Raw genomic sequence first — 263,566 nt, 5'->3', positions numbered from 1 at the left:
AACTATTTACATTTTTTACAAAATGATTTTATTAATTTATTGAAAGAATTGCCATTAAACTTAAGGCAAAATATTTGCTTCATGCAAGATGGTATCCTCATATTATACAAGGATAGTGAGAACATACGTAACTACCAACTTTGCTGAACGCTGGATTGGTCATGGTAGTCATTTTCCTTGGCCACCACGTAGCCCACAATTGAATTTGCTTGATTTTGGTGTATAGAACGCACTGCAAGAGCTTGTCAATAAGAATTCCATAACATTCGCAACCGATTTTATAAAGAAATAAATACTGCAGCTGTTTTTTTTTAACCAATGATGCTATTTAATATGAGATGATCTTCTATAGAACGTGTTGATAAAAGCATTGCAGAAAATGGTGAACATAACGTATACTTACTTCGACAAAAACATTAATGTTATTTAGTTTAACTATTACATAATTAGGTTTGTAAATAAAATGTATTTTGTTTTGACTTTAATTTGTAGTCCAGTCATGAGAGATTTTGCCACTCAAAAATCTTACGAACAAGCTGAATTTTGCTGAGAATGCCAGTCCCGCACACAAACTTAATTTTAAATAAAATTTGTATCAACTCGACGGATAAAATTCGATTTCTTTTGATCAGAGTATCCTATCAACAAAAATGAAAATTTACTTTACAGGTGAAGATTACAGCTTTCGTATGAAGTATGAAATTTTTGTATTTCGCTGCATATGGAATGTTAAATAAATAAACGTTGCACGATTTTTGCCATTTTTTACGATTCTCATGAGTTCAATAAAATCTATCACTTTTTTGACCGGTCATAGTGGAATTTGTTGCCAAAACTCAAAACGAAAATTTCATGATATAGATTTTAAAGACTACGCTTTAACAATGAAAATTGCATAGTGACTGGTCAAAGAAAATGATAAATGTTATTGATCTCATTAAAATCATAAAAAACGACAAAAATCGCGCAACGTTTATTTATTTAATACCTTTATAAAAACTTACTTTATTTGCGACAACATACAAAAATTGCATAAAAAACTACACTCTTCACCTTTAAAATGCATTTTGATTTTTGTCGATAGGACACCTCAATCAGAAGATATCGAATTTTTACCGTCGAGTTGACAAATTTTATTTAAAATTATTTATTTCGAGCGCGAAACTGAAAAAAATAATGAACAAGAAAGGAACAATAATAAACGACGATAAGACAATAATGGAAAGATTGAGGGAACATTTTAAGCTGATACTGAATGGAAATCAAGCGAATACAATGGACAAGGAAAGCCACAACAGGAGAGTATCCATGAGAAACACGGAAAATCCAGAAACTATAGAAAAAGAAGAACTGGAAGAAGCAATAAGAAAGATAAAGATTGGAAAAGCACCAGAAAGCGATGAAGTAGCACCAGAAATGATGAAATATATAGAAGTAAAAGCAAAAGAAAAATTGTTATACATATATAACCTAATATGTAGAAGAGAAAAGTAATACCCAGAGAATGGACAAATGCAGTAATTATACCTATATACAAGAAAGGAAACACAAGAGACTTTAGGATCTATAGAGGTATATCACTACTATGTGTAGCAGCAAAAGTATACGAAACCATATAAAAAGGAAAATTAGAAAAGAAATAGAACATAAATTAGAAGATGTACAAAGTGGATTCAGCAAAGGACACAACACACAAGACCATATATTTACCATGCAACAAGTAATAGAAAAAGCCTTAAAGAAAAATAAAGAAATACATCTGAGCTTTATAGACATGAAAAAAGCATTCGACTCAGTCAAAATAAAAGATTTATGGGAAAGCCTAAAGAAGAAACAAGTAAGTGAAGAACTGATAGAAGCAACAAAGAGTATATACATGAAAACAACAAATACAGTACGAATGTTAAATATACAGTCAGAACCATTTGAAACAACCCAAGGAGTTAGACAAGGGAGAAGTCTCAGCCCAGTACTATTCATAAATGTAATAGATGAGATAGTGAAAGAATGTAAGAAAACATTCAAGAAATACTGCATCGGTTGGAACAGAATGCAAATGATAAATGCTTAGATGTGTATATTTGCAGACGACATAGTATTAATTGCGGAAACTGCAGAACTGAAATACAACTTAGAGAAATGGAACCTAGAAGCAAGCAAATACAACTTAAACGTAAACAAAGAGAAGACTCAAATAATGCAAATATCAAGGAAACAAGGGACGGAAGACCAAATAGAAGTAATGATAGACCAACAAAAAATAATACAGACAAATTCATACAAATTCTTAGGAACAGTAATCAACAACAAAGGAGACATCGAGGATGATCTTAACAACAGAATGGAAAACACAGGAAAACTATTCCAAGCACTAAATAGAGGATTCCTTAATAACAATGTAATATCAACAAAGACCAAGATATACAAAACAATATATAGACCTACAGTGACATATGGAGCAGAAAATTGGATATTAAACAAAAGACATCAGAGAAAAATTCAGGCAGCAGAGATGAAATACCTCAGAAGAACGATGGGAGTAAAAAGAACTGATAGAATCAGAAATGAAGAAATAAGAGAAAGACTCAAAATCAAACCGATTCTCGAGTCAATCAAAGAGAAAAAATTGGCATGGTTCGGACATCTAACCCGGATGGACAATAATAGACAAGTAAAAAGAGTGTGGGACGCCAAACCAATAGGGAAGAACAGAAGAGGAAGACCCATTAAAGAATGGAATGACATCTCGCAGATACTGCAGAGTAAGGGTAAGACTTGGCAGGAAGCAACACAGATGGCATTCAATAGGAAGGAATGGAGAAAGTTCGTTAAGAGCTAGGACACCTCAGAAGACTGTCAAATATTGTAATTTAATGAATTGTATTTTAAACGGCCCAACACCGAAAGGTACAAATGGGTCTACTGATTAAGTAAGTAAGTAAGTAAGTATTTCGCGCGCGTAATTGATACTCAAAATCGCCGGTCATTTCAAATGTTGTTTCTGAGAGAACGATTCGTTCTACATAAAAAGAGATACAAAATATTTTTGTTCAAAATTATTTAAGCTACATTTTGTATTTGAAACTTTTTTCTACGGCGTACAGTATCTTGATAAATCGTTTTTTTTTTGTCCTCTGCCCCTCTACTTAGGGGAAAGTCGGGGGGTAAGAAAAGTAAACTTTTTGCAAATTTTTTGCGATTCCAAAATAACCATTCTCAGAAAAACTCAATTTGTTCGCATGATTTTTAGATATACAGTGGCATTTTCGTTTCTGACGACTGGAATATTAGAATAAAACGTATATTATTTGATGTCAAATCCTATAACATTTTATTAATTATCCTACTCATGTACGTAAAAAAATAGCGTATATTATTTTTTCTTTAATATATCGGAAACTATTAACTTTAGTTAAAGATATTGCATACCCAAATTCAAAAGTATTGGTGATTTTATTTTTTGTTTATTTTTTCTTCGTTGCCTGGAGGAATTGCGTTAAATCACAGTTATGCAGCTGATTTGTAAAATTCGATTATCTCGAAAGCTGTTAAGTTTTAAAGTTATTAACAAGTGTATCTTTTTTGACACAAATAGCGCCTGACAAATATGTGGCGCCCTCTATCAACTATATGAAAGTATGCATCAAATTATAGTTCCTTATACTCAAAAGCCCCCAGTTACAATTTTTTTTATATAAATGTTAACAAATATGAAAGTTATTAAAAAGAATAAAATTTATAATTTCAACTTTAACACCGTATCTCTCTTAGATCTTATTAAAGCAGGTTGGCTTAAATCCGAATATTTTAAAGTGTAGAATCTACAGTTTCTTTCTACAATGACTTAAAGGCCAACCCGTATACTAAAAAGTAAAAAATAATTAGAAATAAAAACATGTTTGAAATCAAGCATTGTTTTTAAGACGAGCTAAAAATTAGTTATTACTTTACACACAATAATAATTGTGGCCTAATCTCATAACTTAGACACACCACAAGCAAACAGTTTAAGAACCTTGATATCTGAAGTTATAAGATTATGAATCTGCATTTGGATAAATATTTATGGATCCTTTTGGTATTTGGTATAGCATTTTTTTTGTTGGCCCACCTTTTGCAATTTGCAGTTTAAGTCGATTACCATAAACAAATTATACTCTGCATGTTTTTATAAGTTCCCATATTAATTAATATGGCATTTTTATTAACATTTATTAAAAACATTACCCTTATGGTTTTCTATTTATTTTCAACAATGAAAAAAAATTCACTAAACCCTAGCTATGCATTCACTTATGTCAACATACGTTGATTTTTTCATAATTACCTTAAATCCAGAGGTAGCTATGAAAAATGACATCATAACAATAATATTGTCACTAAAACAATAATATTACTATACAATAATATACTCCATTCGCTTAGCTCGGGCATATTTTGACAGATTCATTGTCGGAAACCTAAAACACAACAATTCCTACTTCTCAGTATTAATAGCTCAAGTATCCTACTATTGCAGACTTCTTTCTTTAAAAAACAAGAAGAATTATTCTAAATAGTGGAAGTGTATACTAAACCCATCAAATTTTGGGTAGTATATATGTAAAAAATATATTTTAGTTGTTATAATTTAACATAACTATTTATTATATGGTGCAGATAAATAAATATTGATTGTCGGTAATTCGCAAAGTTCTATTTTATTTAATATTTAGTTTGTTTACTATTAATATTGGCTATGAGTACGTGTGCTTGGTTGTGTAGTAATTTCCAGCCACTTTTAGTCTGTCAAAAAGTAACTAACTTCGCAAAAAAATAATCACTAAATTCACTAGACAGTTAGGACTGGGAATAGCGAACTGAGTTTAATAGCAGTTTAATATCAAATGTATTTTGTGGTATTGTAAAGCTTTTTGCCGTTTGTGGCTTGTATAGTGGGTCGAGGTAAAGTTTTTTAAATTGTGGAAAATCCGCGAAAATCTTTAAATTCGGAAATCGCGAGTATGTTGCAATTGTCACGCTATAGTGTAAAAAATATAGTCAGGAAAAGTATAATAACCGAAGCAGATCGAAAAGCATTAAGACGCATTATAGTAAAAAATCGACGAGCAAATTATATGAAGCTAAACGTTTTATAGAGTGACGTTATTGGAAGATACGTTTCTAGATCAACATGTAACCGAGAGGCCCACAAATTAGAATTTGGTACTTATAGTTGAAAAAATTAGTATGAATTGTTTTTAATATATTTTATTTTATTTTAGGCTCAGGAAAAGCCACTTTTAGCATTACAACAAAAGAAAAATAGACTGAGATGGTCAGAAAAGCATAAAGATTAAACTTAGCCGCAATGGGATTCAGTACTATGGAGTGATGTGTCTAGATTTAAACTCTCTGTTGGAGACAGTAGGAGTCGCGTCATTCGCAGGAAAAATGAAGCTTTCCATCCCGACTGTCTGAAGAAAAATTTTAGAAGAATCTATTTTGTCGATTATGGAACACCGTTTAACATCAGCGGAAGATTTTGTTTTCCAACAGGACGGTGCAGGTTGTCATACCTCAAAAAAGAGTTTAAAATTGATTGAAGATACCACCAATACCACTTCGGGAATGAGTTTCTAACAGTCCCGACTTTGAGTCCCCGATAGAGACTTTGTGGCGCGAAATGAAAAAAGCTTTAAGAAAACATTATGTTAGGTCCGTCAATGAATTGAAGGAAAAATTGCAAGAAATATGGGATTCGTTTACATTAGAATTTTGTCAGAACTTGGTGAAAATTATGCCTCGAAGAATTGTGGATGTCAATAAAAATAAAGGGGATGTAACTCAGTGGTAAACTTTCATATTTTTTTGTGGTAATATTACATATTTTATACGTTTTTTTTTAATTTATTATTATTCCGCATACATATTTAACCGCTCTATTAATAGTGTGAAATATTGCTTCATTTTGAATCGTTTTTCAATTTTATATCAAGTAGATAATACTTGTTACAAAAATTTTACCAAAAGTAATATCATTTAATATTATTCTAAGATATTAACACCCTGAGAATTTCTGAATGTTTTATTTGTCACTTGAAATATATGTTCAATAAATAAAATGGCACAATTTATCAGGCTAATTTATTTGACTTATAATGGTAAGCGATCAACGAATATTTATCTCCTGTCACATTTTTATCTTGGTCCTACTAAATACATTACAAAAAAGTGTTTTTTAATTTTTTATGGGCATTTCATGTCGCAGACCCCTCAACTCCTACGCATATTTGTATATCATGTTTTATGTAAAAAGAGTTTTTTATTTTACTCCGTTTATTATGCATTCATTATTGTCACAACAAGTATCATTATGTAGACCTACCAGAGACATTATTGATAGAGATAAAGATGGGAACCTATCGATAAAAAGAACGTGATCTAGAAGAAAAAGCACAAACATGTATAAGTTATAACATCATTAAATTATTATCATATATGTATATGTATATGTATATATATATATATATATATATATATATATATATATATATATATATATATATATATATATATAATAGATGACAGTATTCAATTTTAGGGTAATCGAAATGTTGTGCCATTCGTAAATTATGTTAATTATTTAAAGTAAATAATACTCAAAATAAAAAGCAATTTTTTAAAATTTGGCTAAAAAATTTGGCTATAGCCCTTTTGGTTTTTGATTTATTGAATGTGCTTCTACAAGGAGACAGTTACTTTCTGTACTCAAGTAAAACCGCAAGAAGAAAGTAAAAAACTGAAATACATTAAATTATCACAAAAAAGAGGAAATACACAATTATATTATTTTTCATATTTTTTCTTAGAACGTACGATCTATATATACTAAACAAAAATCAAGCTTATCAACTCCTCTCATGTTTTGTTTATACATCCTTACACCCTCAGGTTAAAGGACATTAATATATATTGTTTATTATTTTTGTACTATTTTTAGCAATTGCCCAGTTGTCCTGTACCATCAAAGTTAGATGCAACAATCACTAGTTTATTATTAAACCATTTCGTAATGAGCGTATTTTTTGATATCTCCTTCAATTGTTAAAAGTAGGCTAATATAAATTATGCCCAGATGATGAGGACAAAGTAAATTAGAAATAAATCAAAACTAGAATAAACTAAAATCAAAAAACTTTACTCTCAGAATTTTTATCATGAAGTACGTTTGTCCTATATTTAAATAAAAAAGCATAAATTATTAAGCTTCTAATTACAATCAAACCAATTGTATATATATTTCAGCTTTTAATTATACGTGTAAATCAATTACAAATTTACACGTGTATAGAGGTTGTAGAGTTCGCACGAAACTGAGATAATTAACTTTAGGCCATTGGTACTGCGCTCGCTCCTAGGTAGCACGATCATTGATAAATGAGTAACTACACTGTTCTTTTACAAAAAACATGTTATTTCGTAAGGTTAAATACCACTAATCGGCAATATGATGTTTATTAAGTTTATGTCCTCGTAGGTGGACGCTGTGACTGAAAGGGTTAAGGAGTTCCAGTGAGTTTTCCATAATCTTCTGTTGACTGTACACTTATATTTTTAAATCTTGCAAATTGGAATGTGAGTTGTTGACGTGGTATCGGTTGAAGCCATTTTAGCATGCTGATCTGCGAGTTCGTTGCCAGGTATACTAATGCGAGACGTAATCCAGATAAAAGTAAGTTGAGTGTTTAATAAGATCGATGTATATTTTGGACAAGAGGATATTTGGTAAATAATTCCTGAATGCATAAAATGGAAACCAGAAAGTCTGCACAAATAGCAATATTTTTGTTCGGGAGAATATTATGCTTAACAGCCTATAAGATACTATATAATTCTTCAGTATGTAGGTACATGATTAGAATAGGGAAATCCCCCCACCCCAATAAGGTCCAAAATTAAAGAAAACCTATTATTTGTGGCTTTTGTGTAGTTTGAGTTTATATTTTTTTATCTATTGGTTGGTGTTTCATTGGAAGTCCTCCCCCAAGTTGGAAGTTCCCCTCCCAAGGCAAATGTCTAGATCCGCCTCTGATATGTACGCTGCATAAAAGAGTAATAAAAAAAGGACAAATGAGATTGTTTTTAGGAGTAACTGAACACCCAACCCCTAAATTACTTTGGGAAGCATCGGAGTATAATATTTGATCAATGTGATTATTGTGTATAATTTTAAAAAATGCTCTCTCTTATCATGAGTTCTTTAGGTGTTTCGTGTTTATTGAATTTTGTTAAATTATGTTAGCTTGGTGGGAGTGCTTAATCCAAGGGGAAATTTGATAGAAGGGGATGGGATTTATGAGCCTAAGGTTGATATCGCTTGTTATTGCGAAGAATATAGAAAATATTGGTTTTATAATTGGGAGGGAATGGTATAGGCTGTTATGTGAATGTGTAAATAAACTGTTAATTAAGAGGTTTCGAATAGACAGATGCAGCATAGAAAAGGAGAAGGTAGTGCCGTCTAATCCAGAGGGGGGTTCATCGGCTTCACAGTAGAGACTCTCAGATGGACTGAGGTGTACAATATAACATAAAGAATTAAAAGGTGATGGTCTGATGCGCATTCTGCTCGCCTTTATACTCTTACATGCTTTGTGCAAATTGATGATTTTCTTTATTCTTATTATTCCTTTATATAAGCAATTTTGTTGGCGGGTTGTCTTCATGGATTGTTACTCCATCTCTGGCACGGTCGGCCAATACTTCTACCTCGCGGTGAAGTTGTCCCTTGCTATTCTAACGACTCTTTTGTCCACCATTCTACTGATGGGATTGTTCCATTATTTCTTTCTATTTATTGTCGACTCGTAATTACCTTGTATATTACATTTTGTTTTAATCTCGTCACTTCTTATTCGGCCTCACAGCGTGTTACCTATAATTATCTGAGTATTCTCATCTCTGCTGGTACCAAAATTATTTTTGGGTGTAATCCCTAGGTACTTTATTTCTCGTTATTATACAAGAGATATATCACATTTTTAAGTCTTACTCTTTCAAATGCTTTCTTTAAGTCGATCAAACATAGAAATGCAGGTCTATTGTATTCTAACTATTTCTCCGTAATCTGTTTTATGGCGACCATTACATCTGTATAAGACCTTCCCGTACAGAAACCTTGTTGCTCATATGCTAAGTTTATGAGCTGATTTATGCTTTCTTGTATAATTTTTCTTTTAAGTTTTATGGTAGTATTTAGCAAATTGATACCTCTGTAATTTTCTGGTTGTTTCTTATCGCCCTTTTTAAATAACTGGATTATACTGCTTGTCCTCCATTCTTCTGGTATTTTATTATGTCTTATAATCTTGTTAATTATTGTTCTCAGATAACTTTTATTAATTATTGATTATTTTGTCAATTAGTTATTTGTGTTATCTTATTGGTTGTGTCCTTGTATAAGTTTGGATTTTTTGATAAATCCGTTCATTATTCGTAGTTCATATTCAGTGCTAACTCTAACACTCTCGCCGGTATCCTATTTTATCTATTATTTTTACTAATCTGAATAATAAAATCACCTAATACAATTTGTTATCCTATGTTTAAATTTCTTTTTGATTTTTTATATTCCTGTTAAGCATTTGTAGCAGTCTCTTCTAATTTTGTTTCAATCCGCTGTACTTTGTAAGTTGTCAAATTTATAATCCATTTTCGTTACTTATGTCGAATTGTGTGTTATCTATCTATGCTCCAAGGCTGTAGAGTCCTTTTTTGTATATCCATCTGCCATAAAAAACAACTTTTTATTGCAGATGGATATACAAACAACTCCCAATGTGGACAACCAGTTAAGTTTTGTGTCGAGGTCTTCTTCCTCTAATCTAATTCCAGACTACAAACAACTTTATAGTTTGGCATTCCGTGTCTGGTTCTTCCGCCTTTCTTTATCCTAGGCAGAAGCACTACAGGGTGTTATCATCCGGACCAGTTAAATCCTGATTTTTTATCGCGTTACTCCTCTGTTCCTCTTTTTTTGGGCTTGGAACCAGCTGCATCGGGTGTAGAGCTACTCAAGCGGTGCTATGCTGCCGTTTCTCAGTAATGTTTTTTTCAAATTTTGGCAGTTAATAATGGGATATTGTATGATCAAAACAGTATCACCACATGGTGTATCACTTCGATATTGATGGGCTGCATAATTTACAATTTATATATATATATATATATATATATATATATATATATATATATATATATATATATATATATATAATTATATGTTATATTTGTTGAGTGAACTTCTAATAATAAAAGTATGTCATTATTATTATTTCTCAAAAATAATCCACTTCTATAAAGAAGAGCTTTTTACTGTAGGATATTGAAATTTCAGACATATACGCGAATAAATTAGATATTGTTCAATGAGATATTTATTAACGTCAATAGCAATTGATGAATCATGTTATTTCGCTGAATTAGTTAACCAAATATGTTTTTAAATTTATCTAGAAATTATGTAGTAATATATCTTCATTTTATTTTGTGAATATTTCTTGTTTTATAATAGTACAAGATCCCACTGCACGTTCACGACGTTCATAACGTAGTTATTCAAAATAACATTTTTTCATGCATTTAAAATTAGTAAAATACATTGATAACAAGTTGCCAGTTAAAAACTAGCCTCAAATATTTTTATTTCCATTAATATCAATTAATTTTTGAAGAATAATTTTATTTCATTTATTTATTTTTTAAATATAATACTTTGCTCATGGCATACATGCATGTTTTTTATGTAAAATTAAAGCTAATTGTTTTCTTAATATAACAATAATGGTCGGAAACAATCGGAAACATCGGTATAACAATCCTCGGAAAAATGGTCGCAAATTAGGGTCGCCAGCTATTAAAAACTCGAGATACCAAAAATAAAGTAGAATAGAGTTATCGCGCAAGGAGACTACTTTGACAAGGGATAATATGTATATTATTACACTATGTATAGACGCATGTTTTAAAAATTCACACAAATGACACTTCAAACTAGTGGCGTTGTGCGTTAGCTATATTTTACTTTATCGTTGATACCTCGCGTTTTTAATATCTGGCAACCCTAATTTGCGCCTTTTCCCCAGGCAAACTTTTGTCATCAAATTAAAAAAATTAGCTTTAATTAGATATAAAAAATCACGCATATACGTCATGAGCAGCGTATTTTATTAAAAAAAAAACGAACAGAATAAAATTTTTATCTAAAAATAATTACTATTAATTGAGTTAAATGTATTTGTGACCAACTTTTTAACTGGCAACCTACTATCAATGTTTTCTCTTTATTCTAAATGTATGTAATAATGTGAGTTTGATTAACTACGTTACGGACGTAGTGATCTTGCAGTGAGATCTTAGCCTATAATGTTCTAAAACTATTTTCTTGTGGCATGTTTAAGTTAAATATTATATTTATATGGGATTAAGCGACAATTATATTTTTAAATAAAAAAAATTGACGTTTTGATTTCGACTCCGGAAATCGTTCCCATAAAAGAATATTTAGAATTTTGTTGAAAATGATGTATAACCGACAAACTTATTTAGCGGATTATGTGACTTCGCCAAATTGAAAAATTGAAAATTCCATAGAGTCCCCCACATCTTGTGAATCCACCCTCATTTTTTGTTAGCTAAGCATTGTTGTTGCCTTTAACACCCCAGTCTAGTGGCTCAGTTAAGTGAGAGAATTAAGATGGAAAGAAAAAAAGGTTTCATCACTGGAACCAAAAATTAAATAAAATCCTAGCAAAAAATAGTCACCAGACAGAAGAGGACATAAAAATATTTAAAATAACAGATTAGAACACAGGATGCATAAACAGAAAAGTTTGAAAATGCACAACAAGTGTAAGAAATGAATTAAAGACGAGTAGTCAACTTCAAAAGAAGATCAGTATTACCATAGTCTAATATGTTCCATGTTCCGAAAGATTTCTACGCTAACCTCCACGTCCACCTCCACCCAAACCCATGGACGGGATAAATGAACCGTCCTCTGTTCCCAGTAGCAGTAATTCATTGGTTAGTGATCAGTGTAGTAGTGTCTGGGGGCTCGGGAGACTAAAACCTCGGGAATCATGAAAAAGATATCAAAGAGGATGTCGAAAGATCAGCGCAATGATAACCGACGCTGTTCAATACGAACGACTATTGAGTTTGATATTAATTCTTGTAATAGTATTAATCTTAGTTCTAGTTTATTACTATAATATATATATATATATATATATATATATATATATATATATATATATATATATATATGTATATTTACTTACTAAACTAATTTTTATTTGGTAAGTTAACAAAAATTGTTTTTTCTTTTTAGTTCAACCTTGTAAGTATTTTGTCTTTTTTAGCTCTTGATAATAATTGTAAACACAATTGAAAGCTCGAGAATAAAAAAATAGTTAACCAATAGCCCTTTTATTGACTCTAACCCATCCAAAACAGTATATATATATATATATATATATATATATATATATATATATATATATATATATATATATATATATATATATGTATATATATATGTATATATATATATATATATATGTACATTATTGACATTATTGTAGATATATAAAGGCAGAGAAGAAGAAGAAGATCTATCTATTGTATACATAAAATTTTTTGTAATACGTTAAAATAGTTTTGTAAAAAATATTTGTTTCTTGCATTTAAAATGTAAAATACCTATTTGTCTATCTATTGTTAATATAGGTATTGGTTTCACCCAGTATAAGGTGGTCTTTGTTAACATATTTGTAATCTAATCGGTTATTAGCGGTGGTACAATATAGACTATAATATGTTATAATGAGTAATATAAACTATAAAGTTTTTACAACGTTGATTATAATTTAGAATTTTTCTTGAAGTAACATTTATATTTGATTATACAATTTCGTTTTCTTTAAAAATCTAATGATTTTGTCACAATCCGCACTGTCTACAGCGCACTTTATATCACTTGGTAGTCCAGTAGCTTGTCTTTCTATTTGATATAATGGACAGTCTATAACAATGTGGCCTACAGTTATATTGATGTCACAGGCGTAGCATATTCTGGAAGGTTCCTTCCTTAGTAGGTGTTCGTGCGTCAGTCTGATATGTCCTATTCGGATACGATGTAGTACAACCTGGTCCCTTCGCTTTACTAAATTTGGTGTTTTCATTGATAGATCTGGGTTTGCTTGCCGCAATTTATTATTCAGTAAGAGTTGCCATCTTCGTAACCATAAGTTTTTTGTGTATTAATTGATGCATTTTTTATATCTGAGTGAGGAATTTGGTTAGTTCTATCATCGGATCTCTCCATTTTACAAGCTTCTTTGGCCATTTGATCAGCTATCTCATTTCCTGGTATCCCCACATGAGATTGTATCCACACAATATATAGTTGTTTATGATTATTTTGTAGAGTCACAAGGTCTTTTTAATCTGTTCTAAAATCGGATAATTCGGATATATTTTCTGAATTCCTTGGATTGCACTTAAGGAATCTGTAAATATTACTGTCATGTCGTCAGGTCGATTAAGAGTTTGTTGTACTGCCTTGGATATCGCAAAAAGTTCAACAGAATATATTGAGTAGTCCTTAGGTAGTGGAAACTTAAGCACAGAATCCTTTGTGATAATGGTCCTACTGTTTCCAATTCGGGTGTTTTTGATGCATCGGTATAAACTAGTTGACAGGATGAATATTTATTTTTAATATTGTAAAAGTATTGGAGAAAAAGAGATGAAGGGGTATTGTCCTTACAATAAGTTGACAGATCTGTGTTACAATATGGAATTTGTAGAGTCCAAGGGGGAACATAATCAATATTAGTATGCATAATACCCGGAAATGTCAAGTTGCTAATTCTTTTGCTAAATAATGGTCGAAGATTAGGATTTTGATTATAATTAGAATGGTAATGTGTGGAGAAAGCATAGAGGTAGGCCGGGTTGTTTGGATTAGTTGATAGCTTGCTTGCGTATTGTAAACTGAGACGTAATCTACTAATAGAAAGTGGAGATCCATTTGCTTCGATATAAAGACTTTCAACTGGACTGGTTCTGTAGGCTCCTAGAGCTAGTCTTAGTGCGGTATTTTGTACAATATCTAATTTTTTTAATGTTGAGTCCTTAGTTGAGTTATATACAATTAATCCATAATCTAATTTACTGCGGATTAAGGATTTGTAAATATTTAGTAGCTGTGTTGTGTCTGCAGTTATGATTTGCTAGCACTTTAAGAATATTTATGTTCTGTAAACATAATTTTTTAAGTAATTGGATGTTTGTTCCAAGTAAGTTTTGAATTAAAAATCATACCTAGCAATCTAAGTTCCTCAACGTTTTCTAAAATTTGATCATACAGTGTTAATTTTGGAAGATTTGCAATAATTTGACGTTTTCGAGAAAAGCACATTACTTTGGTTTTAAACGTAGGAAATTTCAGTCCTGTTGTTTTAGACCATTCTTGAAGGGAATTAATAGAAAGTTGATATTAAGGGTATTGATCTATAAGATTCCGCGTTTGACTTGTTTTTGTTAGGTTTCAAAAGAGAAATTATTGTAGCGGTACTCCAGGATTGAGGAAATTGTTTAGTCGAAAATAAAAAATTTAATATATCTAAGATTAGACGCTTAGCAGCTTAAGGAAGATTAATTAAAAAACAATTAAGTTTTTAAGTCCTTGCAGTGCTTCGTTTACTTCTTGCATACTTATTGCAATATTTAGCGGACTGATGGAGTTTGTAATTTTGACCTCTTTTTCTATTTTCTTTTTGTTTTCGACAAATAATGGGTCATCTATGGAATCACTTGAATATATCTAAAATGAGTTCGCTAAAGCGTCGGCTATTTGACTGTTGTTTGTAATTAAGTTTCCCTCAATGTCAAGAGAGTTAATTTTGTTGCTGTATGAAATGCCTTTAATCCTACGGATTTTGTTCCAGATCTCTGATGCAGGAGTATTTTCGGTTATTGTGGAAACATAATTTTGCCATGATTCACGTTTACTTTTCTTAATTACGTACCTTGCGTAGGCTCTATATTTTTTAAAAGCTGTGATGTTTTCCGGTGTATGTTTTTTTAATACATGTAAGCATGCATTAAATGCATGCTTACTTGGTTTAAGTGTCTCTTCACATTGTTTGTTCCACCACGGTACTGAATGTTTACGTTTTAATTTTGCTAGTTTTGCCTATAATATTTATGGCTGTTAATATTGAGGTAAATTTGTCTGTTACAACATTAATGGTATCTCCTATTGTTTTAAAATTAGGTAGGTAGTCTTCAATATGTTGTTACAATACCTTGCGTAGGCTCTATATTTTTTAAAAGCTGTGATGTTTTCCGGTGTATGTTTTTTTAATACATGTAAGCATGCATTAAATGCATGCTTACTTAGTTTAAGTGTCTCTTCACATTTTTTGTTCCACCACGGTACTGAATGTTTACGTTTTGATTTTGCTAGTTTTGCCTATAATATTTATGGCTGTTAATATTGAGGTAAATTTGTCTGTAACAACATTAATGTTATCTCCTATTGTTTTAAAATTAGGTAGGTAGTCTTCAATATGTTGTTGATAAGCTATCCAATTTGCATCTTTAGTTTTCCATGTTCCTGAAAAATTTGTAATTGCTGTTGTGGAATTATTATTTCTTATTTTTATAGGCCAGTGGTCACTATCGTAGGTATGGGTTAATACTTTCCAGTTTAGACTAGGAGCTAGGGAACTTTCACATATAGTCAGATCAATAGCAGAATGATCACAGAAAACACAGAAATCTATTTCTGTGTTTTCTGCTGTTGGTGTACTAAGTGGTGTCGATATTTCAGAATGAGAACGTTTCTGTATGGTAATATCTGTATGTAGTTTTTAGGAGTCCATTACGTCACAATTGTTTTTCGCTTGATTCTGAACAGAGTGGTTTTTGCTTTCAGCTATCGCATTGGAGAAAGGAATAGATTCTTGATCGGTTTGGGATGTAAGTATGGATGTATTTGACTAAATGGCCATATTGGTGCATGTTGAGGCTATATGGCCAGATTGATGGCAGAGATAGCAGGTTAGTCCATCAGAAAGAAAAATTCTGTAAGATGTGTTATTGAAGTCAACGAGAATTGATTCAGAAATGACAATATTGTCGACAGGTGTATAATACACCTGTCTACGAAAGGTTAGGACGTGACTATATTGATGGTCTTGGATTCCCGCATTCTTGAATAATAAAATCACCACTAATAACTAAACTACTGATTATGTTTCTTATAATTAATTTAAAGGTTTACTATAGGAAAACGATGAAAAACTTCGAGAACAAGTTTTAGGTGTACCTAATCAACTAAGTTCAGGACCGCACTCATCTATCGATAATATTCATGGAATTGTTTATTGGTTTTGTTTTGTTAAGTGCATTTAAGAACAATTTGTGTTTGAATGTAAAATTAACAAAAAAGGTTGTTTGAAAGATGTCGGGAGTTTGGAGCTCCTAGAAAATGTTAAAGTACTTACGACTGGAAAATTTGAAGACGTTGAAATGAAGAAAGATGCATATTTGTTTTGACCAATGAAAAGGAAGGAAAGTTATTGATGGAAGGAGGTGTTAAGCCAAGAGAGTTTTTGGAATGAAAGAAAACGACAGTGAGTGTAGAGACAGTGTGAAGAGTTGATTCCTGATAGCTGAAAGTAGCAGTTTGTGTTTAAAAAAAAAAAGTAAAAAAGTGTCGGTCTTCGTTAACCTTGTAATCATCCGTAAAAGTAACAAGTACAAAGTTATATTTTTTGAAAAGTTAAAATTAAATTCTGTGATAAGTGATAGCAGTTGTAAGTACTCACATAATAGTATCCGACTTGGAAAATAAAAATTGTTCCAAGGTGTTCAGATATACCTCTATATTTCTTTCTAACAATATTCTCCGTTGCGAGGACTTCTGTTTTATCGACGCATAAAGACTATAGTGTATTTTGACAGGAACTTTTACATAAACAATTTCGTAATATTTTTAAATTATTTCTTGCAACCATAATTCATTATCTATATCTATTCATTATCTGTATCTATACTGGGTAACTTTCTATTTTAAAATAACTTGCGGTATTTTTTTATATGCCTTTTTATATTTAATTACTTACTCTTTTTATAAAAGAGTAATTTTTTTGCAATTTATGCTATCATTAAAATTTGTGTTTATTTCTTTGGTAGAAACATTTTTTTTAATATACGGTTATATTTTATTTTGAATTTTATTTATCCATGAGCTTCCTCTGAGTATTGATTTTGCATTTCTGTGATTGAATGACGTAAAACCCTAAGATTACTTATCAATTTGAGCTAGCCCAAAAAAAGTTTCATTCATTGTTAATTCAAAATAAATATAAGTATAATTTTTTTTATAAACAAATACATAAAGAAAGAAGTAGAAACAACACAATATATATAAATATATGTACATATATATATATATATATATATATATATATATATATATATATATATATATATATATATATGGGATAAACTGAACAAATTCAATTAATAATTATATATCTTCCATCTCTACATTTTTATGAATGACAAATTCCTCTTTATACCATATTATTATACCACCAGCAATCAGTTCCTAACAAATGGATCCTAAAATTTAACTCTATACTCCGCAGGTATCGTTATAAATTAACGTATTAAGTTGTATTACAAGATTATAAATAGCCGAAGGTTGGGAAGATTCACGTCTTTTTAATGAATTTTTTCAATGCCATCACAAAACTGAATATTATTAAGGCGAATACCAAAACAATATACAAGTTATATTCTATATATTTATCCATAAAATTCGTTTCAATATGAAATTTTTTTTAAATGCAGGAAAAGAATTATAACATGAAGACTTATTTGATATTGGATTCTCGGTATCCTTTTTAAAAAGACTCCCAACTTTAGTCCTTACAACAATTTGAGTTTGTGGTAGCGTAATGGGTGTAGCAGGGATGAAATATGTTGATTTGACGATCCTCAAAAATTTATTACTAACGGGGTTTTTTCTTGTTTAATCTTAAGATAACTATCTAAATTTGCCAAAAAAAATATCTGTTGTACAAAATGCAATGTTTTATCAAGGATGTATGTATCAAGGATGTATCAAGGATGTATCAAGGATGTATGTTTTATCAACATGTATCATTAACGAGGTCCTGAAAAATAATTACCAACCACCACTAATTACTAAAGATTTTTTCCGTTGGTTAGTCAATATTTATATAATTTAAAACCCAGATTGTCCTACAAATTGTACGTTTTCCTGATCCTACGTTAAAAAGTTGTCCATACCACAAGACCATTTTTATATTAGTAACTGTAGGACAAAGGTGTCACATGACAGGTTAGTATATTTTTTATCCAAATAAAACAATGTCCTACAATAAAACAGGTATGTAGCGCTAGTCCGACAAGAATTGCCATTTTTGTTTTCCTATTTGTAATACGACATAAAGTCAAAACATGTTTCTTGAAAAGGTTCTGAAACTGTTTTCTTGTGTTATGTCTGAGTTAAATATTGTGTTTATATGGGATAAAGCCGCAATTTATTATTATTTGCTTTGTTTTCCTATTGGGTTTGGATTGATTGATCCATTCAGCTACGATAGATAATAAATATTGTTTGCTGCAATATTAAGAATTAGTATATCATATACATGTGCAAACATATAGACACACGCACATACATACATGGGTATAATAATAATAATAATAATAGTCTCTCGTTTTATACCGCTCGCAGCTTTGGGAGTATAGCAGGGTAGTCTGCTATATCTAGGGCCTGCGGTATACAAGGAAGGTAACATGGCCAGTGCTACGCTTCAACCGCCTATTATTACCCCTGATTTTACCCAAGGTACTCATTCAGGCTGAGTCGACCTGGGGCCTATAGACATTTTTAAAAATGTCTAGTTGTTCTTGCCGGCAGTAGGATTCGTACTCCGGACCACCGGCATGCGAGGCAAGCATCCTACCGCTTGCGCTACGCAGGCCCTGTATAAATAAATAAAAAATAAAAAAAGATGCAAAAAGGAAGTGGAAACATTAAATTGATCAGTAGGTATACTCTTCACAATTTATTGTAATGACTATTTCACTAGACTATTTTTAACTGATAAAACTTCATAGCAACGCCACGTTTTCAAGTGATAAAACTCCTTCTTACCCGTGATTTCTCAGCGACAAAATTATGACAGATCCGTCACGAAGGTGTCTGGTAATTCTATTTTTGTCAATTTGACAAACGTCATTGAGGCTTAATTAATTTTGGAAAGGTATAATGAATCCAGACGAAAAATTAAGGTTTAGATGTCAGTCAGGCGAAGCAATCAAAAAATTGGTTTCGAAAAATGTTCCATTGAACATGCAGAGGTCTAGAAGCTCTATTTGGACCCAATTTTCGGAGTTTCTACATGTGAGAAATTTTACCCTTAAAAGATATACTACCATAATGGAACTAGCCAAAATTCCCGAGGATTATGCATAAAAAATGGCAATGGCAGGCTATAAAAAGTCGTCTGTAAAATCGATGTGGAATACTACAGCAAAAATGGTACAAGAAAAGTATTGGCCAGAGATACCAAGCGGAGGCAGCTTCAGAGTATTTAAGAAAAAAGAAAACTCAGTTCAAAAGCATTATTCACCGAAAAACTATTAAAAATCATCCAAAGCTACGACGAGGAAACTCCCGATGGAACACAAAAAAAGTTTTCACCTTTGCTCATTTAAACTTGCTTGGAGAGGCAATGAGGCCGTAAACTGCAAGATTTACTTTTTCCAGAAGGAATTTAATGTTATATGAGAATTTACGGGCCGAATTGAATAAAACAGCATTTTTTCCAAAAAAAATCAAGGCGATTCGAAAAGTTTGGCAAGCAGCAAATGGCTGGGTAAGAAATTCATCAAACGACAATTTATGTCCAGTTAGATTATTTTTGCAATTAATGAAAAAAAGGGGATCAAAGATTTTATCAGACAGACTTTTTCTTGCCGTTCACCCCAATTGGAAGGATGGATCTAGGTTCAAAAATTTTCCACTTGGACTCAACACGTTATCTGAGTAGACAAAAATGTCAGCTGAAAAAATTGGAATAGACACAAAAAATCATAAAATAACAAACCATTCTCATCGATCTTTAGCTTTGTCAGCCTTGTTCAAGAAAAATGTGCATTAATTGTCTCGTGAAATAGTCTTGTCGAATATCATTTAAGAGAAAATTATTTACCGACAAAATTTTCTTCTGGTTTTATTCAAGTTTGTTGCCTTTTGGCAATTTTCGCTAATGAAATTTTGACAAAATCATTCGACTGACGTCTCGTGGTATAACTGCTAAAATGTAAATCGCGAAAATTGCTGGCAAATTTTCTTTCTTATAATATTATAATATACGATAATTAAATTTTTAAGTACAAAAATTTGTCGTTTTGATTACCGTTTTGTTGATTTGACGTTGTGATGTTTTAGAGCGATTTTAAAGATTTGAGAAGAATCCATTATTATTTAGTCTAATAATTAATGATGTCAATCCATTTGTATTACTTGCTGAAATATATTAATTGACAAACATATTATATTGTATAATCAATAGATTATTTATTATTTAAAAGGCAAAAATGACAAAGGTATGTACTGAATATTATTTAATACAAATAAAATATTGTAGGTATAGCACAAGATTGTTTATAAAAAAATAAAGGTTTTGGAAAATTTATACAATAATATACGTATAAGTCTTACATAGGTACTCCATAACGACGCCGCTTTGTTGTTTTCTGTCGTACAGGTGATAATATAATAATAATCGATTAAAAAAATATATTTGCTAATTTTGCACTTTTTTCTTTATTTTTTATGTTTTCTATGTCAAAAACTATACTTTTTTAGCATTTTTTAATCTTAATTATGTGTTGACAGGTAGTTTATTTTTATTTATACAGTGAAACTTGGATAATTCGAATCTCAGGGGACCATTAAAAGAATTCGAATTATCCAAAAATTCGAATAAAAAATAGATCTACAAAAAACAAAGATACCTACAAAGACATCTGCAACCGATAAAAATCAACAACAGTTGAACATTTTTATCGCTTGCAGATGTTTTCGTTTCTATTCTTGCCTGAATTTGGTCAACCGAAAAAATGGGCCAACGAAATTTGATTAAGAATACCAATTAAAACATTTGTAAGGTATAAAAAATAGTCAACTATTGTCGATTTTTAACATGTACTTCCCCCGCGACTGATAACGCGTCGTCTTTATCACTCTTTTGTTTTTCATCATTGTTCTTAAGCACTTCAGCGATGATCTCAGCATCGGTTATCTCACCACATTGACAAAATCTTTATAAGAGATGGCAGGACCAGAAATGATGCCCTCCCAGCCGTCAACTCAAAGCAGCTCTTCTGGTATAGTATCGTTAGCGTTTTCTGAGTTCCCCTCCTTTTTTACGAAACCAGTTTTTTTGAAACAGTGTTTGATCGTTTCGGGTGTTACTTTGTCTCAAGCTTTCTTATACATTCGAAAGGCTTAAAGAACGTCTAACTTTATTTTAAGGGAGTCGCAATCTTCTGTCAATATGTTTTCAAATAAAAAACGTTTTAAGATTTTTTATGATTCTCTGGTCTATAGGTTGGAGAACTGAAGTCATGTTGGCAAAAAAAAATAATTTTTACATTTTCCATCAGTGGGATAATGTTGTCTGTCGCACAGTTGTCAATAAACAAAATAAATTTTCTTTTTTCTTTTATGAACTTTTTGTCTAATTTTATAGCCGTTTCTCGAAAAGATCGCTAGTCATACAAGATCTTGCGCTGTTTACATATTCTACTGGTTTTGACTTGACGTTCTTAAAACAATGCGGATTAGCCGACTTACCGACAACCATCAGTAGAGGCAGCCTTTCTGACCCGTCCATGTTTGCACCAATTAGGAGAGTAACTCTTTCTTTGCTTTGTTTTCCTTTTTTTTTTTCGTTTTTTAGATCTCGTCAACATTGAAATCTCTTTCATTTATATCCTGAATCATCTCCTCTAAACAAGTGTCGCGTTAGGACAGGAAAGAATACTACCTCTTTTCGCGAAAATTTCCAGCATGAAATTGGAATTTTAGCTTGCAGAAAAGTTCTAATTATCCAAAATATAATTCGAATTATTTACGACTTTTTACTATTACTTATATAGGAAATGCTAGGGACCAGAATAAAAATTCGAATTAAAGAAGATTTCAAATTAGAGAAGTTCGAATTAAGCATGTTCTACTGTATTACTAACCTACCCCAACGTGCGTTCAAAAAAATGTGATGAAAAGGAGCAGGCGTCTTGGCAACGCTGTGCGTATGCCTATTTGAACCAGTGTAAATTTCATGACTTTCAAATATATGTTTATTTTGAGGACCAGGATAACGTACCAAGCAATTTGTAGGACAATGTGGGTGTAAAATTATATAAATATTATCCAATCAACAGAAAAAAAATCATTTGGTAGTAATTATGTTTCATGACCTCGTTAATGAAACATGCTAAAAAGGGGAGACTTATTGATAAAACCTTGAGAATCATCTTGAGAATTAAAAAAAAATAGCCAATTATTAATTAATTGTTAAGAATTATCAAATCAATATAATACACCACTGCTATCCTTGTTAGCTACCCCAATTGACAATTTTCGTACAGGAAATTTTTGGGCATCTCATCGAAACGAAGCTATTCAGAAAAGTTTAGCTTATCAAAGTAATTATTTTTACATTAGGTATTTTTACTACAACATTTGAAAGTAGGACCAGGATAATGTACCACACGATTTGTAGGACAATATAGGTGTTAAATTATATAAATATTAACTACTTTACAGAAAAAAAAATCAGGTGGTTAGTAATTATATATGTTGGGAAGTTGGGACTCTTTGATAAATCCATAGAATAATAAATCAATCAGAATGTCCACTCTGCTTGTCAAGATAAGTACGCGCATCTTGTTCACGCAGACGGTATCAGCCATGTTTTAAACGGAACCAGTGTTGTTCACTGAAATATTTATCTGGTGTACATTAAAAAGTTCAGTGGTAGCGTGTGCTAGGGTGTTCATCGTTTGGTAGTAGTATTATAAATAAAATATAATATAATTTTTTTTATGTTAATATTAAATTAATGTTTAAAATTACGATTTATATATTTTAACGTACAAAATAGTCGTTCTCGAGTATTCAACTTTAATAAAAGTGGAAAATTTTAACAAGAATGTATAAAAAAAATGTACAGTTCTGTCGTAGCTTGACACAAATTTCTCAATCAGAGTCTGTGTTTCCGTTTAAAATATGGCGATCGCGTGCTGACACTTCAAAGGCGCACAGAATACACCACCCAACAAGAAGCGAAAGCTTTGTCGGTACCTTTGATGTTCGTAGGACAGAAATTTCGGATGGAGGATGACAGTTAAACTACTTACCTACCTAGTACACTAAGAAAAGTAATGAGGAAGGCGTTCAAAACAGTTGTAAAGTTATAGTTACACTGAGAAACAAAGTAATTATAAAAACTAATGGTTTTTAAGTAGATCTGTTTTGTATAAGTTGTATTTTGTTCTGTAAAATTTAATATAACCCATATATCAATGCTGTACTGATAAGTAAAAAGGACTTAAGTTAAAAATATCGATTTGTTTTTTTTTTTTAACAAAAGTATTTTAGTACGTTAAAAAACCGATAAAAATCGATTGAATTTGAGAGTTAGTTTTAAAAGAGAGATGAAAATCTGTCGATTTCTATTACTTTTTATCGATTTTTTAAGGTACTGAAATATGTATATGTATATACAAAAATATGTATAATAGCATTAATATTTTTTACTATTGAGTAATACACACAAAACGACACTTCTCAATACGTAAACAAACTTCCGTTTTATTGGTTGACTAATAAACTATTTAGAACATAGCGAACTGTCACAGAAATTTGGATTGCGAAAAAGCCCTTCGTTTCGAAGGGCTTTTTTCCCTTCGAAAAAACTACTCACAAAAAACTAGCTTGAATAATAAAGGTTGAAATTATTAAAAATGACTGTGTCGAAGAAAATAATGACAATAAAAATGATAATAAAAAATATATTAATTCATCCTTCTATAATTTATTGTTCGATAAAATCCCAAGAGTTCATTCATTACATCTTGTTATTTGCGTAATATGTCAATCGAACATTCTGTTTTCTTAATTGTAAAATATATTTCAAGAAAAATTCGGTGCAGGATATGGTATCCTTATGATGAATCCACGAAGAGAAGGGGAAAACATCATCGCGGATTCGCAACTTATATATAGATGATGATAACGAAAATGCTAAATAGTAAAGAATAATTCGGTGTTTATACTTATAGTGAGAATTTTTTGCTACTAAGTGTACTGTGTGTGAGACAAAAAAATAAACATGAAGAGTTTGTTGTTCTTGGTAAGTAATAAAATAGATGAAAACATGATTTTTCATTAAACGATTATCAACATTTATCACGTGTCATTTTTATTATCCTTCACTCTACTGTATTAAGTGTAGTATTATCGATAATCACATATTTCTAAAGTTCTGATTTGCAGTTTCCTGTCATTCTTAAAGTCTCTGATATAATGTACGGAAGTAGTGAAATACAAGTTCAATATTTGATGTAAGATTGTTCAACTTATATTCAAACCAATGTTGTACATATTTATCTCCTTTAGGATGATCATAGCCATGTTTCTAGTCTACGACTAATTAATTTCTAAATTAGGTTCTTTTTCTATTAGTATACATTTTTTGTCAATTTTTGACAAAAATCATTCCTTGAAGAATTCTTTTTGAAAAAATTGGATTAATTTTTTGTTTAGCGTTTTTGCAGTCTAATTTGAAATAAATAGTTATAAAAGAGCCAAAGGATCTAGCTGGTTAAGATAGTGAAAAATGCCCTCAGTGATATTCCAAATATAAAAAAAATGGTGTTAACCCTGAAAAAGTAATTTTTAGTCCCCTAAACCCAAACATAACTTAAAAAAATGTGGTTTTTAGTTTTTTTCGATATCTTCGGCTTTATTGATCGTAAAAACTTATTCTTATTTCAATTTGTAGGGTATTTTATTGTCTACAACATGATATTTTTACAAAAAATTTTTATCGAAAAATTCAATTTTTTAACGTTTTTGAAATTTTTTAAATTTGTTTAAAAAAAACTGGCTTCAAAAAAAATATATAGGTATCTATTTTTTGGATGTCAAGTTATCTCCATGATTTTTCCAAATTTTTATAGGGTGAACATCATGGTCAAAATAACGAAAAATCATTTTTGGTCTAGCTGGTTAAAATTCCAAGAAGTAAAATTCCCTCCGTAATATTCCAAAAAGAAAATCATTATATTGTTCAACATCAAAAAGTACTTGATTAAAGAAATGTTTAGGCCCCTAGAATCAAACATAACTTAAAAAAAAATTAAAACGAATAAATATATATATATATATATATATATATATATATATATATATATATATATATATATATATATATATATATATATACATATATATATATATATATACATATATATATATATATATATATATATATATATATATATATATATATATATATATGTATGTATGTATGACAGAAGTCAAATGCATGACATTTTTTGGTTCTTTCTTTCCTTTACATTCTTATCCACACTTAATATCTGGCGACCATATTGTAAATTGAAAGATATCACCATTAGCGCTCTCAAAGAGAACAAATTCTTAACAGCATAATTCAAGTAAGATTGTGCTGCAAAAAAAATTTTGTAGCATTTTGCAGTATTTTTCTATAAAACATGTGTATGTGGGCAACGCATGTTGTAAATTTTATTAAAGTATACAATTTCTAGATATTTTAACAAGTTAGCTTTCAGTGTAAGTGTAAAAGATATAAAATACCAATACCTGAAAATATAAAATAATAATATATTTCAATAAGTAACATTACTGTGCTTTTTCTATAAGCACATATTGAACAATAAATAATTACAAATAATATAAAGTTTTAAAAGTATCTGAAACTAAATATAACTAAAATAAAGTAACAAACAAAAATTATTTTCATCTTAAACCTAAAAATAATAGATTAAAGTAAATGTCATCCTGAGAACTAAAAGTATGAAATGACTAGGGGCTAACTAATTAGTCCTCATCGCTGTCCTCTTCAATGACTGGTTCAACATCTGTATATCCGAATATTTTGGTCAATTTTTCAGATATTCTTAATTTTTTCTAATATATACATAACTTTTTTGGTAGGATACTTTTTGTTATAGAACAACATGGAGTTGTGTATCTATGATTAATACTGCGCTCTGTAACAGCTTTTAATGTGAAGCTATGCCGGACTGAGTCAAATGCTTTCTCAAAGTCTACAAATATTAGTATCAATGACTTGTAGCATTCTATAACTTTCTCTATCAAGGATTTTATTACTTGTAGGTGGTAATTCTAAAAATCTAGCTTAGGTCCCAGTCTGTTATTGGGTCGCTGATAGGTCTGTAGTTTCCAATTCCTGTTACATCTTCTTTTTTATGCAATAGTATCGTAATGCCACTATTCCATTTTTCTGGCGTACTTTCTTCGAAGAGGTAGGCATTATAAAAAATTTTTAAAGTTTTTTAACGCATAACGTAGAAAAATTACCATAAATGAATTCGAAGGAGACTTGTAACTGTAACTTGTAACTTGTAACAAAAAATAGAAAAGCATTTTTGAAACTCAAAATATTCCTATTAGTTTTGTGAAATAGGGTCTTATAAAATATACCTCATCATCATTTGTGATTACTAACAGCCCATGGCTGGCCATGGTCGCCCGTTGGAGTTTCTAGGCTCTAAAGTTTCACATGGTGTGAAGGGGAGCCACATGCATAACTTCCCAAAAGTCTATTGTTTTATATCTAAAATTTTTACTGTTTAGTTTGTCTTCTTTGAGGAGAAATATACGCATCGAGAGTATTAAAAAATGGTTAGTAAAAGTGTATAAGTTGAAGAAATGCCAAATAAGTGGAACTTAGCATTACGATAATTAGTATCAGTTCAATCAGATCAACGTCAAACAAGTGGACAAATATGCATATCTGGGAACAATGATTAACTCCACAAATGATTATACTCAGGAGATCAAAATCAGAATAGAAAAGGTTAGAGCAAATTTCAACAAAATGAGAAAAGTGCTATGTATAAGGGATTTAAAATTGGAACTAAGAGTAAGGTTGGCGAGGTGCTATGTTTTTTCGACTTTATTTTATGGATTGGAATCTTGGACCTTGAATGCGACATCAATGAAAAAACTGGAATCATTCGAGCTGTGGGTGTATAGAAGAATTCTGAAAATATCGTGGACAGAACACATCACAAACAAAGATGTTCTGAGAAGGATGAATAAAGAAATAGAAGTTTTAAATATAATTAAAACAAGAAAATTGGAATATCTCGGACATATTACACGTGGAGAGAAATACACCTTGCTCCAATTGATTATGCAGGGAAAGATCTAAGGAAAGAGAAGCATAGGGAGGCGTAGAATGTCATGGCTGCGCAACCTTAGAGAGTGGTACAAATGTACATCAAATGAACTTTTCAGAGCAGCCGTCTCAAAAGTCCGAATAGCTATGATGATTGCCGACCTCCGCCGCAGAGATGGCACTTGAAGAAGAAGAAGTATCGGTTCGTTAAGAAAACTATACTTAGGGCAAACACAAGAACGTACCTTGACAATGTATTTTCTATTACACACAAAAATAGAAAGGAAACTAAATATCCACCTCGTTTTTGATGACTTAGAAAAGCCTACGATTATACCTTCCTAACCTTTATCCATAATTTCCATGTCTACACCTTCTCTTTAGCTTCATCTGGTCTTCCTAATTTTCTGCATTCCGACGGTAGCCAATTTATCAATTGTTTTGGTAGTCTATCTTCTGTTATCCTCTGTACTTAACCTTACCATATAAGGTATTTTATCCTTATCTGGTCTACAATTGTGTGATTTACTTTTTAATTGCAGAAGGTCTGATGTGTTCTAACCTTTAAATTATTAGGTTCTGTTTTACTCCTCCTATGCACATAGTTTTAGTTTATTTGCATTTATTCTCATCTCCATTGTCTGTATTTTTTACGTGCTTCCTTTTCATTTATTCGATATCACCGTGGTCCTGTGTCATCACGATCTGATCGTCGGCAAAGCACAGCGTGAATACCGATTGTATTCTTATTTAATGGAATTCCTAATCCTCCACAATTGTTTTTACTCCACAATACTGTGTATTATTACATAGTTTTTTAATTGGCTTTATGTTTATGTTAATGTTGCTTTATTCTAAGGCCAGTCAGATTTGTTTAAGTATCTTTTGATTCTTAACGATTTTCTTTTCTATTAGTTGCGCAACGCAAAATAAGTGGTTCACGGTCGATCTTTCGGCTCTAAAACCTGCTTGGTTTTCTGCTTCTATATATTTGTACTCTATTTCGATTATATTTTTTAGTATTGTTCCATATACCCGACTCAATGAACTTGTGACCGCCATCCTCCGGTAATTGACATAGTTGTCATTGATGCCCTTTTAATATATAATATTCGAATGTCCTTTCCAGTCTGCCGGCCTTTCAGTTCTATTGATACAGTTTTGTAATAATTGCGTCAATTGGCGGTTAGGCATAGAGGCCAGTACCCTGAACTTCTATGACTTTACTAATGCTTTTAGAAGACTTTCGAACCTTAAAAACATATTATTTTGTCCACTTATTAAATTAACAGTATTTTGTATTTTTGTCCAGAGTACATTTTGTGAATTAATTTCATCAATATAAACGAATGTCTTCATTTTTTAGTCAAAATATTAGGCAAGCTGATTATACTTAGAACTTCTTGATGATAATTTAAAATCACTGTCTCTGCCAACCCATTGCCAATAAATTAAACAAATTTTATATTAAAAAAAATTGTTTTAATTTAATAATGTTTGTATTTTAAGAAAAATATCCGAAGTGGAAATTGAAACGTAAATAAACTTATTTTAACCTCCAATTGTAGCGTATTCCCTCTAAAAGAGTAACTACTTTAAAATAAATACCACAAGAAAATAGCTTCAGAACCAGGTATTTTAATCGAAAAATAATTAAGGATAGCTTTAACAAAATGTAACTAGACTATCACAGCAAAAATAATCTTACAATAAATGAAATTAATAAACGATCGTTATTTGACAGTCCAAAGCACTGTCTTCCCTAGCTAACCATATCCCCACTGGTCCCTATTTGAAAGTCCATCAATAGGGTAATATTTGAACTTCTTGTCTCAGACTTTAAACGACATAAATGCGTTTTTCATGAAAATGGTTAACATTATAGTGTTAAAACAAGAATGTCAATATTACGTACAAATTACGTTTAAATCATATTTTTTAATAAAAATCACAAGAAACTGTCGTCAAATAAGTTTCGACCCAATTTCATATCAGGAACCATTTTCGTGACGCCTACTGTAAGAAAACAGAAAAAAAACTTTATTTTTCATATATTTTTTCTCTTTTTTTAGTTTGGATTCACTAGTATTTTATCAGCATTGCTAGCCGCAGATGTTCGCCTGGTGAACTTAGATCCACCAGAAGCTCAACAGCAAATAGAACAACAGGACCAGTCACTTCACTATGCACCAAAAGTAGAATCAAATGTTCCCGCAGTAAGATATTTAGGAAACGAACCTCACAATGTAAGTAACACTAATATAATATAATTATAATTCAGATTTAAACATACGGCTCACACTCCCTCTAAGGGGAAAATTCACTTATCCCAGATACCTATGGTATTAAAAGAATTGAGCTCTGGTCGGACTCTTCCCGTATTATCGAGCCCTAGGTGACTTGCTATGCTGGAGTATCTCCCAAAAATTTTCGTTTAAATCTGGACTTCACGAGGAATACAGTTTTTTGCATGGTCTTATAAAGATGATCATTAAGACTCAGCTGTTTTATGTTCTCTAGGAGGTTTTTCGGAATAATGCCAGTAATAAATAGAATAATAGGTACTATCTAGGTACTTTTCATTCTCCATTGTCTCCTTATTTGTTTTTTTAGATCTCTGGCGATCTACTTGGCGATCTTTTCATTGTAATTAACACACAGATAATTGTTGTTAGGTATCGCCACACCAATTATTTTTATTTCCCTAGTAAGTTTATGAACTAGTATGAGATCCTGTCTATTATGTGCCACTGGTTAATCTGTGAGCACAGTACGGTCCCAGTATAGCTTATAGTTGTCGTTTTCAAGCATTCTGTTAGGGATGTATTGATAATAAGAAAGATGGTCGGTTTGGAAAAGTTCCTGTTTGTTAGCTACTTCTTGGGAATAATCTTTCCTACCGAGTCATGGCGTTCTTTATAATCAGTACCGACAACGCCTGGCAGCCTCCGGTAAGATGTTGGATGGTTTTAATTATAATTATTATTATTTTAGTATAGAGAAAATTATTTTTGGTAGATCTTGAAATAAATATTTATTTAAGATATATTCGCCAAAATAAGAATTTTGAAGGAAGAGATGAAAAATATTACCTACGTACCGTATATTAACCCATACACTGCCCAGAACTCGCCAGGCGTGTTCACCTTACTAAAACTTCAGTGTCCACGACACGCGTAGCGGGTACTGACATAACATAGACTTAAAGAACGATTACTAATCGGGCATTTAAGGTGGTATGTCACAATGTTAAAATTTATATACTTTTTAGGTACAGTTATCGTCACTATTTCAAAACAAATCTTCAACTTATGATTATGTACGTAAACTGTACACCTTCTATTTTAATGATATCTAGTTAAAATTTCCAAAGAAAGCAGTAATTTTTTTATAACTGTACTTAAATAAATCGATGTCATAACTTACGTGGTAACGTGCCTAAAAATTGGTATTGTGTAATAATTTTTGAACTTAGGTACAAAATAACTACGTTAAATGATTAACTATCCAAAAACCTTTATTTTAAGCAAATGTTCGTTATCCATACTGCCCTAATTTTTAAATTAACTGTACCTAAAGATAAAATTACAATTAAAAGCTGCAAACTAGGGATTTTGTTGATGTTACCATTATAAGTTGGAATTTTGATAGTGAGAAATTAGTTCGGCTATCACTTAATAGATGGGAAAATAAGTTCACGTGTCATTTAGTAGAAGGCAGCAGTGATGTATTACATAGCGACAAATGCGTGTTTGCCGAATTTAAGAAAAATCTGCAAAACATTGAAACCTAGTTTTGTGGTTATGCCAATTGTCTATTTGTTATGCAGTAACCATGGTAATACGAATCACGTGGTTTTGTTTAGCAAAGCGGCCCCTCCCAGTTAATATTTTGGCTTCGTTTGACTTTCAATTATAAAGAACTTGAGTCATAATTAGAAATCAGATGAAAATCTGAAATTTTCTGAGGAAAAAACTTCCACTGTTAACATTTGATATGAAAAAAGTTATTATTGTAGTGACGCTGTTTTTCAACTGACTAACATATTTTAGATTTCTTAAAAATACTGTTCTTATAAATAAATGGTCTAATTACCATAATTCCTTTTTTGATTATTATTTACCTGCTTTTCAAACAATTCCAAATTTCTTTATCAGTTTGGAATAAATATTTTTGGGCAGATAAAGAATTCAGAATTGTCATAAATATTTCCAAATGAATGAACGTTTTGTGTGTATGTAGTAGTATAAAAAATATCAAGTAATTAATATGTTTACTAAAAAAATTCCCAGTCTGCACATCCGGCTAAGTGCTGGTGTAAGATAATTAAATTTTACGACCTTTTTCGTCTGAGAATGTATTGAGTATCATGTATCATATCAATAACTGTTGATAATATGTATTAGAATTGCATACATATAGTTAGTCGATTTTTTACCACAAGAACAAGCTGTAATAAAACCACACTTGTGTAATTTAATACAAAAGCAAGTTTTTTGTTTAAAATTTAATTTTGTATTATTTCGAACCCCGCATCTGTCGTGAAAAATAACTGCGGGACGTGACAGGACTTATATACGGGAAGTTAGTTGTTTTCGCTTATTTTAGTGCAAACTTTTTTTCTGGCAAATAATTTTGTTTTTGCCGTAAGGGTCGGCTAAAGTTAACCTCGGAAAATGAAATCAGATGGAAAAAGCAGAACGGTACTTCGTATAGTGCATTTACGAAAATTGTCAATGTTTTGGATAGTTTGTTACAAGCTTTACTTGTAAGTTGTAAGCCTTACAAGTAAAGTACAATGAGCTTTGTGAAGTGGAAAGTGCGGTACTTAAAAGTATATTCGAAGAAGTTTCCGAAGAAGAGATAATCAGTGAGATGGAGGCAACGGATAAATACAGTGCAAGGTACTTTGAGTCATGAATTGTAAAAGGTAAGCGCAAATTTAAATTACCTCCAATCGAGTTGAAAAATTATTAAGAGTTTGTAACCTAGGTTTGGCAGAAAGGATCTCCAGATTGAAGTTTACATTAGAGAGCTCTTAAAGATAATTTTCAGTCGAGTTTCTAGTAGTCCTTGTAAGATTTCTGCTCTTTATGATATGATTGAGAGTCAACTTCGTTCACTTGAGACCTTAGACAAAACCTGCTGACAAGTTTTCGGCGATATTGTATCCTCTTATTGAGTCAGGTTTGACAAAACATACCATTCGACTATAACATCTTGTTTGTTGTGGAGAAACTGCAGAAGTTACATCTTTAGAAACAAGATTGAGTGGGCTAATGAGCTTTTTACAGAGTGAATTTCAAAATAAAGAAGAAATTGATTTAGCAACGGAAGGTTTTGGTTTACCGACTGAAAATAAATATAAATTCAATAACCTTGTTGCCAAGAAAAATGTAAAATTACCTAAGCAAGGAACTGATCGGCCCTTAGCGACCGCTGCTGGGTTAATAAATTATGAGGTTTATGGAAAGTAGCTGCGGGACGTTCCACACGTATCAATAAATACACTTTTTAGTGTTTACATCTAGTTTCAATACTTAGAAATGTTAAAAAAAACAAAGCATATCAGAAATTTAATGATTTTTATTCTGACATTTTTTGTTTCTATCGACCATTTTCGGTAAAAAACAGTTATAAAAAAAACTATTGAGTTTTTCTATCATTCGAGCCCAAAGTTCTTCATCTCGCTCAATCTTTTCAATAAATAGGGGCTCTGTATCATTAACATATACTACAAAGTACTATTAATATCTATTTTCTTCAATATTAGGAAACAAGACTGGTATACACTATTTAAAATGTTTATAAAACAAAAAAAACAACACTCAAAATCAAAACAGCAACCTCAAAGGTAAATAAATAACAACAAAACACGATTCAAAATTAAAAAAATATATGGAATGATCCAATCCGAAAATAAAAATTTCTGAAACTTCTACTAATAGCTCATATCAACTTACATTGAACAAGACTGCCGCAGACTGCCGATTGAGAGCGAACTGTACCGATCGTATTATATTATAACTCCCAGTACTTGCCCTCACTGGCAACTATGTCGCTGTTCAGAGAAGTAAATTTCGGGAAAATTAAAAAATTAGAATATGATGCACGTGCTGCCATCTACTCAAAGAATTGTTAAACGTTAGTTTATTTGTATGCCACTCATTTTAACTGCGGCGTGAACATACCCCCTTAAGATAACACTATATAAAAGTGCGGGGCACATAGTGAATACTTTGAAATTACTTTATCACGTGGCGGTTTCATGATTACCAGTTGTTAGCTCGAAGTGGAAGGTGTTTGTTGCGAGTATAACGTTTAGTGTCTCATACAATTTTGAAAGGTTTTTAGGTAAGTTTTAAGTAACATTTAATCAACTTATAATTAAAAGTACAAACGAAAATATTGTTTGTTTAAATTTTTTTAATTGGTTTCGTGGTAAATGTTATTTTGAGGTTATGTTTACTTTATTTTTCAAAAAATGTGTGGATTAGCTTTAATATCAGTTTTTATGAGAATATAATTAGAAAAAAGGAAAACCATTGCATTACTAGTATTATTTGGCAGTCTTTTTATAAGATACAGATATTTGATGATAAATCGATTTTGCTTGTAGTTATCCCTGATTTTCTTTGTTTCAGATTAAGCTCATAGAAAGTGCTTTTGAGAAATGGCAGCAAATACAAATCAACCGTCGACGTCAAGCAAAAAAAGGAAGTGCGATAATAAGCGTATTTTGACAGAAGATGAATTGTTACAGTTGCTAGAGCAGTCTGACGATGATTTTGATGGTTTTGACAAGGCTTATGAGATAAGTGATGATGAGAGTGATAACGATGATGAGAGTGATAATGATGTCGAGAGTGGTAATGATGTCGAGAGAGATGATAACGAAACTGTTACAAATAATAGAATTACAATTTCACAAAATGAGATATTGCTACCTGAAAATGGGGCTAAACGAGCAGAAAACACAAAATGGTTTGACAATCGTCCAAATGTCAACAAAATACCCTTTACTGGAATTCCTGGCTTAAGAGTAGCGGTAGATAGTAACGAACCCATCAATTATTTTAATTTGCTCTTTACGGATGAGTTTTTTGAGCTTATAATTGAAAATACTAACAATTATGCTGTTGAAATACTTGCTCGTAGTACACAGGATCAGAGTCGAATCACAAGGTGGAAAGATGTAACTAAAGAAGAATTCAAGACATTCTTAGGTCTTCTGTTCCATATGGGCACAATAAAATTAATCGAATTATTGATTATTGGCGGACTCATTACCTCTTCAGTATACCTACTTTTGCCAACTTCATGAGCAGAAATAGATTTTTGTTAATATTGAGAGCGCTGCATTTTAACGATAATAATGAACCCGATGAATCAAGGCTTGTTAAAATATTGCCAGTAATGAAGTTTTTTAATTCTAAAATGTCCCAGATTTATTCTCCTCAAAGAGAGTTTCAATTGATGAATCAATGATGTTGTGGCGAGGTCGGCTGATATTTCGTCAGTATAATAAAGCCAAAGGACATCGGTATGGAATAAAGTTATATATTCTCGCTGAACCCAACGGACTTGTTCAAAAAATCCATTTCTATGCTGGGGCTGCCGATACTATTGTTGGTGGTAAAAACCATACTCCAAAGGTGGTCCATAATTTGCTAGAAGGGAAAAAATGCTAGGGCATTCCATTTTTATGGATAATTTTTATAATAGTATTGCTTTATCCGAACAACTGCTTCGAGAAAAAACTTACACAACAGGTACACTTAGGGCCGATCGATCTCAAAACCCAGTAGAAGTGGTATCAAGAAAACTAAGGCAAGGTGAATTTTATAACAAGTATACTATTGATGGTCTTTGTATCAGTAAATGGCGTGATAAAAGGGACGTTTTAACAATTTCAACAGAATATGATGCGGAGATGATTGAAACAATTTCGAGAAGTAAACAAAAAAAAATGAAGCCCAGACTTGTAGCCAAATATAATAAATTTATGGGAGGCATTGACAAAAATGACCAAATGCTTAGTTATTATACCTGTCAACACAAAACTCTACGGTGGTACAAGAAACTGGGAATTCATATATTCCAAATAATGTTTATGAACTCCTACTATTTGTTCAACAAATACTCCGAAAACAAAATGACATTGTACGATTTTCGAATATCTGTTTTGGAGAAACTATTACCAAGAATATTAAAAGAAGAAAAACCAACCTCCACTCAGCATTTTCCAGAATATTGTGAAAAAGACGAAAGTGGAAGATCAAAACGCCGCCGTTGCAAATATTGCTGGGATACTTCTAATAAAAGGAAAGGAACAGTAAACTTTTGTTCACAATGTCCTAATGAGCCAGGATTATGTCTGGTCCCATGTTTTAGGCTGTTTCATGAAAAATAAGCTTTTATGTAGATTTTATTTTGACATTTATGAGACTTCTCAAATAAAGGTTTAATTTTAAAATATCAACAAATCAATTGTTTATTTCTTTATTCATGACTTATATTTGTCACAATACATTTAAATGTTTAGTTTAATTATTTGCTTAGATCAATAAAAATAAGAATATTTCCTTTTTTTTTTATTTAATTACCCGAAAATTAATCAGAACACGCAAGGAGTGTTGGGGGCACACAGGCAAGAACTTATTGGTATGTGCCCTGGACACGCTACGCAGGTCTATGTCAATTTGACAGTTTTCTTATGTCCATTTGAATATGTATAAATAAAGTCACAAATAAAACTAAAATTTTCAACTGGTTGAATTGAAACGTCTTGGGGCACCTGACATACTGTTACAAATTTAACTGGCAGTGAATGGGTTAACGCCACTTTATACGCACGTACGACGCGCGATGGCAATCCTTTCAAAACATATTCTAAAACTCTTTGCAATATTGTATTACATTTTTAATTATTTATTATCAAATATTATTATTTTATTTAAGTTCCGTGATGTATGATTTATATAATATATGATTATTTTAACTTTTAACATTTAATTTGGATTTGTTTACAAGGATAATCTTGAATGTTTTCGTCTTTTTCTAAACACAGGATATTATTCAACTGTTACTGTAGCTTTTATGAAAGTTATATTGCCTTGCACTTCATTTATGCAAAGGCACCGGCAAGGCAGCAAAAATGTTACTTATGAATAGTTATATTGCCTTTTTATAGTTTAAAGGGACTAATACATATTTTATCTATTTTTGGACATAAATAACCCCTATATATTTCAACAGTTTCTATATTATTATCATCCATCTGGACGTGTTTATGTGTTGATTAAAATAATATTTTCTACTATATAAAGTATTCCTCTTCTTTCATCATTGAAGTGATAAATCCAGCTATTTTTCGTTTACGTTTTTTCACTTGCTCTGAAAAAACTTTATTCTGATCCCTTCTCATTACAGTGGTAACTGTCGATCATTACATCTCGATCTTAAAGTTAAGGTATGTTCAATGTCTTTTCATTAATTTTTGTGTTTTTGCGATTATTTTAATATTTGTCCAGACTTTTTAGCTTGTATTTTTTTTACATTTAGACTTTTTTTGTACTTTAAAATTTTTGATAAGTACGAATCAGCTGTTAGTTTTACTGTTTTGTCAGTCTCACTGCCATATCAGTTACTGGATACGTGTAAACCTGACTATATTGTATAAATTACTTAAATTTTTCTTTATGTGCCAGGATCTAAAGAATAATTTTTACATATTTTTGTAAAATACTTACGAAAAGATTAAAATTTCATAATTATTTAACATTTCACTTACATTATTATTTTCACGTACTTTAAAAAAAGAATACTAAAAAAAGAATTTATAATTATTTAGCATTATGTTGAAGTAGGTTATAATAGGGTCTCATAAAAGTTACTGGTGTATTATTTAAATTAAATTTCAAATATTTTTTTAATAAGTCTATTAAGATAATGGATTTAATCACGCTTTTTAAACTGAGTTAGTTTTAGATATTATAGACCAATTGAAAAATATTTTGTCTAAAAATAGCCTGTTTTTAATATTAGTCATCATTTAGTATATATAAAATCGAATTATTCAATATTATGTGTAATTGAAAGATACTCTCACGAAATTAATTAATCATCTCATGGTCATTTTTTGTGATCTTAAATTGTATGTTTTGTTTCCTGTGTGCATGGACTACAATGCCCAAATTAACTTTTAAATTAAAAATTAAAGAATTTGTTTAAAACTCATTTTTTGCAGGTTCTGGAAGATATTTATTTAGCTAGACAGTATCACGGACAAGACGGAATAGGAGGATATCTTTATGGATATAATATCCCAGATATTGCCAAAACTGAGAAAAAAGTAGCTGGTGGCGATTTAAGAGGAGCGTATAATTACATTAATGATGATGGAACCGAAATTAAGGTAATAAGTTAAAAACAATATTAGTATGAGTAGACTTTAACTTACCTCTTAGACATTCATTATCATCAACTTGTACGCGTCCACTGCTGGACATAGATCTCCCTCAGCTCTTTCTATCTGTCTCTGTCTTAGGCGGCTTACAACCAGTTACTGCTAACACGCTTAAAGTCGTCAGTCGTTCATGGGTGTCCTCTGCTCCGTAATGCTTCTTGTCTTGGCCTCCACTCGGCAAAACGTCTTGTCCATCGTTTGTCAGATAATCTGACGACTTGTCCTACCCAATTTCATTTTAGCGACAAAATTCTTTCGATAGAGTCTGTTGTTTTTTAATTGACGACGAATTTCTTCATTTGAGATTTGGTCTTTCATAGAGACAACCAATATCTGGGGCTCTATAGCTCTCTGAGTCACGTAAATCATGTTTACTACCTTTTTGGTGAGTGTTTATGTATCTGTTCCATAACTGATGAGAGGTAACTTACTGGTCAAAGATTTTTCTTTTGAGACATATGGATAGGTCCGATTTTAATATAGAGTTTAATTTAGCAAATCCTGTCCAGCTTAATCGCAAGCGACGTGGGATCCTACATGTCTGCTTATCTCTGTTCAATCGAATTGCATATCCTAAGTATTTATAGATGGAGTTTGTTCAATATCCTTTTAATAAAAAGCAAAATTACGATTTAGCACCAGATTAGTGATTATTTGCGGCTTACTCATATTGATCTTTAGTCTAACATCCAAGGAAGCGTGATATATTGTTTCTAACAATATTATGGTATCTTGGATATTATAATTTCTATATTTTTCTTAAGTGTCGGATCAACTTTTAGGTGTATTAACTATATATATGCATATTTAATATTTTAACAATGTCTTTATTGTATTTTTTAATTGTTCGATCCCACAATTTTCTGTTATAATTTTAATCATGAATTTGCTGATATGGTTTGTTTGACTTCCTCATTGATATTTTAGACAATTAATAAGTATATTCGTAACATTGAATTAGATATTACAAAAGACACAGGCAGGGTGTTAAGTGTGACCATAACCAACTATACGTCTATGAGTAATTTGGGTCAGAAATTAAAATATTCCATAGCTTTTCCGAAAATAAAGTATTGAAGTATTCCTGTAACTCACCAACTTGGAAAACTCTATTAGGAATAAGTAATAATGCTCTGAAACAAGAACTGTAAACATCATATTATTCGTAATACTCTATTTCGAAGGTGACACAGAACTGTTTTGAGTTACATTTTATAACACATAAGATAATTGATAAATATAAGATATTGGGCTTGTACGAAGAGCACAAGCTTCCGTTCTGTATAAAATAAAAATTAAAAAAGGGAAGAAGATGTGTTTAGAATGAATACAACACGAATGGTATCGTAACATATAGGAGTAATGGTCACTAAAAGAAAAGTCAGAAACAAGGCTTAAGGTTGTCAATATGGATTTTCATAGAAGATTTGCAGTAAGGTAGAAACGGAAAAAGGTAAGAAAAGAGGAGATACATAATAATCAACATAAAATCAAACAAAAAAATGGTAATGTCGTTCCCAAAGAATGGTCAGATATAAAGGAATACCCAAACAAGTCCTAATTTGGAAAGTTAAAGCATATAAAAAAAGAAACGACCAAAAAAGCTAAATTTAAGGAGTAAAGATAAATACATCATTGACCAGTCAGTGGCAGAGGTCAAAGGACAGTCAGTTTTAAACCGAAATGTATATAATAATAAGTAGGGCAATTATTAAGTCGGGTGTGTCCTTAATAAAGTCGGGTATCGATTTGGTTATTCCTGTTAGGTATTTTATCAGGAGGTATACCCAAGGAATGGTTTCCGTAGACCTTTATTTGCCTCCCTATAAAAATAAACGCTGGAGAATTTAGACTAGAAATGTCCTAAAGATCATAAACAAACGAATATATCACAAACTGGACATGGATACAGGGAAAACGAAGTTTGGGTTCTGTAAAGGTGTCGGTACACCAGAAGCTCTCTCTACATTCAATCCATTCATTTAGATATTCTTGCAATATAACAACACCAACCATATAACAACACGCAATAATACACATTAATGAAAATACATCAAAAGAAGTTCAAATTAAAAGAGAGGTAAGACAGGGCTGTGTGCTGTCACCACTTCTCTTCAATACATACTCTAAAAAAATTTTAAATAGGAAGAAACTGCTAGAGTTAAATGTCAATGGAACTCCAATTAACATTAGTTATGTGGATAATACTTTATTTTGGCCGAAAATCTTGAAGATTTGCAGAGACCGATAAACAAGATAGGTGATTCTGCAAAATAAAATGACTCTTCAATAAATATCAAGATAACAAAATTTAAAGAGATTTCAAAATCATCACAAAATAATGATGAAAGGCAAACAGTTAACGAGAAAACTTTTGAACAAGTAGAGAATTACAACCTTCTTAGCACCATAATCAATCACGGGAATAATTAATGAGAAAGGTGTTTTATACAAGGGATCTAAAGCTGGATTTAACAGTTCAGTCGGCAAGATATTATATATTTTCTAGACACTACTCTATAAGAGAAACAATAACAAACAAATATATAACACACACTGAAAGTCATAAAAACAATGCATAAGACTACGGAAATAATATCAACCGTAAAAACTAGAAAGCTGCAGTATTTGGAACATGTTATGCATGGCGAAAGATATGACATGCTTCAGTTAGTTATGCAAAGGAAAATTCATGGAAAGAGAAAATGGTATAGATGCTCATCTATTAAACTTTTTAGGACATCCTTATCTGAATAACCATGCACGTAAAAAAGGAGAAAAAGGGTATTTTATAGTTCTATATATTTATTAACAAATTCATTAAATAACTTTAATTTCTGCTGCCTCTAATAATTTTTGCGTTTTGGTCGTATTATAGTTTTTGCTTCTATTGTGAGGTATTTGTTTTGCCATAATGCATTGTTTAGGCATCTTGCTGCTTTGTATACCTTATTCACTTCTTTATGTACCTTTTTTCTGTCACTTTCACATAGCTCGACTATTTTATTTCCAAGTTTGTCGTTCCCATTACTTGTTCTCGCATGTTGTTATTTAAAACCAGTTTAGTTCTTCTTGATTCCGCTGATATCACTATCAACATCATCATCATCATCATTATTCTCTGCCAATATTATGGTGTCGTCGAACTTACATAACGGTATTGCTATTTCTTCTATTTTATATCCCTTTCTTTTTCTACTTTCCCTGTTTCATCCATTATCAGATTAAATATTAATCGGTTTAGCGAATCTTCTTGTCTAATGCCTCATATATTGTCATAATTGTCATATAATAAATGTATCGCGTCACTAATTCCTACTTTGTCAAAAGCGTTCTTTAAATGTATCAGGCACTTAAAAAACATCTCATTCAAAAATTAAATTAAAGAGGTATAAATTAATATGGCTCGAGAAGTAAAATGTTTTTTGTTAAATTATTCCGAAACTACTACTACGACGAAATACAATATTTTTATACAAAGCCACATGTTTTCTCCAATATTTTTATTGAATAATGCAAAACAACAATCAGTATACTTATTGTGTTAAACCATTCAAGAAGTAATTACTAAAATATTTTATAGTTTTTCTACGTATTATATATTATGATTTACTTAACAACAATTTCATACGCTATTGCTAATTAGGTGTTCTCATCCTCATAACTAACCACTGTTTGTATTTGGAAAAATATGGATTTAAAAAATAATAATTCTCTCATGATGATATAATAGATATAATTATCTAACACGTCGTAGATACTAACCAATTATTTAAATAAACTAGAAACATTTTATTATTAATATATTTATAATAGAATTAAGAAATATGTGGAATTAAAAAGTAAACCTAGAATTATTAACAAATAATTATTCTTTTTTCGCGTACGTATATTTTATTGATTAATAATATTTTTTTAATTTTGAGTTATATTATCAACACTGCTCGAAATACTTTTTAAATCCATGCAATCATGGAATCATGTTTTTGTTAATTATCTGCCTCATTTTAAACTTGTGTTCTGATTTTTCAAAATTTGCTTCACGAAGTTCTATAATCTACTGCATGTATTTTAACCAATCGTTGAAACACTTTCCTACCATTTGAAGATGGTATAAAAAAATTTAAGATTGCCAATAAGAACAAGATTGAAGACGAAACAATCTATGTTAAAGGAAAAGCATAAGAGAACGTACCCAGATACAATTATTTGCGATGTGAGCTAACTGAACAATGATGGGACCACAGGCTTAAAATAAACCGACCCATTGAGATAGCTAGAATCGTTTTCAATAAGATGAAAGCAGTATTGTGCTATGGAAAACTGGGAATAGAAATTAGAACTATTGATATGCTACGTATTCTCTGTACTTTTATATGGAGTTGAAGCCTGTACAATTATAGAAGCAACTGAAAAAATACTTGCTAGCTTTAAGATGTGATGTTATCGTAGAATGTGGAAAATATCATTGACACAACACGTAACAAACACAAAAATATTAAGAAAGACGAAAAAAGAAAAAGAAATACTTAACACTAAAAAGGAAAGAAAAATGAGGTACTTTGGTCACATATTAAGAAATAAATAATATGACTTGATGCGATTAGTTATAGTAGGAAAAGTGGAAAGAAAAAGAAGACCGGGGAGACGACGCATGTCCTGGTTGAAAAATTTAAGGTAGTGGAGTGGAAAAACAACAATAGAACTATTTGTTGTCATTTTATGACCGACTACTAAATTCCTCTGTACTACTCTAATATCTGTTTGTTTTGTCATATACACATTTGTTTCTTCTTTTTTTTCTTCCTCTTTATAAACGATTCTGCTTGTTCATTGGCGAAATATTTCCTTATTTATCGGTCATCATTCCATCTTTTGCTCGGTCGGGTCGTCCGATACTTCTTCTGCCGATTGGTGACTTATCTCTTGATATTTTGATGACACGGGTCTCCCCCATTCTACTTATGTGGTTATTCTATTCTTTTTTTTTTCTATTTAATGTCCATTCATTTATACACATTGCATTTTCATCTAATGTCTTCACTTCTCTTTTGATCTCTCAGCGTATTTCCTGTAATTCTTCTCTCATCTCTGCCGTTTCTAGTAGCCTTTGCGTTGTGGCTGTGTCGGGTGTTATTTCTGAGGCATATGTCATTATTAGTCTTACACTGGCTTTGACTTCATCTCAGTGTTAATGTGTCTGTTTCGCCATATTCTTGTTATTAAGGCATTCTTCCAGTCTATTTGCTTTTTGTACTTAATCTCCCACTTCTTTGTTCAGTTCTCCACAGCTGGATAGTGTATGTAATTCCAAAATATTTTATTTCTATTACTTATTCAATACTGATGCTATCAATTTCTATTTTACCTCTGGTTGGTTCTTAGCTGATTACCATTGTTTTACTTTACTGAAATGAGATCATCTTATTAAATTATTTTGCTCCAATGTTAAATCTGTGGACCAGTCGTTGCAGACTATCTTCATCTTGGGCTATTATTATTACATCGTCTGCGTAACAGAGTACTTCTTTGTTTCCCATTCTGTATCATCTTTTTTTGTTAACGCTTTTGATTAGATATAAGAGCGTATAGCTAAATTTTTCATTTATGATTAAATTGAAAATCATATAGCTCAAAGAAGGGGGTTCTTATTTTGCTACATATTTCTATAGGTTCTTTAAGTTGTCCGTCTATTTTGACTTTAATTTTGTTGTTTTAATAAATGTTTTTATTAGTTTTTTTATTATGTAGGGGAACTTCTCTAATAAACAGAAGATTGATTACATCTTTGAGTCTTACTCTGTCAAATTCTTTAAATGCTTTCTTTAACTCAATTAGACACGTATTTGCTGGTTTATTATACTCTAGTGATTTTTTAGTAATTTGCTTTATGACGAATATTGCATCTGTACAAGACCTTCCACTACGAAAACCCTGTTGTTCATCTGCTAAACTTATTCTTTGATTCATTAGTTCTTGTAAAATTTTAGTTATATCTTTTAGGATAGTCTTTAACACGTTAATCGCCATGTGACCCGACATCTGAGTCTCAATTAAATTATACCACCAGGCCCTGTGACCCATATATGGGCTTCACGACTTGTTATCGTTTTCGACTGTGTGAACCGATGTCTAGTTCTTGCTTTACATTGGTTCATGTGGGATATTAAAATAAGGGGCCTGGCCGCTCCAAACAGCTTTTGGCCTGGGATTTTTCTATTTTTAGTTCGACTGATACGCGTAACAAAATATTCGCAAAAAGAAAACAAGTTTTTAAGTTTTTTATTAGTGTTTAATGTAATATCAGAAATTAAGTACAGCTAATTTAGGAACTGAAACATGGTATCACATGAATGTCTAAATATAAACAATTAAAAATAAGTACAAACATTATTTTTGACACTTATGAACGTCGAAAAAACATGACAAACAGTAAAATTTGTTGCAAGCTATACAAGAAAACCTCGATTTCTTTGCCTTTAGCTGTGTTTGTTTTCGACCTTCATTACTGCAGATTTTTTCGTAGCAAATATCACATCTATGGCGGTTTCTGGAGTCGGTTTCCTCTAATGCATGTTATTCTGTATAGCTTGTGTTTTCTACTTCCATGTAATTCAGTTTCAATAAACTCTGAACAATTTCTTCTCTGAACTCTGTTATAGATATGTGTCCTTTTGTTACCGTCTTGTAAAGAATATATGCGTTTACTATAGAAGTTCCTAGTATCAGTTCAAACACAAGCTTGCGATACCACTTGATTCCCTTCGTCAAGGGCGTATAATACGACTTCAGTTGATCAGATAAATCAATGAACGATTTCCTGTCATTGTAATCGCATATTAGTGTGGGTTTGTCAATTTCTTCACCTCGCCGTTGAACTTTGGTTGTGTTTGCTGTATGACAAGTACTCAGAGTAAGTACCTCCCGTTTGTCTTGTCACTTTAGGACAACCACTCCGTAATGTTCTCTAGCAATAACCTCTCCCTTTTTCAGCTTCTTGGTGGTCACTTTTACGGGATTGAGCTTTATGATTTTTCTGAGGGTGCCGACTAGGTAAGTTTCTTGTTTTAGAAGCTCCTGTGGCAAACCAACGCTAGTATAGTAATTGTCCGTAAAAAGAATCCTACCTTTAACATATTTAGTAGGTTTTCAAAGTAAATTTTCAGTAACATTATCTTCTGCAAGTTCTGTGAGGAATTTGCTAGTGCATACTTGTTTGATATTTTTGACTAAATAAATAATTATCAAAATATTTATTTTGAATAAACTCTATTTTTGCTTTTCCTACTGGCATTTCCTGCTTCCCCAAAGTCTGACTCACGCATTCTAACTCATACAGTCTGACCCACTTTTCTAGCTTCAACTTTTAGCATCTTTCCCTCTTACCTTTGCCGTTGATCCAGCTGTTTCTCTTTTCATTCTGTTCCTTTCTACTATCCATCTATTGCAATTTAATATCGTATGTGTCACAGTGTCCGAGTGTCCACAATATAGGATTCATCTGTGTCAGCCTTTTCGAACCTAGAGAGGTGGCTAAAACACCCATATCCTGTGAGCACATGCATCAGGAAATAATCCAGTGCCCTTTGGCTACAGTCCACCCAATTATTTATGTATATATACTTAATAACAGGTGTTCTATTCCAAGCAATTTCTTGGAAAGTACAGGTATAATCAATAAATTTTCCATATAATTACTTCATTGCTTTGAAAAGTGCTCTTAGCGTGAATCATTAGATAAAGGATTTTTGATATTATTAGTTTATTCTAGTAAGATATTTGACAAAATTTCGCTAACAGGAAATAAATTTAGAACAATTTTTGCAAAAATCTTCCATAATCTTAGTTTAACATTACATCCAGTTTATATCCAATTTTAATTTTAAAAATTTTTAGGTCGAATATTGGGACGATGGAACAGGATTTCATCAAATCGATAATGTTCCTAAAATCCTGCCCAAGCCAATTGAAGAGTCTCCGGAAGTTAAAGCTGAGAAGGATAAGTTCCTAGCAAGATGGCATGAAGAAGCAGAGCGAAATCAACGCCCAGTTGCGTAAGTATTAACTTTCATGAATACTATAAATTGTAATTAAAATAATTTAATTATTTTATTCACATACTTGTTGATATTGTTACAGGATATTTATTGTAGAGAATATTTACCTTTATTGTGCTACCAATTCATATACTATTTATTTCTCTTTATTCTTCTGTTTCGTTTTTTTTTTCTTTTTTATTCCCATGAAAGTCTTTCTTTATACCTTTTTACAGTACCACCTTAAAATATTCTAACCAATAGCAACTTGAAAATACTATATTGTAATTTTACAAACGTTTTTATTTAATTTCTTTCGCTTCATTGCACCACATCGAACCTGGAATAATTAAATTAATTCAGGTCGAATTGAACTTTCACCTGTTCAAAGCGATACATATCTCCGAGACATCGCTAACTTTCAGATACTTCGATAGACTGCTAATGTTGTTAATATGAATGACGACAGATTGCCAATAACACCCTAGATTATGTTATAACCAACAGAGATATACATCTATTGAAAATAATAGACGAAAGATGCCTCAACTCAGCAGATGTAGGTAGCGACCATAGCCTAGTATTATGTAAAATAAAAATCATCCTGAAATACTTCCCACCCAAGAGGGCGTCGCCAACACAAACAAAAATCAGGGTAGAAGGACTAAATACGGAGTCCACGGAACACTTATACAGGAAAATATTATCAGAGAAGATAGAAATATTAGAAAACGATAACACCGAGGAAAGCTGGGAATAATAACATAATTAACGCAGCAACAGAATCACTTAGAGAGAGGAAAGTAACGATCGCTAACATATCAAAAAATAAAACACCATGACTTAGAGAGGAAGTGAAGACAAAATGTGAAGAAAGGAAGAAAGCCTTTTTACAATACAGAACATAACATACACAACAGGCATACAATTACTATAAACGAATCAGAAAAGAAACGAGTAGTTTAGTTAGACAAATAGAAAAATAACACTGGCAGAGTTTCTCAAAACAGATGAAACACGACTTTTACGGAACACAAAAAGAAATATGGAGCGTGATCAGAGAACCAAGAAAAGAGATAAAGGAACTAATAAAAACGAAACACATTCAGAAGGAAACATGGGTAGACTACTTTCGATCCTTATTTGCTAAAGGTGACAATAACGAACCACCAACACCAGAGGTGACGACAAACGAAGAAATAAATATTGGGGAGGAAGAGGTAAAGGAAGCATTAAGAAATTAAAAAAAAGAAAATTACTAGGAGAGGACAGAATACCGAACGAACTCCTAAAGTACGGAGGACCAGATCTGACCACACAACTATTACAACGAATCCAAAAAATAAACTGAACTCTCTTCAAAAAGAGAGACAAATCGGACCCGGAAAATTACAGAGAAATTAATTTATTAAACACAATACTAAAATTGACAACCAAAGTGATAACAAATAAACTGAATGAAACTATAACACTAGCAGAAGAACAACAAGGTTTTAGGTCGGGAAGATCATGCACCGACGCTATATATATAATGAGGCAAGTGCAAGAGAAATCACTAGAATTCAACAAACCTGCATATCTACGTTTCGTGGACCTTACGAAGGCATTTGACCGGGTCAAATTCAAAGACGTTATCCACTTAATGTACGCAAGCGAAATAAATCTAGGAATAATCAAAACCATCGAAAATATCTACCAAAAGAACAAAATAAAAGTAAAAGTAGAAGAAGAACTAACCGATCCTATTGAAGCTGCAATGGTACATGACAGGCAGATTTCATTAGTCCTCTATCATTCAACCTGATTATGGATATAATAGTAAAAAAAGTAAGAACTAAAAAAGGATACCAAATGGGAGAAAAACAACTTAAAATAATCTGCTATGCAGACGTCGCAATACTACTCTCTCAAAGTGAAGATAATTTACAACGTATTCTGCACCAATTTAGTACAACCGCCAGAAAATTTAACTTGTTAATTTCCCCAAAAAAGACAAAATGCATGGCTACAACAGCAAATTTACTAAGATATAAATTGGAGCTGGAAAGTCAGATAATAGAACAAGTGATGGAGTTAAAATATCTAGGCATCACATTATCTAGCTATGGAAAGCTCGAAACTAAAGTGGAAGAGCAAGTGAATAGAGCCAACAGAGCCGCAGACTGTCTAAATGAAACAATATGGAGAAATAAAAATATCGGAAAAGAAACGAAAGGCAGAATGTACAAAACAGTCATCAGACCAATAATATCAACCGCGGCAGAAACAAGACGTGACACACAGAGGACAAAAGGATGTTAAAAAACAGCAGAGATGAAAACACTTAGAAAAATTTATGGTAAGACACTATGGGACAGAGCTTGAAGTACATATATACGACGTAGATGCAAGATGGAGAACATCAAGAACTGAGTAAGAAATAAAAGAGTAAAATGGAACGATTATATAAGCCGAATGACAACAAATAGAGTAGTAAAGACGGCAAGAGACGGTTCCCCAATAGGAAGACGATCAGTAGGAAGACCATGAAAACAATGGAACGATAACTTACTGGAGGCACATTGAAAAACAGACAGAGTCATGTCTATGTAAAAAGAAAAAGAAGAAGAAGAATCTAGATGTAGATAAGGTGTAGAACGAAAAACTGCACAGAATTTAACAAACATACAAATTTTAAGCAAAGTGGTGCATTTCAACCTATATTAGCAGCAAAATTGCAGGAAGTCAAGGTTATTATTTGGAATGTCGAGCCAATAGAAGACGAAAAAAGGAGAAGACGAAAAAACAGAGGTTTAGTTAGTTATAGCAAGTTTAATGCCTAAGTGCGTTATGAAAATGCTGTGAATGAACCAAGCAGATTTTATATTTACTTTTTTTACTTCAATATGATACTTTGCATGTTAACCAATCAAGGAACTATGTAGTGTGAGAATATATGTTTTCTATATCATTTTATACAGTTTGATTTTTTAATCAGCTCTTCAAGTCTTTATCTCGACTAATCAATTTGTCATTCCGATTCATTTATTCTAGGATTGAGATTTAGGATGTAGTAACTAAATTGCATTTGACTATTTTTTTTATGTTGGAAATATTTCGTTTTTTTTTTTAATGTTTATTGAAATAACCACGACATGCTGACATTAATTTCAGTTCCCCTTATGATGCTAACGGTAACTACGCTAGCGGACCATTATCGCCCCAAGGCCAAGCCGAGTTTAAGAAAATGTTCGAAAATCAACCCCAAGGTCAGTACTACCAACAATCTAGTTCTAATTCTGGAGTTTACCAGCAAAACGGACAATATCAACCAGCTGGACAGTATCAACAAACTGGACAGTACCAACAAACTGGACAGTATCATCAATCTGGTCAAGCTAAACAAGGTAAGATCAATAACACACATTTTCACTTAGACGTATTGTTGTGAGAACAAGGTTATTGATTACTGCATTTATTTGAGAATGTAGATGATATGAGTTGAGACTCGAACATGTAGAAAGATGATTATGAATGAAACAATTCGTTAGAGATCATTTTAAATATTTTATTTCCAACTTTCGTCTTTTAACTTTATGCTGCATTGTTTAACTCGGATTTTTAAATATGTGGTAAAACTTCTACTTTTAACTTTTCTTTATGAAACATTAAACATGTTACATATAGTCCCCTGCTATAATTTATTTGTATAAATCTACAATCTGTAAATGTGATAAAAGAACATGCTAATGATGCTAAAATTACAATAAAATAGAATACACCATTTTTAAATTGATTGGAATTCTTATTTATTAAAAATAAAATTAAAGACAGTCAAGATTTCCTTTCACGCAAAAATAGTCTATGTATCTGTTGATACGTATTTCGCTTTAATAAAGCTCATCAGAACAGTTATTCATAGGCTTTCTCAACGTGAAAAATAAATCTTTTCCTGTCTTTGTGAAGCAACGATAAAATGGCTTCGAAACGGACGCAATAGCGACATCTAATATTAAATCCTATGAAATACTGTTGAAAGCCTATGAATAACTGTTCTGATGAGCTTTATTAAAGCGAAATACGTATCAACAGATACATAGACTATTTTTGCGTGAAAGGAAATCTTGACTGTCTTTAATTTTATTTTTATTCGGATCTACTCTGTATGAGTACAAGAAACCAATTCGCTAACGATTTCTGCTTAGCTGAGGAGACATGTCGTGGAATGCAAATTTTAGATTCCCCATGTCTCTATTAACATCTTTATCAGCGTCTGTTATACCTTGCATTTATAGAAGGTTCAGATTAAGGCAGTTATCGGAATTGTGTTTCGAAACTATTTTACGGATTTAATATTAGATGTCGCTATTGCGTCCGTTTCGAAGCCATTTTATCGTTGCTTCACAAAGACAGGAAAAGATTTATTTTTCACGTTGAGAAAGCCTATGAATAACTGTTCTGATGAGCTTTATTAAAGCGAAATACGTATCAACAGATACATAGACTATTTTTACGTGAAAGGAAATCTTGACTGTCTTTAATTTTATTTTTATTCGGATCTACTCTGTATGAGTACAAGAAACCAATTCGCTAACGATTTCTGCTTAGCTGAGGAGACATGTCGTGGAATGCAAATTTTAGATTCCCCATGTCTCTATTAACATCGTTATCAGCGTCTGTTATACCTTGCATTTATAGAAGGTTCAGATTAAGGCATTTATCGGAATTGTGTTTCGAAACTATTTTACGGATTTAATATTAGATGTCGCTATTGCGTCCGTTTCGAAGCCATTTTATCGTTGCTTCACAAAGACAGGAATAGATTTATTTTTCACGTTGAGAAAGCCTATGAATAACTGTTCTGATGAGCTTTATTAAAGCGAAATACGTATCAACAGATACATAGACTATTTTTGCGTGAAAGGAAATCTTGACTGTCTTTAATTTTATTTTTATTCGGATCTACTCTGTATGAGTACAAGAAACCAATTCGCTAACGATTTCTGCTTAGCTGAGGAGACATGTCGTGGAATGCAAATTTTAGATTCCCCATGTCTCTATTAACATCTTTATCAGCGTCTGTTATACCTTGCATTTATAGAAGGTTCAGATTAAGGCAGTTATCGGAATTGTGTTTCGAAACTATTTTACGGATCTTATTTATTAGTTTGAAATAATAAAAATATATATATGAGCGCTTTACGGTTTTATTATAAATCTTTAAAAACGTAGAAGTTGGACAACATTCCACTGCAATTGATGCACAGTAATAATCTGAAATATAGCTTACTCCAGACAGTCTCATCAAGATTTTTACTTAGTTTTAAATATACTGTAGATTAGCTGCAGATCTGTGTGTTGACGTATTTTAAGTTATAAACCATGGTCCATATCTTTGATTTATACATACATTTTTAAACACAAGAAAACTTTTTCTAAGCTTTTGTAGTTCTATTCTTCTGTATTAACTGCTATTACGACAATCTTTACTCCTTATATTTACCTTTTATTCTTGTTTTAGGTCAACCACTAGGATCCCTTCCACAAGGTCAATATTATCAATCATCTCAATCGCAATCTTCTGGTCAGCACCAACAATCTGGTCAATACCAACCAACTGGTCAATACCAACCAACTGGTCAATACCAACAACCGGGTCAACAAGGAAAATATTCAGGTTCTGTTCAAAAATTAAATAATCCTAATCAAATCGATTACACTGGAGCATACAGTGAAAGCCAAAACTCTTACGCAAATCCGACTCAAAACAAACCATCTGGTCAATACACTCCAGTTGCTTCAAACTTTAACCAGCACAGTCAACAAGGAGGATATCAACAACCCGGACAGTATCAACAACGTACATATCAACAAAGTGGAGCAAATCAACAACCAGGATCATACCAACAAGGTGCATACCAGCAAAGTGGAGCAAATCAACTACCAGGATCATATCAACAGGGCAGCCAATACCACCAATCTGGACAGTACCAGCCCTCAGATATCTCCAAATCAAACCAAGTTGATAATTCCGGTGATTACGATAAAAGTTGGGACAACGAAGGCCAATATGATAAAAAATACGATGAAGAAGAAGGCTCTACTGGACCGCCAAAGGGATTCTTCTACAGTTTTGATTACCCTGTAGGAAAAATTGTTCAGAAAGGAGAAGTCGCTAGAGTTGGAGATCTAAAGAATGCTTATAGTCAAAATAAAGCCACATACGAAACCCAGGTAAGTTCTGGCAATTCGGGTTCAGCTGCTTCTCAAAGCAGTTACTCATATGGTTCTTAGCTTTAAGCTGTGATAATGTATTTTGTAGACTTTTAAGAGAATAAATATATTACTTTTATTTATTATTGTGATTATTGAATTATTTACCCCCAGATTACCAAAAAAAATTTCTGACAAATACACATTGGTATGCTTTCACAGTTTTTATGTAATATGTGGTCTTATTATTTTCATATTGTTGCCTTTTTTATTTTTCTAGTATAGCTTTTTTCTTTTAATATATCTTTATTTTTTATGACGCCATAGATATTGTTAGTTAGCTAATGAATTATAAATTATTCTTTACAAAATTGTGTTCTTCTTTTTGTTTTTCTTTCTTTTTATCTCACATGCCAGCAAGATAATGCTACACATAATCAATGAGAGACTGAAAACGTTCCTACGAAGAGAAATACCCCAAGAGCAAATTGGATTACCAAAGTAGTGGTATTCGAGAACACTTTCTGAACGTAAGACAAATAATATAAAAATCTAGGAAATTTAATAACCCACTACACATTTGTTTTGTAAATTATTGCAAAGCGTTCGACAGGGTCAAGTAGCGACAGATGTAGCTTATGACAGATAGTAAAAGAAGTAGGCGTACTACAACACTTAATTTCGCTTATAACGAACTGTATGAACAGGATTCTGAAACAGTTAAACTGCTTAACACACTCTCAAACGAAATCCATCCAAAACAAGGTGTCTGATAAGGATGTATACTGTCTCTATAATTATTTAATATATATGGGAAGCATACTATAAGAAGAGCGCTTTAAGGATGGGAAAAAGAATACCAATAAATAGCCGAGAAATAAACAACAATATATCTGGGATTATTGATCACACACCTAGAATCACTATAGGAAGAAATAAAACGTAGATGTAATCTAGCAAAAGTTGCCTTGGGAAAGATCTCCAAAATATGGAAGAACGATTTTAAGGTCAGTAAATGGCACTACAGCTGATCGTTCAAGGGAAAATAGACAGCAGAAGGGGTCCAGGGAGGAGAAGACACTCGTGGCTCCAAAACTTGCGGCAATGGTTCGGATTGTCATCTGCTGAACTATTCAGATCTGCCGTAAACAAAGTCAGAATAGCCATGTTGATTGCCAACGTTCGGAACGGACAATGCACATGAAGAAGAAAAAATGGCACTTCAGCAACGTCTATCTCCAACAATTAAAATATTTTTGACCTTTTATGAGAGTAAACACAGAAAACATGAACAGACTTATTGTCAAAGGAAAGGTAGAAGATCACGAGAAAGATCCACAAAAAGATCGATCGATCAAATTACAGGAATATGCAGGAAGCACCTATGTATGAGTTAAAAGAAATGACTAGAGACAGGGGTCTTTGGAAACGGACAATACACAATATCACGATGACCACCCTACTCCCTCCGGGGGTTAAGACTAAAGAAAGGGAGAGTTAGTATAGTACTTCATAGCTTGTCTAACGGTGGTTCTATTAACCTTTCAATTACATTGTAATTTATTCGTACGCAGCGTTAATACCTAATACATATTATGAACTTTTCACATAATCCACAGGATTCGCTGGGAAGGATTCTAAGAAATCAGACTGAGTACATGCTAGTAAATAAGAGGTATAGGCATAGATGTACATCTATCAAAACATACCGGGGAAGACATAAATTCTGATCATGTACCAGTTGTAGGTAATTTCAAAGTCAGAATGAAGAAGGTTACAAGTAAGTCGATGAAAAATAATGAGGTTAGAAAACTGAAAGATCCCAATGTTTGACTAAAGGTGAGTGAAAACCTTAATACAAAGGTGCTAAAATGCAGAAATGCAGGAACTATAGAGGAAAGTCTGATCATCATACAAGAAAGAGTGAGAGAAATAAAAGAACAACACCTAAAGAAAGATACAGAGAAACGGATATCGTGGATGCCCGATGAAATATTTGAACTTATAAATCAGAGAAAAAAAAACAAATAAAATCTCTAAGAATATAAGAGAACACATACCATCCTCAGAAGAAAAATAAGAGAAACCAAAGAGAAACAAAAATCAGAACAGTGCCAAGAAATAGAGGAGTATCAGAGTCGATATGATAACTTCAATGTCCATCGAAAGGTAAAGGAAATAGCTGGAAAAGTCCGAAAACGGAACAGCGAAAAAATGACAGATGATGAAGGCAATCTTGCCATAACCAAAGAAGATAAAAAGAAAGTATGGGAAGAATACTTAGAGAAACTTTTCCACGACCTTAGAACACTACAAGAACAATAAAATTTAGGTCCTAAAATCCTACCAGAAGAAATAACGGCAGCCGTCAGACAAATGAAGGATGAAAACGCACCGAGACTTAATGAAATTCCTGCAGAACTTCTGAAGCTATTGGATGCAAAACAAATAAAAATAATTGAAATATTTAATAAAATATACAAGGCAGAAAAAATACCAGTAGAGTGGCTCAAATCGGAGTTCGTACCATTGCCCAAAAAATCAGGAGCAAAAGTTTGTGAAAACTATAGGACCATAAGCCTAATGAGCCATCTGCTGAAGCTGTTTTTAAAGGTCATCCACAAAAGAATTTACCGGAAATGTGAGGAAGAAATTGCGCCCAATCAGTTTAGATTTGTGAACGCCGTTGGTACTAGGGAAGGTTTATCTAGCGTGCAGGTATTGTTTCAGAAATGTAAAGATGTCAGCTGTGATGTTTTTGCATGCCTGATTGATACAAGAAGGCTTTCGATAGAGTCAGACATGAACAAATAATGGAAGTGCTGAAGAGGACAGGGATTGACAAAAGAGACCTAAAAATTCTAGCTAACCTGTATTGAAATCAAACAGTGGTGCTCCGAATAGATAGAGAATATACAGATCAGGCCAAAATCTTAAGGAGAGTGAGACAGGGTTGCATAATTTCACCACTGATATTTATTCTGTACTCGCAGCACATTTTTGAAGAGGCTCTAAGAGATATTAATGAATGCATCTTAATAAATGGAGTTAAGCTCAAGAATCTGCGGTATGCAGATGATACAATAGTGTTCTCCAATACCAACCAAGCTAATGTTCATAGCAAGGAAAACATAACTGGAGCAAATCTCTATGTGAACCAAATGAGAATTGAACGTGTTTCACATACAACTACTTGGGAACTATAATCAATAAGTCGTGGGAGAATACCCAAGAGATTAAATGTCGCATCGGAAAGACAAAAAATGCATTCTTAACTATGAGTTCTGTGTTCAAGAGCCATGACTTCACCCTAGAAACAAAAATAAGGCTCCTTAAATGTTTCTAATTACAGTGTCTTGAAAAAGGAATAAAACCATTCCGAAAGCTAGACAAAAAGTCATAAGAGTGTTTCATTAACATCCCGGCCAATTTTCTGACTGCAACCCTAATAAACTGTATTGTTTATATATATATAAATATATATATATATATATATATATATATATATATATATATATATATATATATATATATATATTATTGTGATATTTAAAGTCTTGGTGCGCCAAGCAATAATTAGCTAATTAATTTTTTTGATTAATTAAAATTATTTAAATGATATGAATATTACTCTATCACAATTTTTAATTCTTTTATCTCAGGGTTAAATTCGTGCTTCAATATCTATGCTATTACATGTGAAAGGTAAGGTCCAGAGAATACCGGAATAATAAAAAACACATGTGATCTAACACTATATATTGAAATAAAAATAATGAAATAATTCACACTCAAAAGTTTTTAATAAACAAATCTCATATAAGGATTCTCAAAATTTTGTTCTCCGTACGTGAACAATCAAAATTAATGGTACAAACAATATTAATTGAAATCTCAAAATCCCAAACTATTCTAACTCTCCTAATCAAAATATTTATATCCTTTCTAAATTACGTGTAAAAATTGTGTTATCAATAAAAGAAAAAAACTGCAGAAACAAAAATATCTCTCTCTGATGATGAGTGGTCCAAATCCTTGTTCCTTGTAGACTATATTATCTCCTCTCAACCGCTCCCTATGTAATCAGCAATCTTACACCGATTGTTGCAAGTATATCGTCCTTAATGATCTCCTTCAAAAGCACAAATCATTCAAATTATGATAGCCTTTCTCCTCTCGATAAACTGAATCTCTCGTTGGCCCGAGTGAAAAATGACTCTTGGAATATCTTCTCTTTACGATAAACTGAATCTCTCGTTGGCCTGAACAGTGACTCTTGGAATATAAGTAGAGAAATATGACTTACAATATTTTTCTGCTTCAGCTTCTGTCAGATACACTAACTCCACAAAAACTCACTAACATTCAACACTACTGCTTGCTACATTTCAGGAACCGCCAGAGAACAATCACTGTTCGTCCTACAGACTTGGAAACCAACTGATCATATCTTTTCTCTCTCCTCAATCTCGCTAAACTTTTTCCTACATACTTATCCCACCTTTTTCAATCTCCGCCAATCAAAACTCGTCACAATTCCCCCATTTTTTCATTTCGATAACAAACAAATTTTTACCTATAATTATAAAATTTCCTAAAACTTATTTACAAATAATATTTTCTATAATTCTTAAAACTAACAAAAACCTCTTTCTAAAATCTCTTCTATTTGTCTCTAATCACTGCATTAATGTGGTTCAATTGTCTTTGGATTTCACTTAAAATTATGCGGGTCACTCAAGTATAACAAAGAAATAATTTATGCAAAGCTTACATTTTGTTTAGTACAGGTAATCCAAGAATTTAATAACTTTCCTTCTTAGAAATGTTTGTTGGATATTATCCTACTTATCTGAATTATTTTAATGTTTTTGAACTTTGAAATATTTTTAAACAAACCAATATTTTTCTCGATTTTACATATCATAACAAATTCCCGCCATTTGATCTGCCGAAAACTCTTTGTTAAATTTTAAAAATGACAAAAGTTTTCTAGGATCAAATTATTTCACTATGTTATTAAAATCTACTTATGATACTGATAAATGTCGTGAATGTTAAAATACCCCGTATATTGCCTGTCTTTATACGGGATTGGATATATTTTCGTTTTAAATTTTTCCAAGTATTTTCCCTTAAAAGAAAGTTCATAATTTTTAGCCACTCGGTTTACTTCATTAACAAGATCTCCATGGTTTCCTAAAATCCTCTCTATTTTCTTTCCCATGTTTTCTCCACAATTTATTTTTCTTTCATCCTCCTTGTGTTCACATGTGTTCACTGTCCATAATACTTCTTCATTAAATTCTGGATTCTCGTCCATCAGTGCCATTTTTTCTTCTGTTTTCTTTTTATCCTCTAATTCCCTTTGGTATTCCGAGCACCATGTTTCTATTCCTTTCATTTCTCTGATGATACTTTCTTTTTCTTCCTGCTTCCATTCTGTTTTATCGTCGGTTGCCAACAATTCTTCTGTACCTTCTATTTCCTGTTTTTCTCTGGTCTCCATCTTTTTTTCCTGCTTTCTTTTCGAACTCTTCTTCTTTTTCTTCCTTCTCTTTTTCTCTTCTGTTAGATCTTGTTCTTGTACTTTCGGTTTATCCTCTACAGTCATATCGATTTCTTTGCGTTTTTCCTGTGCATTGATCCTTCCAGAAGTTGCTTTCCTATCTGTTTGCTTTTCTTCTCCTGTGTTGTCTGGTTCTGCTCTGATTTCCAGTTTATTTTCCGAAAAATTTATGGTGATATCTTTTTATCTCAATTCATCAATTCCCGCTATCATATCATGATTTAAATCTTCAATCACCACACATTTCATAATATGGAATTTGTTTCCCACTCTTATCTGTACTCCCAAACCTTCGTTTACTGTCGTCAAATTTTTATTGTTTGCACCCACTAACTCAACCCTAGGAATCTTATACACAAATCTGTCCAAATTTAATTCTTTTACTAGTTTTTTATTGATTAGCGATATCTCCGAGCCAGAATCAATCACAATTTTAATCGCTTTATGTTTTATAAATGCATCTAAAAATATTAGATTAGAATTAGAAATTTGTCTTTCGTTTCCTATTGCTACATGATTCATCTCCTTTCTATTTTGTTGTTGGAAGCTCTGGTTATTTCTATCGTCCCTTTGTTCGTTAGTATTCCTATTCGGAGGATTTTGTGCATCTCTATTCCTGTTGTGATTTTCATATGTTCTATTTTGTGTATCATTCCGGTTATCGTAATTTTGTTGTCTATTGTAATTATTGTAATTTCTCGGCCTATATTCGTTTGTTGATCTGGGATGTCGGTTTCTCTGGTCATAATTTGATGAATACCTTCTTCCCGGTCCATTATATTGGTCATGTTGTCTTCTATTTCTCATTTCTTTTCTTTTCGCTTCTTTTAATTGAAGGAATTGGCACAAACTATCAATATCTTGATAGTTTCTCAAAATCACGTGATCTTCCAACGTTTCCTCAAAATGTCTGCTGATCATTTCTACCAGCTGTTCGGTAGAATATTTGTATTCTAGATATTTTGAATTGTTATATATCTGCAAAGCATATCTTTCTTCAGATATTCCCATTTTTCCGTGATATTTTCCATTCTGTAGCTCTTGGTTGATTTCTCTCTGTTTATTTTTCCCCCAGAAATAGTTGAGAAATTTATTTTCAAAATCTGTCCAATTTTCAAACTCATCTTCCTTGCTTTCATACCATAACGCTGCTCCTTCTTTCAAATGGTTTCTAATTGTTTCTTTGCAATCGTCAAAATATCTAATATGTTGTAATTTGGTTTTCAAATTTTTAACAAACGGTACTGGGTGTGTTTTCCGAATATCCCCGCCAAACTGTATTTTTATGTCACCCGGACTTTGGATGAGTACTTCTCTCCTGTCTCCCATCTCTCGTTGTTTTCTGATATCCTCAATTTGTTTTTCTATTTCTTTCTTGTCTTCTTGTAGCGCCATTTCAAATTTTTCTTGCAACTGTTCTATTTCCTTTTTCTGGAAATTTCGTATCTCCTTCATTGTATCTTGGATATCTTTAATCTCTGTCTCTTGTTTTGCATTCTTTAGGGTTATTTCTTCTATCTGTTGTATTAGTTCTTTCTTTATCCCCTCAACACATCCTTTAATTTCCTGTTCATAGTTTTCCAAACGCTGCTCTATATTCCTGTTATTTAGTTCTATTGCTTGCCTTGTTTCCCGTTGGTTTTCTTCCATTGTTTGTTTTGTTTCATCCATTTTTTGTGATGTTTCTTGTTGATTTCTATCCATTTTATCCATTTTCTTTGATGTTTCATTCATTGTTTGTGTCTGTATTTGCATCATTGCTAATAATTTTTCCAGCATTCCTGTTTCTTTTCTTTCCTCTATTATTGTGGCATTTCCTTCATTATCCGATCCTTCATCAATAATTGTTTCCTCTTCTATCTTATCCTCTTTCCTTTCTTGCGTTTTACTTTGACTCCTTGTGGTCGACATGTTGTTTCTTTTCGTTATTGTTTTTGTCCCCGCCAAATGTGAAATTTTACAACACTCTATATGTTTCAGAACACGACAATATTTCTCCCCAAATGTATTAAATTTTCACGACAAATATCAAATATGCAATCAGTAAAATTCAAATAATTCAAAATAAATATCAAATGTATGATTGGTAAAGAAAATAAAATCAAATAATTCAATAGCAGTAAATATCCACTAACTACGATCAATCAATAAATCAAATTTATATTCCCTGGAAAAATTGTCAAAATACTTTCAAATTCAAATTCCCTCAATGTTATATGTTTTTATCTCTGGATTACCTGTACTTATTCCAGATCTCTTTCCCTTCCTTCAAATGTAAAGCTGCGATATTTTCAAGCCCCACGTTTTGGAAGCCAGTTATTGTGATATTTAAAGTCTTGGTGCGCCAAGCAATAATTAGCTAATTAATTTTTTTGATTAATTAAAATTATTTAAATGATATGATTATTACTCTATCACAATTTTTAATTCTTTTATCTCAGGGTTAAATTCGTGCTTCAATATCTATGCTATTACATGTGAAAGGTAAGGTCCAGAGAATACCGGAATAATAAAAAACACATGTGATCTAACACTATATATTGAAATAAAAATAATGAAATAATTCACACTCAAAAGTTTTCAATAAACAAATCTCATATAAGGATTCTCAAAATTTTGTTCTCCGTACGTGAACAATTAAAATTAATGGTACAAACAATATTAATTGAAATCTCAAAATCCCAAACTATTCTAACTCTCCTAATCAAAATATTTATATCCTTTCTAAATTACGTGTAAAAATTGTGTTATCAATAAAAGAAAAAAACTGCAGAAACAAAAATATCTCTCTCTGATGATGAGTGGTCCAAATCCTTGTTCCTTGTAGACTATATTATCTCCTCTCAACCGCTCCCTATGTAATCAGCAATCTTACACCGATTGTTGCAAGTATATCGTCCTTAACGATCTCCTTCAAAAGCACAAATCATTCAAATTATGATAGCCTTTCTCCTCTCGATAAACTGAATCTCTCGTTGGCCCGAGTGAAAAATGACTCTTGGAATATCTTCTCTTTACGATAAACTGAATCTCTCGTTGGCCTGAACAGTGACTCTTGGAATATAAGTAGAGAAATATGACTTACAATATTTTGCTGCTTCAGCTTCTGTCAGATACACTAACTCCACAAAAACTCACTAACGTTCAACACTACTGCTTGCTACATTTCAGGAACCGCCAGAGAACAATCACTGTTCGTCCTACAGACTTGGAAACCAACTGATCATATCTTTTCTCTCTCCTCAATCTCGCTAAACTTTTTCCTACATACTTATCCCACCTTTTTCAATCTCCGCCAATCAAAACTCGTCACAATTCCCCCATTTTTTCATTTCGATAACAAACAAATTTTTACCTATAGTTATAAAATTTCCTAAAACTTATTTACAAATAATATTTTCTATAATTCTTAAAACTAACAAAAACCTCTTTCTAAAATCTCTTCTATTTGTCTCTAATCACTGCATTAATGTGGTTCAATTGTCTTTGGATTTCACTTAAAATTATGCGGGTCACTCAAGTATAACAAAGAAATAATTTATGCAAAGCTTACATTTTGTTTAGTACAGGTAATCCAAGAATTTAATAACTTTCCTTCTTAGAAATGTTTGTTGGATATTATCCTACTTATCTGAATTATTTTAATGTTTTTGAACTTTGAAATATTTTTAAACAAACCAATATTTTTCTCGATTTTACATATCATAACAATATATATATATATATATATATATATATATATATATATATATATATATATATATATATATATATATATATATATATATATATATATATATATATATATATATATAAGAATAACAAAAAAGAAGTACTTGTGACTCGTTTGGAACAAATATATAACTGTTTTGGATGGGTTGGAGTCAATAAAAGGGCTATTGGTTAACTATTTTTTTAATCTCGAGCTTTCAATTGTGTTTACAATTATTATCAAGAGCTAAAAAAGACAAAATATCTTACAAGGTTGAACTAAAAAGAAAAAACAATTTTTGTTAACTTACCAAATAAAAATTTGTTTAGTAAGTAAAAATTACTGCTAATACATCTTCAAAATATTAAATATAAAAACGTTTTAATCTAATAAATGTTTCTCCGAAAATTTTTATAATTTTGAAAACATTTTTTTTTTAATACAAAAATAATTGAATTTATAAATAAATTTGCTATTTTAACTTATTTATAAATTCAATTATATTTGTATTAAAAAAAAATGTTTTCAAAATTATAAAAATTTTCGGAGAAAACGTTTTTATATTAAATATCTTGAAGATGTATTAGCCCAATAGCCCTTTTATTGACTCCAACCCATCCAAAACAGTTATATATATTATATATATATATATATATATATATATATATATATATATATATATATATATATATATATATATATATATATATATATATATATATATATATATATATATATATATATATATATATATTGTTATGATGTGTTTTTTGTTTGAATGATGAGCAATGAGTATTTTTAATAATATAATATATATAGGGTTTTTATCGCGGTTCTCAAAGAATTAGCTTGTAACTACTTTTTTAAATTATCTTTATTATAACTATTATGAAACACACATATATATCTAATCTAGCCAATGTAAATTTAAAATAAACTATCTTTAAATTGATATTCTTATAAAACTAATTAAATTCTATAGACAATGTAAAATTTAAACAAACTATCTTCAAAATTGAAATTTTTATGACACTAACTAAATTATATTAACAAAATTTTGTACCTTTCTTTCACTGAATGCCTAAATGAACTGTTTTCCACTATATAGATTCTAATCATCACTGAATGTCTTCGTACTTCGGTTATCCTTGTTTTTGTGAAAATAATTTTTCCAATTATCAGCTTCTACCAATTTAAGATATAGTTTTCTTCACCAGCATTTATACACCACCAAGCAAACCAGCAAACACCATTTATATTTATTCTTCTTTTCAATATACCAATATCCAATTATTATAAGTTGATTTATACTAATCTCCAATCATAATATAATTTTAATTCCTTCCAATGTCCATCCAATATTCTTCTAATATACTTTTATAATCTTCAATAATTATTTGTGTATAATTATAAATGTGCATTAAATATATGCATAATTTTTAATCTTCATTTAACTCACTATATTAAACAATTTGACTATTTGTAACTGATTCACTGACTCCAACTAATCTTTCATATTTCTTACTAAACTTTTCTGACTGACTTCTTGAAAATTCTGAACAATTTACTTCACTAACTAAATGTGTCTACTAACTTTCATAATAAACTGGCCTGACTTCTGACTAAAAACTTCCATCTTGAATCCAAATCACGGGTATTTATATCTTTTTGGATATTCTAGAACCATCTGGTAAGAGATCATGTTCCAATTTGTTCTATTTCTTCGATATGGATGTTCTCGAAAAAATATCTGTTCCATCCACCGACATAATCATTATTCCAGAATATTCGACCGTAAACAATGGTCACACTCTGCACTCTGGAGAATTCGTTAATGTTCCATTGATAATTTTGTTGACATTTAGGCTTTTCAGATCAGAATAAACATTTAAATCATTAAATATATATAAATTAAACATTTTAAACTAACATTATTATTATAACCCCACTTTTATTAGTGGGGTTATTGTATTATGATTAATTTCTATCTGTCAATTTACTGTATAGTTGGTTGCCTATGCACATGGCTCACTTAAATATATTTACAACATTAAAATACAACTTTTTACACTTATTATATGCTAATTTATTAAAAATGCCCTCACATAAATATATTTTTATTAAATTCTCTAGTATATAACTTCTTAAAATAACCAAATACTTGTTATATCTAAAATTATCTAGTATATAACTTACAAATTAATTTTTTAAACAATACCTTTCTTTCTCCTATATCATATCAATATATATATATATATATATATATATATATATATATATATATATATATATATATAGATAACACAGTTTGGATTTAGAAATATGCTGGGGACTAGTAAGGCACTTCTACGAATACTCCTTCAAAAATACCTACACAACTCTGCATGGATGAGAACACTGTCTATTCAGAAACTATTATGCCATAAACGCTACACAACGAAACATCAGAAGTAGTTCTAAAGCAAATTACGATTAATAATAATTTACGATATGCGCACGACATAGTATTAGTGGCAAAAATTAGAACAATTTTAACCTTAAATGAAACTTTAAAACTTAATAATGAATCTTTTACTTCTTATGTGCACCGTAACTTCCAAGAATTAGTTATTAAATTATCTTAATATTCATTATGAAAATAAATATTTTAAAACTAAAGCATTTATAATGTTTATTTACATCTATTTCATCTTTTTTTCTCTTTATTTTCTGTCTGTAATTCACTTCCGCCACGCTAGCTTTTACAGTTGCCGTTTGACTTTTCTTCGTTTCATTCTCAGCTTTAATATAGGCCAGAAGAATAACTATTTCGAAAAATTCCAAAAAAGTTATCTTATATTTTATACCACTAGGTTCGCTGTTTTTAAGTGTTGGGCATATGATACTAATTGTTTCTAAAATAACTTTTTCTCCAAGTACTCGAAAGGTGTATAAAGTATTATAAAATTTGTCCTGTTTGTATTCAATCTCCTCACTTTCTTTGCTGCTAATTGGTTCAAAATCTAAAATAGTAAAAAATCAAATTAAAGGATGAACATATCTTATATGTATCCTGTTATATTATGTGCTTTTTAAAGAAATTACGAAAAAGGTAATTAAAAAATTTTTAATACAGGGTGTCCAGAAACTCTTCTGACAAAACGAAGACAGGAGATTCTTCAGATAATTTTATGACAATTTAACCCAATTCACTTAGGTATTACGAAAATTCTTCCTAAGGGAGCTAGAGCTCTTTGAAGATGGCGCCTTGTAATTAGTTTTTTTAATACCTTTAGATTTTTGAATACCTATTTTATTTAGAAAAACGAAAACTGGTACGATTATTTATCAACCAGACTTGAAGCGATTTCATCAATTGCAGATTTCTAGTACCGTCATAGGCATCCGTTTTGGATAGGTCAACCGTTATTTTAACGCATAATTTTTTTGTCTTTAACTTTTAGTCATAAAAGTTAAATATTTATTGCACTAGTTAGCTTTGAACAGTCAACAGAAGTATAATCTACGTTTTTCATTGTTAAATTGTTATCAATTCGCGAAGTTTATCTTTAATTTTTTACTTTGTGCCATTCAAACACAACAATTTTAGTTCAACAAAAATGGTTTTTACTAATAAGGAATACGAAATAAGATGTAATGGTCTAGCAGCACAAGGTAGATGCGCTAAAAAATTTCCCAATCGTGAGCATCTCAGTCACTCAACATTCACAGCTCTTCATCAACGATTAAGAGAAACAGGTTGTGGTCCCAAAAAATAATGAAACAGAGCGACATAATAATGTAACAGCAGCAAATGAAGATGTTATTTTAATGGAAGTTAAGAAAAATTCAGAAATTAGCATTTAAAGACTATCTGCAATGTATCCCATAATTTCAAAATATTCCATAGGAAGGAGAAAATTTATATCCTTTGCATTTTAAAAAGGTACAAGTAATGCTAAAAGGATATTTTCCTGCTCATAAAGAATTCGTTAGATGGTTATAAAATCTGAAAAAATTTAAATGAAAATTTTTTTAGATACATTTTGGTTTGCGACGAAGCTACATTTACAGAAAATGGAATTTTTAGTATAGATAATGCACATTATCATTCTACGTTAATGACAATCTTTACGATGTTTAAGAAAGCATCAGCATAGGTTTATCATAAACGTCTGGATGGGAGTAGTTGAGTATTATCTATCTACTTGGACCTGTGGAATTGCCTGCCCGTTTAAATGGTGCTGATTACTTAAATTTCCTGCAAAATGTTTTACGTGATTTGTTAGATAAGGTGCCTTTAAATATTCAGCAAAACTTATGGTTTCTACGTGAAGGCTGTCCAACCCACTTTAATAACGTAATAACTACGAAGACCACCGAATTGGAAGAGGCGGTCCAGTTGCTTGGCCAACATGGGCGTTTGAATCCTTGCGATACTTGTGTTTGAGGATACATAAAAGCATTTTTTATTCCATTTTGATACAAAATCCAAATAACTGCGGAATTTTTGCAAGAATTCGGCGTCCTCTAAGCAAAATGGTAAATTTATGCATAGAGACTAATGGTCATCACATTGAGCATATTTTATAACTATCTACCGTTGATACTTTTATTGCAATAAACACTTTATTTTTAAAACCCATAAATAAAATTTTGTTTTAATTTGATTTTTTGCTTCCTTTACCAAACTTTTTATCTCTTAATAGTTTAACTTCGCGATCTTCAGATGAAAACTGTCAAAGAAGAAATTGCCAGTTACTCCCAAAAATATGAAAGACGACTGCAAAACCAACCCAACAGGCTAGCGAAGAACCTTATGAGGCCCCAGGCAAATAGAAGGCTAAAACGTCTTGCTCCAAGCGATCTCCCAACAAGATTTTAAACTTTTAAATTGTCGGATCGGCGGACTAAAGCACATAAGTCAAAATTTGTCAAATTTGGTTTTCTACATAAATGATCGCATTTCGGTCTGACTCATCAATTGACCAAAGCACATAAGTCAATCTACTTCCTTTATAACCACACTGAAAATTGTACCTTTTCAACATACACTTACATTACAGTTCTAATACCGACTAAATCACATAACTCGACTTATGTTATAAGGTACCTAAACGAAATGGCGTCTGTATTGTATATATGACTTATAATGAAATTGTAAGATATGTAATTCACCTAATAAACTCAGGCATATTATACACAAATCGTAGTTGATTCTACAAGGTCAAACGTTCTTAAATTTCAGATAAACACAGGTCTCAGCTGTAGCTGTAGTCTCACATAACATTTTGTGTGCGAATGTGGTGATATTGCATATAGAACATTGTTTAGCTAAGTTATAATAGTTATCGTTAAACAGCGGCATGTTGGGACAAAGAGCCAGACATTTGGTTAAAATGTGTTTATCTAAAGGAAATAACGAAAGTAAGTATTTTTATTAGTATGTAATTATTATGTACGTGTGATTGGATTTCTTGGATTACTAATGAATGAATCATGCAGCAATAGAATGCTAATAAAACATTGTACGATTATTCAGTACACAGGTTAATATCATATTATGATTGTTAGTGCCATGTCGATTTTTAATTTACAACTTCTAAAAGGAATGATTTTATTTTAGAAAATTTACAATAGGTATTTTTTTATATTCTAGCTCTCGTTTAACTCTAGAAAAATTTACTATTGGATATGTTTGTCGTTTCTTATAAATTTTGAACGGTTTAGAAGTCTTTTACATTGATAATAATTATATCGTAGCAGAAATTTGTAGGGTTGTTTGTTAACAGGGGTATGCCGATATGTTGTAATTATTTTTTTTTTTTTTTGTTTTAGGAGGAGAAACAGAAGAAACCTCATCAGGTGGTTTTGCTAAATGTATTGAAGAAGGAGAAACAGAAGACACCTCATCAGGTGTTTTTACTGAATGTATTGAAGAAAGTATTGAAGGAGGAGAAACAGAAGAAACCTCATCAGGTGGTTTTACTGAATGTATTGAAGGAGGAGAAATAGAAGAAACTTCATCCGGTGTTTTTACTAAATGTAATGAAGAAAGAGACTTTTCTAGTGATGATTCGACAAAAGATCCTCAGTATCAACCGTCGGCCGATGACTCAACGTCTTCAGATGAAGAAACCGTGGAACAGCCCTTACATCCGCCACAACTTAGCACTAACCCTACACAATCACGTATATTGAAAAAAGAAAAAAAAATTAAACGTAACTTAGGTCTGGAATATAAAACGCTTTAAGGGAAAGTAATACCCGAGAGACGAGTTAAAGAGTTAACAGTATGTCGAATGAAATGCAAAGAACGATTATCAGCTGAGATACAGCAAGCTATATTTACAGAGTACTGGAAATTTGGATCATATTCCAAACGTGCAGCATTTATGGGATCATTAATGGAAATTCAAGATAAAACTACAGCAAGACAGCGCACACTTGATCCAGCAAAGGAAAAGTTTAGACTGAAAGCTTACAAATATTTTTTGCTTGTCAATGGTAGTCGTCAACCAGTTTGTCGAGGTTGTTTATTAAAGATTTTGGATGAAAGTGACAACTTCATAAAGACAGTGGCATTAAAAAAAGAGCATCTGTTGTTTGTACACAGACTGATGATATGCGTGGCATTAATTTCACACCTAAACATACAATTTCAGATGAAAAACGAGAGGAGATAAAATCTCATATAAAATCATTTCCATCCTATGAAAGCCATTATACAAGAAACACTACTTCGAAGAAATATTTACCATCCCACTTAACATTACGAAGAATGCATGAACTGTACAAACAATGCCACAAAAATCCAGTTTCTATCAAGATCTATGGACAAGGATTCCACAAAATGAAACTATCATTTAAAAAGCCTAGAATTGACACTTGTTTCACTTGTGATAAATTTCAAATGCAAATACAACTTTGTACAGATGAACAATCTAAAGCCAAACTTGTTGGTGAACACGACAGGCATAAAATATCAGCAGATCAGGCATATCAGGAGAAAACATTTTATACACAACTAAGTAAAGATGACATCACAGTGCAGACTTTCACATTTGATTTACAACAGTGTCTGCCGACACCATCATTAAGTTCCTCAGTTGCTTTTTATAAAAGACAATTGTGGACTTACAACCTAACAATACATGACAACAGAACTGGAAAAGCCTTGTGCTATGTGTGGTACGAAACCATTGCTGCTCGAGGGGCTAACCAAATTGCCTCCTGTTTATACAAACATTTGCAGACCTCCTTATCGCCAACCGTAAAACACGTCATCTTCTACTCTGACACATGTGCTGGTCAAAATAGAAACTCCCACGTAAGTGCAATGTTCACATGGGTTCTACAAACAATCAATATCGATACAATAGACCATAAGTTTATGATACCGGGGCATAGTCATCTAGAAGTGGACACCGATCATAGCATAATTGAAAAGAAAAAGAAAAAAAACCGAAATACAGATTTACCATTCCCATGACTGGATGCAGCTAATAAAATCTAGCAGTCCCAAATTTGATGTAGTTCATATGAAGATAACAGACTTTTTAGATTTTTCTTCTCTTCTTAAAGGTCCGTTGTAAAGATGTAAATAATGAACAATTTAAATGGCTACAGACAAAGTGGTTAAGGTACGAAAAATATTTTGGTGTTATTTTATTCAAAGATTGCTTACACAGAGATGTGCCATTTAAATCCTTAAATCTGAAACGTAGAGGATCTGCTGCGATCCCTGATATAATATCCGTAATTTCTAATCAGCCAATGCCAATTTCTAAGGAGAAAAGAAACGACTTGTTGTCACTGCTGCCTTTGATACCAGATATTTTTCACCAATTTTATAAAGACTTACCTTCAACAGAAAATTTGCGTAACACAGATCCAGATATTGCGGAAGATGATCAAGAACCCGAATTTTAAACAAACTATGTTAATAATATGTATAATTTTGTAGAAAACTTAAATACATAAGTCATTCTGTTGTATTGAATCAATGAACATAAGTCAAATAAAATACTTTCCAAGTGTTTTGTATTATGTTTTATTGTAGTAATAGTTTGAAGCCAAGAAAGTAACTTATAACACACAAAAATTATTTGTTACCTAATTGTCAATAAATCACAAATTACTTTTTTGTGTATCCTGAAAAGTAACCTATTTTGACTTATGTGCTTTATTCCGCAGACCCGAGAATTTAAATTTTTTTTTATTTATTATAAACATTACATACAAATAATTCTGTCACAAAAATTATGACTTAATAGTTTATTGTCACTGGACAGTCTCCTGCAAGTCTCTTGTAATCTAATTAAACAATTTACTTATTGTAATCCTTATTACAGATTGTAAATAAATGGGATGTTAAAAAAAATAGTTTAACTTTTATGACAAGAAGCGAAAAAATTTTAAATCGATTTTTTTAGAAAACAGTACAGGCCTAATGTAAGAGTACCTTTTAGTATTTAGATATCTAAACATTTAATTATCTAGTATCACAAATACTTAAATGCTAAAGACAAAAAAGCTATGCGTGAAAATAACCGTTGATCTACTCAAAACGGACGCCGGTACTAGAAATTCGCACTTGATGGTATCGATTCTACTCTGGATGATAAATAATCATGCCAGTTTTTGTTTTTCTAAATAGAAACTAAAAGAAAAATTAAAGAAATATCTGTTACTTTCTATGTGCACCGGAAGTTCCAAGAATTAGTTGATAAATGATCTTAATATACATAATGAAAATAAATATTTTAAAACTAAAGCATTTATGTTTATTTACCATTTCATCTGTCATCTAAAGCGCTATGGAAGCATTTAAAAAAAAAACTAATTACAAGGTGCCATCTTCAAAGGCCTCTAGCTCCCTTGGGAAGTATTTTTGGACTACGTGAATTGGGTTATATCGTTTTAAAATTATCTGAGGAATCTTCGGTCGTCGTTTGTCACGAGAGTTTCTGGATACCCAGTTGCCATCTAGAGCCCATACAGAGACATTGTCTCAGGGTCAGCAACCCCACGTATAGTCACTATAAAATCATTAAATAATTTTAAAAAATACTTAAAACACTAACATCGAATTACTAATGGAATTGGTATATAGAATAATAAAAGACCATAAAGAAATTTAATTTTTTTATAAAGCAAAAAATTTTATGAATTTTAACGAAAACAGGTATTTACCATGCAAATACATTATTTGATGTCCTATTGGAACAGCATTAAACCCATTCCTCAGAGTTGTATGTGTCTTTGCTAATGAATTAATTGCGTAATAACAAGGTGGATCTTCACCATCTTTCGTACAAGTTGCGTTTAAAAATGCTTTGACTGTCATGGGTTCACCAATGCTGACATATGTTTTATACATTGATTGTAGTGGCACAGTGTGCAAGTGATCTAACAGAGCAGTGTCTAAAAAATGTAGTCAATTAATAATTAGATTTAAGTGGCAAAATCAGAAATTAAATAATTTAATCTTAAATAATAATATAGCCTGCTAACTCAGTCTTGGAAGTTTTGACACAGTCGGAAACATACAAAAGAAAAATTTCTACCACACCTATTAGAGTCTATTTTTTGCAACTGGTAGCTAGCAGGCAAGGATGCAATTTAATTAAACTCAGCCTGTGAGACATGCTCACCCCTAAGAATTACGTTCGGGTGTAACAATTCATTGGAGCGAGGTGTATTAACTCGAGTGAAAACAGGAGTCACTCCACCGCGCTCCAATGCTCCAGACCATCCCTTTTCCTCTAGAAGTCTCTGATCCGCGATAGGGGCACAACTATCAGCCAAATGCTCTTCATGTGGGAGTCCTGGGTAATAGAACTCCAACATGGTTTCCTAACCGAATAAAACTCAGGACAGCGCATTGTCGCTATGATCCTGTTATCTTAATGTGGCTTATCCGCGAACTAAAAATTGCTTACTTGGGCCTCAAGTCTCCGCTCTGAGCTAGGTTCAGTTCGGAGACTCGGTGCTCAAGGGGTTGGGCCCTACGTGCCTGGGTTTTGGGGTTTTTGTTAATTTCTTTTTATTGGCTGGCGCCGGTTTTTGTTAGTATTTTTTTTTTATTTTTTTGGTTGCCTAGGCCGTTTTTTGTGTTTTTTTGTAGGTTGCCTGAAACAAAAAAAATTAAATTAATAAATGTTTATATTATAATATTGAAAAAATATGACAATATAAAATTTGTCCACTTAAATCAACTGGGCTCACGCTTTTCGTTGCGGTTGTCCACGAGTTTTTTCGAGCTACGAACTGTCTTCTTAGTGTGTTGTTTTGTTATTTTTGTATGTTTTCTCTCTGGTGTTTTGTTTTCTCTCTGGTGTTTTGTTTTCTCTCTGGTGTTTTTATTATTTTCTCTCTAGTATATGTTTGGTGTTATTCGATTATTGGTTGTTTCGTTGTTTTGTGCTTCCATCTATGAAAAGTGTCATACCTCATCATCTCTCGCAATATGTGACTTGGATGATTCTCTATCTCTGCGAACTTTGTTCTTGCTTTTTCTTTTATGATCTCAGTCACTTTGATTTGCTGCAATTCTCTGAAGAGATCTTTCTGCAACGTATCTCGGACGTTGGCTGCTTCTCTTAGGCTGCTGTTGTGTGTATTTTCTTTTTGGATGTATTGTATATGTGTCCCCATGCAAGAGATGCATATGTTAGTATAGGAAGAATTATACTGTTTATTAGTCTTACCTTTATTTTCATTCTTAGTTTACTTTTTCTTCCTGCTAGGCCTCTTATTGACGCTTTAAGCGTCTTACTAAACGTTAAGCCTTTGTCCATAATTACTTCGAGGTATTTCGCTTCGCTTTTCCACTTGATGGGGTTGTTTTGTACAGTAACTTGTTCTTCTGGTTGCTGGTGCCTCTTTTTGAAAAGTACAGCCTGCGTCTTTTCGAAGTTTAAAGCTATGTTCCATTTTAAACTCCATTCTTCTATGTCGTCTAATGCTGTTTGTAGGTTGTTTACCGCGATGTCTATGTTTCTATATTTGGACGCTATCACTGTGTCGTCGGCATATAGACTTAGTAATGTACCTGGTGTTCTAGGTATGTCTGCTGTATATATTGTGTACAGTAGAGGTGACACGGTGACAGTACCGCCCTTTGTGGTACTGGAAGCTAGTTACAAATGCAAATCTTTAAATAGGTCATAAGTCATAAGAGTTACCGTCGATGCCATAAACCATTGCCTTGCGGATCAAGTTAAAAGAAATAAGCTTTTTTTTTAAAATTAGTTAGAATTATACATTAATTTATTTAGTTAAATATAGTTTAAAAAAAGACCCCATGAAATTAAAAACTCTCAACATTTCACTAATAATAATAAGAAAATAGAAAGCACGAATTTTGTAAAAGTTTTATCTCAGACAGATAATTGCTTGTATTTTCTTTCCGCTCTTTAATTTTTTCTCGAAGCAACTTCTCGCTTTTAACATTGGTACTATTGTTGTATTTATAAGGCCTATACTATGAAATTCATAGAACACTTTGTCTCATTCGAGGATAATCATTTATTTGACTTTGATTATTATGACAAATCATCTTTAGGGTAATCATCAATCTGCCTACCTACCGACCAAGTAGGAAAGTTTCGAAGAATTTGATACCGTCTGTGTTATCAGTTAGCAGTTTAGTCCATGCGTTAAGATGGCATCATAGTTTTAATTTGTTGTTGCTAAACTTAAAACCGGCAACATTATCTGAGAAACAAAAATATTGTCTTAAATGTTTATAACACCATTGTTCATTAATAGACAAATATATAAAATGCACATATTGCATATTTTATGCAAATATCTGGAGATTTTGCATAGTTTTACAAAAATTGCAGAAAATGCATAAACATCAATTTATTTCGAATTGCGGATTTTAAATAGTATTTATCTAACCGTTGATATTGGTATGACTAAGTAACTGGAAATTTCAAGTTTATTTTATTTCCATATTTCAGTCTTCAGTATTACCGATAGTACCTATTGATACTACCCAATATTCTTGGTATAGTTGTAGCAGGTAACCGATTATACTCCCGTAATAAAAGGGTGTTTCAAACGTTTATTGCGTAGGGAATAAATAAAATTTCCTTTTTCCAATTCATTTTTTTCTCAAAAGTGAAAGTGAAAACTTAAGCATCGCCAGTCAAGCTTGTTTAATTTGTTACCTATTTTGATTTTTAAATGCCGAAAATAACTAGTGTCGCTACTTGGATTAAACCTTACAAAGAGCTATCTATGGATATGGATAAAATTTATTGTTCAGTTCGTGGAAAAGTTGTAAGTACTAAATATTTAATTTAGTACTTTAATTTAGTACTTTAGTACTAGTGTTTAATTTATTATTTGAAGGCCACAGGGAAAGAACTTGAAAAGTCCAATTTTTGACATTTCTCGTTTTTAATATGACGTTGTAGCTTTAATTACATAGTTTCTAAGAGTAACACAATACAGAGTAATAACTTGATAAGTCAAAAGATTTAGAAAGTATTTGAAAAAACCCTGTACAGGAAAAGAACTTGAGATGTCCATTCCAAACAGGGGAAAACGTTTGTAAGTCCATGTAATCCTAGTAGTTGGCAACATTGGCATGCGACATGGAATTATATTGTAAAATGTTTTTTATGACAATGTTTCATTTGATATATTTTGCATTAAAAATATATTTGCTCTATTTCCGTTTTATTTTTTACAAAAAATAGACAGCCAATGATTTTATAGGAAAAAAACGTGATAAGTCCTTCTTCGCAGGGGAAAAACTTTTTTAGTCCATGTAGATGAATAAAACACAATTGATACCTAAATATGCGATATAAATTTAAAAAACGTAAAACAACCAATATAGCAAATTTTTATCTTTTTATTACTGATTAATTGTTAGATGTATTTTAACATAATCACACAGTTTTAAACTTTAAAAATGTTCTCCTAAAAATATGTTATTTAAAACATTTTAATGATTGTATAAATTAACGTTAATAAAACGGGAATAATATTATTAAATTTTAATATAACACCGATGCCTATTTATGCATATTTTATTATAAAATAAATAATTTAACTAATGCTGAAATATCAGTGACGCCTATGTAATAATCGTGCAGTTACTTAAATGGAATTTCTTCTCTTGGTGCGTTTAGGGTAAGATAATAAAGGAATCGGTTCTTACTCTGGTTATTTATTTTAAAAAATTAATTACATATTGCATGCGAAAAGAAATTTCAGATTGGTCAATATGTCAGAACTGCATCACATTTAGACAAAAAAGACAGAACTAAATCTAGAGAAAAATATCAAACTTCGGTTTTTTAGTCTTTTCGGTCAAATATACCGCTTTTAAAATTATCCAGGTAAAACAACTTCTTCTTTAAAAAAAAAATTGTAAATTGAATATTCCAAGTGAAAGGACTCTAGAGGGAAACCATGTCAACTCGTTGTACTCGTCAGTAATAGATCATATAAAAACTAATATTAGTGACAATTACTTCTACGTGTGTATTGATGAAAGCACTGATTCGTCAAGAATACATATCTAATTTAATTATTGGTGTTTTATGCCATCAGATATTACCAAAATCCTATTTAATTTCAAGCAAGCAATTGGAAAAAACCAACTTTTCTTCCTGCAGCTGTTTCAAGCCATAAATCATTGCTTCTTTTATCCGATGCTGCACTACATAATATGATCAGGGCAGGACAAATTTTAAAAATATTTTATACTAACTTAATACACCTTACTTGTTTAGCATATGGAGTGAAATAAGTTTGCGGAAGAAATTAGAAAACAGTTTCTTTTGTAAACTCCCTGATATTAAGCATAAACGATTATTCCTCAAATCTCCTATAATAATTCAAGTTTATACAAAAATGCTTCCAAATATTCCACTTCCATCAGAACCTGTTGTAGCACAATGGGAAAGATGTTTGAAAGCCGCTTTTTTTTTCAGACTATTTAGTTCAGTCGTCAAAGATTTGACCATTAAAATTAAAACGAAAAAGCAGAATTATGCCGAGAATATCAATTTTGGGACCCCAAAAAAGTTGCAAAAAAGTTTACCACCTTTACTCCCGGGCTTCCCCCTAAAAGCCCCCTCGTAGAAGGGTAAACCTCAAAAAAATCGATTTACCAAGAACCTGTAAGCCGTAAAAAAATGTTTTAAATAAAAAATGTAGTTAAGATAATTTTGAACACAAATGTTAATTGGCACTTTTTTCGTAGAATGAACGGTTCTCTCAGAAATATCGCTTTCTTGAGCAATTTTTGTATTTTGCCGCTAATGAAGTCAGTTTTTATAAATCTGGTCAATAAATAAACGTTGCGCGATTTTTTCTCTTTTTTAAATTCTCGTGTGATCAATACAATTTATCACTTTAATTGACCAGTCATTGTGAAATTTTGATTTTTTTAAACCAGTCTTCAAAACATATAACATAAAATGTTAATTTTGAGTTAAGAAAAAACAACCTATATTGGACAATTAATACAGGAGAGATTGTTTGTTAGCGAAAGCAATATTTAAAGATTTTTGAAATTGATGAAATTTATATTTAGATGAAACCTAACTAAATGAAAATCATAACATTTCAAAAGTATAGGAATATAAAAATATTCCAAGTTTTTCTAGAACGATATTCTATTGGTTTAAATGCTACCTCAGGAAAGGGTCGAAGAATAATTGTCACGCGAATGGTTAATACGTTTTAAAATCCACTAAGGATTACCACAAAGAAATAAACTCCGATGTTTTTGAGGATAAGTTTTCTTTGGTATTGAATTTTTTACCAAATAATGGTGTCGTTGTTTTCGACAACTTCAGCTATTACTCAAAATTAGTGGAAAAGTTACCGACGGTCTCATGGAAAAAAGTAATTAATAGACTGGCTTCAACGCAAAACAATAACTTATGATTAGACTATGCTTAAAACGAAATTATTACAAAGTGCTGCTTTGTAAAAATCGTACTATAAAAAATATGTGATTGACGAAATGGCAAAAACAAAAAAAAAATAACGGTATTACGTTTGCCACCTTATCATTGTCAACTAAATCCAATAGAGTCAATATGGTCTCTAGTAGAAAATGATCAGATAAAATACAACTTTTATATTGAGGGATGTCAAACAACTTCTATTAAATTTCATAAAAAACGTAACAAAAGATAACTGGATCAATGCTGTAAACCACGTAAAAAAAGAGGATGAAAGTTTGTGGATTGTTGATAATAACATTGAAGAAATTTGTCAATCTATAATCATTCCAATTGGGCTGGACAACAAATCTGACACAAAAGAAGAGAAAATATTTTCAAAAACAGGTCTTATCTAGTTTCAACTTTGACCTCATTATTTTTTTTGTAACTCTTTCGGCAAATGAGTAATTAGACTTCCTTACACTAATGCCGCACCCTGTATAATTTACTTAATAATTTTAAACTTTATTTTCAATAGTTACCCCTTAGTTTTTGTATTGTGTAACCTACCTTTCATCATTACTATAGAGTCAAGCTTTTTGTCTAAAAAGTCTCTAAATATTCTTGATGGAGAAGAATGTTCACTGTCAGTCATTACTTCAAATTTTCCTGAATTTTTTGTTAAAAAGGTCAACCAAGTAGCTCCCATCAGGTACATTAAAAATTGGTAAAAGTAAATTGGGTCGAATGGATAATGAGCAGAGCCCAGGCAGCTCTCTGGATTTTTCCATAAAAAATCATCAATATCAATAAGTTGAATGCCTAAAAACAAATATTGGTTAAACATGTCGGCATTTTGTTTTATTACAGGATGTTTCAGCTTTTGAATCTATATCTAAATGTTTAAAATATTGGTTGTAGTCTTGGTTTGCGGTCTCCTTTAATATAGAAGACGAATATCATGGCTCCTTAGGATCGATAGGTCAAGGCATCTTAGGAAATGGTTTAAATACTTATCGGATGTCATCTTCAACAAAGTACAAATTAAAAATCATGATTTTTTGAATATTCTAAATATTCGTAATAAATGATCTTATTTCCATATTTGTCTTCTATAAATTTCCCCCGGTAAAATTGGCTATATCCATATATTTTATCATATCTTAATATCACTTGCATAAGATTATCCACACATCTGTGAGAAAATCAATAATTTACCCCAAAACGCTCGAGTCCAATTTTTTTAAAAAATTAATTTGACAATCACGTAATTATTTATTAAGTCTCTTAAACGGTGTGCGATACGATGTTCGAAGATATTCCCACAGGGTTGTGTGGCATGCCGATTCACGTGAATAGGGTGATCGTTCCTGCTAACGGAGTATAACTCAGACAAAATTCACGACATGCACATCCACAAGTCACAAAACCCAAAATCTCATTATTGCCCGCGTCTTCACGCGACGGCAACGAGACTCGACGCCTGTTTCTCTTAGCTGATAACATCTACAACATTTCAAAGGGGTAGGTGCTTCTCTTTTGTGCTGATAATAATTTATAAATTATGCCGATGGAGATTTTCTTACATCATATACATCTGGAATTTTTTACGGCTGTATTTAATTAACCAGCTACTTCTATTTTTTCTACATAAACAATATATGTATATATATATATATATATATATATATATATATATATATATATATATATATATATTTATACGAAGTAAGACTCACTTCGATAGCAAATTAGATCTTTGTCAACCATTTTCCATCCATTCCTGAATGTACGACTCTCCCAATTGCTTCCATCTTTCTCTATCTTGCGCCAATCTAATCCACTGTTTGCCTGCCACTGTTCTTATGTCATATTGTTTTTGAGGTCTTCCCATACTTCTTGTTGTCGTCCTTGGTCTCAATTCTAGAATTCTCCGTGTCCACATGTTGTCATTATATCGGGCTACGTGACCTGCCCAGCACCATTTCATTTTTGTAGTTTCTTCCACAATATCCCTAATCTTCGTTCTACGTCTTATCTCGGTGTTTCTAATCTTGTCTCTTAGTGATATTCCAAGCATGATTCGTTCCATTGCTCTTTGCGTTGTTTCTAATTTTTTAGCAGATTTTTTGGTAAGGGCTACTGTCTCCAAGCCGTAAGTACAAACTGGTAGTATGCATGTGTTATACACCTTTTTCTTTAAGTTTACAGGAATGGAGGTGTTTTTCAAGATATATGCTAATTTGCCGAAAACGCCCCATGCCAGTTGTGTTCTTCTTTTAATTTCAGCATCTTTGGTTGCTATTGGCGAGTGATTCTATACAATCCCTAAAATCAGGGGATTGCCACTTCCGCCATCCACGCCGTACCGAAGGTATTCTTCTCCGCCGTGTCTGCCGTTGTGGACTTCATCCGGGACCCTGGATAAGGGACCCTAAGCAGGTACTAGTTTCCCGGGTGAGGAAACCACTGAAATCTGCTGAGGGCAGGGATTAATTTATTTTCCCTGATAGGGCTATCCAAAGGAGTTCTTATCCGCTACCCATAGCAAATTAGATGAATCGTAAATTCAAAGCCTCTTGCTGGAGGCTGTTGAACGACGATAGGAATAAGTTTTTACTCCGACAGGCATCTACAATTCACCTTTGAAAAACACTATATTTTTCACTGTTTACCTAGAGAACATTATTACTTCGTGTAGATACCGCTACCGCTACTTATGTACCAGGCTATTATTTTAATAATAACGGCCAAATACTCGACTGCATTTTATTTAAGTTTAAACTTCCACAAGTGTTCCTGATGAGGAGTTGAATAACCCGAAACACGTGTAGAATAATGGTGGAATAGGAATTAAAATGAAATGCAATACTTTACTTTTATATATGTATGTATACAGGGTGAGTCATAACTATTGGAACATAGACTAAGGACAGGTTATTTGCACCAAAATATGGCTATTGGGCCTAATATGCCTTAATAAAATGTTGCTGAGAAAAAAGATACAGGGTGTTAAAATTAATTTTTGTTTTTCGTTTTTTTGCTAATAGTTTCCCTGTATATTTATAAATTGCTAAATTGAGTCTAAACTTTTTCTGATGAAACTTTTTAGGAATTTTTATTAGAAAATATGACGTAAACATCATTTTTACGTAAAATTGGTGCTCTTGTTTAAACATGATAATTTCAACCGTTTTCGATAAAAACGCAGTCGAACTGCTTAGAGTCTTAAAAAAGGATTTCAAATATTATTTCATTTATGAAAAGTATGCTTTGGACTGTCAGATAATTGTTGTTGGTAAATGTCATTTGTTCAGAGTAAATTATTTTTGATGTGACAGTGTAGTGTAATGTTGCATTTTTTAAAAGTAATCATTACTTTTTTTGATTGAAATGCCTCGTCACAATAATTTTACTAATGAAGAAATGCGAGATATGATTTGCGTATACGCATAAGAAAATTTTTGCGGTCGCTCGGCAGCCAGAAGGTATGGAATGTTATACGCAAACAGAAGGCAACCAAATCACAAAACTTTTGCAAGATTATATCGTAGTTTAGGTGAAACTGGGTCATTTCACACTAAAAATCGGGGTGGTCGACCGAAACAAATCACACCTAATCAAGGAGATGAACTTTTGGTTCGAGTAGATGAAAATCCTGGAATAAGTTCACGACATCTATCAGCAGCAACAGGAGTAAGTCAGTCGTCTATTGTTAGAATTCTAAAAAAAAAACCTTCATTTTTATCACTTCACTCCTGTTCAAAATTTACTTCCAACAGATCTTCCACGACGGTTACAGTTTTGCCAACGTATTCTGAATAAACATCGCAATGACAGACACTTTATTAAGAATATTATGTTCACCGACGAAGCAACTTTTACCAGACGAGGGGTTTTTAATTGGCGAAATAGTCATTATTGGTAAGAAGAAAATGCTATTAAAGCTAGACATTTTCAGCATGAGTTTAAATTGAATATTTGGTGTGGCATTATAGGCGACCAACTACTAGGGCCTTATGTTCTTCCTCCGAATTTAAATGGAGATTCTTATTTATTCTTTTTGGAAAATACTCTTAGTGATATTTTAGATCATCTGTCACTGGATGTAAGAAGAAAAATGTGGTTTATGCAGGATGGAGCGCCACCTCATTTTTCATTAGCTGTTAGAAATCATCTTAATGACATATTTCCTCAACGATGGATTGGCAGAGACAGTGATTTTCAATGGCCACCAAGAAGTCCTGAGTACAACCCGCTAGATTTTTATTTTTGGGGACATATGAAGTCCTTTGTTTATGCCAATTAAATTAATACACGAGAGGAACTTTGGAGATACATTCAAAATGCAGCTAATCTTATAAAGGGACAGAATAATATATTTTTTAACGTCCGAAAATCCTTTATAAAAAGAATTAGAAAAGGCATAGAAATTGGAGGAGACCATGTAGAACATTTAGATTGAGTTTTTGTGAGTTCTTTTAAGTTGAAGTTTATTTAGTTTTGATTTATCGTCAAAACGGAAACCTTACGTTAGTTGCAACTTTGTTTATTAGTTTGGTATTTGATAGTGGAATTGTAAATAAAATACTATTTTTTGTCTAAGATTATGCCTCTGTGCCAATTTTGATAGCAATTTATAAATATACAGGGAAACTATTAGCAAAAAAACGAAAAACAAAAATTAACTTTAACACCCTGTATCTTTTTTCTCAGCAACATTTTATTAAGGCATATTAGGCCCAATAGCCATATTTTGGTCCAAATAACCTGTCCTTAGTCTATGTCCCATTAGTTATGACTCACCCTGTATATCGGTTACTAAAGGTGATTAAGTACGTATCCAATTACACTTACCATTTTCAGGTATTTGGATGTCTCTGAAGAATTGCCACAAGAAAAACCGTACCAAAATAGGCTTGAACTTTAATTTAACATCAGTTTCTTCTAACCAATACTGAGAACAGGTAGCGTACCTAAAATAGACTTACTTAATCAAAAGAATAATCTTTTTTTTGTAGTGTAACAACGATTCTCAGAAAGTAGTTCTCGATTACCAGGTAATGATATGCGCACCAATATAGTGCACAACATATATATACATATGCAATAATAATTATATTACAATATATTATTGTAATATAATTATTATATATTTTTGTAATATACAGAAAATATTACATAATATTTTCAAACTATATCTTCGAGCTGAAGTCTGATATGTCTATCGTAATGTTGTAGGTAGTAACTAAAAACGTTAAAATTTACTATAACAAAAAAGTTTACAAAAATTAAACTGTTTAAAGTTTATAAAACAATGTTTTTGGTAAACTTACTTCTCATATATTATTTTTAATTTGGGTAGATATAAAATTATAGTATTTCTAATCTTTTTTAATTCTCTGTTTTTGGCAAACTTTAATTTTTCTTCCAAAGTAGTGTTATTTATATCACTATCTTCTTTTATCTCATCAGTGCTAAATTTGACGTTTGGTGCTGATAAGGTTTGACATCTAAAAGTAAGAAACAGATAAAAAAATGTACAGTGAGCATAAATAACATAATTTAAGTAACTACAGAAAAAGTATTGGTTTCGAGAAAAAAATGTGTAATAACCCGTAGCTAGTGTAATTATGTTTTGTTTTTTTCTATGGAAGAAGTAGAAAGCTAGGTTTTTGATAAAATCTTGTATTTATATAAAAAAATGGAAACGAAGAGGCAGGTGGTAAAAAGAATGATTTGCAAATAGAAAAAAAAAGAAGTCTTGTTAATTTGATTGAAGAACTGGCGCTTTAGCGTATTTATTGCATAATAATTACTTGAGAATGGATGAGACAACATATAATAAGTTGCTCCAGTTGATCGCTCCATTCAAGAGAAGGGACACCAATATGGGAGATGCTATCACTTCTCACCAAATATAATTAATACCTATATAAATATATAATAAACTTCAAATCTAACGTATTCTCAATTAAGATATAGTTTATTTTCAACTGGTATAGTAGAGAATATTGAAATGTCTAAATTTCAAAATAATAGTCAAAAGTTAAAAAATGAAAATAGAAAAGGTTTAAAGTTATTTACAAGTAAATCAAAAGTTAAAGTAGATGGAAATAGGACTAAAAGAAAAGACAGTTAAGATTTGATTTCACGTACAGTGCGTTTGTGTATCCGCTTATACGTATTTAATCCTAAAAGGAATCTTCAGAGCTGATATTCACAGTCGCTCTGAACGTGAAATCAATCTTTCCTGTCGTAAGAGAAGCAACACTAAATTGGCTTCGATATGGACGCAATAGCGACATCTGATGATAAATCACAAAACGAAATCCGAAGATTTCTAATTGTCGAAACCAAATTCAGATTTCTGCTTTAATCTGTGCCTTCTAAAAATTGCCAGGCAAAACAGACGTTGATAAAGATGTAATTAGAGACATGGGGAAACTAAAATTGCATTCCACAACATATCTCCTCAAGTAAGCAAAAATCCTTAGCGAATTGGTTTCTAGTACTCATAAAGAGTATACCGAAATAAAAGGAAAGGCAGTTAAAATTCGATTTCACGTACAGTGCGTTTGTGTATCCGCTTATACGTATTTCATCCTAAAAGTAATCTTCGGAGCGGATATTCACAACCGCTCTGAACGTAAAATCAATCTTTCCTGTCGTAAGAAAAGCAACACTAAAATGGCTTCGATATGGACGCAATAGATCTGATGATAATCCGAAGATTTCTAATTGTCCAAACCAAGTTCAGATTTCTGCTTTAATCTGTGCCCTCTAAAAATTGCAAGGCAAATAAGGCGTTGATAAATTGCATTCCACAACATTAGTTGTGGGAGGGTCTTTCCTTTTATTTTGGTATACTCTTTATGAGTACTAGAAACCAATTCGCTAAGGATTTTTGCTTAGTTGAGGAGATATGTTGTGGAGTGCAATTTTAGATTCCCCATGTCTCTAATTACATATTTATCAACGTCTTATTTGCTTGCAATTTTTAGAGGGCACAGATTAAAGCAGAAATCTGAATTTGGTTTGGACAATTAGAAATCTTCTGATTTCGTTTCGGGAAATAGGAGTTTTATGTATTGTTATAGTAGATGATGAAATTGGGTTTATCAATATGAAAATTGTATCGGTGGGAATCTAGTATAGATGATCCACCAACAAAATTCCTTTCGCATCCCAGAAAACTGATGCTATTTATTTTTTAAACAACATACTTCAGTCAAAATATTGTACTGCCCAGTCAGATGCCTAGGGCTTCTACTAAATATCTTTAAATTAATCTACGATTTTATAATACGATATTCTGTATTTTTTCTACAATTTCTGGTACTTTTGCTGTTTTTGGCATGGTTTCCATGTCCTTCATATGGATCACCTTCAAGGCTTGTACGGCCACGTTTAAATTCAGCAACCCATCTTTTTACTATACTGATTGAAGTCGAAGAGTTCTTATACACTTTTAATATTCATTCATAATTTTCATTTACCATCAAACCTTCCAAAAATAAAAATTCAATTACTGCACATTACTAGATTTTTTCCATTCATACTGATGAAATAAATAAATATTTATGAAAAAATTAACTGATGACAGATTGAAATAAAACTTCACATATGTTCATATAAAGAGTGTACCAACACAAAAAAAATTTAGGCTAGTAGCAATACCCTTTTTTATCGAACTAAAAAAGTGACTGAAGCATCTAGTACTATAAAAAATATTAATAACCGATTACGGAAGATACACGATCAGGTTTGAACGCAAAATTGAGTAAAGGGGTCCTATACATAGTAGCAAATGTGGTCATCGTGTTTGTATATATAATTAAGACAACATCAGGTTTTAAAACTGCATACTAGTCAAATAAAATATGTTTAAAAATTATTAAAAGGTTGCCAATGTGAGTCCATAATACTTCTTATGTATAGGAGCTGAGTCAATCCTCACAATCTTAAGTAGTTTTTTATTATTGTAAATATATTGTTATTATTTTATATTGTTAGGGAAGGAAGTAAATTTTAGGGAAGGATTAAAAATACTATTGGCGTTTGCGGATGACGTGGACACAATTGCACAATCCACCAGAGATGCAAAAGGAGTTTTCACCCTATTCGAAAATGGAGCCAAGGAAGTTGGTCTAAAGGTCAACAAGGACAAGACCAAGTACATGATGGTTAAGAAGAACCGCATATTACTCAATATTGACCATACTTAAATCAAAAATACTCTCAATACCAGCAAAAATAAGAGTGTACAAGACAACAATTCGTCCCACAATAACGTATGGAAGCGAGACATGGACTCTGAACCAGCGGGAAACGACAAGATTACTGGTACTGGAAAGAAAGATACTGCGGACTATCTATGAACCTTGCAGAGAAGAGACAACAGGAGAATGGAGAAGAAGGCACAATGATGAACTCTAGACAGTATATGGAGGTGAAAACATAGTACGCTACATTAAAGCAAACCAAATAAGATGGGCGGGCCACGTACTAAGATCAAGTGACGAAAGACTCCTGAACGCCACATTCTGGGAAAGTCCCGATGGCAGAAGGTCAGTTGGTCGCCCAAGAAAAAGATAGAAGGACGCAGTAGCCAGTGATCTACAAAATGAAAATATAACAATGGAAAATAGCTGCTCAGGATCGACAACAATGGAGGGAAATAGTAAACGCGGCCAAGATTCACATAGAGTTGTTGAGCCAAATGATGATGAAAATTTTAGCCTACCGGTTTCGAGGCTTACAATATATGCCCCATCATCAGACCACAGTACATAGGTCTTTGTTGTAACAAAAACTAAGAGATTTAAGAAGCTCTTCTATATTATGTGTAATTTTGCAACTCACCACAACCGCCAAGGGGCCAATTTAGTTAAATATGGAAATATGTAACATTTATCCCCATAAGGGTGGTGAACAAATATAATTGTTTTTAGCTTTTTACCCAAAGGTAATAACATAGTGTATATCAGCAAAATAATACGTGAGATAAAAAAAATAAACAGAAAGGTATTCTAATACTAAATGAACAAAACCGAAAAGAACCCATAACAAAAAGGAAAAGAAAAAACAATTTACTATATTTATTGAAAATAAGTCACAATTATTTTACTTTAAAATAAAGTATATTTGACTTTACGAAACCATAATAGAAACGAAAATGAGAAAAGAAATAGAACATAAATTAGAGGACGTACAAAGTGGATTCAGGAAAGGACACAACACACAAGACCATATATTCACCATGCAACAAGTAATAGAAAAAGCCTTAAAGAAAAATAAAGAAATATATCTGAGCTTTATAGACATGGAAAAAAGCATTCGACTCAGTCAAAAAGAAAAGATATATGGGAAAGCCTAAAAAAGAAACAAGTAAGTGAAGAACTGATAGAAGCAACAAAGAGTATATACACGAAAACAACAAATACAGTAAGAATGTTAAATATACAGTCAGAACCATTTGGAACAACTCAAGCAATTAGACAAGGGGGAAGTCTCAGCCCAGTGCTATTCATAAATGTAATAGATGAGATAGTAAAAGAATGTAAAAAAACATTCAAATATTAAGAAAAAGAAAAATATTAAAAAAAAAAAAAAAACAAATTAACTAATATAGAAATTTATAGTCATTATCATCCTTTTCGCTTTAGTATTACAGAAAAATATTTATTTATAAATATATGAGGATCTTGAAGACCTAGAGCTTTTTATAATGGAGAAGTAGCCAGTCTTAAATTGTATTGTATTATTATAATTCTTAAATTGTATAAGAGTTTAAATATTTAAGACTTGCAAAAATCGGAAGACCATTAAATAGAAAAAACTTTTGGGATGCAATGAAAAACTAAGTGAAATTAGAGATGACAGTGAGAAGCTGATTTGCGTACTTAAATTAAGGTTTTAGTTTCGCAACGATAACTAAAAAGTCCGGAAATATAATATTGTAATAAATGTGGATGACAAATGGTAAAACAAAATCAATAAACATTAGAAGATGGTTTAGTTTAGTACTTTTTGTAGTATAAACATAACATGACTTCTCATAGAGTGTAAGATATATTGAAATTGTCTTGAAAAAAAAGACAAATTTCTTTAGTGCCCTGTTGCGATTAGACCACTTACTTTTTGAGGTATCCAATAATTGCAGTATTTATAGCCATCAGCTTTTTCAGTTGGTGAAAATCAGTAATGTACAGACTGAACGACAACATCGGAAAAAAACAGTTAATTCCTGAAGTATACAACTGTTCTTTTCAATCTTTGGACAATCTTATACTTCCTTGTTATGTCGTACTCGAGGGGCACTCTAAACACCATCGATTGCCATAATCTCCGAGCCCCCAGATCATCTTAAGAACTCAATGCTTATCTTTTGGCAGTGTATACGTCAAACGTCCAGAAAGAAACTCCCTTATCTACTCACAAAACTGCAGGCCCCATCGAACTTCCTGGTGTATAGATTGACTTCCGCACATAGCTTACTTAAAGTTTTGTACACGAACAGGAAGGGATTGCCTTTCTATGGGTTCACAATTCGCAACTGACTTACACACTTAACTGTAAAGTTAGTAAGTAAGAATAATTATGAAAAAACAAATAAAAAAAAACTGAAAAGAACCATTTTTAGAAACGCGTTCTGAAGATGTACGAGAAAATGCTTAAACGTGATATAGGAATTATTACTACCCACTCAGTTCCTAAAGTATCGAAATAAATATAAAAGCGAATATTCTATGCAATACAAAAGATAGACTTACGTTCTGCTGGGGCTCATAACTATATTGCTCATAAAATTGACATAGTCAACAGATCGTAGATTATCTAAATGGTATGCAAAAATAATATCGACGAAATATTCCATGTTTACATCTTCGGTTATACTATGTGTGGGAATATATAAAGGACACCATCCAGTGATATTATCTATTGAATTAACAAACATGTTCTGTGGTATGTTTTTGCTGTTGTGTGTAATATTTGCTAATAACTGGTCATCAAAATCTGAGTAAGCTATCTAGAATTAATAGTACATTTAGAAAAAAAATATATACTTTTATTTTTTATTAATAATAATAAATTTAGGACGGATATTTTATGTTAAGATAAATTACTCAATCCGATAAAAACAAAATATTGTTTCACCAAAAAAGTACTAATTTCAAATGTTCTGAGCTCTAGTTTTTAAAATAAATAAAAATAAAACATTTTATAAATATTCATGCATCTTTTTCTTATTTTATTTCTCAGCTTCTCCCTTTTCAGGGGCCGCTGTTACTTACTCTTCGTCGTCATATATTTCTGATCATCATAGTTTCGTCACCTAAACATTTCTCTTTTAAGTCTTCTGCCACATAGTCCTTTTATCTTCTCTTCAGTCTTCCTCTACCTCTCTTTCCATTAACTTCTAACAGCTATATCCTTCATCCCACATACTTTTCATTTCCACGTCTGATATGACCAAATCATTATAGTCTTTGTTCTGAAACTGTAGTCACCCCGGCTCTTTCCCTAATCAATGTCCTAATGTTCCTAATCCTGTCCCTTCTATTCTTACCCAACATCCACCGTAACATTTTCATTTCCGCTACCTCCATCTTCTTTTCCTGAATCTTCTTTACAGGCCACATTTCACCGTTGTATACCAACGCAGGTCTCACCACACTCTTGTATCATTTTCCTTTTAGCCCTTTACCGATTTTTTGATCACAAAGTACCGCGCTCATTCGCTTCCAATTAAACCAACTAATCTGTATTCTGTGGGCAATTTCTCGATCTAATGTCCCATTTTTAGTTATGTAGGAGCCAAGGTATTTTAATTGTCCTACTCTTTCCAACCATTTCTCTACCTCTTAACCACATATACTTTATTTTCGACCTGCTAATCTTAAGTCCTTTCTCTTCAATAGCCCTTCTCTAAACCTCCAACTTCTTCTTCATCATATCTTTGCTTTCCTCTACTAACACGATATCATCAGCAAAGAACATTGACCAAGGAGCCCAGTCCCTTACTTTCTCTGTCAGTACATCCATAACAAGATTAAACAGGTAGGGACTCAGTGAAGAGCCTTGATGCAAACCAACAGTCACTGGAAAACTTTCGGTCAATCCGACACAATTTTGGTGTACGCTCTCTCATACATATCCTTCACGAGCTTTACGTATTTTTCAAGAACCCATTATTTTCTCATCCATCTCTATAGCTCTTGTCTAAGGACTGTGTCGAACACCTTATCAAGATCTATAAATACCAAATGTAGCTCTTTTTTCTTCTCGCTAATTAACTGTCTCCTTTATTTTTATACAGCTGTACTAACTGTCAACGCAAGAATGTCCCCTTTATCTTTATACGGCGTTACCGTGACAATCTCTCTCCATGTATTGGGCATCCTTTCTTCCTCATATATTCTATTTATAATTTGCCACAAAAAATCAATCCCTTTCTCTCCTCGAGCCTTCCAAACCTCAACAGGTATTCCATTAAGTCCTTACCAGTCTTCAGTCTATTTAACGACTCAACAATCTCATCTGTTGCTATCCCCGGTATTACATTGTCATTTAAGATACCGCATCACCTGTCTCTTCTCTGGTTTTCTTTAGTTAGCAACTTTCTAAAGTACTCATACTATCTTTGCTTTATTTGAACATCGGTTCTTAATACTCTTTTATCTTCACTCTTAATCTACCGCACATGGGTCAATTCCTTTAATGATTTGTCCCTTACTTTTGCAATGCTGTGTAACATTTTCATCCCGTCGGGTGTTTCCAATTCTTCTTGCAGCTGTGCAGGTAATCTTTTAGACCTATCATACCTCTTTCTAGACGCTTTCTTCTCTCTAAGCTCTGTTTTACTTCGTCGTTCCACCACCAAGTCTCTAGGAGGCCATTTACCAGATGTTTTTCCTAGCACTTCTTCTACCAGTCGCATCCCAACTTTACTCTTGGCTTCCCAACAGTCACTTAAGGTATCTTTTCCTCAAGCTTTAAAGCACTCTACTCTTAAAAACTCTTGCCAAATTCTAGTCGTTTAACTTCCATCACTTCACTTTCTGGTATCCTACTTACTTTCCATAAATTTTCATCCATATTTCTGCAATAAACTTTATATAACATACCTTTATTAGCGACGAAGTTATCCAAAATGTTTATTACTGTTTTTGATTACTTTCTAATACTTCCAAGTAAAAAACTACCATCAGCATCATCAGTCGTCCTAGTTGAGCCTCTATTTTTTCCAGTATATTTTGCTAGTCGTTTATGTTCAAAGCTTACCATTGGCAGTTTGCTGCGCCAGTCTTTCTCGCGTCTTAGTTCACACCATAATTCTATCTCAGTCTTGGTCTACCCGTACTTCTATGTGCTGCTGGCAGCTATAATCGGGTTTGTGTTAGTAGGTAGTTTTATTTTGCTCTTGACATATATTTAGCACATCCAAGCCTACCTATTTTAATAAAAGATATTACATCTTTACTATTTACTGTTTTTTATACTTCTCGTACAGCTCGGAAATTTTTTCTCTCTTTAAATAACTTGTAGAAGATGGTACATGTTTCTGATTTATATGTCAGAATTCTTAGAATATGCTCTATATATTGTTAGTTTGGTATATTAGCTAAAATTTCTCTTCTTTAGCTGCTTATTTGGCCCAAAATAACATTTGTTTCCTAACCGTATCCTTTGTTCTACTTTTTTGATGTATGCTTGTTATGGTAAATAGCATGGATAAACCTGTTTACTTCAAATTCAAAATTATATTGGTCGACGCTGAAGTTTTGTTCGGCGTTTCTAGCTCTATCTCTATTGTTCGAGATCGAAGTCATTACTTTGGTTTTTTTCTCATTTATTTTAAAGTACATCAACGATTTTATTATTTCATTAGCCATCTATCATTTTTCAGACTGTTGGTTTGTGTTGTTTAGGTTATATTCAGTATGTTTAATTATTGTTTTTAATTCAGACCACAACTTGTCAGGATCTTCTCTTTCTCTCTCCATTTTCCGTATTTCTATTCTTAAGTTCTCGACATTGTGACTTGGTTTTGCTTTGGTTCTTCTTTATTTACTAAGTTCATGTGTGATTTTGGTTCTTTCTTTTTCGTTTTAATTCTTTTTAGTTTAATTTTAAGTTTGGCTACAAGCAAGGTGTGGTCGGTGGAAATATATGAACATGCTTCGGTTTTGTACTTATAATGCTATTATGGCATCTTTGATTAATCATAATGTAAGTTAATGCTTTATTGTCGTGTGGCGATTTTTAAATATTTATTCTGAGAGCTGGTAGTTTAAACCATGCATGCAAAGCAATTATGTTCGAAATTATGCATTCGGAAAAATAAAGTATACACTAGGAAATAATAATATTTCTATAAATCTAAGGAGAAAGTTTTACGATGCATTTATATAACCAGTAGCAATATATGGCTCTGAAACGATAGCTGTAACAAAAAACTCTGGAAATCAATTAAGAGTTATGTAAAACCCAGTGGAACGGACCGTATTAGTCTTAGAGGCAAAAAAGCAAATTAATAAACTTATCAAAGAAACTATCATGAACAAAATTGAAGCATTAGAAATGTGGGTTCATAGACGAATGCTGAAGATACCTTGGACAGCAAGGAAAACTAATGAAGTTCTAAGGAGCGTCAACAAAGATAGAGAACTGCTAAAGACCGTTAAATATCGAAAAATGTCTTATCTGGGACATATAGTAAGGGGAAGACGATATAAAATATTACAACTGATCTTTAAAGGTACAATATAGGGCCGTAGAGGTGTAGGAGGAAAACAAGTTTCTTGCTTAAAAAACATTCGTGAATGGACACAGATAACAAATGCAGGACAATTATTTCATATTGCAGAAGATCGGGAGGCCTTTGCAATGGTGATCGCCAACGTTGGATAATTCTGATATGGCACGCGAAGAAGAAGAAGATCAAAAAACTAAGGTTTCAGAACAGAAATAGCAATGGGTAGGAAATATAGCTCGGACAGATTAAACTATATGGACGACTAAACTGGCACACTGGCAACCAAGATAGATAAAACGTAGCATCGGAATCCCCCAGAAGAGACGGTTTAATGATATTAAAAAGCACAGGACAAGGTGCATTTAACTAGCACATGTCAGGATAGTATGTTTCTACTTATTAAACCAATTGTCTGGCTAAATAAGTCTTGAACCTAAGGCCAAAAAAAATGTCATGTCAATATAAATGGGGCCTATGTTCAGAAGTAGACTAAAAGTAACTGAAAAACAAGATATGCGAAGAAAAAAATATGGCTTGACAGTATCAAAAAGCACAGGAAAAGGTGGTTTCAAATAGCACAGGACAGGACATTATGGAGAACTCTGAAAGAGTGGACAAAAAGTGGCTTAAAAAGAAGAAGATATGCGTTGTAGAAATAAGTTTTAGGGACTATATTTATTAAATTTGGACAAAAATATACATAGATATACACTAACACTTAATCTAAAAAACAAACCTCCGTATTCACCAACTGTAGTATGCCTTGATAAGAACACTTATTTTCAATAAGCTGTTCATAATCCTTGTCCATATTCTGCTCGCACAACTCAGTTAATGAGATTTGGTGGTTTTTATGCACGCCCTTATTAAATTCAAACAGTGGATTACTCTCCAGAACCAATCCATTACCGCACACCATCAAACCAGGACCGTGCTTGAAATTTTTGCGCCAAGTACCTGCGTAGGTTGCACCACAATCTGTTCCAAAATTCATTATTCCTATAGAAATTAAAGCATATAAAGTAACATTTAATTTTTTTACAAGATACTTATTATTTTGTACATTGGTTATTATCGATAAATAAGATATACTAAAACTGTAGGGGACTTTGGGGTTGGCTGTTATACGAGTAGGTTGTGACAGAGGCTTCTGACATCGCCCGGTAAACGTCAGCCATATAGCGATCATCTTAACAGGATAGGCGTTCGCTATTTTATATTTAGTGTGATTTTAGCTTCGATCGCTGATATATTACGGCTGTTTGACTAATTTTTATAATTTTGATTCACCAGTAGTTATTTTTGTCAAAGTAAAAGGGGAAAATCTCAGCGGTTGACTGTATACCTTAGTTTAAAAAATTTACATAGAAGTAGAAACTTGGATTTCCGACATGAAAGTTGTACGTAAATATCGGCTCTTAAGTTAAGCGAATTTTGAGTTACATATACCAGTGAAAAATTACAAGAGTGAGTTGGTGAAGTTCCTGAGTAGGGGTTATATCAGAGGCTCTGTAAGCCAGATTATATTACATTATTAACTATCAGTAATAACAAAAATATCCATTTGACAACAAAAGAAGAACCACCGAATATTTTAAATACAAACAAGAATTTCTTATCTGAAAAGTCTTAGTCTGAAAGTTTATTTAAATGAATAATATTAATTCCGAATTAGCTCAAGAAATGAGCTGTAAGTTGTTTGTCAGTAATAAGTCTCATATGTTCTCGTAAAATAGAATCAAGTTTTGATACAAATTTAAATAAATCAATTAGGTTCCCACTATTCCTAAAGTCATTTTCTGTCTTTATATCTTCTCTGTTACCTCTGAATGCGACATTATGAGAGGCTAAGAAGTTTATAATATCGATTAATCCCTCAAACAAATTGTACCAATGTTTTTGAGATTAGCAAATTAGTCTTTCGCTTTCTTTGTATAGTGTTTTTTGGTGTTTTATGCCTCCCTCTAATGTTATCCATTGGAACATAAAAACCATATGTTTTTTTGGTTTTCTCGTGTCTTTGGAAAATAGTGCTTAAATGTTTCTAGTCACAGCATTCTCCCTGTACCATCTAAGTTTGTGAATTGCTAAAAAGTCCTCATGGAAAACAGAAAACTTCATTTGGAGAATTAGAATAAACTAACTAGCAACGATGTTGAATTTCACCATTATTCAATTTTCTAGAGAATTGAACATTAGTGACTACGGTCGTCGTCTTTGAGATAATCTTCATAACCAATATTTAATAAAATTATTTTGATGAGCCGTTCTGAACTACATCATGACGCTAAACATTGCATCGCTGCTAGTTGGGGGATAACAAATTTTAATTTTTTTTCGTGATCCTCTCGAGAATATTGCTCTCGGGAAACAGGAATTTCATCGTCGGAATCTGATTCCATAGATATTGATTTTGTATCAATTTTAGACTGTCGTTCGGTATCAGTATTTAGTGGTTCTCCATCAGTACTTCCCAAATTCATAGGAATCTCAATCGCGACTGAATGTTTTTTAGATGTCGACGCTATCGATTCATATAGTTCTGTACTATACTGTGACGTGCATTGCAGCGAGGATTTCTCGCGAGCGATAGCGACGCAAGCAATTTTTTCGGTGCGCTCGTGGCTTTTTCTTACCACTTTCGTTTGTGGATAGGCATATTGGTCCGTCGGCTATTGGTCGGAGTCGGGGCGTGTCTGAAAATTTTAAAAACACGAGAGTGTGGGCGCGCTCTGAATATTAGTAGGCTTGTTACATGGCTTGTTACAATTTTTTGTTTTGGTTACTTACTCGTTATTACCTATTAGGTTTAAGTAATACATAAATCTGCATGGCGCGAGGCCCCACGGACCGCGAAGGCATGAGCTGTGGCCCACGTCGCCCACGCCCTACGCCACCTCTGAGTTGGGCAAGGGTGTCCCCACTTTCGAACAGGGAAGATGTATGTTACCTTCATGTTCAAACTTATAACATCGATCTAGTGTCATTAAAATATTAAAATTCACCCTGATTTTCATGTAACAAAAGGCTTTCTACATCTGTTTACGTATTTAGTTTCAACTAATTTTAATGTTTTTTCCCTGATAATGGTCCGACCGGACCGAAAACGTTTTGAAGATTTGTAATCCTTTTGGATAAATTTTTAATATATAATATACCATTATACACAAGTTCTTACTTCTATGTAAGTTTTTTTAAATATTTTTGAGTTTACAAATTATTTTATTAAGCGACTACAGCAACAAATAGAACTTGGTTTTGATGTTCAAATACTAACGCATGTACGTTATTTCAAAACTAACTAACGATATTGCGCGATTAATTTAAATTTGGGCAGTACCAAGAAAACAAACTAAACATGTATTTTGGTTATTGTACAAAATTACTGCATTGTCTCATTAATATGTTATTTAAAATTAGTAATAAGGACATATCAACCAAAGAAAAACATCATAGGATGTGTGTCAATGAACACCAAATAAATAAAAAGACGTACCAAAAATTAAATGTGAAAATTGTCACAAACAACCCCGGTTTCTCCTACTCATGAATTCAATGTATTAATGAATCAAATAATTAGTACAGTAAATATAAATATTCAAAAAGGTTTTAGTAAAAATATTATAAATAAAATACCTATTCCATCTCGTTCTCCAGTTTTCCAGGATCCCTTGTACCAATTGTATAACGGAAAACAAAACGTTTGATTGAAAACAAGGTCCCAAATGTATTCACCATAGCCATGAGGTTTATTGTCATACCACTCGCCAAAATAGTACTAAAAAATGTATCTCTATATATTCATCTGACAATATTACATAAATAAGTTGACCTTAGAATATTAAACTATAAATCTCTATATTTTTCCATCATCACAAATTGAGAGAAAGGGTAAAAGACAAAGTGCGTTAAACTAATTTAGGCCTGCGTTAGACAGACTTGTTCAGGTCTGCCTTAAAGCAAAAACAAAACTAGTAAGATAATAGATATATCACAAAAATTCTAACAATAATTATATATACATACATATATATATATATATATATATATATATATATATATATATATATATATATATATATATATATATATATATATATATATATATATATATTGTGGCTAAACACCCCACACGGGGTTACGCCGCTTAAGCTCTCTAGATCTATGTTACGAGTTAGATCCGTTCTCATTTTCTTTATTTAATTTTTCCTGTTATTTTTCTCCACTGTTTCCTATCTCTGGTTTTTTCTCTCCATTGCCGTACGCCCGCCCTGTTGAGATCATTTGTTACTTCTTGTAGCCATGTAGATCTTGGTCTTCCACGTCTTCTTTTACCAGCTGGTGTCCATTCCAATATTGAAAATATTGTCGTAGACTCTAACAATACCTAATTAGGCGAAAGAATCTTTTTCAAAAGATTAAAAACTGAAAGGAATATACAAATAGGATAGCTATACTACCGGAACATAAGTTTTATATTCGCCGCCGAGACTTTAAATATTTAACTAAATTACAAGACTCAGCCCAGAAATATTAAGCAATAGAAGACAAAAAGGCCCGAGCAAATCAAAATCTTCAACGACACCAGGAATGTACAGTCCCAAGAAACTACGATGCCAAAAGTAGGTGCTTTAGATGCAAGATGCCAGGTCACATCCGTAAAAATTGCAAAAACCCATGGACAAAATTTTACATGAAGTTGCATGAAATTGCACAGGCATACAAAGACTATAACTGGAAAGTTATAGCGTGAGAACAAAACTAGCAAACAGTTCATCGATGGAAATAAATAACAAATTAGCTATCGACTTCGAAATCGATAATTTACAGATCCGAGAAACATTCATAACAATCTTCGGATTAACAAAAGACGCTATAATTGACGAATGAGACGAATTTCCTACCAAAAATTCTATCGAACTTAAGTTCGATCGAGATATGACTTCACAACGTACGCAACTTCGAGAAGAAACCTGTAATGCTATGGACGGAGTTAGGGGAGACTGAGTTGAGGGAAAGATTTCTAAGAAAATAACTAAGGGAATTCGAGAAAGTAGCAGGACCCACAAACTTAATTAAACACAAAACAAAGAACAAAGTTGAAGAAGAGATGCGACGCCGTAAGCAGTCCTATAGACGGCACAACCTCGCAATGTTACAAATCATAAACCAAGAAGAGAACAATGATTGAGATGAGATTGATTGATTGATTGATGAGAACAACAGATGCATCAAACTGCACTGTTGACCTTGTTTAAAAATTCGGTATTCAAGTTCCAAGGTTTTCTAGGAATAGAATATGTTTAAAAATCAGGTATTTCCCAAGGTTTTCTAGAAATAGTAGTATTTTCTCTATCTGCTCTCTACCCAGATGAACAAAATTTAGAAAGTAATCCCTAGCTTTGACGAGTAATACAACAAAGAAATTGTTTGATCTTTATCTATGCTGCTCTTGTTATAATATATTCGGACTTTTATTTCATGTAAAAGATCTAGCATTTAGGCGAACCAGCTACCAAGATATTTATACCTTTTCACTCTCTCTATCTGCTCATTGCTTGTGACAAGATTTTTCGGAATATTATCTTTATTTGAAATTACCATAAATTTTGTTTTTATAAAATTTTTAACAGTTTAATAGAGAGAGAGAGAGAGAAGATATAATACAATAAGAAAATGAAATGATACTTAATAATACCAATAATTAATATTTATAAAATAAGGAATCTCACATCATCGTTAAAAAACAACATCTTTCCTTTTCCTTGCTTTTTGTTATCGACCCATTCACCGCTGTATTTGCTACCGTTTTTGTATTTTCTCAAGCCTTTACTATGTCGTAAATCATTGCTCCATTTACCTTCGTACCAGTTACCAGGCTCATACATCATCCAACCATAACCTAAAAATGATTTTAATATTTTTTAAAAATTTAGTTCTGCTCCAAATAAAGAGTCATCATCATTATAATTAAGATATTGTGTTATTATAGTTGTCGTTATTTACTGTGTTCTTGAGTTCTTGTATATATTGCGGAATATATTCCCAATCCTGGCAATATATGCCGCCAACGTCAATTTTATTGCCGCTATGCATTTTATTTTAACTGATTTAGGATATTTAAAAGATTGGAGTGAAACAAAGAGTATTAACATCGAAGAACATAAATAAATCATCTCCGATACGCCGATGATAAGTTCTCATAACATACAACTTTGGAGAAGCCAAAATTATGCTACAACTACAGCAAATAAAACTAAAGGGTTGGTTTAAAGATACACTATGGGAAAACAAAAATAATGACAAATCTCGTTTCCAGTAAGTGGGAAATAAGACAATTGTGTATTTAAGATACTGTGAGGTTTGTCTCTCTATGTGGTACTCGACGGGGCTTTATTTTACATCATTCACCAAAAAAAAACACAGCTATTACCATTTGTACTAATACGGATCTAATGTATTTACATTATGATTCTTACTACAGTTGGTTCCTACTACAGATATTCGTCCATTTAAAAGCGGTGTCGTTTTTATATCATGCAAACGGGTCACCTTACATAATATATAGTTTACTTCATATTATAACGCATGAGTGTGTCATGTTTAAACATTATTAAAAAATTACGAATGTATACCAACGTATGTCATACTGACCCACTTTGAGTTTTACGAAAGTAAACATCTAAATTCAAACCATGTTATGAGTTTATAATTAATTTAAGGGTTGTGTTTCCCTGGCGCTACAATGCGAAATAAGATCAACGCGAAACAAGCAGACATGAGAGCTACTCAGAAGAGTAAGTTTAGATTGGAGTACATTCGTAAAAATGAGAGACGTATTTTAAACAAATATTTCAATCCATTACGGATAAGCTTAAAAAACAGTTTGAAAAACGAGGAAATTCGTGTACAAACCAGGTGGAAGACTTTATCGAGCGTATACATGGCAAAAATGACCGGGAAGACATGTTGCAAGAATAGTAAACTTTAGGTGCAATCAAACAAACAAAACAAAACAGGTGCAAACAAAAAAATTGCTTGAGTGGAGAACGAGGGCAGACAAGTAAAGCTGCAAAACACCCCATAACACGATGGACTGACTACGTCAAAAGAATTGCGACCAATTAGATAGAAGAGGCGCAGAACAGCAATAGATGGAAATATCTAAAGGGGGGCATAGTTTCAACAATGGACCAATTAGGGCTGATTGATGATCATCGTGCAACCTCTTCTGTCCACTGCTGGACATGACTCTCCTATTTTTCGAGACTCTTCACGTTTCTGTGCTTCTTGTTGCCATTTCTCGGATATTCGTCTAATGTCGTCCATCCAGCGTGTTGGTGGTCGTCCTCTGCTGCATTTGTCTTGTCTTTTCCTTAAGTCTTGTGTCCTTATTTTGTCTTTTTTTTCACGCCAAGAATTAATCTTTCCATGCGCATTTGTGCCACTAGCATTTTAGTGCTGTTGTTTTTGTGAGCGTGAGAGCTTCTGCTCTGTATGTCATAATAGGAAGAACGCATTGGTCAAATGTCTTCTGTTTCATAGCTATCGGGATGTTGCTCTTAAAGATGTTTCTTAGTGAACCATACGGCGCCCAAGCAAGTGTTATTCGTCGTTGAAATTCGCAGGTCTAGTTGTCCTTGCCTATTCTAATTTCATGACCAAGATATATGTACTTTTCTGTCAATGCTACTACTTGATTTTGGATGATTAGGTGTTCACTGGGAAGGCTTTAAGGCAAATACCTTCCAACAAAATGATTGATGATGCAGGGTATGATATCAGTGACTTCAGTTCTTTGAGATAATATCTAGTTTTGTACTATATCCGTGAATGATTTTTCTAGAAACCGTTAAAGGAGGTGTGAAAGTTTCTGTTTTATATATAAAAACAGAATAACAGAAAGCACGGACTGATTGAGTAAGTCTTCTTTTAAAGAGATAGGCCCTTAAACATATCCCTTAATGCTCCATATACGGCCCAAGCTAGATTTACTCTTTTTGTCATCTCACCATTTTAGTTATTCTTGCTTATTATGATTTTGTATTCCCAGTGTTTGTAATATTTTTATGTTCAACTAAGTCAATTACTTCTCCCTAACCCAAACAATTTCTTTTCCACAAATATTTAGTACAGTTGTTGTCCTTGCTTCTCCATTTCGAAGTTTCGCTATCATTATAAAAAATTTAGCTCAATAGACCTTAAGTTTCAATAGTTTTCATTCATTTCTTTCTGTTAATTGATAGGTCATTCCAATCTTGTTCCATCAACAATATCAGATATTTTTTAACTCTATTCTTTTATATTTCAGCACACTATAATAATTCACAGTTTTCTGGCAAATGCCATAATTTAATATTAGATTTGTCCATATCAAATATTGACTTTAAAGAAAAAACTTCAAATTTTTAAGATTTCCTTTGAACCATAGATATATCCACACACCAGCATATTTAAAGGAACAACATATCTAACAGTTTCTTTCTAATCGCCGTTTCAAAGTATTAGTTAACGGAAAAGCTTCCTTAACCTACCTTCAGGAAAATGGGGTACCCAAGGATCAGTTCTAGGTTCCACTTTATTTATAATAACTATTAATGATATTTGCAAGAATATTCACAATCCAGTGAAGTACAACTTATATGCAGACGACCTGATTTTATATTGCCGCGGTAAAGATACTTTTACAACTACAAATTTAATCCAAAAAGCAGTAAATGAACTAACTTCTTGGTCTATAATCTTTGATTTTAATTTCTCTGTTGAAAAATCAAAAGTACTTAAATTCAGTCGAAGAACACGTAGCATATTATTACCTCAAATTACATTAAATGGTACTCCGCTCACAGTAGCTAATGAACACAAGATACTAGGTTTAATTTTTGAAAGTCGACTAACATGTAAACCACAGATTAAAAACGTCAAAGCTACTTGCTTAGCTAGAATAAATCTATTAAAATCTCTAGCAAACCATCACTGGGGAACTGATAAAGATATCCTAATTAAGGTATACAGATGTCCCATTCGCTCTCGACTGCATTATGGATGCTGTGTATATATGTCATCATCAAAGGCTTATTTAAGGACTCTTGACATTATTCAGCATTACGAATATGTCTCGAAGCTTTCAGATCCAGTCCTTGAAAGTTTTCGCCTGTGAAACAGATGAACTTCTCCTTTCGCTTTGCAGGCAACAACTTCTTCTGACATACCTCCCCTTTTACGACCTGTGGATTTTTCAATAACAGATACTCATATACTGTCATCAACTCCTCCTTGGGTTAATAACATACCAAAAATTAACCTTTTGCTTAATAAAAATGAGACCAATACCCAAATTCTGGCAATATTTCCTAGGGCTGGTCAACACAAACTCATATAATGAGATTCTCTACACATATGCATCTAAAATTGAGACAGGTGTCGGATATTCTGTAAAAACTTTAAATAGTAGCATTCAGAAGTTATACCTTCCACAATTCACCTCTATCCATACAGGAGAGCTGTACTCCATCCTACAACCATTAAAAGGCTTACGTAACCAAACTAAAGCCAAGAACACTGCGATATGTACAGATTTGATGTCCTCCATCGACTCGATTAAAAATACATATTCCGAACATCCATTAGTTTATGTTATACATGAAGCAATAAACTGTCTCACTTCTTCTGGAACAAACATAACATTCATCTGGATTCTTCACATATTGGCATTTTAGGTAGTGAGACTGCTGATACTGCTGCAAAAGAAGCAATTACAACCAAATCAGATATGAAATCTGTTCAACTAGCATCAGATCTAAAACTACTTTTCAGGTCCCAAACTAAAAAGTTCTGGCAAAACCAATGGAAGAATTTAACCTCGAAATTACACAAAATACGACCTACCAACGAAACGTTCAACATATTCTTACACAGTGTGTCAAATAAGAGCAAGAACAAAAAAAAATACTTTATACAAGGTGATCCTCAGCCAATTAGAACTTGTTTAGAATGTACTAGATTTCCTTCGAGAAACAAACTTGTAGTACAAAATTTAGTGTATTTTCTTTATTACTTTCTCTTTCACATATTCTCTTTATTGTAAATTATACCTTATGTAATGCAAATTGTATAGTAATAAAATTGACCTAGTGTCAATAACCCAGTTGTTGTTGAGACACAATAAGCTAAAAAAGGTAACAACCATAAAATCTGATTTGTCAATTTCAAATATTGACTTACAATATTAAACTTCAAATTTCTAAGATTTCCTTTTTAAGCCATCGATATATAGTTTCAATTAAAGGAAACATTTACATGAAACCTAAATGTAAATTATAAATAATGTTAAATACATTTTAATATCACATACGTCTTTGATAAACATAAAAAATAAAATAAACAAACCATCTTTCTTTCCATTCTTCCATTCGCCATAATAGCATCTGGGGGTATTTAGAATATTCAAAAAGCCGTTACCATGGAAAAAACCATTACAAAATTCGCCTTCGTATTTAGTTAGATCTGGAAGAACCATTTCTCCTTTTCCAGTGATATAACCATCTTTAAAATCTCCCTAAAAGCAGTCTACCATTTTTACATGTAAAACATTTAGCTGTTTTTTAACGGAGTCGATTATTAAAAATTAGTTGATTGGAGGTCAATAGCTGAATATACACTAACGACTAAATTACAACTTTACGTCCTCCATTTATATTTGCCACGGTGAATTGGTTAGTATACAAAAGCTGAAGCGGCTATTTCATATATCAGAACCTAGATTTAGTACACTAAATACTAGTACAGTAGACTCGCGATTATCCGAGTCCCGACTAACTGAGCCTCTGGATTAAACAAGGTAGTAATTGAAAAAAACAAATTATGTAATAAATTAGCTTGGAGAGCGAGATCAAGTTAAAGCGTGTGCGCTAGTTGTCGGTACGCTGAAGAGATGAGTCACTAGCGAGTGTTATTGTTCTAGCCACTATGTCTCTACGAGCCGCCTCCCCACCCGTCAGTTTGAGTCATCACGGCTAGCTGTTCGGTTGGTCCCACAGTAAGCTTTTACAAGTTAATTTATGTCTTCTCTTTGTGTAGTTACTACGTAACTTAAAGTGCCATATGAATTTAAAACGTAAACGAGTTGTGGTTTCTTTAGAAACAAAATTAAGTGCTATAAAATGCTTGGATAAGGGTGAGTCAGTAAAAAAGGTTGCTGCTGACCTAGGTGTTAAAGTGACTGTGGGAGATTAGAGATGTAAACAAAAAGATTAGCCAATTAGTAGTCCCATGCTTCAAGCTAAGGCTGTCGAGTTTCACAAACGGTTTAAGGATGGCAAGGAAAATGCAAGTGATGTTTGGCTGGACAGATGGAAAAAAAAATATGACATCCGATAACTGAACACTTCGGGTCAAAAACTTTCGGCCAATTCATCTAAAATTGAGCCCTTTAATTTAATATTGAGATATCTCATTTTAAAGCATGGCCTCAAGTCAGACTAAATCTTCAATTGTGACGAAACGGGTCTAAATTTCAGAATGCTTCCAACCAAAACACTGGCAGCCCAAAGTGAAAAACCTTCACCTAGATACAAAAAGAGCAAAGAACGAGTAACTCTTTTGATGAGTAGTAACACTTTTGAATCCTTACAATTAAGACCTCTACATATTGGAAAATCGACGAAAACAAGGGCTTTTAAATTCCAATTTTTAAAAAGATTGGTCTTTTGACGAGTTCGTTTACGTTGTTGAGGCCTACTTAAAAAAGAAAAGTCTACCAAGAAAAGCTGTTCTATTTGGACAACGCGCCATCTCATCCAGATGCATGTTTGTTGGCTAGCGGTGACATTAAAGCTGTTTTCTTGCTACTAAACGTCACATTTCTCATTCAACCTCTGCACCAAGGAGTTTTAGAGGCTTAGAAATGGAACTATCGTCGAAGGCTTTTCCAAGTGTTGTTGACCTGGTTAGATAAGGGAATTACTGTGACAGCAGCCCTTAAAAAGATCACTGTTAAGGATTGGCCTTACTGGATAGCTTCATCGTGGGATGATGTGAGAGTAACAACTTTGCAAAAGTCATGGCAAAAGCTGTTTCAAATTGAAGCGAAAAGTGGTGGAAACGATAAAAATAACTGTATTGCTGAAATAGTACACTTCGCTAATCAGTTACCAACGGAACTGCCGATAAATGATGAAAACGTTAACGAGTGGTGGATTATGCAATATCAGCAAATGGAACTGACTGATGATGCAATCGCCGATATGGTTATCAACCCACACAATGTCACTGAGGATGATACAGATGAGATAATCGAGAACTTATCTTGCTCCGAAGGATTGAAGGCGATTGGAGCTACACCCGCCTACATTCAGCAACAGGAAGAATCAACCCCTACCGATGTCCTTCATCTTCAGCGTTGGCGCAACATCGCAGCGTCAAAACGAGGCCAGAAGTTGACACAAAAATATATCAAAGACTTTTTTAGAACATGAAGATGATCAAAGACGTAAATGTTTTCCTATCTATATATTTTAACTATGTACTCTGTATACAGGTTTAGATACTTCAATTAAGTAATTACATACGTTATAACTTTTGAATTTCGTCTATTTTAAGCAATTACCCGATCTATGAATTTTTCGGTATCCGAGGTATGCGCGGTCCCAATTATCTCGGATAATCGCGAGTTTACTGTACTAGTAAATCCAACTTTTAGAAACGGGGTAAAAGTAGAGACCTAAATAATAAAAGCAGAATTTAAAAAAAAAACTAACTTATAGCATTCGGAACATTTTTCCAATGTTTACACAGATGCAAATGAATACAGAAACGAACAGCAGTAACTATCTTTATTGTTTCCATTCCTGTTATGAATTTAGTTCCTTTCTTGTAGAATCCCGTTTAATTATAAATGAATGTAATCTGTAGAAAAACGAAGTAATAATTTTATCAAAAGGAAAAATTAAAGGGATGATGGAAGATTTTCCACCTAACAAATATAGCAGCATCATAGAAATACAGAGAGACACACTATCAACCATGCTGTTCAACTAGTTCTTGAGGAGGGTATTAGAAAAACTAATGTAATCGGTCATATAAATACCAACTTGGTACAAATTACTGCATATATGTAGATGATGTAATTATCATTAGCTTGAGCAAGCACTGACTAATGGAAGTGTTTAAGGAAATTGATCCTGAAGTATGAAGGGGGCTTAAAATAAGCAAAAGAAAAACTAAGACGACGGCAGTCAAAAGAATAGCTGACCATGAAAATAATATTGTTATATACAACTATACCATCGAACGTGTGGATGCCTTTACATATTTGGGCACAGAAATTAATTAAAAGAATTTTGTAGATAGCAAAAATAATGCACGTATTGCCAGTGGGAATCAAATATACCATGCTAATCAAAGATTGGAAGCTTGGAAGAAGGCTTGAAAGCTTGGCTATTGGAACCAAGAAGCAACCCTAAAATATTTCAACCACACCACTAAAAGCGTCTGTATACAAAGAGGTGTCAGACATTTCCCAATCACAGACAATTTCACAAGCGTTAGACAGCGCCGAAATTGATATAAAAATAAACGGTTATTATATTAACAATATCAGGTATCCAGACGTAATCATTATGATAGCAAAAAAAGGAAGACTTAAAAAATATACTAGATAGAGTTAATAATGCAAGTAAAGCAATGGGACTGACAATAAATCTTGATTAAATGGTGATTAGCAAAATCGATGAAAATTGTCGCATTGGTCTAAATAACACTTATTTAGACAATAATTACTATTTAAATGGGAATAAGCAACAATTAAAGGTTAAAGTATGTTTATTGACGTTTCAATTTCCACTTCGGAAATCGTTCTTAAAATACAAACATTAGTAAATTAAACAAATTTTGTTTTTTTGTTACTTAGTGAAAAATTCTTCTAATTTAATTTTATCTGACTCATCTATATTGATAATTCAGACATACATTATACATTTTAAAGTAGACGACTTTTAAATGATATTGCCAATATTGTTGAGTTGCGTTCCTGGGACGGCTTTACTTATAAGATAGTTCATTCGATTACATGAAATCAACTTTAACTTGAGAATATCCGTCAGAAAAGATCATAACATGTAATTCGTCTTTAAAAAGACAAATACATGCCATGACGACAGTAAAATTCTCCTGTTAGTGATTCCATAGTAAATTATGAGGGAAAGACCAGGAAAAAACCTCATAATACTATCCCGATATCATAAGTATTTGATCGTACATTTAGTTCACCTTCAATAAACACCAAATTCCGATTTTTTATGTTTGTTATTTAAAAAACATAAATGATGTATCCTCTATATGTCACTGACTTACCAATAATGGTATTTTCATTTTAATAACTTCCTCTTTCAATATGGGTAACCAGATCCTACTACATTCTGCCGAGGAATTCGCGACACAATTGGTCTCATTTAGCATAATTAGAGCCGCTTCTTTGATTTTTCTCTTTTTACCATCCGTTTCTTTCAGTTTTTTATTTTTTACTTACCATGTCGGGATAGTATTATGATGTCTTATCCTGGTTTTTCCCTCATAATTTACTATGGAATCACTAACAGGAGAATTTTACTGTCATCATGGCATGTATTTGTCTTTTTAAAGACGAATTACATGTTATGATCTTTTCTGACGGATATTCTCAAGTTAAAATTGATTTCATGTAATCGAATGAACTATCTTATAAGTAAAGTCGTCCCAGGAACGCAACTCAACAATATTGGCAATATCATTTAAAAGTCGTCTACTTTAAAATGTATAATGTATGTCTGAATTGTCAATATAGATGAGTCAGATAAAATTAAATTAGAAGAATTTTTCACTAAGTAACAAAAAAACAAAATTTGCTTAATTTACCAATGTTTGTATTTTGAGAACGATTTCCGAAGTGGAAATTGAAACGTCAATAAACGTACTTTAACGTTTAATTGTGGCTTATTCCCATTTAAATAGTAATTACTTTAAAATGCCACAAGAAAATAGTTTCAGAGCAATATTAATTAGACAAGTTTACAAATTCATATACTTAGGAGTAGTACTAAATAATAAGTGGGATCCAGATATAGAATTAAAAACGCGAATAGAACAAACTTGGAACATGTACAATAAATGGAAGCAAATTGTCTCTAACCGAAAACTGAGCTTAGACGTTCAAATTAGAGGTATTTTATGCTACGTTGGTTCACTCTTTCTGTATGGAGTTAAAGCCTGGACATTAAAGTTAAATACCATAAAACGGCTTGTTCAATCACAAATTAATCCCTTAATTTATAATCTCACATTATTCTTAACTTCTTATAGTTTCACCGTATATAATTCAAACATTGTGAAAATTATATCGAGTAATATTTTAATAATTAAAGTCCATTCGCCTGTTAATGAATTGGCGAATAATATATTTTTGGTGCCTAGATGGCCTAGATTAAATTATAATGTAAGCTAATAGTTCAAAGTTGGTTAGTATGATAGAAGCAATAACGTCTGTGCTGAGATATGAATTATTTGTGATATTATAAATTGGGGATTTGAGCTCATGTGAGCAATAATAATCCCTATTGAACCAACATACTCCCACATCCTGATATTTCCCTTGCCAAGTTTAACAAGCAAGAATTCTCTTTCTAGAACTTATAAATAAAAATAAATATAACATAGTTCTTTACACTGACGCGTCAAAGACTGAAAATGGTGTTGGATATTCTGTAACCACTGTACAACAGCCTATCGAACTCTCTAAAATGTCTCTTTGGTGTAGTATCCACACTGGTGAACTACTAGCTATCTCACATGCTTTCAAATATGCCCAACAATATCCAAATACAAACATAACCATATGCTCTGATTCACTTTTCTCTATACACTCAATTAATGCTATATCCACTAATCATCCTATCGTCCAAGATATTCATGACACATATCAGCTTCTAATAAACCAAAATACAACTGTCACTCTCATATGGGTACCATACCATATCGGTATTAGTGATAACGAAAAAGTTGATTGCCTTACCAAAAAAGCCGCATCATCCACGGATACCATTATCAATATAAAAATTTGCAACGATCTTAAAGCTAGACTAAAGAAGCTTAATCTATCCACCTGGCAGATTCACTGGAATAAAGTTACTTCAGCGATGCATGAAATTAAACCCTCAGTAAACCTACTGACCTATCCCAGTTTATCTCGGAAAAAATTTGGCAATCATACGGTGATTGCGTATAGGACATACCCGTCTAACTCATGGCTACCTGATGACATCATCTCCACAACCAAAATGTCAGCACTGCAATACGACTCTCCTTTTTATACCAAAATACGCCAACAGCTTAATATCAGTACTATCTACAAAGAGGTCCTAAACAGCGTAGACCAAATCAAGAAAGTTATCAAATTCCTCGAGAAAAGTCAACTGCTCAACAAAATATAAATGTTATGTTACATGTTTTTATTATTTTCTCTAACTACATTACTTTGTAATTTATATGATATTATCATGTAAATCTTAACTCGTGCTTATGACCATAGCTGTCACGTGCACGTTAATTTAAATAAAAAATAAATAAATAAATAAATAGTTTCTTGTTTGAATATCTATGCCTTACGTACTTATTGTGTTTTTTCACGTTTACATCTTTTATTGTGTCCTTTCAATAATAAACTGTATTTTTTGGTTTGATTTCAAAGTATTTTTAGCTCATTCTAATGCGCCCTTTCTTAGTTCAAAGATACCCCTATTAGGGGCACTTTTGGGCATTTTACTTATGATATCTAAACTTGAACTGCAGAATATCTACAAGAATACGCTTGGTGGTAAAGATATTATCAGTAGTAATATCCCTAGGACATTGATAACAGACGAGATAATTTCATGGCAATCGAAAGCTCGTTCCTTGGCAACAGCACGAAGCCGAAGGCTGAGTGCTGTTACCAAGCAACGAACTTGAGAAATTTGTCATGAAATTATGAGGCATTCATCAATGTCCGAGGGATGTTCGGCGGATAATTTTTCGAAAAAAAAAATCATAACTCAACATACGAAACGAAACATTTATTTATTAAAAGTACAGTTAGTGAAAGTACAATTATTAAAATTTAAGTTAACATTAGAAACGTGACATTTTGAAATTTATTCGGATGAAGTTGTCAAACTCGATCGTGTTGTCATAGGGATTGAAAATTGCACTGAATGCAATTATCAGTCTAATATTGACATGATTGGGTGAAATTGTTCCACATGACACAAAATGACGAAATTTGAATGGTTGTTAGAACAGTCGAAAAATTATCACTATAATTAAGCAAAACCGCCTGCAGTGGGCAGGACATGTAGCCCGGGCCCCTGAGTCAAACATGATAAAAAAGATTCTAACAGCGCAACCCGTGGGAATGAGAAGACGGGGTAGACCAAAGCTGAATTAGATGGATATACATAGGGGTAACACAAGATGCCGAGAAGATCGGAGTCGGCAACTGGAAAATGAAAGCGAAGGACAGAATAGAATGGCGTAGAAAGCTTGAGAAGGTCGAGGCCCTCTAAGGGCTATAGCACCAAGATAATGATGATGACTTATGATATGTAAAGTTAATTTTTTTGTATGTTCAGATAATTTCTTGGTAAGCTTGATAGACAATATTACAAGATGTGCTTATGTTGTTTGCCATACCTAAATTAAATAATTTTAGGCAACGTAACTTATAATAGACTTAAAAAGTAAAAACGTTCAAAATTGTCCCCTCCTTCCCTATATTAAAGTATAAGTGGATATTGTGGTCTTTAAAACACACGCGATTTTTATTCCGGCTGTGTCGTCGTGCTCGAAATAGAGCAGGTATTTTAAAGACCAGTTATCCACGAATACTTTACGCTTTTTTTACTGGTACACTGTGAAATCATGTATTATTACTACAAAAAAATTGAAATAAGAGCTAATAATGTAAAATGGTTGAATTTGTGATGTACATCAGTATACCTTTTGTTATTATGGAAATGAGAAAAACAAAAATTAATTTGGAATCTGTCACATCAGATTAATTGTTATTACTGGTTTTATATTGCTTCAAAGAAGAATGAAAAGAATGTTTCAAACATTATTGGGAGTACCATTAATGGAAGTACGACCCCATTGGCTTCCGAGAATGTCGCTAGTACTAATTTGAACAGCATCTCCTTTCATTTAAAAAACGGAAGTATAAATATTTCAAACAATACCAACTGCACTTTCCACATTCATTTAAAATATTAAGATTTCGAAATATTTAAATAAAGCTGTTGAAATATTTGTTAGTAATATTTTATTCATATTTTATTTATTTGACATCACAAGTTATCTACTCCTGTCAAGTTAGATAAATATTTAAAACTGTTGATGTTGCCATGGTAACTTTAAAACACGCGCGTTTTTGAAAGTTGAATTTAAACACTTGAAAGTTGAATTTAAACACGCTACGGCCTACTTTAAATAAGCAAAAGAGGGTACCAATAAAAATATATATAATTTTATTATGTTGCTTACTTGATTACATAAAATGAAGTATAAATTAATAATTAGTGAAAATTTTCTTTTCATACACCTAGCTAATACATCAAAATTTAAGAATATCAATCTGTTTTAAATTAAAAAATGTTTAAAATCCTAGCTGTGTTACTCAATTTGATAGCAGAACATTAATGGCAGTGTCATCTGTAGTACACGAATTTAAAAATGCATTACTCGTAATATAACAATACTTACTTTGTAACTCGTGTTATCGGCCCAAACAAATTTCCCACTACCACTTACTAAGTACTCATTGGTTGGTCCTTCATACGTGTTTCCATTGGGAAAAAATATTTTTTCAATTCGAATGAAAACTGGATCTTCTGATGAAACATTTGGTTCTGACATCTACAATAAGTCAAAAAATATATCATAGAAAAAAGTAACAATATTAATGTTCGCTCCATCGTGTGTGACTGTGATGCGATCTGGAAATTTATTAGGCATTACCGGTCGTCTTTTACAACAGATTTTTATCAGTCACACATGGCATAATGAATCTCTTCTTATTTGCTAATCAAATACAAGAATCATGGTATAATGCGTTTTCATAAGTTGGTATTCTCGATGTTCTTTTAATTTTCTCGATGTTTTCAATCTGGCACTTTTTCATAATAGTTGCTCAATGTACTCTATGTGCTCAATGTACCGTAAAGGAGATCTGTCTTTGGATAATAAATAGTTAAACAAAATTATCTAGTTCTTACTTTTATTAGTATTGATATTTGTTTTTCATGATATTACAAGATCCCTTTGTAGGATCACTACGTTCATAACATAGTTAATAAAACTCACATTTTTACATACATTTAAAATTAGGAGAATACATTGATAATAGGTTGCTAGTCAAAAAATAGCCTTAAATATTTTTAATTAAATGAATTGTAATTAATTTTTTTTAAACAAAAAACTATACTCTTGACGTATATGCATATTTTTTATATCAAATTAAAGATCATTTTTTTCTAAATATGATGATATAAGGTTACCTGAGAAAATATTTTTGCAAATTAGGGTTGCCAGCTGTTAAAAACGCGAAGTATCAAAGATAAAGTAAAAAAGTTAGCGCGCAACGACATTGGTTTGACAAGTGATTATATGTATATTATTTTATAGCTATCGACGCATGCTTTAAAAGCTCACTAAAGTAATACTTTAACGAGTAGCGGTGCGTGCTAGCTTTTTTTTTACTTTACCTTAATTTAACCTTAATTTAAAGTAAGACATGAAAAACTAATATCAATACTTATGAACAAGCGCATTGGCAGTAAAATCATAAATATAGTGCAAATATTATATTGGAACCAAAGTGCCATAGTTCAAATTGATGGGCAACACTTGGAAGAAATGAAAATCTGTAGAGGAGTTAGACAGGGATCTGTTTTATCGCCACTTTTGTTTAACTTATATTCTGAAGCAATTTTTCAAAACACGCTCAATAATATCAAAGCGGGAGTTACCGTTATTGGAAGATTAATTAACAATTTACGATATGCAGACGACACTGTGATCATAGCAACGAGTATAGAAGATCTTCTTCTTCAGTGCCTTATCCGGTCCGGATGTTGGCGATCATCAAGGCTATCATGGTTTTGTTGACTGCTCTGCGAAACAGCTCCGCTGAGGTCATCCCAAACCATTGTCGGAGATTTTTCAACCACGAGATACGACGGCGTCCCGGTCCTCTTCTGCCAAATACTTTACCCTGCATAACAAGTTGAAGAATTCGATATTTTTCTTCGTTCCGAAGATCTACAACATCTTATCGAAAGCTTAAGTACGAATAATGCTGAGATTGGAATTACTATAAACGCTAAAAAAACGAAGTACATCCTAATTACAAAAAGACCACAAAATATACATCACCTTCTTTTTTTTTTGTGTCACTCCTATCGGAGATTGGAAATCATCAAGGCTATCCTGACCTTGTTTACAGCTGACCTAAAGAGTTCATTAGTGTACAGCCAAACCACTCTCTCAAATTACGCAACCATGATATTCTTCTACGACCTGGATTCCGTTTTCCTTCTATTTTGCATTATATATTGAAGTAATGCGTATTTATTTGCTCTCGTCAGGTGACCCAAATATTCGAGTTTTCGAATATATCACCTATTGACAATCAATGGTAACGTGATAGAATAAGTAGAAAAATATCAGTACTTGGGAACTTTGATCAATGAAACCTGTAGATTGAAACCTATGATCATACTGTAGAAAAAAAAAAGAGGCGAATAGAGATTGCCAGATCAACATTTATACGAATGAAGCCACTCCTAACGTGCAAAAATCTAAATTTGGAGATCAGACTACGTACCATTCGCTGTTATATATTTTCAATATTATTATATGGAGCTGAGACTTGGACATTAAAAAAATGCAATTTAAAAAGAATTGAGGCTTTCGAACTCTGGTTATACCGCAGAGTATTAAAAATATTATGGACTGAGAGAATTACAAATAAAGTAGTACTGGAGAGTGTTGGTAAAGAAACAGGACTAATCACCACTATACAAACCAGAAAACTAAAATACCTGGGCCACGTTATGAGGGTAGCAAAATATGAAATTTTAAGACTCATAATATAGGGAAAGATTCAAGGAAGAAGATCTGTTGGCCGAAGGCAGAACTCCTGGTTGAAGAATCTACGTGATTGGTATCAATGCAGAACGATTGATTTGTTTAGAGCAGCAAGTTCAAAAATAAAAATAGCAATTATGATTGCCAACCTCCGTAGGGAGACGACACTCTAAGAAGAAGAAAAACCCTAATTTGCGACCAGATTTTCTCAGGCAACTATCATATTAAGAAAACAATTGCTTTAATTTGATATAAAAAACATGCATATACGTCTTGAACAGCGTATTTTATTTAAAAAATAAATTAATTAAATAAAATTTGTGTCCAAAATTAATAACTAGGATTAACTGAATTGTATTCTCCTAGTTCTAAACGTATGTAAAATTGTGTGTTTGATTATCTACGTTATGAACGTGTTGATCCTGCAGTGGAATCTTAGGCTATCATTATTAGACAAAAAAAATTCAAAAATCAAATGTAGATAAATTAACAATGATATTGTACTTATTACTTATTGTTTGAGTTGATGCGAATGTAGCTCAGCGGCGAACATACTGGCCTTCTAAGCGAGGGCTCACGAGTTCGATTCTCAGCACCAAAAAGCGCATTTTTATTTCTAAAAATAATAACGTGCTTCGAGGGCACGTAAACTCGTCTATCTCCTGGACTAATGTACATCGACACTTGTTATCTAAAACAGGGTTAAAGATGCAATTGGTGCCGGAATAATCCGAAAGGATCTCCCCGGCTGTTAAGGTTCTGAAATTGTTTTCTTGTAGCATATCCAAGTTAAAAATTGTGTTCATCTAGAATTAAGCCACAATTGATTGTAATTAAAATTACATTTTTGTAATTTTACGTATTTAAACGTATGTGTATGGGTAGGCGTTCGTGTATTGTGTTTGCGTGTTGCATATGTATTGTGTATGACTGAAGACGATGTGTCTTAGAGTTTCCTAATCCGCTATTGTTACTATATTCTTGTTGTTAGTTTCTTCTTTTAGTATTGGCAACCAAAGCCTGCTACATTTTGATAATGAGTTTGCTACACATTTTTTCTTCATTGAGTAAGATGAGGGCTACTTATTTGATTTTTCTCTTTTTCATGTCTGTTTCTTTCATGATTATTGATGCATATTTTCATTGTACTCAGTGTTGATTGCCTCAGGCATATTTGCATATTAGTAATCTGTCGAAATTCCTGCTTTTGATGTATGTTTCATGCTTGTTTATCCTGACACTTAGTTATTTTGCGGTTTATCCTACATAACAATTGTTGTATTCACAGATTATTTTATAGATGCAGTTCTTTGATCTCTCTTGTGTGTTTTTGGGTTTGGTTTTGGACGGAATAGATCTAAGTAAATTGTCTGTTTTAAATTTTTTTGCGATGTTATACTTATTTCCTATCCTTTTTAATTTTTCTGATAATCCCTTTACATATGGTATTGTTGTCAGCCTTGAGGCCCTATTTGTAAATCGTTTGTCAATATATGTTTGTATCTAAAAGAAGCCAATTTTTTAACTAGCAGTTTTTTTTTTTTCGAATATAAATATATATTGATTATTCTTACTATATTAATATTTAAATATAGTTTTCTTAAATATTTAGTGGTTAGAAATTAGTACTTACCCCTTTTATTACTTCCAAGCTAGTAAAAGTTCGTCTCCCAAAAGATTCATTTAATTTGGGAAGTTTGTTAGCTGTAAAATAGAATAGAAAGTTTGAGAAAATACCTCTAGAAGTAATCTGACATTTAACAGACAAAATTATTTTTACAGATATTGGTTGGTTGTGTCATGATTACGTGATCGAACACAGAGAATAAACAAATTCGATCAAATTTAGTGTTCCATACATTATCTTTTATAGAACAGTAAATTTGTTCTAATTTACCATCGCTGTCTCTTCGTCCCCATTTTTCACGCTCTTCTGTTTTAGGTTGTTGGCTCTTCTAGGTTCCTCGTTCTCATTGATTCATCGATATCGTTACGCCAGTTTCTTCAAGGACTTCCTTGCTTTTATTTCTTACAAGGAATCCAATGTAATATTCTTCGGGGCTATCTGTCGTCTAGCATCCTCTTTAGGTGTGCAAACCAGGTCAACTGTCTTTTCTCAATCTCCTCACCTATTTTACAATCTATTTTTATTTTGTCTCATACATGCTTATTTCTGATTCTTTCTAATTTTCATTTACAACAACTTCATCTTAAATAGTCCATCTAAGTCGTTTTTTAGCTTTGGAGTCATCCCAAATTTACGAGTCATATAGTGTCCCACTTTGTACAATACGCATCGAGCAAAAAGACAAAAGAGGAAATGTAAAGGTAGTGGGGGCAAAAATATTGTTAGACAGGAAGTGCCATCTTGAGAGGCCAAATTAAACAAGGAAAGAGAGTCTTTCCTTGTTTAAGAAATCAAATTTAGTTGGGTTATGTTATTATTTGTCCCAACTGTCACCTGAAATTTATATTGAAGTTTTTTAACAATTGTTTCACATTTTAGACTGTTATCGTTAATATTTAATTAAAATTTTCTTGTCTAAGACACATTCTGAAAACTATTTTATAGCTACTGTTAATAAGTGTCGGAAAATTTAAATTTGGCGCATTCGCATTTCCGGATATGTCCGCCATCAGAGGCCACTTTTTTGGTCGCCTTTTCATAACGATTAGATTCCCTCTTTTGTCTGTTTGCTCGATGACAATACGTCTTAGATATGTTTTTTTGTTTCGTTTTTTATTGACTTTTCCAGAGAAAAGAGTTTAACGCTCGTGCCATTGCTCCACTCTTATTTATTTTCGCTCCGATTTCATCTTCACTATTCTCTTTCTTATTAAAAATTATCCCCAAATAAATGCAAATATTTATACCCTTGATTTTTTCTTTTTCTACATCTAAATCGGTTGTTTCTTCATTGCACACTCTTAGATTTTCGAGTTTTGCCATATTTATTGTTAGGTTCACGGCTTCATATTCTTTTAATTTGCTTATCATATAGCTAAAATGTTTTCCAAGGATACTATTTGGATATTAGTGTAAGAAGTGTAAAAAACTTCTGTTCTTTTACAGATATGCAAAAAAATGAATTTTGCATATAATCCTGTGTCTAGTGATGACCATGTTGAGATCTCACACTGCATTCAGTTAATCATTATTGTTTTCCGTTATTACTATTGTATCATCTACAAAACGTAAATTAATTGAAAAGTCTTCATTGATGGTAATCCTTTATTAAATCTGAGACTTAAAAATAATAGCTAACCTGTATTGGAATCAATCAGCAGTACTCCGAATAGATAGAGAATATACAGATCAGGTCAAAATCTTAAGGGGGGTGAGACAGGGGTGCATAATTTCACCACTAATATTCAATCTATACTCGGAGCACATTTTTGAAGAGGCTCTAAAAGATATTAATTAAGGTATCTCAATAAATGGAGTCAAGCTCAATAACCTGCGGTATGCAGATGATACAAGTGTTTTCCAATACCATAGAAGGGCTACAAAACTTAATGAACAAAATAACGGAAACAAGTAGAAAATATGGACTGGATATAAACACCAGCAAAATTAAGCTAATGATCATCAGCAAGGAAAACATAACTGGAGCAAATCTGTATGTGAACCAAATGAAAATTGAACGTGTCTCACAATACAACTACTTGGAAACTATAATTAATGAGTCGTGGGACAATACCCAAGAGATTAAATGTCGCATCAAAAAGGCAAAAAGTGCATTCTTGACTATGAGTTCTGTGTTCAAGAGCCATGACCTCACCCTAGACACAAAAATAAGGCTCCTTAAATGTTATGTGTACTCAGTGCATCTGTACGGAGTAGAAACGTGAACATTGAAGGCGGAAACTCTATTAAAATTTCAGGCTTCTGAGCTATGGTCATACAGAAGGATCCTGAAGATACCATGGACAGACAAAGTCACCAATGAAGAAGTACTGCGGAGAATGAACACAACTGCGGATTTGGTCAACATCGTGAAGAGCCGTAAGCTGCAGTACTTGGAACATATAATGAGAAATCAAGGCAGATACGAGCTACTTCAATGTATTTTGCAAGGTAAAATTGAAGGAAAAAGGGCCCCAGGACGAAGAAGAATATCCTGGCTTGCTAACCTGGAAGCATGGTATAGAAAGACCTCAACACAGCTATTTCGTATAGCAACCAACATTGGGGTACTCCTGCTTATATTTTGTTGCATTCGGTCTTCCGTTTGTCAACTCTTACTTCTTAAAAGTCAAGGCCAATGTCAAGTTAAGACAAATAAATATCAAAATAATGCAATACCATATGATATTTAATAATACAATATTATACCAACCTGATATTCTACCAGATGGTAGCCGTTTCATGTTTGGCACAAAATTTGTAGTCTTGGAAAGTTCCGATTTGCTCATTGGGTTAACATTCGACTCTCTAGTTAAAATCTTATCCAAAACTACTTTTGAACCATTCGCTTTAACCACTGTTGCCTGCTTTAAATCCTTATCTTCGATATCTTTAAAATCTTTTTCAGTTTGTGTGGTAGTTGTAATGGTCACAGATTTCTCATCGTGTACTTTTCTAAGCAACGTTTCACGTTTCTAGAATAAATTACTTCAGGATATTATTTTGTATTAAGTATAAGAATTCTTTAATGTTTTTTGCTGAAATTTATTTTTCTGTATTACACCACCAATAAAGAAAGGTTTTCCAAGGAAACTTTTGAACAAACTGGATTAAATACAAAAAAGGACCACTATTTTTGGAACATGGAATGTACAAATTGGTCTCTTATATTGTAGTTATAAACAAAACTAAGAAGAATGAAACGAAACATGCACATTATCATTTTATTTATTTATTTTTTTTTTTTAATGTAAAAGAATTTATGAATTTAGAATCTTAATAATAAAACCATTAGATATTACCAGTAAATTCTAACCAAAAATTAGAATTAAATACCAATTCTAACAAACAAAACAAAAAAAATGGCAGTTACTGCTGTATAAGTATAATATGTATTAGCTGTATAAGCAAGCTGCTGATACTGCCCATTATCGTTAGTATTTACAGTATGGAAATAAAACTTGAGCAGCCTAGTGTACCATCATTACACATTTAAACTACGCACCTATTTAAATATACAGCAAATATTTGCATTTTTATCCAAAAAATCAGTTTGTATTGTTTACCCCGTAATCAAATTACGTGTTTAAAGCGGGGCGGCGGCCGAAGCTCAACGGCTATTATACCGGCTCTCTAAGCCAGATTGTAATAACGAAGTGACTGAGAGCTCGGGATTTGGTTTATCTTTCAACGTATAAATACTCACGTCTTCCCTACTTTTTGTAAAAATAAAACTCCAGGAAATGTTCCAGTCAACTTAAAATACACCTTCCAACTAAAAATTTTGAAAAAGGAGATTTGTAAACATTACAGCAAGCTTAACTGCATAGATTGTAAACTTAAGCACTACTGATGGAATATTAATTCCGAAAAAGTTCTGTGATGTAGCCCGATTAGGTGTTTTAATATATACTTTTTATAAAGGAAAAAAAAATTATTAATAATTTAAACAAATTTTTTTGTTACTTGTGAAAAATTCTTCTAATAATTTAATTTTAACTGACCTATTCGTATTGACAATTCAGACATATATTATACATTTTAAAGTAGACGACTTTAAAATGATATTGCCAATATTGCTGTGTTGCGTTCCTGTGACGACTTTATTGTAATGACGAAATTATTTGAATTTAATTTAAAAAGTATTGTAGTAAGTTTTGACATAAATAGTTTATTGACAAACGTGCCATTAGATAAGGCTTTAAATATATTCAAAACAAAATTAAAGAATGATGATACATTGGCAACTAGAACAAGGCTAAATATATTAGCTATAATGGAGTTATTGACTTTATGTACTGATAATACTTATTTTCAACTAACTAAATAATAAACTATAACTATAATAACTATAACTAAATAATGAACTCTATAAACAAAATTTTGGTCTAGCAATGGTCTCTAGTTTATCCCTATTATTAGCCGATATATTTATGGAAGATTTTAAAACAAAGATTATTTCTAAACAAAATTTAAAACATACAATATAGTAGTTATGTAGATGATGTGTTCTTCATATGACCTTATGGATTAGAGTTGTTGGGCTTATTCCTTAATGAAATAAACGATAAAGAAGAGACAATAACATTTACCACGAAAAAGAAATATAATAGCACACTACCTTTCCTGAAGGTTTTAATCTCTAAAAACGATACTGGATATGATACTCAGACTTATGTGTATAGAACACCAACACGCACCAAGAGATATCTAAATTACAAATTAAATCACATCAATATTAAAAATGGAATCATTAAATCCTTATACGATAGAGCCAAAATTACTTGTTCTAACGAAAATTAGTTCTTAGGAGAAAAATTTTTTAACATACGTTTTATTAAAAAATGATTATCCTTTATCGTTTATAAATTAAATAGGAATTGTCAAGAATCGACCGAATAGATTAGAACAACTTAGAACGAGATCCTACAGCATACACAAGGAATAATACGAGGAGAATAACAATACCGTACATAAAAGGATTATCGGAAAAACTTAAGACAATAGGAAATAAATTCAACATTTCAACAACATTCAAAACAACAGGTATAGAGATATATAACAATACAGAGATATATTTTATATAAAACTAAACCTAACAATGAACAAGAAAAAAACAAAGATTTGTATTTATTAAATACCTTGTGAACGCGATCATTTTTATCTAGGTGAAACATCAAGATCATTTAAGATTAGAATAAGTGAACAACAATCTTATCAGACTGAAACCAATTGAGTCACAAATTCATCGGCAGAATACAGTAGGATCTGGTTACCCATATTATAAGGGAAAGTCGATAAAAGGAAAATACCACTATTAGTAAGTCAGTAACGTATCGAGGATAAATCATTTATGTTTTTAAATAACATACATATAAAATCAGAGTTTGGTGTTTATTGGGAGTAAACTAAATGTAAGAACATTATATATTACCATGTCTTGATAGTATTATGGGGTTTTTCTTCCTGGTTGTTTCTTAATGATTTACTCGGGAATCACTAACAGGAGAACTTTACTGTCATAATTACATGTACAAATATCTTACAATAAAGTCTTCCCAGGAACGCAACCAGGAACTAGAATCAGGAACCCAAGAACGAATATCATTTTAAAGTCGTCTACTTTAAAATGTATAATATATATGTCTGAATTATCAATATGATTAAGTCAGATAAAACTAAATTATTAGAAGAATTTTTCACCAAGTAACAAAAAACCAAATTTGTTTAATTTATTAATTTTTTTGTATTTTGAAAACGATTTTTGGAGTGGAAATTGAAACGTCAACCTATTTTAACTTAAATTACGGTATATTCCCAATAAAAATAGTAATTGAAGTACAGGGATGGGCATAAGTCAGTTAACCAATTTCCATACCAAATAAAAAAACTAAACAGAAAACTAATTTATTGATTTGATTAATTATTAAAGTATTTATGGTTTTAAAGTTACTATTTATGTTCAAACTGCAGACTACCTTCCTCAATGCACCTATGACACCGCTTATATACGCTGTTGCAGGTTTTATCAAAAAATTCTGGGTTGTTGCGGAGTGCGTCGAATTCCTCTTGAATTCTTGTTTTCAAATGTTCAATATCACGTAATGAGATGGCGAACACTTTGTTTTTGAGTACTCCCCACAGAGCAAAATTGCATAGCGTTATGTCGGGTAACCGTGGTGACCACTCAATTCTTCCTCTTCTTCTTATCCACATGTCAAATTCGGCATTCACGATTCAGGTATTCACGAACTGCAAGTCCGAAGTACGGAGGAGCACCGTCTTGTTGAAAATAGCGAATATCTGCAAACTCTGGGTTATTTTCCAAAGTACCCTTTAAATCAATAAGCAGTTCAAGATAATTTTCAGCATTTACGCTGCCCTCAAAAAAATACGGACCAACTAGACCACCGGCGTGAAGTCCAGCCCACACTGTTACTACAGGAAGATTTAACTCATGAGCAATGTTTTCGTGAGGGTTTTCATCTGCCCAGTAAACACAACTGTGTCGGTTAATCCGTCCGTTTAGTTTGAACTGCGCCTAATCACTTCAAAGAATTTGCTTTTAAAATTGTCCGTCGTCATCTGCGCAACCAGTATACCACTCGCAAAATTCCAATCTACGATTAGAGTCGTCTTCCGTTATCGCACGTATCAAACGTGGACGATAATAGTGATAATTTAGTTTCTTTAACATGCGACTTTAACAAGCTTTCGATACCATAGAACACACGGCCGTAATAAACGCAATGCAAAATTGTAGAATAGACAGCAAATATATTAACTTAATAAAAGAAACTATGAACCAAGCTACAGCTACATACTACCTAAATGAAAATGAACACACGAACCCTGTACCATTAAACAGGGTAGTCAAACAGGGAGATACTTTATCACCCAAACTGTTCACCTTAGTTTTGGAGGACGTTTTTAAAAACCTAAATTGGAAATATAAGGAAATAAACATCAATGGCCGCTACCTCCGTAATCTACGATTTGCAGATGACATAATCCTGATAGCTACTGACCTACAAGAAATGCAAACCATGCTTTTAGAACTACATACCGAATCTTCTAAAATAGGACTGAAAATGAATTTAAACAAAACAAAAGTCATGCACTCCGAAGACACCGTGACAATAATAAACGATAAAGTTATAGAAAAAGTTGAAGAATATATATACTTAGGACAAAAAATAATACTAAATAGGGAAATTCAAACTGAAGAAATAAAAAGAAGAAGAAAGTTAGCTTGGGCAGCATTCGGTAAACTCAACTATATACTCAGAAATCAACAAATTCAATTACATCTTAGATCTAAAGTTTTTGATGCATGCATTATTCCGATATTAACTTATGCGGCACAAGCATGGACAATCACAAAAAAGAATATGAATATACTTAGAGTCACTTAACACGCGATGGAAAGAGCAATGCTAGGTATATCACTTAAGGACAAGAAAACAAACACATGGATAAGACAGAAAACCAAAGTCACCGATGTGGTGCAAAAATCATTAAAGTTGAAATGGGAATACGCTGGACATGTAGCTAGGAGCGATCTAAACAAATGGCACAAATCAATTTTAACCTGGAGACCATACCAACACAAACGACCCAGAGGCAGACCTCCTTTGAGATGGACAGATGATCTGAAAAGGACTGCCGGGAAAAATTGGCTACAAGTAGCGTACAATAAAAAACAATGGAAAGGAAGACTTGAAGAGGCTTATGTTCAGATGTGGACGTGAATGGCTAGATGAAGAAGAAGAAGAACATGCGACTTACACTTCGGCGAGATATACCTAATTGAAGCGATGCCCGAACTGTGGTTTGCTTGGTCGTCTCAACAAATGTTTCCGCAACGAGTTCCATATTTTCATCTGTCACTACCACAGAAGGGCGACCACTACGCGGTGCATCTAATACCGACCCACTTTGTTGGAACTTCTTATGCAACTTGTAAACCATCTGCCTTGTAGGAGCAGGCCTATTTGGATACTTTCTTACTTACTTTGTCTGGATTATCAGACGGTATTCGTTGAATACCGTCTGATAATCTGCATGATAACGTAGGTACGAAGTCAACAGACAAACTTGTTCTTCTGTAGTGTACTTTACACGGGCTTGGGCTGCCATGGCGACGTGAACTCGGTGTCCGACAATCTTGAACTAACGACAAGCGCCACACTCCTTCTGTCATCGCACCAATTCGGTACGGCAAGCACCGTTGCCGCGTCCTCATTATTTTTGAACCGCGTCAGACAGCGTTAACTGACTTGTGCCCACCCCGGTATATTAGTGCCATGATAAATATAATATTATTAAAAATTTTCTGACTGAAACTGTTTTCTTGTGGCAGGTCTAAGTTAAATATTATGTTTATATGGTAAAGTTGATTGTAATAAAAACTATATTTTTAAATAACGTTTGACGTTTTAATTTTCACTCCGGATCTGTGCCATTTGTTTAGATCGCTCCTAGCTACATGTCCAGCGTATTCCCATTTCAACTTTAATGATTTTTGCACCACATCGGTGACTTTGGTTTTCCGGAAAACGTTTTCAAAAAAATATTTTTTTTAATCACTTGAAAATATATAACCAACAAGTTGTTAGTAGGTTAGGTTTTTTTAAAATATTGATGGTTGACTTACTTGGCCTCGATCTTATAGGCAATAGCCTTTTTCTAGCTGTCAGAAAATCTGTGGATGTTGTTTTTTCACTCGGAATATCATATTCTGAAGCTGGATTTATAGTTTGACGGACTGTAGACTAGACGTAGACGCACTGCAGACGTAACAAACGGACTGTAAATATTATTTCAATTTATAAATCGACGGAGTGGAATTTTTTCGCATGAGTAGAAACAGTGGCTAGAGTTGGTGCCCATGATACTATAATATCCTTATATTATTTACTATTATTATTTTATAAATTCTTAACGTTCATTGTAACAAATAATCAATAAAATCAAAATTAGATTATATTGATAAACAACTTTACAAAATGGTGGGCGTGCCAGACAGTTCAATTTGGTTGACAGCACAAAATTCTTAATTTTGATTGGCCAGACGCAAGTAACGCACTGTAAAAGATTAAAGTTGGCGAACTCTTCCGTTGCAGTGCGTTTCACTTACGTTCCGTCATGCGTTTACGTTCATTTATAAATAAGAGTACACAAAATTCTATGTTGATCTTTTTCCAGTGCGTCTACGTTTACAGTCCGTCAAACTATACATCCAGCTTGACTGTTTTGTGTGTTTAATTGTATTAGTTGTTTGTATAATGTGTGTTTAACGTAGATTATATGTTTGTGTATTGTGTGTTACATATGTATTGCGTATAATTGTAGGTGATGTCTGCGACTTCTTTTAATCCGCTATTGTTGGTATGTATGTTCTTGTTGTTGACTTCTTATAGTTGCAACTAAAGCATGCTATATTCTGCTGATGGATTTGCTACACATTTTTCTTCATTATCCTTATTACCGTTATTCCATGCGTTTTTTCCAGACAGGAATCATTATCTAGTTGAAAAGTGTTGTCAGTGCAAATTGTCAGTAGCTCCATGATAGCTGACACATTCAGTTTGGATTTTCTTGTCAATGTATCATACCTCTCTAATTTGGCTCTTGTTATTTTTTTCTTTGAAGTTTTCTTCAATGTTACATTGGTGAAAAGGTATATACAATGCTAGTCAGTTTTAATATTACAAGATAAAGGTTTTGACAAAAAACTACTACCGTCCCGTTGTCATTTATACACAAGGAATTTCACAAGGTTCAAGAAAAAAACAACACAAGCAATCTAGAAACACTCACAAGAAGAGATTCAAAGATAACAGGATATAGTATGTAAAAGGCTTATCGAAAAAATTGAAAAGGATATAAATATTTAACTAAAATATTATTTATAAAAGCATACAAATACAAATTTTCTTTAAGAGGTTGGTGGTTGCTGTTAGAGTACAACATCAAAATAGTTTTTACAAATTCGATAATACTCTTAAAATAAATAGTAGGTACGTACTACTCCTTGGTTGTCCAACAAAAAATCGAGAAATTTCTCAATAATGCCTCTTCTGGTGGAAGGTTCTTCTGGTACATAATACAACTGTGATTTGTGAAGTCGTATACTCTCAGTATTTGTTCTTCTTCCCCTTTTTGGTCTTTTTGATAAAAAATTACTGGTTGTGGGTTGACGGCCAACCGAAGCATTTCTTGACGGTCTCTCGTTTTTTGACATTTTGAATATATTTGACATTTTATAAATCAATAAAGACTTATACTACAAATTGTCAATGAATATACAAAACATATCAGAAAACAAGAAGTCGGAGAAAAATATAAAAGTCAAAACAAAAACTGAAAAAGTATACTTCTTTGTCTGTATTTTTACATGGCCTCTTTTCTTCAGGAACATAATCTAGTTTCATTTACTTATCTTTTCTGGTGTAATCATTTCTATCGTGACTGATAATCTAAGGAATACGTGACAAGAAACCAGTTGGAGACTGAAAACAGTCCATCCTGATATTTAATTCAAAATAAGATACTTTTTAACTATATAGACATCTGGTATTTGTTAACTCGCCCACTCACACCTCCACAACCATCTCCCACGCTACCTAGATTTTAATGGGTTCAGTTTTATATATTGGATTAAAAGCGACTACGAACTGCCCCACGCTACCTAGGTACTTAGATAATATTTTTGTGAACATATTTATTTTACTTTATTGTATTCAAAAAGGAACCCACTTCCCAAAGCATGAGCGAAAATTTTAAATGATTAAATAATGAAACTATAACAATATAATCGACTAAAGTTTATTTATAAATCTACATCTATTTATATACATTAACAAAAATTACAGTTAAACAATAACAATGCTTAATTCTAATGTCTGATTAGTGATTAAAATAAGTAAGAGTAAACACTATATTTTAGATTTTAAAAATTAGCTGCATAATAATTGCAAACTGACTTAGTGAAGTCTAATTTGGTAATGTTTTAATTAACGTAATATTTATTTAGAATATTTTCAATAAAATTAACTTTTCCTTTTGCCGTTTTATCAAGTTTTTTCTTGATCTAGGTATAGTTCTCATTTTCACATATATACTTTTTCTTAAAAATTTAACAAAATGTCTATAAATTTAAATATGTCAGGATGTGATTTATAAAAACATTCATTAAATTTCATTTCATTCATTTGTAGTAAATATAAGAGATGATGAATTTGAAGCCCACATGTAAGGTGGAAATGTTGAATCTTCCGTTAAATAAGTACCTATCATATATAGTAAGCATCTGACAAAAATATTTAGAACAGTATTGAAAAGTTCCATCTACGAGTACATACAAAGAATAAAGAATCTACATTACACAAAAAGTAAAGATTTGTGAAACAACTAAAAATTGCGGAATTAGTTTTCGTAGATAATAAAAAGTTGTCACCTGTATTTGTTTTTAAATTTAAGTTCACTACCACTTGTAAAACTTCTTCCTGTGACTTTTGCAATGATGGTGTGGATTTTCGTCTTGCAGCATAGATATTTCTTCGAACGCAAAAAATGTCTTTCGTCGTCAGCGGTAAATTACTGAAATTGTCCTTCCTCAATTCCTTGTGGACAATCTGTAAAGGTCTTTCACATATATCTTCTACAGCTTTCCTCTTTGTAGAATTACTAAAAATTTGCCGGTCAAGGTAGATATCTGGAGCATGATTATGCTCTACCATGCTTTTTCAAGAATAACGTAATTTTCATCACCTTCCTTTGTGTACACTTTTTGTTGACACCCCTTTTTGATACATCGCCATCTAACTTTTCCATCTTTCGAGACATGGGCCTTTGAATATTTATATTCATTAATTATTAATAAAAGGTCTCCCCTCTGACTAAACATGGACTCGCCATATAAAAGTTAAACACTAACAGACAAAACTATACCGTAATACTTGCAACTGAAGTGAATAACTGAAAATATTTATATTCTTACTTTCAACTATAATCAAGTTTGAAATTTCCGATCATTAAGACTTAATCCCCAACTTTCTCGGCGATGGGGCAGCAGGTAGTTGGGATTAATGGGCCCAGGTAGTTCGTAGGGCAGTTAGATAACGCCACCAGCATTCCCTCGGCCGGCATCTTGGAAAAAGAGGGAAAGGATTTTCGTGCTGTATCTCGTAAACTAGCAGCCCTACAAACAATGTTATTGTACATTATTTGTAGAAAATTAAATTGTCTACAACTTTATCATTATAAATTTTAATCGTAAAATGGAAAATTAAAAAGTTATAAACAAAAATAACTCAAAATTTTGGAACACATTTTTTTGGGCCTCATGACTTTTTTTCTGGTAAAATTACAATAAAATAACGTCAGATATATCATAGAGCAATTTTTATATAATAATTTTTACTACAAATTTGTTTAATTTCATTATTTCTCTGGATTTTACAGCGCTCCAAAATTGGCTGGGTTCTTGAATACTCGTCGTCTTGGAATAAGGGGTGCAACAAGTTTTCGCAATGTATCTCGTTAACTAGAGAAATAAAAAAGGTATTAATAGAAGTAACTAAAAATTTTTAAACAAATTTTCGACCTAACTTTTCTTCTAGTCATTTTACAATAAAAATATTTCAGAGCAATTTTCAGAGGGTTTTAGAACGAATTATTTTCACTACAAATGTGTATAATTTTATTAATTTTTCTGTGTTTTACAGTGCTCCGAGGTTCAACAGGTTCTTGATTACTCGTAAGAATACGATAGAAACGAACCATTAGACTTAGTTTTTTATTAAATATTTTTTTATTCATATCATTTTAAATCAATTTATTATTTTCCTAACATTCCTATGTTACTTTTAATTTATTATAGACCCTTTCTGCCACCACAAAACTTATCCCAACTCGTGCGCTTGCGTCGCACGAAAAAGCAGCAATGGACAGAGATAAAGTTTAATAAGAGTACCAATATTATTTCAAGATAAATTTCTTGGTAATAAAAAGAAGTAAACAAACTTAATAGACCTTCTCAAAACTACTCTATCATAAGTGGGTTTTAGTGTCGATCAGAATGAATCTGATGCAGATACAGTAATCATTCGTTCTGTGTTTGCTGCATCTGTCGTAGTAGAGGATATTGACATTCTGGTGTTGCTCGAGGCATTATCAAGGGAGCTGTCCAATGTTGTGTGTCCAAAGTGTTCAATTTTTTTAAACCTTCAAAAGGATGTAAGTCCCATCAAGTATACTGTCCTTTAAGTTTAAATTTCGCGACGTCATTGTAGAGAATTTGTTGAGAATTTTTGTTACTCCATGCTTTTTCAAGATGCGACACAAATAAGTAGTTTAAAACCTCGGCAAACTTTAATTTATCAAAATTTTACAGGAACGTCCTGATCTAGCTAGCGGAACAGCATTATTTCTCAATGACAACGGGGTGCCATCTTTTCCCACTGTCGTTTACGAACGTTTTTTTGTCTCTTCATATCGTGGAAATAAAGATTATTCTTTAACATCATAAGATACAAACGATTCGCCAAGACAGTGACTAAAATTACATTTAACTTATCACCGCTTCCGCCAACATAAGATGTAGCTCGTTTCTACTGTGTTGGAGTTTATCACCAGGAAACACTGAGATCCTGAAGATTGGGGCTGGAAAAAACATGAAAAAATTTAGATACCAATTACAACTTTCAAATCTCCAGCAACCCCCGAACTTCTAAATTTATTAGTAGGCATTATTTATAAGTAGGCTTCGAATACTCTGCAGTGTGCCTCAATTTTTCTAGTGAAACCTGCAGTGACATCATGAAAATATTAAAAATGTTGCAAAATGTTTGTGAGTAATTTTTTTAGGACTTTCTTGCCAAACAGATTATTTTCATAGTTTGTTTTGTATTTTAATACTATTATTTTCCATAGTTTCCAAACCGCTAAAATTTTTGAAAATAGCCTCTTCCTTCACAAGAGATATCTGTAATTCGTTTTATCGAGGGCTTATACATGTAAGAAAAAAGTATGAAAATTATTTTAAAATAATCTAATCAAACAAAAAATATTTAAAAATATTTTAATCATAAAAAATACAAAATAATAAATAAATAAATAAATAAATAATCCAAAGTAAACTATATAATCAACCATAAATAATATATAAGGTTATAAAAAAAATGTATTTAACATTTTACATTAGGGCTTATCGGATAGCGTAAAATTCAAAATAAGCCTCAGAAAGAGAAAGACAGGATTCTTAACCAAATTTCGCACTTTATAAAGTGAACGTTGAGGTACATTTAGATCTAACAGTTACTGTATCAAATTTGTATCAGACATGATTCTTTACTAATGCAAACAATGAAAAATTTATATCAGCGATACATATTTCAACTACCAGCAACTTGTGTCGACACATCTATAACGATCGGATGTAAACACTTGTTAGTTCGTAATTTAAACTGTCTGACATTTATTGCAAAAAGTTGAATGCGACTCTAGTTTTGGCACTTGTGTCATAATATAAGATGGGTGATTATCTGAACAAAAAAACAAATAAATTCTGTATAGAGCGAGGAGTACGACAAAGAGACACCTTCTCTCCAATGCTATTCACGCAGCGTTTAGCATACACTTGTAAGAAGGCACATCTGAACGAGTATGATATCAACATAAATAAAGAGAAGCTCAGTTATTTAAGATTTGCAGATGACATCGTCCTTATAGCCGATCGTATGGATGATGCAATAATAATGTTTGAAAAATTATGTCACGTTTCCTTGGAAGTCAGACTAAAGACTAATATGAACAAAAGACCCAAGTGATAACGAATCTGTCGCTCAATAGAAATATTGCTGTTAATGGAAGGGATATTGTGCAGACTGCATCGTTTAAGTACTTAGGACATAAAATTCGGTTGGGCAGAGATGATGAGACATGTGAGCTTCCACATCGCATAGGATTAGCCTATGCACCGTTTGGTAAATTAAGCTATGTATGTAAATCGGACCTACTTATATGCCGCAAAAGGAAAATCTTTGACCAATGTGTGTTACCTATACTCACTTATGGAGCACAAACATTAACACTCACAAAAAAGGTAGTGAATGAGATTCGCGTGACTCAGAGGGCTATGAAGCGCCACATTCAGGTGTCTCTCTGAGAGACCGAATCTAAAACAAATAAATACGTGGTAGAACAAAAACAACAGACGCCATCAAAAAAATCTCGTTACTGAAATGGAATTGAGCAGGACACGTCATTAGATTATCAGAAACCCAATGAACAAAGCATATTGTCGAGTGGAGAGCAAGACAAGAAGCACTACGGAGCGGAGGACGCCCACCAACTAGATGGACTGACGACTTGAAGCGTGTTAGCAATAACTGGATGCAAGCCGCACAAGACAGAGACAGATGGAAAGTGCTGAGGGATTCCTATGTCCAGCTGTGGACGCATACAGGTTGATGATGATGATGAATATAATAATAAAATAGTAATGATTGAAAGATAACGCTTCAGGTGTATCAATGTACACTTATGAGTTATAAATTCTGAATTATGCAAAGCAAGTCTTTAAAAATCAGCTGGCTGCACTCTTAAAAAATTTATCAAGTATTTGAAAAATATATGTGTATATGTAAGCGAACCGTATATTTATCTCAGATTCGGCAATTTTAGAAATATATACTAATCAATGATATAAATTCCTAGTAATTTCTCTCAGTATGTAAACACGAAAGCGAATTTATATCTGACACTCGACATTTATTAAAGGAGATAAGTGTCAGATGTAAACATGCATTTGCATTTACGTACGGCACGTATGGCGCAGTCTACTTTAAATGACAGAAAATAGACACCATTGAGTGTCTCCGATCTAAGTAGCAACCGCTACAATGTTTAAAAATACCTCAACATTCCCAAACCAAATTTTTGTAATTCGTTTTATAGAAGGCTTATCTATATAAGGCAGTAGGTACATATTTCGAAATAATCTGCATGAAAAAACTATTTATTTATTTTTGGAGTACTCTTAAATCTAATATAACCAAACAAAAGTACTGTAGCCGTAAATATACTAACAAATTAATAAATAATAATATAAAGTAAGCTTGGTAGTATAATTAACAATAAATAATATATAAAATTAAATAAGAAGCGGTTTTTCTACAATCACTTAATATAGAAAACTTTTCGTTTTTCATTAACAACCAGAAGTTAATGTATCCTGTCATTGACTAGGATAAGCTAACGTCTTCTGATGACTATCATTGTCTTAGTCTTTTACAATAATAATAAGTATATTAAGTAGCAATTTTATAAAATAAATTTTTACTAAACCAATATAGCTTTTAGACATGAATGACCGTAGCGAGTGAATAATTTTACTTTTCTTACAAATTGGTAAAATCAGTTTTCTTATTTATATATTTTTTTCGAATTTTGTGATAGTAATTCAGGGGTGGACTAAGGCCTAGGCAATCTAGGCACTTACCTAGGACCCATAAATTTTGGGGCCCGAAAAAGAAGTTTTTAATTATTTAATTAAAAAAAAGCCCAAACAATGCTAATGACAAAAGGAATGAATGATTGTAAAAATGAACATAAAAAATTTCAGAGCATGAAAACTCCAGTGATCACATTAACTCCATTTGAATGTATATAACAAGATCTGAATCTAAATAAGAGCAAACATTTGAGTATTAAACCTATCTGTGACACTAAGTGGTCTGCTCGTTCTGATTCTGTGAAATCATATGAAGAAATTAAGCATTGTTTACGACACTTTTCTCAAACAAAGACGGAAAACCATTAACAAGGTTTGAATCTGCCGGTTTCATAAGAAAACTTGATACATTTGAGTATGTATTGTTATTTGCTATATGGAAAAAGATTTTAGAGGGAATAAATGCTTCAAACAAAACTCTTTAACAAAACTATGAATCCCTAAATACAACAATTTTAATATACGATTCAATGATAGGTTTCATACAAACTGGAGAAATGATTTTGACAATTCAGAAATAGAAGCCGAAAAAGTTTTAAAGATATTGTATATACTAATAATAAAAAACGGCAGAAAATACGAGAACTATTTCATGATAAAATTCCAGAACATGAAATAAGATTCACTGGCAAAGAACATGTTCTTTTAAAGTTAATATTCTTTTTTTTTTGTATGCGATTCTTTAATTATATTTAAAAACAGATCTCAGGGATATAAAACTATTAACAATAAATTCAAAATAATTTTCTTATGATAGTTATGTCAGTGACTCTTTAATAGAGGAATTAAAATGTTATGAACAAGATTTACACCTATCAGAACGGAAAAATGAAGTATTACAATTTTTACAAGATTTTTGTAAGTAAAGAAAATATTATTTCGTCTGTATCCATGTGATCATTTATTTAGGAAAATAATAATTTTATTTCGATATTCCCAATTTAAAAACAATCCTAGAATTTATTTATTCCTTCCAATAAGCAATGCAAGCGGATCATTCTCAGTAATGGCCAGAATAAAAAAAATGAAGATTCACATTAGGCCGACAAACATCAAATAGTTTATCATTACTTTATATAGCAAAAGGGATATTAAATAAGTATATTAATGATAAAAAACTAATTGACAAGTTTGCAGAATCAAAACGAAGAAAAAAGGCAATATGGTTAATTAATTTGAGTATATTTGGTTAAGTATTATTGTTTGTTTTAATGAATTATGTTTATTTAATGTTTGTACATGTATATTATTTTTTTTTTTCGTTTTTTTTTTCTTGGAATCTGATAACTAAATAAACTTATAAACATACTATGTGCTTTAAAACCCGACTACCATACGCAAAATATGTGTCATAACTGAAAAATATGCCCGGAATTACAAAATTGCCTAAGGTCCGCTTTAGCCTTAGTCCGCCACTGTAGTAATTATAAGTAAACAGTATGATATAAAACTATTATAAAACTGCTAAGTTACTTAATTCCTTAATTACTTAATTAGTGAGAATTTCATAGTAAATACCTATGTAGCCTTTGTGTAACTTTACACTGGTTTTTACATAACAATTTAGAGTTTATTTTTGAGTAGAATTGAATCTACTCTATCTAAAGTTATAAAGTAATTATAAAAAGTAGCCTTTTGGGATATTTAATGGGCATTATACAGGTTCAGATTTTTTAAAGAATATTTAATGATCAGAATACTGTAGTTCTCGAAACATAACACCGTTCCCATAATAATTCTCCTATGATATTAGGATAAATCGTATTTTTCTGATTGTAGCGCCATCTATCACAAAGTTAAAGAAATATCTCCAATAAAAGTTACTTATTTTTGCATCTCTAATAAAAATGGCAGTTCCCGTTTAAGATTTCAAAGTTGCTTCCCGACCGACAAACAAGGGTTGGTGTAGGAGGTCAGTTTTTAGGTTCAATATAAATTTCGCGAAATATTCGACCATCCCACTTCTCATGACACACCTTATATAGATAGCTTATCGTACAGGTAAGAGCAATTGCTACACAAAATAATAAAGTTTACAAAAATATACTGATAAATAGATCATAAAATTTACTATTTTCGATTTTTTTTTAATAGACTAGTCTGTCACTCATTATTAGTTTATTTAACACAAAAAATTTCTGATATTTATGTTTCACTACGGAAATACTTCTAAAAGATCAGGACTGATATTTAAAGTTTTAATATTTTGACTTGCCAAGCTCGGCTCAAAATGGTTCTGAGCTGGCACCAAAATATAATACCGCTGATTGGAACCTCCCGTCGGCCTTATAATGGTTCCAAGTATGGGAACCCGCTGAACCAAACCTTGTGCAAAGTTTTGAACACCACTTCCGATGTTTTGGGTAAAGCCTTGGAAGGTAGTTCCAACGCCCTGGGCAAAGTTTCCAACGTTGGTGGCCCAACCTCCGACGGTGTTGCCTACTGCAGAAAACGTGTCTGGTACATTTATTTCTATGGGAATCAAGCCGGTGGCTTGTATTAAGTTACCTATGAAATCCAACGGTCCCCGTGGTTGCTGATTCTGAGGACCATAACTAAAAAAAAATATATAAAAGAATAAGAAATAAACGATTTTTTTTTCATTGTTAACGATAGTTTTTTCGTTTAATTGTTAACCAATGATTATTATCAATCAACAGTCAATAAAACCGAATCCCTGACATGCGAATTATGGAACCTGTATTTGCAAAAATATTATTTTGAAATTGCTGCTCAAGCTTGATGTTTATTCTAATACTCATAATATATCTAAAAAATTATGGAATATGTAAGGTAATAAATAAATCGTTTTTTTATTAATTAGGTTGAACATATCTTACAAACTTGCAAATATAAATTTACAAAATTATCTATAGCATAATTGGACACTTCCTAAACAAATGAAAATTGTAAAGACAATTTAGCAGTTCTGTTTTCAAACTCGTATTAGGTTTTATGGTAATTTTTCCCACTGTGGAATAAAAAGAACGTCACTCCATATTTACAATATTTTTTTCTTGAATTCTGGTTTTGGCAGACCGAACGGAATAAACACCAAAAAAACAGAGAGGATGTGCTAGATCTTTGAAAGTGACAGAAGGATAGACGTTTCCAGGGTAATCGGAAAATGTCTCTAAACTCGGTTCGCTAATCCCAGTCCGAACTGTCTAGTGAATTTAGTATTTATTTTTTTGCGAAGTTAGTTACTTTTTGACAGACGTCAAGTGGCTGTAAATTACTATACAACCAAGCACCGTACTCATAGCCAATATTAATAGTAAACAAACTAAATAGTAAATAAAATAGAACTTTGCGAATTACCGACAATCAATATTTATTTATCTGCACCATATAATAAATAGTTAAGTTAAATTATAACAACTAAATATATATTTTCTAAATATATACTACCCAAAATTTGATGGGTTTAGTATACACTTCGACTATTTAGAATAATTCTTCTTTTTTTAAGAAAGAAGTCTGTAATAGCAGGATACTTGAGCTATTAATACTGAGAAGTAGGAATTGTTGTGTTGTAGGTTTCCGACAATGAATCTGTCAAAATATGCCCGAGCTAAGCGAATGGAGTTTAACAGAGAATACAATGAAGGAAGTCGAAAGATATACGAGGGGTAAGATATTGGAGTTAGATGAATTTAAATGTATAGGATGATTCAGATATCGATGGATAATCTTTTAAATTTAATTGATTTGAGTTAAACTGTTTTTTTACAAGAATTCACAAAGAACAGTTAATCCCCAATTTGCCTGTCGAATCTTTTGTTGTTACTGATAATGCGTCATAAAATAATGTACAAATTAATAAAGCACCTACCAGTAATTCTAAAAAAAACTGATATGATATCTTGATTGACAGAAAAAAATTTACCATTTGTAACGTTAAAGTTAAAACCATGCATGAAATTATCAAACGACAGAAACAAGATCATATTCAATATGAATTTGACAAAGTACTGCACAAAGGTGGACATATTACTTTAAAACCTCCGCCATATCATCCAGAGTTATACCCTAAAAAAATGGCTTGAGTGCAAATAAAAAATGGAGTTGCAAAACAAAATGTTTATTTTAAGTTAGGTAAAAAGTGTTTTTTTTTTTATTTAGAATTTCCGCATCAATCATTAAAGGTTATTAGCGGGTTTTACAGATTTTAAATTTGTTATTAAATATACAAAAGATGAAATAAAGAAAGGTAAACGTGTCCAAATTAAAGCCAACAAACTTATAATAGATGGTCTAGAAAGGAGATGGAATAGAAACACCAACCAGCTGGAGGACCATCATGGAGGTGGTTCAAAAAACTAGCAAGGGATGAGACGATGCATTATTCGTTGACGGACGAGGCAAAGAAACAGGAAATGACTGCAGATAAACCCGGGTACAACAAAAGTGCAATAAAGAAAGATAGACAAGAAAACAAAAATAAAAAACGAAGACAACAGAACAAAAAAAATAAAGAGTTGAAAATAAGCACATGGAACATAAGAACCATGCTAACTCCAGGAAAATGCTAGAAATAGAAAAAGAACTCAAAAAGTATAAAATAAATATTGCAGCACTGCAAGAATTACGCTGGGAGGGACAGGGACAGATTGACAAACAAGACTTTACAATGTTATATTCAGGAGGAAAGAAACAAGGGCAAAAAGGCGTGGGATTCATGATACTAAGGCACCTAAGAGAGAAAATTATAAATTTCAAGCCAATTTGCGAAAGGATGGCCTATGTTAGAGTCAACAGCAAACCAATATATCAGTCTTGAATTTATACGCCCCCACAGAAACAAGCAATGCAGACGAAAAAGAAATCTTTTATGATAGGGTCGAAGAGGAGATAGAAAAAATACCCAAAGAAGATGTCATATTTGTACTAGGAGACCTCAACGCCCAGATTGGAAAAGAGGACCTTTTACAACAAATTGCAGGAAAGCATACAATACACGAAAACACGAATGACAATGGGCAAAGACTATGTAACCTAGCAACAAGAACAAATTTGTTAATAAGCTCAACAAAATTTGAACACCCTAAAATACATAAGGTAACATGGAGGTCACCAGATCAGAAAACATATAGTCAAATTGATCACATAATGATTAATAAACGAAAGCAATCGTCAATAAAAGATGTAAGAACGTTCAGAGGTGCGTGTGCAGATTCAGACCACTACATGGTCACAGCCACTATAAGACAAAAAGTTAAAATTGAAACAAAACAAAAAAACCAACATAAAAAGTGGAATGTCAATAAAATGAGTAATGAAGAAGTAAGAAAAAAATATGAAGAGGCACTAACAGTTCAAATAAAAGAGAAATATAAAGCAGAAGATATAAACACAGAATGGGAGACGATCAAAAATCAATAGAAGAAGGTGCAAATATGCAGATAGGTAAAAGTCAGGCTAAAAGAAAAAACGAATGGTATAACCAAGAATGTAGAGAAATAACAGGAAAAAAAGTGCAAGCCAGAAATAAATGGCTAAGAACAGATAAAGAGGAAGACAGAGAATAATATGAAAAATTAAGAAGGAATGCTAAGAAAGTGATAAGGCAAAATAAAAGAAGATGGGTAGACAAAAAAATGCAGGAAATAGAGCAGGAAAGAACAAACAGAAATACGAAAAGTTTTTACAAAAAAATTAAAGAACAAAACAAAAAATGCAAGGGTAAAACAAACGGAATAAAAAATAGAGAGGGAATAGTGATAATAGAGGACCAAGAATACAAACAAGTATGGAGAGATTACTACAGAGAGCTCTTGACGGAGGAAACAACAGAAGAAGAAATGCATAACGAGGAGGAAACGGTGCACGAAGAAGAAGCAGATGAAGTAGATATCGAAATTTCAAAAGAACCAACATTAGAGGAATTGGATGAAGTAATACAGAGAAGCAAAAATGGAAAAGCCCCTGGTAAAGATGGCATTAATATGGAACTAATAAAATACGGGGGAAGGGAACTAAGAGGAAAAATACTGGCACTATTGAAAAATATATGGAAAGAAGAGAAAATGCCAGGGGACTGGGAGGTAGGGCAGATCATAACAGTACATAAAAAGGGAGACCAACAAATCTGTGAAAATTATAGAGGAATAACGTTACTAAATACAACATATAAAATATTGACATCAATAATAAAAAAGAGGTTATCAAAGATCACAAAGAAGACAGTAGGACAGTACCAATGTGGATTCACAGAAGGAAGATCTACAATAGATGCAATACACACAATAAAACAAATAATGGAAAAAGCAAACGAGTATAAATTAGAATTGGAAATGTTATTCATAGACTTCAAACAGACATTTGATTCAATTAAAAGGAACGGATTAATGATAGCACTTAAAAAATTAAAAATTCCACATAAACTCAGAAAATTAATAGAAATGACAATGAGAACTACAAAAATAAGCATAAAGACACAAAGAGGAGAGACAGAGGAATTCATTATAAATAAAGGGATGAAACAAGGAGATGCCTTATCAACAACGCTATTTAATCTAGCATTAGAATATGTACTACGAAATATAAATAAAGGAAATCTCAGAACAAGAGGTGGTCAATATAATTGCATATACAGACGATATTGCTATTATTGCAAAGAACAGAAAAATAGTGAAAGAAATGCTAGAAGAAATAAGAGAGAAAGGGGAGGTAATGGGGGCTAAGATTAAATCAAGAAAAGACAAAAATATTAAGATTAGGAAAAAACCAATGAAAGAAAAAATCAAAATAGGAAGTTCTGAGTTTGAAGAAGTAGAATACTTCAAATACCTAGGAGTTACAATAAGTAAATCGCGAGAAAGGAAATCCGAAATAAAAGAAAAAATATTAGCAGCGAATAAAGCTTATTTTGCAAACAAAACATTACTTAAAAGCAAAACATTGACTAAAAAAAGTAAGATGAGCATTTATAACACCATAATTAGGCCAATATTATTATATGCAGGAGAAACAATGACGATGGTTAAAAAAGATGAAGAAGACTTAAGAATAGCAGAGAGAAAGATTATGAGAACCATACTAGGACCAATCAGACAGAGCAAAATGAATATAGAAGCAGAACAAATGCAGAAATTAAGGAAGACGTCGTAACTAAAATAAAGCAATGCAGAGTTAGATGGTTAGGTCACATTTGGTGAGCAGGCGATAAGGCAGTGACATACGCAATGATAGAATGGAATCAGGAGGAAAAAAGAGAAGGGGAAGACCGAGATCAAAGTGGCTGCAAGAAGTTGAAGAAGACCTCCAAAGGGCAGGAGTCAGAGAATGGAGAGGAAGAACTAGAGACAGGAAAAAATGGAGAGATATTGTCAAGAAGATAAGATAAACAAAAAAGACTGATCCACTTAAGAAATCGGATCTAGAAAGCATTTGCGGTTTAACCCCACACTGGGGTGTATAGCCATTATATATATATATATATATATATATATATATATATATATATATATATATATATATATATTAAATATACTAATTACAAATTGCGTATTAAATTACAAATAATAAATTACCAAATTACAAAATGATACATATAATATAACTTAAATTTTGTGTAGTAAACGTATGTCCTTAAGGAATTTGATTGTATTTGATACATTACAGTTTAAAATATGTTTAAGTTTCTTTGCTTTTTCTGGTACGTTGTTGATGGCTCTTTCGTAGGAATAAAGAGGACATTTAATCAATATATGTTGAACAGTTATTGGACATTCACAATAGGAACATTCATGTGGTAGTTCTTGTATTATGAGATGCTGGTGAGTTAACACTGTATGTCCAATTCTTAGTCGGTTTATAATCACCTGTTTCCTTCTGTTTTTTGAAATTGTAGTTTAGTGTCCATCCTAGTTTTAACGTTTTTAAGGTTAGCCTTATTAGAATTCCACATTTGTTGCCAATTTTTTACACAGTGCTGTTTAATATTGAGCTGGATATCACTGAATGGAATTGTAGTCATTATTTCAGTTTTCTCGGCAGTAGCAGCTTTCTTTGCTAATTCATCTACTTTTTCATTTCCTGCAATACTTGTATGTGATGGTACCCAGAGAAATTTAACGTTCACGTGTCTGTTTTGTAGGTGATAAAGTGTTAATCGTATTTGTTGCAGGATAGCATGTACTGGATATATTTGCCTTAAGCTCTGAACAACAGATAAAGAGTCAGTATTGATAAGAAAGTTTGAGCTTGCATGGCTCTTACACATGTCTAATGCCTTTAAAATGGCGATTGCTTCTCCCGTGAAAATGCTACAGAATTAAGTGATGCGAACTGCATATTTTCAGACTTTCCTAGAATAAAGGCCGCTGCATGTCCGTTTTAAGTTCTTGACGAATCAGTAAAAATCTTGTTATAGCCAGTGTATTCTGATATCCGTTCTTGATATAATTTGTTAATGATTATGAACTTTGTGGAACACTTTGGATAGGCCGTGAGGGATATATCAATAGTGGGGAAAATTAATAGTTCAGGGAGGTATAGTTCGTTGTGATAAGAATGTGTCAGCTGGTCTATGTCAAAACCATATCTAGTTAGACGTTCCTTAAGGGGTGGATATTTAATTTGTTGATGGCAATAAGTAGGTGGATATATTTTGTAAAGAAGTGGATGGTTTGTGTTATGAGGGTTGGAAGACAGACTCGCGGCATAATTTAAAGAAATGTGTTGTCTTCGTATTGATAGGGGGATTCATCTAGGATAACCTTAAGCACCCAGAATAAGTCTTAAACATGTATTTTGCATAGTGTCAAGTTTTTTAAGAATATAATTACTCGCAGTTGAATAGCATATTGCACCATAATCCAGTTTACTTCAGATTAATGATTGGTATATACGCAGCAATTTTATGGTGTCCGCTCCCCAAGATCGGTTTGATAGCATTTTAAGGAGATTTAATTTAGATTGGCCGGATACGACTAGCTTTTTAATATGTTTTGCCCATGTTAACTGACTGTCTAGTCTCAGGCCAAGAAAGTCAATGCTCTCTACTTGTTTTAGGTTGATACCATTTAGAATAAGTGTTGTTTTGCATTCAGTTTTTCTTTTATTGAATATTATGAAAGAGATTAATCACCTGAGAACGTAAAACAGTTTGAGGCTAGTGTAATATTGCAGCTACCAGTATATACAACTAAGTCATCTGCATACAGATCTGCTTTCAAAGGTAGCTTTATCTCTTGAGCGATATTATTAATTGCTATTAAAAATAGAGTGGCGCGTAAGGTTGAGCCCTGTGAATACCGCTTTTAAGTCATTCTGTTTTTGAAGTAATTCCATTAACACGTACTTGGAATACTCTATTATTCATGAAATGTTTTACAAAAGCAAGAAAATTTCTCTGGATACCCCAGTTAGACATGGTTTGTAAATGTATCTCCATGCATTATGAAATGCTTTATTTATATAAAAAAATATGGCAATTACTTTCTGGTTATTTCTAAAGGACTCACGTATAATATTGTCAATAGCTACTAAGGCATCATAAGTTGATCTGCCTTTTCTGAAACCGCTTTGGATATGACTTAATAATCGGTTTTTTTCAAGAAACCATATTAATCTGTTATTTAAATTTTTTTCTAGTAGTTTGCATGTACCTAATATTTGTAAGAGAAATTGGTCTATAGGAAAGAGGGTCAGTTTTTGATTTGAAAGGTTCTAAAATGGGAATAATTGTTGATTCAGACCAGATTGAAGGAATTTTTTTTATTAAGGTAAATGTTTTTAAAAATGTCTAAGAGAATTAATTTTCCTGTGTACGGCAAGTTTTTGATAAATATGATTGGTATATTATCAGAACCCGATGAAGTGTTTTTGGATTTATCTAGAGCTTCTTCAATTCTTGATATGTGATGAGAAAAGTTAGTAGATTATCACTATCTACTATAGATATTTCTGTCATTTCACGTTTATTTTTAAAATCTAAAAATGCGGTATTGAAGTTTGCATTGCTTGAATTTGTCTTTGAAAACGCAAACTTTTTTTACCCCACTTCGAGGGGGGTTTAGGGGAAAGCCCTGTGGTAAAAGTTTACTACTTTTGCATATTTTTTGGGGTCTCAAAATTAATTAATATTCTCGGCAAAATTCAGCTTTGTCGTATGATTTTTAGAGGTTGAGTGATATTTTTGTCTGAACGACTGGACTATTATTTACATAAAATTTTTTGTGACACCACTGGGGTGCAAAATTAAATTGGTGTTTTAATCTAAACTTATTTAGTTGACGATTGGAGTGCTGTGCTTTTCACGGATGAATCAAAATTTAACAGATACTCATCAGATGGGCGGCATAGGATATCGAAAAGCCCTGGTGAACGTAATCAGAAATGTTGTTTTACTCCGTCAGTTCAATTTGGTGGAGGTGAAATAATGGTGTATGCAGGCATGTCCCTAAAGGCTCACATAACTTGTTTCAATTCAAGGGGGCAATTTGAACGCTCAACGGTATATTCATCAATGTTTGGAAGATCATGTAGTGCCATTTGCCCCATTTGTTGGGCAAAATTTCGTCTGATTCAAGATAATGCTTGTCCGCACATCGCAAGAATAACACGGCCCCCAATGAGTGCAGACTTAAATCCAATAGAGCATGCATGGGATATTCTGGGACGACGCATTCGACGTAACCATGGTGAGTTTGAAACCTTGAATGATTTGGAGCAAGCAGTTCGTAACGAATGAGAGCAAATCCCCAAAGCAGACTTTGCTGCCTTAATCCGAAGTATGCCTGATCGAATGAGAGCCGTAATTAGGGCTCGTGGAAGTAATACACTCTACTAAATATCGTTTTCCATAAAAAATGTTTATATTTAAAAAAAATAATTTTTGTTTCTTTGCAGATTTTTAAATTTTTTTAATTGTTTATTGTTTTTTCTGTGTAATATTCTTGAATTGTGATAAATTTGACTTTTAAATTTTGTTTAATATTAAATACTCAATTGGGAATATCTTTTTTTTTGGGGGGGGGGAAGTGAGAATCTTTAAAAGACCTCTGGAAGGTGTCCCAGGTGTGTTGGATTCGGACGACTACGCCTTACCGTAGTTGACTGCCTACCAACTAAACTCACCCCCTCTTTCTCCAACCAACGGGCCTGGGAGCGCTCTTAGCGAGCATTACCATCTGACCCGTCAGCTTTGCTCATAACTTCCATCTGTCGCTCTCCGTCTGCGCTCCATGATTGCCATAGCAACCCAGTCGCGCCACCCTACTCACGTCTGCACCGGACTTGGTCTGTAAGGTAACCATCCTTGTGCAGAGCGATAGGCAGGAAGGAGCGACTGCGCCGCTATTTCAACCATCTTGATCTTAATGAGAAAGGTCAGAGAACAGGTACAAGCAACTCTAGACATTTATATTCCACCCCCGGAGGATGGTACATTCATTTCTCCATCTACACTAGCCCATTACTTAGTAATAGGCTGCTCCATAAGTAGACACACAGCGTACACTAGATACAAGGAAAGACAAAACAAAACGAAACAACACGTATGTAAATTGTGTAAATTCATTTAAGATTTCGGCATCAGTAGTGGAAGCTGAATAGTGGCTCACCCCACTGACGCCGACAGATACGACACATTAAAATAAACAGTTCACCTTTGTTGCCGTCTCCTCTCTTTCTCTTCCTTGTGTTTTATGGTTTCTGTCACAAAACCAATGATCAAGTCAAAGATTCTTTTGTTTTCAATTGCTTTATTCATTAGTTCATGTGGCTCACCTAGAGGTGACCCCAGGCCCAGCTGCAGCAAGGTTCGCCCTACATTGTATGCAGGGCATACGAATACCACATGATGCACGTCATCCACCACTCCACACTCGGGACACAGATCGTCCTCGATCTTCTTTATTCTATATGTATAAGACCGGAAAGATCCATGTCCCGTCATAAATTGGGTGAAGTAGTAGTTGACACGTCTGTGTTTACACTCATACCACCTTACTACATCTGGGATAAGGACCCTCGTCCAGGCAGCCTTGTCTGTTTCCCTTGACCATTGGTCCTGCCAGATCTCCAAACTCCTTTTTCTTTCTTGTGTTCCTGAACCTAAAGCTCCATTACCCCTTTGGTGCATCCGAACCCTTTCATTAGTTAGGATATGCACCGGCACAGCACCGGCCACTACTTGTAAGGCAATGGTTGATATGGTCCTGTATGCGCTGCATACCCTGATTAATGGTTTTCTCTGTGTCCTAAGAAGCATGTCTTTATATTTTGCTTTGTTTAGGATCTCATGCCACACTGGAGCCCCATACAGTAAGATGGACATGATTGACTGTAGTATAACTGATCTTTTGTATGACCCGGGGCCTCCTATATTCGGCATTATCTTATTAAGGGTCGAGGTCCTCTCTTCCGCCTTCCGACATACTTCTTGTATGTGGTGTCTGAATGCCATTATGTGGTCTAGTACGATTCCCAAGTATTTTACGGTCTTCTGGGGTCTTAGGTCGGAGCCTCTGAACCGAAAATTTACGTTTTTTTCTATCCCGTGGTCCCCTCAAGATGATTACCTCTGTCTTTTCTACTGTAATGTTTAGGTCATTTCTCTCTATCCATGTCGCAGTTTTTTCTATTGCTTCATTTACTTTGTTTATAATACCCCAATTCATATCTTCTATAAGTAGGGCTAGGTCATGTGCGTATGCAATAGCCCTTACTCCTTTTGTTTTGTTTACTTCTAATACCCCGTTGTATAAAATATTCCATAGTGTGGGTCCCAGGACTGACCCTTGGGGTACTCCAGCAGTCATTTTCATCTTATTTTTCTTCGATATGCATACGCTGCTTTGCGATAGGTAGTCCTTTATTATATTGGAGACATATTCCGGGGTCCCAAGGTCGACAATCTTGTCTACTATGAGACCCCAGTTCGCTGAATTAAAGGTGTTTTTAATGTCCAATAAAACAAGTACCACCCATTTCTTTTTGCTTGTTTTCACCGCGTTTCTTATCCAGATCGCGGCGTCGACTGCTGATCGACCTTTTCTAAATCCATATTGTTGGTTGGATAGAGCTCTCTTATCTGCCAACACGCCCTCTAGCCTCTTCCTGACAAGATTCTCATAGATCTTGCTAAGGCAGTCCAGAAGGCATATTGGCCTATAAGAGGATGATGAATCAGGGTGTTTCCCAGGCTTTAAGAGTAAAATCAGATTTGCTTCCTTTAGTTCCCTGGGAAACTCGCCGCTGGTCCTCGTCTAAATTGTATGGAGCAATCATCTTTAGTGACTTCATTGTTATCTTATATGCGTCGCCCCATATATCGTCTTCTAAAGCATTTATTAGGTTCTGCCACCTTTCTTTTTTTTCTTTTTTTATTGTTTTATTGAGTTTCTTTTTTACTGTTTTGTATACTTCTTTGAGCTCGTAGGCGCCCTGGCTTCTCGTAAAATTCCTGCGAGCTCTGAGACACTCCTCCCGTAGGCCTTCAATCTCATCCGTCCACCAGTAGGGAGTTCTTACTTTGTTCCTTTTCTTTACGGTGGCCAACTCAACAGCGTTCTCTCGTGCCTTTCTGAGTTGGTCAAGGTTAGATATTTGCTCTTCGTTTATTTTTCTGACCTCCGATAAGTACACGTGCTTATTAAATGTTTTCCCAGTATATCCTATCGGCCGTCTTATGTTCCGCCCCTTTACCTTAATTTCATATGTAATGTATCGGTGGTAGGTGAATATATGATCGTCGAGGACGTCCCAGTTTTGTATTCGTCTGGATAGCCCATCACTTGCAAAAGTTACGTCAATGTGTGTTTGGCTGGCCCCTCTTATAAAAGTTGGTTTATTATTATTGAGTACCTGGAGGCCAGCCTGGGCTATCCATTCGTTCCATATCTCCCCTTTTTCGTCGTTTGCCAGAGAGGCATTTATGTCCCCGGCGATCATAATTTGTTTTTCCCTAATGGCGGTGTTCATTATTTCAACTATATTCTTATATTCTCTAATCCTAATATTTGGAGATATATAACATGCCAGTAGGCTAAAATCCCTCATTTTTTATGAGAATCTTTACAATATCTTTGTTTCGAAACAACACCGCCACATTTTTATTAGTGTCTTGCACCCAACCACCGTCCGATGTAATTTTTTGTTCGGTTCGGGGACGATGAGCAGGTCTGTTTCCAACATGCAGGCTTTTGCATGGACAAGATCGTGAACTCTTTTCGCTCTGCCCACGTTCACCTGCAATATCCTTATACCAGGTTGATCTTTGAGGTTCATTTTAGGTTTAATTCCCTAGAGATTCTACCTTACATCGGTGTTTCTGTTTATATGATCCTAACTTAGCTAAAATAAACAAATAAATATGAATAAATAAATAAATAAATAAATAAATAAACGAGTAGATAAAAAGGTGACTGTATAATTAATATGGACAACACATAAAAGGTTAAAAGAATAAAATATATGTACAGAAAACATAAAAACATCTAGGTAAAATTGGGACAGACAACATGTGATTGGGAATATCTTAATCTTTTCTAAACGCCGGTTTTTAGGAAAATCTGAGTGTCCGGTTAATTTTGCACCTCCGTGTATTTTATAGGCAATTGGAAGAAAATAATAATATTTACGCATTTGCGAGTAGGTATATTATTAATAGACTGTAGTACAGTGATTACTTTATAATTTTAATTTATGTTTTATCTTACAAACTGAATGATGATATTCCGTATGACCCGATTTAGATTCGTGTCACTTGCTAATAGTTTGTTAGTAAAAGTGTTAATAATTTACATATCAATGTATAAATATAACGTCTGTAAATGTCTAATGTAAATAGGTTTTATTTGTTTAACAGAAAAACTATGCTTTCGATATATTAGAATAAGAAGATTCTTTCATTCTGGTAAATTAAATATTTAAACAAAACATACACACAAAGTAAATAAAAACGTATATTTTACTTCTTTAAAAGTATATCAAAAGAAAAATGGAGACATTGAATATGTAAAAGAAATGTAAAAATTCGAGTTTATTTATGTCTATTTGTTTCAGATTATCAATACCTTTTAGTAATAAGTATAATTTGTTACCTAATCCATTGAAGTAGGACATTGGTCTTCATTTTTCTAGAACTTTTTTAACATTGTTAACATTTTTTTTGTTTCCTTTTTTTTTCCTATTCATCTACCATTATCGCTTTGTTTTCTGGTCCGTATCGTTCTTGCTTACCTAAAAATAATTGGTTTGTCTCCTTCTCGGTGCTTTTCTCGTTTTTCTATATACCGTGTGGAAACCATCTTCTTCTTCTTTTAATGGCGCTACAACCCTTTGTGGGTCTTGGCCTACTTAACAACGTTCTTCCATTCTGCTCTGTCAGATACTTTCCTTCGCCATTGTCTAATGTTTATGGTTATAAGATCTTCCTCTACATCATATATCCACATTTTACGGGGGCATGCTCTCATCCTATTTGCTTGGAGTTTCCATTTCTGGATGACTTTTACAGCTCGATTATCTGACCATCTTTCTAAGCGGTCAAGCCAGTTTAGTCTTTGTACGTTACAAATCTGACAATGTCTGCGCTCTGCATTAATTCATCCAGCTTATAGTTCATTTTTATTCTCCACGAACCATCGCTATAATGGGTTCTTCCAAATTTCTTTATATTTGCGCTCAAATATTCTAAATTGATTGTCATCAGTGGTTGAAAGGGTTTCATATGTGAGCGTTTCATATCCATATGTGACCACTGGTCTAATTACTGTTTTGTGAATTCTAAGCTTAGAATAAACGATTTAGTAACTTACTTTTCATTTAGTATTTATATGCGTAAAGAATTTAAACCGCTAAGAATCCGTGCTTGTATTTCTTGACTGACGTTGTTGGTCTCATTTATTATTAAGCCTAGGTAAAGAAGGGTTCCCCCGTTTGAAGGCGGGCCGCTCTAGTAGAATACCTTCACAGTTTCTCCTGCTCATCGTGAAAGGCGATAAATTGGAGCAGCTGTCCGCTGACCATTACCCAAGTCCTATCTTGTCCCTCTGTGAAAATAAATACTTCCAACTATCATACGACACCCACCCGTACCCGTCATATACATTCCGATAGCCAAACCTATACCCGAGGAGAAAACCTTCACGAATATAAAAACCAGTGGAGGAAACCACTGAAAACAAACGGATATGCATAAGGCAGGCGCTATGCATAATCCTAATATACCGCCTCCCCAACCTCAAGGTGTAACACCATCGTGCCAAAGGGGTGCATGGCCCAGGGGGTAACATAGTGGGCTACAAGCGATGCCCAAGGGAGAAGGTGATGAACTGAGGGGAAAATAGCCTTGATGGTGTAAGGGCTCACTGCCCCACTGGACCGATCAGTACGACCCAACTCGTGGAAAGAAAGATGACAAGGAAAAATAAAAATAAAAACACGGAAGAGGGAGCAGCGGGGATGAAGGAGAAAGTAGAAGAGGGGCAGTGAAAGAAAGCGATGAAACTCGAGAGAAGAAAAGCTGGTGGAGAGAAGTGGAAGAAATTGGAGCTAGAAATAGCGCAAGCAGAAGTAGCGCAAAGGATAGGGAAGGAAGAGAGAAACAGCAAACCAAGAAAGAGGAAGAAATGAAGGAAAGAGAAAAAGAGAAGAGGATATAGAAAACAGGCATAAGGACGGAAAAAATAATATGAGGGAGGAGAGTCTAAGGAACGAAAACGAAAGAAAGGAAGAAGAAGAAGCAAAAAAGCTCGGACAGCGGAAGCAACTCTGACGAATGGAAAAAGCAGAGGTCAAGAAAAAAAACCAAGCAACAGGATAAAAACGACCAGTTCGGAGGAAGAGGGACAGCCACTGAACAACAAAAGCTAGATCAAAGTTGGATTACACCGTAGCGGAACTCGGAAAACTCATGAGGAAGGTGCCAAATACAAGGCTATCCATAAAGAGGGAGATCGACATCCTGAGAAATCGGCTGCCCCATTAAATTGAAGAAGTGGAGGAAAATAAGCAATAAGAGGCACCATGGAAGTCTGTATGCATAATATCCAGAGGCGTGCAGATTAACATGGTACAGAAGATCGAGGAGCTGGGAAGAGAAAACGTGGGAATTAACACGCTGGCAGCACTGGGAGTTGAAACATCGAGGAGAATTATGGAGCGGGCTGCAAGAGGAAGGAATATAACGATCACGCTCCTAGGTAAGAAAACAACAAAAAGTGTGGGCCAACAGCAACACCAAGCCCAAAGAACAAAATGGAGTCGGAATCATTAGCAAACCCAAAGAAAAATCCTTTGTGGATCTAATGACAAAAGTAAAAAGAAGAGCGCGAAAGAAGTCCAAGGCTTAGAATGGCAAATACAGGAAACAAGACTCGAGAGCTGAGGGTGCTTTAAACTAACGTGGAACAGCAAGATTAGCACCTAATCTTGCCGAAGCTGCCGCAGTAGAAAAGAACATCGATGTGCTGGTGACGCGGAGCCAAATCCAACAGCGGCGAGGAGAAGAGGGATGGTTTGTAGGTACGACCGGGAGGGCTGCTGTACGAATTTACAATAGGAAGCTGCGAGCGTATAAAATTAAGCCGAAAGAAGGATATCTCATTGTTCAGATGGAGGGGGTGCGGCTGATCTGCTGTTATATTTCTCCAAACGTAACGGTGGGCGAGTTCGAGCTGAAGATGGACGAGATCATGCAGGAAGTGGAAACACAGAAGGAGAATGCGTAGTGCTGGGAGATTTTAACACAAAAGCAGCGAAGTGGGGATTTCCCATCACCGACACTCCCGGCAGGATACTGACTAACTGGGTAGATACTCTAGACCTAGTGGTACTGAACACAGGTCTGGAGTCTACGTTTGTTAGAAGAGGTGCGGGTACGTACATCGACGTCACCATGGCGACACAAGGAATATCGGGTTCTCGATAACCGGAACGGGGACCACTAACGCGGTCCGTGCGTCCGGGACGTCGGGAGACGGATGCGGCGATGGGAATGACTGGAAAGTATACGAGGAGCTGATTAAATGGAGAGTGAGCATGATGCAGGGTCACTCACCGACGGTGGAAAACCTGGAGAGAGTCATTAAAGAAGCGATGGGAAGAAAGCAAGATAGGTCGCCGAGATGTCAACAGTAAAAATGAATGTATAGCAATGAGAAGGGACTGTGTCTGCGGCAGCCTTGTGGACCATCACTGGATGTGTTCCGTTGCATGTTCTGGCGGTGGAAAGAAAAGAGCTCTATGAGAGAAGAGGCCGAAATCTTACTATGGCCGAGAGAAGACAGGTAAGGAAAAGGTCCACTTAAAGATGGCAGGACGAATGACATAACACGGAGGATGTGGCACAGTGGACGAAAATGCTAATCCCGAATATAAGAGATTGGTGGACTGTGGCCACAGGCGACTGGATTATTTGCTCATAGAACACAGGTGTTTTAGGGCTTACCTCTCTAGGTTCGGAAAGACTGACACAGATGATTGCCTATACTGCGGACACTCGGACACTGTGACACATACAATGTTAGAGTGCAACAGATGGATAATAGAATGAACAGAATGGAAAGAGAGACAGGTGTGAATTTTGTTACAGTGAGAGAAATGATTAAGAGAATGATTGAAAATAAAGCAGGTTGGACTAGTATACACAACTATATTCGTGCAGTTATCAAGAAAAAAGAAAAGGATGAAAGACAGCTGGATCAACGGCAAAGGTAAAAGGGAAATGTGCTGGAAGTTGAAGGCAGAAAAGTGGGTCAGACTGTATGAGTTAGACTGTGTGAATCAGACTGTGGGGAAGGAGGAAATGCCCGTCTGGAGTGATACCGTACTAGGAGCGATGAGAGTCTTCCACACGCTACCTGGAACGAGACGGGGAGCCTCCTTGCCGACAGTTTGTGGATGAATGAAGGTTGTGCTTTGGAAGTGATGCCTGCCTTACAGCGGCCATTCCGCTTCCGATCACTGGATGACAAAGGAGGATCTGGTTTAGCAGGTAGGCGTTCGGCGTAGACTCGGTGACGAGAGGGCATTTTAAAGTACTTTGGGAACTATCACGGAGTACGAAGAACGAAACCTGCACTAAGGTTAGTCAGGCGGCGTCCTGGACTGAGATGTCTTTTGAAGATTTCAGACCTTCCCTCCATAAAGACGAAAAAAAAAGTAAAGAAGGTGGAGCATATTCGTAGGTATGGTTGTCTACCTTCAGATTCTCATGTCGATTTGACTTTGTGCACTCCATATATTTTGTTTTCCTTTCAATTATTATTTAGACCAAATGCAGCGGTTTTTCAAATCTATAGCATTTTTCGGTAATACCCTTCTGTTGTGGCTTATTGTATTAACATATATACATATACAGTGTGGAAACTACTATGGAATAAGTTGTTTGTGATCTTATTTTAAAAAATATAAAAAACGCTTAGACCCGTCAACTTTTAAATATAAACGTGCACGTTTTAAACAAAACTGAAATTATGGAAGCAAGTAGAACATAGAGAAATAGACCGTTGGATTTCCGACGAAGTTCAACCAAAATTTTATCCCTTAATCTTTTGAGAGTACTGAAAGATGAAATCAAGGAAAGTAAAATATGTAAAACTGTGAGGTTTCCTGGAGAAATTTCCATGAAAATTGAATTTTATTTTATAAAGAAAATCTTTTGTAAAAAAATATTCTTCCTTATGCCATTTTACGAATAGATAGACGAGTATTGAGACCCTATTCCTAAAAATGTTTCCCTTAAATGTTAATAGGTCAATATCCGTGATTTTCTCCTTCATGCAACTTGAAAGTTTGTTAGTTTTTACGATAAGGATGCTGCAACAAAAGGCATAACGGCAGGTCATGACATCGAAAAATTTTACCTTGGAAAAGGAGGAAAATTTGATTTTCAGAAAAATGCACCCTGGTTTAACTCTTAATTTCCTTTTTTTTTTTCTTATTTCATATGACATTTCCAGTACCTACACATAAAGGCATAAGGAATAAAATTTTGGTTGAACTTCGTATTGAAATCAAATCCGACGGTCTAAAATGTCGATGTTAATTTGTGAAAAATAAATGTTAAGATATATTACAGAATATACTATATCTAGCGAAATATTTGAAGAAATGTTCAAAAATATCCAATACATTTTAAAAAATTTAAGTTATACCTTATAGGCACCAGAATCACTTTAGCTTCATTGTTCATTGGCATGGAAAACGTCTTCGTGAAACAATAAAACAAACATAACAAATAAATTAAATGTAAGTTCGTCATTGCTCTTCTGAATGCACCGTTATTCGACTGATTTCACTGATCATCATACACTTATAACACTGTCAGTAGTGTGCATAAAAAATTCACAGTAGGAAATACTCTCTTTTTTGTCTAGGCCAGTCGTTGGCCTAATGCGGCAGGGTCTTCGGGATGAGAAATTGATTTACATAAAACTACTTTTACTTATTTTACGATTCGGTTTTTTATTGTATGAATATAATGTATGATGAATTTCCAGAAATTGTGATAAGTATTACAATTGAAATCTTGGTCATCCAATTTGCAGATTTGATCAAAGAAAATCAGATCAAATCAGATCAGATTAAGAAAATCTCATCAACAACATTTAAACAAATAATGTACGCGGATGACCTAGTATTACTAAGTAATAAAAATAGAGTAACAAAAAAGGATTATTAAATGGAAAAATTAAAATAAATTATACAAAAATAAATTTAAATAGAATTATTATTATATCGAATTAATAATACAGGGAGCTCCTGGGCATTTGCTGCACATGAATATAGGGAAACTGGAAAATATCCTTCATCAATATATAGTTAATAAACCGGAACTTCTCGAAACCAACCATCCTGCTTGTTATTAACGCGTCCGTGGAAGTATGCTTGATAATAACAACTACAAGTTACACTGAGATCGTACTGTACACACAGACTAACCAGCTGCGAATAATAGACCAGATTAGATAGTCGAGTTACTAAATAAAAAAACAACACTAAATAATGGGGCGATATTTAACAACAATAATCTACGTGTTAGATATAACGAAAATATCTCCAAGTACATAGATCCGGGTGTCGTGGATGTCTCTTGTCCTCAACATAAAACGAGAACCAAACTTCAAGTGTTGATTATGAAAGACTCCGATAAACAAAATCTTTTTATTTTTATTAATAACATTTTTATTTTACAATCTGTGTTTAACCAAATAGAAAGTTTAAAATTTGTCCTTTCTGTTGTCTTAATGCGTACACAATAATGCGTAGTGAAAGCGACATAATTTTACGTAGACCATGGTGAGCCTCGTGGGACTTAATGTTGAGAGACAGACTTTTGACTGAGAGTCATTTTGCTACCGCTAAAAAGCTCTAATTTATAGGGAATTGTCGTCTTTTCAACGGATTTTTAATGAATCTTTTTACTGGGCCTTTTTATTGCCTTCTATACTTCATTTAATTTTAAGATAAACTCGATAAGTTTCAAACAAGTGATCGGTGGGTGTGTCATGTCGTCACAGCTTGTCATTGGGTATAAATTAAGTGCTAACCAATGACAATTTGCGATAACCGATCACGTACCTAAAACTGTTTTACTCGAGCTTATCTTGAAATTGAATGAAGTATAGTTTGGAAACTTAAAGCAATAAAACCTTTTTTATAATCGACTGTTAAAAGCTTTTAGTACAATATAACGACAAAAAATACAAGTGTGTGATTTATGACTTACAATTGTTTTGAAGCTATCTTTTATTATAGGACTTAATATTCTCCTTAGGAATAAGCCATAATATAAGTTAAAAATAAGTTTACTTCGTTATTTTCTCTTCGGAAATCGTTCTCAAAATTCAAAATATTAATAAATTAAACAAATTTTGTTTTGTTACTTGGTGAAAAATCCTTTTAATAATTTAAATTTATCTGACTCATTTATATTAACAATTTAGACATACATATATTATACATTTTAAAGTAGACGACTTTAAAAAGACGTCGCCATAACCACATGCAATTATGACAGCAAAATGCTTCTGTTAGTGATTCCATAATAAATCATAAATATACATTTAGTTTACTCTCAATAAAAATACAAGAGGAAATCAATAAAAAGAAAATACCACTATTATTAAGTCAATAACATAGTAAGGATACATCATTTATGTTTTTAAATAACATACATATAAAATCATAATTTGCTGTTTATTAAGAGTAACCTACATGTAAGACACAATACTTACCATGTCGGGATAGTATTATGAGGTTTTTTCCTCATTATTTACTGTGGAATTACTAAAGGATAATTTTACTGCCACCATTGTATGTGGTTGTCTTTTTAAAAACAAATCACATCCTATGATTTTTCTGATGGATATTCTCAAGTTAACGTTGATTTTATGTAATCGAATGAGCTATCTTATAATATATGTCTGAATGGTCAATATAAATGTATAAATAAGTCAGATAAAATTAAATTATTAGAAGAATTTTTCACCAAGTAACAAAAAACAAAATGTGTTTATTTTATTAATGTTTTGAACTTCGAGAACGATTTCCGAAGTGAAAATTGAAACGTCATAAACTTATATTGTGACTTATTTTCAACGAAAATAGTAATTGCATTATGGCTTACAGTTACATATTAAGGAAGATAATACTATAAAGATAAATAGATATTCAGGTGTTAACTGAGATTACCAAGGGTCGGTGGAAATTACTTGTTTTTGGAGAGATTTAGTTTTTTGTCGGGCTTGACCTAAATTAACTGACGGTTCTAATATATGCAGAAAAGAAGTCTGAGATGCAGGCGTAGATTCAAAGCAATTTTAGAGATTTGTGAGACATTTAACGAACTATTTTTCATATAAATATATCACAAGGGACTATGGTACAGAGACGTACTGTGTATTATAAATAAAGAAATATATGTATGAAATGAATTATATACTAAATATGTTTGAGCAATGTGTTATACACTGGGAATTGCCTAGATTTATTCTATTGAGTCATTCAAAAATATGAGTCTAAACATCTCTATAAGACCATACATAAATATGTACTACTCTTGACGTTCTGATATGTACTTCAGACTTCAATTTTTGGGAGATACTTTAGCATATCAATTCACCCAGGTCACGGAAATTGTCCCTCCAAAGCACAATCTTTTGATACTGTAGGTATTTAGGGGGTATTCTTAGAGGGAGTGAGAGCCATATGGCTTAAATCTAAATTTATATAATGGTTATGGTTATGATATGGTGGGGGCAGGGCTCATCTGTCCAGCCATTAAGACACTTAGACTTCCTAAGACGCATCCATTATATCACGTCTATCATACGAACTATGCCTATAAGTACCTGGTCTTCGGTATTTCTAGTGTCCAGTCTATTCCGGGCTATTATATCGCCTAGAATCAGCAGAAGCTCCAAATATGAGCTTGACCAGTAGTGAAGGTCAATCCAATCACAAGTTCGAATCCCACAGGCAAAGTGGAACCTTAGCCCGATTTGATCCGTACTAATACTGGCTAATATTGGTCAGCGCAATATTAGCCAGTGCTCTTTTGCATCCAAGAACCAGTTTAGAGCTGACTTTTGCACCTCAAAAGCCGCTAGGGCTGCTTAACTGTCTGAGCAAATAGAAATAGTCCTGCTTGAGCCAGCCTTATCTGTTTTCTCCTTAGCACATACCAGGATCGCAAAGGTACTGGGCTGAAAGACTGATATATGGAAGCAGAGAGACTGTATAGACTTAAATCTGATTCCGCTACCATACATTTCAGCGCCTGCCTGCCCATTCATTCTGGAACCATTTGTAAACCAGGTGATCCCACTCCGACAGGTCAGTACAGATTCTCGTTCCAGCCACTTATCTTGGTCAGAAAATTAAACCAAGAAGAAGGATAAGAACTCAAGTTGAGGGACCATGCTACTCTGCACCATAGAGAGAACAGGACAAAACTCGATGACCTGTCTCCAAATGTCACAATGGCCCATACAGCCAGTCAACCAGTACTCACACTAGTTGAATTATTAACCAATTATTGCTAATTTAGAAACAAAACTTAGAAAGAGACTGTATATTATTGTTAATTCAAAGTATATGAATTACGTAAAAAATATTTTATGTTTATATTGTATTTTGCAAATGTACTTAAATTTTATTTTACAATTTATTTTACAAATATGTATTATATGTTAGGGACGCATTAAGTTAATGGTCAGTAACTGGCCTATTTTACATCTAAAGACATAATTAACTAAAGGTAATTAATCATCCCCTTATGGTTTTGAAAACGATGGCTCGTATTTAATTTGACCATAACCGGAACAACATAAATACGTGACGAGCTAGTCAAAATAGTAATTAAATGTAGACAATGCACCGTTATATCTAATACATATACCTATTGATAAAAGCTTAATGTATTTGAAGAAGTTTGCACAGTGTATCTAAGTATTAAAGTTTACAAAAAATGAATGGTGTCAAAACTTTTTACAAATTTAATTGCAAGATTTTAGATAAATCAGCTCAAATACCCAATTCTTCAACCCTTTGGAAGAAATATGTCAGTGCATGTTACCAAAAATGTGATAACGAGTATTTAAAATCAGTTAAAAGCCGAATATCTTTGGAATTCCGTCAACGAAACAACGAAAACAACCGTTGCGTCGACGAACTACACAAAAAAAATGTAACGACTTTCGATTAATAAGTCTCATGCCCCATATTCTGAAGCTATTTCTAAAAATTATCCATAACAGAATTTACAAAAAATGCGAAGAAGATATGGGTCCGGAACAATTTGGCTTTCGAAACGGTATGGGAACTCGAGAAGCTTTGTTCAGTTTCATTGTTCTCATGCAAAAGTGTCGGGATCAACAAAAAGATGTCTACTTGTGCTTTATAGATTATGAAAAGGCTTTTGACAAACTCAAACACGATCAGCTAATAGAATGCTTGCAAAAAAGATCCAAACGACATTAATACAATACGTGAACTCTACTGCAACCAAAACGCCTCTGTCAGAACTGAAATGGGTGATACTAAAACCATAAACATGGAGTTAGACAAGGTTGTATACTATCACCATTATTATTCAACTTGTACTCAGAGGATATCTTTGCACATACTCTAGATAAAGCACAAGAAGGACTAAAAGTCAATGGAAAAATCGTGAACAATATCAGGTATGCCGATGATACAGTACTGATTGCTGGCAGTGAAGAAGAACTACAAATTCTGTTAACCAAAGTAGTGCGAGAAGGAGAACTATACGGCTTTAAGGTGAATGTAAAAAAACCAAAACAATGGTAATTTCAAAAAAACACACACCAGTTATAAACATACTAGTCAACAACAATCTAGTTGAACAAGTGAAAAAGTTTAAGTATCTAGGCTGTTAGATACATGAAACCTTAGACCAAGAACAAAAGGTTAAATGTAGAATAGAACAGGCAAGAAACACCTTCTTAAAGATGCGACAGTTACTCACTACCCGTAATCTTGATTTGTCCCTACGATACCGCATGATAAAGTGTTATGTATATAGTGTACTATTACACGGCGTGGAAGCTTGGACGTTAACAGTCAGCTCGTTACGGCGTTTAGAGAGCTTTGAGATGTGGGTATTTCGTCGTATGCTGAAAATTCCATGGACCGACCGCGTTAGAAATGAAGAAGTTTTAAGGCGTATGAATAGAGAACGTGAACTCACAGAAATTCTCAAGAAGCGTAAAACGACTTACCTTGGACACATATTTAGACACGACAGGTATAATTTCCTTCAGCTTTTTATAGAAGGGAAAATAGAAGGCAGACGCGGCGCGGGTAGACGACAAATGACTTGGCTGCGCAACTTCAAAGATTGGACAGGATTAGACTTTCAAAGTTTAATAAGGAAAGCCCAAAATAGGGAAGTTCCTTGCAGAGGTCATCGCCCACCTTCGCTAAGAAGACGGCACCTAAAGAAGAGAAGAAACAACGAAAGGGTGAACAAATTGCGAATCTAATTATTGGAGTTCTTAACGACTGGCGATTTTAAAACCTCATATTTAATTAGTTTAAAGTGTTTATAAAAAAACAAATTATATGACAATAGCTAGATTTGTTGACAAATCCCTAACATTTTTTATACCTGATCAAGTACCATTTGAAAAAATATTATTAATGGTTAGTGATGCCGTCTTATACTATGGTCAAAGCTGCATCCAATCTTAGGATACGGACATACCAAAGATACATAGATGTGTGTGATCGAGGTCACGGTGGCGGTCGATACATCGATGTCAAAACAAACCTTCAATTTCTTATGAGATTGCACATACCAAGGATGTATCATCCGTTCACCCTCGCGACCTATCATAGCAGTTTACAGCGATGTCGATGCCAGAACAAAATAGTTTGTTTTACATCGCGATCGAGCTGTTGATCGCGTGGTAAATTACAAGTTTATTGGTCGTGTTCAAACCACGTGACATTCGCCGGAGGTACTTATGGTTTGATAAATATACTGAAATGTATCCATACTTATTTTCATATAATCATAAAATCTGTCTGAGTGGAGTTTTTTAAGCTCTTTAAACAGGTAATCGTATTCTCCTAGATACTGCCTTTTTTTATTTATAGGATGACCCGAAAGCTAGTAGATTATTTCTTGAGATGTATTACATTAACAAAAATAAAAACACTTTAAATTATAAAACGGACACTGTACAGTTAAGTAACATATATTGTAATATATTGAACAAAATTTATAAATATTCAAAATAGCCAACATTCATCTTAATAACAACTAACCTTAATAATTCATCAAAGAAATATCATTCTTCTAACGTTTCTTTTATTGTTATTTTTATTTTAACATTTGAAATAATTTCAATTTTTTATCGTGTAGCTGTAACGAACGTGCTTAAGAAAATTTAATCTTGACATTCAATATTTCAAATACTTCAATGTCAGTTTTTATTTGCGAAATCTTTTAATTTCTGTGAGTGTTTTAAAAGGTATTTGTACACCATTTTTTGTAATGTTTAAATTATTTTAGTTTACTCCTGAGGAAGCTATTTAGCGAAATATTGAGTATCTTAGAAAACAGAAAGATTTTCATTACAGACCACTTTACCCGATAATTCGAACGTATTTATAAATTATTTTTTGGAGGAAATAATTACTTCTAATATATATATATATATATATATATATATATATATATATATATATATATATATATATATATATATATATATATATATATATATATATATATATAGGTACGAATTATCAGGTAAAGTGGTCTCTAATAAAAATCTTTGTTTTTTCTAAGAAACTCAATATTTCGCTATATATATGATAGCTTCATCAGGAGTACACTCTAAAACAATTTGAACATTACAAAAATGGTGTAGAAATACATTTAAAAAAACACTCACAGAAATTAAAAGATTTCACATTTGTGAAATGTGTATTTTCTTACTCTAAAGTAAAAAATTAAACTTAATAATTTTTCTCGAAAGTACAAATTTAATGCAGTAAAAATTTAACCTTACATCAACGATCTTAAGAAATGAGGTAAAGTAATACTCCTTCAAACTTTACAATTTTATTTAACTATGAATTTAATTTAACTTACCAAAATTATATATTTCTAAACTATTTCTGGTTGATCTAAATTAATATTAATCTCAACATCATTCTCATTTGTGACTTCCAAACTTCCAGTACTAACAGAAGGATACGTTGAAGTTTTTGGTGTAATATAAATAATTTTATCGTCATTAGTACTCGCTATATTATTAATTGCTTCAAACAACTCTTCTTCTTTGGTTTTGTTAGTATTTTTGTTGATTATTTCAAAAAGTTTGTCTTTAGGAGCTTCATTCTGTTGATAATAGTCATCTGTAAAATCTTCAGTTTCGTAAAAAGAAGTAGTCTTTTCAGATTCTGATATATCCGTTACTGCTTCTAATTCTTCAGAATTAGTTTTATTAGTATCCTTGTTAATAATTTCAAAGAGATTTTCTGTGGTTTGGACGGAAAGATTAGTATGCAAAGTATGGGCATTACCATCATTTTGATTGTTGTTATTTGCCGTGTATGTGTACACCGGTTTGTCCCATGTGGGTGGTCTACTCAAATCTTCATGCACATATGTTGAATAGAAGCTTTGAATTCTTTGTAGCACAAATTCCAGCGGCAGAGGTAATTTACTAACAACTGTCTGCTGATTGCCGAAAAATAATTTATTAACAAGTCCGAACGGTCTAAAAACTTTTACTTGTTCGGCGGAAATCCCGCAAATGAGAAATGAGAGTAAAAAACACAACCGATGCATGTTGACGTTTTGAAATGACTAAAAGTGAAATTTCTCTTCGAGATTAATTCGACAAAGTGGAACACCAGATAAGTCCATAAAAGTGAAATACCTACCAGCTTATTTTTTTTTTACTTTTGACCATAAATAATTGATTACAAATTAATTGTTAGCAATTTAGGATTGTATTACTTTTGTTCAATATAATAATTTACTATTAACAAGTTTGACAAAATAAAATTATTAACCAAGGAGTTCAAATCACAAACGCAGATTATTAAAGATAACTTTAGAACAACCATTACCAATCCAGAAGGAATAGCAGCGACATAGAAACAATATTGTGAAATATTGTTTCATAGTGATCATGAAGAAGTGGATACAGAGAAATAAATGAAGAAAAAGAACCACATATTTTAAAATGTAAAATGGAAACCGCAATAAAGAAATTAAACAGTAAAAAATCTCAAGGAGAAAACCGAATCCCGGCGGAAACACTCAAAAATGGGAGACGTGGTAATTGACATAGTGTTCAAACTATAAAATGAGACCTGGAACATAGTAAAATGGCCAGATTATTGATAAACTATTGATAAACGCTCACTTTCATACCTATGTACAAAAAATGTTCACCAACTGACTGTAATAACTACCGTACTATAGCCCTAATTTTCCACTTAAAAAAAGGTGTTTTTACTATGAAAGATTAAAATACTATTACCACAGATCTCTGTAGAAAAACGTCGTCCCTGGAGGCATATGAGAACAGATTCTCAACCTGCGACAAATTATAGAATTTTGTAGGGGAAGGTGATACACAGTGAGACGAAAAATTAATTATTGGCGATTTAATTTTTGTTAATCATCGATTAGAACTGATAGCGTCAGTTGCAATGAATTTTGGTATTATATATATATATATATATATATATATATATATATATATATATACAAGGATTTCCACAGTTTTCACTGTATTCCTTCACTCAACCAATTTTTCTCCAATTTTTCCTGTTTAGCCAGTCCCCTTCCTGTAGGTTTCTTCTACTCATTGCTTCGTCCACTTCATCTCTAAAAGATCTTCGGGTCTGCCTCTCTTTCTTCTTCCTATCGGGCTCCACTCTGTTATTCTATTTATCCACCGATTTTGGTCTGCTCTTCTGACATGTCCGTACCAGGTTAACCTCTCTTCTTGTTGCTCTGCAGCTTCTCCTTAGGAATTCCATCTCTGTTGCTCTTATTTTGTTTTTGGTTTTCTTATTTATTGTCCAATTTTCACACCCATAAGTGAGGATACTTCTTGTCATGGTATTATATATTTTTTTCTTTGTTTTCATGCTGATGTTCTTATCCCATAGTACCGGGTTCAATTTTCGTATGCAGTCTCTTGTTTGTCCTAGTCTATTTTTTATATCTTCCTCCGTTGTTCCTTTGTTTGATATTATGAAGCCTAAATACTTATACTTGTCTGTTCCTTTGATTTGTTTACCTTCGTCTATTTCCAACGGTTTTATTTCTGTATTCTCCGTTATTAGGTATTCAGTTTTCTTTAGGTTTATTTCCATCCCTTTCTTTGTATATTCCTGCTTCAGTTTTCTCATCATAAAACTGAGGTCATCCTCGTCTTGTGCGATCACTATTTGGTCGTCGGCAAAACTTAGCGTATATAGATATTCGTTCCTTACTGGTATACCCATTCCTTCGCACTTTCTTTTCCATGGTTTCAGGGTTTTTTCCAGGAATATTTTGAACAGGGTGGGGGATGTGGAGCAACCCTGTAGTAGTCCCTTTGTCGTCTTAAATGGACTGCATATTCTATTGCCCGTTTTGGTAGCTACTTCGTTATTCTTGTAGAGTGCTTTTACTGCGTTTATTAATCTTCGTGGAACTTCGATGTCTTCCATTGCTTCTCATAGCTTGGTTCTAGGTATTGAGTCATATGCCTTCTTAAGATCAACAAAAGCCAGATGGACGGATCTTATATATCATTTGCATAAATATAAATGCCTGAATTTAAAAAATGATGTATCTTTAAAAATAACTTTGTACATCTCTCAGTGTGTACCACCCTGGAAATACGAAATACAAGGCACTTATTTTGTTGGTTTTGCTCATAAAATTGACCTCTACTTCTGAATTGTTGCACGATACAACAAGTCAGAATAATTGCAAACCAATATAAATTTCATAAAGGTATTCCATTTTGGATTTTGAATGAGTTACTACAGTCTTCGTCGACAAAAATTTCATTTATAAAAACATACTACAATAATACAACAAATAAAATTAACAAACATTTTTTTAGCAATTTGTTTTTAATGGTATTATGACACTAATTATAATAATAATTAACGACTAATTGCTCATTACAATATACTGCTATTGTTCAGATTCGAAACCAGTTTCTTGATCTTTGGGGTTTACGTAATTTTGATGTTGCAATGTCGAGTTCTGTGTAATTTTCCTCAAAACTATAAGTAAAATAAACTTTGTAAGAATTCTCCGGTTCGAAGTGAATTTCCTTAATTTTGCTTATCTTTAACACCTCCGCAGTGTTAGTTTTCTTCCACTTCTGTTTCTGAACCATTTGTTTAAAACTAAAAAAGTCTTCTTGAGATATTTCTTTTACTCTATACTATGGGGAAGTAACTTTTGCCATCTTTATGAGACTAATCCACGAGTCAGAAGTATAAATATTCGAATGTCGTTTCTTTGCAACTTCTATCGCAGCGTGCATGCTGTCATTTTCTTTCTGGATATGACCCATTTTAAGGAAACTCTGTGATATTTCTAGATCCAAAGTCACCGATGCGTAAGCAAACATCGAAAAAATAAAACGATTGCGGTTTTGCCCTCCGCAATAGTCGGAGTATAACACGACTTTTCGAATGCCATCTTGTTTTGCACCTTTTAAAAAATGCCATAAACAGCTTGGAATTTCATTTGGCCCCCTTTTCGATATTTGTTCATGCCATACGTAGCAATATCCTTTATTATTGTCCAAGTCGTAAATAGTAAAATTATAAGTTGCAAGCTTACTCTTTTAATAAAAGTTACTTAGCTCTGACTTGGGCGATACTAATACCTTCTACAAATCGAAGCATATTGTTAAAAACGATTTATGACTTTCTGACAATTCATTATTTGCATCTTTCAGATTTCTAACAGATTCTTTGTTTAAAACATGGCTAGTGTAATTTTCTTCCCTTGATAGAGTTCTTTTTCCCGGATCTGCATTGGTATAAGCACTGAATACTGAACACTGATCTTTTTTAGGCTTGAAAAATGCAATGTTAAATTGTGAGTTTAGAGTATCCCTATATTGTCTAGCTGTACCGACGGCATCCCATTTTCCTCTCTTATCTGCTTCTATGGTACTAGCTTCATTAATTTTTTTCAATGAAGTGCTAACAAAAGTTTCAGAAATCGCAAGCGTATTCAAGAACATTGTCTTGCAAATTTGTTTCTCGACATTACCAATAATAAATTTATATTTGCGCGAAAAGTTTCTCTTAGAATTGTTTGCAGTGATTTGCGTTTTACCTTGTTGTGTCACGCACCTTGCAAGAAAATTCCACTGCCTGGGATGATCTCCAAGTTTCCAAAATTCGTCAAAAATTACTTGTCTTGCTTCAAAATTTAATGTGCATATTACATTTATATCTGCAACTATCCTTCATCTTCTTTGTAGGTATAAAACTTATCTTTGCGGTTTCAGACCTCTATTGAGTTCTCTTTTGACTTTTTTGGCAATCCATTCTTTATCATTTCCAATTCGTTTTCTTCCTATCTTAGCCTTTTCTGTCACTTTTCGCTTCCTTTTTGATGATAGTCTGTCCAGTGACACATTTCTTCTCTTGTTATCAGATAGATTCAAATTTTCGTCTACGGATTCTGATCCTCATAGGGAACATAGCTCAGATCATCATCAGAATAATCAGAAAAAAATATATTGATGTCAATGTCAAAGGCATTATTGTCTTCGTTACTTTCATTTTCGTTGTCTAAAACAAAAAAAAAATAAAAAAATTTAAAATAAAAAACGTTTAAATGATTAAATACCTACCTAGATTGTTCCGTTGAAATTAACTTTTTTACTGTCCATGCTATGTAGAACATTAAGATTTTAAGCAGATATTCAAATAAATATAATGTCAGCAACTTACCTGATGCTATTTGTGTATTATTATTAACAAGTAATCCCAAAATTCCAAACAATGAACACCCTAACACAAGCTACTACTGAACTTTTTAATGCACGCCAGATAAAATTTCACTGAACAACACTAGTTCCGTTTAAAACATGGCTGATGTCGTCTGCGCGAACGAGATGCGCGTACTTATCTTAACAAGCAGAGAGGGCGTTCTGATTGCTTTATTATTCTGTGGTATAGGTAACAACTACTATTCTTTGCTTACGTTGGCTTCACGCCTTTTAATAATAATACGCCGACAACAACTGCGTACAACTAATGCTAATAGTAAGAAGAAAAAGATCAGACGGTCTACCTTTGGGCAGGTAGCTCTTACGAAAAGATATGGACGGGGTATATCAAATTTAGTGTTTATATTTTATTATATTATACTAAATTAAAAATAATTAATAAACAAACTAAACTAAAACTAGGACTAAGAACATTATAAAATACTAAACTAAGAATAAAAAACTAAATAAATAGTAAATAATCAATATCAAGGCAACAAACAAAAAATAAATAAAGTATGTCTCTCGTGTAGGGAATTTCACTGAATTGATATAAGAATAAGGTGCGATATTTAAATATGTTGGTGTTACCAGTATTATTAACAAAAATCATATTGTTTTGTCAGGCGGAATAGGTACTGTCCTATTCTCCTGTGACGAGTTATCACGAGCCGCATGACAGTGCTAAATTTCACTCCATGACCAAATCATATGACAAATCACATGATAAATCATGTAGTCTAAAGTCGACTTTACGTTATATTTGAATACAAAAAACACTGTTCCATACTTCAAAACAATCTGATTCGACCCATGGAAGACACAAAATGGAAACTGACAAACTCCAAAACTGGGCCTCAGGTTATCCTGGATGATAACTGTATGATTCTTCAAAACTCGGCTGCTTATTTTTCAATTAAAACCAGGTACGCCCACTTAGCCTTCAGAAACGCTGTTATCGAATCCATTTCGAGATTAAATCGCCTTCTTCTAACCAAAACTCATCGAATTAAGCGAAAATAGACTGATTTCGCTGCTGATCCATCGAGAAGTGACATTATCCTCCAAAAATCGTTATAAACATAAACGTAAGATGTCTGTTTATTTTCTGCGTAAATATCTAGGCGGAACCAAGATCAATCGAAAGAGCAATTATAATTATTATAAACAGACTCAATAATGTTTACATTACCAATCTTAGAGATGCAAAGTGATTAAGAATCTTTTTCGGTGTTTTATTATATACGTGGTGAAACGAAAATGCTATAACTCTCATATGACAATTCCTTATTTCTGCAAATTGCTTACAAAAAATTCCACATTTAAAAAGTCTTTTCTTGGTGTAAACTTTCAGATAATAATTTAAAGCACTCTTTTTAGAATACTGCTTACTACAAATTATACATTTATAAGATTTTTCACCAGTGTGAACTCTTATATGATTGATATAAGAGATTCTCTCTCCTGATGCCGACCATAATGTAGCTTCGCCTATTTTTTTAAAAAATGTAAACTGTTTGTCCTTGTGTAGTGTAGTGTAATGTACAATTTTATGTTTATAACATTCCAGGTTTGTTCGATGGGCCAAAATTGACGAAATGCCCCTGAAAATGCTCTAGGAAGCGAAAGTACTCGGGCAAGATTTAATGAATAAACTGTGCTCGATATCTGCCTTTTATTTAATCAAAGTTCTTATACGATTACTTAAACTACTTTTAATATTAAAAAGCTTTTAATTTACACAAATTTTACATTTATAAAAGTATTTCACCAGTATGAATTCTTATATGCTTCTTTAAATTACATTTTAGAGTAAACACCTTACTACAAATATCACATTTAAAAACACTTTCCTCGCTCTCAGTGTGAACTCTCAGATGAAAATTTTAACTCGTTTTTAATTATATTGCTTAGTACAAATTTCAGATTTATAAGGTTTTTCATCATTGTCAGTTCTGATATGATTATTTAATTTACTGTTTTGAGTAACCACCTTACTACAATTTTCACATTTATAAGGTCTTTCGCCAGTGTGAACTCTCATATGATCATTTAACTTACTGTTGTGAGTAAATTGCTTACTACAAATTTTGCATTTATAAAGTTTCTCTCCAGTGTGTATTCTCATATGTAGTTTTAAAGCATCTGTTCTACTAAACCTCCAGCAAATTTCACACTTGTAATGTCTCTTTGCACTTGTATTGTTTTGAATGTATTTTGAGTGCATTTGTTTTTGCAATCTTAGTTGTAGCCTGCTTCTGGTGAATACATGAAATGAAAGGCGGCATGTGCGTAATGCACAAGCGTTACTAAAGAGAGATGGATACACTACCGATCAAGTGACTTTTTAAATGAAAATTGTATTAACTCAACGGTAAAAATTCGATACCTTTTGATCAGAGTATCCTATTGACAAAAATCAAAATGCGTTTTGAAGGTTAAGAGTGCAGCTTCCTTATGCAATCTTTAAGTTTTACCGCGAATAAAGTTCGTTTCTATAAAACTGTTAAATAAATAAACGTTGCGCGATTTTTCCCATTTTTTACGTCCATTTACCGGTCCCTATGGAATTTCCATTTCTAGAACCTAGTATTCAAAATGTATAACGTGAAATTTTGATTTTGAATTTTGACAACAAATATGAGGCATTTGAAATATGCCTCACATTTCAAAGCAGATTTCAACGTTTTAGATTATTGAAAATGAAAATAAAGTTTAAATTCAGCTTTTTTAGGCATATTTCGAATGCTTTATAATTGTTTGCAAAACTAAAAATCGAAATAGCATGTTGTCTTCTTCTTCTTCTTAGAAATAGAAAGTCACCAGGACCAGACGGAATAACCAACGAGCTTCTAAAACACGGAGGAGAAAGTATAACCCTAGAGATGACAAAACCTATACAAAAAACTTATACGAAAACCAATAGTGCACTGCAAGAGAGCAGACGCATGGAGAAACAGCATAATGATACCAATGTTCAAGAAAGGAGATAAAGAAGACCCCAACAATTATATTGGTATAAATCTACTGAACACCGCACTTAAACTTATCACAAAAGTCCTAACCAACAACTTTTTCAGATGAACAACAAGAATTCAGACCGAAAGATGTTGCGTAGACGCCGTATTTTTACTAAGACAAATCACAGAAAAAGCCATCGAGTACAATAAACCAGCATATCTATGTTGTATAGACCTCACAAAGGCTTTCGATTGCATTTAAGTCGAAGACGTCTTACAACTACTGTGTAAAAGTATATAATCAATATTATACAAACCGTCGAAAACATCTACTTCCATAATCGAGGAACTTCCATACAGGCAAAGGTAAATGGAAAACTAACACAGTGTATACCAGTACAAAGCGGAGTCAGACAGGGTGACTCGTTAAGCCCACTTCTCTTTAATATAATAATAAACGAAATAATACAAGCAGTACGTAAAGGTCAAGGTTATAGAATGGGGAAGAAAGAAATCCAAATATGTTATGCAGACGACGCCGCATTAATCGCCGAGACAGAAGACGAGCTCCAAAGATTAACACACATCTTCAATACAACAGCCAAGAAATACAATATAATATCAGCAGAAAAAACCAAATGTATAACAACATCCAAATAACCACTAAGATTTAAAATCGTAACTGATGGGAAAATAATAAAGCAGGAAGCAAAGTTTAGATATCTTGGAATAAATATAACTAGTTACGGAGATGTTAAAGAAGAAGTACTACAACAAAGCTTAAAAGCAAGTAAAGCTGCGGGATCTCTTAATGACACAATCTTGAAGAACAAACACCTAAGACAAGACAAGACACAAAAACAAGAATCTATAAAGCAGCAATTAGACCTATATTAACATACACGGCGGAGACAAGACCTGACACATCTAAAACGAGACGACTACTAGAAACAACATAGATGAAAATACTCTGACGAATCTCAGGGAAAAGTTGGATAGGGAGAGAAGCGAAAACATAAGAAGAGCATGCAATATAGAAGACATAAATGGATGGGTGATAAAAAGATAACAGAAGAATAAAGAGGATCTTAGAATGAGGGCAATCCTAGTACAGGAGATAATTAAACAATTTGATGAAGACAGAGAGACGTTATCAAACGAGAGTCGACGTCAGTTAATCAAAATACAAGAGAAAAGCAGGAGCAGATATGATCTACGAAGAAAAGAACCAAGAATGTATACAAAGTGGGACTTACTGACAATCAAGAGAACACAGTTTGGTGGAGGACTCAAGCTGATGAAGAAATATAGGACCTTACGTGGTAGTTAACCCGAGTTAACTCAAATGACAGATATGGGGTAAAAAAATCTGGATATCATGATGGACCTCAGAGCACATCAATGTGTACTGTGTGTATGAAGCCATGGATATGGAACCACTCGAATCCAAGTCGGATTCTTAACAGGATGGTCGAATGTAGGATAACAAATATTACATCTGATTATTTAAGTTTCTTTTATAATTTTATTTATCTGTTGCGCCGCAGCTGCATACTAATATGAACACATGTTTTTTAAGACGAAACGGAAAGAATTTTCTGTCTCAATGACAGAAATCAAGAGAAGTAAATTGTTTTCGTTTAGAGCTATCAAAATAGATGGCTTTTTTTGTAGCTACCAAATAGCAGGACATATTCGCTGGCTTTCCATGTATGAGTTTGTATCTACCCCACTATCTGAAGACGTAGGGATACAGAAATAACGTTATACAGTCTGTCCCAAACCCTTCTTTCAGTGCGTCACTAATTTTGACATAATATAGGATTTTAAGAATGTCGAGAATTATTGAATGTCATTTTAGTTAAATTTGACAGTTGCAGGATCGTAATCCCTTTTTTTCTAATTGAAAATAATTTAATAATTTTAATATTAGTCTTTGTTCTTTCTCGATATATCTCGGCATATTTAAAATATTTTTATGACAATAAATACAAAATTAAATTTTCACTGTAAAATGTCTGATAATACTAACCTGGAATGACAATTATTTTATCAGTTGACGTTGTGAAAGTACTGTCAAGATCGAGACCTTCTGCGTCAAATTATATTTATACGCATCATTGATTGGATATCTATTTAGCGTATTCTAAACTTCAACCAATTATACACCCGTAAGTAGAATTAGCTTTACGATAAATAATTTTCTAAGTTCTATGTATAATAATCACAGACTCACGTTTTTTTCTGTCACTTCTAGCTTAATGTGTTAGAGAGAATTCGATCAACTATGACGCACTGAAAGAAGGGTTTGGGACGAACTATAACAGTCAATTGGAATTGTCAAATAACTGTCAAAGTGTGGATAGGCATTTTTACTTACTCCGCATTTTAAAGGTTAATTCGTTGGATTTAAAGCAATACCGCGTAATTTCAAACTAATTTTATTCGGCTAGTTTTCTTTTTAAATTGTAGTGTTTAATAAAAACATACTCGTATAGGGCTTAAAAATTTCTTACTTTGTTTGTTTTATTTACACGGAAAGAACTTGAATTTGCGCTAACTAATCGTTCTAATACCGCTACAGGTTGAGATGATATTAAATATCCCATGCTTAAAAAACTTCCAAATATAGCGAAGAATGTATTACTTGATTTTTTTAATATTCTTGTTAAAGATGCAGAAATTGATATATTAAGAACTGTTATTGTCATACCAGTCCTTAAACCAAATAAAGATCCCAACTTGGTACAATCATATAGGCCAATCATAATACCATGTGTTTTGAAGACTTTGGAAAGAATTATCAAAGTTGGACTAGAATGGTGGATAACTTATAATAAATCAGCTTGTCAAAATCAATTCTCTTTTAAAAAAGGGGTTGATTCTCTAGCTAGATGCTCTTAGTACTCTTGTGGTAGACATAAACAATAATTTTGGCAGAAACAATTACCTTTCTGCGCTTTTTGTAGACGTAGGAAGTACGTATAATACATGCCTCCCCATTTTAAGAGATAAGATGTTGAAATTATTTCATATTCCAAATCAGGTAGTCAACATGAATATTAAATTCTATACTAATAGAACAATATTTTTAAGAAATTTTGATAACACAATTGTAGGTGCAAAAAATAACAACAACGGACTTCCACAAGGCACAGTATTAAGCCCTGTTCTTTTAATTTGTATACTGTTGATTTACATCAATTAAGTTTTAATCACATTCCGTTTAAAATAGTACAGTATGCAGATGAGCTCGACATATATACTGAAAATAAGAAATTTAATACCGCTATGGCTTCTCTCATAGATATCTTCTAATGGTTTAACATTAAATGGTTTTCAGATTTCCTACTCCAAGTCTGGAAGTTCGTGTTTTCAGTAGACACAACATACCGAAATTAAGTCACATTGTCGTAGGTTCTTATAATTTTTATCTTAGAGACTCCGTCAAATATCTTGGCATGGTACTTGATAGGAAATTGACATGGAACATGCATATTAATTACATATATTGTTCTGAAGCTATTTTCTTGAGGCATGTTAAAGTAATTACTATTTACATGGAAATAAACCACAATTAAAGGTTAAAGTACGTTTATTGACGTTTCAATTTCCACTTCGGACATCGTTCTCAAAATTCAAACATTAGTAAATTAAACAAATTTTGTTTTTTTGTTACTTGGTGAAAAATTCTTCTAATAATTTAATTTTATCTGACTTATCTATATTGACAATTCAGACATACCTTATACATTTTAAAGTCATCTACTAAATCTACTAAATGATATTGCCAATATTGTTGAGTTGCGTTCCTGGGACGACTTTACTTGTAAGACGGTTCATTCTCGATTACATGAAATCAACTTTAACTTGAGAATATCCGTCAGAAAAAATCATAGGATGTAATTCGTCTTTAAAAAGACAAACACATGCCATGATGACAGTAAAAATCTCCTGTTAGTGATTCCATAGTAAATTATGAGGGAAAAACCAGAAAAAAACCTCATAATACTATCCCGACATGGTAAGTATTTGGTCGTGCATTTAGTTTACTTTCAATAAACACCAAATTCTGATTTTATATGTTTGTTATTTAAAAAACATAAATGATGTATCCTCTATATGTTACCGACTTACTAATACTGATATTTTTCTTTTAATAACTTCCTCTTTTAATATGGGTAACCAGATCCTACTATATTCTGCCGAGAAATATGCGACACAATTGGTCTCATTTACCATAATTAGAGCCGCTTCTTTGATTTTTCTCTTTGTACCATCCGTTTCTTTTAGGATTATATTTGAATCATTCCATTGAACCCTATGTTCATTATCTAATGCGTGTTTACATATTTGAGATCTATCAAATTCTTTATTTATTTATCTCGTGATCTTGCTTGTATATAAATATAGATAAAAATGAGATAATACAAAAAAGAAGTATTTTGAATTATTATATTATGTTAACCGTTTTTTTGAACACACTGTTGACGTTGAAAAGAAGCTATATTTAACTTGTATCTTATTTTAATTTTAGTACTTAAATCATATTATTCAATTCTTCTTTATTGATTTTTATGGACTTAACGGTCATTAAATTTTTATGTTTGAGGTATTAGTCATGTTGTAACTGGCTGATTGACACCTAGTCTATGCTTCATATTGTACGCCTTTCGCCGTTTTATATATATATATCTATATATATATATATATATATATATATATATATATATATATATATATATATATATATATATATATATATATATTAGAAGTGATTATTTCGACCAAAAAATAATTTATAAATACGTTCAAATTATCGGGTATAGTGGTCTATAATAAAAATCTTTCTTTTTTCTAAATTACTCAATATTTCGCTATTTATTTAAAAGCTTCCTCAGGAGTAAACTAAAAACAATTTGAACATTACAAAAAATGGCGTACAAATACATTTTAAAACACTTACAGAATTTAAATGATTTTGCAATGTCAGTTTTTATTTGCAAAATCTTTTAAATTCTGTAAGTGTTTTAAAATGTATTTGTACGCCATTTTTTGTAATGTTCAAATTGTTTTTAGTTTACTCCTGAGGAAGCTTTTAAATAAATAGCGAAATATTGAGTAATTTAGAAAAAAGAAAGAAATATATATATATATATATATATATATATATATATATATATATAGAAAAGAAATTTAATCTTTGCAGATTAGTTAAATAGTAAACTCTTCAATATTGGGGAAATCTGCAAGAAAGACTCTAATGAGTATCAATTGTTTCGCCGAACGTTTTCGCCAAAGAGAATTAATTTAGCTTATTCAGGGCTGAAAGAGAATAAATTATAATTAGCTACCATATATTATCTATTGCGGTTCTTAAGTATCCAACTAAGTTTTTCAAATCCTGCCCATGCTAGTCTTGCTCTTCTAGTAATTTCCGCACTTTGGTTTTCTTTGCCAAGTCTCAGGATTTGGCCTAGGTAGATATATTCCTGGATTTGTTCTATCTCACTGCCATTTATAGTTATGCGTCTAGGGTCATCTGTGTTTGTCATTATTTTTGTTTTTTTTTCATATTCATTTTTAGGCAGACGTATTGGGAGCTGGCTGCTAGTTCCCCCATCATAATTTGCAGTTCCTCGAATGTGCTCGCTATAATCACTATGTCGTCAGCGAATCTGAAGTGGTTTAACTTGTAGCCATTAACGTTATTGCCACAGGTTGACCAATTTGTAGCTTTGAAGATGTCTTTTAGGGCTAGGTTGAAAAGCTTTGGCGATATTACGCCTCACTCCTCTCTTAATGGGGATGTGATTTGTATTTTCGTCTAGTTGTACTATCATAGTTGCATTTTCATATATATTATGTATTAGTTGCCTATATCTCGAATCTATTCTACAATTAATAATAGCTTGTTCTATGGCCCACATCTCGATACTATCAAACGCCTTTTCATAGTCGACGAATGCAAGAAATACGGGTAGTTGGTATTCATTTGCCTTCTCTATCGATGTTCTCATTGTCAGCAAATGGTCTGATGTACTATATCCTTTGCGGAAGTCAGCCTGTTCAACCGGTTGGTAATTGTCATTTTGTAGGTTAGCCGGTTGTTAATAATTCTCATAAATAATTTGTATACTTGACTGAGCAACGATATAGGTCTATAATTCTGTAAATCACATTTGTCCCCTTTTTTTGTGTAAGAGTATTAATTTAGTAAGAAGATCCTTAAAGAGTGGAATTCTCGTTCCAGTCTTTAAGGATCTTCTATTATGGAGACATCTATTAAATAGCTCTGTTAGTACACGGATTGTTAATACCTTGCTTGTTTTCAAGAGCTCGGCCATTATACCATCGTGTCCTGGAGCTTTATTATTTTTTAGCTCTTTTAAAGCTCTTTCTATTTCGAATCCCTTTATATTTGGTAGTACTTATGATCCCACGTTTTTTATTTTTCTTTTGACGTTCTCATTTGTTGTTTCATTAGGCTGGTCTTGCGAGCTGTACAAGGATGTGTAGAAGTCTTCGACAATATTTGTTATTTTATATTTGTCCTTCTCTTCCTTATTGTTTGCGTCTTTAATTTTGATGATTTTTTAACTCCCAGTGCAGGTCTTTGTTGTTTAAGCCTCTGTTGTTTCCAACGACTCGCTCTATTAAGTTCTCGTTTAATTTTTGTCGCGTTTTAGTTCTTTTCTAATTTTTTTATTAAGTTCTCTGTATTCTTGAGTATAGCGTTTGTTTTGCGCTAGTAGTTGTCTTCTTTCCGTCATTAGCTGTTTAGTTTCATTGCTTATTTTGTCTTCTTTAGTCCTTGTTTTCTTTGCGACCTGTGGTCCTGCTGCGAGAAGGTTTTTATTTATGTTTTTATTAATGTCGTCAATTTGATATTGATTATGTGAAGGATCAGATTCGAACTTATCCGCTAAGACCTCTCGGAATTGCTCTTCAGTTGTTCTTAGTTTAAAGGCATCTATCCTCGTTGTTTTTTTTTTTAAATCCTTTTTCTCTCTTCTTTCATGTTAATATTTATTTTTGCTCTAACTATACGATGGTCACTACCCGTTGTTACGTTGTTTATTGTTGTAACGTCTTCAAATATTCCTTTGTTATTTGAGAGAAAACAGTCTATTTCATTTTTGGTAGTTCCGTTAGGTGCGACCCATGTCCACTTTCTGTTAGGTTTCTTTTTGTAGAAGGTATTCATAACAAACATGTTTTCTTGTTCCAGGAATTCCATGAGTTTTTTAAAATTTAAATTTTTAGAGATTAATAATTTAGTACATTTGAGATAATTTAATCTATTCTTCAACTAAAAGTACGAATAAAATAGTGCATATTATGTCTGTAGTTGCCGTAAATAAATTAAACAGGGTTCATTTGCCTATGCACACCAGATAAAATATCACTGAACAGCACTGGTTCCGTTTAAAACATGGCTGATTCCGTCTGCGCGTACTTATTTTTTCAAGCAGAGTGGGCTTTCTGATTGTTTATTATTCTGTGACTGAACACTTGAATATCTACCATTATTTTTATCCTTATTGCCTGTGAGATGGACATGTTTTAAATTTTTTATCGGTATAGTCTTAGACAAGGTGATGATTTGGGATTTAAGGGTTAGGTATACATTATGTCAGGCCATGGAGTTTGGGGTGTGTACATTGTAAAATGGCGTGCACCCCATCCATCCATGCTATGGCATGCTGGACGAGCCATACAGTCTGTAGTCAATACCCCGAAGTATGAGCGGGAACACAAAATGTATCAATACTCATACTCTTATGAAACGCACCTGGCGGATCATAAGAGCCTTCACATTTTACTCTTCTTCAACTTGTCTTGAGTAAAATGTCTTTAATCTTTTCTATCAGCCTCTCTTGGCTAACTCTTGTTTTCTTCCGACCCCGAATGGCGATTAGGTTTCCGAAGGCAGACGGGTCACTATATTTATATATATATTTAGGGATTCTACAGTATTCACTGCCTTCCCTCGCTCAACCGTTTCCATCTCTCTCTGTTGTTCCATTCTCCATCGTTTAGTCCTCTCTTACTCATGGCGTCGTCTACTTCGTTCCTCCAGGACGACCCCGAAAATCCTGGAGTCACTATATTTCTTTCTAATATATTCTTCCCATCCACACCTTCTTTCCCTCCCCATCCTACCCAACAAAAATATGGAGAAAACCAGATGCAAAAAATCCGTAAGTTAAGGTGGAAGCTATCGTGCTAAAAACCTGAATGGTTGCACGTCACGCGGCCGCTAACGATGCTCTTGGGACATTTTTGGACATTATTGCACAGGGGCAATAATGTTTGTTATTTTAACGGACGAAATCCCATTGAATATTAGCCTTGTTCCTGTACGCGGGGCTCTACAGGAATCGACCAACGTTCCCCAGCTACTCGTGGGAATAAATATGAATACTCACCAACTTGCTAGGCAAGCACGGTGTTTAAATGCCAAAAACCCGACCACTGTAAACCAACCCTATTCAATGTGCGTCAAAAAGATAAACCTCAACATCGCCACATATAATGCTCGGTCACTCTCTACCGAAGAAATGGAGGAAGAACTCTCAAAAGTGAACTGGGATATTGTAGGTATCAGCGAAGTTAGAAAAAAGGGAGAGAGTCTTACCTCACTTCCATCAGGCCATTTATTTTATTACAAAGGAGAAGAGGAATCGACAGTCGGAGGCGTCGGCTTCTTTATTCACAAAAGAATTGCTAACAGAATTCTGTCAATAAACCAAATCTCAACAAGAGTGGTCTACTTAAACGTCAAAATAAACGCCAGATATATCCTAAAGTTCATTCAAGTGTACGCTCCTACTACAGGACATCCAGACGAAGAAGTCCAAATATTGTACGACCAAATATCCTGTGCAATCAAGGAAAATCCTGGCCACTTCTTAATAATAGGTGGTGATTTCAACGCCAAAATAGGCACTAAGGAAGACCCCTCTGAAATAATATTGGGAAATTTTGGAAGCGAAGGCAGAAATGATAGAGGCAAACAACTACTGACTTTCCTTTTGGAAAACAATCTCTATCAAATGAACAGCTTCTTTAAAAAGAAAAAACACAGAAGATGGACATGGGAAAGTCCTGATGGAAAAACAAGGAACGAAATCGACTATTTCTTAACAAACAAAAAAGAATTATTTAAAGACGTAAATGTGCTAAACCAGTTCAGTACAAGCTCAAAATGATAAATAAGAAACAACCAAAGAAATGGACAAAACCAACTAACATTCAGGAGTTCGAAAAATATATTGGTAATTCATTGAAAGATACAACAACAGCAGACATCAATATATTGAACAAACAAATAGTCAACACAATGCAACAGGCTCATACTAAATATTGTCCGACAAGCAAAAAAGATGAAAAACTGAGTCAACCCACGAAAACCCTTATAGAACTAAGGCGACAAATGAAAGGAGATAACACTACAAGCAAAGAAGCGATAAATCAAATAAATAAGACGATCACAAAGGCAATAAGAAAAGACATAAGAAACTACAATGTAGAAAAAACAAAACAGGCAATAGAGCAAAATAAGAACATGAAAGTTTTGAAGAGGAGCGTACAAAAGGGGAAAATAGAAATTAACAAACTGAGAAACAGAACTGGAGAAGAAACAACGAACAGAGATGAAATATTAAAAATAGTCGAAGAGTTCTACACAGAGTTATATAGATCAAGAAAAAAAGATAACAATACGGAACCTCCAATTACACTAAAAACTGGGGTATTAAACCAAGGATCAGATTTAATGCCCGATATAACAAAATCAGAAATCAAAGCCCTGAAGAAAATGAAAAATAATCGAACCCCGGGTGAAGACGGAATAGTATCAGAAGCACTAAAAATTGGAGGGGATGTATTACTTGAAAAAATTAAACAACTTTTCAATATCTGCCTTCACAGCGCCAATATTCCACATTATTACACAAAGCAGGAGACAAAGCAAATTTAGAGAATTACAGACCGATTAGCCTCCTCAGCCATATATATAAGTTGTTTACGCGAATACTAGTTAAGAGAATGGAAAGAAAATTAGAGACTTATCAACCAAGGGAACAGGCAGGATTCCGAAAAAGTTACGGAACAAATGACCATCTACAAAGTATAAAAACCCTAATAGAGAAAGCAGTGGAATACAATAAACCTCTAGTTCTAATATTTATCGATTTTCACAAAGCCTTTGACACAGTTGAGCTAAGCAAAATATTACAGGCGCTTAAAGAATGCAAGCTAGATTATAGATATACTAAACTATTATACAAAATATACCTGCAGGCAACAACCACTGTCAGATTACATACAAACAGTAATCGCATAAAAATAGAACGGGGGGTTAGACAAGGAGACCCAATGTCACCTAAACTTTTTAATACGGTGCTAGAACATGCTTTTAAGAATTTGGATTGGATGACAAAGGGAATAAAAATAGATGGAGAATATCTAAACAACTTACGTTTCGCCGATGATATACTTATAATAGCTGAAGATCTAGGTATGGCAAGATAGATGGTACAGGAACTCGTTGTGGCTACAGAAAGTGTAGGTTTAAATATAAATATCTCGAAAACAAAAATCATGACCAATTTGGTACCCAACCAGAACATCAGTATTGGTGGGAAAGAAATAGAACTCGTAGATAGATATAAATACCTGGGACATGAAATTATTATTGGCAGGGATAACCAGACTCATGAACTGAAGAGAAGAATCGGCCTTGAGTGGGCAGCATTTGGAAAACTGAGAGAAACTTTTAAAAGTGAGCTGCCCACATGCCTAAAGAGAAAGGTATTTGATCAGTGCGTCCTCCCAGTCTTGACGTACGGAGCAGAAACACTTACCTTAACAAAAGCAGCAGCTACCAAACTGAGAGTCACGCAGAGAAGAATGAAGCGGTCTATGTTAGGAATAACTCTGCGAGACAGAATAACCAACGAAGACATCAGGAGAAGAACCGGAGTGACTGACATCATCGAGAAGATAGCCAGACTAAAATGGAGATGGGCAGGACACATGGCCAGAATGACAGATGGGCGATGGACAAAGGGGTTATTGGAATGGAGGCCAAGGGAAGACAAGAGAAGCGTCGGTCGACCACCTACAAGATGGACTGACGATTTAAGAAGACTCAATAAAAACTGGATGAGAGCGGCGCAAGATAGACGGGGTTGGAAACATAAGGAAGAGGCCTATGTTCAGCAGTGGACTCTTGAGGCTGGATGATGATGATACAGTATGTACTATTCTACATAGTAGGTACATAAAAATGGAAAATGAAAGTAAATAAAATATAATAAAACATTATTCGTTGTTAATAAAAATAAAAATGTGTCTAGTAAAACATATGTACACAATAGTAGATTATAAATATATTGAGTATATAAATAATTTATTAAGTACATAGTATATATTAAATAGAATAATTAAATATAAAAAATATTAAAATATTTACTTACTAGATACCTTTTTATTCTTATTAGCAATACGAATATCGTTTTATTGCTTTTTATATATTTAATAAAATTTAATTAATTATTTATAATACAGATACATTATTCTATTTGTTATTTACTTTAGTTAAGTGTATAGAAAATAATAAATAGGTAGGTACCTAGTAAATAATTATATCAATTAAAAAATCTAAATAATAGAAAAAGAGGAAAAAATCAGAGTTCCTGAAAAATTGAAACCCAAAAACCTTTACTTAAAAAATATAATAATTATTTACAGTAAATTTGATTTTCCGTTTAAAAATACTAATTTCTCCACATTTTTTGGCTTAGTATATTCCTACGGTCTGACACCACCTGACCAACTTTGGAAAAAAATCGCTCACTAGGCACAGGCACAGACGTAGCAGTTACACATAAATATTTTTGGCTAGTTTTGCCAAAGTAGGGTAAACTACTTCCCTCGTTTTCCACCATTTCAAAGGATCTTCTTTTCTTTTAATATTTTGTTCCTCTGTATATTGTTTTTCTTCAATTATTGAAGTCGCTAAAGTTGACTGGCTCTTCAAAATTTTTGCATCAAAGCTCTTCCATATGGAATCTTCGTCACTATCTGAATCAGGAGAGGCAACTAAAATTTGCATTTCTGAAGTTTCCATTTGTTGAATTCGTTAAGAAGCCTTCGCATCTCGGTCGACAAAGATTCTTTAACGCGAATCACTGCGTTGGCATTATCAAAACCTTTTCTTTTAAAACGAGGATCTAAATACGTAGCTTTTGCAATTAGACTATTAAAATCGATATTATTGAATCTGGTATTCATACCATGTATCAATGCTTCTTTGATATTGGACGTACTGGAACATTCTGTACGTATTCCTTGTAGAAAATCTTTTAAACTAGTCACAAGAGGTATAATTTTTGCAACCGATACCGATTTTTCCGCAGATAATTCGGAAGTCACACGTTCGAAAGGTTTTAAAAGTTTACAATATTTACCCAAAAGAATCCATTCCCTTTCAAGAAGATTTTCTACAGGATTATATAAAACGCCCAAAGTAGCTTCCAGTGGAGCTTTAAGCTCACAGATTCTGCTGAATATTAGATACGTTGAGTTCCAGCGGGTAACTACGTCGATGATAATTTTTAAACTTTTCCCTATCATCTGTATCTATATTTCTTTAAATTTTTCCGCAGCGGTAGCACTCCGATGAAAATGCTCGACGATCTTCTTGACTTTTTGTTGTAGCAGCTGAATTAATTTTAGGGTATCCTGGACAATCAAGTTAATAGTATGAGCCACGCAAGGAAGATAAGACCAACCTGTTAATTGTATGGCACTGGTTATATTATGTGTGTTATCAGTCACTATTGCTTGTATCTTATTAATTATTTTCCATTCTTGTACAACATTTATAATGTGACTTCTGAGATTTTCTGACGTGTGCTGATTTGAAAAATGAAAGCATCCCAATAATACTGTTCTTAATATCCAATCTTTATCTATATAATGAGCAGTTATTGCCATATAGTTATCGACAGAACGAGAAGTCCATGTATCATATACCAAGTTGTTAAACACACGAATTCTGTTTAACTCAACTGGGCTTTTACTTTTTCAATAGTGACGTAGAGAGAAACTTGATAGTGTAATTTGCATCGGATGTTATCGGACTTGGACTTTGTCAGCTTGGGTGGACAAATTACTACTACTAGAAGGTCCAGCAGTTTCAGCACTAACTTTTAAAGTATTTGAAGCACCTGAACACTCCATAGCTTCAAATTGAAGAGTTGACTGAGGCTGCTCAAAAGCCTCCACACTTGTTGGAACTCGTTCACTCAAAATCGCAAAATGTTTCGCTTTCAAATGTTTTTGTAAATTGCTGGTATCCCCACCTTTGTAAGATAACACACTCCTGTAAGATAGTTCAAACACTCCTGACCATGGAGCTGCGCGAAGGCGGAGTCAAATTCACGTGAAGGCAAAAAGGTTCTATTGCGTGGTCAAGAGTGTTTGCACTATCTCTACAAATATCACACTTAGCCTTGTCGTTATTTAGTATGGTGGAATGTAATTAACTCAAACACGCAATTTTTGTAGTTTATACCATGGATGATAATATTCAACAGAACTGAATAAAAATAAAAATCTTTTAGGTTTCACAAATTAACGCCCTTAAATAATAAAGCTCAAGTATTTCTTCTAAAGAACCATAATTCAATTTTTTTTATAAATAAAGAACCAAATTATTATTGGGACTAAAGTGGAACATCAGTAGATTATGTGTATCATAGTAGATTATCATAAAAGTGTAAGTGATTTGGAAGAAATAGACAACCCAAACATCATTTATTAAAATATTTCACACTTAAGTGCTTGAGAGTGAGAGAAGGACTTGTTATTATTACTTTCAGTTTATAATACATGTAGCAATATTATGGAAGTGAGTGAATGATGTGTTAATTACACCAGTATCTAATCAGTAGGGTAGAGTGAGGTTAACTGAACAGGCAAGTTAACTGAACACTTAAACGTACCTGCCATCTGTTAGAGAGAATCAGAGCCGTGTACATGTAGTTTAAAGCAAACTCTAACAGCCACTACTTGTGGCCACTAAAGATTTCTATATAACCTACAGGGAATTGTCAGTGAAGTCAACATGGTTTTTATTGGATGCAAGTAAATTGTTTTAAGCAGATTAAAATATAATTTAGCCAGTTATTTTGTACACAGTTTTTGAGGTAAGTATGAGCCATGTATTCCACTATTTGAAGTTAGTATATTTGGCGTTGTTCTTAGAATTATTATTATTTATAATTTGTATTACCTAGTGAGGTTAATTGAACACTCACCGTGTGAGGTTAGATGAACATATGTCCAGTTAACCTACTATAAGGCGGTACGCAGATAAACTGCTTTTTGAATTGGTTTATGGGTCACCTGCTGTAATACATTTAATTGTAAATCATTCATGTGGGCGTCACGTCTAAATGTATTGGTTCCAAGTAAACAATGAACAAATTGGCTCAACAAAAATCATTTAAGCGCCTTGTCTTAATATTTTTACTGGTTTCTATTTATTATTACTTTATAATTTTTTTTTGTTTCAGAAAATGCCAAGGAAAAGAATACAAACGACGAACAATAGGTCCTACAGTTCAGAAACATTAAAACAGGCTTGCAAAGAAGTCTTAGAAAATAGTCGTTCAGTAAGAAACGTAGCTATCCAGTTTGGTCCCGAGAATTACAAGAACAGGTTGTGACAGGTGGATGGTGAATAATTCGAGAAAGACTATCACCATTTGTGATGTTGCAAATCTAGCAGGAGAAGCTTTCCTTCAAGCTTTTACACCAAAAAATATATGCAGTGGATTTAGAGCTACTGGCATAGAGCCGTTTAATGGTCAAATATTTTCTGGTGATGACTATTTGTCATCATATGTAACAGATAGGCCAAACCCAGAGAACGGACAACAGACTTCGTCCAACAGTGGTCAAATAGGAACATCAGAAGAAAACTCTCAAACATTACAAACTCAAATATCTCCAATAGTTATTGAAAAAAATGTTCGTCTTCATCAAATTCAAGAACATCCAGTGGATGCAGGAACGGAATTTCAACAGTCACAGTCGGGATTAACATTAAAGAGGCCACTTTGTCAAACCCCAATGTCAACAATTATAACTCCCGAACAGATTCGCTCTCACCCAAAAGCCAAGCAACGCAAATCTAACGTTAGACGTAAAAAACGCAAATCTTTAATACTAACTGACACACCTGTCAAAGAAAATTTAGAAAAAGAAGCTAGGATTCGAGAAGAAAAGGTCAATAAAAAAATAAAAATAAATCAAACTAAGAGATAAGTTGTAAAAAAACGTGTATTTAGAGAAAGCACATCTTCCAGTAATGAAAGTATCAGTTACCAAGAAAGTTTGGATTCACCAGAAGATTTTGACGATGTAGAATCCAATCCACCCAAAGTTTCAAAAGGGGACTATGCTATTGCAAAAGTTTATGGCAAGACTAATGCAACCTGTAGACATTATGTGGTTCACATTGATGACAATTTGTTAAACGGCTATGATTTTAGTTTTATGAAACGCCATAACCAAACATGATATTTCTTAGAAGGCGACCCCGGTTTTGTTCCTATTGATGATAATATTTACAAACTGCCTCTGCCAATAAAAAGTAGCAGTGCGAGGTTTGCTAACATGATTTCTTTTAACATAGACTTTGATGAATTTGACTTTACTTTATATTAGTTCAATAAAGAGTTGTTAAGAAAATTTCCTATTTTCTTTACCCATTTTTTTGGTATATCATACTGTCCAGTTAGCCCACTTCCATGTTCCAGTTAACCTACTAGGTAGGTTAACTGGTCAAAATTGCAGATTATTACGAAAATCATTCCCCTATTCCTATAGATATTTATTGAACTTCAAAAACTGTATTAAATGGTTAGTCAAATAACAACGAAAGACAGGATAACTATTGGCTTATTTTGAACCAGACACTAAGTAAATATAATTTTTTTTTTTTTTCAAAAGATGTTCAGTTAACCTCACTTTACCCTATCTAATGGTTCTTGTGATTACTTTAAATAAACTTTGTGAGAAACCTGTTTAGATCACATTTCACATTTATAAGGTCATTCAGCACTGTGAACTTTCATATGACTATTTAAATTACTTAGGTGAGTAAACTGCTTCTTACAAATTTTACATTTATAAGGTTTTTCACCACTGTGAACTTTTATATGACTATTTAAATTACTTAGTTGAGTAAACTGCTTACTACAAATTTCACATTTATAAGGTTTTTCGCCAGTATGAACTCTCATATGATAATCAAAATGACTTAGGTGCCTAAGCTGCTTACTACAAATTTCACATTTATAAGGTTTTTTACCATTGTGAACTTTCATATGACTATTTAAATTATTTAGGTAAGTAAACTGCTTACTACAAATTTCACATTTATATGGTCTTTCTCCTGTGTGAATTCTCATATGAAAATTTAAACTATTTAGCTGAGTAAACTGCTTACTACAAATTTCACATTTATTAGGTTTTTCACTACTGTGAACTTTCATATGACTATTTAAATTACTTAGTTGAGTAAACTGCTTACTACAAATTTCACATTTATAAGGTCTTTCTCCAGTGTGAATTCTCATATGATCCTTTAAACCACTTAGATTAGTAAACAACTTACTACAAATTTCACATTGATAGGGTTTTTTACCAGTGTGAACTCTCATATGATAATTAAAACCACTTAGGTGACTAAACTGCTTACTACAAATTTCACATTTATAAGGTGTTTCTCTAGTGTGAACTCTTTTATGAGTATTTAAATGACTTAAAAAAGTGAACAGCTTAGTACAAATTTCACATTTATAAGGTCTGTCACCTATGTGGACTTTCATATGATAATTAAAACTATTTATTTTAGTGTACTGTTTGCTACAAATTTCACATTTATAAGGTTTTTTATCAGTATGAACTGCCATATGTTTATTTAGAGAAACTTTGTAAGAAAACTTTTTAGAACAAATTTTACATTTATAAGGCTTTTTATCACCGTGAACTTTTATGTGACTATTTAAACCATTTAGTTGACTAAACTGCTTACTACAACTTTCACATTTATAAGGTTTTTCACCAGTATGAACTTTCATATGACTATTTAAATAACTTTTTACAGTAAACTGCTTACTACAAATTTCACATTTATAAGGTCTTTCAACTGTATGAATGTTAATATGCTGCTTTAAATTATTTTTTCTAGTAAACAGCTTACTACAAATTTCACATTTATATGATTTTTCACCAGTATAAGTTTTCAAATGTACTTTGAGAGCATTGAATGGTTTGGTAACGTCCACTGTAATATCTTGTGGAGCACCTAAAATTAAAACCAAATTATAAGAATATGTTTTTTACTAAAAGAAAAATATATGCTGGAACAAAAATAAAAAGTATAAAATAAATACATAAATTAATAGAAAAACTGTAACAAAATGTTCACATATAACATTCTAGTCAACAATATATCAAATTAAAAAAATATCTATCAAATAATTTAAACATTCACATCACAAACGATCACACTACATTGGAAATTTGTAGCTGAAGTTGTGTCGTTTTGAAAAATGTACTTCCTTAATAAAAAATAAGCAGTTTTAAACATTTTAGATCATTTTTAATGTAAAAGTTTCAATTTAGGGTTTTTAGGATATTTCAAATGCCTCATATTTCATAAAAAAACATTACAATATTAACCCACAAGTGCTATGAGCAAATCACTCACAATATTTATTTATAAGCAATGAAATTGTCTTGGGTAATATAATAACCTAAACCACAAAGGAATGCATTTAGAATTGTTCATAAGAGGAGATGACAATGTTGCATACTATTTCTGGCAGTTAGTATGCTGTGATACTTGAACGAAGTGACAGCCCTTTTCATGTGAGAGTATTCATCACTGTTTGTAATTTCAAAGAAACTTTTATGTTTTTGTTTAATATTTGGGTAAGTTTAAGGTATATCATTAAAACATTACTATTGTAAGATCAGGAAGAGATTATTTTTTTATTTGCATCTGGTGATAAACCTTGATAATTGTAAATAAAGTGAAATTGATGAGGTAGAAATAAAAAATTATAACATAAATGGTGAAATGTTGGCAAGTTCCGAAGATAAAGAGGAATATATTCCTTGCTGCCCTGCTAGTATACCTATCACATACTACAACGTATTTAAGTACAAAGCTATTCAAATACTTGATTATAAGCCCGTTGCAATAAAATTGTTTACTTTCAGGTAAAGATAATCAAACTGTTTGGGATGTTCATTAGGACAATTATGGTGATTCTAAAACTATTAGAAATTTCGTTACCAAAGGTGGAAGAAAGTTTGTGTGAAATTCCCTCTAGGAAATAATGGAGGAAGAATATGAGTAGATACATTCATTATCTTTAGATATATAAATTACCTTTAAAATTTTCATTTGCATATTTATTATCTTATTTGTCTATTATCAAATTCTATTTAATTGATGTTTTCGTTAATTATAAACTTTTTGAGTATTTTATCACTTAGTTAATAAAAATACTTTGGTTTATAATACTTTCTATTATATGTATGTGTAAACCACTGTAATTTTATACATGCTGACATTCATTCTTCTTGAAATAAGTGAAACTGATGTATGTGAGGAGGACACTACATGCATGCAATTACGTTACAGTAGAAAACACATGTAATGGCAGGTTAACATAAATATGTTCTTTCTGCAATATAAAAGAGACATTTAAAAGGAAATATATACTCCATCTTGAACATTTTATTAAAAATGTTTATATATCCTAACCAAATGGCATATTTTACAAAATAAAAAAAACAAAAAGCTAAAAAATCAAACTATACCATGGAATATTTAAATACACAACAGAATTATTGAATGTAACATAAGAAAATGAGGCGAAGAAGACTTATTGACCCCAAATTCAGTATGCTTCTTTCTTGAACCCAAGAACCTTTTCTTTAAGAAAAACAAAAGGGATATGAATATAAGAGGATATATTGGCCAAAAATTAGTTAGTAATGATCACAAAGTCTATCTTTAAATTTTAAACATAGGTCAAAAATATTATACAAAAAATATATGGCAATACACTGTGAGGGTAGGTTACATTATGTTCGTTGTCCTAAACTAATTATTTACCAAATCTTATTCAACACTTCAGTGAAATATATTCATGATGTAAGATACTTAAAAATGAAGAAGAAAAAACAGTTTCCTACCAATGCTATGCTCCTCCAGTTCTTTTTTTATTTGAACTTCATTAGATTCATCTAATACATGGTTTTCTATTTTCATATCATCTGAACAATACGCCTCTAATACAAATTCCTGTCCATAACTGTTTTTATCTAGTTCAGATTTAACTTCTGTATTGTTATATTTCGTTACAGAATCTCCTTCATCTTTAATACATGTTAATATTTCTTGGTGTCTAGAATCCTTAATATTTTCATTATATTCCATATTAAATTAAAATTATGATATAATAACCTTAGTATTAACTATAATATAGTATTATCAAAGAATATACACGCATAGAATTATAGATTTAGAGTAATATTTACTAATTTAATATTTGTCCACAAAGGAAAACACTTTGTGAAAAGAAAACAAAAACTTTGTAAGACAAAAGACAAATGACGCATTGTCGATTGTCTTGTCAGTTGTCAGTAAAGACATCTGCTCTGCCAGTTACACTAAAATCAAGGTTAGTAGATGTTAAGTTAACTTAACATCTACCAAAGACCATCTACTCCACTTACTTGGTGTAAATGGTCTTTGACATCTACTAACCTTGCACTAAAATGATGATTTTACATGATTTTATCATAGTGTAACTTTTAATAAATCGAATAGAAATGACCAAGTCGAATAGTAATTCAGCCCTATTCTGTAACTACAAATCGAATAGAAATGATGCAAATCGAATAGAGGTCAGCAAATCGGATCGGAATCGGTATTCTGTAACTCATCTCGACCTCTAAAAAATTAATAAAACAATTTAAGTTTTTTATACAAAGTTCAAGAATTACTGAATAAAATACATTTACGTAGTTCATGCCTTTTTTAAGTAGCATTTACTTTTTCAACTCAATGAGCTCGACACGATGACATCTAAAGTGCACTTCTTTAGTACATAAAGATTGCCTAAAAATGTTATTTACTACATACCGAACAATGCCATTGACTATCTTAGCATTCACACACGAAACACATTTTTAAAGTCACCAGTTTTCAAGAACAAGGTTTAAATTAAGAGACACTCACCGAAATATATATTGTTGTGAAATTTCTTGTAGTGCAACCAAATGCACTACATCATCTAACTACTCTTATACAATTATTCTAAACCACAAACCTAAAGATTAAATTACAAAACTATGTCTTATCTAATTATGTACCTATGATTTTAAAATACACTCGTATAAGTAAAAATGATTATTTTTCGACCAGATTATCTTACATTAACGAACCGCTCTCACAAAATTCCATGTAAATATCAAGAGGAAAAAAGTGAAATTTCAAACATTGTTTACATTTTGTAACAATAGGTTTTTACGGGACAACTGAGTTAGCTTCATGTTCAACCCCCAAAATGGAGGGCCAAGAATACGTCAGTTTAACTTTACCAAACCTTAGTAAATATATTTATGGCGCTGGACACTCGCCTTCACCCACTCCTTCGTGGGTAGGATTTTTTAGTGGCATCTACAAGTGTAAACTTAAATTGACAGCATCCACTTGGCATGGATACTATCACCAAGACCCTTACAGTAGCCATTCACGCTTCATCCTTTCTTATCCGGGCTTGGAACCGTCAATGGCAGATTTATTCCAACATTAGTGAAAATGTGTTTGCACCAGTAGCAATAATGGCTACAATTAGGGTATTACTTTCATTATATGTAGGGTGTGATCTATAGTCTATAGGATATCTGGACTACGAGCAGGCCAAAGAAATTATGTGATTTGAACCTCGTCAAGATACTCAGTAACTATCCGAGCAATGTAGGGCCGTGCATTATTATGCATAAATGTTGCATCGTCTCCAAGAATAAACATTAACGGTAAAATATGGTCTTCTAGAACCTGTGACAGGTGCCTATGTGCTTCTTCTTCAGGTTCCTTCTCCTATCGGAGGTTGGAAATCATCATCGCTATCTTAATTTTATTGGCCGCGCTTTTGAATAATTCTAATGAGCTGCAACCGAACCACTCTCTCAAATTTCTTAGCCAGGATATTTTACGGCTGCCTATGTGCAGTCAATGTTAAATTCTCGATAAGGACTAATTCTAACTTTGTGCAAGCGTCAAACGCTATGCCTCTCCATACTATAATTGACCCTATTTCTTGACAATACGTGCTTGAGCATATCTCTCGCCTGGACGTCGCCACACTCTTACACGTATGTCTGAGCCCGTAACACAGAATCTTGATTTATCGGAAAACAATCTTCTTCTTCTTGATGTGCCTATCCATTACGAATGTTGGCGATCATCATGGCAATGTTTAGCTTATCTGCAGCAGCGCGGAAAAGCTGCACAGATGTTGTATTGAACCAGATTCTGAAGTTCTTTAACCAAGATGTTCTTCTTCTTCCTGGACCTCGTTTTCCAAATATTTTTCCTTGCAGGATGACTTGAACGAGAGGATATCTGGATTCATTTCGCATAATATGTCCGAAGAACTGTAACTTTCGAGATTTGATGGTGGTCAGTACCTCTCGGTTCTTATTCATTCTTCTGAGGACCTCCTCATTTGTGACTCGGTCAGTCCACGGGATCTTAAGCATTCCCCGATATAGCATCTCAAATGCTTCCAGTTTTCTTCACATATCTTCGTTCAAGGTCCACGATTCAACATCATAAAAAAGGACGGAGAAGACGTAGCATCGCAGTATTCTTACTTTTGTATCAAGCGAGAGGTTGTGACTCTTGAAGAAGGCTCCCATCCGATTGAAGGTGGATCTAGCTTTTCCGATGCGTGCTCTAATCTCCTAGTTGTTGGTCCATTCTTCATTTATTATGGTGCCGAGGTAGTTGTAGTGCGTCACTCTTTCTACAGGGATTGGTTGACATAGAGTTGACCTTCGGTTATTCTTTTCTTGCTAATTATCATAAGCTTTGTCTTCTTAACGTTTATATTGAGTCCATATTGTTGACTGTAATACGTGATTTTGTTCATAAGAACTTGTAGGTCTTCTAAGTTGTCCGCAAATACTATGGTGTCATCTGCATATCTGATATTGTTTAGCCGGTAACCATTTAGTAGAATACCTTTTATAGTTTCGTGCAAAGCTTCGATAAATATTCTTTCAGAGTACAGATTGAAGATTAGAGGAGACAAAATACAGCCTTGAGTCACTCCACGCATGATTTTCACAAAGTCAGTGCGTTCACCTTCAACTCTAAGATTTACCGTCTGATTCCAGTAGAGACTTCTAATTATTTTCAGATCTTGGTTGTTCTCTTATGAATGCTTGTAGATTCTCTTATGAATTATCTTTAGGAACAATTTTAGGAGATGACTCATGAGGCATATAGTGCGGTAATCTTCGCATTTTTTGGCTCCTGGTTCTTTCCACGTTCTTATTTTACTCTGTTTGTCCAAGATGATGTTTTCGTCAAAATAAGTTATATTTCCTTTCTGCCTTCGTCTTAGTGCCCCTGTCAGTTCTTTAACTTTCCTATGTACATTGTGACTATCGTACTTTGACTGCAGAGTCTAAATTTCTTCGCATCTTTCCCTTGCTTCAAGCTTGAAGCAGGGGAAGCAACGGAAACAATGCCCGATTCCAATTCTGTATTTTCCAAACCAAGTATTCTAGTGTAAAATTCAATCTGACAATTCGGTGTTCACGGGAAAGCGGCGGTCTAGTTCCAGAAGATAAACCAGCAGCAAAGTCGCCTCCTAACTGTCCATTCACTTACATTTCTCACTTTTTGATTTCAAACGGAAACTTACGTGAACATTAGGTTTCTCAAAGCACTAGAAACGACAAAACGGTCATCTCTAGCTGTTGTAATTCTGCCTCGACGCGACGTAAACCAGGTCCTCGAGTAAGCAGACCGGTATCTTTGTACCATCGCCATACTCGTTGCACACTCGAGAGACGTCAAACAATCCATTAGTAAACTATGTTACAAGCGAGAATAGCTAAATAAAAATAATTTCTAAAATAAGTTCAAATTAAGGGGTGACTCATATTTTATGCTCGGCAGTGTATATTATACTTGTGTATGAAGATATCCAATCGCGTATTAAGACGGCTTCTACATTGAAATCAAAAAGAACAAAATATTGTTAGACACCATTTTATTATACATAGCTTGTTTGTAAAAGAATTCATTGCTTTAAATAATGTACAGTCTGATCACCAACAAGCTGCATCTTTACAAAGTACTTGTCAAAAGCTAAATTTACCTGTTTTAGGAACCTTTAGATGTTGTTGAGTTGTAATAGTTTTAAGCTAATTGCAGAAAAATTAAGAGAATTGCAGAAGGGTGTCGGTATTACAATTCTATATGGATCATTTTAGTGTTACAGGTTGGCACTACCTGTGCATAAGTGTGTCAACGAGTCGACAAGTAGAGTAGTCCATATTGTAACCAGGCGTTATAATAAAAACGTTTATATTTGTCAACTTGTACTTTCTAATATTCCATCTAAGCAGATTCTCTCCAACTACGCATCATTAGAATCAGCAATCAAGTCAGACTAATTTTTAGCTCAATTTATTAACTGCTTGAGTTATTACAGATTGTCATAAATTCTAATATTTGTAAAAATAAATTTATCAATGGCGCAGTGTACTATTACTTTGTGACTTACAAAATGTTTTAAATTATACAAAATATCTTCAAGGTAAAATAAAATTACATTATGTACCTATACAGGGTGTTTCAAAAAGGTATGTCATAAATTAAACCACGCATTCCTGGGACAAAAATAAATTGATTGAATCCAACTTAACTTAGTACAAAAGTGTACACAAAGAAAGTTACAGCCCTTTGAAGTTACAAAATAAAAATTGTTTTTTGAATTATCTCCCAAACTATTTGTAATATAAACATAATATAAACATTTTTTTAATGTCAAGTAGTAAATGAACACGTTACTTTCTTGTTCTAAAAGCATTTTTCATAAAAAAGAAACATCAAAATCTAAGCGCACAAAAAAATTTTAAGGGGGGTGTGCAGCCCTAAATCCCGCCAAACTTTTGAGTACGTTCAAATCAAATGAATTTTATGGCATCGTTGGTTTAATAAATTATTTTTAAAACTTTTTTGCCTCTTATCACTTTTTCGAAAAACTAGTTTTTTCCTAGTTGGCCATAAAATTACAATTAGTTTCTACGGATAAAATAATTACAAACAGTTCCATCAATAATAGTCAATAATTTGAAGCTATCATTTATTGTGTGAATAAGATTAATATTAAAAAGTTTGATATTACAATGGCCTAGACATTTCATGAAATGGCAAATATGCATTTAACTTTGGTTAAGTTGGATCAGATTAAATTATGATTTCAATAAACTATCGGGAATATCATAGGTGAATGTCAAGGAAATAGACGATTATTTCTGACCATTGATCGTTGTTTACGGGAAACGGGTACATTCCAACCGCAAGTGGCTGGCAATAGTGGTCGTCCAATAATGGATGCAACTGATGAAGACATTTTAGAAATCATTGGAGAAGTGCCTGGAACAAGTACAAGGGTAATAGCTGCTCAACTAAATGTTCCTCACGTAAGGGTTTGGAGGCGTTTGAAGGATCAGCTGCTTAAACCCTATTACTTAACAACGGTTCAAGAGTTATTGGTTGAAGATTATCCTAAAAGGATTGGATTTTGCGATTGGTTGTTAATGGAAAACACTCAAAATGTTAATTTTATTAGAAATATTTTGTTTACCGACGAAGCTACCTTCAGTAGAAATGGAATAACAAACCCTCATAACGAGCACATTTGGGCCGACGAAAATCCTCACGCCAAAAAAACGACTCATCACCAAAGGACTTTCAAAGTTAATGTTTGGGCAGGACTTGTGGATAACAATCTAATAGGCCCAGTATTTCTTCCCAACAATTTAAATGGTGATAATTATTTGCAGTTCTTGGCAAACGATTTAAAAGAGTATTTGGAAGAAGTGAATATTACAATAAAGCACAATATGTAGTTTCTACAAGATGGCGCTCCACCGCATTACAGTAATGAAGTCCGGGAAAGTATCCTGCTCGGTGGATTGAAAGGGGTCGTGATGCACCTATTTCTTGGCCACCCAGAAGTCCAGGTCTTAACCCCATGGACTTTTGCTTTTGGGGGTTTATGAAAGAGAAAGTGTATTATGTAACAATAGAGGACGAAAAACAATTGGGGGTTAGAATAATTGAAGCTGCAAATCAATTTCGCCTGAAAAATATGATTTTTCAGCGCATTAGGTTTTCCTTATTAAAACGATACCGAATGTGTATTGATGAAAATTGGGGTCATTTTGAACACTTATTGTAATATCATATTTATAGAGGTTATAGACATTTTTATATAGAGAATACAAATTTTTGCATTGCAAAATGCAATGCAAAATGCAATGCAAATGCAAAAAAAAAACAATTTTTATTTTGTAACTTCAAAGGGCTGTAACTTTTTTTTGTGTACACTTTTATACTAAGGTAAGTTGGATTCAATCAATTTATTTTTGTACCCGAAATGCGTGATTTAATTTATGACATACCTTTTTGAAACACCCTGTATATCAAAATATCCATTATGGATATTCAAAAACTGGTTTATGTTATAATAAAGTTCAATAAGTGTGCAATTTCATATGTTTATTTATTTTTTTAACAAACCAATCAAAATAAATTTTATATGTTTATAATTTAAGGTTTTTTCAGTGTGCACTATTAAATGGTTTATTAAATTAGATGCGTTAGTATACTGCTTAAAACAAATGTCACACTGGTAAATAAGTTTGTTAGTGTGCATGGTCGAATGCCTTTTCAAATTTTCCAATTGACTAAATTGTTTAAAATTAATTTCACATTTGATAGATTTTTCTTCAATGTGCACCCTCAAATGCTTTTCAAACTTCCCGTTTCACTAAATTGCTTAAAACAAATTTCAAACTGCTAAGGTTTTCCTTTAGTGTGCACTCTTAAATGGTTTTTCAAACTTCCCGCTTTACTAAATTGCTTAAAACAAATTTCACATTGCTGTTTTTCTCCAGTGTGCATTCTCAAATGAATTTTCAAATCATAAGCTCGAGTAAACTGCTTTAAACAAATTTCACACTGGTAAGCTTTTTCTCCAGTGTGCACTCTTAAATGATTTTTGAAACTTCCTGTTTCACTAAATTGCTTAAAACAAATTTCACACTGGTAAGGTTTTTCTACGGTGTGCACTCTCATATGGTTTTTCACAGTTCCACTTTCTCTAAATTGGCTAAGACAAATTTCACACTGGTAAGGTTTTTCTCCACTATGAGTTCTAAAATGCCTGTCCAAATTAAATTTCTGGGAAAATTGCTTAAAACAAATTTCACACTTGTAACGTTTTTCTTCAGTGTGTAATCGTATATGCTTTGTCATATCACCTAGTCGAGGAAACTGCTTAAAACAAATTTCGCACTTGTAAGGTTTTCCTCCATTGTGCGTTATTATATGTTGTTTCAAATAACGTGACATACTAAACTGTTTAAAACAAATTTCACATTTGAAAACTCGTTTTTCAGTCTGAACTTCCAACTGTTTATTTGAATTATTTTGTTGAGGGTCAGATTTAAAACAAATAGAATTGTTTAATGTTGTTTCTCCAGAGTTCGGACTTATTTCTTGTTCTTTATTGCATGAATGTTCAGGTAATGTTTTCATAATTTCCATTTCCAACAATTTCTTCTGGGAAAAACCTAAAATTAAAAATTTTTTTATGCAGAAACTACATGGAAAAACAAAAAGTAACAAAACTTAACACGAATGAATGATCTAATAAACAAAATTAAAACTAATAAAATGCCATGTATTGACGTGAGTACAATTTCGAACTAATTTAGTAATAATAATTTTACTAGTAATAAATCCACTTTTAATTAATCTTTCTAATACACATGAATCCAATTAATTACTCTGATCACATCACACAATATCGGAATTATCATATATTTTATTTATATCTATCTTTACTATTTTGCATATTTCCAACAAATTCAAAAGAAAGGTATATATAAGTTATAATCGTCGAATTGGTGTGATGTATCATATTTAACTGAACTACTTTTCTTGCTTCTTGAGTTATCTGATGTATCAACTGTCATTTTATAACGCGACGTTGCACGTGAAGTTACGAGATAACTTTGTAGTTAAAAAAAATGTACTGTCCTCGTACGGTTTTTTTTTTGGATCGTTGAGCCATCTCGGTAAATATTGAAGATTTTGGGAAAGGGTAGTATATAGGAAAAATATTGATTAGTAGGTAATAATAGAATTAAAACAATAATTAAAAATAAATCGAGAGATACAAGAATAAAAATGTTTTTACATTTATAATCGTTCAGGAATTTTATTTACTGTTCGACCTACTTTGATGGTATACTTCCACGATACAGTATACTTCTCACCCTTCTTTTACTCGCTCTAACTTGTACTATTTCTACATAAGGTTCTCTTTGTTAGACAAAACAATATTTACTTCCTTTTTAGTTTCTGGGAAATAACTCATCGTTTAAGGATGAGCGGTACATCACACGGAATTTACGTTAAAACTTAACGAGATAGTTATCTGCCAGAGTTATTGTAACTTAACGCAAAACGTTAAAAATACCTTTGGTTATACATCATAGGACTGAATATCTCCTATGAGTCAGATTACTTAAAGCAATACCTCCTATCTAGCTTCTTCTTGCGATGCCTATCCGTTACAGATGTTGGCTACTAGCATTGCAATTCTAACTTTATTGACTGCAGCTCGAAAAAGTCCTGAAGTGGTCAAGGAAAACCATTTTCGTAAGTTCTGGAGCCAAGATATTATTCTTCTTCTTCTTTATCTTCTTCTTTCTGGTCCTCTCTTTCCGTAGACCTTTCCCTATAATATAAGTTGCAGCAGGTTATATCTATGATCGTTTCGCATTATATGTCCAAGATATTCTAGCTTGCGTTGTTTCACTGTGGATATAATTTCACATGTTTTATCCATCCGACGTAGAACCTCAATGTTTGTTATTCGGTCCACCCAGGAGATCCTCAGTATTCGTCTATAACACCACATCTCAAACACCTCGAGTTTTCTCATGGATGCCTCGGTTAGTGTCCATGATTCAACTCCATAGAGCAGCACTGTAAATACGTAGCATCTCAATAAACGGATTTTCGTTTTTAAGGGTAGGTCATGGCTCTTAAATATCTTGCTCATTCTGACAAATGCTGACCTGGCTTTTTCAATTCTTTGTTTTATCTCAACTGAGTGGTCCCATTGGTCGTTTATGGTGGTTCCTAAATAGTAGTAACGGGGCACTTGGAGTATTTGTTGTTGATCTACCAGTAATTGACTAGGTGGAATATGCTTCTTACTGATGACCATGTACTTTGTTTTCTTGATGTTAAAATCAAGCCCGTATTCTTGACTGATTCTCCACAATTACGTTACTAGTGTCTGTAAACCTTCTAAACTGTCTGCAAAGAGGATGGTGTTGTCTGCATATCTGATGTCATTCAGGCGCTCACCATTTATGAGAATACCCTCTTCGATATGCTCTAAGGCCTGGCTTCGTATAGACGTTAAATAACAGGGGAGAGCGTATGTAGCCCTATCGTACTCCTATCTTTATTGCAACTTCTTCTGTTAGTTAGTCTTTCACCCGAATGGTTGCTGATTGGTTGTAGTATATGTTCTTGATTACTCGAAGGTCTTTGTTATCCAGATCAGTTGCCTATCTAGTTTAACAAAACTAAATTCAATTAAGTATCAAATTTTTGGTAATTATATAGTAAATCAGTCATTTTTGTAACATAAAATTTTTGTTTAAAACAGTTTAGAACGAAAAGTCAAACCTAATCTAACCTAAACCCAGAATTTTTTTGTTAAAAGTATTAGTTAAATGTTACAATATTTCATTAAAAATCTGTTAAGGTAAAGGCACCAATGGTGACACTATAAGGAAGATGCAACATTCATTCTTAAGAAGTAAAATACTTTATAGGAACTAAAAATTAATAACATTTTATACTAGTACAGTGGTTCATACAAAACAATATTTTGGGACAAAATCCCCATAATCCACAAGAATGAAATCAAAACGTGTGTTTTTAAATCTGTCTAAGTAACCAAAAGATGACACATCAAAAACTCGAAATCACCATTAGTTGATACTTATTAACCAAAAGATGACAGCGAAAAATCAAATCACCATTAGTTGACACTTATCTATTAATACTAATAGTTAACATATATGACTATGAGTATACCTTAATATAAAATAAACATTGAATAAAACGAATTAAAAGTGTACCATATCTTTTAATATACTACCCATCAACATCTAAAGATTTTGCAAATTTTGTTGTTTGTTTGTGTTTATATGACTGCGGACACTAAATCCATTCGCCATTTTTGCAAATTTATATTTAATTCTATCAGCCATAATAATCATCTCTGGTATATCAAGAACCGTTGATTTGTGAAATACTTATGATACTAACATCTTGAACGTTTTCTTTAAATAAGGTTAGACTGGTCACATGCTTTCATCGCCATAACTTCAATATTGTTTCTGGACTATACCAACATATTTATGAAATGTTTTCTTCCCAGGAAACTTAACAATTACATAATCACTCTGCTTAATAGTAATACTTGTATTCTGGTAGTCCTCTCGCTCTACACACTCATTTTCTTCATCATCATGATCATCATTAAATTCATCAGATATATCATCCATACTATTTCCAGACTCTAACCATTCTTCTTCAGTACTTGAGCTATAATCAGTCTTAGATTTTTCATTCAAAATCTTTTGGTTCTTCTTTGTTAACTTTTCAATAGTCTTAAGCTTTCGTGCTTCTTCAGTCTCTTTTTTCTTCTTTTCTCTTTCCTCAGTTCGTCTCTTTTTCTCTTCTGATTCAATATTCTTTTTCTTTTTGCTCTCATGGTAGTTTTGCATGCATGAGACGATATGACAGAGGGGACTTTTTCTTTCTTCCGTTTTGGGGACTGGGTATTAACATGTTAGATAATTTCTTTAATGGGCTTTCTAGTGTTGATTGTGTTGATGTCTGTAGCAGTGTCTCTGAACTTATACACAGACTTTTCTGAAGATTTTGTGAGCTGCTTTTTTTTGGGTGTTATATGTTGAGTTTGAGGGGTTGAAGATAAGCATTGTATTGATGTCGTGAAGACCTCTAATGTATTATTAAGATCTTCGTTATGGTATGACAATGGAGATATAATTTCGGAAATGCTGGTTTGTTCTGGCATTGGGTTATTTAAGTTAGTTAAATCCGCAGGTTCTCTGATGTTTTTGTAAAATTTAAATAAACTGAGGTCTTCAGTGGCGTCTCTTCATTCATCATAATCTGTAAACTGTGAAATTGTGTCTGCTTCAATACATTTGTCTTAGAATTTTAGTCCTGTCTCAAATTCCTTAATTATTGCCATTGTTCGCAATTTCTTCAGTTCGCATAGCTTCATTTTCTTCTGTAAGATAACACGTTCTTCCCATTTTTCGTTTGATTGGTGTTTTGCCCTTTACTTTGTTCAGAAGAGTTACTCTTGGCACACCAAATTATTTGCTGCAGTTGAAGTTGAAGTCGCCTGTATTCCAGAATAGCTGCTTCCAGTCTGCTTCAGTGTAGCGGAACATCTGCCCTTTTATAGGCGCATCTTGAACAAACAGCCTGAGGACAAAAACTTAATAAACAACAGAACCACTAGTTGACATCAAATCAAGTTGACACCCTGTCTACTATTGGATGGAGCGCTTTAAAATGGGTGAAATTTTTGCAGCATTTTTTTATAGGTTAGTAGTGTTGTAATTGTACACACCTGAGCTTAGAAATGAATTTTGTTAACACCAACAGTAGACATGCATGTCATCTTTTAGGTATACTGACTATTTTTGGAACCAATATTGGACACTTAAATTTTTTATAAAAATTTAATTAGGAAAAGAAAAAAATTATTCTAATCTTCATAGTATATCATAGTGTTCACAATAAAATAGAACCGAAACAAACATGGCGACAAACGTCTTTACCTTGTCACGTGTAAACAATAACAGACTCTAGTTTGCCATTTTAAGCAGGAAGTTAATGTAATGTTGGGTCATGACACAGATGGCGCTAGGAGTCTGCCACAGATATTATTGGCTTAAGAACAAAAACATTCTTATTATAAGAGTTTTTTTTTCGAAAGTATCATCCTTTGGTTCACTGTCGGGCATTGGTGCTTTTACCTTAATTTTTTTTTTATAAAGAATATTTTATATAACTATGGCAACACTATCTTGAATTACCCTTTCTGAGCATATGAAAGGTTGTGATCTCTGTCATTTCTTGTCGTTTCGTAGCAACAGCTTTTTTAAACAAGACATATTTTAAAAGGAAAATACATAAAAATGAATCTCGAGCACCCAATACCCAATAGTATAGTGATGAGTAAGTAAAACAGAATTAATTGATATAAATTTCAGTTTCATAGATGTCCTACCCTCTTGCTAAACTAGTACCCCATTTGTAAATCTACAAACGACTATAAAATTTCAAAAATAAGCTTTTGTTTTAAATGATGCAGTTTTACTTTGTTAACATGTGAGTGTGTGAATATTTTTGGCTCGAATATTGATGATGAGCATTAGCAGTCAGTTGTATAGTAATTTCCAGCCAGTAACAGTAAGTAAAAATTTAACCAAGGTAGAAATTTACATCGCACATCCCGATCAAAAGTGTTTGAAGTAGAAAAATTTTACTTTTGTGTTTATCTCATCAACAACATGCATTATGCATAATCTTTTTCCACATAAAATAGTGATATCTCAACCTTAAAAATGTTTCAGTAAATGGGCGGAAACGATATGTTAAAAGCGGTTTTCACGCTACGTCTTATTGTACGTTTTGTTGGATAGGACAAATCTTATACAATAAAACGTGGCATGTAAACAGCAAAACGTACGTCTTGTCGAATCGAAATGAAATCCAAGGTCAGATCGTAGAAATGATGGGAGAAGCATAGTTTTGCGAGAACTGATAGGATAAAACGTTACGTGAAAATACCATGTTCAGACAAGTCGTCCGATCTTGACTTATTTGACGACTAGTTCCATTGCAGTTCGTTTCATTTTTCCCAAAAAAAGCCTAATAATGTCAGATTTGCGGCAATGCACCCACGATTGTCTCGGGGAATTTATTGAATTGTATAAAAGTTTTTAAGTAGTTATGTTTTAAAACCAAGTAGATTGCATTACAGGTTTCAGGAATTATTTGGCTTAACGCTGGTTTGGATATTATGATTGTGAACTCCAAGTCCTTGACGCTGCGTCCTGTTGTAAGATATCTGAGAGTTGCTGTGAGTCTGTCATGGGGTGTAATGGCTTTTCTCATGAGGTGTCTTATTCGCCTCTCAGTTATTTTAGTAACGAGACGTGGGAATACTGGCTTCTTTTTAGAAGCCCACTTTCCTGACCATCTTGTCTTTTCCCTCCTCATCCCCTTTTTCCTCAGTCATAGTATCATTATGGTTGAAAAAATAAAAGAAAGCAACCGTGTTTCATCCATAATAAAAAAAATCACTAAACAAACTTCACACAACTCAAGACTCTGAATTAGAAATGAGGTAGAAAACGGAAGGAAAAACGTAGTGTGTATACACTGGACAAAACGTACAATTTGTCGTAAGTTTTATATGACCCACAAAACGTACAATAAGACGTAGTGTGAAAACGGGCCTTTACAATGGCTCATTGTACGGTACAAACAGTATCATTCCAACTTGTGACAAGAAGGTGAGCTAATTTCCTGTGAAAAATGCAATAATTCAAAAAGTGTTTAACCAATGTGTTTTTAACATTTCATTCGGAAAAATGTGTTGTAAATCAAACTGTTTTATTTAAGTTTAAAAAATAAGGTAAGTGTTAAGAAACTATATTCCTACAAGAGTATTATTTTAAGTTAAAACAGTATTGTTCAGAATGTTGTAGGGCATTCAAATTCCCAGACAGTGTTATTTTCACTTAATATTCTTTTCTCAGAAACATGTACCATCTAAGTTGTATTAATTTATTTAATGGTAGCTGTACTTTTTTTTAATACCATTGTTGTACTCAGTGTTTAAATAATTATAGCAAGTATTTGTTTCAGAAAATGTCTGAAAATTCGAGAATCGTTAGGATAATAAAATCTGCTTCTGGTTTGAAGTCACCAACTCAGAAATAAGCACTGATAACGTTATTTTTGAACCATTAGAATATACTGATATTGTTAATTGATAACGATAATGAGAACGAAGTTACTCCATCGCAGTTATTCCTTGTTTTGAATTAAAAAATACTAGCAATGCTGAATCATGTAAATTAAAAATAAATATAATTAGTACCTTTTTTAAACCCTACAGGAGAATTGTGTCACTATTGTATGTGTGAAATTTATAGAACTTGGGAAACATTCAGAAAAACCTCTACAATATGTCTGGCAGAATCAATAGTGAACTCAGTGACTTAGTAAAGATGATGATGACAGTTTTATTGACCTAAATTTTTCAGTTTCACCTAGTAGTTCCCGTGTCTCATCTTCTTTATCTTCGAGTTCATTAGATGAAGAAACACTAGTAGAAAAGGCACCTGAGAAAAAACTAGTTCTACTCAAAAAAAAAAACAAACAGGAAAATGAAGCATAACGAAGAGGAGTGGATTAAAAATAAGACCAACAAGTTAAAAAACGAAGATAACGACTATACTTCTTCTTCTTCTTCCTTCTTGTATGTAGGCTTTAAAGCATGTTTCTTCTTCAATATTGGCCTAATAAATTGTTTAAATTATCGCACCATCTTTTTCTTGGTCTGCCAATACTTCTTCGTCCATTTGATGACTTATCTCGTGCTATTCATACTATCCTATCCTCTGCCATTCTACTAATATGTTCGTTCCAGATTGTGTCATTAAGAGATCCCGCCGCTTTACTTGCTTTTAAGCTTTGTTGTCATACTTTTTCTTCAACATCTCCGTAACTAGTTATATCTATTCCCAGATATCTAAACCTTGCTTCCTGCTTTATTATTTTCCCATCAATTTCGATTTTACATCTTAGTGGGTATTTATATGTCATATATTTTGTTTTTTCTGCTTATATTATCATATTGTATTTCTTGGCTGTTGTATTGAAGATATGTGTTAATCTTTGGAGCTCGTCTTCTGTCTCGGCGATTAATGCGGCGTCGTCTGCATAACATAATATTTGGATTTCTTTGTTTCCCATGCTGTAACCATGACCTTATGTACTGCTTGTATTATTTTGTCCACTATTATATTAAAGAGAAGTGGGCTTAACAAGTTACCCTGTCTGACTCCGCATTGTACTGATATCCATTGATCTTTGCCTGTATTTGATTATGTAAGTAGATGTTTTCGATGGTTTATATAATATTGATTGGTATGTTTCTTTTACACAGTAGGTGTAAGACATCTTCGACTTGTATGAGATTGAAAGCCTTTGTCAGGTCTATAAAACGTAGATATGCTGGTTTATTGTACTCAATGGCCTTTTCTGTGATTTGTCTTAGTACAAATACGGCGCCTACGCAGGATTTTCCGGATTTGAATCCTTGTTGTTCATCTGATAAAGTTGTTCAACACGCTTCTAAAACACGGAGGAGAAAGTATAACCCTAGAGATGACAAAACTTATACAAAAACTAATATTGCACTACAAGATACCAGACGCATGGAGAAACAATATAATGATACCAATGTTTAAGAAAGGAGATAAAGGAGACGCCAACAATTATAGAGGTATAAATTCACTGAACACTGCACTTAAGCTTACCACAAAAGCCTAACCAACAAAATTAAGGAATATACTCATGTGTAAAATTCAAGAAACTTATTTCCACAAAAAGTATCAAAGAAGCATGTAACAAAAAATGTTACCTACAGTGCACTACGAAAATTAATAATGAACAATGATTATAAATTTTTAACCAGTATTACAATCTAGTTGACATTAACAAAAAGCGTGATTTTCTTTCCAAAAATATGGACGAAATCTTACCAAAGTATTAAAAAAATTAGAGTGTGAAAATTTTTTCAAGAGTAACTATGCTCTATATAAATGACAATACAATACTTATAGTTCGGCTAATGGATTAAGTCCACAGTCAAAAGAAACCAACAGCTGTTGAAACCAACCAACAATAGTTGGAGATAAAACTTCTATTTCAGGTGTTATTTCCATTCAAAAAATGGCGTTAGAGAGGATATTCAATCAATACCATGAGCCGAAAGCCACCATCTTAAGGCTCAGCCGAGTAAAGACTTTATTGATGGTGGTACAACTATAGTGCAGCTACATAGAGATTATCAATGGGAATGTGAGTTTGAGGCAAAACCATCAGTTAATTATCACAAGTACTCAGACATTTTTAATTCCGAATTTAATATTTTGTTTTCTGTTCTGAAGAAGGATCAATGTAGCTTATGCCTAAAGTATAACACATCTGATGAAAAAGGAAATTAGTTCCTCAAATGTGACTGTGCTTGAATTTAGAAGATGTATTAGCTCAAAAGGAAAAATACTGATGTTATTCTAAATAATATATTCTTGAAAAAGAATTACTATGTACATTAAGTTTGTTATTTTTTTAAATTTCTCTTTGTTTCAGGTTTTATTTGAGTTTGAAAAAAAGAAATATTTTGTTTTTGCTCTCTTGTAAAATTTCAATATTTTGAGTTGCTACTGTTTAGAACGGGATGTGCGACATGAGACTGGGAACCGAGGATATAAGCAAAAGTATGAGAACCATGCATTAATTACTAATTGAAACAAAATCAATTGATATTCTCTCACCTGAGTTATCTTCATCTATTTCACTTTTTAATTCTCTAAGATCTATGGATGTAAATAGCTGACTCTCTACATATTCTTGGTCATCTTGAGCAACTTCTTCCTTAATTTCAAGTTTTACTTCCATTGCTAATAAACACCAATTAAGTACATCAAGTTCACTAATTTTTATTTCTTGTCTTACCTGATGACCCTGATGTATCTTCTGGTTCATTCTTCAAACCTCCAATTCCAATATCATCTGTTGAAGTGTACAACTGACTCCCTATATATCTTTCCTTATATTCGACCAACTCTTCCTTCGTTTCAACTTCAACTTTAAATTCCATAGCTAACAAATAAACTGAATAAAAATATTAGAAATTATTCAAAAAATATATTTGTAAAATATATTGGCAAAAGTATATATAAAGTGTGGTGAAGTTTGCTACAAATGAATGAAAGTTTTGTATTTGGCAGTGTTGCCATGTCGTTTTATAAATGAGGAAAGAGCATGCGATATTATTGTTGATTAATTTTATGCATTATTTTATTTTAAATTGAAATTTTGTTTACCAAACACACAAATTCATACAATTTAAATGTAGTGACGATTTGAACAAGTTCCAGTAACTAACTAATACATTAACAAAACCAATAATTTCATCCCAAAATTATAAGAAAATAGTCATAAAATTGAAATCTGCTAAACATCTCTTGCAATTTGGCAACTATTAAGGCGCATCCACATTATGCCATGCCTTGTAGCCGCATGTAGTACGGACGCAATTGCGGCTTGGGTTCGGGGCCGAAAGCCGAACCGATTCCAAACCCGATTGATGGCGGTCTCGATGAAAGAGAACCGTACCGATCAGTGTAGTGTGTACGTTTGTATGTAGGCAATCCTCGTCGGCATTCAGTGAGGGATCAGTGCAATTGATCACGAAGACATCTCGTGGCCTGTCGATTCACAATAATTGCGTGCTTTATTGTTATTCGGGAAATGGAGTGGAATGAAGAAAATACACAAAACCTACTTGACATGTATCATGAGCGCCCCGTTCTGTGGAACAGCCGATTGGCAGATTATAAAGACCGGAACAAACGTCGCGATGCATTGTTGGAAATAAGCGTATCTTTTGGAGTGGAGAAAGAGGAAATCAAAAAAAAGATTAGATATCTCTTAAGTCACTTTGCACGGGAAGTAAAAAAAGAGAAAGATTCAGAAAAAAGTGGTAATGGAACCGAAGAAACTTACAAAAGTAAATGGTTTGCGTATAAGTTAATGGAATTTCTGAAGGATAAGAATAAACCTATTGTAACGCAAGATTCAGAGGTATGTATATCATATTTACACTGTAGTAGATACTTTATTCATTCTTAGGTAATAATTGAGTTCATATTTATACATAAATTTGAAAATATTGATATAATCATATTGGTATGTCGTATTTCATTTATCATATTGAAAAGGCAATGCTCCTTCTTGAGAAATGAATAATTCGGCCAATTCGTTTCTCACATGTTGTGCCGCAGCTCCACTCCTTCTTGCCCTTCTGCCAAAACTGAGCAATTCATTAGAGGAAGCATTTCGTTTCCAAAGCCCAGGATTAATTGCTCCAGTATCCGAACATTCTACATCAATCATTCCAGGTGGAGTGTAAAGATTTCTTGAAGTGTTTTTTCGCAAGAAATTGTGTAGGTAAATTAAGGCCAAAACTACGTTCGTTGCAGTTTCTGGTTCCAACAACATGGGCCTACGAAGCACTCGGAAAACAGCACTTAAAATGCCAAAAGCATTTTCTGACACTCTTCTTGCGCGGCTCAATCGATAGTTGAATATTCTATTTTTTGAACCTTTTTCCTGATGTCCTGCGAATGGCTTCATTATGTTTGTTGATAGTGGGAATGCGTCATCCGCCACAAAAACAAATGGAACATCAGTGCTTCGTCCTAGTAATGAACAAGCAGGTGGAAGGTTTAGGGTATTTTCTTCAAGGCACTCTTTGAAATATGAATCGTTGAATACGCCCCCGTCCGATATTCGTCCCTGACATCCCACGTTTGCATATATAAAATTATAATTTGCGTCTACAACAGCGAACAAGACAATGCTAAAGAAGCTCTTGTAGTTGAAAAAATCGGTTCCTGAATTTATAGGAGCTTGTATTGACATATGTTTGCCGTCCATAGCTCCGACACAATTTGGAAAATTCCATTTGTCGTTGAACTGCTTGGCTATACAGTACCAACTTTCGTTACTTTTAGTCATCTGAAAATAAAAGTTACATACCATAAACAGACGAACGAACTATAAATTGCAAAGCAAAAAAGTGGATTAATTTAGAAATTAATATTTAGTTTCAGGGTAAACGAAAACGAAAGGAAGAAGATTCACAAGAAGTAGAAACAGACGATGGAGAAGAGTCGCTACAAGTATTGGAACAGAGCATTGATGGTTCCGAAAATGATGTTGGAACAACAGCTCAATCTCAATCTAAATCAAACTCAATTAACATTGTGAAGTCCAGTGGTCGAAAAAGTATGGCTACTAATTTACCAATTGTAAACGAGGCAGTGAATCTTATGCGATCTATTACTACTAAAAGGGCGAAAAGGATGAATTTTCATTGTTTGGTGAACAAGTTGCAATGAAGCTTCGAAAATTTGTGTCGCCATTTGCTAGATTTTCCGTTCAGAAAATAATTAATACTGTTCTATTTGAAGCAGAAATGGGCAAATACGATAATCCTCATTTCATAAATCATTCTCATCCATCTACTCCACAAGCATATCCACTGCAATCATTCAATGTTGCCCATAATTCAATACCATCTCCAGGACATTACCCCAATACATTAAGTGGTCGGAGTTCGACATCAACTTCTACTATTAATCAAGCTGAGGACATTCACACTCTCTTATTGCAGTTGTAATTTCTTATATTTTTAAATATATAACAAACTACGATGAATAGTTATTTTTTCTTACCTTTACGTAATCTTGAAGAGCATCTATGAGCGCTTTGCATACCTCTGCAACACATTTTGAAATAGTTTGCTTAGATAGCAGTTAGAATGGTAGGAATCTCCACTGGCAAAAAAACGTAGCGTAACTGCAAGTCGTTCAGAGGCAGGAATTGTTGCTATAAATGACGTATCTTTTTTTGAAATAACAGGTCCAATCAAATCTAACAATGTTTGGTAATCTGTTTTGGTCATTCGAAAAAAATTTCTGAATCCTGCGTCACATCTATATTCCAAATTTAATTCATCTGCGTCGTCAGAAATCAAATCTTTCATAAGATCCGTGGCACTGTACCTATTACGACTTCTGAGGCTTGGGCGAACCCAAAACCTCTTGGGACGTTTATATGAAGTAGAGGCAATTATTACAACAGCTGCAGCCGCAAGAATCATATCATCCTCTTCTGAACTCATGATTGACACGCAACACTGTACAACTGCTACGTACACACTACAAATATTGTGTGGACACCAGCGACACCAATCGGTTTTGCCGATCGGCAAGGTATGGCATAATGTGGATGCGCCTGTATATTATATCATTATCATATTCATCGAGCAAAAAGACAATGTATTGTATTGCCAAGTTTATCCGCTAATTTACCAATGGCCAATTATAAATTTTTTTTTCTAATAACTAACTGCAACTAATATCAAAAGAAACAAATAATCGTTCGTTCGTGTTTTATATACAATTTAAACAAAAATTTTAAAAATATCAGATTCCATAAAATAATATAATAAAAAAAATGTAGTGTTTCAAAGCATATCTGATAGTTTAAATTAATTTTGTAATCAACTTTTATGTCAGATACGGGTTATATTGATTGAAAAAAATATAAAAACTGAAATGCAGTTACGAGATATTAATGATTAAAATTTTTGATAGCTTGGAAAAATAAATTATAATTGTACAATAATAAATTATAATTGTACAATATTGTATCAACGTAAATGTTTATTCATTAAAGAAAAACAGTATAACTCTTCATACAATGCTATTTTGAAAAATGAGGTAAGTTATCATAAAAATACAATACAATTTATTTTCTTTTATTTATGATTTTATACAATATCTTTTTCTTTTCCGGATTGTAGTGTAATTGTCTAAGATCGGTAAATGTTGGCTCACTTGGCTTTTTCCCTTTACGAATAGAATTGTAGCTCCATGTAGATGGCTGAGAGTAGTCTTTAAAAACTTCATGTGTCAAGTAATAATTATCTATTGGAAATGGATTACGCCTGGCCTCTCGGTCAAATATTAACATAGTCACTTGGCAGATGGATATGCCTATTTTTTAATTTTTTTTTTTTTCGATCATAGCATGGATTGCATCACATTTTATCTGCGTATGGCCGCGTTCTAGAAACTTTTGATCTATGAGCACATTATTTTTTAAGCTGTAGTGAAACAAAGCATTGGCCATTACCACATTTCTGTTCTGGTAACAGCATCCATCCGAATAAATGGTAATTGGCAGTTTTGGATCTGTGCACTTTTCTTCAATGTAATGCAATAAAAATGATGCAAAAGTTGATGCTGTTAAGTCAGATTCGGTTTCGTTCCACCAGAAGAAAGTACTTTGATGAGTTGCTAAGTTGTATATTGTAAAATTATGACAGTTCAATTTCATTTTATAGTAAACTGCACTTGCGTTTATTAACTTGCATTTTAACAGCTTGAACATCCACAACCAGAGCGTACTTTTCTCCCTTCAACGCTTTCTTCTTGTCTTCTTCGTTTTCTTTTCTAGCCCTATCCTTTTTTTTTCAAATGCTTCTTGTAGTCTGCTTCATTTATGCTATTGTTTTCGAAAGAGCAGCATACGCCGCATCTGTCTTTTTTTAGTTTGTATAAAGATAGGTTCATTTGCCTAAATATGTCATCAAATATTGGAAAGCTTAAGACATATTTCTGCTTATTATGATATTTACAATAATTTTCATAAGTCCGAAAAAGATCCATTTTATTAGAAAAAAAGTTGTTCAAGATATAGCTTTTGGGTATCTTTTCTACAGTAATGCGAGCTCAGTTTTGGCAACGGTTCTAGCCAATTTTCCAACCACTTTCTCTTATAAGTTTTTGAGCATGATCAGATCTTGATCTTGCAGACGTAACTCCTTCTGGGTTATCAATTCTCAGTCCATGTTCTGTGTTAGCCATCCAATTGTGAACCATATCTTCCTTGATTCCTAAAGTTCCTAAAAACATTTTTTTGCATACTCTTTTTCTGTCATTCTCTTTTGTTCTTAGGTAGTAAAAATAAGTTTCCTTCCTACTGGAAGGACCTTCAGTGGACTGTCTTATTTTTGCCACATATTCCACATTCCTGGTAACGTAGACCTTTTTCTCCTCCTATGAGTCCAAATTCACCCAGAATTTTTCAAAAATCGAAGAGTCATCTTCTTCTGAAAACGTTTGGCAGAAGCGTTTCTTTGACTTTAAACATGCAGTAGATTTGCTTGCGTTGGTTATTTTTCGTTTAGGTCTGAGTACCTCTTGTGTAACAACGTCATTTCTATTCCTTTGATAACCTTTATACGCTTTACCAGTTAATCTTAATTTCTTAATTTTATTTCTCAGCCATTCAGACGTAAGTGCTTTTCTCTTCCTCCTCCGAGAACTTTCTTCTTCAGCGGAATAATTGTCAACACACTCTATTAAAACATTTTAAGTCGGCTGGAGATCAGTAATAGGAACAGATTGTTCTAGGTTCTCGAGCACCTTGTCGCATAATACTTGGAGCTGATCGTCATTTTGAATAGAAGTGGAAGCCAAATCGTCCGGAATATCGATCTCTATATCATTGAGGGTCTGGCCTATTTGATCTTGATTATGTTTAGCATTCTTGTCGTCAATAAAAGTGGCACAGGAAGCTAGAGTCCTCTTAATTATTATTTGTTATTTCATCAGCCATCTGATATACTTGATTCTGAATTTGTATCACTTGGTTCATATCCGGTTCTTCAGTACTACTTAAAGACTGATTGTCTGCAGCTACATTTGATTTTTCAGTGCAATAATCAATAATTTTCATAGTTCGACTTAACTTATTTGTCTGTAGAAAGGGGAAATTTGTCATAACATTGAGTCATTTTTGTTTTATTTAATTGTAGAAATTTAGGTCAGCTATGTCTTGTAGCAAATACACATGAAAATGAAAAATAAAATAAAAAAGGTTTCTCTACGGGAATTACAGGATAATCTAGTTCAATATTGATATGAGATACTAAAACCAGGGCCGCCGCTACCATGTGTGCCAAGTGTGCAACGCACACGGGCGGCCAACAATAGGGGCGGCCAAAAGCAGTCCACTGATAATAATACTTTTTTAAAACGAAAATAAATTCAAATAATTAAATAGTAATGATTCAGATAATTCTGTGAACTCTAATATTCCAAACAATAATAATTATTCAGTACGTGATATTAAATGCATTTCATTTATTATGTATACTTCTTTTTTTCATCCTAATCTAAAAAAAAATGTCAGAAAATATTATTTATTGTATGAACTGCCGCCCTTTTTCAGGTACAGTCATAAAGCAGTTTCGGGAATACTTTTTAATTCAAAGCGGCTGGCGGCTTTCGGACTTCAGTTATTTGGGATTTCACACGTAGATACTTTCCAAGAATTTAGGCAAGTGGTTGTAAAATTTCTGTTATAATATTGTTCCTATGGTTATGTTTATAGATGGGTTATTATGTCTTATGTTCAGTCTTAGTTGATAATTCGATTTTGTTTCTAAAATATAGTAGTGTACCCGTTTCTTTTGCACAGTAGGTACTGTATTTCGAAGTAACGTCGAGATCAGAGAAATTTTATTCGTATACGCGTTACGGCTACATATTATTTGGAGAAACATTATTTGAAGTGTTTTTGGATTTATTTTGTTAAATTCGCCCGGCTTCGTTCTTAAGTGATAATTTCAAAATGTCCGAAAAAAAAAAGAAAACGACTTTCAGGCTTTCAATGTAGAAAAATAAAAGAGGCAAAACTGAGGGGAAAAAAAAACTTAGCGGTGCACTGGAATCATTTTTGATGAAAAACATACATGAAAATATATAATACTCGGATATAAATTTAGGACCTTCAACTTCAAGCGAAGTCCAAACCATAGAAAAAAGTACGAAACAATTGAATATTCCTGCGGATAGAGACGGAGGATTTGATGACAATAATAGCGATAGTGCGAGTGCTGATTCTGAAACGCCTGAAGCTGAAACCACCAACCAAGACAGAACAATTAATGTTCCAGTTAATCTGGATTGCAGTGTAGGAAGCTCCAGCATATACTTGGTTTCAGATGATCTCGGAAAATGGCCTGCAAATATGAATCCAAGTGATGTTCAATTTGTTGTTGAAAATTTTCCTCAGCAAATTACAAAAATTAAATTCCCCAGAGATACAAATAATAGGAAATTTTCAGAAACTTATTATTATCGCACATTACCTAATCAAGACTAAATTCATGGCCCGTGGTTACTTTACTCATTATCACTAAATAGTGTTTTTTGTGCACCTGTAAACTGTTTTGTTGTGATGAAAGCAGCCGACAACTACTTAGTGGAATTAATGGGGTAAGTGTTGCAAACTGTTAAAAGAATTGCAAAATGATAACACAAGGAATATGAATAGGACTTTAGCAAAATCCCTTAAAAATAAATATTGGAAATTCAAATTCATGTGTTCTGTTGTAGTGTGGCAAGATATTTTAAGTAAAATAAATGTGGTTAGCAAAATCCTTCAAAGTCCAAAATTTGACATAAAATTTTCACTTGATGCACTTGATAATTTAAAAAAATATTTCGTAACCAAACGTTCTGGTTCTTTAATATATTTACGAAAATAATCTTGTATCAACATTTCCCAACTTAACTATAATAGTACGTATATTCCTAAATCTACCTGTTACTGTAGCTACGGGTGAGCGGTCGTTTTTAAAACTTAAGATTATTAAAAACTATTTGCGATCCTCAATGAAGCAAGATAGACTTTCTGCTTTAGCAATGTTATCTATAGAACATGAAGTGTGTGCGACATTGGACATTAAAGATATTGTCAAAAAGTTTTCCGATACGAAAGCCCGAAAAGTGCGTTTCTAGTTTTTTTATGTGTTTATGTTTCTATTCACGGTTTATTCTAATTAATTGGACGTTTAAATTAGGATATTAGGATATACACATTCTGGACGTTGGATCATGGTTATTAAATTCGGATAAAGGACGTTTAAATTAGGATATTAGGATGGGATATTAGGATATACATTAGGATCAACATTAGGATAATATATGGACGTTGGATCATGGAGATTAGTCTAAATGTTCAAGTAAGTATTTATCTATTTACAAATTATTATTGTTATATTATGCATCTTATGCACATTTCTTTGAATAATAGTATGTATCTCTAAAGTGTTGGAAGGGGGGCGGCAAATATTAAGTTGCACACGGGCGGCCAATACCATTTTATACCAAAGGGTATAAAATATTTTTAGGACAATAATTATTTTTAGAACCAGAACCATTCATTTAATTTTTCATAAAGTATTAATAATAATTCATGAATACTGAACATACAATATACCGTATCTCGAGTTTATTTGTATACATTCATTTTCTTTCCATATTTACAATACCCCGTATCGTTGGCTTTGGTAAATATTCAATGTTTTTCTACTAATTTAATCAAACACAAGCATTTTGAAGGTTTAAATGATAATTTCACACAATATTTATTAATAAAAAATCAGTTACTTACCGATTTTTCTCGTATTTCCTGTAATAACGATGACATCTTTATGCAGCTTCACATTCGACCCAGTGGCACACCCAGGAGGGGTTTTGGGGGTTAACCCCCCCCCCCAGGACCCTATTCCGACACTGTTACTCAAACATTTTAAGGACTCAAAATTGGAGGTAACATCATAAAAAAAGTTTCGGTGATCAACCAACCAACCCCCCCCCCCCAACCCGAGAAATTCTAGGTGCGCTACCGATTCGACCATTAAAGCAATGTACGAAATGAACGATACAGGGTATTAGCAGTGGATGCGTAGTGTCTACGATATCGGTTATATATAAGAATAATAATTTGGTGCGTTCTAATGCGTTTACGATACTGGGAATTTGCAGAGAGATGGAAGACACTGCTAGGGACATCTTTGGACAAAAAAATAAAATTTCAAAATTTTGCAGATAGGGGGTATTAGCATTAAGCCATCGATATACATAATAAGGACATGGCAATACTGCAAACGCAATTTTGACGGTTCATTTGTAGCTAACTTAACCGGCACTTTCTATATACTTTTGCCGATTAATATATATTTCAATCAATGGGCAAACGTATATAGAAAGTGCAGGTGAAGTTAGCTGAAAAATTTACTTATATAGACTTTGTCACTAAACAAGACACTCAAAATCCAGTCATTGTTGACTCTGAAAATGTTTATGAACCAGCACTTGATGCAACTCTTCCTGAAAACAATCATAATGTCACTGGGGAGCTTGCAAGCGCTAACGGGACTTGTGTCAAAACTTGTTAGATTTTAAAATTAATATGTATCGGACCGGGTTGTAAATAATAACAACAGTATAGGAAATACTACCGACTTTAGATCAGACAAAACAGCTTAGATTTAAGTGGGATTTATGAAAATCCATTACCTGCTAGTTCGAAAACGAACGTTGTGCGAAATTCTTGTCCAAAATCCTCTGAGAATTTGTCTGATTCATCATAAAATGATGATAAACCAAATCCAAAAAAATCCAGAAAACAACACTTAGTAAGTATGACTGACATCCCTATGAAAACGGTTTTGGAAGACACAAATAAGAAAAAAGAAATTAGGGACTTAAAAGCCAAGCGTAGACTAGAAAAAGTTATACAGGATCCAAAGATCAACCCGAATCTGAAGCTAAAAATGTTGAAGAGTAAAAAAAGTAAACAATTAAAGCTTGAAAATAAATCCCAAATAAAATTGGGCGTATTAAAACGCAAGGCTATAAATAAAGGAAGAAGGTGCCGAAGACAAATTAATTTTGAAGAATCGTCTTTCGAAGAAGATATAGATAAATCAAAAATATGCGATGACAGTTTTGAATTATTTTCCGAAAACACTAAAATATCTTTGGTTTGTGGTGAGTTTGGTGTAAAAACTGAACTATAAAACTACAATAATTTTTAAATATTATATAATTTAAATGGTAAATGAATAATCATAATAACAGGAATAAAAACTAATTTTAATATTTGTTACACACAAACAACTATGATTTTACGCTAAATAAAAAATCATATTTTCAGATTTTATCCGTAGGATATGGAATCCTGCATTTTTAAAGAAAAATAGCCAATTTAGGAAGGAAACTGTGAATAATAAAGTAGTTAGAATCGATATACTATACTATATCGATGGTAGTGAGCCTACTTGAAGAAAGAACAAAAGTAGTAGCAGGCCAACTGCTTCATGTGGGAAAAGAGGAGAAAAGGGCACAACAGAAACATGTCAGAAAAATGGAACTGGCAGAAGACAGGCACTGAAAAGAAATAGATTTATTAGATTTAAAAATTAAATTATGCAAAGAAAAGTTAATAAAAAATTTAAAAAAATTATATGTATATTAATGATCCTCCTGAGGTTTTCCCTTAACACAAAAATATTTTATAGGGACGAATCTTCAACTTAAGGAAGTTCAATAATGTCTTTATTTAACAATTCATCTTCAAAATTGTCTCCACTTTGATTTTTCAATTGAATCATTTCAACTGGACAGCCACTTCCATTGGATAAAATGGGAAACTTTCTCTTCCATACACATCTTGAATTCATTATAAAAATTTTCAGGATGTCTTGGTGAATAATGGACTTGATCTGAATGTGAATTTAAAATATTATCAATAATATAGAATTATCCATACCTGGTTCAAAAAAATATAACTAAGTATTTAAAACATATCCAGGGAGTATCACAAAATAATCAGAATTTAAAATCAATCTTTGATGTATTTAGAGCATTTATTGTAAATTTTAAGAATTTCATGATACACCCTTGATATGATTTGGATACTTAATGATTTATAACTGTTTTTTTTTGCAAGTTGCTGTTTTTGAGAATCACGAGCAGAATCTGATAACCTAGCTAGGTACTATATCCATACCACTCCCTACTTTTCATTCTTATAGCAATCTTATAATACTTGGCAATTCAAAGAAAACCATCCTTTCCTGTTTCAGAAATATTCTTTAATCCATAACACCCATATCTCTTGGAAAATGTTGATTAATTCATTTTTAAACTTTCAAGATGATAAAAACATTCACTTAAATCTAATGACCAGATCAAGTAAAAGATAGGAGTGAAGAAAAAGGTAGAAAACTTTTATAATCTTTTATTAACAAATATTTACTATATATTTTCAAAGCATTAAATAAATAATATTTAGATAAAAAGATATAAGAACGGGTAAATAAACAATTTTTTAATAAAACTAGAGTTTCCTGCCTCGAAATTGTATGTTTTCCTAAAAAAATACATAATCTTATTTTCTGTCTTTATTATAGGATAATAAACTTACCTCTTTTCTATAACTAATTTTTTTTAATTCTCAAATAAAAAACTAGTTAAAAACTCTTAATTGACACACGATTTAAAGATGCAAGTTCAATAATCAAAAACAAAATAATTATTATCCCTAATTCGCGCCAAATCTACACAGGTTGGTGACACTGAATTCACGTCCAATAAATGAGAAAAATAGGACATGTTCTATTTCGTAAATTTCTTCACGGCAAAATTGGATGACAAATTGTGCTTACACACGTCAAATTTGACCTTGAAGCGACTTCATGAATTTATTGTTGCCGTAAAGCCCGCATTAGAAACATGGCTATGCCATTAAATTGTGTTTTTTTATATTTGGAAAAAAGAACATTTTTTTATGTGACTGTATTTATCAGTACTCCAAGACTACATCTACTTTGTAACATACATTTAACCAAATTTTTCTAAATTACAAAAAAGCTCCTCCATTCCAGATCGTAAAAATATTCATTATGAATAATAAAAAATTTATTTTTGTTGCATTAAAATTTATCAAGTAAGCAATTTTATATGTTTAAAAAATAATTGTGTAAAACAAATTTCACACTATTGTAAGCTTTTTCTACAGTGTGGAATTTCGAACGTGTTTTCAAATTACTTGTTTGGCTTAACCGTTTAAAAAATATTGCACTCGTAAAGCTTTCCTCTTCAGTGTGAACTTTCTTTTCTTCATCAAAAGAACTTTTGTCTGAACTGCTTACAATAAATTTCACATTTGAAAGGTTTTTCTTCAGTGTGCTCTTTCAAATTACCTGTGTGACTAAACTCTCTAAAACAAATTTCACACTTGTAAGGCTTTTCTCCAGTGTAAACTTTTAAATGTGTTTTCAAATTACTTGTTTGGCTAAACTGTTTAAAACAAATTTTACACCTGTAAAGCTTATCTCCAGTGTGAACTTTCTTATGTTCATCTAAAGAATTTTTATGTCTGAATTGCTTAAAACAAATTTCACACTTGTAAGGTTTTTCTACACTTGTTGTGGTGTGCACTTTTAAATGTGTTTATAAGTTACCTGTGTGCATTAACTCTTTAAAACAAATTTCACAATTGTAGGGTGTTTCTTAAATGTGCATTTTCAAATGTGTTTTTAAGTTGCCCGTGTGACTAAATTCTTTAAAACAAATTTCACACTTGTAAGGCTTTTCTCCAGTGTGAACTTTCAAATGTATTTTTAAATTACTTGCTTTAATAAATCGTTTAAAACAAATGTCACACTTGTAAGGCTTTTCTCCGGTGTGAACTCTCTTATGTTCATCCAAAGAATTTTTATGTCGCAATTGTTTAAAACAAATTTCACACTTGTAAGGTTTTTCTTCAGTGTGCACTTTTAAATGTTTTTTCAAGTTACCTGTTTGACTAAACTCTTTAAAACAAATTTCACACTTGTAAGGCTTTTCTCCCGTATGAACTTTCGTATGTTCATCTAAGGAACTTTTACGCCCGAATTCTTTAAAACAAATTTCACACTTGTAAGGTTTTTCTTCAGTGTGCACTTTTAAATGTTTTTTCAAGTTACCTGTTTGACTAAACTCTTTAAAACAAATTTCACACTTGTAAGGCTTTTCTCCAGTGTGAACTTTTGCATGTTCATCCAAAGAACATTTATGTCTGAACTGCTTAAAACAAATTTCACACTTGTAAGGTTTTTCTACACTTGTTGTGGTGTGCACTTTCAAATGTGTTTTTAAGTTACCTGTGTGAATTAACTCTTTAAAACAAATTTTACACTTGTAAGGCTTTTCTCCGGTGTTAACTTTCGTATGTTCATCCAAAGAACTTTATGTCTGAACTGCTTGAATTAAAATTTCACAATTGTAGGGTTTTTCTTAAATGTGCAGTTTCAAATGTGTTTTTAAGTTGCCCGTGTGACTAAATTCTTTAAAACAAATTTCACACTTGTAAGGCTTTTCTCCAGTGTGAACTTTCAAATGTGTTTTTAAATTACTTGCTTTACTAAATCGTTTAAAACAAATTTCACACTTGTAAGGCTTTTCTCCAGTGTGAACTCTCTTATGTTCATCCAAAGAATTTTTATGTCTCAATTGTTTAAAACAAATTTCACACTTGTAAGGTTTTTCTTCAGTGTGCACTTTTAAATGCTTTTTCAAGTTACCTGTTTGACTAAACTCTTTAAAACAAATTTCACACTTGTAAGGCTTTTCTCCGGTATGAACTTTCGTATGTTCATCTAAGGAACTTTTACGTCCAAATTTTTTAAAACAAATTTCACACTTGTAAGGTTTTTCTTCAGTGTGCACTTTCAAATGTCTTTTTAAGTTACCTGTGTGACTAAACTCTTTAAAACAAATTTCACACTTGTAAGGCTTTTCTCCAGTGTGAACTTTCGTATGTTCATCCAAAGAACATTTATGTCTGAACTGCTTAAAACAAATTTCACACTTGTAAGGTTTTTCTTTAGTGTGCACTTTCAAATGTGTCTTCAAATTACTTGTTTGACTAAACTGTTTAAAACAAATTTTACACTTGTGAGGCTTTTGTTCAGTGTGTACTTTTAAATTATTTGCTTGACTAAACTGTTTATAACAAATTTTAGTCTTGTGAGGCTTTTGTTCAGAGTGTAGTTTCAAATGTATTTTCAAATTGCTTGCTTGACTAAACTTTTTAAAACAAATTTCACACTTGTAAGGTTTTTCTCCAGTGTGAACTTTCTTATGTTCATCTAAAGAATTCTTATGTCTCAACTGTTTAAAACAAATTTCACACTTGTAAGGTTTTTCTCCAGTGTGCACTTTCAAATGGGTTTTCAAGTTACCGGTTTGATTAAACTCTTTAAAACAAATTTCACACTTGTAAGGCTTTTCTCCAGTGTGCATTTTTATATGTCGTTTAAAAGAACTTGAATGGTTAAATTGTTTAAAACAAATTTTACATTTACGAATAGAATTTTTTAACGTGATTGCTCCAGTGTTTGCACTTGTTTGTTGTTCTGTAGTGCATGCAGGTTCAGTTTTCATTATTTCCATTCCGTTATGAGAAAAACCTAAAATAAAAATAAAAACTATAAAAATTTTTTCATGTAGAAACTACAGAGTAAAATAAAGAGTAATAAAATTTAGTGAGAATGAATACAATAATAAATAAAACTGAAACATACTAAAATGCCAGATACTGACATTCTAGAAAAATATGTTTTTGAGAAAAATAAAATAAAATTGCTAATATACGAGAAAAAGATTGTGTCTACGTCACAGCACTCGCAGCTTTCGCTGTAGAGCGCAATACCAAAGAATATAGACGCTTATAGTTATATATATATATATATATATATATATATATATATATATATATATATATATATTATAATATATATATATATATATATATATATTATAATATATATATATATATATATATATATATATATTATAATATATATATATATATATATATATATATTATAATATATATATATATATATATATATATATATTATAATATATATATATATATATATATATATATATATATATATATATATATATATATATATATATATAGCGTCTATATTCTTTGGCAATACTCTAGTTCTACATTGCGCAGATTTATGGATTATTCAAATAATGAGGAGCAAGCAAAGTTGGGTCAACTGTTTGCAAGAGTTGTGTGTATGCTTATAGAACACCATTTAAAAACTCGGAAAATAAATATTGACAGTTATTCTTTCAAACATTAACGCCAACTATTAAAAACCTTTATGATATTCTCTTCAACAATAAACTTCCAGAGACAGAATATCAAAGCATCGCAGCCAATAAGAACGGATGTGAACGAGATCAAAGAGGAATAAAATAATACAGAGAAAAAATAAGGGGATTTCAAAATTGAAGTGGCAGAACTAGCATAAGAAAATAGTGACATTCGAACGAAAAATGAACTGACGACCGCTGTGATAGTTCAGGTAAAAATAAGTTTCAGTATTAGCTTATTATCGAAATTATTGTCGCATTAAAATAAATATAAAAAATAGTGAGCACCTTTTCATATTTTAAGTGTTTTTACTTAGCTCTAGCTCTGCAAGTTAAAAATGTATAATTGTTATTGAAATACAAATACTGTAAAATATTAACTATTCAAGTAAATTTGCACCTGAGTTATTGAAATGCAAATATTGAAAAATTTGAAAATAGTAATGAATGTAATGTTTGTGATATTTGCAGATCCAGCACATGATATGGAAGAAGAAAATGGGAATGCGGAGCCAGTGATAGAGGATTTAGGGTAAAGACACACACATCAGTTTTAACCGAAGCGTTTAACGCGTCGGTAGCTTCGTGTAAAGACACAGCGTTTCTAACCGAAGCGTTTAACGAGTCGGTAGTGATTTTAAACACGATTTCTGCAGTGTTCGATAGGGTTTTCGAGATAGACGACGTACTGTATTTGTCAGTATTGTACATGCGTTGGATTTACAAGAAAAAACAACAAAAATGTAGAATGTGGATACATCCAATTATCAAAGACAGGGAACAAAAAGGACATTTTCATACGTTGTTTGCTGAAGTAAAACGAGACGATGAAAAATTTTTAACTTTACTAGGATGTCGCGAGATACTTTTGATGAGTTGCTCACAATTTAACAAGAAAGGCTAACAAAGAGAGATACACGTATGAGAAAATCAATAACACCAGAGGAAAAATTGGTAATAACTATCCGGCAAGCAAATAAATTTTATATATAATCTTTATTTTATTAGTATAACGTTAAACAATTATTTTGGTTAATTTATACAATTTTTATCTTATTTATTTACAAAAAACTAAACTGGGACTCGTCAGAAAAATTGGAAATATAATACGATCCAGCTGGTGAAGGTTCTGAATGTGCAATCGTCTGCTGGCTTACTGCATTCTGAGACGTTGTTGGGAATAAGCTAAACGTTGTGACTGAATGGGATACTGGATAGTAGGACAAGTTGGTTGGGTTGGTGGAAGCGATGGTAAATGTGGACTTTGTTGTGGCTCGGCCATACTTGTATATTTAGAAATTGTCTGCATAATTTCTATTCTGCAGTTGATATTTAAGTGTCTCGGTAACGAGGCAAGCAATGGTACTAACGAAAGCGCAAAGTAGTGATTATCATCTTCCGTTGGCTTATTTGACCTTTTTTCATAATTTTCTAGCGAAGCTAGGAGTTTTGCTTCCACAGGGTGTAGTCTTTTCTTACCGATTCTTGTACGATTTACTTTGGATGTGGGTGTTTCGTGGACATGTTGCTTCGTCACAAATTGCAGGGAGGGTTCACCATCGGGAGTTTTAGTAGGCTCCAAAGAATTTATGGTCTGTTTGGGCGCAATTACATCCTTAAGGAATTGTAATCTTTGAGAATAAATATAAGGGGTTTTATAGCGTGTTCCATCTCCTGATTTTCCTTTTCTTTGTTGAATGTCCCTTGAATAATTGTCCCTTATATTCTTCCATTTTTTATGTAATTCATTACCTGTAACAAGAATAAAATTATTTAGAATAATTTTTTTTACCAATTGCAATTTTTTTTAGTTATATGGCTACTGGGTGTTTGTTAGCATTACAATTTTCGTATTGGTGGAACAACTGCTAGTAGTATTATCCAAGAAGTACGTTAGGTAATATGGATCGAATTAGCAGATAAAGTTATGCCTCAATGTTTAACAGAAAAGTGGATTGAAATTGCTAAAGGATTTCAAACATTTGCACAATTTCCCTATTGTATAGTAGCCTTAGATGGAAAGCATATACGGACTAAGCAACCACCAAATAGTGGGTCTATGTATTATAATTATAAACAATACTTTTCTACGGTATTGTTTGCAATGTGTGATGCCAATTATTGCTTCACGTATATAAAGGTAGGATCGTATGGTAAATCAAGTGATGATGGCATATTTAAACATTCAAAACTTTATGAACGGTTATGTGATGGTACGTTAGGACTACCTGCACCATGCGCTATTGATAAAACAAATGAAAAATATCCTTTTGTAATAGTTGGCGATGAGGCATTCCCTTTATCCGAAAATTTGCTTAGGCCATACATATATTAAAGACAGTTTCAATGCTAGATTATCTCTAGCGAGAAGACATATCGAGTGCTGTTTTGGTATATTATTCAACAAGTGGCGTATATTTCACCGGCCTATTGACCTCGATATTGATGTAACTGTAACTCTTGTTAAAGCTGCTTGTGTGTTACATAATTTTATACGAACAAGAGACGGCATGCGATCAAATGACGAGAAATCAGATGAGAATTCAAATTTTGAGAGTCTATCACCAGATACCAGACACAGAGGAAATTTATTAGCGTTATCTGCGAGAGATAAATATGCTCAATATTTTGTAAGTAAACCCGATTAAATAATAATTATGTACGGTAGAATTTGTTTTAAAACGTTTCTTATTAAAAATAAATAATTATTACTTACTTAGCTTTTTCTTTTCCGCAATTGAACTGTTTTCATCGGTAAATAAATATACTATTTCCTTCCAACATTTTCTTCTTAGCACTCTATCATTATACTCACTCTTCCTCATATCCCAAAGTGCTGGTCGATTTTCTACTTCGGTAATAAGTTTTTCTACATTAAATTTTTCTCCAGCCATTTCTAAAATTTAAAAATCGAGACAAAAACGCGCGCGTGTGTGTACAGAGCTATCAAAACACAATAAACTCCCAAAGCCTCTAGTTTTCAAAACAGTTGCGATTCCAGACATCTAACACCAACCGACTCTGTTTTGAAACCGCTTTGGGAAACGAGGCGGTCCGAACCGCTGTGTATGTTTTACACTATTATAATTCAATGCATCGACTCGGGCACAGATGCATTTAACGCTTCGGTTAAAACTGATGTGTGTGTCTTTACACTTATCTGCTAATGCGTTTCCACCACCAAAGCAGACTGGCAAGAAAAGGATTCAGAGGCCAGATAAGTGAAAAAAACCGGGCTAAGATAGCAAGAAATTTAGGTGAAGCTTACATGGACAAAACACAATATTCATGAAGTTCAAAAGTTACAACAACTTGAAAATCATCATTGTAGAATGAAAACTCTTGATATCTCCAACAAATGTTTACAAAATTTAGTTGAAAGCAAAAAAAAGTTTTCTCAGGCATGGTTTGCATAGATAAAAGAGGAAAGAAATCACCCCCGAATAAAATTTCTGAAAGGGCAATTGAAATCATAAATGAGCATATTAATAAATTCCCTATCTATACAAGCCACTACACTAGAAATAAGACTCCGAAGAGTGTAGTTTGAAAATAATGTGCAAACTTTATTGTGATTTCTGTAAGGAGGAAAAACAAGAAGAACCTGTAAAGGAAAGCTTTTATAGGAATATTTTTAATACTCAGTTCAACCTTAGTGTCAAAATGTCAAGTACAAAAACCTGTGACAAATTTCAGATAAAAATAAATTACGGTTTGTCAGAAAGAAAAGCTTTAGCTCAGAGAGAAAAAGACACTTGCGTAAGGCGGAAGTCATAAGAACAGCAAAAGATGAGAGTCAGGATATAAAGCATGCTAGCAAAGTTGGGATCATCTTCAACTTGCAAAAAACTATGCCAAGTCCTAATGTGTTAACTTCTAAAGCATACTATTTAAGGCAACTATGGGCGTATAACTTAGGGATCCATAACCTACAGACTGGAACGACCCATTTCTTTATGTGGCACGAAGGTCAGGCGTCACGTGGATGTCAGGAAAATATCACCTTGTCTCCTAAAATATATCAGAAGCCTTCCTCCATCTGTGAACCACATAACTGCATTTTAGCGACAATTGTGTAGGCCAAAACACGAGTCATATGACAGTCAAATTTTGGCTCTACATTGTAAGAAACACTAATATTCAAACAGTAGAACATCACTTTTTTATAAGTGGCCATTCTTATAATGTGTGTGACCAAGACTTTGATTTGATAGAGTTTAGAAAGAAAAGAACTAAAAAGGACCTGTATGGACCTCAACATTAGATGGAGCTGGTAACTTCTATAAGTAGAAAATTCTTTACAGTGCAGATGAAAATGACGATTTTTTAGACTTCCAAATACTTGCACCATACTTCAAGAAGAGCGTAAGCGGAATACAGAGTATGCAATGGTTATATTTTCAGAAGGACAAATATTTCACCCTGTTTTACAAGAAAACAGCTGGAGGTAACATAGAAGAGTTTGGTGAGCTATCTATGAAACACACTCGAACTGGCAAAAATTCTGTCCTTCTGCCAGATTTCTTGCCAGTATCAATTGACAGAAGACTTGCCTCTCTTTAAGCAGCTAAATATTCAAATCTTCAACAGTTACTCAACTAAGAGATAGAAGAAAACAAAAAATAAATGGTATAACCAAGAGTGCCATAATATATAACTAGGAATGTAAAAAATAACAGCAAAAAATATGCAAGCAGAAAAGAGATTGGTAAGTGACTATTTGACTTGAGTTACTTAGGTAGAACAGTCAAAACTAGACCAATAAAAAATAACAAAAAATAAAAATAACAAAATGCACTTATAATCTACTTAAAATAAATTTGATAACAACATTTTATCTCTTATTTCTATTACCATCAAAAAAAATTTCACTAGTACTTTTAATATGTTCTTATAGTACATTTGAATACATTTTTAATACATTAACCAAATCAACTGGGAAATTTAGGATCTATTGACCAATTATTACTACCAGACTCTAGCAGCTGAAACTCCATGTATGAGATTTGTAATTCTGTATTTGTGTGTAGATAATAATACTGTTTTATTAACATAATAATTTTATTTTTGGTTATTAGGTATTATTTAAATTGTTCAATTTATACTTTCATACATTTATTGTTCCAAATATAATTTCTTATTTCAAAATGATCTACTGAAATATACTCATTTTTGCTGAAAGTATTTACCAATTTTCGAACAGAAATTTACGATAAATTATTATTATAATTTTTTCCAAAGAAACAATATTTATAAAATATGGCAAAATTAAATAAAATAAGTGTGCAATAGGAATAGGCAACTTACCATGAATAAAATATTAAAATTTCTGAAACAGGTGACTTATTTTAAATGAGACTTTATCACAAACTAAGTTGTAGCCTATATTATCTCTTATATCTTCTATTATATTATTATATTCTACTCTATCTATTATATTAAGTGTAGGAAAAATTATCAATTATAGATTAAATGAAAGCTATACACCCTAAATGCCCTAAACTGAGTATTGCCCCAATTATGTTATCCCTGGATATTTTTTTTACTTCTCTCACCTGAGTTGTCTTCAGCAGATTCATTAATCAAGTCTTCAAAATGTGAGGATGTAGATAACTGGCTTTCTTGACTAACTTCAGCAAACTCTTCTTTAATTCTAGGTTTTAGTTCCATTTCTAATAAATACCAATTCGATCACATTATTTACCATTAATTTTTACTAATAAATACTTGTCTTACCTGAGTTATATTTTGATTCATTTTTGAAGTGTTCTATTGATATGGATAGTTGACTCTCTATATCTTTTTGGTTATATTCAACAAGTTCTTCCTTAATTTCAACTTTAAATTCCATAGCCGACATTTAAACTTTAAACTGAATAAATATATTGGAAATATGGAAATGTAAAACTTTTCACATTTTTTGGTCCCAGTTCCCAGTGAAGATAGCCTCAAATTGTCAAATTAGCTGTCACAATTAAGTTTCAAAGAACGAAATATTGCGTTGGCAGTGTTGCCATGTCCTTATAATATATATCTTATATGCTTCAAATACAAAGAGATAAAGCTTTTAAAATGTACATTTTTGTCATATTATTTTATGGATTCTGCAATTTTATACCTCATATAAAACATTAATGAATTAATAATTGTGTCGTTTTATATTAATTTTGCACGGCTAATAGATGCTATTTTGGGCTTAATCTCCTTTTTAAATCTACAGTTATATCAAGAAATACAAAAGTAAAACTCTACAAAACAATAATACGCCCAGTCCTAACATATGGTTCAGAAACCTGGACTTTAACAACAAGCAATGAAAACATGTTAGGATGTTTCGAAAGAAAAATACTAAGGCGAATCTACGGAGCGGTAAATGAAAATGGTGTCTGGAGAAGACGATACAACTTCGAACTTTATAGAATATACCAGGAACCAGATATCGTAAAACACATTAAGATAGGACGTCTGAGGTGGGTAGGCCATGTAATGCGGATGGAGCAAAGCGACCCAGCTATAAAACCGGTTCTTGATAGACCTATTGGTCAAAGAAGAAGAGGAAGACCCAGAACAAGATTCCTAGATAACATAGATCAAGATATGAGAAATATGGAAATACGTGCTTGGTGGAGGAAGGCGATGAATAGGGACGACTGGAAAAAATTCTTGGGGAGGCTAGGACCCACACAGGGTTGTAAAGCCAAAACGATGATGATATTTGATATTAATTGCAATTAATTATTAGAAAATTTTTTTGGTAATAATTGCCCTTTGATAGGTTAGCCGATAGATTTGGCAATAGAGACAAAACCCTCAAACCACCAGTTGCCAGATTGCAACGGATGTCTTTTTAACTTTATTATTTATACTGATAACACCACAGACCATACAGAGTATGTATGGTCTGTGGAATATAAATAGGTACCTATATGTTTGGTTGCCTACACCACAGGTCACTGCCATTCACAGAGCGTTAAATGTGGTTAAATTAATTTATACAAGCAATGTATGTTGTGTTGCATATAATAAAATCGTTCATTAATAGAAAATCATTCATTAATAGGAGTCATTAATCAATGATTTTGAGGGTGTTAAAATTACTCATAAATGGATGGTCGACGGAAAAAGTTATTTAATGGTGGTAGATTATTACAGTAAATATTCAGAAATTTGTCTGTTGAATGATACAGCCAGTTCAACTATAGTTACACATTTAAAATCGATACTTGCTCGTCATGGAATACCAAAAATCTTTTACTCCGATGGTGAACCACAATATATAGCCAATGAATTTGTTAAATTTTGCCAAGAATGGGAATTTAAAAGCATAAAGTCAAGCCCAGAAAATCATAGATCTAATGGTCTAAGTGAAAGATATATTCAAACCTACAAAAAAGCGTTAAGAAAATCTCATAAAGATGGTAAAAATACATATTTAACATTGCTACAACTTAGAAATATACCAATTAATTCAAATTTACCATCACCATCTCAACTTTTAATGTCACGAGTACTTAAAACTCAGATTACCACTACTGACAAAATTCTAAACCAATTTATATAATGCTAAAATAGTGATCAGTAATTTTCAGAAACGACAAAACATTCAATAAGCTTATTATGATAGAGGTACAATAGATAAAAGCGAATTGAGAGAAGGTCTTATTACACATAAATTAAGAGTTAAAACCTACTTCATTAAATTAAGAGATTCTGGATCAGAAATTGCAAGTAATAAACAATTTTTAGTTCTCATTCCTTCAACTTCTGATGATGAACATACAGATAACGAATCTAAAACTAGTGAGTCACAAAATCTTGAAATTATCTCTGATAATCATTCTGATCATCAGTCTCCAATAAACTTACCTCCACAAACCTCTTCAGGTCGAATTGTTAAAAAACCTGATAAATTCGATTTATAAGTAATTTTATTATAAAATAAAGGGGATAAAGGATGTATGATACAATTGAGGAAATTCATAAATGATAATTTGAAGAAATTTATCTTTATTTGGTCATTTTAAAAAGAGGGTGATGTGATGTATATAAATAAGTAAATATTCGGAACGCACTCAGGTTGGTAACATTGTAAGAGTGACGAGACGGACAGGTGCAAGGAAGAGGAAATAAAACTATAGCTATAGAATCTAGACACGATAGATACAAGTTGTTTCATTAGCACCTCTCTCCAGAGTTAACCTATCCTATAAGCCCGACCACGTGTCATTACACACTATATCATTACACATTCAACCAGATCGCCGCGATTTAACGGGAGACAAACAAGTCAGTCTGCAGTAGTACGATGAGTTTGGGTCGTAAATTTCATCGTGTGTATTGTGATAACGGCAAAATCGTATGACTGCAAAAAAAATCATTTGCTGGTAAATTTCCAAAATGGCTTATAGCGAGAAGTTTTTAAGAGATTTTTTTTTTTTCATTTATAAAGAACAAGAGTGCCTTTGGAAAATACAATCGACATCATATCATGATAAAAACCGCTAGAAAAGAAGCTGTGGATATTTTGGTTGCTAAATTTTAAGAAGTGAAAGCGGATGCTTTAAAGAACTGCAGCAAATCAGATACAGGATTGGAGAAAATTTATTAACGAAATTTATGGTATTTTCAATTGTTATCTTTTTTGGGCGGTCAAGATTTACCAAGAACATAGAACATCTGTCTCTAATATAAATAAATGAAAGAGATATATTCATATAGCTTTATTTTGCCAGATTACAGCTTCTTTATTATTAAAATACTCCATAAAATTGTTTCTCGTGACCTTTCCAATCTGTGACAAACTTTTGTTGCACGAACTTTGTTGTAGATCGACCAAATCATTTGAGATAGCTCGAAGACCTACTGTAACTGTTCCAGATTCGTGATGTTCATGATCCGAGTGCTCAGTAGGAGTATATACTTGCGGACATTTTGTTCTCAACAGATTGTGTAAGTGGCTGCTTATTATAGTGATAAATTGATTGAGAAAATATAATCATGTTTTAAATTTTTAGATAACTGATCACGAAAGCAGTCGCACTGAATCAGTACTTTCACCGTCAGGTGAAGAAAATGAAGACTCTCAAATATCTGAACCTTCTGTCATATTAGCAGATACTTCCACTTATAGTAAAACACCATCGCAAGAAACGTGGGCGAAAATCAGATCCTAGGGATGATCTTTTGATTACAATTAATGAGCAGTTAAACCATCGAGCAAAAAGACAAAAGAGGGAATGTAAAGGTAGTGGGGGCAAAAATATTGTTAGACAGGAAGTGCCATCTTGAGAGGCCAAATTAAACAAGGAAAGAGAGTCTTTCCTTGTTTAAGAAATCAAATTTAGTTGGGTTATGTTATTATTTGTCCCAACTGTCACATGAAATCTTATTTATATTGAAGTTTTTTAACAATTGCTTCACATTTTAGACTGTTATTGTTAATATTTAATTAAAATTTTCTCGTCTAAGACACATTCTGAAAACTATTTTATAGCTACTGTGTGCTAAGTGTCGGAAAATTTAAATTTGGCGCATTGGCATTTCCGGATATGTCCGCCATCAGAGGCCACTTTTTTGGTCGCCTTTTCATAACGATTAGATTCCCTCTTTTGTCTTTTTGCTCGATGAGTTAAACCGATCTAAAGCAGATGGGTATGAAAAGGATAGATTTACGGTTTCTGGAGAAAATATAGAAAATGAAGGTTTCTTCCAACAGATCAATGAATTATGACTGAAAAATTAATTAATGACGTTTTATTAGAAGCAGAGTGCAACAACTTAAACAGACAAAAGAGATTACAACCACCTTCAACTATCGCCAGTTTACCTAACATTTCCCACAGAACATTCAACGATAATCGCACAGTTACTGCTGGTTTAGTCGGCATATATGCCAAAGTACATCTAATGATACAAACACAGCTAATAGTTACACAGATCTCCGACAAACTCAGTACGATCGCAGTTATTCAGTTTTCTGCATCAGAATTCTTGCAAACCTTTACTGATAATAATAATCATTGATTCTTTAATTGTCAATAATGTTATAAAACATTTAACTAGATCATGTTTTAAAATTGTTATGTTTTTACAAGTATAATGGGTTTTGTTGCTTTCTGTATTTTTTAAAGAAGACTTTCTTGAGTTTGTATTTATTATAAGATATTGTTTTATTTGGTATTAAACGTATATCATAGTTTTTGCCTGTCTCTCATATATTTTATTAGCTTTAGGTAATCCTTTACAAAAACTGTGTAGACTACAGCGGAAAACTTTAAATCCTCGTAGCTTCTTCCCGTTGATAAAAATCCGTTTAAAAGTGAAACCCACTTAGGTATATTAAGCCATTTTAACGTCGAATGACATATATTTATTTTAGTAATATAAATACTTGGGGGATAAAGGGGTAGAAAGCGAAAACATGGAGTTGATTCCAGTTTACTCCAATTAGACTCTTCTACTCAAATCCGACTCTCGCCTTCACGCTAGTGTCCCGTGTAAACCGAGCAACCCAAATGGAGTTTTGGTATCCAACCCGGGTGGAATGTTGGGTCGGAAACTGACGAGAGCAGGTGAAATGGCCTCCCAAAATGGGGTTTGGAGTTGAGTTAACTACTCAACCCTGTAAAAACCCTTTTGTGACAAAGGAAGAATCCGGACCGCCTAACTTACGACGAACTCGCAAACAAAATAAGGATAATGATTTAAAAATTTGCACGTGGAGAACAGTGAAGAACCAACAAGAGAAGAAATGTCAAATGCCATCCTAAATGTCAAAGATAATAAAGCCCCAGGAATCGATGAAATCTGTTCGGAAATGTATAAAAAAGAAGGCGATCAACTTTTTGCAGTAATCCATAAACTAATAGTACTTAGCTATATGGCAGAATGAATTGGTACCAGAAGAGTGGCTAAAGGGAATAATATATCCGTTGCATAAAAAGGGCCATCAACTGGAGTGTAAGAACTATAGAGGCATTACTCTGTTAGCATCTGCGCATAAAATCTTCGGCAATGTATTGTTTGAAACACTGAAACATTTTACAAAGGATATTGTTGGTCAATATCAATTCGGATTTACTGCTGGAAAATCAACTATACATCAAATTCTAGTACTTAGCAGATTCTAGAGAAGTCACTAGAATATAACATAGATACACACCATCGCTTCGTCGAGCAGCCTATGACAATGTGAAAGGAAATGAATTGTATAATTTAATGATAGACTTTGGGATCTCACCCAAGTTAGTTAAGTTGATCCAACTAAAAATGCAAAACGTAAGCTCATGCGTTAGAATTGAAGTAGATAACTCTACGTTCTTTGATATTAATAATGGTCTAAGGAGGGCAACACGCTGGCGTGTCTCCTCTTTAATGTTGCCTTCTAAATCCTAAATTCTTGCATTCGCTGATGATATAGTTATAGTGGGCAGAAGTATGAGAGACATACTGCAGTGTTTTACAAGCCTTGCGGACGTGGCAAGTGAATTAGGACTTGTGGTAAACGAGGAAAAAACCAAATATATGTTGGTTTCTAAAAACTCCCGAAATATCCAACAGAGAATTCAAATTAACAACCATATCTTTGAGCAAGGCAAAGAATTCACTCATCTTGGATCGCTAGTAAACGCAACAAACACGACAAGCGACGAAATAAAAAGACGCATAGCAATAGCAAAAGTAAAGCTCAATATATACAAGACCTCAATAAGACCGATTTTGATATATGGGGCTGAAACGTGGACCTTATCTTAAAATAATGAAAGACTTCTTTGGTATTTTTAAGAGAAAAAGAGAAAAATTCTTAGTAAGATTTTTAGGGCCGTAAAATAAAATGGGCTGTGGCTGATATACAACTTTGAAATATATCAGTTATACACCGATCCAGATATTGTGAAATTTGTTAAAGTGCAGAGACTTGGATGTGCTGGGCACATTGCTAGGATGTCCCAGCCATGATTGACAGTCTTTCTTGTGGTGTTATTGAAGAACGCATAACTGTATTCTGCTTCTGAATAAGAGGTGTTATGGCTGATAACAATTCAACGTAAGTAGATTCATCCATTCGAAGGTAATTTCTCCAATCATCTCGATAAAATCGCAATTCTTCTAATAAATGTACGTGACGTCAAAATGTACAATGACTGTATGTCTTTTCAGCAACCAATCTTTGTGTTACCACAATCTACGTTTCTTTTTTTTTCGTTAATTTTCGGTCATACAAAGAGCAAAAGCTGCCAAAAGTATATCGTTATCTGACATGTTTTTGATTTGAAAGTAAAACTCTTACTACAAAATCGGTACGTGTGTGTTCCCATCCGATTTTTAGCATTATTGTACTGCAATTGCATTCGACGAAATCGTACTGCGCCGTTGGAACGTGAGTGGCGGTTTTTAAAGCAAGTAGGTATAACTGAACGTGTAATTCACACGCTTAAATCTTTACTGTGGAAACAATTCAGCATACCGTGATCCTACAACATGTAAAGTACATGAGTAAAATTTAAAGTTCATCCCAGCTTTCTACCACTACAGACCCAACAAAATTTAAAAAAGGGGGCCATGTATGTATCAGCAAGCGCCGCGCCGTCATGTGTTCAGGAAAGAATTTACTCGAAATTTGACTACTGAGGTATTTAAACTCAAGACAATTAGGTTGATCAATCCAACTACTTGCATCCTAGAAGATGAAGATAAAGAAGAAATTCAAGGTGGCTTTTACTCTGAAGAATTGCAGAAGGTAAAGAGTCTCTAGCTTTATTTAGATTACTTCGTTATTTCCAATGTGCTTCCAACCTCTTCGCCATCGTTCTATTAATTTTTGGTTTTCATCTCTCTTGGTTCTATATTTTTCTTGAGAATTTACCGTCTCACCTGCATACAGTACTATCGATGTGATAGCTTTAGTATATATTATTCTATATATTTTTACATTAATAATTTAAATCGCTTTCCAGCACCTTTGCTATCTTCGGTCATTTGTTTTGTGCTTCCAGATTTTCATCATTTTTGTAACGGACGGAGTAACTATTATTAAGACAGAGTCTTATTTATTAATTACAAAATTTTACTTAATGTATGATTCGATCTTATTTAGCTTACTAAATCCTTATAATAACTACTAACAGTAAAACATACGGTAATAATAATATTTATGGCTCCTTTTATTTATTTAAAAATAAAATGTATAAAAATAATAGCTGCAATCACTGTATAATAATTACATGTAAAACTCAAAGTCCCACTCAATGGAAAATGCTCCAAAATACTATAAATCTTATCACTATTAATTACTGACCACTGAAGATTATGTTCAATAATTTTTAATGATCGTATACTTCGGTTATCTTGGAATTCTTCATTATTAGTCACAATATTTTTCAGCTAAAAAAGATTTCAGTGATATTAAGATAAAATGAAGCAAAATAAAAATTAATTATAAATATCTCTTTTCCTCTACGATTATTTTATACGGCTATCTTTGCAAATTAACAAATTAGAGAATTTGTGCTTTTAAAAATCAAGGTAAAGTTTAGAAAAATCAGGGGGTTGAAAGGATCAAATCAATACATCCAATTTTGCTACTCGGTGGTTGTGGGTGTCGCTGCTTTGGGTTTTGTTGGTCTGTAATCAGTAGGTACATTCGAAATCTAAGATTGTTTCTTCGGCTTCTTCCTTTTCGTCATATTCATGGAAATTTTTCATTCAGACATTACATGATCAGCTTCACTGAGCAGTATTTCTTCACTTGATCTTATATTTAACCTTATTTTGTCAAAACTGAGAAGACGTAACAGTACATAAAATATATGAAAAACGGATAAAAAAGACTTAGATGTCTTTATTAAAAAATACTGATACATAAAAAGGGCCAAACAGTTAAATAACCCCGAAAGAATACAAATTGCTATAAAAAGGGCTCCTTTGTGAAAGACATCTATAGAAAAATTCGTGTTGCAATATAAATAAAGCAATGGCTGGAACGATCTTAGAAAACCCAAAAGTATATATAAAATATAGAGGAAAGAACCAACCAGTTAAATATACAGAATGATACAAAAACGTGGTCATAAATTAAATCACATATTCTGGGACCAAAAATTGTTCGATTGAACTTAACTCATCTTAGTACAAATGAGCACATGAAAAAAGTTACAGCCCTTTGAAGTTACAAAATAAAAATTGATTTTTCCAATGTATCGAAAACTGTTAGAGATTTTATATTAAAAATGGACATGTGGCTTTCTTATGGTAGAAACATCTTGAAAAAATAACAGTGAAATTTGTACACCCCATAAAAATTTTATGGGGATTTTATTCCCTTAAAGACCCTCAAAATGTTTAAGTACATTCCAATTAAATTATGATTGTGGTACCATCAGTTAAACAAAATGTTTTTAAAACTTTTTCGCCTCTTAGTACTTTTACAATAAGTCAGTTTTTATCGAGATGCAGCTTCTTTTTTGATATGTTTAAAAATTTCTGAGTACCTACCTAACAAAATGTAAATTATTAATGAATTATCATATTATTACCAGGTCTTTATAATCTTATTTAACCATTTACAAATAGGTGGTGGATTTTACAAATGTTCAAAATGACATCCATTTTCTTGAATACACATTCGACTTCTTCTTCTTCAGTGCCTTATCCGGTCCGGATGTTGGCGATCATCAAGGCTATCATGGTTTTGTTGACTGCTCTGCGAAACAGCTCCGCTGAGGTCATCCCAAACCATTGTCGGAGATTTTTCAACCACGAGATACGACGGCGTCCCGGTCCTCTTCTGCCAAATACTTTACCCTGCATAACAAGTTGAAGAATTCGATATTTTTCTTCGTTCCGCATCACGTGGCCGAGGTACTCAAGCTTGCGTTGTTTAATCAAATTAAGCACACATTCGACATCGTTTTAAAAAGGAAAATTAAATATTTTGGAAAATCATGGGCTTCTGACGAAACAATTTGCAACTTCCATGATTCTATATCTTAGTTGTTGTTTATTCATAATTGCTATAGAATATAAGTACCCTTTCATAACACCCCAGAAGCAAAAGTCAATTGGGTTAAGATCTGCACCTATTTGTGGCCAAGAAATAAGCGCAACAGGGCCCCTTACAATCCAACGCCCAGGATACTGACCGAAAAGATATTCTCTGATTTTATTATGGCAGTGCGCTGGAGCGCCATCCTGTAAAAACTACATATTTTTCCTGACTTTGGTAACACGTTTTGTAGAAAGTGTAAATAATTTTCACGATTTAAATTGCTTGGAAGAAATACTGATTCTATTAGGCTATTATCCACAATTCCTGTCCAAATATTGACTTTAAAAGTTCTTTGGTGATGAGACTTCTTTTGCGTAGGGGTTTTCTTTGGTCCAGATGTGCGTGTTATGGTGGTTCGTAATGCCATTTCTGTTAAACGTAGCTTCGTCGTTAAACAAAATATAATAATTAATAAAATTGACATTTCGAATTTTTCCGTTAAAAAATCATCGCAAAATTCCATTCTTTTAGAATAATCTTCATCCAGTAATTCTTGAATGGGTTTTAAGTGATTAAGGATGAAACTGCTGTTCCTTGAATCTTCTTCAAACCACCATATGAGAAACATCTAGTTGAACCGCTACTACTACTGTACTGCTTTCAGGGATTTTTTAATTGCTTCCAAAATCGTTTGTATCTACTTTTGGTTTACCATTATTTTCAACAAGTTGCGGTCGTAACGTGCTTGTCTCTCGTAAACTACAATCAATGGAAAGAAATAATCGTCTGCCTGGTGTATTTCGATTAGGATATTTTTTCTTATAACGTCTTGCAGCTGTTGCAATATTCCCTTGGCATTCACCTGTAATAACCAAATTACCAAAAATTATCTAAAACCCTAATTTAGCCTGCACAAACTTACCCAGAATTAAATGCATATCTGCCATTTCTGAAACCGTCTACGCCATTGTAATGAAAATTTACTTTTTTCTTAATAATCTTAAATTCACAATAATTGGAATATTTTTTACTGAAAAAATGTACTGTTTAATACATAGTATCCCTCGCAAAGTGTTATACAGCTAACTACAGAATTTTTGAAACATGATAAAAAAGAAGCGCCAGCTCGATAAAAACTGGCTTATCGAAAATATATTAAGAGTCAAAAAAGTTTTAAAACATTGTGTTTAACTAATGGTGCCACAATAATAATTTAATTGGAACGTCCACAAACAGTTGGGGGATTTGAGGGAACAAAACCTTCATAAATTTTTATGGGGTCTACAAATTTCACTTTTATTTTTTTTTAAAGATATTTCTGCCATAAGAAAGACACATCTCCATTTTCAATATAAAATCTCTAACAGTTTTCGATATATTGGAAAAAATCGATTTTCATTTTGTAACTTTAAAGGGCTGTAACTTTTTTTTGTGCACATTTGTACTAAGATAAGTTAGGATCAAACTATTTGTGGTCCCAGAATATGTGATTTAATTTATAAGCTTCCTTTTTGTTATACCCTCTATATTTTTTTACTTTTTATTTTAAAATAATATCAGCAAAACTTACCTGCTGAAATTGTTCTTGCGTTGTAATTTTATTTTCTAATAAAATAATAAAATCCGTCAGATTCACTATTTTACTATATTTATTAATAATTATTGATTTGGTTAATTCTAAAAATTGTAAAGCAGCATCTACACCTTCCTTATATGACAACACTGACTCGAAAACTTTCAGTGCATCGTAAGGTACAATAGGTGATTTTTCTGATACAATTTCCTTTAGATAACTGAAAATAACAAAAAAAACATGTATTACATCGATTTGCCATATTTATTTGTTTCGTAATTTAATTAAAGACTCCATAGTTAAAATGAACAAGTAGCTGACGTTAATATTTATATGCTTTGTTTATTTAAAAACTTGAATCATTGGTTATACAGCCAGCCACATATATGATTTACAGGATTAATTTGGTAGCGTTTTATGTAAATGCCTTGATCCTAAGTAATATCGGCTTCATTGTCATGTCATGTTCATTGTCATGTCATGTTAATTATCATGTCATCTTCATTGTCATGTCATGTTCATTATCATCTCATGTTCATTGTCATGTCATGTTCATTGTCATGTCTTTACAGAGAATTATACATTATACCTGAACGACTGCGGTATGCATATTCGCCGATCCCACTACGTACAAAATGGCAAGTAAATACGGCCCTGGGATTGGTGATAAATAAAGCAAAGGGGATATTATGATTTGGCGCCAAATACAATTTAGCAACGCCACAGTAAGCCGTTTCTAGATTTATAATTGGCATAATTGGAACAATACCATGTTCATTGTTTAACAAACTGTATTACATACCAACTCGAGACAAATCATATAGATATAATAAAATATAAAAAATAAATTTCGCCCGATTAGCAAAACTGAAAAGGACTAGGAATTTTTTTAGATTTTGGCATCTTTAGTTTATTAAAAAAACGGGGCATAGAATTGCGCAATTCCCAAGTCTCTGATGCCTATAGCACTAACTAGGCTACACTGCAAATAAAAGGAATATATTAAACACCCTTTTTAAGATATATAAATGATAAAGAATTTTTGGTTGATACTAACTAGGAAAAAAATGAAACTCAATTTAAATATTCTTTTTATTTAGGTATAGTCAAAATTTAAACTTGTGTTACATTTTTGCTTGTTGTATTATACCCAATGATTTATTGCCATATACACAACTTTCCAAATTATGAGAAGCCTTTCTTTTCCTAGTAGGTAAATGTCCGAAAGTGGTAAAGTTGTGCGACCTTAAAGCCTTTATGATAAGTCGAGATCCTGCTGGCCGACCAAAACTTACTTTTTGTTTTCCCGGCAAACAATACTTTCGTCGTCCAACAGCAGTTGTTTGTAATCCAATTTTTATTTGATGAGACTGCGAGATTTAGTAGGTTTCAAAGTTCACTGATTTCTTTACTCTACTCTAGTGTAACTTTTAAAAATGTAGAAAGCAGAAACCAAACCTGTCTCGATGTTTGTAAAACTAGCCGCATTGAATAACGTTTTCTAAATCGCAGGTACAAATATAGTGGGATTGAATTTAACTCCATTTTTTTTTCAGTCCAGACTCTTTTCCAATGAGCAAAACAATTCTGGTGGTGGCCGAATACCATTAGCTATATATAGCATATCCCTCTTGGTAATTATACACACCAAATTGTATGCAGTTTTCATATCATTTTCAAGTAAGAATAGTACAGCAGATGAATGTTTACATATTTTTCTTGAAGTGTCTGGGCTATAGGTACATACTCCTCTAATGATGTCTACTGTTTGCTCTTCCTGTAAACTTTTAATGACCTGTAATGACCATCCATAATAAGCAGGACTGATGATTTTTTTGTGGGTTTCCTGTGTCAATGAAATGTTGAAATCATCTTGTGAAAATATTGCTTTGTATCCATCCACTGGGATGTACTGCAATAATGGAACCTTTCATCAGTTGCTGGTTAATATTTTTACGTGGGAATATCATCATTGGTGGGATGAATTGGCCAGAAGCGCTCATCGATATCACGACGGTTATCAGAGAGCACCTTTCAGCAGAAGCTAATGATGCAATTTGTCGTTTCCCTTTTCGGCCTACTACCTGTGCAATCTTGTTTTGTACAACCGTAAGACCTGTCTCGTCCACATTGAAGATACATTCAGGTGAGTAAAACCGTTTGTCATATTTTTTTTTCAGAACATTGAAGAAGGATGCGACATTTTCTTTGTTAAAGCCTCCTGCTCTTGAATATGATGTTCCCGTTGGTCGTCGTATTGATAGTTTTTTATGGCGTTGCCGGAAAAGCCTCAGCCAGGATCTGCTTGCTATATTACCTCCAAACAGATGTTTGATATTGTTCCTGGAAGCTAAGACGTATGCCATCCTCCTAAGATATTTTCTCGTTAATCCATGAAATTTAGCTGCCATTTCCAAAATATAACGAACTAACTCGTCCTCAAGATCATTCCCTAAGACAGCTGTACGCCCTAACTTTATTGGAGCAGCTTCAATTGGCTTTAGTTTAAGTTTTCTTGCAGAACATTGCAACGTAGAACGTGGGACATTAAACATTTTTGCAACTTTTAGCGTACCCATTTCGTGCTGCCTGACAGCTATAATGGCACGTTCCATATCTCTCTCATTCAATTTCTTTTTTTTATCTTCTTTCAGTTGTTGTTTTGACATTTTGACATCCTGAAACAATTGAAGTATGTTTTACATTGTTCTAAATATATACCACTAGCCCATAATGAACGAGGCATAGCTCATATTGTAAACATACTTGCTTTGCACAACAAAAGAGGTTATGTCTAAAAGTATATAATTTGAAGAAAACTTATTAACATATTGTTTTGAAACTATTTTCTTGTGGCATTTTAAATTAATTACTATTTAAATGGGAATAAGCCCCAATTAAAGGTTAAAATACGTTTATTGACGTTTCAATTTCCGAAGTGGAAATTGAAACGTCAATAAACGTATTTTAACCTTTAATTGTGGCTTATTCCCATTTAAATAGTAATTAACTTATTAACACATATCAAAGACTGATTATAGAGCTTCAACGTGACACAGACATTTTTTTTGAGATTAGTGTTTATTTTCAAATACTGGAATTTATCAACTTACCCGAAAACGTTTTGACACACCAACCGACAAACAATTATAATAAACTTCTACCACTGTGGCGCCATTGCTACGGTGATAGTTTAACTTCGCCAAATACCGTTTGCAATAGTCAAAATGTAGAGATCTTCAACGAATAGCTGTGAAACCTACCTAGCCCATATTATAAGACCAGCTCATATTTGCAGCCTTTCCTCTACAAATATAAATTTTTACCTTACCTATATCTCCGATTTCCTTTTGATCCCATGAGGCATTTTAGATTCTACACATAAAATTAATTTTTCGGTGTCCATTTATATAAATTACCTGGTAGAATATTTTCAAGTATCGTACAACAAAGCATAAAAAAACAAACCAGTTTGTTTCCGTTCCTAACACGTACGACGATGCACGAGAATGTCAGACTAAAATTACTGCAATGTAACCGAATACACGGTTAGACAACAACATAGATACAATGCCAGTACACGTCACTTTTATGGTGACTGACCTTAAAAAATTTTAATGTCGCGATAGTCTAACAGACTGCATGACTGTTTGACTGTTTAGTTTTTGTAACTTCTAACTAGCTTTTGTAATTTCTAAAAAGATTACTTACAAATGGATGGTATTCATAAACAACGATGACCTTCACGAAATATAAAAAAAATTGAATATTGGCTTACAGCATTTTTATTATTTGTAAGATATGACTTAAAATAAACATTAGATATCTTTAGTATAGCTGTTTATTCAAAAATACATAACACATGTGTATTAATAACTTATAACCTAAGTGTTGAGGCTGCTACTGACAGGCGCCTAGATGACAACTGTCCTAACAGGTAACTATCATTACCATTACCTTTTAGGACTTCAGCCACCTTTACATATGGCATTTATATAACACATATTACATTATTCGAAGACATCCTGCGGATTATTGCAAATATGGTAGCCCCGAGCAGCCTTGACACCAGAAACGTCGAAGACTAGAACCTTATGGGCCTACTCCGTATGATAGGGGTGATAAAATGGACCCGTCTTAGAAGGTCTAAGTGTCTGAACGGCTCATAAATGGGCGCCTTACCCCAATTTACCATAACCAAAACATACCATAGACATATAATACAAATAGACTGAGCATTGCAATACAGTCGCGTTCCCCCAGTGCTACAGAGAAAACTGATGCAAAGCAGTCACTGTATCTCTTTCTAATTTGCCAAGTTTTGCCAATAGAAATATTTGCTGGGGCTGCTTTGATTCAGTTTTCTCTGTGGCACTGAGGAAACGAGACTGTATTGCAGCGCTTGGTCCATTTGTATTATATGTCTATGAATACAACAAAATACATAACCAAGATAAAATATTTGTTGTTGTAAATACTTACTTTTCCAGAATCGGAGGGTCGACAAAACAGCCCAAAGCTCTTAATATAGATTCTTGTTCTACCCTCGAATTTAATTGTTCGTAGTGAGCAATTAAAAAGTTAAAATCATAAAAGACATTATCACTAGTACGTACTCCAAAACATAGACCTATATCCCTCTCGTTGTTGTTCTGGAAACTTAAGATAATTTATTATATTAGCGATATATGTGATATATGTAATATACCAACACGAAATATTTAAGCGGTACGTGTGTTCTTTTTTAGAATCACTTTGCCGAGTACACTGGCATTACAGCCACTAGACATATTTTATTATATACGCGTAGAAATAATATTTAAAGATTTGTAATAATGTTAACTTAAAGAAATACACAATAATATGTTTCATTTAATTTGTATAAATACATTATAAAGCGTTTTTATGAACAACATTTGTTTGGAACATACTGTAACTGTAATCGAACGAAGGTCATATTTTGGCATAAATTGGTAACACTTATTTGACAGTTGCTGTGTTAACACTTTAGTTTTGTTTTCATTATTTACTATTAATTAAACTATGTTGTTTTTTAAACAAGCTGCTCAAATTGTTTTTAACAAGATTATTTTTTAACTCTTATTTTGTTTCTATTTATTTACATTAAATATTAATTTGTTTTGTTGTATAATCCACTTTTGCAATAATTATGTGACCTATTTGATTTCAAATGGATTCATGATTTTTTAATTTTTTGGCAACTATGTCAACTTCGATCTCTGTCAATGATAATGACGTGCAACGGTAAGTAAATTATATGGAATGTATATGTGTATATATATATATATATATATATATACGGTATACCAAATGAATTATTAAAACATAGCCCACAAGTATTACGGGAATTACTGGCGTATGTCTTCACCTTATTCTATAATGGACACGACTTACCACCGGAGTGGACAAAAGCACATATTAACAACATATACAAAAAAGGAGATAGAAAAAATTGTTCAAACTACAGGGGGTTAAGTGTCATAAATTCACTCTCAACACTGTATGGAAAAATAATAAAAAACAAAATTGAAAAAGAGATGACAGATGTTGAAGAACAGAATGGCTTTCGTGCAGGCAGATCCTGTATGGACAGTATATTCTCTCTAAAGCAAGTTATCGAGAAAAGATTAGCCCACAAAATTTCAACTCATATAGTCTTTATAGATCTGACAAAGGCATACGATAGTGTACCACTTTCAATGCTTTGGGTAGCAATGGAAAAACAAGGAATAAGCAAAAAAAATATACAAGCAGTACAACAGCTCTACAAAAATATGACGGCAAACATTAAAACTGGAAATAGATTAACTAGAGAAATTCCTATTAATAAGGGCCTAAAGCAAGGCTGCTGCATAGCACCTACACTCTTCAAAATATATCTAAATGAGGCACTCTCAGTGTGGAGAAGAAAGTGCTGCAATATGGGCATCCCAATCGGAGATGATAGATTGTACACGATACACTTCGCTGACGACCAAGCCATTCTAGCTGAAGACGAGAGTGATGTAGGCTACATGCTTAGAAAACTGGAAGATGAGTATACCAAATGGAGCCTCACAATTAATATACAAAAAACTGAGTACTTAGTTGTAGGAGAAAAACCAGAAAGCCTACAAATCGAAATGGGAACTATAAAACCAACAGACAATTTCAAATACTTGGGAGTCCAAATAACATCAAAAGCAGAAAGTAGCGAAGAAATACACTCCAGGATTGGCCAAGCAAGATCAGCCACCAGACAGCTACACGGACTATTATGGAATAAAAAAATAACAAAAGAAAATAAAAGAAGAATCTATAAAACAATAATAGTATTGGGCTGTACGGCGCCGAACTCTGGGAAATAAACCAAAGAAACAAATCAAAAATTAAGGCCATGGAAATGAAGTACTGGAGACGATGTTGCCAGCTCACTAGACTTGATAGTGTGAGAAACGAAGATATTCGGAGAGAAATGGAAATCGATCTAGACATAACAGACACAATCGAAGCCAAAAGACTTAACTGGTATGGACACCTTCAGAGAATGCCTGAAAATAGATGGCCAAAAAAAAAAATAGAAGAATGGACTCCGCCAACTAGAAGAAAACGAGGTAGACCAAGACGATCCTGGAGAGACGATGTCGACGATGCAATGAGCGCTAGAGATTTAACAACTGAAGATTGCTTCGACAGAAAACGCTGGAAATTAGGATGCGAGAAGCATCGCCAGCTGTAGAAGCCTCGCTTGGTATATATATATATATATATATATATATATATATATATATATATACAGTGTGTAAAAGCAAAATGGAATAAATTCATTATTTAGGTTACTGTACATATTTATAAAAAATCCCGAAACACGTCAAATTTAAATTATAACTTGACATTCTTTAACGTAAAAATGCAACCCCTACCTTTAACCCCCTTAGAATGACAGGTACAATCCCCAATTTTTAAAATAGGAAGTATAGGCTTGTGATATATCGTTTGAAAGGTCTTTTCATTCTCCAGTCAAAAATGTTGTCGCTTTCAAGTTTATTAAGATTAATTAAGATAAAATAAATTAAAATCATGTGGTTACCGAAATTCGCTAAAATATTCTCAAAACTTATTTCCCGTTTAGGTCTTGATAATGAGAAAGTGAACAAAAACCATAGAAATGTGGTTTTTAGATGATAACCATTAAAAAACTTAAAAGAATTTCCGTGGCAACGTTATTTTAACACGCATAATAAATTGTTTTATTTAAGTTGTCAGTATTTTAATTTAAGTAAAAAGTTCGTTCAATTCAATTCTGAAAAATGGTTAGATTAATGGAAATGCACAAAATTACAGTTTTACACATGATTGGTTACGGAGATAACACCCGAACACAACAGGAAGTAACTCGCCTATTTCATGAGAAATTTCCTAATTTACCGCCTATATCCCAAGGAACAATAAGTAAAATAGAGAAGCAGTTTCGCGAGTTTGGTCATGTAAGGCAGATAAAAAAAGCAGCTGCCAACGCACTGAGTGATGAACTCAAATTAGATGTGTTGCTTGAGTTTCAGGAAAATCCACATACATCGAGTAGACAGGCATCCACTACATTCAATTCTAGCCATACATCGATAGTAAACATATTAAAAGAAAATAAATTGCATCCCTATAAGATGATACCTACTTAGGAGCTCATGGAAGACGATTTTGATAGGAGAACTTTTTTTGTGAGCAAATGATGGACATGTTGGATAACAATATTATCCAATTAGAAGACGTTATGTTTTCTGATGAGTGTACTTTTTCACTTAACGGTCATGCTAATCGGCAAAATTGCCGCTACTGGGCCACGGAAAATCCTCACTGGATGAGAGAAGAACACACTCAACACCCTCAAACAGGTTAATGTTTGGGCAGGGATTGTAGGAAACAATATCATTGGTCCCTTTTTTTCATTGAGGGCAACTTGAATGGCAACAATTATTTGGCACTACTTCAAAATGATGTCATTCCAACGTGGGCAAATTTATATCCTGATCCAGGAAACCCTCAAGTTCCAGCGAATACGATACGGTTTCAGCAGGATGGAGCACCACCACATTACTAACTTAATGTCCGGCAGTACCTCGATACAATATTTCCCAATCGGTGGATAGGAAGGCGAGGATCGATTGAATGGTCAGCGCGATCACCTGATCTTACATTATTAGATTTCTTTTTATGGGGATATGTGAAGAGCCATGTGTACAAAACTAAACCTTCTGATTTAAATGACTTAAAAGAACGAATAACGCTTGCGATTAGGTCGATCATGTTATGTTAAATAATGTTAGAAGACAGTTTTATTTGAGATTAGGATGTTGCCAAGACGTTCGCGGTGAACATTTTGAACATCTACTTCATTAACATTCATAGTTCTTTTTCGTGTTCTACATTTTATTACGTTTTGCATTACATTTTAGTTTTTGATTGTATTGTAGCGAATTTCGGTAACCACATGATTTTAATTTATTTTATCTTAATTAATCTTAATAAACTTGAAAGCGACAACATTTTTGAATGGAGAATGAAAATACCTTTCAAACAATATATCACAAGCCTATACTTCCTGTTTTAAAAATTGGGGGTTGTACCTGTCATTATAAGGGGGTTGAAGGTGGGGGTTGCATTTTCACGTTAAAGAATGTCAAGTTATAATTTAAATTTGACGTGTTTCTGGATTTTTTATAAATATGTACAGTAACCTAAATAATGAATTTATTCCATTTGGCTTTTACACACTGTCTATATATACATATATAACCTAAAGCTAGGTTTAATACTAAAGAATTAATATTAAACTCGACAGGCTTCCGGGGTGAAGTGCGTCGATTATCACTGCGCCGAGCTTTCGACATCCTAATGCATTGATTAGTGATCATTGTAGTGGTGTCTGGGAGCTCGGGAGACTGACACCTCGGAATTCCTGAAAAAGACATCAGAGAGGATATCAAAAGCTCGGCGCAGTAGTGATAATAGACATGGCTCAACCCGGAAACCTGTTGAATATTAATTCTTGTAATAATATCAATTTTAGCGTTGGGTTTAATTGTACTAACCGCGGAAATCTTTCGAAATTCTTTTCGAGAGAGCATATCCCCTTTACTTTTGCAGGGGAAAGTTTCCTACCTCTCAAGAATGTCAAATATCTGGGCGTAATACTATACACCAAACAGAGCTTCGCTGAACATATAATATATGCTGCGAAAAAAAACAGATCAAAGAATAGCAGCACAACAAAGATCATGCTAAGAATAGGAGGTCCGAAGACAAATAGAAGGAGAATTGTCATGGACGTGATCCATTCTACCATACTATACGCAGCATCAATATAGCAGCAGATAATGCATGAAAAAGATACAGAATTCTGGAGAAATCTCAGAGAAAGACCTTGCTGAGGATAGTTTGTGCATATAAGACGATTTCGACAGTTGCCTTACAAGTGATAGTAGGATTGCCACCAATTCACCTACTAGTGAGATAAAGAGCAATCACGTACGGTATGAGTGAAAATGAACAAGCAAGCGACAGAAGGGTGACCAACGCAAAATGGCAAGAAGAGTGGGAAAACGATCATATTGCTTAATGGACAAAAACACTCATATCGGACTTAAGATACTAACTACTTCTTCACACAGTTATTTACGGGGCACGACATTCATAGCCTATCTGGTTAGGATAGGGAAGCAAGAAGACGACAACCTCATTAACTGCGAGGTTAACAACATAGCGGAAAACTGTGTATTCGGTTGCAAAAGCTTCATGAACAAGAGGGTGGAGCTATACGAAAGGGTGGACGAAGTTAGGGCGGATAACATAATGGAAGTGGAGAGAAGAGAAGAAAATGGGTAAAAATAAATCCTGAGGGCAATAACTAAAATAATGAAAAGGAAAGAGATTCTAGAAAGGAAACGACAGCAGACATAAACGCAAAAGGAAAAAAACAATAGAGAAGGAAGCTGCACATGCGTGTGCCTCGAAAATGACATCATTGTTTGCATATCGACAAGACTAAATAAACGACAAGAATATTATGGATAATTAGGGTGATACACTTTTATTTAAAATGTCTAGCTATTAAAGCTATTAAAGCTATTAAATAAACATCCTCATAAAAAAGTTACATTTTTGGAATCCTTGCGCGACCCCCTCAGCTCTTTAACGCGATCTCCCAGGGAGTTTCGGCCCACACTGAGAATCACTGCTCTACACATTCTTTGGATATGTACAGAATAGAATTTACAAAAGGTAAAAAGGATAAGTTCTTACCTTTTTGAATTTTTGTATTCCTCAAATTTTAATTTGGCACTATTCAAACAGTCCTTATCGCCTAGAAAACATTTCCAATACAATATCAAATGCTGCTTTATAATATCTACGTGTTTGGAGCTTTTTATGTCAGTAACAGATGGAAAAGCTGCATTAATTAGTGTTAAAAGTTTTCTCTAAAATATAACAAAAGAATAAATTATTTTGAAATAAAAGTTTATAGTAATTTCACTATTCTATAGAACCTATCAGAATTTTTTGCTTGATAGGTTTCATTAAAAGAGCATTGTTAATAGAATAGCAATATTGCGAAATTGTAAAGCCATCCAAATTGGATTTTTTGCTGAAATTTCCGGTTATAGTAAAATTACCATCAACTGCTCTTTTTGCAATGTCCTCAACCCCCTTAAATTTTGCTTATTTCCCTGGAGTAATATGTTTAACCTAAAAGAGAAGTTAAGACTATTTAAATAATAATCCTTTACCTTTAGTAGCAGCTTCGTTTTGTCATTTACGTGTTTTAGTAAGTATGACATTTTTCTTAAAGCTGAGACCCAAGGATAATACTCAGTTTCATACTTAAGATAATCCAGTAATTCAAAAGCCTTATTATAATCGACTTTGTCAGCTCTAGCTAGAGAAAATATGTCGTCGATGAGTTGTGCTCTATTTAAGACAGGTATTTTGTTTCTATCGTGTCCATGTAATGTATTAATTATTCTAGTCCACAAAACGTCATCGTAATTAACCCTATAGTAACCTATTAAATAAAATGTTTACATTGTTAATTAATTTCATTACATTGGCTATGAATATAAGTGACATAATAGCTTTTATGGCATCACTTCAATGGACATGTTGCTCATACTGCTAGCAGTGTGAGCAACATCTCCATTAAAGCCTGCATGCAGTCGAAACCTAGCCCATGTCATACTACAAGTAACCTCTACTCAAGAAGATTCAGTTATAAAATTAGCTTTAAATATAATTTTACATTTTTGTTTTACTGTAAAGCTCAGGCAATATGTGATTTGTTTTATTATTTTAATTGTTTCTTCACATTTAATAAATATAATTGGTTAATATACTCTTTTATTTGTCACTTCCAAATTTATCATTGTAGAAGTTTGCTTTAAGATAAGACGTACCTACACCTGAGACAGAGCTATAAAAAAAATCGAAGAGCTATAGTCGAAGCCCCAACACCAGAATTGGCATCTCAAGTGTCTTTTTATAGTTATACGATTGAGGCGTCATTACTAATTTAAAAATTTTGGTCAGTCTGTACCAAAATATTATGTAAACAGTTTTTATGGCCCTGACTTCGTCTTCAAATATATTAATTTCAGCTTCTCCTATAATAAATTGTGCCTGTAATTTCTCATAAACACTTGAACGCTTCTTCTTAAACTACTTCACCTGAAAGCGATCGTACATAATGGCTCTAAAAATTTAATTAGTTTTGGTCATGATTAAAGTAAAGTATTAAGCTATTCTCACGGAAACCAATACTATGAATATAAACATATATCCCTCCCTAAAAATGAATTACCTTTGACCAACTTATAAAAGAGCCAAAACACAATTTCTGTCAGTTGTTAGTAGTGTCCTAAGAAATAAATTGTATGAAGCCATGGATGAATTCCACATCCCCGATAAACTGATAACATTGGTTAAGGCTACAATGCGTAAAGTTGTTTGCAAAGTCGAAATACAGGGCGAACAATCACAGGCATTTGAAACGCATGTTGTGCTGTGACAGGGAGATGCGCTGGCGTGTCTTCTTTTCAACATAGCCCTGAAATGCCCAAATAGACAATAGAGGAAACATTTTTAATAAATCATCCCAAATTTTGGCATATGCAGATGATATTGACCTAGTTGCCCGCACAACTCGCAAGCTAGAAGAAATGTATACCACCTTGTCAAACGCCTCAAAAAATATGGGCCTGCAAGTAAATGAAAACTAAGATACTGGCATCAACACCCAATAATAGAGCCAGAAACATCGGTCACCAATTCACGGTTGATAACTCTACCTTTGAAGTGGTGGACAAATTCACATACTTAGGCTCCCTGATCACCAAGGAGAACGTCATGACGGAAGAAATCAAGCGAACATCCTAGCAAATAAATGCTATTTTGGACTAAGTAGACATATAAGAAGCAGAAACTTAAGCCAAAAAACAAAAATAACCATATACAAAACCCTTATAAGAGATATAATACAGATAATAAGGACAATTAATGAAATTAACAAGAACAACAAGACCAGAGTTATAATACCAACAGGGGAAACAGAATGCATAGAACTAAAAGGAGAAATCCGCCAAGGAGCCTCGCTCAGTCCATTGTTATTCAATATGGCGATGAATCAAATAATTCACGAAGTAAGAAAACGACACGGATACCACATGGGAGCGCATAAAATCACGATACTATGCTATGCCGATGATGCAGTACTAATTGCTGATAACGAAGATAACCTACAAAGGCAGCTCCACACCTTCAATATCACAGCAAACAAATTTAATATGAGAATATCAGTAGAAAAAACTAAATGTATAGTGATCAGTAAAGAGCCACGTAGATGCAAACTAGAAATAGACGGCAAAATTGTGGAACAAGTAACGAAATTCAATTACCTAGGAGTAAAGATCACTAGTGACAGGGATATAAGAACAGAGAACACAAGGCAAGCATCAAAAGCGGCAGGAGTAAGTGGTTGCCTCCGAGAAACCATATGAAGAAATAAATGTCTGACCACGGAAAGCAAAATGAAACTATATAAGACAACAGTAAGACCAATCCTAACATATGCAGCGGAGACAAGGATCGATACAAGAAAGACAAAACAACAAATCAACAATATCGAAATGAAAGTATTAAGATCAATAGCGGGCATATCATTAAGAGACAGACAAACCAACAGAAGTATACGCGAACAATGCAAAATTCAAAATATTAACAGGTGGATAAAAAAAAAATTGGAACGAACATGTAAACCGAATGGGACCAGATAGATTAGCGAACATCTGTAAAAACAACAAGTCGTATAGCAGAAGACCCGTTGGAAGGCCGCCAAAAAGGTGGAAAGATAATGTACAGTCAACAACGACTGAAACAGAATAAAAGGCAGACAAACAGGAGTAATCCTAGTCACGCGAAGAAAAAGAAGAAGAAGAAAACCCTTATACAACCAGTGTTGACATATGGGTCGGAGACATGGACCATTTCCATGGCAGATGAAAATCTCCTGCTTATATTTGAACGAAGGATCCTGAGAAGAATATTCGGTGGCATCTGTGAAAATGGTGTTTGGAGAATGAGGTACAACTATGAGATATATCACGGATATAAACATATATTTGGTGGTAAAGACGTAGTATCCTTTATAAAAATAGAAAGACTAAGATGGGCAAGACATCTGGTAAGATCACAGCAGAACAACCCTTCTAGAAGAATCCTTATGTCACAACCTGTGGGAAGTAAAAGTAGGGGTAGGCCAAAACTCAGGTGGAGAGATGGATACAGTTGGCAATGGATAGAACTGACTGGCGTAATAGACTTGGGAAGGTCGAGGCTCTTTTATAGGACTGTAGCACTAATGATGATGATGAAGTTGATCGTTCTCCGTTTTTTAAATAATTCCTGTATTAAAAGATCTTTTTTTTGAGCATAGAGTTGTATATCCCAAGTTCCACAGGGATTCCTTTTCTCAATGTCGAGCCCCCTTTGTCAATATTTTTGCCGAAGACGGTAAGAATAGCTTCTTATCGCCTACATCTGAGGAAGCCACCTGTTTTTAGGGATTTGGAAGCCAACGACCAATTTCTTTCTCTTGGTTTTAGCATATTATGTTCCTTTCAGAAGTGCCATAGATATTATTTTGTTGTTGTTGTATGCGGTTGATTTATCTTATTTTACCGAACTTTTTTAAAGAATTTAAGACATACTTTCGTTAATAATTGATGAAGCATAGGAATTATAAACTTTTGTATTTATTGTAACGTTAATTTTTAGATAAATGAAACAATGACTATTGTATTCGGTTCAGGTTGTAGCCAATTATTCATTTAATTGTCATTTTGCTATTTTAGGATGTTTAACGTTTTGATTAAATTAATTTACGTCACTCATTTCTTATTTTTAATTTGTTTAAAGACTGCAACCTGATTTAATTATAAAATTATTGATTTAATTGTCATTTTGCTATTTTCAGATGTTTAAGTTTTAATTAAATTAAAAGTCAGATAATTGTTTTAATGAGTATTTAATAAATACATATTCGTAATGACAATATGTTTCACTATCTGTTTGCTTTAAGTTAATATGTACCTATTTGTCAATAAATTTATTTTTGAGCATTAAATAAAAGTATTTTTGAGATTTATTTTTTAATTTAAATAATATCATTGTAGAGACGATACAACTGTTTTAAAGATTTTATTGAATATATCACTTTTTTACAGCTTATGGGTAAATATGTAAATTATTATGATTTTCTTTGATATGTTTTTTGACGTATTTCTTTGATGTATTTGAGAGAAGTGGTAATCTAATGTTTAATTTATTTAATCTTCATGAGTTTCAGGTTAAAACTCATTGGCGCCCATTTTGTTTTGCAGTTTAGCTATATTCAGTGTTTCTTGTTTTTTTTTTGTCAAACTGTTATCTAATTATTATCTACCTTTATTTATCTATCTCTCTTTGATCTGTTATTTTTCTATCATCTATATCCTTACTCACCCACAATGAAGCTCCCAAACTGAGCAACGTGGTCTTCGTTAAGTCTTGATAAGCGATCAGCTTTATATTGGTTGTTATATTGTTACACATTGGCACCCAACATGGGGAGCCAACAGTGGAGTTGCTACCTAGATCATTGGGTGTCATTTAATTATTGAACCATTAGCACCCAATAATCTAGGTAGTAACTCCACTGTTATACATTGGTTGCTATATCGTTACAATTATGTACCAAGGAAAAAAATATGTAATGTACTGCGACTGGTTAAAATCAATAAGAACCATTATACCCACTATGCTTGCACAAGTATTAATAGATTTGTTATCAGTGAATATCAGGTAAATATACAGATTATCAGAACTCATATTATTAATAATTTATTTATTTATTATATAAGGGAAAATTATTATGTAAAATTATTGAAAGATAAATTTAGCTGAAATTGTCAAGACCAGTCTTTTTATTAAGGTAAGAAGAGTGTTTAATTTAGAGTAATTTTTTTCTTTACATATGATCTTAACGCTAGAAAAATATTGTTTATTGTTGGTAGTAGCATGTTAAGTCACAAGAATGTTTTGATTTATTGATGTCACAATCCTGGATGACTGAAGTGATAAAAGAAGAGTGATATTGTTTTGGATATAGAGTCATTGATATAACGAGCAACTTTTTGCACAGAAAATGATGCCAACTTTACTTGGTAATAAGTTTTCTCAACACTTACCCTGCACATAATAATTATTCCTATGATAATCTTCATGCTTAATGTAGATAATTAAAGTATTTATTTAAATATATATATATATATATATATATATATATATATATATATATATATACATTATGTCTAGATACCTGTTTGATTTAGATTTAAAATGATCCAATGGTCAAGTTCAATAGGAATTTTCATGTTGGAATTTGGTTTTAACCAACTAATGTCATTACTACTCGAATCTTCATTTGGAGTTACATAGGATATGGGTATATTCCAAACTGTACTAGATTCTTGATCATCTTTTATTAAAAAGAACGGCTCCTAAAATATAAGCAAAAAAAATTATAGATTTTACTATGTCTTTTTTATGGTCGGAGGACCAAATCTGATTCCTCTCTAATGTATTGTTGGTTTTTTCTTTGAGTTAAACTTTTTATATCCAGTTATCTTTATAGCAAATAAATCCTATTAGATAACTGAGTCTTAATAATCAAAATGTCAGTTTAACAAGCTATATAATATATAAAGGCTAAAAATACAAAAATTTAATAAAGACAGGAGAGAAATAAGAAAATAAGAAGAAAGAAAGGGGCATGAGAAGGAAGGAAAAACTTGTACAATGTTTTGGTTTTAAACAGATTTTGCTTTTTGGTTATTTAGTAGTATCTGTGTATATTGGACTTGATTTTAAATCCAAGTTCTAAATAAAAATCTCAGCAGTTTTCAATAAATTAAGTAACACATCAAAAATCTCTAATGAAAACAAAGCTTTTTTCTCATATATACTTCAATTTTAATCGGATTTTAAAAAGTGATATTATACTGTGTGATTAGTCAGCAATGAATTAATCTTAATTTCAGTGTAAAATGATTTCTTTATGATGAATTAATCAAACCAAAGTTAAGAAGTGTACTAATTAAATGGAAATTTTAAACATAAAAGTGGGCAGTTGGGTCTGCTGTGTTTTCTCCGACACGGCAGCATTAATTACAGCTTGATTAAATTATTAATTTCGTTTTGAGACCATAGGATCCATTTCTGTATAAGAAGATCTTGTAGATCTTGTCTTGTATGAACATTGTTCTGATGAGTAAAAGTGACATATCCTCATTATGAAACCAATATCTTACTTCAAATCTTGAATATGTTGCCTGTGTAAGTATATTTCAAATAAGAATAAGACTTACTCACAATCAATTTATTCTACCACCAATGACCGGTTTCGCCTACTATAATTTGCTATGCATCTTCAGGTCAACGGTACACGGTACAACTAAATGCTGAAAATATAATAACCAGTATTAGGGTGCGGCCTGGTACAGAATATATAGCAAGTATACTAATATTATATGTGTGTGATTATTAAATATGAATTTAAATAGAAAATTAAGTGAAAAATGATTTAGTAAATTGAAATTAAATAAATATTCTGTCAATACAAGGAATAGTATTAATTGTTTGAGAAAATATAATTTAAAAATCCATTTAAGTGTATATATATATATATATATATATATATATATATATATATAATATATAATATATTATATATATATATATATATATATATATATATATATTATATATATATATTCAGGGATTCTACAGTATTCACTGCCTTCCCTCGCTCAACTGTTTCCATCTCTCTCGGTTGTCCCATTCTCCATCGTTTAGTCCCCTCTTACTCATGGCGTCATCTACTTCGTTCCACCAGGATCTTCTGGGTCGTCCTCTTTTCCTCCTTCCTATGTGGCTCCGTTCCGTTATTCTCTTAATTCTCATAATACTTCGGACTAATGTTTTATAAATCTGTGTTTTTGTCTTCATATTAAGGTGTCTATTCCACCATACTGAGTTAGGTTGTCGGATTGCTGTTCTTGTTTGTCCTAATCTTTGCTTAATTTCTTCCTCTGTTGATGGATTTTTCGTGATTATAAACCCCAAGTATTTTAATTTATCTTTTCCTTTGATTGTTACATTGTCGTCAGTCTGTAGATCTATGTCTTCTTCACTTATTGGTAGGTACTCTGTTTTCGCGAGGTTAATATCTAGGCCAGCCTTGGTATATTCTTTTTGTAGTTTGTTTCTCATGTAACTGAGCTCTTCTTGGTCTTGTGCAATTACTACTTGATCGTGTACAAAGCTTAGCGAATATAGGTATTCGTTTCGTACCTGTACTCCCATGCCTTCGCATTTTCTTTTCTTTTTGTAGTCAAGGCCTTCTCTAAATATATTTTGAGGGTTAGAGATGTAGAACAACCCTGCAGGAGCCTTTTTGTTGCGGTGAAGTCTCCTATGATCCTTGTTCCCATTTTCATGGACACTTTATTTTCTTTATACAGAGCTTTTGTAGCTTCTCTGAGTTCCGTCTGTATTTCTAATTAGTACATTGCCTCCCATAGTTCTGACCTTGGTACAGACTCATACGCCTTTCTCAGGTCTACAAATGCCAAATGTATATCTCTATTTTTTGCCTTTTTCTTTTCCAACAGCTATTTCAGTGTGTATATGTAGTCTATGTATGATCTTCCTACCGTGAAGCCTGCCTGATCTTCCCCGATCTTGCCTTTTATCGCTTGCTCTATCTTTTCTCGCAGTATCTTCCCATATAATCTTCCTATTGATGATATTACGCTTATTTCTCTGTAGTTTTCGTTTTCTATCTCCTTTCATAAATATAGATGTCATATATACCTCCGTCCATTCCTTTGGGAGTTGTTCTCCATTTATGGCTTTCTGAAATATCCATTTTATCATTCGGTGTAATTTTTTTGAGCCATACTTTATAAGCTCAGTTTAAATGCTTCCAGATCCCGGTGCTTTCTTATTTTTGATTGCTTTTATGGCCGTTCTCATTTCCCTATCAGTTATTTCTATTTCTTGTTATGGGGATCTTCGTCGTCTTCGCCTGTTTTCTTTTCCAATGAATTGTGGTCTTTGTTCTGTTAACAGTTCCTTGTAATAGTCATTTTATTCTTTGTCCTATATATTTTCCAATTTAATTTTTTCTTTTTGAGTTTTGTTTCAATCCTCTCAGTACTTTCCATGACTCCGAAGTTCTTGTACCTTCTAGGTATGTTTCAATATTTAAGCAGGTTCTTTCTCATTCTTCATTCTTTTGTTGTGTTATTTGTTTTTTTTTTTACTGTAATATGTATTTAATTTCTATTTAATAAATCATTTTTCACCAAATTTTCTATTTAATCAATTTAAACTGATATTAAAGGCCGATTCACATTAGACGTTCAGGTCACGCTCCGCTCAAGTTCCGCTCACGATCAAGAATTGTGTACACTATTCACAGTAGGCGCTCAGGTGACGCTCCGCTCACGATCAAGAATTTCGGTATACTATTCAATTTGGCGGGACTCAGAGAATAGGCACAGTTCTTTGTTCATTGCTCTATGTTTGGACGAAGAAGAGCTTCAGTCAACCAATAAACAGCCAAGAATATGGGTGCACAATATTTTAAAAACAAGGAAAACAGAAAGGGAGTTTTTTACTCTGTATTAAGGTCTCTATGACGATGAAACTAAATTTTTTCAGTACTTTCGAATGACAAAACATAAAGTTTATTGTACCGTATCAAAATACAGTCTATCTCCCTAATTCAATCCCAGCGCACCAATTCAATCATCTGTTCGTCATCCATCGAGCTGCGAAAATCGTACCTTCACCTGACTGTTACTAATTCACACTACCCTGCCGCTCCACTCCACTCAGATCAAGTCACGATCAAACTATTCTCCTGGAGAATCGCCGCGGTCAAAAGAGCGGGACGGAACGTGAGCGTTGTGTTTACTGTGAATAGCACCATTTAAGATACGTGTAAGAATACTTGACCAAACCTTGAGCTGATCGTGAGCGGAGCGTGACCTGAGCTATAATGTGAATCGGCCTTTAATAATCACACACATATAATATTGGCATAATTGGTATATATTCTGTACCAGACAACACTCTAATACGGATTATTATATTTTCAGCATTTTGTTTACTATATACCGTTGACCTGAAGATGCATAGCAAATTATAGTATGCGAAACCGGTCGTTGGTGGTAGAATAAATTGATTGTGAGTAAGTCTTATTCTTATTTCTTTTTAAATATTCAATATCTTACAGTTACTACAGTATGTGGCCTTGGATTATCTCGCTTGTAACGCCAATCATGACCTGCAGTAGTGGCAAATCAAAGGATAACAGCTCCAAAACATATGTTGTTGGTTATACCTTAACTTTCCTACTCTCCCGAAGTAAATATTACATTCTTTGTCTATGGGTACGGGTGGACCAAGTGGATAAAACTCATACCTGTTGTGAATTAAATTCAAATTTTTTTATTAATTCGTAGAAGATTTTGTAGTTTAATGTTATCGATGTATCAAAGCTAAAAACATTTGTTTTGTAATAAAAAATATAATAAAACTTTATATTCAATTAAAATTATGTGTTTATTCAATGCAAATTTTACAAAAGATATTTGAATGAACTAGAAACATTTTTTTTGTAAAAAAAAATATAATAAAACTTTATATTCAATTAAAATTATATATTTATTCAATGTAACTTTTACAAAAGATATTTGAATGATCATGACAAATAAACCTCTTACATGCTTGACATCTTGTACGAGATTTTCTGCCTTTTTCCCATCTGTAGTCCTTACATCTTCCACGTTTTGGACTTTTCCACTTGTTCCAGTACCTATCGGAGGTCAGAAAAATAAATGAAGATGAGATTTCTGACCTCGGCCAACTTCGAACAGCTCTACAAAATGCGGCAAAATTGGCTACCGAGAAGAAGAAACATGGAAAAAAATCCCCCTACTGGTGGACAGATGAGATAGAAGATCTACGGGAGAGATGCCTCAGAGCTCGAAGGAATTATACGAGAAGCCAGGGCAACCTCGAGCTTAAAGATACATACAAGGATTTGAAGAAAAGATTAAATAATACAATAAAAAAAGAGAAAAAAGAAAAGTGGCAGACCCTGATAAAAGCACTCGACGAGGATATATGGGGTGATGCATACAAAATCACAATGAAGACCTTAAAGATAATGGCCCCATATAGACTCGACGAAGACCAGCGGATGAGATCAGCTGAACTCCTCTTTCCCACCAAGGACATGCCAGATTTCACCAAGGTTTTCCCAACCATGATAGAAGAGTTCACAGAAGAAGTCAGGATACGAAGACAGGGAAAGCTCCCGGCCCTGACGGGCTGCCACCAGAGGCAATAAAGATAATAGCAACTGAGAAACCAGGTTTGATCAGAAGAATATTTAATGATCTACTGCAGAAACAAGAGTTTCCCAAGGACTTGAAGGAGGCGAACTTGGTTCTACTCCTAAAGCCCGGGAAACCCCCTGATTCACCGACCTCTTATCGGCCAATATGCCTTCTGGACTGCCTTGGTAAGTTCTACGAAAGACTTATCAAGAAGAGGTTGGAAGGCATGTTGGAAGATGAGAGAGTCTTATCCAACCAACAGTACGGATTTAGGAAAGGCAGATCGACAATCGACGCCGCGACCTGGATAAGAAACGCGGCCAAATCAAGCAAGAAAAGATGGGTGGTTCTTGTTCTGTTGGACATAAAAAATGCTTTTAATTCAGCAAACTGGGGCCTCATAGTAGACCGAGTAGTCGAAAGCGGGGCTCCGGAATATATGTCCAATATAATAAAGGACTACCTTTCGGAACGATCCGTATGCATATCCAAGAAGAAAAAGAAACAAATGACCGCGGGAGTACCCCAGGGGTCAGTCCTGGGACCCTTACTCTGGAACATGTTATACAATGGGGTACTAGAAATTCACAAGCAGAGACAAGGAGTCAAAGCGATAGCATACGCAGACGATCTAACCCTATTGGTTGAGGATGATAAGAATTGGGGCATAACAGAAAAGGTAAATAAAGCAATAAACACGACCGCGGCGTGGATCGAGAAGAACGACTTAAAATTAGCAGTAGACAAAACAGAGATAATAATTCTGAGAGGACCAAGGAAAAGGGATGACTTGGTTTTCAAATATCAAGGCTCCGAAATAAGACCCCAAAGGACAGTCAAGTATCTCGGTATTACTTTCGACGACCGACTTACCTTTGGGCAGCACATACAAGAAGCATGTCGAAAGGCGGAAGGGAGGACCTCAGCATTGAACAAATTATTGCCAAACATAGGGGGGCCCGGATCTCAGAAGAGATCAGTTATGTTACAATCAATATTATCGATCATCTTATATGGGGCCCCCGTGTGGCACGAGGTTCTCCAGATGAAGAAATATAAGGACATGCTCTTTAGGGCTCAAAGGAAACCTCTGATCAGGGTGTGCAACGCGTACAGAACTGTATCTACCATTGCCTTACAGGTAGTGGCTGGTTCTGTACCCGTGCACATCCTGGCCAGGGAAAGAGCTCGAATGTATCAGAGGGGCAGCGGGGCGGTTGGTTCAGGGCCACAAGAAAGAGCCAGAAGCTTGGAGATGTGGCAGAGGGAATGGGCAACCGAAGTCGAAAAGGCGGCCTGGACGAGGTCCTTGGTCCCGGATGTAGTGAGGTGGTACGGGTGTCGGCATCGGCGCGTCAACTACTACTTCACGCAGTTTCTGACGGGGCACGGATCGTTTCGGAAATACACCCACAGAATCGGTAGGTCCAGAGACGATCTATGTCCTGAGTGTGGAGTGGTGGACGATGCGCAGCATGTTGTTTTCGACTGCCCTGCATACCACACGGGGCGAAACGAACTGCAGCTGAGCCTGGGATCTCCACTAGGCGAGCCTCACGAGCTGATCGATAAAGCCATCGACAGCAAGCACGATTTCGAACTGATCATTGCCTTTGTTACAAAAACCATAAAGCACAAGGAAGAGAAAGAGAGGCGGCTGCAGATGGATTGACCGCTATAGTTATGTACTGTTTTAAAAATGTGTCTTATTTATTTACTTATTTTATTGCATTTTATTTATTCAGGTTACTTTCGTTTTTACTATATCTTATCTATACCAACTTTAGCTGTTGTTTTTATTTTTATTTTATCTACATTACTTTTAACTTATTTTTTTTTATCTATTTTTATTTATTAATTTTGTTACGTTCCAAATTTAAAGTAGAAAGTCCCACCTCTATTTTATCAAAATTTAAATAATTCAGGACGTGTAAGAGCGGTTGCCTATAATATATTATAAGCAAGGTGGCGAAAATAAAATTAGTAATTTTTAAATAGGGGTAATGTCTGGCAAATTGTGCTGAAGTTAAGGGAACACGTCCTCTTTTTTGTGAAGAAACTAATTTAGATCGTTCTTTCTAGAGTTATCTTGGAAGAATTGGGATCATAAAATTGAAATTTTTGAATCTCGGTATTATTCGGTGACCTCCGTGTGTCAAGTTGTCAAGTGTTCGGAAAGACGACGGAAAGAAAGTGATTCCAGATTTGACGGTGTTACTGAAAGGTTGGGCTAGATTAAAAACGGCATTTTGTTTTTTTGCTTTTGCTGCTGTTCCATGTGGGATCTGGACTAGTCCGAACCGTGTGGATATTCAAGGGGATTTGCTGCCTTCGTGGAAGGGTTTTTTTGGAATATCCACAATTTCGCTAAAAAAAGCGGATCTACAGTACACGTGAATACCGGGAGTCGTATTTAGATCAAGAAATTAGCCTTAATCACGAGTCCAAATAGCCGGCTACGCTTCGGTCCAATTTGGGATATTTCAAACCCCTAATCTGGCTAAGAAGGGTGAGTGTTAGAACATTTCGTTTTTAATTAATTAAAAAGTTGTAGTTATTTTTTTATCCCATCTCTAAAAAGCTATTCACATTTTTATCAGTTTTCATACATTCAAGTTCGGAGACAAGTTTTTTTTTGTATTGCTCCATTATCGCCAAAAGGCAGATAAACAAAGTGTTAAAATCAATATATTTATTTCCAAATAATTATTTTAGACACAGATGGTAATTAATGTTTTCTTGCTTCAGGGTTGGTTGGTTTGTTTGTTTTTTTCTGCTTCTTCTTCTTCGTATTTTTCCGTCTGGCTGTAATTTTTAACTTTTCAACATTGTCACACAAGTCTATGTACAGCGACAAGCGTATGGGATTTTGGATTGAAGACACGCTGAACTATAACTGGAATTCCACGCGGTGAAGTATATGAAAATTCGAGGTATGGATCGATAATTAATTTTCAACGGAAGATTTAAGCGCCGTCTAATTTGGTTTGCGGAATACAATAGTTTTTTTTTAAAGATTATTTGCTGTTAGTTTTTATTTTCATATTTACAAATACTTTACAGATTTTTTTTAAAGATAATTTGCGGTTTATTTTATTAATTCAATATTTACACATACCTATTTTAATTTTGTAAACTGCGTCTAAGGGGGGGTTATATATTTGAGATTTATTTTTTTTATATTATTTTCTGCGCACGCACTTGAGCTCACGTGGTGTCCTATTTGCGTTAATTATTTTTTTTTGGTTGGTATTGAACCGCACACCCCTTAGCGTCCGGTACTTTTGATACGTCTTACCTTTCATTTTGTTCTGTTAAGTAGAAATAACTTATGAATTTTTGTTAGGCAAGCAGAAGCCGCATTTTTATATTATTTTTTTATTAAGCCTATGGTAAAGTTAAATAATATTGTAATATGTAATATGTATGTATTTATTTTCAACTATCTTGGGAATCTATTTATTAAAATTGACTAAATTCTAATCTGACAATTTCATTTATTTTTTTATTTATTCAGGTTGTATACTGTTACTTAGTATTTTAGTAGTAAACCTATTGGTAAGTTGGTGGTTTATTGAATAGCAACGTAGGGAAGGCTGTGGGCCAATTTACCTGGCGCCCCTGATATAACTTCGGATTTTTTTTGTTTTGTGGACCGCACGACCATCTCCACTGTTTTGTCTAGCCGCGAGCCATTCCCAGACTGTCACCGTATAGTACTTTTCTTTCCGGGTGTACGTCTGATTTATATTTGGTACAATTTGTAATTTTTTTATATAGATTCGGTTTTGTACGCCACATATTTTGGCGCCCAACGTGGGGCCCTTAATTAATTAACCGTTTTTTTGTCAACCCCTTGTGTAGATTCCTTTTAATTAGTTAACCTAACGTGTTTGGGCTTTAATTGACTAACTTTGATTTATTTACTTTACCACTGGTTTTGCACTTAGTAGTAGTCTTAGAACTTCGTGTTTAGTGGAAGTGTATGCCAAGAAGTGCTTACTAGTTTTTTTTTTGTGTGACGTGAAGTTGGAAGAAGCCAAAAATGGAACTTAAAAGAAGATACTTTGAAGTGGTGTTGTGGAACTTAGAAGAATTATGGATATATTAGGACTTTGAAATATTTCTATTTCAGTTGGAGTTCAAATTTATTTTTTTGAGAAGTTGGACTTCGAAATTCTACATTGTGGTTTAACTTAGTTATGTTAGGGAATGTAAATCTTTTTTTTTTGAGATTATGTTGTGACTTGTAATTTGTTCTGAAACAATGAAATTTTGAAAATCTTTTGTGAAATTTTATAGATTGAATAAAGCGACTATTACTTTTATTTTGCTTTTGGTTTGCTCCCATTAATAAAGTAAACTGTACCTGTGTGTTAATATTTTTACTTATATCTTGATTTTGTTTGAATATTTGCTCCTTTCGGTTGATACATTTTTTTTTAAATTTTGAACTTTGGCAAGATGGTGCGAAAACTTGTACCCAACTACTTAAGGAAAGAGGAACTGGAATATGAACTCAAAATTCGTGGAGTGTCTACTGGCACTGTTGAGTCTATGAGGTCTAGTCTGTCTGATGCACTTAGTCGTGAGGCAGCAAATGAAAGCTTTAGATATCCTGAGCACCCATTCACCTTTTCACAGGATAAAACTGCAATCGAGACTAAACTTGCGGAGCTGAATACGGCTGTTGGAAAGTTTGCCGGAACTCCTACTTGTGCTGAGTCCTTGAGATTGCGGACACAGATTAACCATGTCTTGGGGAGAATTGATCTTATGGTATTGCCAACAGGTGATGATGCAGACGCAGCCCAGGTTGTTAAGTCAGACTTTCTTGCTGAGATTTTGAAGTTGTCACAGGATTTACATGATAAGCAGCATCCAATCGGATCTGGTTCGGTACCAGTAGCGCTCGATGTGATTTCGGTTTTAAATCAGTCTTTTCAGGCAGGGGTAGGACAAGTTCATGCTTCTTCTCCTGGAGCGATGTCACAAGCTGGTAATAATGTTCTTTCAGGGTCTGTCTCTAGTTTTTCTTCTGGGATGATACTTCCTCATAAATGGGGAATAGAAAAGTTTTCAGGTTCTGCTAGGGGTATGTCTATTTCTGCATTTTTTGAGATGGTGAATGAATTGAGTCTCGCTCGTCATGTACCAGATAGTATACTTTTGGAATCAGGTATAGATTTATTTTCGGATAAAGCCTATCAGTTTTATAAAGATGTTCGTCTACGTGTAGGGAGTTGGGCTGAATTAGTTGAAGAGTTTCGTAGGGAGTACCTGTCAGCTCACCATGGGGAAGCGCTTTTTGAAGAGCTTCGGAGGAGAACTCAGCATTCGTCTGAGACTATTGGAGTTTACTTGGCAATAATGAATAGTTACTTTAATCGCTTGCGTTGTCATGTTCCAGAGGAAGTTAAATTGTCTATAGTTATTAGGAATTTGCATCCGTTCTATCAAGATAGATTACGTGATCCTTTGCCAGCTACCTTGGAGGAACTTCGTGTTCTATGTCGCAGTATGGAGGAAAGACGTGATTGTATTAGGAACTATGTTGAACCGAATAGTAGGAAAATGAATACTTTGGAAAAGGACCTAGCTTATATCAGTGTGGATGCTGAAAGTTGTAGTAGTGTTGGTGAGGGTCCTGTTGCTTCATCCGAATCGGAGTCCGCTAGAGGAAAGTTTAGGACTTTAGTCTGTTATCGTTGTAATCAGTCAGGCCATAAGGCAGTAGGGTGTTTAATGAAGAAGGAGGCTGTTCACTGTTTTAAGTGTAAGAAAGAAGGGTTTACAGTCAGAACTTGTCCTTCGTGTAATTCGGGAAACGGAAGGAAGCGCACCTAACTGGTCGAAGAGGTGTTGCCGACGTTGACTCGACCAACCTACGTCCTATTTTAGACTTTATTTTACATCATTCCGAAGGAGATGAACGTCCATATTTGAAAGTTAAAGTCTTAGGAAAGGAAATTTTGGGATTATTGGATTCTGGTGCTTCAAAGACCATTGTAGGAAGAACTGGTTGGAAATTTTTACAAAACTTGGGTTTAGAGTTGGATACTTCGAAGAAGACCGTTTGTAGAGTGGCGAATGGTCAGATGTGTGAATCGTTGGGGGAATGTTTAGTACCTTTCATGGTTAGGGATCGCTTGCGTGTCTTGCCAGTATTAGTTATTTTGGACGTACCGCACATTCTGATTTTAGGATCTGATTTTTGGCGTGTTATGGGTATCGTTCCAGATTTGAGGCATAACGAATGGTATTTTTCGGACGCTCCAGCAATGGTAGGTTCAGTGGATCATCTCCGAGGTCAAACTATTTTGACCGATGCAGAGAAGTCGCAATTGGAGGAAGTTATTAATAGAAGTCGTGAACTAATGGGCACTTCTCTTGGTTGTACTGATGTCACTGAGCATGTGATTGTTTGTAAATCTGCACCCATAAAACAACGTTACTATCCTGTATCCCCAGTAATCCAAAGCCATATTGATAAAGAGCTAGAAGATATGTTGGCGAAAGGAGTAGTGGAGCGATCGAATAGTGCTTGGTCGTCCCCGATTCTCTTGGTGAAAAAAAAGGTTCCAGAAGGTGAAGAACCAAAATGGAGGTTCTGCGTAGACTATCGAAAGCTTAATGCCGTAACAGAGAGGGATGGCTACCCATTACCGTACATCTCTAATATTTTAAATAAATTAAAGAACGCGCATTATCTTTCCACCATAGACATTAAGTCGGCGTATTGGCAGGTACCTGTTGCTAAGGCTTCCAGGCCTTATACTGCTTTTACGGTTCCTGGTCGAGGTCTTTTTCAGTTTTGCAGAATGCCTTTTGGATTACATAATGCCCCGGCTACATGGCAGAGGTTGATAGATCGTGTCCTCGGTCCGGAGTTGGAACCCTATGTTTTTACTTACTTGGATGACGTGGTCATCGTGACAAAGTCTATTGAAGAACATGTAAGGATCTTAGAGGAAGTCTTTAGACGCTTGAGAGAAGCTAAGTTAACCGTTAGCTGGGATAAATGTCAATTTTGTAGACCGGAACTAAAGTATTTGGGTCATGTGGTTGATAGGAATGGACTACATGTTGATGGTGATAAGGTCAAGGCTATGCTACGTATCCCAACACCCACATCCGTCAAGGAAGTTCGTAGCATCATAGGCACATTTTCCTGGTATCGAAGATTTATTCCTTCCTTTGCGACACTACTAGCTCCAATTACAGCGATATTGAAGAAAGGAAGAAAATTCAATTGGACCCCGAGTTGTGAAGAATCTTTTCAGAAAATAAAAGAATGTCTAGTTTCTGCTCCGATACTTAATTGTCCTGACTACAATTTGCCTTTTGTTGTCCAATGTGATGCCTCAGGATATGGAGTGGGCGCCGTGTTATTGCAGCCAGGCCCGGATGGTGACGAAGTAATTAGTTTCCTGAGCAGATCACTAACGCGTCAAGAAAGGAATTTTTCCACGACGGAACGGGAATGTTTAGCTGTGTTATGGGCAGTCGAAAAACTGCGTCCTTATTTGGAGGGTGTTCCGTTTACGGTCGTGACTGATCACGCATCCCTCGTATGGCTTCAAAATTTGAAGGATCCTACTGGAAGATTAGCTCGATGGGCGGTAAGATTGCAACAATATGACTTTAAGATTGTGCATCGGAAAGGAAAAGAACATGTTGTCCCCGATTTGTTATCTCGTTCAGTTCCCGTGCTTGATATGGTTGAAGAGGTTGTACCGCTTCCTAGTGGTGATAGTTGGTATGATAAACTTTGTAGAAAAATCGAGTCTAATCCCTTGAAGTATCCTCAGTGGAGAATGTCTGGTGGCAAACTTTATAAATACATCCGTCCCAGTCATGGATTTTTGGTCGAGGAAGTGGACAATTGGAAGGAAGTCGTTCCTAAGGGTCAACGATTGGAAGTGCTGAAGTTGTGTCATGATAGTCCTTTAGCAGGTCATATGGGGATCCTGAAAACTTATAAGCGTATTAACGAGAAGTATTTTTGGCCGAAACTGCGGAGTGATGTATCTCGTTACGTTGGACGTTGCTCACTGTGTGCCATGCATAAGGTGGAACAAGGTAAGCCCAAAGGCTTTATGACTCCTCAACCTAAAGCTACTCAACCATGGGAGATAGTAGCAACCGATCTTATGGGACCTTTCCCAAGATCAACTCAAGGCTATAAGTTTATCTTAGTGGTAATGGATGTGTTTAGTAAATTTTCTTTGGTATTTCCGTTGCGATCCTCAAAAGCCGTGCATGTCGTTAAGAAAATAGAAGAAGAAGTTTTTCTCGTATTTGGAGTTCCACGTCTGTTACTATGTGATAATGGTGTCCAGTATACTTCGGGTATTTTCAAGAAAATGATGGAAACCTATGGTGTCTCAGTTCGTTATAATGCGTTGTATCATCCACAGTGCAATCCATCTGAACGCTATAACCGAACCCTTAAAACAATGATGGCAACTTATATAGCTGACAACCATAGGAAGTGGGATGAAAATTTGGCCAAACTAGCATGTGCTACGCGCACTGCATACCACGAGTCGACTGGTCAAGATCCCTACTTCATAAATTTCGGTCGGAAGATGGTAGTGGATGGACGAGATTTTTCCCGAAAG

At 33.0% G+C, this 263,566-nt stretch overlaps 7 protein-coding genes and 1 long non-coding RNA gene across 11 annotated transcripts in view; 2 read left to right on the top strand and 6 right to left on the bottom strand.

Annotated features, from left to right (window-relative positions):
* Nucleotides 1-24,364: 24,364 nt before the first annotated feature.
* LOC140431965 (uncharacterized) lies at nt 24,365-52,413 on the top strand. Its single transcript, XM_072519836.1, has 6 exons — nt 24,365-24,521; nt 29,651-29,824; nt 37,828-37,995; nt 45,943-46,100; nt 49,236-49,468; nt 51,583-52,413. Exons 1-6 carry the CDS (start codon nt 24,501-24,503, stop codon nt 52,353-52,355), a joined length of 1,527 nt encoding a protein of 508 aa, XP_072375937.1. The 5' UTR covers nt 24,365-24,500; the 3' UTR covers nt 52,356-52,413.
* An 11,752-nt stretch (nt 52,414-64,165) lies between these two features.
* Nucleotides 64,166-124,245, bottom strand: LOC140435181 (uncharacterized). The gene is made up of 14 exons (XM_072523958.1): nt 124,030-124,245; nt 116,713-116,974; nt 114,006-114,076; nt 109,988-110,140; nt 101,609-101,777; nt 96,952-97,121; nt 94,856-94,997; nt 91,956-92,218; nt 87,234-87,490; nt 81,795-81,971; nt 81,316-81,434; nt 77,029-77,280; nt 70,730-70,960; nt 64,166-64,557 (listed from the first exon to the last, which is right to left on the bottom strand). Exons 1-14 carry the CDS (start codon nt 124,243-124,245, stop codon nt 64,166-64,168), a joined length of 2,874 nt encoding a protein of 957 aa, XP_072380059.1.
* A 3,826-nt stretch (nt 124,246-128,071) lies between these two features.
* Nucleotides 128,072-150,788, bottom strand: LOC140431959 (uncharacterized). Its single transcript, XR_011949743.1, has 2 exons — nt 150,630-150,788; nt 128,072-133,073 (listed from the first exon to the last, which is right to left on the bottom strand). It is a non-coding gene; the product is annotated as an uncharacterized lncRNA (long non-coding RNA).
* A 26,760-nt stretch (nt 150,789-177,548) lies between these two features.
* LOC140431951 (uncharacterized) lies at nt 177,549-185,654 on the bottom strand. Its single transcript, XM_072519818.1, has 2 exons — nt 185,243-185,654; nt 177,549-183,338 (listed from the first exon to the last, which is right to left on the bottom strand). Exons 1-2 carry the CDS (start codon nt 185,484-185,486, stop codon nt 182,080-182,082), a joined length of 1,503 nt encoding a protein of 500 aa, XP_072375919.1. The 5' UTR covers nt 185,487-185,654; the 3' UTR covers nt 177,549-182,079.
* A 6,189-nt stretch (nt 185,655-191,843) lies between these two features.
* LOC140431940 (uncharacterized) lies at nt 191,844-202,489 on the bottom strand. Its single transcript, XM_072519810.1, has 3 exons — nt 202,251-202,489; nt 202,070-202,195; nt 191,844-192,934 (listed from the first exon to the last, which is right to left on the bottom strand). The coding sequence occupies exons 1-3, from the start codon at nt 202,393-202,395 to the stop codon at nt 192,159-192,161; spliced, it is 1,047 nt and encodes a 348-aa protein (XP_072375911.1). The 5' UTR covers nt 202,396-202,489; the 3' UTR covers nt 191,844-192,158.
* A 381-nt stretch (nt 202,490-202,870) lies between these two features.
* Nucleotides 202,871-204,966, top strand: LOC140440238 (uncharacterized). 2 transcript variants are annotated; one of them, XM_072530617.1, is made up of 2 exons: nt 202,871-203,381; nt 204,413-204,966. In XM_072530617.1, the coding sequence occupies exons 1-2, from the start codon at nt 203,049-203,051 to the stop codon at nt 204,698-204,700; spliced, it is 621 nt and encodes a 206-aa protein (XP_072386718.1). In that variant the 5' UTR covers nt 202,871-203,048; the 3' UTR covers nt 204,701-204,966. The 2 variants fall into 2 exon arrangements, with proteins under 2 accessions (XP_072386718.1, XP_072386709.1); XM_072530608.1 differs by having other exon boundaries at nt 204,407-204,966.
* Nucleotides 204,967-212,699: 7,733 nt separating this feature from the next.
* LOC140431931 (uncharacterized) lies at nt 212,700-223,341 on the bottom strand. Of its 2 annotated transcripts, XR_011949738.1 has the most exons (6): nt 223,124-223,341; nt 222,943-223,059; nt 220,104-220,283; nt 218,867-219,139; nt 213,654-216,681; nt 212,700-213,599 (listed from the first exon to the last, which is right to left on the bottom strand). XR_011949738.1 is itself a non-coding variant. In XM_072519800.1 (5 exons), the coding sequence occupies exons 1-5, from the start codon at nt 223,245-223,247 to the stop codon at nt 215,507-215,509; spliced, it is 1,869 nt and encodes a 622-aa protein (XP_072375901.1). In that variant the 5' UTR covers nt 223,248-223,341; the 3' UTR covers nt 212,701-215,506. The 2 variants fall into 2 exon arrangements, 1 of the variants encoding a protein (XP_072375901.1); XM_072519800.1 differs by having other exon boundaries at nt 212,701-216,681.
* Nucleotides 223,342-230,532: 7,191 nt separating this feature from the next.
* Nucleotides 230,533-263,566, bottom strand: part of LOC140431921 (aminopeptidase N-like) — an 89,507-nt gene continuing 56,473 nt past the window's right edge. For both annotated transcript variants that reach the window (XM_072519792.1, XM_072519796.1), the window contains exons 9-14: nt 249,851-250,031; nt 244,731-245,005; nt 244,246-244,421; nt 238,429-238,605; nt 233,944-234,166; nt 230,533-230,770 (exon numbers count right to left, since the gene is read on the bottom strand). In XM_072519792.1, coding sequence (XP_072375893.1) covers nt 230,555-230,770; nt 233,944-234,166; nt 238,429-238,605; nt 244,246-244,421; nt 244,731-245,005; nt 249,851-250,031 — 1,248 coding nt within the window. In that variant the 3' untranslated portion in view covers nt 230,533-230,554. The remainder of the gene's footprint in view (nt 230,771-233,943; nt 234,167-238,428; nt 238,606-244,245; nt 244,422-244,730; nt 245,006-249,850; nt 250,032-263,566) is intronic.

The sequence above is a fragment of the Diabrotica undecimpunctata genome, chromosome 1, assembly GCF_040954645.1.
Source record: "Diabrotica undecimpunctata isolate CICGRU chromosome 1, icDiaUnde3, whole genome shotgun sequence".
NCBI lineage: Eukaryota > Metazoa > Arthropoda > Insecta > Coleoptera > Chrysomelidae > Diabrotica > Diabrotica undecimpunctata.
Note: the sequence above shows the minus strand (reverse complement) of the source record. Positions and strands in the feature narration are given on the sequence as shown.

Coding starts and splice junctions, on each gene's coding strand:
- LOC140431965 (XM_072519836.1), top strand. CDS start 24,501: ATGAAGAGTTTGTTGTTCTTG. Junction 24,522..29,650: donor TGAAGAGTTTGTTGTTCTTG/GTAAGTAATAAA, acceptor CTCTTTTTTTAG/TTTGGATTCACTAGTATTTT. Junction 29,825..37,827: donor TAGGAAACGAACCTCACAAT/GTAAGTAACACT, acceptor CATTTTTTGCAG/GTTCTGGAAGATATTTATTT.
- LOC140435181 (XM_072523958.1), bottom strand. CDS start 124,245: ATGTCAAAAAACGAGAGACCGTCAAGAAATGCTTCGGTTGGCCGTCAA. Junction 97,122..101,608: donor GAAGAATGGAAAGAAAGATG/GTTTGTTTATTT, acceptor AATCATTTTTAG/GTTATGGTTGGATGATGTAT. Junction 94,998..96,951: donor TGTTGTTTTTTAACGATGAT/GTGAGATTCCTT, acceptor TACATTTTTTAG/TACTATTTTGGCGAGTGGTA.
- LOC140431951 (XM_072519818.1), bottom strand. CDS start 185,486: ATGGAATATAATGAAAATATTAAGGATTCTAGACACCAAGAAATATTA. Junction 183,339..185,242: donor ACTGGAGGAGCATAGCATTG/GTAGGAAACTGT, acceptor TTTTAATTTTAG/GTGCTCCACAAGATATTACA.
- LOC140431940 (XM_072519810.1), bottom strand. CDS start 202,395: ATGGAATTTAAAGTTGAAGTTGAAACGAAGGAAGAGTTGGTCGAATAT. Junction 202,196..202,250: donor AGATACATCAGGGTCATCAG/GTAAGACAAGAA, acceptor GGTGTTTATTAG/CAATGGAAGTAAAACTTGAA. Junction 192,935..202,069: donor AATAGATGAAGATAACTCAG/GTGAGAGAATAT, acceptor TTTTAATTTTAG/GTTTTTCCCAGAAGAAATTG.
- LOC140440238 (XM_072530608.1), top strand. CDS start 203,049: ATGGAGTGGAATGAAGAAAATACACAAAACCTACTTGACATGTATCAT. Junction 203,382..204,406: donor TTGTAACGCAAGATTCAGAG/GTATGTATATCA, acceptor ATTAATATTTAG/TTTCAGGGTAAACGAAAACG.
- LOC140431931 (XM_072519800.1), bottom strand. CDS start 223,247: ATGTCGGCTATGGAATTTAAAGTTGAAATTAAGGAAGAACTTGTTGAA. Junction 223,060..223,123: donor TGAATCAAAATATAACTCAG/GTAAGACAAGTA, acceptor GGTATTTATTAG/AAATGGAACTAAAACCTAGA. Junction 219,140..220,103: donor TGCGGAAAAGAAAAAGCTAA/GTAAGTAATAAT, acceptor TTCTTGTTACAG/GTAATGAATTACATAAAAAA.